Source organism: Ranitomeya imitator, chromosome 2, assembly GCF_032444005.1.
Source record: "Ranitomeya imitator isolate aRanImi1 chromosome 2, aRanImi1.pri, whole genome shotgun sequence".
Taxonomy (NCBI): Eukaryota; Metazoa; Chordata; class Amphibia; order Anura; family Dendrobatidae; genus Ranitomeya; species Ranitomeya imitator.
In genome coordinates this window covers 645,400,900-645,689,257 of record NC_091283.1, presented here as the reverse complement: position 1 = coordinate 645,689,257, position 288,358 = coordinate 645,400,900, and the positions used below count along the sequence as shown (strand labels likewise).

At 43.9% G+C, this 288,358-nt stretch overlaps 2 protein-coding genes across 4 annotated transcripts; both read right to left on the bottom strand.

Moving 5' to 3' along the window:
* Positions 1-4,332: 4,332 nt before the first annotated feature.
* LOC138665401 (gastrula zinc finger protein XlCGF57.1-like) lies at positions 4,333-18,524 on the bottom strand. 3 transcript variants are annotated; one of them, XM_069752846.1, is made up of 5 exons: positions 18,338-18,511; positions 15,175-15,286; positions 11,061-11,195; positions 7,425-7,548; positions 4,333-6,073 (listed from the first exon to the last, which is right to left on the bottom strand). In XM_069752846.1, the coding sequence occupies exons 2-5, from the start codon at positions 15,274-15,276 to the stop codon at positions 5,025-5,027; spliced, it is 1,410 nt and encodes a 469-aa protein (XP_069608947.1). In that variant the 5' UTR covers positions 15,277-15,286; positions 18,338-18,511; the 3' UTR covers positions 4,333-5,024. The 3 variants fall into 3 exon arrangements, with proteins under 3 accessions (XP_069608947.1, XP_069608948.1, XP_069608949.1); XM_069752847.1 differs by having other exon boundaries at positions 18,407-18,511; XM_069752848.1 differs by having other exon boundaries at positions 4,334-6,073; positions 11,061-11,126; positions 18,407-18,524.
* A 38,701-nt stretch (positions 18,525-57,225) lies between these two features.
* On the bottom strand, positions 57,226-258,310 carry LOC138665400 (pendrin-like). Its single transcript, XM_069752845.1, has 21 exons — positions 258,281-258,310; positions 256,162-256,318; positions 246,474-246,613; positions 187,259-187,369; positions 169,668-169,834; positions 151,913-152,077; positions 148,720-148,872; positions 142,118-142,200; positions 133,918-134,065; positions 114,909-115,022; positions 97,466-97,543; positions 82,248-82,343; positions 77,716-77,822; positions 77,323-77,392; positions 77,151-77,243; positions 64,405-64,500; positions 62,452-62,691; positions 62,315-62,369; positions 61,104-61,249; positions 60,845-60,928; positions 57,226-60,507 (listed from the first exon to the last, which is right to left on the bottom strand). Exons 2-21 carry the CDS (start codon positions 256,311-256,313, stop codon positions 60,484-60,486), a joined length of 2,322 nt encoding a protein of 773 aa, XP_069608946.1. The 5' UTR covers positions 256,314-256,318; positions 258,281-258,310; the 3' UTR covers positions 57,226-60,483.
* Between the last annotated feature and the right edge of the window lie 30,048 nt (positions 258,311-288,358).

Genomic DNA, 288,358 nt, shown 5'->3' with positions numbered 1-288,358 from the left:
GCCAAAGGTGTAGCATCAATTCCTCTCAACGGAATAGGACACCGCAAAGGCTCCAAGAAAAACCCACAACGTTTAACATAATCCAAATCCATCAGATTCAGGGCAGCGCCTGAATCCACAAACGCCATGACAGAATACGATGACAAAGAGCATATCAAGGTAATGGACAGAAGGAATTTGGATTGTACAGTACCAATGACGGCAGACCTATCGAACCGCTTAGTGCGCTTAGGACAATCAGAAATAGCATGAGTGGAATCACCACAGTAGAAACACAGACCATTCAGACGTCTGTGTTCTTGCCGTTCAACTCTGGTCATAGTCCTATCGCACTGCATAGGCTCAGGTTTAATCTTAGACAATACCGCCAAATGGTGCACAGATTTACGCTCGCGCAAGCGTCGACCGATCTGAATGGCCAAAGACATAGACTCATTCAAACCAGCAGGCATAGGAAAACCCACCATGACATCCTTAAGAGCCTCAGAGAGACCCTTTCTGAACAAAGCTGCCAGCGCAGATTCATTCCACAGAGTGAGTACTGACCACTTCCTAAATTTCTGACAATATACTTCTATATCATCCTGACCCTGGCACAAAGCCAGCAAATTTTTCTCAGCCTGATCCACTGAATTAGGCTCATCGTAAAGCAATCCGAGCGCCAGGAAAAACGCATTGACATTACTCAATGCAGGGTCTCCTGGCGCAAGAGAAAATGCCCAGTCCTGAGGGTCGCCGCGCAAAAAAGAAATAATAATCAAAACCTGTTGAATAGGATTACCAGAAGAATGAGGTTTCAAGGCCAGAAATAGCTTACAATTATTTTTGAAATTAAGAAACTTAGTTCTATCACCAAAAAAACAAATCAGGAATAGGAATTCTTGGTTCTAACATAGATTTCTGATCAATAGTATCTTGAATCCTTTGTACATTTGTAACGAGATTATCCATTGAAGAGCACAGACCCTGAATATCCATGTCCACACCTGTGTCCTGAAACACCCAAATGTCTAGGGGAAAAAAAAGACTGAACACAGAGCTGAGAAAAAAAAATGATGTCAGAACTTCTTTTTTCCCTCTATTGAGAATAATTAGGGGGTCTCCTTGTACTGTTTTGTAGGCAATCCAGTGACAGTGTGCCAGCAATCAGAGCACATACAGTGATCTGACAATAACCCAAAAACAATAGAACGAGGTCTGAGACGTGGAATCTCTGTAGACCGCAATACCTGAACCTATCCTAAACACAACTAAAGGCAGCTGTGGATTGCGCCTGTCACTACCTATGCAACTCGGCACAGCCTGAGGAGCTGACTAGCCTGAAGATAGAAAAACAAGCCTGACTTGCCTCAGAGAAATACCCCAAAGGAAAAGGCAGCCCCCCACATATAATGACTGTTAGCAAGATGAAAAGACAAACGTAGGGATGAAATAGATTCAGCAAAGTGAGGCCCGATATTCTAGATAGAGCGAGGATAGCAAGAGAACTTTGCAGTCTACAAAAAACCCTAAAGCAAAAAACCACGCAAAGGGGGCAAAAAGACCCACCGTGCCGAACTAACGGCACGGCGGTGCACCCTTTGCGTCTCAGAGCTTCCAGCAAAAACGAATAGACAAGCTGGACAGAAAAAGTAGCAACAAAAGCAAAGAAGCACTTATCTAAGCAGAGCAGCAGGCCACAGGAAAGATCCAGAAGCTCAGGTCCAACACTGGAACATTGACAAGGAGCAAGGAAGACAGAATCAGGTGGAGTTAAATAACAAAGCAGCCAACGAGCTCACCAGAACACCTGAGGGAGGAAGCTCAGAAGCTGCAGTACCACTTGTGACCACAGGAGTGAATTCAGCCACAGAATTCACAACAGAGTCCCCCACTACCAGCACCTGTCAGGCCTGCCGTGCTCTCCTATTTCTCTCCTTACTGTAGCAGTCACTCCTCCGGCTTTCAGAGGACATGCCTGGCTGCAGCAGTGCTACCCCTGTACTGGCACCCCCCTCATCTGCCAACTTAGCAAACTTATTGGGGTGTGCCAGATCAGGACTAGCCTCCCTGGCACTCTTCCCTCTACCCGGCCTTCTAACTGTCACCCAGCTTGCTACTTCACTGTCCTGCAGCTCCATCCTACCATCCCCCTCTCATCTATCCCATTGAGCGTCTGCTCAGTGAGCAGAAGACTCCTTTCCATATTGTCAATGGATCTCCGTGTTGCCAGCTGCACATTTAGATTCAAAATCTGGCAGGTTATATTATACTTACCCAGGGGCGGTCCCGCTGCGGTCAGGGTCCGATGGGCGTCGTGGTCCGATTCGGGGCCTCCCATCTTCTTACGATGATGTCCTCTTCTTGTCTTCACGCTGCGGCTCCGGCGTACTTTGTCTGCCCTGTTGAGTTCAGAGCATGGTACAGCAGTGCGCAGGCGCCGGGCCTCTCTGACCTTTCCCGGCGCCTGCGCACTGCAGTACTTTGCTCTGCCCTCAACAGGGCAAACAAAGTACACCTGTGCCGCAGCGTGACTACAAGAAGAGGACGTCATCGTAAGATGGGAGGCCCCGGACCGGACCGCAACACCCATCGGACCGGACGGCAGCAGGACTGCCCCTGGGTATAATCTAACCTCTTTTTCTCATTTTTTAGGATACATCAGGGGCTTATCTACAGCATTCCAGAATGCTGTAGATAAGCCCCTGATGCTGGTGGGCTTAGCTCACCTTCGATTTTGGGGGTGACAGGTTCACTTTAACTAAAACCACTATCAACTAGAATTGTTTTATTTTACAGACTCCAACTTAGAGATTGGAACCTACAAAGAGCAGATCGTAGGAAGAGCCTTAGGACCATATTCACACGTTGAATATTTGGTGAGTTTTTTACACCAGTATTTGTAATCCAAAACCAGGAGTGGGTGATAAATGGGTGACGTGTTTCTATTATACTTTTCCTCTGATTGTTCCTTTCCTAGTTTAAGCTTACAAATACTGATGTAAAATACTGATCAAAAACTGAACTTGTGAACGTGGCCTAATAACACTATCCTGGTATGAACAAATGTCTTAAGTGAGGTTGTCGTAAACATTGATTCCCCTTTTATCTATTCATCCACTCTATTTACCCCCTATCTTGTTCTTGTTAAGTTTACCCAAACATTAAAACAAAAATATAAGATATTATGCAATTTTCACACAGGCCAGAAAGCCTTTCACTAGACTTGCAATTCCTGCTCTGTATAGAAGAATTTTCAGCAGTCTCATTATAATCACAGAGAAGTGTCACCTTTCACTGCAATCCTATGCACTGAATATGACTAGATCCACCAATTACAATAGGTGATGTTACAGCTCGCCACCTACCCCTCCATTTATAATGCGCTGATGACGGTATGCTCATTTATTAGTTTCCTGCAATTCAGCAGGGTCTGAGATAGTCTATTGCTGCTAGAGATGGGAGAATCGATTCACAGGGCTCCCTGTCAATCAACCAGGTCAATAATCTGTGACCGCTGGACGGGAGCCCAGCAAATCTCTTTAATCTTCACATTCCCAGCACCTCTTTAGATTTGCTTGGCTGGTGAGACGTCATTATTGCGGCGTGACACACACACGATTTTGCACCAGCCCAGCTAACCAAACGAGGAGTGCCTAGACTCGGACTAGCTCACAGGAGAATCCCCCAGTGGGTCCCCATGCAGAAGTGGGCCACCACCCTCTTATATGAGCATTTCTTGGCACAATACACGTAATTTACTATATACAAAGGCAGCTTCTTATTAATTTAGCAATCTACCCAGTTTATTTCCATAGAAATTTGTAAATGAGGGTAAAGTCATATTTGTATGTAGCTGAAAAGTGGGGCGCTGGAGTTGTTTTTACCTTTGGCACCCCACTGCAAGTGTCCAATAAGAAGTAATAGTGTTATATTAGATCAGGTGATCAGTGAGAGAAGTGGAAGATTTTGTATTTTTTTTTAAATAGTGATTTGAAAAAAAACCATAAAAAATGTTTAAAAATACATTGAACATAAAAACCTGTTTTGAGCAATAGGTTGTTTCCCCTTCACTTTAAAGGAAAAAAAAACAAGTGTATGAGGTGGCACAGATAGATGGTACTTCCTAAGACAGTATATTTGAAAATTGTTCCAAATTGTTATAGTGGTGGACAGGTTTATGGTAGAAACGATTAGCCAGGCATTCACAAGACCTCCAAAAATAATTGACTATCAAACGTTGCGGAAGTGGGAAGCGGGAGGCACTGTGAAAGCCTACATTGTGCTGTTGCTGGTCCATATGTGATATGGAAGATGAGGCACGTCTGTACAGAAAACAAATGGTGGACTATCAAATATTAAGAGGGGCTTTACTGTGAACAACATTACAATAAACATGTTACATAAAAGCATTTTATTCATTTAGAAAAAAACAAATATTTAACATTTGTTCATATCACTCAAATCAAATTCCCCATTAGTTAACAATTCTGGATCAAGTTTTCTTAGAACTATGCAATGTTCTTCTGTTATTCTTCCAAAAAATGTATGAATTCCCATTCTTCTACACAGTCTGGCACTGTCAGCACTTACTGGAAGGTTTCGGGTTGCGTAGAGTAACACCCCCGAATGGTAAATATCAACTATGTATACATTTCCAAGAAGAATAACAGGAGCAGCACAATATAGAGTTGCAAGTAAAGATATTCCAGAATTATTCATGAAGAAGTATTTTCTAAAACAGACATGTCAGTAGTGCTGACTGATCTTCTTTCAAGTAAATAAGAATAAATTACCCCCGCATCCCCCAAAAAAGGACCTACTCGTCTGAGCACATTTTCGGCTGTGGTCGTCTCCTCATGGGCACATTTCATCAAATAGAAGAGATTCATTCTACAATCACTATCTACTTCAACACTGCCATCTAGGAACAAGAAAATATCAATTGAAGTACTGTTTTCTACAAAAAGTTTCATTTTATAAAAGAAAGTCTTGGATTTGACAGAAATCACCCTTTAGTGGATTGAAACCTTATAACCATTAACTCAGTGAGTTTTCCAATGCCTATTCAACTGACTCTTAAGTCCAAAGCATTTCCCACAATCAGGGCATGAAAATTTTTTCTCGCGCATGTGTGTCTTTTCATGGTTTACACAATGTGAACTGCGAGCAAAGCTTTTTCCACAGTGCTTGCAGGAATACGGTTTTTCACCAGTGTGGGAACGCTGGTGTTTGACTAGATGGGACCTTTCAATGAAGCGTCTATCACAGTAAGCACAAGAAAATGGCCTCTCCCCAGTATGTGTTCTCTGATGTACCATAAGGTGAGACTTAAATTTGAAGCTTTTGCCACATTCTCCACATGGAAAAGGTTTCTCTCCTGTGTGAAACCTCCTATGAGTTACCAAATTTTCCTTGTTGGTGAAGCACTTCCCACATTCAGTACAAAGAAAGGGTTTCTCCCCTGTGTGAATGCGCTTATGGCGGGACAGATGCGAGCTCTTAACAAAGGACTTTCCACATTCAGTACAAGTGAATGGTTTCTCCCCTGTGTGAATTCTATGGTGTTTGAGTAGGTTTGCCTCGCAGGAAAACATTTTCCCACATTCAGAACAAGAGAATGGCTTCTCACCACTGTGAATTCTCCGATGCGTTTCAAGATTAACGAGACGGGGAAAACGCTTTCCACAGTCGAGACAAGCGAATGGCTTTGATTCAGTGTGGGCCCTTTGGTGCTGAAGAAGAGGTAGCTTGTGAGAGAAAAAGCTACCACAGATGTTACAGCTGAACACCCGGGTGTGGGTCTTTTGGTGGGACAAGTGGGCGGCTTTGTTCTGGAACATTTTGCCACACTCTCTACATTTAACAGAAAAAAAAATGTCTTCATCTTCCTCACTATTTGTCATCATGTGATCATCGTTGACGTCAGATGTATAGTTTTCTGGAAGATGCCAATCTTCGTCTTGCCCATTTAACTTTCTACGGGAGGTAGTCTTCTTAACCTTTCTTCTCACATATTTCCGTTTCTTTCGTGGTGCTTTTACCTTTGGTGGTTGTGGTTTACTAGGGGTTGTATCCCTGAGAGCTGCTCGACCTGTAAGCAGAAAGATTGATTGCATTTCAGGATGACGGAATTAACATATGATGACCTTCACTTTTTTTAAAAAACAGAAAAACGTGTGCCCGGCAGCCAAGACAAGGCTATTCTTATTGCCGAGAACCTGCCTAATGTGAATCCTCTCTTAGGCTGAAGCCTACATATATATATGGGAATGTAGATGACAGTCAGACTTTTGATATTTGTATGCACTGGCTCTGACTGAGCACTCCTCCCTTCCACCTCAGGTGTTTTTAATTACAGCAGAATCCTACCTTACCATATAAATGCAGGCCTTAGCCCAGGGGTCTCAAACTGCATTCCTCGAGGGCTGCAAACCATACGTGTTTTCATGATATTCTTAGCATTGCACAAGGTGCTGTAATCATTATGTGTGTAGGTGATTAAATTATCACCTGTGCAGTACAAGGAAATCCTGAAAACATGACCTGTTTGCAGCCCTTGAGGAATGCAGTTTAAGACCTCTGCCTTAGCCTAAGGCTACGTTCACATTAGCGTTGCGCGCCGGTGTGTCGGCGACGCAACGCGCGACGCACCAAAAACGCGCGCAAAAACGCTGCGTTTTGCGAAGCGTGCGTCGTTTTTTGACGAAAATCGGACGCACGAAAAATGCAACTTGTTGCATTTTCGTGCGTCCGACGCTAGCGTCGAAAACGACGCACATGTCGAAAAACGCTAACAAAAAAACGCACGCGTCCCCTATGTTAAACATAGGGGCGCGTCGCCGCTGCGTCGCCGACGCAACAGCGACGCACATTAGCGTAACGCTAATGTGAACGTAGCCTAAGAGAGGATTTACATTAGGCAGGTTCCCAGCAAAGAGAATCGCCTTATCATGGCTGTAGGGTACACATGAATTAGCCAATTTACATGCTAAGTATTCTCAATTTTTCCAATTTTCTAGAGCAGTAATGAAATTCAAATATTTTAATGTTTGCATGCTATAGCGCTACAGAGTGCTACTTTATTTGTTAGTTATATATGGATGTGGCTACTCTTAGTAAGCACCTGTACACGCCTGTTTTCTGTTTAGGAAGTGATGGCCAGTCTTTTGATATTTGTATACATAGTCTCTCTGACAAAGAGGCCAAATGTTCAAAAGTTTCCAATTATGGCTGACTTTTAATCTAGGTTCAAAACATGTCAGCAAACAGTAAAGGAATTTATCATCATGACTCATGCCAAAAAAATTGTTCATGCCCATCAGGTGTTTGTACGAGTCAGGTGAACTATAGGATAACCTAACCTTCAAAACAAGGGTTTAGGTGCCCACATCATCCATCATTAGGGTGCATCTACAAGCAATGTAAATGAATGTTCTACTTACGCTGTAATCGGAGAGACCTTGGCGATGCCACAGCTGGGCTGTTAAATAAATCTTCATGCTCTTTATAATAATCCCACTCATCTGTAGTGAAGTACACAGCTATATCTCCACTTTTCAGAGGGACCTAAAACATAACATAACAAACCCAATCATCCTCTATTCCTCCTAAACATGACATATATCTATTAGTCTGCTGAATCTGCAATGTCACATGCAAGTCTCATTGATGCAGCACGCTCTACCAATATAATGCAGATTTCCAGCTCAGGGAAGTGTTTTAAAACCGAGCTATTTAAGATGCAGGAGGTGTACCACTTGAAGTGTCACGTCTTCATGTACAAGTGCTTCTCACTAAATTAGAATATCATCAAAAAGTACATTTATTTCAGTTCTTCAATACAAAAAGTGAAACTCATATTATATAGAGTCATTACAAACAGAGTGATGTATTTCAAGTTTTTATTTCTGTTAATGTTGATGATTATGGGTTACAGCCAATGAAAACCCAAAATCATTATTTCAGTAAATTAGAATCATTAACAAAATAAAGGCTTCCTAAGCGTTTAAAAAAGGTCACTTAGGCTACGTTCTCACTAGCGTTGTGCGCCGCTGCGTCGGCGACGCAACGCACAACGCACGCAAAAACGCGGCAAAACGCACGCAAAAACGCTGCGTTTTGCGACGCATGGGTCGTTTTTTGCCGAAAGTCGGACACAAGAAAAATGCAACTTGTTGCGTTTTTTTGGTCCGACGCTTGCAGCAAAAAAGACGCATGCGTCGCACAACGCAACAAACAAAAACGCATGCATCCCCCATGTTAAACATAGGGGCGCATGACGCGTGCGTCGCCGCTGCGTCGCCCGACGCTAACCCGACGCACACTAGCATAACGCTAGTGTGAACGTTACCTTAGTCTGCTTCAGTAGGCTCCTGTTGTGAATTCTGTTGTCGGGCTCCCTCCTGTGGTCATGAATGGTACTTCGGCTGGTTCTATCCATGGACTTCCTCTGGTGGCTGTGCGTGTTTCTGAGTTTCCTTCCACAGGTGACGAGGTTAATTCGTTAGCTGGCTGCTCTATTTAACTACACTTAGATCTTTGCTCCATGCCACCTGTCAATGTTCCAGTATTGGTCTTGTTCACTCCTGGATCGTTCTTGTGACCTGTCTTCCCAGCAGAAGCTAAGTTCCTGCTTGTATTTCTCTGGTTTGCTATTTTTCTGTCCATCTTGCTATTTTGTTTGTTGTCTTGCTTGCTGGAAGCTCTGGGACGCAGAGGGAGCGCCTCCGCACCGTGAGTCGGTGCGGAGGGTCTTTTTGTGCCCTCTGCGTGGTCTTTTTGTAGGTTTTTGTGCTGACCGCAAAGCTACCTTTCCTATCCTCAGTCTGTTCAGTAAGTCGGGCCTCACTTTGCTAAATCTATTTCATCTCTGTGTTTGTATTTTCATCTTTACTCACAGTCATTATATGTGGGGGGCTGCCTTTTCCTTTGGGGAATTTCTCTGAGGCAAGGTAGGCTTTATTTTTCTATCTTCAGGGCTAGCTAGTTCCTTAGGCTGTGCCGAGTTGCATAGGGAGCGTTAGGAGCAATCCACGGCTATTTCTAGTGTGCGTGATAGGATTAGGGATTGCGGTCAGCAGAGTTCCCACGTCCCAGAGCTCGTCCTATATTATCAGTAACTATCAGGTCATTCCGTGTGCTCTTAACCACCAGGTCCATTATTGTCCTGACCACCAGGTCATAACAGGCTCCACAATCATGGGAAGACTGCTGACTTGACAGATGTCCATAAGGCAGTCATTGACACATTCCACAAGGACAGTAAGCCATTAAAGGTCATTGCTAAAGAAGCTGGCTGTTCACAGAGTGCTGTATCCAAGCATTTTAATTGAAGGTTAAGCGGAAGGAAAAAGTGTGGTAGAAAAAGGTGCACAAGCAACAGGATAACCGTAGCCTTAAAAGGATTGTTAAGAAAAGGCCATTAAAAAATTTGGGGGAGATTCACAAGGAGTGGACTGGTGCTGGAGTCATTGCTTCAAGAGCCACCACACACAGATGTATCAGGACATGGGCTACAAGTTTCGCATTCCTTGTGTCAAGCCACTAATGACCAATAGACAACCCCAGAAGCATCTTACCTGGGCCAAGGAGAAAAAGAACTGGACTGTTGCTCAGTGGTCCAAGGTGTTGATTTAAGATGAAAGTAATTTTTGCATTTAATTTGGAAATCAAGGTCCCAGAGTCTGGAGGAAGAGTGGAGAGGCACATAATCCAAGCTGCTTGAGGTCTGGTGTGAAGTTTCCACAATCAGTGATGAAATTTAGGACCATGTCATCTGCTGGTGTAGGTCCACTGTGTTTTATCAAGACGAAAGTCAGCGCAGCCGTCTACCAGGAAATTTTAGAGCACTTCATGCTTCCCTCTGCCAACAAGCTTTTTGGAGATGGAAATTTCACTCTCCAGCAGGACTTGGTACTTTTGGCAGTGTGGACAGGTGCCAATACCGGTTTAAAAACAACAGTATCACTGTGCTTGATTGGCCAGCAAACTTGCCTGACCTTAACTCCATAGAGAATCTATGGGGTATTGTCAAGAGGAAGATGAGAGACACTAGACCCAACAATGTAGGTGAGCTGTAGGCTGATATCAAAGCAACCTGGGCTTCCATAACACCTCAGCAGTACCACAGGCTGATCGCCTCCATGCCACGCCGCCATTGATGCAGTAATTGATGCAAAAGTAGTCCCGACCAAGCATTGAGTGCATCTACTAAACATACATTTCAGTAGGCCAACATTTCGGATTTTAAAATCATTTTTCAAGCTGGTTTTATAAAGTATTCTAATTTACTGAGATAACTTTTGGATTTTCATTGTCTGTAAGCCATAATCATCAACATTAAGGCCGGTTTCACATTCGCGTTTTGCTGATCTGCGGACTTTCTCCGTGAAGCCCCGCCCTTGGCCGCACCTCCGCTGCTAGCTCCGCCTACTTCTGCATGCGGCATGCATGCGGGCTGTGTACCTATCTTTAACATTAGGTACGCAGGTCGTGCCGCTATATGCGGATGCTTCCACATGCGTCGTTTTGACGATGCGGCTACCAGCGTAGGACGCAGCTTGTAGCTATTTTTTTTTCTCCGCATCGTCAAAACGACGCATGCGGAAGCATCCGCATACAGCCGCACGACCTGCGTACCTAATGTTAAAGCTAGGTACACAGGCCGCATGCATGCCGCCTGCAGAAGTAGGCAGAGCTAGTGGCGGAGGTGCGGCCGAGGGCGGGGCTTCACGGAGGAAGTCCGCAGATAAGCAAAACGCTAGTGTGAAACTAGCCTAACAGAAATAAATACTTGAAATAGATCACTCTGTTTGTAATGACTATATGATATGAGTTTCAGTTTTTGTACTGAGGAACTGAAATAAATTAACTTTTTGATGGTATTTTAATTTAGTGAGAAGCACTTGTATGTATTTCACTTTTTCAAGGAGTTACATTTAATTTTAAGAACAAAATATTTTATAGCTCAGTGTCTCTTTCCAAAAATGTTTTGTCTTTTTCTGGATGATAAAGGTGACATGATAAAACTAAAAATATCAATGGATATTGATATACTGTGCCCATGTGAAGTTCCTCACCTCTCCAGTCAGCAGCTGCAGTATCTCGGTAGTGAGTTCTAGGATCTTCTTGTCATGGTCTCTTCTCTCATGTGAAGCAGATAAAGGGCTCACGTTATTCAAGATGTCACCAGATTTACTCACCACCGTATATTCCTACAAACATACACGTTTCAATGAGGATTAGAATACAGCAATGTGCATGCTAACGCATTTTTACACCATTAACTTGAATGATTGAAAACACTGCAAAAACGCTGAATTTACATACTGCAGATTAACCCCTTTACCCGCAAGGGTGGTTTGCACGTTAATGGCCAGGCCAATTTTTACAATTCTGACCACTGTACATTTATGAGGTTATAACTCTGGAACGCTTCAACGGATCCCGGTGATTCTGACATTGTTTTCTCGTGACATATTGTACTTCATGATAGTGGTAAAATTTCTTTGATATTACCTGCGTTTATTTGTGAAAAAAACGGAAATTTGGCGAAAATGTCGCAATTTTCCAACTTTGAATTTTTATGCAATTAAATCACAGATATATGTTACACAAAATACTTAATAAGTAACATTTCCAACATGTCTACTTTACATCAGCACAATTTTGGAACCAAAATTTTTTTTGTTAGGGAGTTAGAAGGGTTAAAAGTTGACCAGCAATTTCTCATTTTTACACCATTTTTTTTTTAGGGACATCTCATTTGAAGTCATTTTGAGGGATCTATATGATAGAAAATAACCAAGTGTGACACTATTTTAAAAACTGCACCCCTCAAGGTGCTCAAAACCATATTCAAGAAGTTTATTAACCCTTCAGGTGTTTCACAGGAATTTTTGGAATGTTTAAATAAAAATGAACATTTAACTTTTTTTCACAAAAAATGTACTTCAGCTCCAATTTGTTTTATTTTACCAAGGGTAACAGGAGAAAATAGACCCCAAAAGTTGTTGTACAATTTGTCCTGAGTACGCCGATACCCCATATGTGGGGTAAACCACTGTTTGGGCGCATGACAGAGCTTGGAAGGGAAGGAGCGCCGTTTGACTTTTCAATGTAAAATTGACAGGAATTGAGATGGGACATCATGTTGCGTTTGGAGAGCCACTGATGTGCCTAAACATTGAAACCCCCCACAAGTGACACCATTTTGGAAAGTAGACCCACTAAGGAACTTATCTAGATGTGTGGTGAGCACTTTGACCCATTAAGTGATTCACAGAAGTTTATAATGCAGAGCCGTAAAAATAAAAAATCATATTTTTTCACAAAAATGATCTTTTCGCCCCCTATTTTTTATTTTCCCAAGGGTAAGAGAAGAAATTGGACCCCAAAAGTTGTTGTACAATTTGTCCTGAGTACGCTGATACCCCATATGAGGGGGTAAACCACTGTTTGGGCGCATGGGAGAGCTCGGAAGGGAAGGAGCGTCATTTGGAATGCAGACTTAGATGGATTAGTCTGCAGGCATCACATTGCGTTTGCAGAGCCCCTAATGTACCTAACCAGTAGAAACCCCCCACAATTGACCCCATATTGGAAACTAGACGCCCCAAGGAACTTATCTAGATGTGTTGTGAGAACTTTGAACCCCCAAGTGTTTCACTACAGTTTATAACGCAGAGCCGTGAAAATAAAAAATCTTTTTTTCCCACAAAAATTATTTTTTAGCACTCGGTTTTGTATTTTCTCAAGGGTAACAGGAGAAATTGGACCCCAAAAGTTGTTGTCCAATGTGTCCTGAGTACGCTGATACCCCATATGTGGGGGGGGGACCACCGTTTGAGGACATGGCAGAGCTCGGAGGGGAAGGAGCACTGTTTTACTTTTTCACCGCAGAATTGGCTGGAATTGAGATCGGACGCCATGTCGCATTTGGAGAGCCCCTGATGTGCCTAAACAGTGGAAACCCCCCAATTATAACTGAAACCCTAATCCAAACACATCTCTAACCCTAATCCCAACGGTAACCCTAACCACACCTCTAACCTTGACACACCCCTAACCCTAATCCCAACCATAAATTTAATCTAAACCCTAACCCTAACTTTAGCCCCAACCCTAACCCTAACTTTAGCCCCAACCCTAACTGTAGCCCTAACCCTAATGGGAAAACGGAAATAAATACATTTTTCTAACTTTTTAATTTTTCCCTAACTAAGGGGGTGATGAAGGGGGGGTTGATTTACTTTTATAGCTGTTTTTTTAGCAGATTTTTATGATTGGCAGCCGTCACACACTGAAAGACGCTTTTTATTGCAAAAAATATTTTTGCGTTACCACATTTTGAGAGCCATAATTTTTCCATATTTTGGTCCACAGAGTCATGTGAGATCTTGTTTTTTGCGGGACGAGTTGACGTTTTTATTGGTAACATTTTCAGGCACATGACATTTTTTGATCGCTTATTATTCCGATTTTTGTGAGGCAGAATGACCAAAAACCAGCTATTCATGAATTTCTTTTGAGGGAGGCGTTTATACCGTTCCGCGTTTGGTAAAATTGATAAAGCAGTTTTATTCTTCGGGTCAGTACGATTACAGCGATACCTCATTTATATCATTTTTTTATGTTTTGGCGCTTTTATACGATAAAAACTATTTTATAGAAAAAATAATTATTTTTGCATCGCTTTATTCTGAGGACTATAACTTTTTTATTTTCTCGCTGATGATGCTGTATGGCGGCTCGTTTTTTGGGGGACAAGATGACGTTTTCAGCGGTACCATGGTTATTTATATCCATCTTTTTGATCACGTGTTATTCCACTTTTTGTTCGGCGGTATGATAATAAAGCGTTGTTTTTTGCCTTGTTTTTTTTTTATGGTGTTCACTGAAGGGGTTAACTAGTGGGATAGTTTTATAGGTCAGGTCGTTACGGACGCGGCGATACTAAATATGTGTACTTTTATTGTTTTTTTTTATTTAGATAAAGAAATGTATTTATAGGAACAATATATATCATGTTATAGTGTAAAATCGCTGATCTGACACTTTGCTGTGCACTGTGTCAGATCAGCGATCTGACGTTGCACTCCTGGGGGCTGCTCTGAGCAGGTGCTGTGAAGCCACCTCCCTGCAGGACCCGGATGCCGCGGCCATTTTGGTTCCGGGCCTGCTGCAGGGAGGAGGAGGTAAGAGACCCTCGCAGCAACGTGATCACATCGCGTTGCTCCGGGGGTCTCAGGGAAGCACGCAGGGAGCCCCCTCCTTGCGTGATGCTTTCCTATACCGCCGGAACACTGCGATCATGTTTGATCGCAGTGTGTCGGGGGTGGTCCGTGACCGCTCCTGGCACATAGTACTGGATGTCAGGTGCGATAGCTGACACCCGGCCGCGATCGGCCGCACTCTCCCCATGAGCGCGGCCGATGGCTATGAGGTACTATCCTGTCGAGGGTCAGATAGGCCCAGGTCACCTTGACAGGATAATACGTCTAAGGTCAGAGAGGGGTTAAGGCTATGTGCACACGTTCAGAATTTCTTGGAGAAAATTCCTGAGAAAAACCTTTAGAATTGAGAGTCCTTAGTGGTTGATACCTTTTAATGGCTAACTGAAAAGATGGTAACAAATTGCAAGCTTTCGAGACTACATACGTCTCGAAAGCTTGCAATTTGTTACCATCTTGTCAGTTAGCCATTAAAAGGTATCAGCCACTGAGGACTCTCAATTCTAAATATTTTTCTATCTACTGGCTAACACGGTACCAAGATATATTTCTTTCCTGTATGAGAAAAACCTGAAATTTTCTGCAAGAAATCTGCATTCGTTTTTTGCGCGTTTTGATGCGTTTTTTTCCGGACATTTCCCAATGCATTTTACAGTGGGAAATCTGCAAAAAAACCCGCAAAATTAATGAACATGGTGCGTTTTTTACCGCGATTCGTTTTTTCGCGAAAAAAACGCATCATGTGCATAAAACATGCGGAATTCATTCTAAATGATGGGATGCATATTGTATGCTGTTTTTTGCTGTTTTATAGCGTTTCTATCATGAAAAAAACTTGAAAAATCAGCAACGTGTGCACATAGCCTTAATGGGGAAATAGTCTCCGGTAGGAGATGATGTGAAGACAAGACACCTTCTACAGAATAGCACCAGGGACACTACAATAAGTGCTGTAACTCACCTTTCCAGTCAGAAGGCTGATAATCTCCATTGTAAGATTTAAGATCTTTCCAGAGATTTGGTCCAGACCCTTGACCTCCACCGAACAAGGTGGCTGCTCCATGCTGCAGTTCCTAAGTACCCAAAAAACACATCATGTGGAAATGATGCAGTGGAACATGGTGAGCAACTACAATGATTAAGTGGAGAAGTGACTGCATAGAAAATGTTACATTTGGCTTAGGAAGCCTCTATAATCACCCATCATTAATTTGCCCAAATCGTTTCAAACGCCAATGATGCATTCACACAACCATATAGCAGTCATCCCTTGTAGACTGTGAGCCCTCGCGGGCAGGGTCCTCTCTCCTCCTGTATCAGTCGTGACTTGTATTAAGATTATTGTACTTGTTTGTTATTATGTATACCCCTCATCACATGTAAAGCGCCATGGAATAAATGGCGCTATAATAATAAACAATATTTTACAGTCTGCATTACGTACACAATCCCTATCTCTGCAGTGGGTCTCCTGGCCTGAACGAACAGCCTCAGTCATATACAGTATGATTCCCACCGTTCAGGCCAGTAGAGCCAAGATCGGGTCAGGAATTTCAGCCATAAAGAGGACTGTAAAATCTGGCCGCTATATGGTCATGTAAATGTACCCTTTAGGGTTACGGCCGGACAGTGTAGTGGCGGCACAGCATCTGGCACTAGGTGAGAGAGGTCATTCCTGGGAGGTGAGGGATTAGAATCAGCTGTACCCAACACATTTGTTCCAGGTTTGATTTGATTCTAGATTTAGTTTTTGGCAGGTGTCCGATAATAAGAACACCATTTGCTCCCCATGCATCAATTTCTGTAAGCAGGAACCATATAGGCTGCTGTTCTCTACATTCCCGCCAAGCATTGTTCAAGAATTACGTACACCTGCATGTGAACATATATTTCATAGGGATCCAAAAGAGCTGGCTATTTATGAGCCTGCTTATGGAAAAGAGGCGGCGATCACTAGGTGTGAGGCCACTGTCATGTGACTATAGCACGGTAGGTAGAGACATGCGCATCTTTCCCCCGCCTAAAAGAGCTACCACAGAAATTGTCCTCAGCTTCATTTGGAGATCAGTCACTGGCAGTGACGAGCTGAATTATTAGGGGCGCGTTACACTGGTAGGATGATGAGGCTTTGTGGGCACAGTGATGGCTGCAGTGCCAGTGGGTCAGCCCTACACCGCCGGGGCCATGGCCTTTACACCACAATATCCCCCTATGGCAGGACGTCCCCATGTCTTAGAATAATAAGACGGTGGTCTCCGTCCCATGGATATTATCACCCCATATACACGAGGGGGGCGGCCAGCGGCACCGCACCATGGACATTATCACCCCACATACACGAGGGGGGCGGCCAGCGGCACCGCACCATGGACATTATCACCCCATATACACGAGGGGGGCGGCCAGCGGCACCGCACCATGGACATTATCACCCCACATATACGAGGGGGGCGGCCAGCGGCACCGCACCATGGACATTATCACCCCACATATACGAGGGGGGCGGCCAGCGGCACCGCACCATGGACATTATCACCCCACATATACGAGGGGGGCGGCCAGCGGCACCGCACCATGGACATTATCACCCCACATATACGAGGGGGGCGGCCAGCGGCACCGCACCATGGACATTATCACCCCACATACACGAGGGGGGCGGCCAGCGGCACCGCACCATGGACATTATCACCCCACATATACGAGGGGGGCGGCCAGCGGCACCGCACCATGGACATTATCACCCCACATATACGAGGGGGGCGGCCAGCGGCACCGCACCATGGACATTATCACCCCACATATACGAGGGGGGCGGCCAGCGGCACCGCACCATGGACATTATCACCCCACATATACGAGGGGGGCGGCCAGCGGCACCGCACCATGGACATTATCACCCCACATACACGAGGGGGGCGGCCAGCGGCACCGCACCATGGACATTATCACCCCACATACACGAGGGGGGCGGCCAGCGGCACCGCACCATGGACATTATCACCCCACATATACGAGGGGGGCGGCCAGCGGCACCGCACCATGGACATTATCACCCCACATATACGAGGGGGGCGGCCAGCGGCACCGCACCATGGACATTATCACCCCACATATACGAGGGGGGCGGCCAGCGGCACCGCACCATGGACATTATCACCCCACATACACGAGGGGGGCGGCCAGCGGCACCGCACCATGGACATTATCACCCCACATATACGAGGGGGGCGGCCAGCGGCACCGCACCATGGACATTATCACCCCATATACACGAGGGGGGCGGCCAGCGGCACCGCACCATGGACATTATCACCCCACATACACGAGGGGGGCGGCCAGCGGCACCGCACCATGGACATTATCACCCCACATACACGAGGGGGGCGGCCAGCGGCACCGCACCATGGACATTATCACCCCACATATACGAGGGGGGCGGCCAGCGGCACCGCACCATGGACATTATCACCCCACATATACGAGGGGGGCGGCCAGCGGCACCGCACCATGGACATTATCACCCCACATATACGAGGGGGGCGGCCAGCGGCACCGCACCATGGACATTATCACCCCACATACACGAGGGGGGCGGCCAGCGGCACCGCACCATGGACATTATCACCCCACATATACGAGGGGGGCGGCCAGCGGCACCGCACCATGGACATTATCACCCCACATATACGAGGGGGGCGGCCAGCGGCACCGCACCATGGACATTATCACCCCACATACACGAGGGGGGCGGCCAGCGGCACCGCACCATGGACATTATCACCCCACATATACGAGGGGGGCGGCCAGCGGCACCGCACCATGGACATTATCACCCCACATATACGAGGGGGGCGGCCAGCGGCACCGCACCATGGACATTATCACCCCATATACACGAGGGGGGCGGCCAGCGGCACCGCACCATGGACATTATCACCCCACATACACGAGGGGGGCGGCCAGCGGCACCGCACCATGGACATTATCACCCCACATACACGACCCTGCGGTGCACCGGGCAGCCTGCATGACATGTAGTGACATCCTCTGGTGCCTGTACCATGGGAGGAGGAGGAGGAATGACAGACCCTCCTCCTGTGAAGGAGGAATGGAGTGCTTACCTCTAAGCATGCACAATGACAATGACCGGCAGCCCGCACCTACTGAGAGGATGTTCAGCCATCACTGACCTGCACCTCACACTCGGAGCCTTTGTTTAGTAAATCTGGGCCAGGAGATCGGGGAAGGAGGGACCAGCTGCGTGCGCGGCGCCGACTCCAGCCTGGTGTCTCCCCCACCACGCACCGCAATGCGCATGCGCGGGAACCTGTGGTACCCGATGCTGAGGCGCAGAGTCTGGTCCTTGTGTCACTCGGAGGCGACAGCGGCGTGTGAGGGTGAGGGAGGCGGTCATCATTACCGGCACACACCGGCATGCATTGTGTATGGCGGATAATGGGCGGCAGGGAAAAGCCTGCAAACCAGATAGTGCCGTGTGTCCATGCACCTCTCCATCCACAGGTAGCACTGTAACACCTCTATCAGTGCCAGCCAGCACCCTCCTAGTGCCAACCCGCACTCTTAGTGCCAGTCAGCACCTCCTAAGGCCAACCAGCACCTCTTAGTGCCAACTAGCATCTCCTAGTGCCAACCAGCACCCTCCTAGTGCCAATCAGCACCCTCCTATTGCCAACCAGCACCCTCCTGTTGCCAACCAGCACTCTCCTAGTGCCAATCAGCACCCTCCTAGTGCCAACCAGCGCCCTCCTATTGCCGATCAGCACTCTCCTAGTGCCAATCAGCACCCTCCTAGTGCTAATCAGCACCCTCCTAGTGCCTGCTAGAACCCTCCTATTGCCAACCAGCACTCTCCTAGTGCCAATCAGCACCCTCCTAGTGCTAATCAGCACCCTCCTAGTGTCTGCCAGCACCTACCTGTATAATCCGTGCCATTCAACATCATCCTCTATACACTGTGCCAGCCAGCGTCTACCTGTGTATTCTGTGTCGGCCAGCGTCTGCCTGTACATACCGTATATATTGTGACTGTTTGTGTCTGTGTATATCGTGCCATTCAGTAATAGTCTCGATATTCTGTGCTGGACAGTGTCTACCTGTATGTAGGTCTTTTATTATATAAAAATACTTCACGTGACACTAACTATGATACATTACAAATAAAGCACAACAGAACAAAACCTAACAAAACTCCAATCAGATGACAACAAACGACAAAAATCACAAAGAAATAAACCAGAAATGGAACCAAAATGGAGAAAGTTCATGACCTACAAATCAGGGACAAGAAAGAAAAATTCCAAAAAATAAAGAAAACAAAATTAAAAGACAACAAACAAGATACCCATAACTTACATGAATACCCCTGTAAAATAATAAATAATAAATAGTATAAAGTCATGTAAGACCCCCGGCCCAGCTTCATTCATACTACTATATACAACCCCAACTACATTCACACCATCCTATATACAATATTATCTACAATATATACACTATAAACATATTACAGTAAACCAATTTAACACCGCAAACATAGCAAAACCCTACTGGTCCCACTACCTTACCTTACAGCCACCCCCTTACACCACCACATTCACCCTACAGCAAACCTAAATACAATACAGTATACAAAATTAACAATTTTCTTTTTTTTTTTCTTCTTCTTTTCGTCTACGTGTATGTAATGTGCCAGACAGCGTCTGCTTCTATATACTGTGCCGGACAGTATCTGACTGTATGTACTGTGCCATTCAGTGTCTACCTGTATATACCGTGCCTACCAGCACCTACCTGTATATACTGTGCCATTCAGCGACTACCTGTATATACTGTGAGGGGCAGCGTATGCCTGTATATATTATGACTGCCAGTGTCTACAGTACCTGTATATACCATGCCATTCAGCATCAGCCTCTATATACTGTGTTGGCCAGCTTCTAGCTTTATATATCAAGCCAGCGAGCGTCTACCTGTATATACTATGCTATTCAGCGTCTACCTGTATACATTGTACCGGCCAGTGTCTACCTGTATATATCGTGCCAGGCAGCGTCTGCCTGTATATATTGTACTGGCCATCGTCTACCTGTATATATCATTCCGGCCACCTTCTGCCTGTATATACCTTGCTATTCAGCACCTGCCTTGTATATACTGTGCCGTGCCAGTGTCTACCTGTATATATCGTGCCAGCCAGTGTCTGCCTGTATATATCGTGCCAGCCCTGTCTGCCTGTATATACCATGCCATTCAGCACCTGCCTTATATATACTGTGCCGTGCCAGTGTCTACCTGTATATACTGTGCCGGCCAGTGTCTATGGATCGCCCCCAGACGCAGGGCCGCGGGTTACTCGGTACCGGTCCTCTGCTGGCTCAGTTCTGGGGATGTCACGGTGGCTGGACCCGGTCCGTGACCCTGCTAAGGGGCGCCCAATAAAAGGTGATAGGAGTCTGTCGAGGTTTCGTGACGCTACCTGTGGTGTTCGGTCAGGGTGTCCGAAGCTGCTTGGGGTCCGCTGGGGTGATGTGATGGCAGCTAGATGGTGTGACTTCCCACAGGTGAAGTATGTCCCCAGGGCTTCCCAGTAAGGTGGATGGTGATGGTGTGAGGTGCAGGCAATAACGAGGACACAGGGTTGCAGTCTCTTTACCTCTTTACTGAAGACTTCAGGATCCTCAATCCAGAGCACGATTAACATGGCTGTCAGAGACCGGCCGGTCCGATGGCACATCCAGAGTTCCCCTTGCAGGTGGAAATCGTTGCCTACCAATAGCGCCTGTGTGTTGTAGTGCTACCCTGCTCAGCATTCGGTATAGTCCTCACAACTTCTGTTCTAGTTCGTTCGTTCGTTCTTTCTAGTTCTTTCTCTTTCTTTCTATTTCGTTCCAGATGTTACTAGTTTCTCGTCCCCCAGGTATGTTATGGCTAGGACGCACCCGTATGACGGGAAGGCTCGGAGCTCTTCCGTGACCCTAGAGACGCCCCTCTCCACACGTTGCCCCCTATGTCTTCGTAGGAAATTTAAGGTAGACAGCCAACCTATAATTAACTGTCCTGCGGAGTTTGAAGTAAGGCATAGAGTCCGTTACTTCCTCGGTGTTCCGGCCACCGACTACGCGCCTCAGGATGTTGCCGTTCTCGGGGCACGACTCCTACTGGATCTCCTTTGTGCTGATCTCGTTTCTCACTGTTCCACAATGTCCTTCGCTTCGTGTCTCTTTCTTAGGATACCGCCGCAAGGAAGTGCAGGCGCGGTTCCGTAACCTTCTGTTCTGTTCGCTAGGTACCTGCCAGGTTCCCACGCCTGACAGGGACCCCCCTGACTCTTCTCCCTGCAGCACCCCCTGCCACGGGATGCTGCCTGAATCCAACCCAGTCAGCTTCTGATCTAACTTCCTATCCAACCCCTAGTTTTACCAGTGTGAGGAGTGGCCCAATAAATAAAGCCTTTTTCTCCCCCTAGTGGCCGTAGTGTGAAGTGTAATGTGTGCTGGTGATACCTGGTCAGAGAACTCCTTTAGTGCCATCAGACGTACCATCACTCCCCTTAGTGGCAGAGCGACGTTACTGCAATGACCAGATCTCTGGGGCGCTGCATCTACCTGTATATATCGTGCCAGCCAGTGTCTGCCTGTATATACCGTGCCATTCATCGCCTGCCTGTATATATCGTGGAGGCCAGCGTCTACCTGTATACATTGTACCGGTCAGCGTCTGAGTCGCGCACCAGGGCAATGGGTATACTCGGTACTGGGTCCGGTCGCTCTTAAAGGGGATGTAACGTGGCTGCGACCCAGTCCGTGGCCCTGGGCACTCAATAAAAGGGGAAAGGTCTTTTAAGGGATTTTGGTATAAAGTCTATTCGTGACACCACCTGTGGTTCTCAGTCAGTGGGACCGACGCTGCTTAAAGGGGTCCTCTGGGGTGGTGTTGCAGCAATATGGTGACGCTTCCCACACGTGAAGCGGGGTCCCCAGGGCTTCCAAGGTGTATGGCAATGATGGTGTATGCCAGTAAATAAGTGGAGGACACAGAGTTTGTAAAGTCTTTACCTGGTTTACTGGCAGGAGCAGTCCACAGTCCAGTATACCAGGCACGGGTGATGATGTGGTCCGGCTGGCTGGGCGGCAAAGGTGATCCCTCTCCCAGGTGAGGTCCGTAAGCCTTCCTACACACGCTAATATGCAAGGTCCCTGTTGCCTGTAGCTTGCTGGCAAAGTCCTCTCCTTCTTGTCCTAGAACAGGTACCTGTATGATGGGCAGCTTGAGCCATTTTACAGCTACTCTATCACGACCCGGGCTCTTCAGGTGTTGCTTCACCTCCAGGTGTGGTGTGACCAAATCACATACAGTTCAAAGCCCTCCGGTTCTGCTAAGTGGCCTAGAGTCCCACTAAAGCCTTGGGCTCCCGGTGCCCAGTTTCTGTGCTTCGGCTCTGAGGGTGCCCGGTCACAGTTCCCCTCTGAGCGCTTTTCCACTCCTGTGCTTCTTCCCTCACTCGCTCCACTACATACAACAACCACTTGGGTTCTCGTCCTTCCCTGGAGCTGCAACTTAGTCCTGGCTGCACAGCTCCGTAGTCTGCACTCTGCTCCAGACTTCCTTTCTCCTCAGTGTCTCCAACTGCACTCCTTGGTCTCCCTGGACCAACTAACTAACTCCGCCTCCAGGCCAGAACACTTAAAGCTTAGGGAAGCTCCCCTGAATCCGGGTCCTGAGCTCCCCCTTATGGCCTGGATTCAGAATGTGTTGTGTGTAGGTTCTTACCTGGTAAAGGGAATCCTCCTTGCCTCCAAGCATGATATCGCCCTCCCCGAAAGAAAGGCAACATCACTGTAACAACCGGTTACCTGGGGTGTTACATCTACCTGTATATATTGTATCGGCCAGCGTCTACCTGTATATATCATGCCATTCAGTGTCTGCCTGTATATACTGTGCCGTGCCAGTGTCTACCTGTATATACTGTTCCGGCCAGTGTCTACCTGTATATATCGTGCCAGCCAGTGTCTGCCTGTATATATCGTGCCAGCCAGCGCCTGTCTATGTACCGTGCCATTTAGCGCCTGCCTGTGTATACTGTGTCGTGCCAGTGTCTACCTGTATACACTGGACCGTGCCAGTGTCTACCTGTATATATCGTGCCAGCCAGTGTCTGTAAACACTGGCCGGTACAATATATTGAGGTAGACGCTGACCGGTACAATGTATACAGGTAGCCTGCCTATATATGTTGTGCCGGCCAATGTCTACCTTTATATATCGTGCCGGCCAGCATCTACCTGTATATAGTGTACTGATCAGTTTCTACCTGTATATCATGCTAGCCAGCATCTGCCTGTATATATCGAGCAGCCAGCGTCTACCTGTATATATTGTGCTGGCCAGTTTTTACCATATATATTGTACCTGCCAGCGCCTACCTGCATATATCATGCAATTCATGCATGTATATATTGTACCGTCCATTGTCTTTCTGTATATATCCTGCCAACTAGCGTCTGCCTGTATATACTGTTCCAGCCAGCTTCTACATTTTATATATCATGACAGCCAGTGTCTGCCCATATACCGTATATCAAGCCAGCGTCTACTTGTACATAGTGTGCCAGTCAGCGTCTGCCTGTATATACTTTACCAGCCAGTGTTTGCCTGTATATACCGTGTCATTCAGTGTCTGCCTGCCCCCTGACGAAGGTGTTCCGAAACGCGCGTTGGGGCGGACACATCGACCCCCGATTTGCCTGTATTCGCTTTCCAGATGATGTATTCATCTTACATTTACTTAGGCACCTGGGGGTCTCTGTGTCCCATTTTTTACCTTTTGTGATGGTTGTTCACAGTTGTTATTGTCTTCTGCCTTACACAATAAAGCACTTTTATTTATTATAAGACCTCAGGTTCTTTTGTTGGATTCGCCCTTCCCCCCTTTCACTGTATATAATGTGTCAGCCAACGTCTGCCTATATATACCGTGCCATTCAACGTCTACCTGTTATATCGCGCCAATCAGCACCCTCCTAGTGCTAGCCAGTGTCTACCCGCATATACAGTGGGGAAAAAAGTATTTAGTCAGCCACCAATTGTGCAAGTTCTCCCACTTAAACAGGTGCCATTACTACAGGTAAAGAAGTTACGGGTCTGTGAGAGCAAGATTTCTGGCATGTTTTTAGGTGACCAAATACTTATTTTCCACCATAATTTGCAAAATAAATCTTGCCAAATCAGACAAGATGATTTTCTGGATTTGTTTTCTCATTTTGACTCTCATAGTTGTGGTCTACCTATGATGTCAATTACAAGCCTTTCTCATCGTTTTAAGTGGGAGAACTTGCACAATTGGTGGCTGACTAAATACTTTTTCCCCACTATATAGACAATGGGAAAAATAACACTGCCGATTTTGAAGATTTTCCCACCTACAAAGAATGGAGAGGTCTGTAATTTTTATCATAGGTACACTTGAACTGTGAGAGACAGAAGCTTAAAAACATCCAGAAAATCACATTGTATGATTTTTACATAATTTGCTTTTTATTGAGTGAAATAAGTGATACAGTAGAAAAACAACTTAATATTTGGCACAGAAACCTTTATTTGCAATTTCATAGGTCAGATGTTTCCTGAAGTTCTTGACCATATTTGCACACACTGCAGCATGGATTTTGGCTCACTCCTTCATACAGATCTTCTCCAGATCTTTCAGGTTTTGGAGCTGTCACTTTTTTCATCTCCCTCAAAAAAATTTCTATTGGGTTCAGGTCTGGAGACTGGCTAGCCCACTCCAGGACCTTGAAATGCTTCTTACGGAGCCAATCTTTAGTTGCCTAGGCTTTGTGTTTTGGGTCATTGTTGTTCTGGAAGACCAAGCCATGACACACATCTTCAATGCTCGGAGAGAAGGAAGTTGTTGACCAAAATCTCGCAATACATGACCCCATCTATCCTCCCTTCAATATGTTACAGTCGTCCTGTCCCCTTTGCAGAATAGCACCCCCAAAGAATGAAGTTTCCCCCACCATGCTTTATGGTTGGGATGGTATTCTTGGCATTGTTCTCATCTTTCTTCTTCCTCCAAACACAGCAAGTGTAGTTGATATTAAAAAAGTTCTGTTTTGGTCTCATCTGACCACATGACCTTCTCCCATGCCTCCTCTGGATCAACCAGATAGTCATTGGCGAACTTCAAACTGGCGTGAGTAGAAGGACCTTGTGTGCCCTGCGGGATTTTAATCCGTAATCATGCAGTATGTTACTAACGGTAATGTTTGTGTTTGTGCAATCATCTTGTCTTTCTTCCATTTTCTAATACAGTAATTTCACCAACAGTTGTTGCCTTCTCACCAAACTGCTTGCCTGCTGTCCTGAAGCCCATCCCAGCCTTGTGCATGTCTTCAATTTTGTCCCTGGTGCCCTTAGACAGCTCTGTGGTCTTGGCCATGGTGGAGAGGTTGGAGTGTGATTGAGTATGTGGACAGGTGTTTTTTTTATACAGGTAACACGTTCAAACTGGTGAAGTTGATACAGGTAATGAGTGCAGAGTAGGAGAAATTCTTAAAGAAAAACTAACAGGTCTGTGAGAGACAGAATTCTTGCTGTTTTGCAGGTGATCAAATACTTATTTCATGCAATAAAATGCAATTTAACCCAATTACGCCCCAAGGTGGTTTGCACATTAATGATGAGTCCAATTTTTACCATTCTGAGCAGTGTCAGTTTATGAGGTTATAACTCTGGAACGCTTCAACAGATCCCACTGATTCTGAGATTGCTTTTACGTGACATATTTTACTGCATGATAGTGGCAAAAGTTCTTTGATATAACTTGTGTTTATTTGTGAATAAAATGGAAAACACAATACAAAGTAGTTAGTAAATAACATTTCCCACATATCTATTTTACATCAGCACAATTTTTGAAACAATATTTTTTTTTGTTAGGATGTTATAACGGTTAAAAGTTGACAAGAGATTTATCCTTTTTCCAACAAAATTGACAAAACTATGTTTTCAGGGACTACCTCACTTTTGAAGTGACTTTGAGGGGTCTATATGATAGAAAATACCAAAAAGTGACACCATTCTAAAAACTGCACCGCTCAAAACCACATTCAAGAAGTTTATTAACCCTTCAGATGCTTCACAGGAATTTTTGGAATGTGGAAGCAAGAATGAACATTTAACTTTTTTTCACCAAAAATTACTTTAGCGCCCAATTTTTTTTATTTTTACAAGGATAACAGGAAAAAATGGACCACAAAATTTATTGTGCAATTTCACCTGAGCATGCCGATCCCCCATATGTGGAGGAAAACCGCTGGTTGGGCGCACGTCAGAGCTCGGAAGGGGAGGATGTAAAATGTAAAATTTCCTGTAATCATTAGCGGATGCCATGTTCTGTTTCGAGAGCCCAGATGTGCTTAAACAGTGGAAACCCCCCACATGTCACCCCATTTTGGAAAATAGACCTTTCAAGGAATGTATTTATATGTGTGGTGAGCACCTTGAACCCCCAGGTACTGTTATGGTTTGCGGGTGCCGTGACCCACTGGGAAAGCCCCTGAGTTGCCAGAAAAGCAGAACCTCCCATAAGTTACCCCATTTTACAAACTACACCTCTCAATGAATTCATCTAGGGGTGCAGTGATCATACTGATATCACTGGTGTGTCACATAATTTTATACCATTGGGCAGTGAAGAGAAAATAATTACATTATTACCACCAAAATTTAATTTTAGCCCCAGATTGTATATTTTGACACAAAAAGTGGGTAAATATGGCACCATCATTTGTCCCACAATTCCTGCTGAACGTGGCAATACCCCATATGTAGCTGTACAATACTGCTTAGCCATACGGAGAGACCCGGATGGGATGAAGCCCTATTTGCTCCTGGAGCGCAGATTTTCCTAGAATAGTTTGCAAACTCCATATACAGAGCCCCTAATTGCTAGTAGAGTAGAACCCCTCAAGTTACCCCATTTTGGAAATTATACCCCTTTGGGAATTTATCCACAGATTTAGTGACGATTTGGCCTCCATTGATATTTCCAGAAATAAGCAGCAATGAATGTTGCCGAGTGAAATTGCAAACCACCGCTGTAGTGACCAGTACATTGTAGTGACCAGTACATTACAGTCACCAGTATGTTATGCCCAGCTAATGCTTCTGGAGACATGCACCCGTAAGTTAGGCAGGCTCTCAACGCTTCAGAAATGCCAAACATGTGAATACTGCATGTGGTTTAGGTACACTCCCTGACAGAAGTTATGTCGCTTATCCATGTTATGTAAATGAAAGCTTATAACCTGACGTTAAATTCATCCATTGGTTGTATAAATTATTCTTTTGAAAGCTGAAACCCTCCAAAATGTGGTTTTGGTTAAGGAAATAAATTGGCGTCAATGCAGAAATATTGATCAGTTAATGGACACCGAATGGTCAGGTTTTGGCAAGACAAAAGTTTTGTCGCCCACAGACAGTAATGTGATATTCAAACAAATAATTAACTTAAAATACAAATATATGTTGCGTAACATTGGTGAATGAAGTTGTGGTGCTATTAGAGTCATATTTAATATTTTGTGTGACTTCCATGAGCTTGATGGACTGCATCCGTGTGGCTCAACAATGATTCATACAATTTATTAATGAAGTCATCAGAAATAGCAAAGAATGCAGTCTTACATGCCTCCCAGAGTTCATCTAGATTCTTTGGTTTTGTCTTCCAAGCTTCCTCTTTCATCCTACCCCAAACATGCTCAATGATGTTCATGTCTGGTGACTGGGCTGGCCAGTCCTTGAGCACCTTGATCTTTTTTGCCTGGAGGAACTTTGTTGTAGACATGGATGTATGAGATGGAGCACCATCCTGATGCAGAATTCGACCCTTTTTATGATTTGGAATATAAGAGGTAACTAATACTTCTAGATATTATAGGCTATTGACATTGCCTTCCACTTTGCAAATGTTTCGCACACCCCCATACTGAATGTAACCCCAGACCATGATCTTTCAACCACCAAATTTAACTGTTCTCTGGGTGTATTTTGGATCCATACAGGCTCCAGTAGGTCTCCTGCAGTATTTGCGGCAGCTGTGGTGTAATTCTACTGAAGATTCATCAGAGAAATCCACCTTCTGCCACTTTTCCAGCGTCCTGTATAGCAGGCTATGGGACTTTGCAAATGTCACACAGTTTTTTATTTGCCTTTTGTTTAGTGCTGGATCCTGGGCACTGATTCGACCATGGAGGCCATTTCGGGACAGAATCCTACAAACTGTTCTAGTTGACACAGGGACTTGAGGTGACCAGGCCTGTTGGAGCACTGCTGCAGTGGAAGAGGGGCTTGCTTTGGATTTTCTAACCAACAAACGTTCCTCCTGAGGGGTCTGCCAGACCTGGGCTTGCCAAATACATCTCCAGTCTCTTCAAATCTTTTTTTTAACTCTTTGTACTTGACGCTGAGACACATTAAAGGTGCCAGCCACCTCTGCAGTGGATCTGGTCTTCAGCCTCTTGATAATGCAGGCTTTGGTCACAGGGTGGATTTTTGGCATGTTGTCAGAGCTCAAGTTGCAGTTCAAGTGAAGGTCTGGGGTGCTGGGTTTCTTTTAATACACACACACACTAATTAACCGATCATTTTCTGAGCACAGGCGAGGATGTAAACTAGAATTGGGTGCATTATATGACCAGGCGACAAAACTTTTGTCTTGCCAAAATCTGACCATTCTGTGTCCATTAACTGATCAATATTTCTGCATTGATGCCAATTTATTTTCTTAACCTAAACCACATTTTGGAGGGTTTCAGCTTTCAAAAGAATAATTTACACAACCAATAGATGAATTTAACATCAGGTTATAAGCTTTTGTTTACATAACATGGATAAGCAACATAACTTCTGTCAGGGAGTGTACACTGTGGTGCTCAGAAGGGAGGTGGCTTTAGGATTTGGGAGCGCAGAAATTGGTGAATTTCTTTTGAGGGGCGATGAGCCATTTTGCTTTTCCAGAGTCTTTGTGCTACCAGTAATGTGGAAGCCCCCTATATTTCCGTTAACAGATGACAGAGCAGAGTGGGGGCTTGATTTTTCTGGATTTAGTTGACGCTTTTATTGGGAACATTTTACATAACGTTTGGGATCACATTTAGCCTGAGCTGTAAGCTGAGCACTCACTCAAGGGGTTTCCATCTGTCCAAATGATGAAACCCCCGAGGGATCCATTCACTATAATGAGCCAGAAATATGAAGAAAACAGCCGCACAACTCGAATCTTCTGTGAAATAAAAAACCTTTGTCCTTTATTTCATTTGCACAATGTCGACAAGGTTATAAGGGAGAGATGTCAGCAGAACATGCAGAAAAAACAAAAGAGGACTACGGCAGTTTCGCGTCTTGCACGCTTCAGCAGTACATTCACTATAATGAGGCAGCAGAGTCACTCTGGACTCTGTCTAGCCTCTATTCAGCAATGTATTTTCAGAAGTGCACAAAACTGGCCAACTGCAATTTTATGCAGTCATAAGAAGACAGACATCACAGATCACAGGTCCTATGGCGTTCACAGTGCCTCCATCTGCCTCATTATAGGGAATCTTCCTGTCACGGGGTTACCGCAACAGTGTGCAGCCAGGAGACCGCAGCGTCTGATTGCTCCTACTCCGGCGCTGAGAAGAAGCACTTCTCCTTCATCTACCATGTTAGAAATCCTTGTGTTCACAGCTGAGCTCAGTTAGCCACTCCTTTTCCCTTTTTAATCTGGGCTCTGTTACAAATCCTTGTCAGAGCAAGCATTTGCTGCATGGCTAACGGAGGGAGAGGAGTTCATATGAGGAGAGTTGGAGGAGTTATCTGTGACTGTTGTTTGGTTTGTATTTGTGGTAATTCCCTATCCTCTATTTTGGTTTATTCCCCTACCTTCATGCCGTGGTGCATTCCTCTGTCATATGTGAGTGAATATTTTCTATGCCTGGAGTTTTCTGTTAACCCTTCTTTGTGTTGCCTTGTTTGTCGGGATGGTGTACTACGATGCACAGTAGTGCCCCTCTTCCCTGGGAGGGGGAAGAGAACAGACAGAGGGCTAACTTAGGAGATAAGGCAAGGGTGGAGGCGCCGGCATCTTCACCTTCAGAATTATCCTGAGGAGTAGGGTGAGCTAGGGATCTCGCTAGTGTTAGGGACAAGGAAGGGTCATCTGACAGCCTGTGTCATGACACTTCCGCTGGGAGTTCCGTCTGAATAATGTATTTCAGATATTTATACAGAAACCCCGGTGTGAGCGCTTATTGCACAGCGCCGAGCCTTACTGCGAAATTTGGGAGGCAGAATGAATAAAACAGCAGGTGAAAAATTGGTTTTATTTATTTTTTACTGTGTTACTGTGTTACTTGTTATGTTAACCAATTCAGTATCACGATGGACATGGAGGTCAGAGCACATACAGTGATCTGACAATAACCCAAAAATAAAGAACGAGCTCCGAGACGTGGGAACTCTGCAGACCGCAATCCCTGATCCTATCAAACCACACTAAAGGTAGCCGTGGAGCGCTCCTGACCAGAACCTAGGCGCCTCGTCACAGCCTGAGAAACTAGCTATTCCTGAAGTTAGAAAAATAAGCCTACCTTGCCTCAGAGAAATTCCCCAAAGGAAAAGGCAGCCCCCCACATATAATGACTATGAGCAAGATGAAAACACAAACATAGAGATGAAACAGATTTAGCAAAGTGAGGCCCGACTAGCTGAATAGAACGAGGATAGAGAAGATAACTTTGCGGTCAGCACAAAAACCTATAAATAACCACGCAGAGGGGACAAAAAGACCCTCCGCACCGACTAACGGTACGGAGGTCGTCCCTCTGCGTCTCAGAGCTTCCAGCAGGCGAGAAAAACCAATAAAGCAAGCTGGACTGAAAAATAGCAACAAAATAACATAAGCAAAACTTAGCTTTGCAGAGCAGCAGGCCACAGGAATGATCCAGGGAAAAAACCAGTCCAACACTGAAACATTGACAGGAAGCATAGATCAAAGCATCAGGTGGAGTTAAGTAGAGAAGAAGCCAACGAGCTCACCAGATCACCTGAGGGAGGAAACTCAGAAGCTGCAGTACCACTTTCCTCCACAAACGGAAGATCCCAAAGAGAATCAGCCGAAGTACCACTTGTGACCACAGGAGTGAACTCTGCCACAGAATTCACAACAGTACCCCCCCCCTTGAGGAGGGGTCACCGAACCCTCACCAGAGCCCCCAGGCCGACCAGGATGAGCCACATGAAAGGTACGAACAAGATCGGGAGCATGGACATCAGAGGCAAAAACCCAGGAATTATCTTCCTGAGCATAACCCTTCCATTTAACCAGATACTGGAGTTTCCGTCTTGAAACACGAGAATCCAAAATCTTCTCCACAATATACTCCAATTCCCCCTCCACCAAAACCGGGGCAGGAGGCTCAACAGATGGAACCATAGGTGCCACGTATCTCCGCAACAATGACCTATGGAATACGTTATGTATGGAAAAAGAATCTGGAAGGGTCAGACGAAAAGACACAGGATTAAGAACCTCAGAAATCCTATACGGACCAATAAAACGAGGTTTAAACTTAGGAGAGGAAACCTTCATAGGAATATGACGAGAAGATAACCAAACCAGATCCCCAACACGAAGTCGGGGACCCACACGGCGTCTGCGATTAGCGAAAAGTTGAGCCTTCTCCTGGGACAAGGTCAAATTGTCCACTACCTGAGTCCAAATCTGCTACAACCTGTCCACCACAGTATCCACACCAGGACAGTCCGAAGACTCAACCTGTCCAGAAGAGAAACGAGGATGGAACCCAGAATTGCAGAAAAACGGTGAAACCAAGGTAGCCGAGCTGGCCCGATTATTAAGGGCGAACTCAGCCAAAGGCAAAAAGGACACCCAGTCATCCTGATCAGCAGAAACAAAGCACCTCAGATATGTTTCCAAGGTCTGATTGGTTCGCTCGGTCTGACCATTAGTCTGAGGATGGAAAGCCGAGGAAAAAGACAAGTCAATGCCCATCCTACCACAAAAGGCTCGCCAAAACCTCGAAACAAACTGGGAACCTCTGTCAGAAACAATATTCTCAGGAATGCCATGCAAACGAACCACATGCTGGAAGAACAAAGGCACCAAATCAGAGGAGGAAGGCAATTTAGACAAGGGTACCAGATGGACCATCTTAGAAAAGCGATCACAGACCACCCAAATGACTGACATCTTTTGAGAAACGGGAAGGTCAGAAATAAAATCCATAGAGATATGTGTCCAAGGCCTCTTCGGGACCGGCAAGGGCAAAAGCAACCCACTGGCACGAGAACAGCAGGGCTTAGCCCGAGCACAAATCCCACAGGACTGCACAAAAGTACGCACATCCCGCGACAGAGAGGGCCACCAAAAGGATCTAGCCACTAACTCTCTGGTACCATAGATTCCAGGATGACCAGCCAACACCGAACAATGAAGTTCAGAGATAACTCTATTCGTCCACCTATCAGGGACAAACAGTCTCTGCGCTGGGCAACGATCAGGTTTATTAGCCTGAAATTTTTGCAGCACCCGCCGCAAATCAGGGGAGATGGCAGACACAATTACTCCTTCCTTGAGGATACCCGCCGGCTCAGATAAACCCGGAGAGTCGGGTACAAAACTCCTAGACAGAGCATCCGCCTTCACATTTTTAGAGCCCGGAAGGTACGAAATCACAAAGTCAAAACGGGCAAAAAACAACGACCAACGAGCTTGTCTAGGATTCAAGCGCTTGGCAGACTCGAGATAAGTCAAGTTCTTATGATCACTCAATACCACCACGCGATGCTTAGCTCCTTCAAGCCAATGATGCCACTCCTCGAATGCCCACTTCATGGCCAGCAACTCAATTTCGCTCAGCAGGCGAAAACTTCCTGGAAAAGAAAGCGCATGGTTTCATCACTGAGCAACCAGAACCTCTCTGCGACAAAACAGCCCCCGCTCCAATCTCAGAAGCATCAACCTCGACCTGAAACGGAAGAGAAACATCTGGCTGACACAACACAGGGGCAGAAGAAAAACGACGCTTCAACTCTTGAAAAGCCTCCACAGCAGCAGAAGACCAATTGACCACATCAGCACCCTTCTTGGTCAAATCGGTCAATGGTTTAGCAATACTAGAAAAATTGCAGATGAAGCGACGATAAAAATTAGCAAAGCCCAGGAACTTTTGCAGACTTTTCAGAGATGTCGGCTGAGTCCAATCATGGATGGCTTGGACCTTAACAGGATCCATCTCGATAGTAGAAGGGGAAAAGATGAATCCCAAAAATGAAACCTTCTGCACACCAAAGAGACACTTTGATCCCTTCACAAACAAAGAATTAGCACGCAGGACCTGAAAAACCGTTCTGACCTGCTTCACATGAGACTTTCAATCATCCGAGAAGATCAAAATGTCATCCAAGTACACAATCAGGAATTTATCCAGGTACTCTCGGAAGATGTCATGCATAAAGGACTGAAACACTGATGGAGCATTGGCAAGTCCGAACGGCATCACAAGATACTCAAAATGACCCTCGGGCGTATTAAATGCAGTTTTCCATTCATCGCCCTGCTTAATTCGCACCAGATTATACGCACCACGAAGATCTATCTTTGTGAACCAACTAGCCCCCTTAATCCGAGCAAACAGATCAGATAACAATGGCAAGGGGTACTGAAATTTAACCGTGATCTTATTTAGAAGGCGGTAATCTATAGAAAGGGCTCAGCGAAACATCCTTCTTGGCTACAAAAAAGAACCCTGCTCCTAATGGCGACGATGACGGGTGAATATGCCCCTTCTCCAGGGATTCCTTCACATAACTGCGCATAGCGGTGTGCTCAGGCACGGACAAATTAAACAATCGGCCTTTTGGGAATTTACTACCAGGAATCAAATTGATAGCACAATCACAATCCCTATGCGGAGGTAGGGTATCGGACTTGGGCTCATCAAATACATCCCGGTAATCAGACAAGAACTCTGGGACCTCAGAAGGGGTGGATGACGAAATTGAGAAAAATGGAACATCACCATGTACCCCCTGACAACCCCAGCTGGAAACCGACATGGATTTCCAATCTAATACTGGATTATGGACTTGTAGCCATGGCAACCCCAAAACGACCACATCATGCAGATTATGCAACACCAGAAAGCGAATATCCTCCTGATGTGCAGGAGCCATGCACATGGTCAGCTGGGTCCAGTACTGAGGCTTATTCTTGGCCAAAGGTGTAGCATCAATTCCTCTCAATGGAATAGGACACTGCAAGGGCTCCAAGAAAAACCCACAACGCTTAGCATTCTCTAAGTCCATCAAATTCAGGGCAGCGCCTGAATCCACAAATGCCATGACAGAATACGATGACAAAGAGCAGATCAAGGTAACGGACAGAAGAAATTTTGACTGTACTGTACCAATGGTGGCAGACCTAGCGAACCGCTTAGAGCGCTTAGGACAATCAGTGATGGCATGAGTGGAATCACCACAGTAGAAACACAGACCATTCAGACGTCTGTGTTCATGCCGTTCAACTCTGGACAAAGTCCTATCGCACTGCATAGGCTCAGGTTTAAGCTCAGGTAATACCGCCAAATGGTGCACAGATTTACGGTCACGCAAGCGTCGACCGATCTGAATGGCCAAAGACATAGATTCATTCAGACCATCAGGCATAGGAAATCCCACCATGACATCTTTAAGGGCTTCAGAGAGACCCTTTCTGAAAATCGCTGCGAGCGCAGCTTCATTCCATTGAGTGAGTACAGACCACTTTCTAAATTTTTGACAGTATACCTCTATCTCATCCTGACCCTGACACAAAGCCAGCAAATTTTTCTCTGCCTGATCCACTGAATTAGGCTCATCGTACAGCAATCCGAGCGCCAGGAAAAACGCATTGATATTACTCAATGCAGGATCTTCTGGCGCAAGAGAAAATGCCCAGTCCTGAGGGTCGCCGCGCAAAAAAGAAATAATAATCAAAACCTGTTGAACTGGATCACCAGAGGAACGAGGTTTCAAGGCCAGAAATAACTTACAATTATTTTTGAAACTCAGAAACTTAGTTCTATCTCCAAAAAACAAATCAGGAATAGGAATTCTTGGTTCTAACATAGATTTCTGATCAATAGTGTCTTGAATCTTTTGTACTCTTGCCGAGAGCTGATCCACAAATGAAGACAGACTTCTAATGTCCATCGCTACACCTGTGTACTGAACCACCCAAATGTCTAGGGGAAAAAAAAGACAAAACACCAAGCCAAGAAAAAAAAATGGTCTCAGAACTTCTTTTTTCCCTCTATTGAGAATCATTAGTACTTTGGGCTTCCTGTACTGTTATGTTAACCAATTCAGTATCACAATGGACATGGAGGTCAGAGCACATACAGTGATCTGACAATAACCCAAAAATAAAGAACGAGCTCCGAGACGTGGGAACTCTGCAGACCGCAATCCCTGATCCTATCAAACCACACTAAAGGTAGCCGTGGAGCGCTCCTGACCAGAACCTAGGCGCCTCGTCACAGCCTGAGAAACTAGCTATTCCTGAAGTTAGAAAAATAAGCCTACCTTGCCTCAGAGAAATTCCCCAAAGGAAAAGGCAGCCCCCCACATATAATGACTGTGAGTAAGATGAAAACACAAACATAGAGATGAAACAGATTTAGCAAAGTGAGGCCCGACTAGCTGAATAGAACGAGGATAGAGAAGATAACTTTGCGGTCAGCACAAAAACCTATAAATAACCACGCAGAGGGGACAAAAAGACCCTCCGCACCGACTAACGGTACGGAGGTCGTCCCTCTGCGTCTCAGAGCTTCCAGCAGGCGAGAAAAACCAATAAAGCAAGCTGGACTGAAAAATAGCAACAAAATAACATAAGCAAAACTTAGCTTTGCAGAGCAGCAGGCCACAGGAATGATCCAGGGAAAAAACCAGTCCAACACTGAAACATTGACAGGAAGCATAGATCAAAGCATCAGGTGGAGTTAAGTAGAGAAGAAGCCAACGAGCTCACCAGATCACCTGAGGGAGGAAACTCAGAAGCTGCAGTACCACTTTCCTCCACAAACGGAAGATCCCAAAGAGAATCAGCCGAAGTACCACTTGTGACCACAGGAGTGAACTCTGCCACAGAATTCACAACAGTTACTAGTGTGGTATAAGTGTGGTATAAGTGATTAGACGACTTTATTCTTTGGGTCGGTGCGGTAACAATGATACCAGATTTGGACGCTTTTTATTGCAAAAACTAGTTTATTCATCACCATATTTTGAGAGCAATAATTTTTCCATATTTTGGCCCACAGAGTCATGTCAGGGCTTGCATTTTGCTGGACAAGTTGATATTTTTATTGGCACTATTTTCAGACACATGACATTTTTTGATCGCTTTCTATTCCGATTTTAGGGAGGTAGAATAAACAAAAGCCAGCAATTCAGGAATTGTTTGGGGGAGGGGTTTATGTCATTTCGCGTGTGGCATAATTCATAAGGCAGCTTTATTCTATGTTTCAGTACAATTACTAAAATACCTCATTCATAATGTGTTTTATGTTTTTGTGCTTTTATACAATAAAAAACTATTTTACAGAAGAAAATATGATTTTTGCATTGTTTTACTCTGAGAGCTATAACTTTTTTATTTTTCCGCAGGTGTATGATGGCTTGTTTTTTGCAGGACAAGATGGCATTTCAGCATTACCATGTTTATAGCTGTCTTTTTTTTTTTTGCGATATGTCAATCTTAGCGAAGACAATCTCACGCTACCGCCTAAAAGCGAAGACACAAAAGAGAATAGTAAAACCAAAAACACTCAGTTTGAAAAAATGTTGCAGTAATCCGCAAGTGCTAGTAAAAGATGTAAAAAACAGGGTATTTGGTTGATACGTTTTTTGCAAAAAATGTATACTAAGCTGCTCTACCAATCTTCACGGTATACCCTTATCAGAGCAGTCCTAACTAATGTATGCAATCCCTATCTGATGTATTTAAAAACCTGATCATCTGTATATAACCTGTGTGAACAGGGTTCAGAGAGGAAAAATCCATGTGTGCATACAGGGTAGAACAGCTTTTGTGCAGATAGCCCAAGAGGAGTGGTGGAACTCCCCAGTCTTGTAGACACAAGAGAACAATTATGGAAACAGGAACACATGGGCTACTTGCACAGTGAACAAGTCTGTATGATCATGTTCACACACCACCAAGAAACCTGAAGACACAAAAGAGAATAGTAAAACCAAAAACACTCAGTTTGAAAAAATGTTGCAGTAATCCGCAAGTGCTAGTAAAAGATGTAAAAAACAGGGTATTTGGTTGATACGTTTTTTGCAAAAAATGTATACTAAGCTGCTCTACCATGTTTATAGCTGTCTTTTTTTTTTTTGCGATATGTCAATCTCAGCGAAGACAATCTCACGCTACCGCCTAAAAGCGAAGTAGCACAGATCTTGGGCATGCCTAAAGAGCTGATACCACCGAAGGCTGTCCAGTTGACGGTGAAACAGGGAAACAATTGGACAATGGCTGTGAATGTGTCTTCTGAACCAGAACCCTAACACCTACAGGAAGGACACTTGTGGAAGAGTGGACAAGTGGAAGATCTGCTTGGCTGATTCCAAAACGTGTTTGCCCTTCATGATGAAGATTGTGAATACCACGGCAATCACCCATGAAATTCCGACTGGAAATGCTGCACCTATTCATGAACACTACCATCAGATCCCACCACAAGTGTATCAAGAAGTGAAGGGAATGTTAACATGAATGTAACAGAGTGGAGTACATAGAGAAAGTCAAAGTCCATGGACAGCTCCCATTGTACTTGTGTGAAAAAAAGACGGGACTCTGTGTTTCTGCATGGACTAACGTAATTTGAACGCCTGTACCGTCTGGGATTCGTATCCCCTACTCCAAATTGAGGAATCATTGTCCGCTCTGGGAAATGCAAAATATTTCACGTTGTTGGATTTGGCCAGCGGATATTTGCAAGTCCCCATGTCCAAGCAAGACCGAGCAAAGACAGCCTTCATATTGCCTTTGTGGTTGTTTGAATTTAACCAGATGCCGTTTGGCCTAGCCAATACCCCCGGGACCTTTCAATGATTGATTGAGAGATGTCTGGGAGACTTAAACTTCGAAGCCACCATCATCTATCTGGGCGACGTTATTGTTTACGCAGCCACTTTTAAGGAATATCTGCAGAGACTGGAGCAAGTATTGAGTCGTCTACAGAAACATGGCTTGAAGGTGAAGCCTCGCAAGTACCATAATTTTGGCACCCAAATTGAATACCTTGGACATGTGTCTGTGGAAGTGGTGAGACCATCATGGGAAAAAATCGCAGCAATACAGGATGGGCCCACCCCAAATACTGTAAAAGATGTTCAGGCTTTCCTGGGACTCACCGGATACTATCGGCGATTTGTGAAGAATTTCACCTGCATTGTCAACCCTTTACTGGAATTGATGAAAGGAGTACCATCGGGTTCAAAGAATGGCGCTTCGAGCTTTGAAGATGGCGTTAACCAAGGCACCTGTATTGGCATATGCAGACTTCTCCAAACCATTTATTCTCCACACCGATGGAAGTCTACATGGGCTAGGAGCTGTGCTGTCCCAAATGCAGGATGGAAGGGAGCAAATAATCACCTACGCAATTCGGTCTCTCCACGACTCTGAATGAAACCTGGACAGTTACAGTTCTTTTAAGTTGGAACTGCTGGCATTGGTATGGGCCATGACTGAGAAGCTTGCTGAATACCTGTGCGGGTCCGAAGTCCTGGTGGGCACCAACAGCAACCCTTTAGCTCATCTCGAGAATGCAAAACTGGGGGCCCTGGAGCAGCGGTGGGTGGACCGGATGGCTAAATACCGGTATAAGATCGCTTACCAGAAAGCAGCTGAGAACACCCACGCAGATGCTTTGTCCAGAGTGATACATGAGCGACATGGACCCAACCGGGATGAAGAACTGGAGGCTGAAGAAATTCCTGAGTTCCGACCTTCCACCAGGACGATGGCGGCTATGCAGGAATATATTCAGACTGCACTCAAAGAATGTACCCTGGGGCGACCCCATGACAAATGGGTACAACTTCAGTAGGAGGATGGAGAACTCTCTTAGATAAGGCAGTGGGTGGCCCTGAAACAGCTGCCCAATTGAGTAGAGAGAGAGAGATGCCCTGTCCACAGGAACTTTGCAGATCCTTCGCTAGTGGGAGAGACTTCAATTGCTGAATGGCTTACTGTATGAGAAGATCAAGCTAAACCGAGAACTGGGAATCACCTGGCCGGTTGTGGGAATCACCTGGTAGATAAGGCAGTGGGTGGCCCTGAAACAGCTGCCTAATCGAGGAGAGAGAGACGCCCTGTCCACAGGAACTTTGCAGATCCTTCACTAATGGGAGAGACTTCAATTGCTGAATGGCTTACTGTATGAGAAGATCAAGCTAAACCGAGAACTGGGAATCACCTGGCAGGTGGTGCTCCCCGAAACGCTGCTTCATAAAGTGGCCATAGAAACACACGAAAGAGGGGCCCACTTTGGTCAAGAAAAGACATTTCAGTGGTTACAAAGGACTGTTTATCATCCCCGACTGAAGACTGCTGTAGAGGAAGCCTGCTGGCAGTGTAGAAGCTGTGAGTTAACTAAACCTCCAAAACAGAGAGCTCCTACGCAGACCATCGTAACTTCCGCCCCCTTGGAAGTGTTGATGATAGATTATCTTACTATAAGCCAGGCTCATCTTGAATACGAACATTGTCTGGTGATGATGGACCACTTCACTAAGTTTGCTGTAGTGACTCCGACCCAGGATCAAACTGCTGAATCCACGGCACAGGCCATCTATAGGGACTTCATCCAGGTTTATGGCTGTCCAAAGAGAATTCGCTCCGATTAAGGTGCCTGTTTCCAGGGGCGAATGATGCAAGAACTGCATCGCATGTATCAGATCGAGAAATCTCAGACAACGCCTTACCACCCTCAGGGGAATGGGGCCTGTGAACGGTTCAATCGGACCTTCATCCACATGCAGAGAATGCTAGAGGAAGACAGGAAAGTGCACTGGCCTGAACTTGTGGCTGAGCTAGTTTGGGTGTACAATAACCGAGTACATCACAACATTGGATACACACCCAACACCTTGCTATTTGGCCAACTGAGACGAGAGATCACCGAGCTGGAGTTGGATCCAGAGGAGGACTATCCAGGGACGGGGGTGTCCACCTGAGTCCGAGAACATCGTCACCATTTGCAAACGCTCCATCGGCTTGTGCAGACCAAGTTTAGGGAACTCGGACGCCCATAGACAGCTCCTCTACGAGGGACAGCTCTCAAGGTTGGAGATCGTGTGCTAGTCCGAGACAAACATCCTCGAGGAAAATTGAAGTATCAGTGGGAAAAAACCCATACCGGGATCAGCTCCGAAGGACCCGTCTATGAAGTTCAACTTGAAGGTGTAGAAGACGCTCCCACTCGGGTAGTTCATCGAAATATGTTTTGTCCTTGCCTCTCAAAGGACCCTACTCAAACAGAAGAAACACAAAGTGCATCTGAAGTACTTCCTCCTGCAGTTGACTCCTGAATTCTTCGACTCACCCCATGCTAGGGACAAGTTCTTGAAGTTCCAGAGATGTCTGGGATCTGGACACGTCCCCGTCCTCACCCATTCAACCTGACTCTACTTCGGAATCTGACTTATGCCACATCAAACGAGCAACAGCTGGAAGACCCCCATCAGATACAATCAAGACCAATTTATTTGACAGAGAATCATCCAAGAAATAGAAGTATGTCAACGGTTGTTACAAGAACTCTCGCCGGTGGAATGGCGAGCAAAAGGAGAGGGGGAGTGTTAGGTGTCAAGTTCCCACCGCTGCACAGGGGGAATCTCGAACCATGTCCACTGCGGTCTCCCATTCACATCCAGCCACAGTGGAACCTGCTCAGCAGAGTCGTCGATCCCAGCGTCTGGCTCAAGCTGATACAGTTCGCTTGGGTACTGCTACCTTTCCAAGCTTTGCCTTTGTAGCCAGCACTGTTCAGCAGCGAGCAGGCATTTCAGGGACTAAGTCCTGCTTTTCCCACACTGAGCATGCCCACAGGATGACCTCCCATTGGAGGACGGGGGTCACATGCTCAGGTCCTGTTGCGGTTCCTATTGGACCATAAGGAAGGTCCCGGAGTGCTACTGCTATAAAAGGTTCGCATGGGCACTTGGCCATGCGCTAGTATAAACTTATTAACTTGTGTCTGTGAGGATAAATGCGTGTCGATGGATGAAAGCTCCGAATCATTCCCATCCCTAGTGGTGTTCCCTGCTCGCAAATGAAGAGCTACCTAGCGCCCGACAGTGCTATCCTGCACAATTGCACAAGTTGCTGGATTCAGTTAGCAGCGATCGCCAGAGCGGCGCCGGCGCTTTCCTGACCCAAGTTAGGGTGGCTAGTGGTGTCCGCCAGAGCGGCGCTGCACGCACTCCTGTGCGGTAAATATTTACTTTAGTTTCCCTGGCACCGCAGTAGCGGTGTCGAGTGTAAGAGATCTAGAGGGACTCTTACCCTGAGTCTTGGGGCAGATTTCTGTGTCGCCTTGCTTGCTCTCTGTGCGGTATCGCGGCCCTGTGACGCAACAGGGTTCGCTTCCTTCATACCGGGTTAAGCTAACCCGTGTGTGTACTTACATTATACCGCTATATTGTCCGTCTTTACTAAGCAGCAGGTGTCTTAGCTGCATGGTGGACCCCGGACTGCGAACGCACCTTATATCATCTCCAATTATTATTTGGTGCGTTCCGCCAGTCCTAACATTACACTAACACCAGGGTCTGGCTTGTAATGGCGGACGAACAGCGTCTACACCGGTACATCCAGCAGTTGGAGGGTAGGTTGGCGGCTCTTGAGCATACAATCTCAGCTGTGGATGATACCGCGGTCGCTGTTCAGGCTGCTAGCGTAGCTGCAGCCAGTTTGTCCACTGCCACCCCTGCTCCGACCTTATCCCGTCTCCTGCTTCCTGATAAGTTTACTGGTGACAGCTGTGTCGGGGATTCGTGAGTCAGTGTGCCATACACCTTAAGCTCCTGGCTGCACGTTTTGCCACGGAGCGGGCAAAGGTGGGATTTATTGTATCCCTGTTGTCGGGCAGGGCGTTGGAGTGGGCAACGCAGCTGTGGGAGCGTGAAGATCATGTGGTGCAGAGTGCTCCAAGGTTTCTGGACTTTCTGAGACAGGTCTTTTTAGGACCTCGTGTCACCCATGATTCGGTGCTCCAACTGCTGGCTTTGACACATGGTTCAGCCATGGTCAGTCATTTTTCCATTCACTTCCAGACTTTGGCATCTGAGCTGGAGTGGCCGGATAAAGTCCTTATCCCTGTGTTCTGGAGAGGACTGACTGACCATGTGAAGGGCGCCTTGGCCACTAGGGAGATTCCTGCCACACTGGAAGAGCTGATAGCCATATCCACTCGCATTGACCTCCGTTTTCATGAGCGGGGCTTGGAGCGAGCCTAGTGTAGGCAGAGGTTTCGGCTGGCACCTACCTTTGCCAAACCTCTGGAGTCCCCTGTTCAGGCGTCTGAGCCCTATGAGGCCATGGAGGTTTCTCGAGTGGGTCCTAAGTCTCGGGCAGCTCGAATACCCATGGTCTGTAATGTCTGCCGGCAGTTGGACATTATACCAAGAAATGTCCACAGCGGCAGGGAAAACGACCGTGTCTAGTAACTGTAGGAGGAAGTTCACTAGACACAGCGGCGTTTTCCTCCAAATTGTCCTTCAAGGGGACAATTACCTTTGGCCCTTCCACTTTTATGGTCAAGCTTTGTATGGATTCCCAGGTGGAGGGAAATTTAATGTCCTCAGCCTTCGCCCAATGGCACACAATACCCCTGGTTATGCTAGTCAAACCAGTGACCGTAAGAGTAGTGAATGGGTCGACACTGCCATCACAAATTACACACCAGACTATCCCGTTTACATTATCCATGTCTCCAACCCATCAGGAGATCATTTCCCTTCTTGTCATTCCTGAGGGAATAGACGAGATTTTGCTAGGGATACCTTGGTTGCGGTACCACTCTCCACATATAGAGTGGTCCTCTGGGAGAATTCTGGGATGGAGTAAATGTTGTGAGGGTAGATGTCTGAGGGAGTGCGTTCAGGTTGCCACAACAGAGGTACCCACAGATCTTACCTCTCTCCCCAAACACTATTGGTCTTATGCGGACGTATTCTCCAATAGAGCTGCAGAGACTCTTCCGCCTCACCGCCTCTATGACTGTCCTATTGATCTCTTGCCTGGGTCAGAGCCTCCCCGGGGATGAGTCTATCCCCTGTTTCTCCCGGAGACAGAGGCAATGTCACTATACATCCAGGAAAATCTGGCAAGAGGATTCATTAGGATGTCAGTTTCACCTGCGGGGGGCGGGGTTCTTCTTTGTGCAAAAGAAGAACGGAGAGTTGCGTCCATGTATTTACTACAGGGTCTTAACGCCATCACCGTTAAGAATAAGTACCCTCTGCCTTTGATATCTGAGCTCTTCGATAGACTACGAGAGGCGAGGGTATTTACTAAGTTAGATCTGTGGGGTGCTCACAACCTGATTCGCATCCGTGAGGGGGATGAATGGAAGACGGCTTCTAATACAAGGGATGGGCACTATGAGTATCTGGTGATGCTCTTTGGGCTCTGTAATGCCCCAGCTGTCTTCCAAGAGTTTGTGAATGACATCTTCCTGGATATGCTCTCCACCTCAGTGGTAGTCTATCTGGATGATATTCTCATCTACTCTCCAGATATAGATTCCCACCGGAGAGATGTTTGCAGAGTCTTCGACCTCCTACGGTCAAACTCCCTCTATGCCATGTTAGAGAAGTGTCTGTTTGAGCAGGAGTCCTTGCCTTTCCTGGGCTATATCATCTCAGCTCAGGGATTAGCTATGGATCCTGCCAAGCTACAAGCAGTGATGGACTGGCAGGAACCTCATTCTCTCAAAGCGGTGCAGCGCTTTATGGGGTTCATTAATTATTATCGCCAGTTCATTCCCCACTTCTCCACTTTGGTAGCTCCCTTGGTAGCCCTCACCAAGAAGGGTGCAAATCCCAAATTGTGGTCGGAAGAGGTCTCCAATGCCTTCTTATCTGTTAAGTACCATTTTGCTAGCGCTCCCATTCTGCATCGTCCCAATGTAGATAAGCCCTTCATTATTGAGGTGGATGCCTCATCCGTCGGTGCTGGAGCAGTCCTCTTCCAAAAGGATGCTCAAGGTCGAAAGCATCCATGATTCGTCTACTCCAAGACCTTCACTCCGGCGGAGAGGAATTATTCCATCGGGGACAGGGAGTTGCTAGCAATGAAGTTGACCTTTTCAGAGTGGAGACACCTCCTGTATGGAGCTCGCTTTCCCTTCCAAGTTTACACAGACCACCAGAATTTGGTGTATTTGCAAACAGCCCAGCGGCTAAATTCTTGCCAGTCTAGTTGGTCCCTGTTCTCCTGGTTCCACTTGACCCTTCACTTCCTATCCAGGGAGAAGAACATTCACGCCGACGCTCTCTCCCGCTCCGTAGTGTCATCAGAGGAGGGGGAGGAAGAGCCTCGACTAATTGTCCCCCTCTGAGAGTCTGAGAACTGTGGCTCCGGTGTCGCTAGAGTCTGTGCCCCCAGGCAAGACTTTCGTGCCATCTAATTTGCGTCCGGAGGTTCTCTCTTGGGCTCACTCGTCCAGGGTGAGTGGACATTTCGGGATCAAGAGGACATCAGAGCTTTTGGCGAGAACGTACTGGTGGCCGCATATAGCCCGTGACATCGAAGACTATATTCGGGCGTGCGTCTCCTGTGCCAAGAATAGGTCTTCTTGACAATGGCCTGCTGAGCTACCCCCTACCGGTGGCTGATAGGTCCTGGGAGATGGTCGGGATGGACTTTGTGGTTGGCTTACCCAAGTCCCGTAGCTGCACCGTTATTTGGGTAGTTACCGATCATTTCTCCAAAATGGTGCATTTGGTGCCTCTCCCATGGTTACCTTCTGCACGGGCCTTGGCGGCATTGTCTTCCACTTACACGGTATGCCTGATAAGATTGTCAGTGACTGGGGTCCCCAGTTTGCGTCTCGGTTTTGGAGAGAGCTTTGTCGCCTACTTAGTATTGAGCTGAATCTCTCTTCAGTGTACCATCACGAGACGAATAGGTTGGTAGAGAGGGACAACCAGCCCTTGGTCACATACCTACGACATTTTGTCTCGGCCAGGCAGGATGACTGGGCATCCTTGCTACCGTGGGCGGAGTTTGCCTTGAACAATGCCGTAGCCGACTCCACTGGGCAGACCCCATTCCTCCTTAATTACGGCCATCATCTGCGGGTTCCTGTGCCCATGCCCGTGTCCGCAGACTCTAGGGTGGCAGACTGGGCAGTGAAAGCACGGGACATCTGGGACCGCACACAGGATGCCATCCGGACCTCCAAGGAGAGAATGAGGGTCTCTGCCGATGCACATCGGTGCCCCGCTCCGACCTTTGCTCCTGGCAACTTAGTGTGGCTCTCCGCCCACAATATCAGGCTGCGAGTTGAGTCCACTAAGTTTGCGCCTCGCTACTTAGGTCCCTTCAAGGTTCTGGAACAGGTTAATCCTGTGGTCTACCATCTGGCTCTTCCTCCATGCCTGGGTATCACCGACACCTTTTATGTGTCCCTCTTAAAGCCCGTTTACATGTCCCGGTTTTCCGAGTCATCTGCCGGGACATCGGGTTCGTCCACAGACGAGTACGAGGTGAATTCTATCTTGGGGTGCAAGGTGGTACGTAGCAAAAAATACTATTTGGTGGACTGGAAGGGTCACGGCCCAAAGGACAGAACCTGGGAAGCACATTCAGGCTCCGCTGCTCATTACAGCTTTTGAACGTAGTGAGGCCCAAGAAGGGGGGCCCTAGGAGGGGAGTAATGTTAAGTGTCAAGTTCCCACCGCTGCACTGGGGGAATCTCGAACCATATTCACAGGAGTCTCTCATTCACCTCCAGCCACAGTGGAACCTGCTCAGCAGAGTCATCGATCCCAGCGTCTGGCTCAAGCTGATACAGTGCGCTTGGGTACTTCTACCTTTCCAGGCTCTGCCTTTGTAGCCAGCACTGTTTAGCAGCGAGCAGGCGTTTCAGGGACTAAGTCCTGCTTTTCCCACACTGAGCATGCCCATGGGACGACCTCCCATTGGAGGTCGGGGGTCACATGCCCAGGTCCTGTTGCAGTTCCTATTGGACCATCAGGAAGGTCCCGGAGTGCTACTGCTATAAAAGGTTTGCATGGCCGCTCGGCCATGCGCTAGTGTAAACTTGTTAACTTGTGTGTGTGTGTGTATGAATGCCTGTCGATGGATGAAAGCTCCAAATCATTCCCATCCCTAGTGTTGTTGCCTGCTCGCGAATGGTAGAGCTACCTAGCGCCCGACAGTGCTATCCTGCACAATTGCACAAGTTGCTGAATTCAGTTAGCAGCGATCGCCAGAGCGGCGCCGTGCGCAGATAGTGCGCTCTCCTGTACCAAGCTAGGGTGTTAGTGGTGTCCGCCAGAGCGGCGCTGCACGCACTCCTGTGCGGTAAATATTTACTTTAGTTTCCCTGGCACCACAGTAGCGGTGTCTAGCGCAAGAGATCTAGAGGGACTCTTACCCTGAGTCTTGGGGCCGAGTTCTGTGTCGACTTGCTTGCGCTCCCTGTGCAGTATCGTGGTGCTGTGACGCAACAGGGTTCACTTCCTTCATACCGGGTGAAGCTAACCCGTGTGTGTACTCAAATTATACCGCCATATTGTCCGTCATTACTAAGTAGCAGGTGTCTTAGCTGCACGGTGGACCCTGGACTGCGAACGCACCTTATATCATCTCCAATTATTTTTTGGTGTGTTTCACCAGTCCTAACAGGGAGTGTAAGCAGAAGGATCGGGCTGGGGGTACCTTTCTTGTGCCGGGTCGGGAACTGTCGTGGCTGTCTCCTCTGTTTTCTGGGGGAAAGCTTAAGCAACTGGACCGACCTTTGCACTCAGCAGCAGGGGGCGTAGTTAGCTCTGGAAGAGCGGAGCCTGCTCAAAAGCGAGTAGACTTGGCAGGAAGGGACAGCGTGCAGCAGACAGAGGTGAGCGCTCCTGCCCTCGAGTACCAGCACCACGCAGGCCCACGCCAGAGCTTCCCCGCTGCTGCCAGCAGAACTTGTGAGAAAAGACGTGTAGTGTGCCCGCTGATCGTGACTAAGCAAGAAGCTGAGCACTCCGGGCCCGTGAGTACAGCACGGGTGCCGCTTGAGAGAGACCGAGAGTGGAACTGCTGGCAGCGCTCTGCTTCCCCAGTATACTTTTCCTGGACCACATCGGGCTCAGACCGTGCGGTGGCTTCCATCCCTCCAGCTGCACTGATACATGGACTAGGGGCTCAGCGGAAGGTAACGGAGACCAACCGTTGCCGCCAGAAGATGGACCACCGTTATTTCCATTACCTCCATGGACAAGCGTCGCATCAGCCAATGTTGGCGCCATCACCGCTTCACAACACCCATGGCCTGAGAATCAGTGGATACTATAAGTTAACCCCATAAGAACTGTCCCTACTGTCTTCACTGTTCTTTAACCTTACCCACTATTTCACCATTGAACTGTTGTTTCCTTGTTTAATCCTTTGCCTCCCTGCGTGGAGTATCCCACTGTTGATTGAAACCCAGTTAACCCTTGCTGTTTCCTGCCTGTCACTGCATCCCGCAACCTGCTCACACCCTCACTCCCTATACTGATCCTATTGATTTCACCTATACTGTGCCCTCACTCTGGGGCTGGCACCATCACCCACAAGAGGTAATGTTTGTACTTTATTGATCATTTGTTGTTTTGATTTTTTGTACTTTAGGAATATAAAGACTACATGATGCCCCTTGCTTTGGATATATTACTTTGGAATGTTATCTATAAAATATGACTTATTGTGTACAGCTTCTATTTGCATAATTGTGGGTTTTGGTGCCATTTTGTGGTTTCCCACTTTATAAACCTTGTCCGTTATTTTTCTTTGTTCTTATATCAATAAAGTTTGTAATTTTTTATTAATTTTGGTTCATATGTACATTTTTCTATCGAATGTGCCCTCACTCTGTATACGGACCCCTATTTTGTGCCCTCACTCTCTATACTAACCCCCTATATTGTGCCATCACTCTCTATACTGTCTTCCTATACTGTGCCCTCACTTTCTATAATGTACTCCCATAGTGTACTCTCACTCTTCATAATGACCCTCTATACTGTGCCCACTTTTTATACTGACCACCCATACTGTGTCTTGTCCCTATAATGACACTCTATACCATGCCCACACACTCTGTTTTGTCCACCCATACTGCCATGCTGTGCTCTCACTCTGTAAACACACCCCTATTCTATGACCTCACTCGCTATACTGATTCCTATTCTGTACCCTCACTCTCTATACTGATCCTTTTTGCTGTGTGCTCATTATACACACCACTATGTGCCTGAATTGGTTTCCTAACCCCAGTGGCGTAGGAAGGAGGGTGCGGGGGGGCGGGCTGCCCCAGGCGGCACAATGCGGGGGGTGGGTCACCGGGCCGCGGCCGGCGCTGCAGCTGTTTAACGCTATTGACATGCGGGCCCGCGCCCGCACGTCAATAGTTAACAGCCGCCAGCCAATCTGAGGCTGGCAGCTGACGTCAGTCCCAGCGTGCATGTTGCCAGGGTCTGACGTCATTGTCAGTCGCCGGCGAGTGCACGCTTCAGCTGCGTGGATGCCGTGGAGAGAGCAGGAGCCAGGAGCGCGGTCAGGTAAGTTGGGCCCCCAACCCTCACCTCCACCAAGGGCTCATCATGTGACGTAGCCTGCTAAAGAACCGTCAGATCAGCGATCGCAGGTGTGCAGGGCGTCCGGGCAGCTTGTATACGGATGGAGTTAATACAAAAATGTGTCAAAAGTGAGGAAAGCGCTTCGGAAGCGTCCGCTGTGCTCCATCCATACGGCCTGGTGTGGCCACACAAGCAGAAAGTTGTGACATGACAGAAGTCTTGTTTGGTGGGTGGTCCCGGATGCCGAGACCCCACACAGGTCGCTAAAGACAGACGCTCGTAGGGTGTGTTCACACATAGCTTCTTAGATGCAGGTTTATTTGTTTGTTACTAAGCTATTTTTGTCTAAATGGGAAAAAAAACACTGAAAGAATAGAAAATAAAAAAAACCATCCTGTGAATGAGATTTTAGAAATCGCATGCATTTTGCTGTTACAGTAAAATGTTGCATTTCTTTTGCACAGAAACAAAAACAAAAAAAAACTACATGCAACCAAGCTGTAATCTGACTCAGATTACAGCTTGGTTGCATGTATTTTTTTTTTTTTTTGGGGGGGGGGCGCCAAACTAGGGAACAGCCTCGGGTGGCAAAAGCTCTAGCTACGCCTCTGCCTAGCCCCCTATTATTGTGCCCTCACTCTTTAAACTGACCCCCATATTGTGCACTCACACTCTATAATGACCTGCTATACTGTGCCCTAGTTCTTTATAATGATACCCATATTGTTTCTTTACTCTCTATACTGTACCTCTATACTGACCACCTATTTCTCCATACATGTGCCTTTACTCTCTAAACTCATCCCCTACACTTTACCCTCACTTTACTGACCACCCATACTCTGCCCTTCCTCTCTATACAGACTTAATACTGTTCCCTTACTATCTATACTGCTTCCCTACTGTGCCCTCACTTCTTTTTTTGACCTTCTGTACTGTGCCATCATTCTCTATACAGACCCCCTATGCTGTGCCCTCACTCTCCATAATGATCCACATACTGTGCTTTCACTTTCTATACTGACTCTACGTACTGTGCCATCACTCTCTATACTGACTCCCATACTGTGCTTTCATGCTCTATACTGACCCATATACTGTGCCCTCACTATATACTGCCCCTATACAGTACCCTCACTGTATACTGCTCTCCCATACTGTGCCCTCACTCTCTATACTGCCCTCCATACTGTGTACCCACTCTAAACTGCCCCTACACTGTGCCCTCACTCTATACTGCCCTCCCATACTGTGCCCTCCCTCTCTATACTGCCCTCCATTCTGTGCCCTCACTCTCTATACTCACTCCCCATACTGTGCCCTCACTATATTGAACCCTCATACTGTTCCATCACTCTCTATCTGGACTCTCTCATACTGTTCCCTAACTCTCTACACTGATGTCCATATTGTGCTGTCATTCTCAATACAGAGCCCTTCTCCTGTTCTATAATAAAAAGCACCTTCAATAGTCATCTCTTTAAGAGCTTGCATTCTACCGGCTCCGGTGTTTTCGTCTCTACTGCGGCACTGATTGGAGCTCCTCTGACCCAGCACGCTCAGAAGTTAATTTGCATTCATGTCTTAAAGACACAAATACAAATGAATACATTTTTTTTTTACCTCTGTCCTGGCGCCGTCCTACATACCGAATCTCTGGTGCCTAGTGGCATCTACAGATCTGGTTGTCATATCACTAGATATCTTTATAGTAGGATATCAGCCTGTGTCCTTTTCATGGTGGTCACAGCGACTTTAAAGTGTTTAATTAGAAAATAAGTATAGCTTGATTGCTTATTGCCAATGACTGCACTGTTTGTACAAAATTTCTAATTATCCTTTCAAAAAATGTGGCATCTTTCATGGAGCTGGATGAACAAGGCGACAAGAGACCCTATCCTTACACTTGGTAATGATCGGAACAATGGTTGTAATTAATGAATGTTCAGGTGATTAAGTCAAAAGAACGTAAAGGGATAAAGCTAACAGATCGCCTGTGGGATCCAAACCTATCTCCAGAGCTAGGCCACACTTTGTGCCGCTGGGAATGGAAAGGTAGTTCCACATGCACAGCTCTCTCTGCATTCACTTTACGGGAGTTCTTAAAATAGCCAAGTGCCTGGAATGGAGAGGTGACTGCCCAAAGAAGTAACTGGAAAGAGCTGTACATTCATTTAGAGCAGGGGTCCCCAACTCCAGTCCTCAAGGCCCACCAACATGTCATGTTTTCAGGATTTCCTTAGTCTTGCCCAGGTAATAATTGCATCACCTGTGCAATGCAAAGGAAATCCTGAAAACATGACCTGTTGGTGGGCCTTGAGGACTGGAGTTGGGGACCCCTGATTTAGAGAATGATTTTCTCTGATCTCAAGATTGGCTCAGATCCCAGAGACTGGATGTGCATTTATCAGACATGCATTTGATATCCTACGGATATAGAATACATTTCTAAGATGGCAATATCACACGAGGAACCAAAAGTGATTTCCTGTGATATGTTTTGGATTGCAGTGTATTGAATTTGTTTTGTATACTAAAGATGTACTGATAGTTTCTTAATGAAGTTATCCACTACTTGGACACCGTCTTCTCATACCCCTTTCTTGGCCCCCATAAAATAATATAGCTTATATTTACCTCTCGTGCTGGCGCCGTTCCAGTGGTATCGGCACTCAGTCTCCCAGGGCTCTCTTGCGGTTGTTGTAACACTGTCCCCGCCTCCTGTCGAATTGAGCAGGAAGAGGGAGTCTGAGAGTAGATGCAGCCCAGACTTCCTCTTCATGTTTGATTTGTCTGAAGGCTGGGACAGTGACATCAGCGCTGATTGGTGTCACGTGTCACAACAATCGCATGTGGGCCCGGGACTGCGACTGCCAACACCGCGGGAATGGCACCGGCATGGGAGGTGAGTATAAGCTTCATTATTTTGTCAGTGCCAAACATTTTTATCAAGAAGGAGATGTCCTAGTAGTGGACAACCCCTCTAACTTCCAGGATCAATCCTGTTTTCAATCACAATTGTAGTATAGACCCATTTTTTTACCTATTAGCTTAAGGCCCTGACCCCAGTACCATTTGTACTAACTGTATACCAGACACAAATAAAAGGGTAGAATTCCAAAAAGTAAATCAGTGGGAATCAAAAGAGAACGATCAAGCAAGAGTGTCTGGATATTCATAGCCACTAAAGAGTTAGTGTTCTTCTACATTATCCACCACTGTAAACAAGTAAACTGCAGGTTGTACATGGTCACCTTTATTATAGCTCACCTCTATGGCAGTAAATAATAATATTAATCTTTATGTATTTACAAATTGGTACATTGACAGAGAAATCAGACATTACAGAGTAATAAACGAATCAAACATTAGGAGTTAGGGTTCTGCTCACAAGAGCTTACAAGTAAATGGGGCAGAAAGAATCTCAGAGCAACAAGCATCAGGACTCTGGTCCTCTAGTCCATGTCTAGACATAAACGTTTGTTGGTTACATCTCATGATGTCAGATGGTTGAGCCTTTGATGACCCCTTTCATGACTTTTAGGCCACTGCCTGGCTTGAAGAACTTTGCAGCACCATTATAAAATATATTATCATCGTCAATCATTTATTTGTATAGATCAGTGATTCAGTATTATCTCTCATGGCTACTTTTGAATTAACAATTCTAATGTTAGTAATGTCCATGAAGCAGTTCTGTATGATATCATCAGTTGCTTGATTAGGCGGGACATGAATTTAAACCCTATACAAAGGTGATACTATCTGATTTATATTGTATCACATTGATCAGACACATTGATCAGCCATAACATTAAAACTACTAACGATAGGTGAAGTTGATCTGAGTCTGTCGCTATATACTATACACAGCCAAAGCACAACATACTGAGGAGAATACTGTGACAACATATACCTCAATTGCTGTTTCTAGGCTTCCCCTCCTGCTGCTTTACAATAAACAGGAATCCATCTTAGATTGCACCTTATATATCTTCATCCGGTATGAAATAAGATAACAGATCCCAGATCTCCCCTTCCCTTCCTCTCCCAATCTTATCCCAGAGCTCAGAAGCAGGGAGCCTACCTCAGTTGTCAAGCTAGTGAGATGACAGGGAGACCCAACCGGAGGCTCCTGTTTTTTTTTTTATAGGGTAAGAGCCATTATCATTAAATTAGATTTTTAAAATTGTTTTCCTAAATATATACATTTGAGAAAAATGACTGTATATATTTTTCCTCCATTTTCTTCCGTGGAGTTCTCCAGAAAGAAATAGGTCCTCTTTAAGGTGTCTATACATATTAAAGTAAGCTGTAATCAAAGATTTCAGTGGGACTGTTAGACCATCTTATGTGTATAGGATGCCTCATCTTTCCCTGGAGAGAAGATGTCTATCGTATGGCCTTCAGAGGTCTTATGGCTTCCAGGCTTCAAAGAGTCAGCTGTTTTGGTGGTATATAGTGGGCCTTCATGACATTAGCCAGCTTTTTTAATTTGCAATGCAATATATATAATGTAGTGATAAATACTTCTAGATGACTATTGTATTGTTTAGAGGCTATGGTTTCAGTATCTTAGCTCGACGTATATATTTTATTCTCCAACAGCACTATTCCCACCATGTATTATACTGTGATAAACTCAACAATTCTCTGGTTTGGACAATCCTGCATATAAGGCTATACCTGATAGCAGTATAAGTTAGGTTGCCTACCCCATTATTGTCACCTATGAGGTCTCTTGTTCATTTCCTTCTTTTTTTGTCACAATCCTAAAATATCTCCGCAATTTGTAATATCTGTACCAAATAAATGGCAGTTTTTTAAAGTGCACTTAATATTAGGACATGTGAATATGAATTAGGGGATATTTTATATATAAATAAATTGTGCTTGCGTGGCTGCCCAATCTGACGGGACCTCCAGTATATTGCAGCATAGTTAAACGCTTCACCATATCTCATCATGAGTAGCACATAAATTTGGCATGTTCCCACTTACTAGATTAATCTATTTTATCAACTCAAATGACAGCAAACATGCAGAGACTCACCAGAAGAACTGAATGACCAAACATAATGAGAGCTAAAAACTTTTTGCAGGCCTATAAGATAATCTAGTTCAGAGATACTTGTTTTAGAAGCAAACTCACATGTTATAGTGCCTTGAAAAAGTATTCATACCCTGTCAACTTTTCCACATTTTTTCACATTGCACCCACAAACTTAAATGTATTTTATTGTGATGTTATGTGATATACCAACACAAAGTAGCAAGTATTTGTGAAGGAAATGATACATGCTTTTATAACGATTTTAAAAATATAAATCTGAAAATTGTGACGTGCATTTGTATTCAGCACCTCTAAGTTAATACTTTATAAGGTCTCGTTTGTTACAATTACTGCTGCAAGTCTTTTAGGGTATGTCCCTACCAGCTTTACGCAGTTAGGGGGTGAAAATTTGGCTCTATTCTTCTTTGAAAACTAGCTCTCGCTCAGTGAGATTTGATGGAGACGTTTGTGAACAGAAATTGACATGTCTTGCCACAGAATCTCAATGGGATTTAGGTCTGGACTTTGAATGGGCCATTCACACACATGAATATGCTTTAATCTAAACCATTCTACAAATGGAACTACTTATGGCTTGCTTTCAAAAATGGTTTGCCATTCTTGCATATAGGCCAGATTCGTGGAGTATATGACTAATAGTTGTACTGTGAACAGATTCTCCCACCTGAGCTATGAATCTTTGCAGCTCCTCCAGAGTGACCATGGGCCTCTTGACTGTTGCACTGGTTAGTGCTCTCCATGCTTGGGATGTCAGTTTAGTGGACAGACATGTCTTGGAAAGTTTGCAGCTGTGCCATACTCCTTCCGTTTTTGGATGATCAATTGAACAGTGCTTCATAAAATGTTCAGAGCTAGGGCTATTATTTAAAAAACCTAGTTCTGGCTTACTCTTCTCCACAACTTTTTCCCTATCCTGTCTGGTGTGTTCTTTGGTTTTCATGATGCTGTTTGATTCCTAATGTTCTCAAACAAGCCTCTGAGACCTTCACACAACAGCTGTAAAGAAGTAAGGAGATTCCAGAGGCGCCTCCGTCTAGCAGTTGGGATCCCAATATTTCATATCATGTTCAAACCATACTTCCAGCTATTAGCTGGGATGGAAAAACCACATTCTGTGCACTGATTGAGACCACGGTGGATCAAAAAATATATAACTGTTTATTCCAAAGGGTTGCAGACACCGAGCATATAAAGAGCAGATTAGATGAATAAAATGCTATTATAAATATAAAAAACTAAATAAAACGTGTTTCTGCTCTAAGAGCCTTCATTAGGTGGAATGAGTTGTGTTTAGCGATTATGGTTTTATTAGAATTTTATTAATGCAATCTACTCTTTGGCATGCAGTATAGCACCTCCGGAATCTCCTTCCTTCTTTGCATCCATGTGGATTTGTGGTTGCGCCAGGACAAGTACTGTACATCTCTATGCGTCTCGGACGAGCGGAAAACTGCAGACAAGGATCCCATATATCTGCAAAGTTTTCTCTAGCGTTGTGCCTATTTTGTACATCCAGTCCAAGTGAGCGATTTCACTTGTATTATTAACCCCTCTATTATACTCACTGCACTCAAGTAAGACTCTACACTTGTTTTCTCTCTATATAGCCTCCTGCTCAAGACTCACGCATTACAGAACAGCTGTAATTTTACTGAGAAGAAATTACACACACGTATACTCAGTTTACTAATTATGAGTCTTCCAGTGAATTATGGAGGCAATTAGTCACTCAGGATTTTATTTAGGGGTATCATACTACAAGAACCTCAAAACAAATAAAAGTCACAATTTTGAGTTTTTGTGTTTTCGAAATAATTAGAAAACCAAGTATCATTTCATTTACACTTCACAAATACTTGCTATTTTGTATAGGTGTATCACATAAAATTCCAATAAAATTTGTGGGTGTAATGTGAAAAAATGTGAAATAGTTCACGGGTATGAATACTTTTTCAAGGCACTGTATGTTAACAAAACAGCATGACAAAAGTGACAATATGTAAAAATTGGAAAAAGACTTCCAAAATTTACCAAATACAAATAAATCTTTACTAAAAATTGCATGAAGCTGACAAATGCGAAAACATTGTCTTAAAACATGCCACAAGCCATTATCCAACAGGGTGGGGTGGCAACCTAACAAATGTTTTGTATCTTTATCCATAATCACTCAAAGTCAAGTATATCCCATATGCTATAATCAATATCAATATAGGCAAAATAAATACATAAATAACACTGGGCAACACAAAAAATCATCAGTAAAGGTAATATGTCTGTTTTATGGACTTTGATGCGCTGATTCCAAAAAATATGCTTAGTTTTGCTGTATCACATAAAGTTTCTGATATAGAAGTATTTTTGTTATTGCGTTATTTCTTCATTTTCAATGTATGTGTTTTTTTCCTATGTTATTTCCTTTTCTTTGCTTGTCTTACTTATTTGTGAATTTTCTTATAGGGACAACATCAGCAAAGGTTTTAGTGAGTTTTATGGGAAGGAGTATTGACAGTGCAGTAAACCAATGACTGCTTCTCGGAAAGTCACATGCTATGAGGTGGTAAGATTTGAGTCAGTCAGAAAAGGATGGTGATGGCAGGAAGGACTGGTATGTGAGACTCTGACAGGAGACAGGCCTCTACAGGGATCTGAGCCCTGCCACAGGGAGATAGAAGGGAAGGCAGCAGACAGCTGCCATTGTGAGAGGATTTTCACTGCATTTCTTGGAAGGCAAGTTGCCTCAGAGGGAAGAAAATAGCTCAGCCACTGAGGTGTAACTGAGTGAGGGTCTCCACAGAGAGAGAGAACCTGAAAGCAGCCAATATCACACTGAGAAACTGCCTGTATGCAAATGTTCATCTGTAAGGAATAGGCTGGCCCGTTTACCTCACAACTGTATATTGTTATCTACCAGAATACCTCTAGTAAAATCAGTTCTAAATACAAGATGCCTCTGTCATCTCTGGGAAAATATCTACATCTACGGTCTGCTCATCGCATTTTTTTTAGTTTGTCACCATCATTGAACTGAACTTACTCTACTGTTTGATCTGGATTAAAAGAGAAAAATGCCCCAACAGTGTATCAGTCATCCGTACAGATTCTGCTATGTGTGTGGTTCTTTTACACCAAAAGGCCAAGTACATTCAATCACTCATGATATTAAAAAGATGTACCAGATGTACTTTAAGTGTCCACTTGGTGATCAAGACAAAAGCTGGGCCCCTCATGTGATATGCTCAAGTTGTTCAAATGGTCTTCGTGACTGGTTGAGTATGAGGAAAGTGGCTATGCCATTTGCTGTTCCCATGATTTGGAGAGAACCCAAAAATCATAGTGATGACTGCTACTTTTGTTTTGTCAAATTGAAGGACTTTTCTACAAAGAACAAACATAAGATTAATTACCCTGAACTTGAATCTGCGATTAGGCCAGTTCCACATGATGGTACCTTGCCAGTTCCTGTACCACCGTTGTATGGATTGGATGAAAATGAAGTAGAATATGAAGACTATGGAGCTGAAGCTACTGGTGAAGACATGGAGACCTCAAGTCAAGATGTGTATGTACCTGATGAAGCAGCCGAGCAGCCAGAACGCTTTACTCAACATGAATTAAAAGATCTCATCAGAGACCTTTCATTGTCAAAAGATAAAGCTGAACTTCTTGCATCTAGGTTGAAATAGAATAATCTTCTTCATGATAATGTCAAAGTGTGTTATTACTGAAGCAGAAGTAACACTTTAACACAATTTTTCACAGTTGATGGACCAATGGTGCATTGTAACAATGAGAATGGCCTCTTTGAAGAACTGAATCGAGAGAATTTGTTGCAGATTGGTGATTGTTTATTGACTCATCCCAGAGAAGTTTGAAAGCAGTGTTGCTTCACAATGGAAATATGAAACCATCAATCTCTATTGCTCTCTCATGTCATCTAAAGGAAAGTTATGAAAATCTGCCAGTTGTTTTGGATGCTATACATTATAAGCATCATCAATGGAATATCTGTGGAGATTTGGTCTGCCAATGGGAATGCAAGGAGGTTTCGCATTCACAAATATTGTTGCTCTTTGTGTTTATGGGACAGTAGAAATACAGTAGAGCATTATGTTTGTTGTGATTGAGAACAGAGAAACATCTATGCTCGAGGTAGAGAATGTTCAGCATAATCCTTTAGTTGCTCCACTAAAAATCTTTCTTCCTCCACTACATATAAAGTTGGGATTAATTAAAAACTTTGTGAAAGCCATGGCAAAGACAAATTCACAAGGGTTCCAGAACATTTCACAGATATTCTCGAGCATTTCACCAGCAAAACTGAAGAAAGGGGTATTTGTTGGTCATCAAATCAAAAAGCTTATGAGAGATGATGTGTTTGAAGGAACTCTAAATGATAAGGAATTGAGATCTTGGAAAAGCTGCAAGTGGATCTGTGAAAACTTCATAGGAAAACAAAAATCTCCCGAATATGTTGAAGGTGTTGAGGAACTGCTAAATGCATATCAGTGTCTTGGATGTCGCATGTCTTTGAAAATGCACTTTTTGTATTCACATTTAGATTTCTTCCCTCAAAATCTTTTGGGTGTAAGCGATGGACAAGACGAGCGGTTTCACCACGACATTAAAGTAATGGAACACTGCTACCAGGGATTTTGGAATGACTCAATGATGGCAGATTACTGTTGGATGTTATATAGGGACAACCCTGAAAAATCATATCAACGACAGTCTAATACCAAGCACATTAGTTTCTGCTCATATTTTGGTTTCTATTTTACATGTGAAATTATTTTGGTTTGGTTTGGTTTGGAAGCATTTTTTTCAGATATGTAGATTACTGCTTTCTTAATATCGCCAGTATATTTCCTATACTTTATAATAATGATGCTGCTCCATGGAAACTATACGTGCTACAGAAAAACTTTATACATTTTTTAAATCAAGACTAAAAGATGATTCAGAAAAGTACAAAGTAACCTGCAATGATTACAAAAAATATTTTTTTGTAGACCTGTGTAATATATCGTCCAAAGTGGCATAGAACTTTCTAATGCTCAACAGAACAACTTAATAGTAGTAGTGATAATCATTCAGAATAACAAGTGTATACAGCGATAATCTGCAAAAAGTGCTAGAGAAACATACCAGCATATAGACATATGGTGGAAATTGTGGTTTCCTCAGTAGAAATTGTGTTGATACATGTTGGTTCTCTTTGCTGATTGTCCCCATCCTCATCCCTTTACTTCAACAATACACTTTTCTATAGGTTTTCTGCCCTTTATATGTATTCCTTTTGTATGGTTTACACTGTTATATATGTTTAACTAGCAGTTTTTTATTGTTGTATTCACTGGTTATTCTGTATGGTTTTTACCAATTCTACTATTGCCTTTTACTGTTGAACATAAGTTTATACTGCATAGCAATATTTATTTGATCAATCTCGATATTCTTTATAAGATATATGGGTTATAGCTGGGAAGTTGACTTTAAAGGAATTAATGCTAATGGTCCACCATCAGAATGACCCCTACTGTTTATTATCAGTAACTCATGGTAGGTTTGAATTGATTTTAGCCATTATCTGTTAGCTTTATGTAGTTTTCAATAAAGAATTATTAGTACAATATTTTGTTTATATCGTAAATCCTCACACACCACCTTTTTTTTTCTGCTGCTGTACATGTACAGTAGCTTTAGGTGTACAATCCAAAAGTGAAATATGTCAGCACTGCTCCTCTACCAGCTTAACCTTGCAACAAGATTATACTTCCAAGTGATAATTATCTATCAGTGATGTATAAAAATGATAGAAAAGTCTTAAATATATCTTATTAAAATTCAATTGTGGCACATGGACTATGGATGTTTCCATTTCTTTCATGATATGCATTCTCAGTCCCTGAGGAGGCATTATGGATGGTGTGAAGCTGCAGTTGACCATGGGCTATTTATTTGTATTCTCCGTCTTAGTTATGTGCTTCAAAAAAAAATTTATACATCTACAATTGGTGAGTACTGCAACTGAATTCCTTTCAAAAATTAGCTTTATGTGTATGGCAAATGAGGATATGTATTTGTTTGGATTCTGTGAGGTTCCCAAGTCACAATTGATAGGTCTGCCCAATTTTGTGGAGTGAGACTCTCAGGCCTTTCTGGCTTGGTGCGGCTTACTTTGATGGTCGTTTGATAAAATTTGAAAACATACTAATAACTGTAGAGTCCAGATAAAAGTTGTGATAATAGCAAAGATCTTCGTTTTCTTCAGAATGCCAGTGCTCTCATTGCCTGCCAAGTAAATATAATCCATCAATCCATATACACTACCAATAACATTGACTTCAGAGCTCATACAAATTCTGAACATATTAAAAGACACCAGAATTTAAAATCTGCTGTGCTGCATATTGGACCATTGTGAACAAGCCATTAAAGCATGATCTTCAGTTATCGGCAGTGCTTTGCTGAAGGTGTAGGTATTCCATTTAGGAAGGGATGAGGGAGGCATTACTTTTAATAACATAGATAATTAACATTCATAATTTGAATACATATCTATGATTATAACATATATGATTTTTAATTAAAAAAAAATCAAGTAAACATAACATAAGTATCTTCTCACCTCATCTGGTTCTTGTAGATCCCGGTATGCTGGATCGATAATTAGATCGTTGATGGGAGTTTTTGATTCCTTCATAAGTGAAATCTTTGAAAGAAAAAATACACATATTTAATTGTTAATTATGCCGAATATTGACAGGCAGTGGCTACATGGCAAGCTACATCAGGGTTGGACTTTTTTTTTTATATATAAGTTATGTTGAATATTCCCAACTTAATTTCAGCTCTTTAACAGGTTCTCCAGTCTTCGTTTTTCATACCTTCTCTAGTAGGGGGTCATGTCCATTTCTAAATTGTTGTGTACTTTCTATGTGCAAGACAGCATCATGAACCGTGAGGAAAAAGACATCAGGCTTGATGGTGTCATCAAAGAAATTGCAGATCTCCAGTTTCTTAAACATGTTATCTGAGTAAAAGAGAGATGTGATTATTTCCAAATGACTAGGATCCTCAGAGGACTGTGGAGCCATAATAGCATTTAATTTCTGGAGCTAAACCTTTATTAATGTATTACATACAAAACAGAGAATATTTCTATGTACTACTGCTGCCATATTGATACATTTTGCCTTCTCCAAGTGCTACCACCTTTAGATTTGTCACCATGATTGTTCATCATAGGTTTCTGACTTCTCATCGTTGGATAATTTAGCCATTTATTTATTATATGTAATATACTATTCTTTGTTAATGAACACTTTGAATTAGTTTGTTGTTCTGATAACATCCCTTGGGCAGAAATGACTAGATGAACCTCATCATGGCCTCTATGAAAATAATGTTGAGAGACCAGGAACACTAGGACATTATGTTTACCTTATAGATGATACATAAGGGTATCACTTTGGTCGCTACGACGGCACGATCCGTGACGTTCCAGCATCGCTCCATTATCGCTCCAGCGTCGTAGACTGCGGTCACACTTCGCAATGCACGGCGCTGGAGAGATAATTTCATGACGTATTTGCGATGTAAAATCAGCAGAGGAGGTGGAGAATATCGTGCACACCTTTGTTACACGATGCGATCATGCCGCCACAGCGGGACACTTGACGACGAAAGAAAGTTTCAAACGATCTGCTACGACGTACGATTCTCAGCGGGGTCCCTGATCGCAGGAGCGTGTCAGACACTGCGATATCGTAACTATATCGCTGGAACGTCACGGATCGTGCCGTCGTAGCGACCAAAGTGCCACTGTGAGACGGTACCCTAATACTTTTGATATATCTGGATTCCTCAGAAAAAAAACACTTTGACTCTTCAGAATACCAAGTCAATGTTAATGTTCACCTACATGATTCATTAGCTTGTTGTCCAGTATTGTGTAGATCAGAAGGCATTTTTTTTTAATTATTATGTGTGTGTAAAGAACTCAACGTACTCTGTAATACGTAAATGGGTTGTCCAATCCTGGTTTATTTAGAAAAAGAAACATTTGAGAAGAAGTAAAACTGCTGTTTCTACTTACCATCACACGCAGCAATGTAAGGATCTACATCAATTCTCTTAAATTCCTTAAATATCTGTGGTAGAAAATACATAGATTGAGGTGATCACTTAACATAAAGCAGTTTGCATGAACTGTCACAAAGAATGTGAAATTACCAGCTTTAGGACTTTCACAGCCACCACATCTAGAAAAGTTATCTGACTAAAATCTAAAATAATGCTGTGGATGGACACTTTTGGAACAGAGACTTTAACGGGCAGCTCCGAGTTCCAGTCTACTTGGATCTCAATTTCTTTTGTTTGAATGCCATCATTCTCAAGTCCTTGATGATCCTCAGGGTCATCTTCTGATTCGTATCCAATGTTGTCTATACCAACTGTACTGATTACACCATTCTGGAAAAAGACATAGAAATTGATCTATGTGACCGGTTGATTAAAATATGTACCATCCCATATTGAAAAAAATGCTTTTTCTTTACCATGTATTTTAAATCTAGTAGTCATCATTTGCTATTAATACAATAAAATAAAAAGCAGAAATCTTGCTTTGTAGTTTATAATACATTTGAGTAAAATCAGGCAATGTGATCAAATAAAAAATAGTCTATATTTACTCATTATATCCCCTGTCACTCAAGTCCAACTGATCTGGTTTGTGTTTTAATACTGGAGCTGCAACAGTGACGTGCCTCTCAATGCATCACAAAAGTAGCAGACAATGTTCAAAACGGGTGATATTCCAATCAAGACATCTACCGTATTCAGGTTCTTTGTATACGGCAGAATAAAAGATGACTTGATTGGAATATCACCTGTTTTGGACGCTGTCTGCTACTTTTGTGATCTATACCATTTCCAAGTTGGCTCCTTTGTTTTTTGGACTTTTTGACCTTCTGAAGGAGAATGCTGCCAGCCATATGTCTACTATGATGCCTGTCTATACATGTCTATACCCACTTCACCTTTAAAGGGAACCTGTCAAATTGTACATGCAGTCCGATCTGCGGACAGTATGGTGTAGAAAAGGAGAAGCTGAGCATAGTGATTATACATCTTTTGGAAAAGATTAAGTAGAACTTGTACTTTATTCATTGAAATCCCTGGTGTTATCATACATATGAGTCTAGTGGGCGTTCCTACTCAGTGATTGTGTAAACACCGTGTGCACAGCTGCAAAGAGGTGCTAACGACTAGGTTCCCAAACCTTCAAATCTATATAAAAAAATAAAGTCTAGCACTCAACTTAAGTATCCAATAGTGCATTTATTTGTAGCACTCGTAACGTTTCAGTCCTTGTGGACTTTCATCAGTCAAGAGAAAGCTTAAAAGAGGGGGAGCTGCCACACTGTACCGCAGTGTATGGGGATATCCGATATGGCTCATACGGTGGATACCGCGTCTGAAGGCAAGGTTCCTCACCCCACTCCCAGGCTTCTACAGCCTCTACATGCTGAAGGGTCTCCTATGGTCACCGCCCCGCACCCACAGCATTGGCATTAAGCCATATCGGATATCCCCATACACTGCGGTACAGTGTGGCGGCTCCCCCTCTTTTAAGCTTTCTCTTGACTGATGAAAGTCCACAAGGACTGAAACGTTTCGAGTGCTACAAATAAATGCACTATTGGATACTTAAGTTGAGTGCTAGACTTTATTTTTGATACCTACTCAGTGATTGACATCTAGCTCTGCATGCACAGTCATAAAGGGAAGGCTTCTAATCAATGAATGGGACCACCCTCTGGACTCATCTTATGCACACAAACGTTTCCCATAAAAATGTATATCAATCTGATCAGGCAGGAGGAGCTGAAGGTCAGGCACCATGTTCAACACGATAGGTTCCCTTTAATCGAATGACTGATCAGTCTACTTAGCATTAGCATTGGTCACGGTTGTATCTATGTTTTTGCTCCTAAAGGTTTAATATAGTGAATATACTGATAAACAAATATGGAAGTCATTTAACAGGAGCCTCACTACTAGTCAACTGAGCAGAAATAATTGCAGTTTCAAAAGGAGAGTACTTCCTCCTAGCTTTGGAGAAATGTGAGCTGTTATCTGACTGGTTACCATTGAGTATGAAAACTTGAACTGCAAACTCACCTTTGTAGTTGTCAGCTTTCCTTTCTTTATAAGTTTATGGATCTTTCCCAATGCTTTTGTCCTTTTTGTAAAAACTTTGACAGAATCAAATCCAACCTTTAAAGAGAGAAACATTTAGTAGGGAATTGAACATCTTTGACAGGGAAGGTCCACATGGGACAAATCTACACTGCATCCGCAATGGAAAAATCTTGTCCAAATGCTGCATATTCCGCTGTGGAATTGCTGCAGCATAAATTGAAATACTGACAATGTAAAATCTGCAGATGCAAGTTAAAACTCCATAATGCAAAGAATAAGCCATATATAACAATACAATCCTGAAATGCTGCAGTCTTCTCTGGGCCAAAGCTCATTTATCCCCTTCCCAAGGCGGCCAGTATCTGTTTATGAGTTTTCGTTTTCTCCTCCCCTTCTTCCCAGAACCATAACTCTTTTATTTTTCTGTCCACATAAACATAACAGAGCTTGTTTTTTATGAGATGAGTTGTACTCTTGTAGATTGTGAGCCTTCGCGGGCAGGGTCCTCACTCCTCCTGTACCAGTTATGACTTGTATTGTTTAAGATTATTGTACTTGTTTTTATTATGTATACCCCTCCTCACATGTAAAGAGCCATGGAATAAATGGCACTATAACAATAAATAATAATAATACTTTTGAATGACACCATACATTTTGCCACATAATGTACTGGAAAACGGGGGAAAAAATTCCAAGTGCAGCGGAATTGGGAAAAAAATGAAATTCTGACATTGTTTTTTGGAAATTGTTTTTACTCTGTACATTTTATGATAAAAATGACCTTGCAATATGATTATGCTCGTCAGTATAATTACGGCGATACCAAACGTCAATTTTTTTTAAATTATTTTAGTGGTGAAAAAAAAACAGAAGTTTGCAAAAAATAGATTTTTTACTTACAGTAAAATCTGTTTCTCACAGTCTTCATTGAGGGACACAGAACCATGGGATAGTCTGCTGCCACCAGGAGGCTGACACTATTATTGTAATTATTGCAATGCTGGAGCAGACTTCCTAAGTTCTGTGAGAAAGCAGGAGAAAAGAAAACAATTAAGGCAAGAAGAAACATAACTGTACACCAAGCAGGCAATCAAGGGAAGGAGCTATGTCCACCAAAGAATACTACGAGAGATAGATTTTACGATAAGTAAAAAATCTATTTTTCTTGTTCGTCTTATTGGGTGACACAGAACCATGGGATCTCCTAAAGCTGTCTCTAGGGTGGGATAGTATTGTACCGATACCACCTGGCCTTCCTCCATAACTTAAGTGGAAGTCAAGGCTATTGCCGCCTGCAGTACCTTCCTACCAAGGGTTGCATCTGCCGAGGCAAAAATGTGCACCCTGTAAAACTTAGAAAAAGATCACACCAATGCCCAAGTAGCTGCTTTACAGAGCTGCATAGCTGATGCATGTTGACGAATTGCCCAGGAAGCGCCCACTGCTTGCAAGAGTGAATGGAGCCACCCTGGCCTTAGCCTTATAAACCTGGACAATAGAAGAATTGATCCCACGGGCAATGGTGTCTTTACAAGCGGCTTGACACTTATGAGGGCCCTATGGTATAACAAGCAAAGAATCAGAATGCCTAAATGAGGCAGTAGCCGATAAATAATATATTACGGCTCTAACAGCTTCCATGCTATGGAGAGCCTTCTCCCTAGACTGAGATGGTGCCGGACAAAAGGAAGCTAAAACAATATCTTCATTAAAGTGAAAACGCAAAACCACTTTCGGAAGAAAAGACGGAACCGTCCTCAACACTACCTTATCCTGATAAAGAATAAGGTAAGGGGCACGACTAGACAGAGCTGCAAGCTCCAAGACCCTCTGTGGAGACATGAGGGTGAGTGAGTGCTCTCGTTCGCTGACTTGGCTGTTTTTAAGAAGACCACATGGACCAGAACTTATCCCTCTGAATTCCCATACTCCTTTCCCATGGGCAGAATACTACTCAGACAACACAGGGTGACACAGTGTGGCAATACTTTATTGAGCCACCAACAGACAACTTATAGTACAGTCCCAGCAAGTACATATGATGGTGCAAATTATAGAGTCTCACCTTTCCGCTGGTTCAGCGGGATTAAAGCAGCTGCGACTTCAGCACTTCCAGGCCGACTACTCCACCAGTGGCACGTCACGTTTGGTGGGCACTCACAGAGAGGAGGTAACGACAAGCTTAGGAAGCTGACAGTCCATTGAGATACATGGCCTGATTGTCCCAACCTGAGTGCTTCAAACATCTTCATAGGCTCAGTGACGAGCAGTGGATCAAATCTGTATTCCACCAGTTGGAGCCATGGTGCCTGGCTGCTATTCTGTAAAGTATCTCTGCAGAAGGATAGGGGTCACTTTTTATACCCACATCTGTCCTTCAGGCCATCATCTGCAGGTCAGCCAGATGGTAGAATAGGGTCAACTCTCAGTGAATATTCAATCAATCTGCATAGTTTGTCCTTCGATGTTTGCAGGTCAACAAGCTGCTTGGACTTATACAATGGGTAATCAACATATTAGCAAACATTGATTGTCCAATGACCCTGCATTCCTGTTCTCCAAGGATAGCAGTGCAACGAACTTTAGGAGCTGATATAATAGGTAAATGGCAGCCCTTCAACAATTCAACAAACATCAATTCAAAAGTCAATGTTCAGGCTCATATGAACAATGGCTTATGTATCCTGACCCACTGGAAAATATGTTTGGCATAACTAAGAATATATGCTGTATCGTCACACCCTCCTAATAGAAGTAATGACTATAAGGAAAGATACCTTATAAGAAACAAAAAGCGCAGAGCTCTTTCTGATTGGCTCAAAAGGCAGGGACTGAAGAGTCTCCAAAACAAGATTCAGCTCCAAAGGGGCTTGATAGGGTGGCTTAACATATGCCACCCCATGGAGAAAAGTTTTAACCTTTTAAAAATAAATTTGGAAGGAAGAATGATCCCAGGGATAGAAGGTCTGGATGGTCCAAAAGAGCCCTTGGGACATCTGACAAGAGATTGATCATATCTGAATACCAGGCCTTCGAGGCCAATGTGAGCAATGAGAATGACTGGAAAACCCTCTGCACTGATCTTTGGGTAAAAGCAGTGGAAAGAGGTAAAGCAAAGTGAACTGTGTCCAAGAAATTGCCAGGGCATTGACTGAAATTGCCTGGGGATCCCAGGACCCTGTCAAAAATTTCAGTACCTTGTGATTCAGACTGGATGCCAATAGATCTACATCCTGTGTACCCCATTGTTGACAGATCTGCCTGAACACTTCTAGGTGAAGAGCCCACTCCAGAATCCTTGTGACTTCTGCCATGGCTGATGGGCTTCACATGCCCCCTTGACGATTGATATAGGCTACAGTCTATCTGATTGAACTCTGATCAGCAAACCTTGAAATAGGTGTTGCCAATGTAAAAAATCCAGACTTAAAGCTCTGAGATCCAGTTCGTTGATTGGGAGCAGTTTCTCCTACCTTTTCCATACCATCATGTGATGGAAAATGGCTCACCAGCCAATTAGGTTGGCTTTTGTGGTAAGCACCTGCCACTGAATGTGACGAAAAGAGTGACCTTGAGTTAACAGTGGTGACATCAACCACTACCTGAGAGACTAGCAGCAGTGAAGAGGAAGATTAATAGGCCGATTCAGGGACTGTATTGATCTGTCCCAAGACACTTCGAGAAAGTTCTGCAGAGGCCTTGACCAAAATTGAGCAAACAGTAAAGCCTTGAACATCTCAAACATCTTTCCTAAGAACCTTATGCAAAAACAAAGGGTATGTCTGCCTGGTCGATTTAAAGTCCTGATGGAAGACTGAAGAGATAATTTCTTCTCCGGAGGAATGAATACCGATGACTCAACAATATCGAACACCATTCCCAGAAAAGGTAGCCGCTGTGTTGGATTAAAACAAACCTTGTCCTGTTGACAATCTGACAATCCAACCAAATCAATCCAGGGTCTGAAGAATGATATGTAGGCCATCTAGATTTTGAGCAAAAAAAGGCGCTTTGACAAGAATGTAGTCCAGATGGGGGAAAAAATTATTCCCTTAGACAGTAGAAATGGCAAAATCAGGGTAAGGATCTTTGTAAATACCCTGTGTGCTGTGGCTAGCCGGAATGGGAGAGTCCTGAACGGATTGTGATCCTGATTGACCCCCAAAGTGAAGAAATCGCTGATGGGCCGGAAAAATTGGCACATGCAAATTAGCATCTGAAATATTAACTAAAGAGAAAAACTCTCTGGTTTTCCAATCACCCATGCTTTAAGCAGGGAGGTTATCACTTGGTCAAAATGGCTCTTAGCTGGGAGATCTGAGAGGGCAAGAGCAAAAGAAACCATCATGAGGTACAGCAGTGAACTCAATTCTGTAAACCGAAGAGATGATCTCCCTGACCCAAAGATAGCTGAATTCCACATGTCATGCTTCCTGAAAAAGGAGGAGGTGGCCCCCAACCTGGGAAGAACCCCCGAGTGGGTGCTGCCTGTCAAGCATCGATTCTCCTACCACCTCTTGACCCAGGAGGCCTAACTCCTGACCCAGAGGGGCGTCCGGCAGGTGTTGCTCAAAATGTAGTTCTCATGGGAGACCTTTTCTTTTAACCTGCCCACCTGACTCATCTAGTGCAGGAAACTGGTGAAAATGACAGAACCTGCAAGGCCCCACACCTCTGAAAGGGAAGGCTGGTCCTGGACTGAGGAAGCAGGGTGCTTCTACTGCCTTTGTTCATCTGAAATGATCTTGTCTAACCTGATCCAAAATAAGCTAGACTCTTAGAAAGGTAGACGCAAAGATTTCTTTGAACCTTAGTCCAACCTCCAAACTTTGAGCCACAGCATGCTGAGAAATGCGACTCAGTTACTCGCCATGTGGGCAGAGCACTCCACCGTATCCAAGGGTGCTGAACAGAGATACTTCCCTGCTTGTGCAATTTGGTCATCGATCTCAGCTAATGCTAGATACTGGGAACCAGCCAAGAAACTGTTGCAAGTGCCTAAGCCGTGCCGTTTCTGCCTTTGGAAACCCAAGCAGCATAAAAAGCTGGGCAAAACCTGCTGTCTCAAAAGCGGACCTCGACACAGACTCAATACGCCTATCTGAGGGATCCTTAAGCGCTGCAATCTTGATAAGAGGCACACTGGTCACTTCAGATAAGTGAGATACCAGTGAGATACTACAATCTTGTAGATTGTGAGCCCTCGCGGGCAGGGTCCTCTCTCCTCCTGTACCAGTTGTGACTTGTATTGTTAAAGATTATTGTACTTGTTTTATTATGCATACCCCTCCTCACATGTAAAGCGCCATGGAATAAATGGCGCTATAATAATAAATAATAATAATAATAATACCATAGTATCTATCACCAGTGGGGTAAACCAAGCAGCCACCAGCTCTGGTGGGAAGGGTTATAATAACACCCTTCTGAAAGTGTCTGTCTGTATGTTCCCATGTTTTCTGCAACACCTATGTAAACTACTCATGTTTAGAAAAGGATCTAGCCAGGCACCCCTCCTAAAGAAAAATATTTCAGAAGCGATTGGTGGTGGCGAAGCTGTCATTCCCAGACAGGCGTCCACTGCTGACACCAAACTATCCACCATTTACCTTAGTTATCCCAACTAATATAGATCAAGAATGGATTCTGAACTGGAACTGGATTCTGAGTGCAAAGGGAAGCAAATCCCCTCAGAAGGGGAAAAGGAATCTTGACGCCTTTCCTGTGAAGGTGATCGGGACGAGGAAGAATCCTGCAGCCTACTGGATCGCTTTCGTGACTGGCTTTATTGGTACAGTGTACCTTGAGGATCCGACCCACTCACAGCGGCGAACGGAGCAGAAGGGGTACAGGTAGTACAATAGGCCACAGACTGACCACTGAAAAACTTACTATTTCAAGTCACACAAGCATAATAAGTGACAAGTGCAGACTGCTCTAATGGGTGTGCACTGTCCTCTCTAGACTCAGACATTATAAGTGATTAAGAAAATATGAAAAGAAAAAACAGAAGACTCCACTAAACAGTGACTCAAAAACTGTTAAGAGTGCCTAGAATCAGCCCCAGTAGCCAACTGCATACCACATCCGCGATGCATGAGTCTGTTTCCCCTGTGAGTTTGCTATCCCACAGGGAGGAAGATGATAAGGTGCTTTGGTGCCTGAAACCATTTCATAGTGCTGTGCCAAAGCCAGAAAGAGGAAGGAGCGGAGCCAGAGGGGCAGGACAGGTGCTGAGACACAACTGCTGATAGGCTGAAAGCCTGGCCACTCTGATAGACCGGGAGTGACACGGCCGCATATTGGCTGGAAACACCCAGCCCAGTGATAGGCCTAAACCTCCTGCCCTCAAAATGGCTTAACACTCCCACTGCCATGCCATACGCCAGGATGGCACTGCTGCTTTCTACAGCATTCCAGACACCACGACTGTGATGGCTCACTCCCAACCACCTCCAATTTAACTTTGAGGGACCATCAGGATGAATAGGACCCCCAGCAGCAGCAACTGTCCCCTGCACAGCTCCTGGTAACCACCACTCTAAGGACCATAGAGGAGGGAGGTGGCGAATGGGCTTACGACAGCAATATACTTACCAGTCCTAAAGCTCCTGATCCCCTTATCTTCTGCTTGTGGTGACTTTGTGACCTCTGCCTCAGTACCTGCACCGACTGTGTTAAGGCTACTTTCACATTTCCGTCTGTAGTCGGCCGTCACAAAGCGTCAGCGCGACGTACCGACGGACGTTTGTGAAATAGTGTATATCGTGAGCAGCGGACAGTTTTTCAACGGGTCCGCTGTCTAGTCTAAAGTCCCGGGGAGGAAAGGGAGAGAGAGCGAGATTTCCTGCCGGGCATGCACAGTCGGAAACACAGGATACAACGTACAGAAAAACCCTTGAATGTTTTTTGCAAAAGACGGGCCGTCACATTTTGCAGGATCCAGTGTATGACGGACAAAATGTGAGTCCATACGTCGCTAATACGAGTCTATGGGAAAATGCAGGATCCTACAAATTTTTTGGCAAAAATCGACGTATTGTGACGGTAGCAGAAAGACGGAAATGTGAAAGTAGCCTAAAGGCTTGTTGGTCTGGCCACACCGACGTGGGAGGCTATGGCCTGAACAATTACAGCCTGTACTGTATGTCACATTGTGGGTGAGACAGTACACTCTGCTACCCTGAGACATCCATATAAAAAGCAAAAAAACAAAGTGGTTAGCGCCTAACATAAGACAGTTCTGGGACGGACCTTGCCTCCACCTGACACTACACTAAAACTGAGGAAGCCTTCTCCAGTATGCAAGGTATAGTCGGCTGAGGAGGAATTTTATTTACCGTAATTGCAATAATAGTGTCAGCCTCAAGGTGGCAACAGATTATCCCATGGATCTGTGTCCTCCAATAAGATGAAACAGAAAAAAAAATTGCTTTGAGTTGTGTCGCCACTTTCCAAGACCCATAATGTTTTCATTTGTCTGCCAATAGAGATGTATGATGGCTTATTTTTGGCAGGGCGAGACAATGTTTTTATTTATATCATTTTGGGATGGATATGATATTTTGATCTTTTGTCATAGCATTTTTTGTGGTATTACAGCGACCCAAAAAAATATAATTGTGGCGTTCTTGAATTTTTTTTTATCAAATTTTTTCTAATTGTCATCATTTTTACAGTTTGATAGATCGGACTTTTCTGAACGTGGTGATATCACTTGTATTTTTTATCTTTTTAAATTATCTTTATTTTTAATCGGGGAAAAACTTGGTGATTTTAACTTTTCTGTTTTTTTTTTAAATATTTAATTCTTTTATTTTCTTTAACCTTTAACTATTCTCGTTAGTCCACCTAGGGGACTTTACCCTGCGATTGTGTGATCGCTTGTGCTATATACAGCAATACCACAGTATTGCTGCATTTAGTGAAAATCATGGTCTCCTATGAAGTGCAGCCACAGGCAGGGTTTCAAGTGAGTTCCGCAATGACAAGCATAGGGGTCTTCAACAGACTCTCTGCTGTCATACCAACCCATCAGCGACCTACAATCACGTCACGGGCACGCCGATGGTTGCATTGAATGATGCGCCCCCCTCCAGCTTGCTGTTAATGCCGCGGTCTGAGTTTGGCAGCAGCATGTAACAAGGTAAAAATCGTGAGTGTCACTTTGTGCCACCTGCTAGGTATGGGGCGAGCTCACCCTGTGAGGCTTTTCCATACACCCGCTACCGATTTGCACTGTACACGTACAGTGGATGCCGGTAAGGGTTAAAAAGGAGTTAAGCAAAATCGAAAACTGATCTGTGGTCAGATGAATCAAAATATGACATTCTTTACGGATACCACTGACGCCGTATCCTGTGGACTCAAGAGGGATTATCCAACTTATCATTAACACACAGCTCACACACATGCATCTTCAATGGTATGGGGTTGCGTAAGTGCGTATGGCAGGGGCAGCTTGACACGGAAAGGCGTATCAATGCTGAGCATAATATAGATGTTTAAGAACAAAATATGCTCCCCTCCTGACAACGTCTCTTCCAGGTAATGCCTTCATATTTTGACAAGACAATGCTAAACCACATACTGCATCCATCACAACAGTATAGCTACACAGAAGAAGATTCCCGGTGATGAACATACTGTGTACAGTCCAGACCTTTCACCAACAAAAAACATTTGGCGTATTATGGAATGAAAAATCTTGTAAATAACAGAAGATGTAATCTCAAGTTTAGAGGTGTTCCAGAAAATGTTTCAACTGCAGATCTTGCTCCATATATCCAAGATGTAAATCATAAGGCTCTACCAACTTCCTCTAAAATCGATCTGACCATAGATAGGGCTCACAGGTTGCAAAAACCTACTTTTCTCCCAAAAGAGGTCCCAAGGGAAGTAATTTCTAAACTTCATTTCTTTCAAACAAAAGACAGACTATTATATTATCTTAGGAAACACAAGAATTTGCCTCCTCCATATGAAAACATCAAAGTGTTTCTGGATTTTTCTAAAGAGACCTAAAACGCAAGACAATCATTTGCAGGTATTACCACCATCCTGAGAGCTAATAACATTCTCTATAAATGGGGTTTCCCCACTAACCTTATTGTATTTATCAATGGGGAATCTCATCCAATACTTGATCCTGATGATGGTTGGAATTTTTTAAAAACCTATAACATTCCCGGCTATGATCAAAATCCCCATCAGAAAAGGAACCCGGAACCCCTGAAGTGACATCTTGAGAAGGTGTTCTACAAAAGTCTTCTGATTTTTTCTTATTTGATATCTTAATTCTTTGTGTCCTAATTCCAGGACTCATGGGCAGAGTCTGCCAAACTTTCCTTTACCCCTCCAATATCTGGAAAAGGTACTTGAGAGCCCGAGTCATGTTGCTCTCGTCCTCTTCATCAGATTGTCTGAGGAAACCCAGTATTTTGGTTTTTCTTTTTGGAATTTCCATGTTTCTGAATTGTGGCGTTAACAATTCAAACAACTCAAAAATTCTTGTGTTAACTTTTTTTTCACAGGTTTTATTGCCTAAATATTAATAACAAATGTGCTTGTATATTTCTGGCTCACCAACAGTATTTAAAAATGTGTAATTATGGCGTTAAAAATTTTGACATTGACTGTGAAAGGATTTAATAGCCCTCTCAAGAGGTATTCCGCTTGGAAAGAAGCGAAAAGATCCAAGTCTCATATAACAGCATATCAGGAAACCAAATTTGCACAGAACAAGCCACCAGAATTCTCTCACAGGAATTTCCCTCATATATTCAAATCCTCGTCTGAGAAGAAAAAAAGCTGGTGTGCTCACCACAATTAAAAATTCTGTAAATTTTCAATTAATTGAAGAAATTGATGACAACGGAAGATACCATATTCCTATATGTAATATCGATAACAATAACCTACACATTAGTCAACATCTATGCGCCCAACAGACGTCAAATCTCATTTTAAAATAAATTTATGAAAGTAGTACGTGAACGCCGAAAAGGTCACTTACTTTCTTTTGGAGATTTTAATATAATACATGACCAGAGTATGGAAACTTCCGCTTCATCAAGGAACAAAATGTTTACATTAAAAAATGGTTGATAAAAGAGCAATTGTTTGATGCATTTAGGTGTCTCAATTCTTCTTCAAGGGGGTATACTTATTACTCAGATAAGCACAAAACTTTTTCTAGAATTGATATGATTTTGACAAATATTAACACCCTACAAAGATTCAAAGAAATAAAAATTGATAATATTACGTGGTCAGACCACGCCCCTGTGAGATTAGTTTTGCAGCCTACTTCTTCGAACAACTGTTCTAAATTATGGAGATGCAATTCCTTTTTGCTTTATTCTCAAAAATATAAAGCAAAGATTGAAAAAGCCGTTAAATTGTACTTCCTAGAAAATAATATACATAATATTTCCCAAATTACCATCTGGAACGCTCACAAGGCAGTTCTCAGAGGGATCCTAATACAGTTAAATTCTCAGTATAAGAGGAAAACTGCAGAAAAAATACAAGAAATTTCACAAAGGATTGCAGTAGAAGTAGAAAAACAGATACAAACCCCCACGGAGAAATCTTTCTATTATACTCCACCTTAGAGCAGAAATAAAATCCATTCTTTTGGATAACTATGATAAACTTATGAACTACATTAAGCTTAATTATTATTATAACAAAATGTCTAGACTTATGGCCAACAAGGTAAAAAAACAACGTAGGAAAACTAGAGTCTCTTCTATTAAGAATGATGGAGATAAACATACACATCCGCAAGAAATTGCTGAACAATTTGTTTAATAGAACAAGTTTTACATCACTGTTATGCTTTATTACTCACCTTATTGTCTATAACTAAAATCCCCTTCCCATAAATTGTTAAAAAATTCCCCCCAAATAAAAAGACTTCAAGCTGAAAAATCTGGTAAAGTCCCCTGGCTATTGAGTAGCTATAAACCTATACCAGACAAGAATGGTACTCCAGCAATTGGTCTCCTCACTTCCTAGACTTTTACAGACTGTTGTAGAAGAAGAGGGGATGCTATACAATGTAGACAGGGCCATGTAACAACTTTTTTGAGATGTGTGGCTGCCATAAATTTCTAATGAGTTAATGTTTTCAAATGAAATGGATCACCTCCTGATCTTTTCTATGTTCTCTGGTGAACAAAATCTGGCTATAAGACATTTCCAAATCTTTGCATATTTGATTTCTTTACATTTTACGCAGCGTCCCAACTTTTTTGAATTGAGGTTGTATAAGGTAATACTACTATGTACATGATCAGGGACTCATATGTGAAGAATTAAGATATTAAGTGCTGTCTATAGTGTTCCAGACACATCATTTTGGAATTAAGTGAATTTCTCCAGTTTTGGAGGACTCACCATGTGTAGTGCTTCATTTTATGTGTGGGGGAGCTGCAAGGAAATCTGCAAGGGTCAATGTAGATTACTCTGATAACTGCAAGTCCAAGCAGCAGGACATCATTTCTAACAAATGGAACTGTAGTGCCGCCTGAACCTTTCATGACTGTAAAGGTACTGTCACACTAGACGATATCGCTAGCGATCCGTGACGTTGCAGCGTCCTCGCTAGCGATATCGTCCAGTGTGACAGGCAGCAGCGATCAGGCCCCTGCTGTGCTGTCGCTGGTCGGGGAAGAAAGTCCAGAACTTTATTTCGTCGCTGGACTCCCCGTAGACATCGCTGAATCGGCGTGTGTGACACCGATTCAGCGATGTCTTTGCTGGTAACCAGGGTAAACATCGGGTAACTAAGCGCAGGGCCGCGCTTAGTAACCCGATGTTTACCCTGGTTACCATCCTAAAAGTAAAAAAACAAACACTACATACTTACCTACCGCTGTCTGTCCTCCAGCGCTGTGCTCTGCTCTCCTCCTGCTCTGGCTGTGAGCGTCGGTCAGCCGGAAAGCAGAGCGGTGATGTCACCGCTCTGCTTTCTTGGTATAATAGTAACATAGTTAGTAAGGCCGAAAAAAGACATTTGTCCATCCAGTTCAGCCTATATTCCATCATAATAAATCCCCAGATCTACGTCCTTCTACAGAACCTAATAATTGTATGATACAATATTGTTCTGCTCCAGGAAGACATCCAGGCCTCTCTTGAACCCCTCGACTGAGTTCGCCATCACCACCTCCTCAGGCAAGCAATTCCAGATTCTCACTGCCCTAACAGTAAAGAATCCTCTTCTATGTTGGTGGAAAAACCTTCTCTCCTCCAGACGCAAAGAATGCCCCCTTGTGCCCGTCACCTTCCTTGGTATAATAGTAACATAGTTAGTAAGGCGCTCACAGCCAGACCAGAGAAGCAGAGCGCCGAGGACAGACGGCTGTAGGTAAGTATGTAGCGTTTGTTTTTTTACTTTTTAGGATGGTAACCAGGGTAAACATCGGGTTACTAAGCGCGGCCCTGCGCTTAATTACCCGATCTTTACCCTGGTTACCGGGGACCTCGGGATCGTTGGTCGCTGGAGAGCTGTCTGTGTGACAGCTCTCCAGCGACCAAACAGCGACGCTGCAGCGATCCGGATCGTTGTCGGTATCGCTGCAGCGTCGCTATGTGTGACGGTACCTTAAGGAAAATAACTTATCTATCCATGAATGCATCAGAGCTGCCCAATTGTCATAACTCCCAAAGAAATAAGTTAGGGGCTCAGCTGTATCAGCCATCATTCTACTTACAATTCTTCTAATGCCGCTCTTCAGTCCTTCTATATTTCCATAGAAGATGCCACTCGAGAAGCGGACAATTTTCACTCCATCAGACTCCACAAGCTGTAAAGTACAATTTGTTAAAGATTTGTAAATTTAGAGCTGATTTCTATGTCATAAAGTTGTGATATAAAATGCCTACATTTTTGTAAACTTTCAAATCTTTGTAGAGCTCAGTGTTTGCAACATTCCCAAGAGCACAACAGGAAGGGCTGAAAAAGAAAATACATTGATTTTTTTTTTTACAATATTATTTTAACGAACTATCATTTTAAGTTGGTTGGCACATAAAGTGCAATTTTTCACATCAACATAAACTATTAATAACTGTACACCTTACAATTTTCAGCACATTTTGCATGATTTTGTTTAAGCATCTCTTCCCTGTGCACTACTATTTGTGCTTTTTAGTTGTTCCTTCAAGCTCTTCCCTGCACAAGCTGCAGTTACAAACAGTCTAAAGTTCATGAAAGTGGCCTAATATAATAATAGAAAATAAAATGCTTCAAAATACTGAATAAATTAATGTACTTACAACTGGACACGCAGAACGACAGTCAGTAATCCAAACACCAAACCGGCCAATAACCCCAAATCCAGGCCCAGGATAATTGCTGCGATACATGTAAATACCCAGATAAGCTGTAAAAAAAATATATTAATCCATTATATCAAGAAATTGTAGAAGAAAATGTCATATCTTCTGTGAGGAAACTGAAGCTTGGGCATCATGGGACCTTTCAACTGGACAATAATCCCAAACATACCTCCAGAGACCAGTAGAAGTCCTGAAAGATTCTGAATGGTCTTTCACATTCGTCTGCATTGAATCCCGTTGAAAATCTTTTTTGGGATTTGAAGAAGTTAGTTGAAGCACACAACCCCAAGGATATTAAACAACTTGAGACCATTGCCTATAAGGAATGTACTATAATTCCCCAGGAAAGAGGCCAGAAGCTGCTCTCTACTAAGTACTAAGGAGGTGGTTATCATTATTGCTTTGTGGTGCTGGGGCCCTGGGTTCAAATCCCATCTGCATGGAATTTGTATGTTTTCTTGTGTTGTGTGGGTTTTCTCAAGGTTTGCCTCCCCGCACTCCAAAGTTAGGGGACTGATGCTTATCATGAAGGAGCTGAATAATTATAGACTGCAGTAGATAGTAAGCGTGGCATTTTTTGCTGAAATTGCAGGAACCATTTGATATTTTAGAAGTGTTGAGCTTTTTAAATTGTTCTTGGTTGATTGGTTTATTGGAAACAGTTTGTACATTTTGCTTATAAACCTAATTAGTAAAGGGGTTCAATAATTTTCATTGCTACTGTGTATTTCCAGTAGTACAAAATCATGTCCTCACTCCCCAACATATTTGTAAAAATAAATGTAAAGGTGACAATCCCTTTCAGAGTCTTTTAAAGGGTCTCTGTCACCAGACCTTTGCTACCCCTTCTGGGAGCTGCATGATATAGAAGCAGAGACCGAGATTCTAGCAATGTGTCTTAATGCCTGGTGAAGTTTTGATAAAATCCCTCATTTCTGTGCTGCATATCTACCAATTCTCAAAATGCTGAGCTCTCTGTAACCCCGCCCACACCAATTATTGGCAGCTTTCTAAGTACACTGTGCATAAGCAGAAAGCTGAAAACAGTGGTGTGGGTGGGGGTACACTGACTTCATGAATTTGGAGGGCAACATGGCTGCAGGCTGCAATCCTTGACGATTGCTACTTCCAATAAGTGGCACTAGAGTTCTAGTCCTCTTCCTCTCTGAAAAGACAATTTGCATATTTCCCAGAGGAGCATTGCGGCTTTAAGTCCCCTCATCTCGACATGCTTAACATGTCACTCTCCGCAAGGAAAAACGATACTTCTTGGATCCTGGTCAGACGCCTCTCACTCAGCCAAACCAGATCTCCTCTTTGTACGGACGAGGGGCAGTACCCCGAAACACAGTGTCTGCAAATTGAGATTCTGGTTTGGCTTTTATCCTAAGTCATGTGACAAGGCTCATTAAAGGGTCGACATTGACTGTTAGGATTGCTACTTCCAATAGGTGGCACTAGAGTTTTAGTCCTCTTTCTCTCTGAAGAGACAATTTGCATATTTCCCAGAGAAGCATTGCGGCTTTAAGTCTCCTCACCTCGACAAGCTTAACATGCCACTCTCCGCAAGGAGAAACGATACTTCTTGGATTGTAATGTATAGTAATGCTTTATTGTTCTATGTTTTATATAAATCTGCATTTTTATCCTAAGGACTGGTTTGTGTCTCGGTTTCCCTGGAGGTTTTAACTCAAGGCTGTCCCCGATGTTTAGGGAGGGCTGTCCATAGGGAAACCAGTGGAAGGCAGAGGGATATAGTTGGCATCACTCATGGTAGGAGATAGTTAAAAAGCTTAGGAACAGCCCACATATGAGGATATGTTATATCAGATAAGAAGGGGAAGCACTTTCTAGTTCAAGAGAGAATAGAGGGAGTGACAGTAGAGGAAGTGACAGTGAGTGAGAGGTTCAGTGGATGCATAAGCGGCGAAGGGTCCAGTCATTTTCAAGTCTCCAAACAGCATGAGGACATATCCAAAGTTTCGGGCAGATCCTGGGACGGTTTTGGACCTAGGGCCTAGAAGAGGCATTGGATTCCATGTCTCTTTTTTCCCTGAGAGGAAGAGGCCAGTTGGGTCACAGTGGGAGGGAAAGATGGTGGGCCTCAGAGAAGCTGTAATGCCAAATAGAAAGTCCCAGGAGCTGTTGAGGTGGGGGCAGTTTGGACAGAATGGAAGCAAGAACTAATAGTGTACTGGGCAAAGGGAACACCAACCAGAGGGGACTCTGTCTCATTCTGTATGCTGCAACCGCCTGTATCCAAGTTGCACAGTAAAGCTGAACCTGTTGAACTGGACCTAAGGTCTCCTGTTATGTGTGCACCTGTATCCGGTCTCAAGGACTGGAAGATATAAGGACTCTTGAACGAGAAGAGAATACAGAACGAGCCCCACAGCACGATGCACATATGTCTGTTTTCCATTTAGCAGAGGGGTTTCAGGGTTAAGAAATGTCAGTTCCAGCTTTAAGCATCGGCCTTGTGGCCCCGTTCAGCTGCATCATGTATCCCAGTAAGTGACTCATCACTGGTATCAAGGTATCTGCCCCCACATTATGCTGCTACCTAGTGACAAATTCACGTTAAAAGGCTCTTCCTAACAATGGCATATCATGTGATTGCTGGTAGACAGACTACTAAGAGCACCACTGATTGTTCTGGCTGAGCAACAATGGTGCAAATTTGATTTCTCACCATTAATGAGGTTAAAGGAAATGTTATTTGAGCTTGATCTGTTTTCCCAATATCAATGAACTTCAGTTGAAATTAATCACAAACTCTCAAAAATGCATTAATTTATTGATATCTAGATCTTGCCCTATTTTGTAGGAAGAGTCCTTGCACAGACGGATATTGTCAGTGATTACTGGCCACTGAATGTGAGGAGGGACATGCCTCTTTGATGTGGAAATTGCCTCTTCAGAGAAGAAGGCTCAAGTGTCTTAGTGCCACCTTAAATGGGCCTTGCCACATGACTTAGGGTACCGTCACACTATACGATTTACGTACGATCACGACCAGCGATATGACCTGGCCGTGATCGTAGGTAAATCGTAGTGTGGTCGCTGGGGAGCTGTCACACAGACAGCTCTCCAGCGACCAACGATGCCGAGGTACCCGGGTAACCAGGGTAAACATCGGGTTACTAAGCGCAGGACCGCGCTTAGTAACCCGATGTTTACCCTGGTTACCAGCGTAAAAAAAAACAAACAGCACATACTTACATTCCGGTGTCCGTCAGGTCCCTTGCCGTCTGCTTCCCGCACTCACTGACTGCCGGCCGTAAAGTGAAAGTGAAAGCACGTCACCGCTGTGCTCTGCTTTCACTTTACGGCCGGCAGTCACAGTGCGGGAAGCAGACGGCAAGGGACCTGACGGACACCAGAATGTAAGTATGTGCTGTTTTTTTTTTTTTAGTTTTACGCTTGTAACCAGGGTAAACATCGGGTTACTAAGCGCGGTCCTGCGCTTAGTAACCCGATGTTTACCATGGTTACAAGCGAACGCATCGCTAGATCGCATCGCTAGATCGCTAGATCGGTGTCACACACACCGATCTAGCGATGCCAGCGGGAGATCCAGCGACAAAAGAAAGTTCTAAACGATCTGCTACGACGTACGATTCTCAGCAGGATCCCTGCTGCGTGTCAGACACAGCGATATCGTAACGATATCGCTGGAACGTCACGAATCGTACCGTCGTAGCGATCAAAATGGCAGTGTGTGACGGTACCCTTAGGAGGATAAGAAACAAAACTAGAAACTTTGTTTGCTGACATGTTTCAGAGTGTTTGCTCCTCAGCAGTGCAAATGAGGAATTACTTTAACTAATTTGGTTGAGTGAGAGGCTTTTGACAGGCAGTCTAAAGGGTTGCATAAGTAGGTAAATGTAGCCCTACCTCTTAGACACATCAGCATGGGGAATGGTAATCAGTTGTTAATTTTCCAAGAGTAATAACCCAAATAACAGAGAAATGTCACAACACAGAGTTCTAGGAAAAGATACTCAAGAATTAGTAAATTATGGGGAAATGAAATATTCTCTTAACCTGAGATACATAACTTCTTTAATATGCCTTGATTATCTGTAAGGCTAGGGTCACATTGCGTTAGGGCAGTCCGTTTAGTGCATAGCGCTATGGACTACGCTAACGCAATGTCCCAAAAGGGATCGCATTGGCCGATCCCGCTAGCGCAGATCCCTGATGTGCGCTAGCGAGGAACGGACCGCGAATGCTGCAAGCAGCGTTCGCGGTCTGTCACTCAAATGATGGCACATCGCTAGCGCACGCCCAATGTGGGCATGCGCTAGCGATGCGTTCGCCATTACAATCAATGGCAGCGTTAACGGACTACGTTACACCGCGTTATGCCGCGATGTAACATAGTCCGTTAAACGGGGTCACATAACGCAATGTGACCCTAGCCTTAGACTTTTTAACTTATCTAGTAATACTTAAATAAAACATACCGAATCCCATTTGTTCTCTCTCCAAAGTCTGGGCACATCACGAACCTGCCAGAACATGCCTTTCAGGTTGGCTATACAAATAGCTGCCAAAACAGACTTTCAAACAAAAAGGTAATGGTTAATCCTGTGTCCACATAATCTTTAAAAAAGAAATGTGATTAAACGAAGTGTCAAGTTTGAGCATAAGATGTTACACTAATTTATACTGTTACATGATTAGTCGGGTATCAGAACAACTCTTCTTTCTTTATTAAGTCGCAGTACCATGACTGACCACATGGTCACATTTCCAAACAAAACATGACATTAGCCATCTCGCAATGGTGGTGTTTTCAAAGAAGATGGTTATGGTGGAATAGTATGTATCAATTTATAAAGCTTTAAATTAGGTATTTATTTGCTTATGAACAAGAATTTGAAACATATTAATGGGGTTTGCCTTTTGTTGTTTTTTTTTAATCCTCAAGGTTTTCTCTACATCAGCATAACCCCATAATTGACTGCTGTGGCAACGTACTGTAGTTGTGACATTGACATTATGGCCATGTAAAAAAGATATCTAGGGTTATCATTATCTACATGTATGGTGTTAGGGTTAGTAAGATCTAATAGTAAGCTACTTATTCATGGTTTCTCTATCTGATCTATTTTTAAGTAGTTGAAAGTAGTGATTGAGTGATTAATATATACAGTGCATTGCATTTGCAAAGATGCTATATTTTATGTGTAGCAACTAAATGCCCACTGTTAGATAAAATAAAACATTACTTTAAAACAGAAATACTAATTCATCCCTCAATTTTGGTGTCACGGGGATAATGCAATAAAGAGGGGCCACATGATTGCAGCCTCTGGTTACTTGTACTCCTGCCCTGGTTTCACCATCATACTAAACAGTGCAGGTTTTCTTTGCTCTGGTATTGCTAGGGTTAATCAGTTCAGTTTATCTCCTGGAGCTTTCCATCATGGATTGCCTCAGCTTTTCTGAGATGGACACTAGGATGGACACTACCCTTGGGTAGATATATGCTTATCATTGGAATTTGAAAATTGCCAGTGATAGTTCATTCTGCCTAGTTTGGAGGTGGAGAAGTTCGATGTTTCTAGTTGGTGGTTGGAGAGTTCTTCTGGAGATTTCTGCTTGGAGTTTGTTTGCATGTTTATCCTTATCCTAACCTATTTGGTTTCATCTACCTAACCCTCCCCTGTGTTACACTTTGTTGTTTGGTGAGTGTTTTTTGCATGATTGCAGTATTCATTCATCCCTGTCTTCTCTTGTGTGTCTGGTTAGTGTAATCTTATACACTTCTTCCTCACATCTTCCTGGGTGAGGGAGGAACAGATAAGGGTAAGTCAGGAGCATAGCATGGCAAATGACGCCGGCATCTCCACCTTCAGGGACAGGGATGGACTGGATTTTATTTACCATGTTCACTATATGGCAAAACTGACATGCCAATATGATTTCTCAGGTTGGTACAAGTACGTAGATACCAAACATGTGTAACTTTTTTTTTTATTTAGGTGGTGTTAGGGCTGTTGGAACGCACCAAATAATATATTGGTAGTAATAAGGTGCGTTCGCAGCCCGGGGTCCTCCTTGCAGAGATGTTACCTGCTGCTCGGTAATGGCGGACACGATATGGCAGTATTATAGACAAACACATGCGGGTCAACGTCACCCGGTATGTATTGAGGTGAACTAAGTCACAGAGCCGCCATACTGCAGAATGTGCACTACTGTTTGGTTGCAGGACTCTGCCCCAAGTCCCTCTAGACCTGGCGGTGCCAGGACAAAACTAAATAATAATTTAGCGCACAGAGGGTGCGCAGTGTCACGCTGGAGAATGCCGCTAACCACCCTAACTATGGAGAGGAAAGCGCACCATTTGCGCACGGTGCCGCACTGGCGAGCGCTGCTATATTGACGCTGGTGAAACGTGCACAGTGCTGGATGGCACTAACTGGCGCTAGTCAGCTCCAGTCACCCACACTCAGACAACAATGCTAGGGAAGGGGATCAATTAGGAGCTTTCACCAGAACATACATGCATCCACACACACCACGATTTCATATTATACTAGCCGGCCATGTGAACCTTTTATAGTTGCAGCCTTCCAGGACCTTGCCAGTGGTCCAATCAGAGCCGCTTGAGGACCTGAGCATGTGACCTCCGACCTCCAATGAGAGGTCATCCCATGGGCATGCTCAGTAGGGAAAAAGCAGGACTTAGTCCCTGGAGCATTTGCTCGCCACTGATGAATGCTGGTTACAATAGCTGGACCTGGGACAGCAGCAGTATCCCGAAGCACAGCATCAGCTTGAGCAAGACACTGGGACTGATGTCTCTGCTGAGCAGGCTTCTCTGCGGCTGATGAAGAATGGGAGGCTGCAAAGGACCATGGTTCAAGATTCCCCCTGTTCAGCGGTGGGAATTTGATGCCTAACAGGTGGTGAAATAAAATTGGAAATTGGTGAAAAAAAAATTTTTGCTTTTGTCGCCATTTTCTGAGACCTTAACATTTTCATTGTTTGGGATCTGTGGCTGTATGAGGGATTGTTTTTAATGTACTGAGCAGATATTTGTATTGATATTGTTTTGACATAGATATAATATGTGTATTTTTTATTTTGTTTTAATTTTTTTTTAATGAGGCAAAAGAGGAGTCATTTGAACTTTTGTTTTTTATTTTTTTCAAAACTTTTTTCCCCACTTTTTACTATCTTCAATAGTTATCTGAAGCTGGCTAGATTGCTAATTGAAGTGTTAATTTTATTCTGTGGGTCAATAAAATAATGATGATACCAAATTTATGATTTGCTACGTTTGAAAAAAAAAAAAAAAGAATTTTTCTGATACCCATAACTTTTTCATTTTTCTGTAGACAGAGCTGAATCGGGGCTTATTGCTGGTGGGATGAGCTGAGTTTGTCAAGAGTGCCATCTTTAGGTACACCTTTTTTCTCACTTTTTATTCCTTTTTGGTGGGGGGATGAAAGAAGAGAGCCATTCTGGCATTGTTTTTCAAATTAGTTTTTTTTTTTTTTTTTACAGCATTCAGCATTGCGTTACAAATGTGGTGATGCCAAACTTGTGTTTTTCTCTGGGGATTTTTTTTGGAAGTTAAGCTATTTTATTGGGAAAAGTCTGTTCTTTTTTTTTGGGGGGGGGGGGTTACATTTTATTATATTTCTTTTTTTGTCAATATTTATTGCTCTTACAAAGGACTGGAACATGGGATCTTGGATGTCATAAATGGCACCCTGTACTACTTATACACTGACAGGCCACTTGTTAGACATTGCCACTGGCAGTATCTTCAGGATAAGGCCGGCGTCACACTAGCGAGTTTTACGTACGTATGAGAGGTGCAGAAAATATGGATTGCATACGGTACAATGATTCTCTATGGCCCAGCTCCTATCAGCCGTATGTTACTGATCCATATTATACGGTCTTCTACGGCCGTAGAAAATCGCAGCATGCTGCGTTTGTCAGCGAATTGCGCACAAAAATCACCAATGAAAGTCTATGGGGTCGAGAAAAATACGGATTACACACGGACCAACAGTGTGATTTGCGAGAAATACGCAGCTGTGTTCTAGAGAAAAGCGGCAATTCAGTGTGGTGTACAGTAAAATCACACTGACAGGTTAGACTAGAATAGCTAAAATAAATGTCTACACATAGTATAGGGGTATATATATATATATGTCGGGCAGCACGGTGGCGCAGTGGTTAGCACTTCAGCTTTGCAGCACTGGGGTCCTTGGTTCTAATCCCACCCAGGACAACATCTGCAAAGAGTTTTGTATGTTCTCTCTATGTTTGCGTGGGTTTCCTCCCACATTCCAAAGACATACTGATAGGGATTCTAGAGCCCCACTGAGGACAGTGATGATAATGTGTGCAAAAAACTGTAAAGCGCTGCGGAATATGTTAGCGCTATATAAAAAAATAAAATAAAAAAAGAGAAAGATTATTAAGTGAGACACATATATATATATACCGTATATATATTAATATTTCATACAGCGCTAGAAAGCATAAAAGCCGGTAATTCAATTGCTGGCTTTTGCTATCTCCTTCCAAAACCCGACATGATATGAGACATGGTTTACATACAGTAAACCATCTCATATCCCTTCTTTTATTACATATTCCTCTTTAGTAATGTAAGAAGTGTCTTGGGTTAAATTTTGGGGGCTCTAGCTATTAAATTAAAGGGTTAAATCGCTGAACAAAATTGGCGTGGGCTCCCGCGCAATTTTCTTCGCCAGAGTGGGAAAGCCAGTGACTGAGGGCAGCTATTAATAGCCTGGAGAGGGTCCATGGTTATTGACCCCCCCTCCTGGCTAAAAACATCTGCCCTCAGCCACCCCAGAAAAGGCACATCTGGAAGATGCGCCTATTCTGGCACTTGGCCACTCTCTTCCCATTCCCGTGTAGCGGTGGGATATGGGGTAATGAAGGGTTAATGCCACCTTACTATTGTAAGGTGACATTAAGCCAGATTAATAATGGAGAGGCGTCAATTATGATACCTATCCATTATTAATCCAATAGTATGAATTGGTTAATAAAACACACACACATTATTACAAAGTATTTTAATGAAATAAAGACACAGGTTGTTTTAATATTTTATTATACTCTTAATCCACCTGAAAACCCTTGTCACCTGAAACAAAGTTAAACAAAACAAACCACAATATTCCATACCTTCCGTCGTTCAGTCTTGTCCCACGCTGTAAATCCATCTGAAGGGGTTAACTAATTTTACAAGCAGAAGCCTGGGAGCGTGGGAAAATATTCAGAAAAGTTCCCAGGCTCGAGTTCATATGAGGACATCCAGCAGAGGGTGCATCACCGCGGCTCGAGGTAACTACAGGTCATTCCCCTGCATTCCATTCATTCCCCGGGTTTTTACAGGCAGGGGCGGCTGCATTAGCAGGCTTCTGCTTGTAAAATTAGTTAACAGTACAGACCAAAAGTTTGGCCACACCTTCTCATTTAAAGATTTTTCTGTATTTTTATGACTATGAAAATTTTACATTCACACTGAAGGCATCAAAACTATGAATTAACATGTGGAATTATATACTTAACAAAAAAGTGTGAAACAACTGAAAATATGTCTTATATTCTAGGTTCTTCAAAGTAGCCACCTTTTGCTTTGATGACTGCTTTGCACACTCATGGTAATGTATTTCGCAGCATAGGTGGGGAATCAGGGTACACTACATACACTATTGTAACGCACAGCGCAGGCCCTATTTAACAGTATTTTTATCTCAATCTGAAAAAACGGGGTGACAGGTTCCCTTTAAAGGTCAGTTTTGCTTGTATGAGTTCTAATGGAGTCTATGGCGCTGTTAACATGTCTGTGCATTTTTCTTGACCGACTATCTGCACAAAATTGTGGAGATATGTTCAATCTTGAACTAATTCTCAGATCAAAATCACTAATTCAAAGTCTATGGGTGCAATTCATGATTATTATTATTATTATTATTATTTATTTATATAGCACCATTAATTCCATGGATCTGTACATGAGAAGGGGTTACATCAAAATACAAATATCACTTACAGTAAACAAAGCTAACAATGACAGACTGATACAGAAGGAAGAGGACCCTGCTCTTGCTGGCTTACATTCTACAGGATTATGGAGAAGGAGACAGTAGGTCGAGGGTTGCAGTAGCTCTGATGGTGTTGAGGTGGCCGTGTGGTCATTACAGGCTGTAAGCTTCTTTGAAGAGGTGGGTTTTCAGGTTTCTTTTGAAGGATCCTAATGTGGTAGATAACCGGATGTGTTGGGGCACAGAATTCCAGAGGATGGGGGATATTCGGAAGAAGTCTTGGAGGCGATTGGGTGAGGAGCGAATAAGCGTGGAGGAGAGAAGGAGGTCTTGGGAGGACTGGAGATTACGTGAGGGAAGATATTGAGAGATTAGTTTGGAAATATATGGAGGAGAAAGGTTACAGACGGCTTTGTAGGTCAGTGTTAGTAGTTTAAATTGGATACGCTGGGAAATTGGGAGCCAATGAAGGGATTTGCAAAGAAGGGAAGCAGGAGTGTAGCGAGGAGAGAGATTAATTAGTCAGGCAGCAGAGTTAAGGACGGACTGGAGGAGTGCGAGAGTGTTAGAAGGTAGGATGTTGCAGTAGTCGAGGCGGGAGATGATTAGGGCATGCACAAGCATTTTGGCAGAATGAGGGTTGAGGAAAAGAACGGATTCGAGAGGAGAAGAAGGAGGATATGGCTGATAGACACTCTGGGATTCTGGAGAGCAGAGAGGTGACATCTGGGCCAGAGAGATAGATTTGAGTGTCATCAGCATATAGATGGTACTGGAAGCCATAGGACCTTATGAGTTGTACCAGGCCGAATGTATAGATTGAGAAGAGTAAGGGCCCAAGGACAGAGCCTTGAGGGACACCAACAGAGAGGAGGTGAGATGAAGAGGTAGTATGGGAGTAGGAAACGCTAAATGTGTGGTTGGTAAGGTATGAGGAGATCCAAGATAGGGCGAGGTCTTTAACCCCAAAGGAAGAGAGAATCTGTAGTAGGAGGCAGTGGTCAACTGTGTGGAAGGCAAAGGACAGGTCTAGAAGGAGGAGTATAGAGAATTGTCTGTTAACTTTGGCTGTTAGTCATTGGTAATTTTGGATAGGTGTTATGATCTGGTGATTAAGGAGCAACATGCGTCTAGCTCTAAGCAGATGGTAACTATACTGACCGCAGTCCCTAAGCTCAACACAACACTAGAAGTAGCCGTGGAATGCTCCTAACTCTGCCTAGGCATCTCGTCACAGCCTAAGAGCTAACTACCCCTAAAGATAGAAGCAGGAAACTATCTTGCCTCAGAGAAAATCCCCAAAGGATAGATTAGCCCCCCACAAATAATGACTGTGAGAGAAGAAGGAAATGACATACGTACTATGAAACAAGATTTAGCACAGGAGGCCACTTCTAGCTAGATAGAAATAGTACAGGACAGAACGCTGTGCGGTCAGTAATAAAAACTAGAAAAAGTCCACCGCAGAGAAATGCAAAAATCTCCACACCTGACTAAAGGTGTGGAGGGCAAACTCTGCTGCCCAGAGCTTCCAGCTTAGCTGAATAGATCCATACTGAAAAGCTGGACAAATGAACAAAAAACAAAGAAAGTGCTGAACAACAAAGTCCACAACAAGTGAACCGCAAAAGGACAAGCAAGGACTTAGCTTTGATGAACTGGTCAGAGTGTCAGGAAAGTCCTAAGAGCAATAACTCCAGGCAGGAACAATTGACAACTGGCATTGAATGAGGGATAAGGCCAGACTAATATAGCCGAGCCAGAAAGACGATCAGTGAAAACAGCTGCTGAAGCTAAATCCAAGAAGCAGCCATACCACTCAAAACCACAGGAGGGAGCCCAAGAGCAGAATTCACAACAGTACCCCCCCCATAAGGAGGGGTCACCGAACCCTCACCAGAGCCCCCAGGCCGATCAGGATGAGCCAAATGAAAAGCACGAACCAAATCGGCGGCATGAACATCGGAGGCAACAACCCAAGAATTATCCTCCTGGCCATAACCCTTCCACTTGACAAGATACTGAAGCTTCCGCCTCGAAAAACGAGAATCCAAAATTTTCTCAACCACATCTTCCAACTCCCCCTCAACCAACACCGGGGCAGGAGGATCAACAGATGGAACAACGGCACCACATATCTCCGCAACAAAGATCTATGGAAAACATTGTGGATGGCAAAAGAGGCTGGAAGGACCAATCGAAAAGACACAGGATTGATAATCTCAGAAATCTTATAAGGACCAATAAACCGAGCCTTGAACTTAGGGGAAGAAACCTTCATAGGAATATGACGAGAGGACAACCAAACCAAATCCCCCACACGAAGCCGAGGACCAACACACCGACGGCGGTTAGCAAAACGCTGAGCCTTTTCTTGGGACAACGTCAAATTGTCTACCACATGAGTCCAAATCTGCTGTAACCTGTCCATCACAGAATCTACACCAGGACTATCAGAAGGCTCAACCTGCCCTGAAGAAAAACGAGGATGGAAACCAAAATTACAAAAGAAAGGCGAAACCAAAGTAGCCGAACTGGCCCGATTATTAAGGGCAAACTCGGCCAACGGCAAGAAAGTCACCCAATCATCCTGATCAGCAGACACAAAGCATCTCAAATAGGTTTCCAAGGTCTGATTAGTTCGCTCAGTTTGGCCATTTGTCTGAGGATGGAACGCCGAAGAAAAAGACAAATCAATACCCATCCTAGCACAAAAGGCCCGCCAAAACCTGGAAACAAACTGGGAACCTCTGTCAGACACAATATTCTCCGGAATGCCATGCAAACGAACCACATGCTGAAAAAACAATGGAACCAAATCAGAGGAGGAAGGCAATTTAGGCAAAGGTACCAAATGGACCATTTTAGAGAACCGGTCACAAACCACCCAGATAACAGACATCCTCTGGGACACAGGAAGATCCGAAATAAAATCCATGGAAATATGCGTCCAAGGCCTCTCCGGGACGGGCAAAGGCAAAAGCAACCCATTAGCGCGGGAACAGCAAGGCTTAGCCCGGGCACAAGTCCCACAGGACTGCACAAAAGAACGCACATCCCGCGACAAGGAAGGCCACCAAAAGGACCTAGCAACCAAATCTCTGGTACCAAAAATCCCAGGATGACCAGCCAACACAGAACAATGGACCTCAGAAATTACCTTACTTGTCCATCTATCAGGAACAAACAGCTTCCCCACAGGACAGCGGTCAGGCTTATCAGCCTGAAATTCCTGAAGCGCCTGCCGCAAATCAGGGGAGATGGCAGACAGAATCACCCCTTCCCTAAGAATGCCAACCGGCTCAAGGACTCCAGGAGAATCCGGCAAAAAACTCCTAGAGAGGGCATCCGCCTTAACATTCTTAGATCCTGGAAGATATAAGACCACAAAATAAAAACGGGAGAAAAACAGGGACCACCGAGCCTGTCTAGGGTTCAGCTGCTTGGCCGACTCAAGGTAAATCAAATTCTTATGATCGGTCAAGACCACAATGCGGTGCTTGGCTCCCTCAAGCCAATGTCGCCACTCCTCAAATGCCCACTTCATAGCCAACAACTCCCGATTGCCGACATCATAATTGCGTTCCGCAGGCGAAAACTTTCGGGAAAAGAAGGCACATGGCTTCATCAAGGAACCATCAGAATTCCTCTGTGACAAAACGGCCCCCTGCCCCAATCTCAGAAGCGTCAACCTCAACCTGAAAAGGAAGAGAAACATCTGGTTGACGCAAGACAGGGGCAGAAGTAAATCGGCGTTTAAGCTCCTGAAAGGCCTCAACAGCCTCAGAGGACCAATTAGTCACATCAGCGCCTTTCTTCGTCAAATCGGTCAGGGGTTTAACCACACTAGAGAAGTTGGCAATGAAACGGCGATAAAAATTAGCAAAGCCCAAAAATTTCTGAAGGCTCTTCACAGATTTGGGCTGAATCCAGTCATGAATGGCTTGGACCTTAACAGGATCCATTTCTATAGACGAAGGAGAAAAAATAAACCCCAAAAAAGAGACCTTCTGAACTCCAAATAGGCACTTAGACCCCTTCACAAATAGAGCATTATCACGAAGGATCTGGAATACCATCCTGATCTGCTTCACAATCATCGGAAAAAATCAAAATATCATCCAAATACACAATCAAGAATTTGTCAAGATAATTGAGGAAAATATCATGAATAAAGGACTGAAATACAGAAGGAGCATTAGAAAGCCCGAAAGGCATCACCAGGTATTCAAAATGGCCTTCGGGTGTATTAAATGCAGTCTTCCATTCGTCACCCTGTTTAATACGAACAAGATTATATGCCCCTCGAAGGTCAATCTTGGTAAACCAACTAGCCCCCTTAATCCTAGCAAACAAATCAGAGAGCAAAGGTAAAGGATATTGGAATTTGACCGTGATCTTATTAAGAAGGCGATAATCAATACAGGGTCTTAAGGAGCCATCCTTCTTGGCAATAAAAAAGAATCCCGCTCCCAATGGTGACGAAGACGGCCGAATATGCCCCTTCTCTAAAGCCTCCTTAACATGGCAGCATGCTCTGGCACAGACAGGTTGAAAAGTCGGCCCTTAGGGAACTTACAGCCAGGAATCAAGTCAATAGCACAATCACAGTCCCTATGTGGAGGAAGGGAACTGAATTTGGGCCCATCGAATACATCCTGGAAATCTAACAAAAATTCAGGAACATCAGAAGAGGGGGAAGAGGAAATTGACATCAAAGGAACGTCACTATGTACCCCTTGACAACCCCAACTAGTCACAGACATTGATTTCCAATCCAGCACTGGATTGTGTACTTGTAACCATGGAAAACCCAGTACAACAACATCATGTAAATTATGCAACACCAGAAAACGGCAATCTTCCTGATGTGCAGGAGCCATGCACATAGTCAGCTGAGTCCAATACTGAGGTTTATTCTTGGCCAATGGTGTAGCATCAATACCCCTCAAGGGTATGGGACTCTGCAAAGGCTGCAAAGAAAAACCACAGAGCCTAGCGAATCCTAAGTCCATTAAGTTCAGAGCAGCGCCTGAATCCACAAATGCCATGACAGAAAAAGATGACAATGAGCAAATCAGGGTCACAGACAGGAGAAACTTAGGCTGCACAGTACTAATGGTAACAGATCTAGCGACCCTCTTAATACGCTTAGGGCAATCAGAAATAGCATGAGCAGAATCACCACAGTAAAAACACAGCCCATTCTGACGTCTGTATCCTCTCTGTTCCGCTCTAGTCAAAATCCTATCACATTGCATGGGCTCAGGACTTTGCTCAGAGGACACTGCCATATGGTGCACCACTTTGCGTTCGCGCAGGCGCCGATCAATCTGAATGGCCAGAGACATAGATTCGCTCAAACCAACAGGTGTGGGAAACCCCACCATAACATCTTTAAGGGCTTCAGAAAGACCCTTTCTGAAAATTGCTGCCAGAGCATCCTCATTCCATTTAGTGAGCCCAGACCATTTTCTAAATTTCTGGCAGTATAATTTTGCCGCTTCCTGACCCTGACACAGGGCCAACAGTGTTTTCTCAGCATGCTCTACAGAGTTAGGTTCGTCATACAATAATCCGAGCGATTGAAAAAATGCATCTACATTAAGCAATGCCGGATTCCCTGACTCAAGTGAGAATGCCCAGTCCTGAGGGTTGCCACACAGCAGAGAAATAACTATCTTTACTTGCTGAATGGGGTCACCAGAGGAACGGGGTTTCAGAGCAAAAAACAATTTGCAGTTAATTTTAAAGTTTAACCCCTTACCGGCATCGGACGTACTATACCGTCCGATGCCGGCTCCCCTGCTTTGATGCAGGGCTCCGCGGTGAGCCCGCACCAAAGCCGGGACATGTCAGCTGTTTTGAACAGCTGACATGTGCCCGTAATAGGCGCGGGCAGAATCGCGATCTGCCCGCACCTATTAACTAGTTAAATGCCGCTGTCAAACGCAGACAGCGGCATTTAACTACCGCTTCCGGCCGGGCGGCCGGAAATGACGTCATCGCCGACCCCCGTCACATGTCCGGGGGTCGGCGATGCGTCTCCATTGTAGCCATAGAGGTCCTAGAGACCTCTATGGTTACTGATTGCCCGTCGCTGTGAGCGCCACCCTGTGGTCGGCGCTCACAGCACACGTGCAATTCTGCTACATAGCAGCGATCAGCAGATCGCTGCTATGTAGCAGAGCCGATCGTGCTGTCCCTGCTTCTAGCCTCCCATGGAGGCTATTGAAGCATGGCAAAAGTTAAAAAAAAAAGTTTAAAAAAATGTGAAAAAAATAAAAAAAACATAAAAGTTTAAATCACCCCCCTTTCGCCCCAATCAAAATAAATCAATAAAAAAAATATCAAATCTACGCATATTTGGTATCGCCGCGCTCAGAATTGCCCGATCTATCAAATAAAAAAAAGTATTAACCTGATCGCTAAACAGCGTAGCGGGAAAAAAACTCGAAACGCCAGAATTATGTTTTTTTGGTCGCCGCGACATTGCATTAAAATGCAATAACGGGCGATCAAAAGAACGTATCTGCACCGAAATGCTATCATTAAAAACGTCATCTCGGCACGCAAAAAATAAGCCCTCAACCGACCCCAGATCACGAAAAATGGAGACGCTACGAGTATCGGAAAATGGCGCAATTTTTTTTTTTTTTTTTTTAGCAAAGTTTGGAATTTTTTTTCACCACTTAGATAAAAAATAACCTAGTCATGTTTGGTGTCTATGAACTCGTAATGACCTGGAGAATCATAATGGCAGGTCATTTTTAGCATTTAGTGAACCTAGCAAAAAAGCCAAACAAAAAACCAATGTGGGATTGCACTTTTTTTGCAATTTCACCGCACTTGGAATTTTTTTCCCGTTTTCTAGTACACGACATGCTAAAACCAATGATGTCGTTCAAAAGTGCAACTCGTCCCGCAAAAAATAAGCCCTCACATGGCCAAATTGACGGAAAAATAAAAAAGTTATGGCTCTGGGAAGGAGGGGAGCGAAAAACGAACACGGAAAAACGAAAAATCCCCTGGTCATGAAGGGGTTAAAAACTTAGATCTATCCCCGTAAAACAAATCCAGAGTAGGAATTCTAGGCTCTAAGGCCGGAGTCTGAACAACATAATCTTGAATACTCTGTACTCTTGCAGCAAGCTGATCCACACGAGAAAACAAACCCTGAACATCCATGCCTGCATCCAAATTCCGAATCACCCAGAGATCAAGAGGAAGGAAAAAGACAAAACAAACTAAAGAAAAAAAAATGGCTCAGAACTATTTTTCTCTTCCTTCTTTTGAGATGCATTCAGCTCATTTTTGGCCAGTTGTACTGTTATGATCTGGTGATTAAGGAGCGACATGCGTCTAGCTCTGAGCAGGTGGTAACTATACTGACCGCAGTCCCTAAGCTCAACACAACACTAGAAGTAGCCGTGGAATGCTCCTAACTCTGCCTAGGCATCTCGTCACAGCCTAAGAGCTACCTACCCCTAAAGATAGAAGCAGGAATCTATCTTGCCTCAGAGAAAATCCCCAAAGGATAGATTAGCCCCCCACAAATAATGACTGTGAGAGGAGAAGGAAATGACATACATAGTATGAAACAAGATTTAGCACAGGAGGCCACTTCTAGCTAGATAGAAATAGTACAGGACAGAACGCTGTGCGGTCAGTAATAAAAACTAGAAAAAGTCCACCGCAGAGAAATGCAAAAATCTCCACACCTGACTAAAGGTGTGGAGGGCAAACTCTGCTGCCCAGAGCTTCCAGCTTAGCTGAATAGATCCATACTGAAAAGCTGGACAAATGAACAAAAAACAAAGAAAGTGCTGAACAACAAAGTCCACAACAAGTGAACCGCAAAAGGACAAGCAAGGACTTAGCTTTGATGAACTGGTCAGAGTGTCAGGAAAGTCCTAAGAGCAATGACTCCAGGCAGGAACATTTGACAACTGGCATTGAATGAGGGATAAGGCCAGACTAATATAGCTGAGCCAGAAAGACGATCAGTGAAAACAGCTGCTGAAGCTAAATCCAAGAAGCAGCCATACCACTCAAAACCACAGGAGGGAGCCCAAGAGCAGAACTCACAAAAATGCTACTTATAACCACCGGAGGGAGCCCAAGAGCAGAATTTACAACAGTTAGGGCAGTCTGAGTGGAATGGTGGGGACGGAAGCCAGATTGTAGGTTGTCGAAGAGAGAGTTAGATGCGAAGTGATAGGAAAGTTCAGCGTGGACGTGCTGCTCAAGGAGTTTGGATGCAAATGGGAGCAAAGATATGGGGCGATAGCTGGACATAGCGCTTGGGTCAAGGGATGGCTTTTTGAGGATAGGTGTGATTGTGGCATGTTTGAAAGCAGTGGAGAAGGTACCAGAAATTAGTGATAGGTTGAAGAGATGGGTTAGGGATGGGATTAGTGTGGCGGTGAGGTTGGGGAGGAGGTGGGATGGGATGGGTTCAAGTGCACAAGTGGTGAGGTGTGATTTGGAGAGAAAATGAGCAAGCTCCCCTTCAGTGACTTTGGAGAGGGAAGTTATGGGGTTTGGGCATTGGTCTGATATACAAAGGGGTTGTGGTGGTTTCATCATTACATTTTCAAATTTTTGGGCTAATATCTCTCAATTAGTAATCTTGTGATTTGTGGCAATTTCATCAAATCATTAGCTCTTGTTTTCAAGTTGTCTTTTGTTGCTTTGTTGGTTTTATGATTTTTACGTCAATGTGGCATTTCCAGATGTTTTAAACTACTTTTATTCAGTGATTTTATATATATAATTTAAAAAAAATTTTTTTTTGCATTTTGCAAAATGTATGACTTTTTCCATTAAAAAGTAACAAAACAAGTTAAAGCCAAAAAATAAAGACATTTTTAGCTACTGTGCAAAACTCATGAATTACATGCTCCATTTTGATGAATGTGGTACAAAAATAGTGAAAAAAAGTGACTTAAAAACCTGAAAATGATTATTCAGGCCCTACGGTCAGTGAAGAAAATTGTGCCACCCATGTCTGCTTTTCATGAGCTATCTTAGGCCTGTTTCACACTTCCGTCGGTAGGGCTCCGTCGCTATGCGTCGGGCCGACGTACCGACGGACGTTGTGAAATTTGTGGACGACGTGGGCAGCGGATGCAGCTTTTCAACGCATCTGCTGCCCATTCTGAAGTCCGGGAAGGAGGGGGCAGAGTTTCAGCCGTGCACGCGCGGTCGAAAATGGCGGACGCGATGGTCAAAAAAAATTACATTGAACGCTATTTTGTCCGTCGCGTCCGCCAAAACACGACGGATCCGTCGCACGACGGACGCGACGTGTGGCCATCCGTCGCTAATACAAGTCTATGGGCAAAAAACGCATCCTGCAAGCACATTTGCAGGATTCGTTTTTTGCCCAAAAACGATGGATTGCGACGGATGGCAAAAGACGGAAGTGTGAAAGAGGCCTAATAGGAGGAGGTTGAGAAACCTGTATCACTTTTTTTTCAGCTGAGAAAAATTGATGAAACACGGACCAAACTCAGATGGTAAAAACTAACACTGACCAAACTCTGATAAAAATCTCATCTCAAAAACAGATGAAACTTATATAATAATTATATTATAATTCCACATTATTGTTCACATTATTGTTCTACCTTCTGCAGCGGTTCCAGGAGCCTTCCTAATGCCAGGATTGCAATCAGTACCACCGCAGCTGAAATTAGGCTGGCAATCTGGAAAGAAGACAAAATAAGGAACATTCTTAGTGACTAACGCACTGTGATATGTCACATTCAATGCAGTATTATAGCAGTTTTTGCACGTAGGAGGCGGCAATTTTAACACTTCTATTATTGTCTATACTAAGTACAATATTGCATGTTTTCTGGGATGGCCGAAAAATCAATACTGTTCTCAATGCAAATAGTAGTTCACACATACCATTGTGTAAAAAATGTCATATATGTCTTTAATTGTTTAAACATTTTGAAACAAAATATCGAGGAAATATGGATATGTTTGATACAAGAGAAAAAGTAAGAAAACTGGTACAAGAAGGGAATTGGATGAATCAGGTACTACCCCAGGCTACAGTTTGGATCCTGTATTTAAGAACTTAGATACACACAAGGGCTTAAACTATAATAATGTTCTTTTTTACATTTACGAAATAATAATTAGTACAGGGTGTCTGTACACATGAGTATGATAACAGTTTGCAAACATATATGGGATAATGCTTGATAGATTATTGTATTGTATATATTTTATCTCTATCTTTTCAATAGAGACGGAATGGTCTGATATGATTTTAAAATTGTATGAAGTTAGTTATTTTCTTGAATGTAGTAAGCAGTATTATTGTAGTTACACTTTTGCATATAGTAATATAATAAAGTTATAATATAGTTATATTATTGCCTGTAGTGTGCAGAACCTAGACGTATATACCTTTTTATTGGTGTCAGTTTAAAAGTAAAATGATTGTGTTTACAATACAGGAGTATAATAGTAGTTATATTCTTTTTCACGAGGCAGTAACATAGCAGTTATATTTTTGTACATAGGTGCCGGAATATAGAAGTTATATTCTTCTCCATAGCAGGCAATATTATAGTAATTATATTCTTGTACATAAGGGTATTATATTAGTTATACTCTTGTACATAGTGAGCAGTGTTATAGTATTTACGGTATATTCTTGTACGTAGGGGCAGTTTTATAGTAGTTATATTCTTCTACATAGGGGACAGTATTATAGTAGTTATATTCTTGTACAAGGGGACAGTATTATAGTAGTTATTTTTTGTACACAAAATCAGCATTATAGTAGTTATATGCTTGTACATGGGAGCAGTATTATAGTAGTTATAGCTCCGTTATAGCTCCGCCATCTGGGCATGCTTGTCCTCTCCGCTGGCAGGGTCACCCACTCACACACAACCATGACCCTCATCCCACACTTCCTCATTCTCTGGCTGCTGCCCAGAGTCTGCGCACTGCTCACAGATCCCCGGGCACTGTGCTTAGAGCGAGTGCGCTCTCTCCTCCCTACGTGTTCCTGTATTCCTGCCTACCTGTACATCAGCTGTACCTGTCTGCACCATTCTGCCTATTTATCAGCTGTGCCCGTCAGAACCTGACTGCCTGAATATCAGCCTTCCCTGTCTGCACCAGCCTCCCTGTATATTAACCATGCCTACCAGCACCAGCCTGTCTGTATATCAGCGGTGCCTGCCTGCACTAGTTTCCTGTACATCAGGCATGCCCACCAACAACTCCTGTACATCAGCTGTACCTGCCAACACCAGCCAGCCTGTATATCTGCTGTGTCTGCCTGCACCAGCCTCACTGTATATCAGCCGTAACTGCCTGCACCTACCGTCCCAGTCTGTATACCAGCCGTACCTATCTGCACCTGCGTTAACAGTCTGTATACCAGCCATACCTGCCTACACCTGCCATGTCTCCCAGTATTCCTGTCGTGCCAGCCTGTACTTATCAAGTCCATCTCGTCTTAGCTGTTTCATCTACCTTTGAGGATCAGCTGCTGAGCGCCCGAGCGTCCTACTGTCGTGGAGTAGCATCTGGCGTCCATCTGAAGCCAAGTCTAAACTCAACATCAGGGACTCTAGCGAAAAGTCAGATATTAGCCTAGTCATACCCCTCTAGGCACTCTTCAGATCATGGCACAGTGGTTCCACCACCCCCTTTAAAGTTTGCTCAGGCCAAGGAATCCACCGCTCCCAAGCTTACTCCATCTCAGAGCGGTACCAGGAAGTTTCCCGCCAGAAAGACCAGCAGGACAAAATCTTCTTCTACCTATGGACAGTGACCATATGCCTGGATATGTTGACATATCCAGTCGCAACCGCACCTCCAAAAGTTGTTCAACCTCAGACATGGCCCATCAGCCTGCCATCTGTGTTTTTGTTCTACAGCTCGTCTGTCAGCTCCTTCACATTATCGCGGTGATCCTGCCCGGGGGTTCATAAATCAATGCACGCTGCACTTTAAAGTCTAGGCCCATCAGTTTGCTTCAGATTGGGACAAAGTGGCTTTCATCATGTCCCATTTCACTGGCGAGGTTCTGGCTTAGCTCAATTCAATAGGGGAAGGGATTCTCTTGTCTCCAACTTTCAGACTTTCTTAGAAGCCTTCCGCAGGGTTTTTCATGAGCCTGGCTGTTTTCCCTTCTTAATTGTGTCAAGGTAACCTCACAATGGACCACTATACCATCCACTTCCGAACCCTGTCTGCTGAATTCGTCTGGAACAACAAGGCACTGGTGGCCTCCTTCTGGGAGTGTCTTTCTGGAAGAATTAAGGGTAAATTGGCTGGTCATGATATTCTCACCTCACTGGATGATCTGGTATACTTAGCTGCCCAAATCAACATCAGGATTCAGGAGAAGTCCAAGGAGGTGACCCGCGAGAGAAGAGCTTTGCGCTTGGCTCCTACCATTCAAAGGCCAATCAAGTCGAAGACCTCAACTTTTATAAATTCCTCTGAATCCATGCAGATTGACCATGTGAAGCTGGCCAATTACCGTCAGCTCGAAGGGAGGTGTTTCTATTGTGGCAGTCCTGAACATTTAATCCACTCCTGTCTTAAAAAAATGGGAGTATGTAAAGTAAGCTGCGGAGACACCATCATGTGTTTCTCAACGCAAGCAATGAATAGCCAGGCCTTTCCCCGGGAAGGAACAACCACGGGAAGGGCAGCATCCAATAAAGGAAAACATCCAATAAAGGCAAACCACCTATGCCAAGCATGGTATCCATCCACAGACAGCTGTTTCGGGGTTTACAAATGCATGTAAAGTAAGCTGCGGAGACACCATCATGTGTTTCTCAACGCAGCTTACTTTACATGCATTTGCATATTTCCCATAAGGGATGGGGGCAGTGTTCTGGATCACTGCGTTGAGAAACACGTGATGGTGTCTCCGTGGTGTTGGATGTTTTGGTCTCCCCAAGGTCATTCATCTGTACCTTCACAGCCTTTTACTAGGCACTGCTCCTAATAGCCAGTTTCCTACTCCACACTGATGAGGGGCAAAACCCCGAAACAGCTGTCTGTGGATGGATACCATGCTTGGCATAGGTGGTTTTCCTTTATTGGATGTTTTCCTTTACTGGATGCTGCCCTTCCCGTGGTTGTTCCTTCCCGGGGAAAGGCCTGGCTATTCATTGCTTGCGTTGAGAAACACATGATGGTGTCTCCGCAGCTTACTTTACATGCATTTGCATATTTCCCATAAAGGATGGGGGCAGTGTTCTGGATCACTGCGTTGAGAAACACGTGATGGTGTCTCCGTGGTGTTGGATGTTTTGGTCTCCCCGAGGTCATTCATCTGTGCCTTCACAGCCTTTTACTAGACACTGCTCCTAATAGCCAGTTTCCTACTCCACACTGATGAGGGGCAAAAACCCCAAAACAGCTGTCTGTGGATGGATACCATGCTTGGCATAGGTGGTTTTCCTTTATTGGATGTTTTCCTTTATTGGATGCTGCCCTTCCCGTGGTTGTTCCTTCCCGTGGAAAGGCCTGGCTATTCATTGCTTGCGTTGAGAAACACATGATGGTGTCTCCGCAGCTTACTTTACATGCATTTGCATATTTCCCATAAGGGATGGGGGCAGTGTTCTGGATCACTGCGTTGAGAAACACGTGATGGTGTCTCCGCGGTGTTGGATGTTTTGGTCTCCCCGAGGTCATTCATCTGTACCTTCACAGCCTTTTACTAGGCACTGCTCCTAATAGCCAGTTTCCTACTCCACACTGATGAGGGGCAAAAACCCCGAAACAGCTGTCTGTGGATGGATACCATGCTTGGCATAGGTGGTTTTCCTTTATTGGATGTTTTCCTTTATTGGATGCTGCCCTTCCCGTGGTTGTTCCTTCCCGGGGAAAGGCCTGGCTATTCATTGCTTGCGTTGAGAAACACATGATGGTGTCTCTGCAGCTTACTTTACATGCATTTGCATATTTCCCATAAGGGATGGGGGCAGTGTTCTGGATCACTGCGTTGAGAAACACGTGATGGTGTCTCCGTGGTGTTGGATGTTTTGGTCTCCACGAGGTCATTCATCTGTGCCTTCACAGTCTTTTACTAGGCACTGCTCCTAATAGCCAGTTTCCTACTCCACACTGATGAGGGGCAAAAACACCGAAACAGATGTCTGTGGATGGATACCATGCTTGGCATAGGTGGTTTTCCTTTATTGGATGTTTTCCTTTATTGGATGCTGCCCTTCCCGTGGTTGTTCCTTCCCGGGGAAAGGCCTGGCTATTCATTGCTTGCGTTGAGAAACACATGATGGTGTCTCCGCAGCTTACTTTACATGCATTTGCATATTTTCCATAAGGGATGGGGGCAGTGTTCTGGATAACTGCGTTGAGAAACACGTGATGGTGTCTCCGCGGTGTTGGATGTTTTGGTCTCCCCGAGGTCATTCATCTGTACCTTCACAGCCTTAAAAAAATGGGAAACTCCAAAGCCTAGGGTCCATTATGGAGGCTACCCTGAGAAAGGCCTCCACCTCTTCTACACTGATTCTCTCAGTATCTGTTTTCTGTGGAGCAGTATCAAATCCCCATTCAACATCTGCAGAATCCTTTGGTGGTATCATTTCCGAGACCGTCTTTTTTGTTTCCGAGCCTCTGGAATTTCCGGTAGGAATGCTACACTCGGAGAAAGTTCCTCATATGTGCTGTCAGGTTAGTCTCATCCTCTGCTTCTAGGTCTGCCTTGGCTGTGAAAACATAAGCCTATCTTGGACTGGAAATCAGGAGATGTACTCTGTTGGGGACAGGTGTGCCACAAGAGTTGTCTAGTCCTGCTTGGCCGCTGGCTACTCCATCAAATTTACCTGGCTTGCCTTATGCTTATTGGACTTACACTGATGTCTTCAACAAAAAAAGAGGCTGAGATGCTACCATCTCAAAGGCTTTACGACTGCCTTACCAACCTTTCTGTCTGGCTCTTCTCCTCACGAGGCCATATCTACCCCCTGTCTCAGGCTGAGACCCTAGCCATGTTCGAGTATATGAAAGAGAATCTTGCCAGAGTATTTATCCAGAAGTTACCCTCCCCGGCTGATGCAAGATTCTTTGTAAAGAAAATGGACAGCTCACTTTGACCCTGTAGCGATTACAGCAGACTGAACCAGATAACAGTCAAGAATAAATATTCTCTGCCCCTCATTTCAGAGTTGTTTGGTGGTTTCAAAAGTTACAGAGTCTTCACGAAACTCGACCTAAGGGGAGTGTATAAACCCATCTGAATACTCCAGGGGGACGAATGGAAAACAGCTTTAACACCCATGATAGCCATTATGAGGATAATGTAATGACGTTTGAGCTATGTAATGTCCCTGAAGTGTTCGAAGAACTGGTGAACGATATATTCTGGGACCTCCTCTACACATGTGTGGTATTTACCTGGATGAAAATTTAGTGTTCTCTCCTGGTCTGCCCACACACAGGAGGCATGTTCGCTAGGTTCTGCAGAGATTAAGGATAAACCATCTGTACGCCAAGTATGAGAAGTGCATCTTAGAGCAGAATTCTCTTCCATTTCTAGGGTATATCATCTCTGAGACCGGTCTGACAATGGATCCCAAGAAGGTGTCCACCGTCTTGAAGTGGTTCCGTCCTGACGCTCTGAAAGCTATCCAATGGTTTCTCAGATTTGCTAATTATTACTGCTGGTGCGTTCGGCATTTCTACTCTCAGACTGATCCTATTTCTGCTGTAAGAGTACCAACCCTTAGGTATGGACTCTGGAGGCAGAGAAAGTCTAGAAGTCTCCTTCCTGCCGTATGGTGACCTGCGGTTTCTTTTCCAAAATCTCAGCTCCAGAATGCAACTACTCTATAGGCAATCGAGAACTGTTGGTGATAAAACTGGCTCTAGAGAAGTGGCGATTTTTGCTTGAAGGGTCGATGCATCCGGTTGTTATTTACACTGACCACAAGAATCTAGCCTATCTGCAGTCCACACAGCGGCTAAATTGGTGTCAAGCCAGGTGGTCTCTGTTCTTTGCCTGTTTCAATTTTATTCTCTATTTCCGGCTGGTGGATAAGAACGTCAAGGCGGATGCACACTATAGGGCCTTTCTGTAATCCGACCAGGAGCAGAAGCCTCAACACATCATTGAGCCCTCCAAAATAGTTACAGTCCCTTGACTCTGTTTGTGTCGGGTCTCATCCAGAAAATCTTTCGTCACTGTATCAGACAGTAAGCGGGTTCATCAGTGGGGTCACTCATCTAAATTGACTGGTCATGCGAGACAGAAGAAAATGGCTCTTCTCATTTCCAGGAATTATTATTAGTGGCCGACCCTGCTCAAGAGTATTGTGGATTTCTTCTCGGCCTGCCTCTCCTGTGCCCAGAACAAGACTCCGAAACATCTTCCAACCATCCTTCTACTTCCTTTGCCCATACCATCTGCTCCCTGACAGCATATCGCGATTGGACTTTATTACTGATCTTATAATATCGGCCGAGTGTACCGCCATCTGAGAGGTTGTTTATTGCTTCAATAAGATGGCCCATTTCACTCCACTGTCCTGCCTCCTGGCTGTCCCTGTGTTTCCTTTTGCAGTTCAAGCAACATATTTTCCACCTTCATGGTTTACCTCTCCATATAGTCTCAGATAGAGGCATCCAATTTACATCTTTCTTCTGGAGGGCTTCCTGCAAACTGCTTAATGTCATTTTAAATTTCTCTTCAGCCTATCATCCACAATCCAATGGCTAGGCAGAGCGGGTCAACCAGATCCTGACCAACTTCCTGCAGCATCTCATCAATGCTCACTACAATGATTGAGCCAAACTCCTGCCTGCGGTAGAATTCTCATACAACAACCATGTGAGTGAATCCTCTACTGAATCTCAGTTGTTTGTGGCCTAGGGTCAACATCGCAATATTCAATTCCCTTTGTCAACTATCACAGACATTCCAGCCGCTGAATCCCTCATAAAAGGCTTTCTAAGATCTGGGAAGACACCAAGGCCTCTGATCGGATGAAGAGACGTGCAGATAAATGATGTCTGGAACTGCCTGTTTCATCCTGGTGACAATGTTTGGCTGTCTTCAAAGTATATCCATCTCAAGCTACACTTGTTTAAATTGTCTCCTCGCTCATTGACCCATTCAAGGTTCTCAAACAGATAAATCCTGCAGCGTGTCTCTCCTCAAGTCTCGGGTTTACAAGGTAGAGAATATTCTGCCCACAAAGAGGGTAAGAAGAAAAAACATTTTTAAGTGGATTGGTAGGGGTTCATGTTGTGAATTCTGTGGCTGAATTCACTCCTGTGGTCACAAGTGGTACTGCAGCTTCTGAGCTTCCTCCCTCAGGTGTTCTGGTGAGCTCGTTAACTGCTTCATTACTTAACTCCGCCTGATGCTGCTATCCTTGCTCCTTGTCAATGTTTCAGTGTTGGATCTGAGCTTCTCCTGATTGTTCCTGTGACCTGCTGCTCTGTATAGCTAAGTGCCTTTTGCTTTTTTGTTGCTTTTTTTCTGTCCAGCTTGTCTTTTGTTTTGCTGGAAGCTCTGAGACGCAAAGGGTGTACCGCCGTGCCGTTAGTTCGGCACGGTGGTTTTTTTTTGCCCTTTGCGTGGTTTTGCTTTAGGGTTTTTTGTAGACTGCAAAGTTCGCTTTACTGTCCTCGCTCTGTCCTAGAATATCGGGCCCCACTTTGCTGAATCTATTTCATCCCTACGTTTTGTCTTTTCATCTTACTCACAGTCATTATATGTGGGGGGCTGCCTTTTCCTTTGGGGAATTTCTCTGGGGCAAGTCAGGCCTATTTTTCTATCTTCAGGCTAGCTAGTTTCTTAGGCTGTGCCGAGTTGCCTAGGTAGTTGTTAGGCGCAATCCACAGCCGCTTTTAGTTGTGTTTAGGATAGGATCAGGTGTGCAGTCTACAGAGTTTCCACGTCTCAGAGCTCGTTCTTGTATTTTTGGGTATTTGTCAGATCACTGTGTGCGCTCTGATCGCTATGCACACTGTGTTTCTGGATTGCCTTCATAACACCTGTCATTAGCAAACATAACAGGTTCAGTCCTTAGGAGATTTTGTGGGAGCCCAGGGAGAACATCCGTGCCCTTCTGCTACTGGAACGATTTCTAGTGGGCTTGAAGAAGAGGGTGTGGAAAGGTGGGGGTACTGTAGCGCTGACATCCCTGCAAGCTTTTTCCCTCCCCGTGAGGGATGACGACTCACTCACGACCGCGGCCCTCATCCTGCACTTCTTCCTCTCCTGGTTGCTGCTTGGGGGCTGCGTCCTGCTCGCAAATCTTCATGCACTGTGTTTAGGGAGTGCGCTCCCTCCTTCTAAAAGGGACAGCATTTGCCATCCTAAAAATGTGTCCTCAGCCAGTGGCAGAGAGACACTTATTATTTAAGACACCTCCACCTGAATGGAGGTGCCTGAGCAACGTGTGAAGTCAGTTGTCTGTACTCTTGCTAGTATCATATCCCTAGTACTCACCAGTCAGTTTACCTGTCCTGTGCCTGTCTACCCGTAGTTGCCTTGTGTCCCTGTATTCCCTCGTACCCACACCACCTGCCTGCCTATGTATCAGCCATGCCTGACTGCACCAGCCTACCTGTATATCAGTTGTGCCTGCCAGCACCTGCCTGCCTATCATCCGTGCCCACCTGCATCAACTTGCCTGTATATCAGCCATGCCCACCTGCACCAGCCTGCCGGTATATCAGCTATGCCCGCCTGCACCAGTCTGCCTGTATATCAGCCGTACCCGCCAGCACCTGCCTGCCTGTATATCAGTCATGCCTGCCTGCACCAACCTGCCTGTATATCAGCCGTGGCCGCCTGCATCAGCCTGTCTGTATATCAGCCATGCCCTCCAGCACCTGCCTGCCTGTATATCAGCTGTAGAATCTGGTATATAAGGGGTTCTCACTGTTTTAATGCAAAATTGTGCTCTGAAGGAAAAGATCCAAATATACTTAAGCAAGAACCTTCGGCACTCAGTGAGAACAATTTATTGTTCAGTGTTCAAATGAAAAAAGGCAAAACATCCACAGCTGAAGCGTATCTGTGTATATCAACGTTATGTTTCTTCTTTTGTATTTGGTGGATGTTTTTCCTCTTTTTTTCATTTGAACACTGAACAATAAATTGTTCTCATTGAGTACCGACGGTTCTTGCTTAAGTGTATATCAGCTGTGCCAGCCTGCACCAGCCTGCCTGTATATCAGCCGTGCCCACCTGTACCAGCCTGCCTATATATCAGCCGTGCTCATCTGTACCAGCCTGCCTGTACATCAGCCGCTCCTGCCAGTATCTGCCTGCCTGTACATTAACTGTGCCCGCCACCACCTGCCTGTACACGACCCGTGCCTGCCTGCACCAACCTGCCTGTATATCAGCCATACCTGCCTGCACCTGCCATGCGAAGCTGTATACCAGCTGTACCTGTCTGCACCTGCCATGTCTCCCAGTATTCCTATTGTGCTAGCCAGTACTTATCAAGTAAATCTAGTCTTGGCCATTCCATAATAATAATAATAATAATAATAATCTTTATTTTTATATAGCGCTAACATATTCCGCAGCGCTTTACAGTTTTCACACATTAACATCACTGTCCCTGATGGGGCTCACAATCTAATTCCCTAACAGTATGTCTTTGGAATTTCCCTGCACCTCTGGGGGTCAGCTGCCGTGCGTCCAAAGTCTTTTCTGGAGTATCACCTGGTGCCCATCTGGAGCCAAGTCTAACCTCATCATCAGGGGCAGTATTATAGTAGTTATATTCTTGAATATAAACAGCAGTATTATAATTCATGAAAACATAGAGAGTTTTGTTATGTTCACGCATATAGGTGCATTATTATAGGACGTGCAGCATATTCTTGTGCATCAGTGGCAGTATTATAATAGTTATACTCTTGTACATGGGGTGGGGGGCAGTATTATAGTGGGTTTAAAAATATAAAAAATACCACAACACTCCAAAATAGAGTTAAAAGTAGGGCACAGGACTACTTCACCGCATCAATGGAAGAATGGATGGAGCCATGTACCGTAAAATTCTGAGTGACAACCTCCTTCCCTCCACCAGAACATTGAAAATGGTTCGTGGCTGGGTCTTCCAGCAAGACAAGGACCCAAAACATACAGGCAAGGCAACAAAGGAGTGGCTCAAAAACAAGCACATTCAGGTCATGGAGTGGCCTAGCCAATCTCCAGACCTTAATACCATAGAAAACTTATGGAAGGAGTTGAAGCTCCGAGTTGCCAAGCGACAGCCCCAAAATCTTAATGATTTAGAAATGATCTGCAAAGAGGAGTGGATCAATATTGCCAAGAAGAGTTTTGCTACCAAGTATTAAGTCTTGTTTGCAAGATGGATCAGATACTTATTTCTCACTGCAAAAGGCAATTAAATGTATACAATGTGATTTTCCGGATGGTATTTTTGATACCCCATCTCTCAAAGTTAAAATTAACCTACCCTTAAAACTTTAGACTGTTGTTGTCTTTGTCAGTGGGTAAACGTACAAAATCAGCAAAGGATCAAATAATTATTTCCTTCAATGCATATATACAGTGGGGCAAAAAAGTATTTAGTCAGTCAGCAATAGTGCAAGTTCCACCACTTAAAAAAGATGAGAGGCGTCTGTAATTTACATCATAGGTAGACCTCAACTAAGGGAGACAAACTGAGAAAAAAAAAATCCAGAAAATCACATTGTCTGTTTTTTTAACATTTTATTTGCATATTATGGTGGAAAATAAGTATTTGGTCAGAAACAAAATTTCATCTCAATACTTTGTAATATATCCTTTGTTGGCAATGACAGAGGTCAAACGTTTTCTGTAAGTCTTCACAAGGTTGCCACACACTGTTGTTGGTATGTTGGCCTATTCCTCCATGCAGATCTCCTCTAGAGCAGTGATGTTTTTGGCTTTTCGCTTGGCAACACGGACTTTCAACTCCCTCCAAAGGTTTTCTATAGGGTTGAGATCTGGAGACTGGCTAAGCCACTCCAGGATCTTGAAATGCTTCTTACGAAGCCACTCCTTCGTTGCCCTGGCGGTGTGCTTTGGATCATTGTCATGTTGAAAGACCCAGCCACGTTTCATCTTCAATGCCCTTGCTGATGGAAGGAGGTTTGCACTCAAAATCTCACGATACATGGCCCCATTCATTCTTTCATGTACCCGGATCAGTCGTCCTGGCCCCTTTGCAGAGAAACAGCCCCAAAGCATGATGTTTCCAGCACCATGCTTTACAGTAGGTATGGTGTTTGATGGATGCAACTCAGTATTTTTTTTCCTCCAAACACGACAAGTTGTGTTTCTACCAAACAGTTCCAGGTTGGTTTCATCAGACCATAGGACATTCTCCCCAAACTCCTCTGGATCATCCAAATGCTCTCTAGCAAACTTCAGATGGGCCCGAACATGTACTGGCTTATCAGTGGGACACGTCTGGCACTGCAGGATCTGAGTCCATGGTGGCGCAGTGTGTTACTTATGGTAGGCCTTGTTACATTGGTCCCAGCTCTCTGCAGTTCATTCACTAGGTCCCCTCGCGTGGTTCTGGGATTTTTGCTCACCGTTCTTGTGATCATTCTGACCCCACGGGGTGGGATTTTGCGTGGAGCCCCAGATCGAGGGAGATTATCAGTGGTCTTGTATGTCTTCCATTTTCTAATTATTGCTCCCACTGTTGATTTCTTCACTCCAAGCTGGTTGGCTATTGCAGATTCAGTCTTCCCAGCCTGGTGCAGGGCTACAATTTTGTTTCTGGTGTCCTTTGACAGCTCTTTGGTCTTCACCATAGTGGAGTTTGGAGTCAGACTGTTTGAGGGTGTGCACAGGTGTCTTTTTATACTGATAACAAGTTTAAACAGGTGTCATTACTACAGGTAATGAGTGGAGGAAAGAGGAGACTCTTAAAGAAGAAGTTACAGGTCTGTGAGAGCCAGAAATCTTGATTGTTTGTTTCTGACCAAATACTTATTTTCCACCATAATATGCAAAAAAAATGATAAAAAAACAGACAATGTGATTTTCTGGATTTTTTTTTCTCAGTTTGTCTCCCATAGTTGAGGTCTACCTATGATGTAAATTACAGACGCCTCTCATCTTTTTAAGTGGTTGAACTTGCACTATTGCTGACTGACTAAATACTTTTTTGTCCCACTGTATAGTGCCTTGCAAAAGTATTCGGCTTCCTGGAACTTTTCAACCTTTTCAGACATATCACACTTCAAACATAAAGATACCAAATGTAAATTTTTGGTGAATAATCAACATTTGTGAAGTTGAACAAAATTTATTGGTTATTTTAAATTTTTTTGGAAATTCAAAAACTGAAAAGTGGCAATATTATTTGGCCCCTTTACTTTCAGTGCAGCAAACTCACTCCAGAAGTTCATTGTGGATCTCTGAATGATCCAATGTTGTCCTAAATGCCTAATGATGATAAATATAATCCACCTGTGTGTAATCAAGTCTCCGTATAAATGCACCTGCTCTGTGATAGTCTCAGGGTTCTGATAGAAGCACAGAGAGCATCATGAAGACCAAGGAACACAACAGGCAGGTCTGTGATACTGTTGTGGAGACGTTTAAAGCTGGATTTGGATACAAAATGATTTCCAAAACTTTAAACATCCCAAGGAGCACTGCGCAAGCGATCATAATGAAATGGAAGGAGTATCATACCACTGCAAATCTACTAACAAGAACAAGATACACGGCACTCTATAGATTTGTGAGTAGAGGTGCTCAAGTAGAGTTTCCAGCCCCTTAAATCAACTGTATCAAAAAGCTTGGCACTCAATAATGCTTGTAGAAAATAAAGTCATTTATTTTGCATCAGGACAAACAGATCAGCTGTAGCTCGTATCTTGCTAAACGTTTTCGGTCCTTTGTGGACCTTCCTCAGAGCAAGTTTATCTAATGTAATACAGAGATTATACTGGAGCGTAGGATCTGGACATATAATCAGATGCATGAGTATGCTGACAATATATGTAGAGGCAAATTTCAGAGGCACTAATGGAGACCGTGACTGAGCAGAATAAGCTGCTTGGGCATACGATGTGTCCACACTGTGCACGTTCTGTTGCCTGGAGCGCTGGTGGCATGCTGAGACGCTGAGGGAGTCACGCAAATCTACTAACACCCGGCCATCCCTCTAAACTTTCATCTCAAACAATAAGAATACTGATCAGAGAGGCAGCCAAGAGGCCCATGATCACTCTGGATGAACTGCAGATATCTACAGCTGAGGCGGGACAGTCTGTCCATAGGACATCAATCAGTCGTACACTGCACAAATCTGGCCTTTATGGAAGAGTGGCAAGAAGAAAGCCATTTCTCAAAGATATAAAAGTATTGTTTAAAGTTTGCAACAAGCCACCTGGGAAACACACCAAACATGTGGAAGAAGGTACTCTGGTCAGATGAAACCAAAATCGAACTTTTTATCAACAATGCCAAAGGATATGTTTGGCATAAAGGTAACACAGCTCATCACTCTGAACACACCATCCCCATTGTCAAACATGGTGGTGGCAGCGTCATGGTTTGGGCCTGCTTTTCTTCAGCAGGGACAGGGAAGATGGTTAAAATTGATGGGAAGATGGATGGAGCAAAATACAAGACCATTCTTGAAGAAAACCTGTTGGAGTCTGCAAAAGACCTGAGCCTGGGACGGAGATTTGTCTTCCAACAAGACAATGATCCCAAACATACAGCAAAATCTACAATGAAATGGTTCACAAGTAAACGTATCTAGGTGTTAGAATGGCCAAGTCAAAGTCCAGACCTCAATCCAATTGAAAATCTGTGGAAAGAGCTGAAAACTGCTGTTCACAAACGATCTCCATCAAACCTCACTGAGCTCGAGCTGTTTGCCAAGGAAGAATGGACAATAATTTCAGTATCTCAATGTACATAACTGATAGAGACATACCCCAAGTGACTTGCAGCTGTAATCGCAGCAAAGGTGGCCAACAAAGTATTAAGTTAAAGATGCCGAACAATATTGCACGCCCCACTTTTCAGTTTTTGAATTTCCACAAAAATTTTAAATAACCAATAAATTTTGTTCAACTTCACAATTGTGTTCCACTTGTTGTTGATTCTTCACCAAAAATTTACATTTGGTATCTTAATGTTTGAAACATGATATGTGGGAAACGGTTGAAAAGTACCAGGGGGCCGAATACTTTTGCAAGGCACTGTGTGTGTATATATATATATATATATATATATAAATATATATATATATATATATATCCTGCTATGGTCACTGCCAATTCCACAATAACAAAGAGAACGACTAGCTGCCACCACCAATTGTTTAAACAGGCTAATTGGACACTCGTTACAGGTAGTGTATGAGTTCAGGGGTGCGGTTTACAGAGCAACAGGAATAAAGCTGTTAAATTTTATATATTTAACCTGTAAAGGTAGGCAGTGTTTATAAAAAATATACAAAGATGATACAAATTGGGAACAAAACAATATGATATATACAATTACATAAGTAAAAAAGGAAAAACAAAAGAGAAGTATTAAACCTGATGTTGCAGGAATGGCTCTTTACAGAGGGAAGCACTTTGATTAGGAAATTGTAAAAAAAAGTGCAATCCCACACTTGTTTTTTGATTGGCTTTTTTGCTAGCTTCACTAAATGCTAAAACTGACCTGCCATTATGATTCTCCAGGTCATTACGAGTTCATGGACACCTAACATGTCTAGGTTATTTTTTACCTAAGTGGTGAAAAGAAATTCAAAACTTTGCTAAAAAAAAAGCGCCATTTTCTGATACCCATAGCCATTCATGATCTGGGGTCGGTTGAGGGCTTATTTTTTGCGTGCCGAGCTGACGTTTTTAATGATACCACTTTTGTGCAGATACGTTCTTTTGATCACCCGTTATTGCATTTTAATACAATGTCACGGAGACCAAAAAAACGTAATTCTGGCGTTTCTAATTTTTTCTCTCGCTACACTGTTTAGCGATCAGGTTAATGCTTTTTTTATTGATAGATCGGGCGATTCTGAACGCGGCAATACCAAATATGTGTAGGTTTGATTTTTTTTTTTATTGTTTTATTTTGGATGGGGCGAAAAGGGGGTGATTTAAACTTTTACATATTTTTTTTTTTTCATATTTTTAGAAACATTTATTTTTTTACTTTTGCCATGCTTCAATAGCCTCCATGGGAGGCTAGAAGCTGGCACCACTCGATCTGCTCTGCTACATAGCAGCGATCATGAGATCGCTGCTATGCAGCAGAAATGCAGGCTTGCTATGAGCGCCGACCACAGGGTGGCGCTCACAGCAGGCCGACATCAGTAACCATAGAGGTCTCAAGGACCTCTACGGTTACCATCCTGATGCATCGCCGACCCCCGATCATGTGACGGGGTCAGCGATGCGCTCATATCCGGCCGTGCGGCTGGAAACGGCAGTTAAATGCCGCTGTCAGCGTTTGACAGCGGCATTTAACAGGTTAATAGCGGCGGGTGAATCGCGATTTCACCCGCCGCTATTGCGCGCACATGTCAGCTGTACAAAACAGCTGACATGTCATGACTTTGATGTGGGCTCACCGCCAGAGCCCACATCAAAGCAGGGGACCCGACATGCGCCGTACTAGTACTGCACATGTTGGGAAGGGGTTAATAGATCAAGGTTATGCCCACTTACCTTCCCTTCGTGAGCACATACGGGGGCTGTTTGTGGGATGTCCTAGGTCTTTTTGCAGATTATGAGATCCCCAAGAATATCTTCACCCCTGAAGGTCCCAGGCAGTAGATATTCTCGTACCTATCTGTGACATGTTTCCTATTGTTATTTTACCTTTCTATAGAGATGAAACATGGCATGGATAGCATCATCCATTGGACCAATATTAATTTGTATGAGTTAGAATGATCTTACATTGATGTGACTGAATGAGTTATGTTCATCCCTTCGCTACGAGGCCAAAAATATATCTCCCATAAATATCAGACCAATGCCATCCCCAATATTCATCACTGACCACTGGCTTCAAAAAGTCTGCAATCAGTGCTTTGATCAGAGAAAGCTTATGTCTTCTTCACCTCTGGTCATTTTAGGAGGTCCCTACTTCAATGGAAGTTGAAGTGTCAGCTCTTTCTCACTTCCCCAGTTATAATTAGTTTCTAACTTTCCCAGTTATAAATAATCCCATATGTACACTGTGAGGGTGATATGTCCCCTCTGCGGAGATGCCTTTATGGATTTTAATTTTTCCCTACAACCGTTATATTCTTGACTATAAAAGGCAGTAGTTACATTTTTGCCTAAAGAAGCAGTATTGTTGTAGTAATATGTTTGCAGACAAGCGGCAGTTATGTTATTCAAAGGGCTCAGTATAATAAATCTATGCCATTTTACAATTCACATGTGCCTTATATACTTTGTTACCTTACATAATAAGGTAACTTTATAAGTATATTGCATTAATTTAGACTGAACATGATTTACAGGTTGTAAATTATTTTTTAGTATTGTATTAGAAAACTTAGCTGGTGACTGTTTACAATAATAAAAATAATTTTGATTTTGCAAATTCTAAGGCCCAGTTCACACAGTGCGGATTTGTCATGGATTTGTGTTGTGTATCCCGCACTGCAAATCGTCAAAAGTTAACAGTACAAGTAAATGGGTTTTTCAAAATCCTATTAACACTATGCAGAAAAAATCCACACAAAAATGAAAGTACAGTGTGGACATCAAATTTGCTCATTCTTGAGTGGATTTCCATTGTAGATTGCACCCGATTCAATGCATCATAATGAAGAATGGTTTATTCGCATCAAAATCTGCAAGTATTATGTGTTGATTCTGTTTGTGAATTGGTTACGGAATTGTGTTGAATTTAAGACCAAATACCCCACAGGAATTTTCCGCAATGTGTGAACATGGCCTAAGACAGGCTCGGGATGAGCACAACACTGGTAACGCCATGAAGATAACCGGTAAAACGATTCTTAAAGGTCGACATTCTCCAACCACTTCATCACTGAAATAGGGTTAGGTCACTTAATAAAATACCTGGGTTTTTCCACCAGTGCCCTCCTGGATTGCAGTCCGTGAGAGAGCAGTACTGGCACAGAAGCAGGAGAAGATTCCACCAAACAAATTGCTGATTCCATTGGCAATAAATTCCTGTAAGAAGAGTTATGTATTTAATAGATCAATGTGCATTATGTCAATATGACAAGGGTTAAACCAGGATCAATCTATTCTTCCATCTACACATCATGCTGAAAAAGAAGAGGGCAGCACAACCTCCCCACACCCTTCAAAAGTCTTCCAGTCTTGGTGGACACTGCTCTGGAGTAAGAAGAGACAACTTAATTAGCACATGTCTCATTTGGCAGAACTTTAAGTTGCCGTGCACCACCACAAGAAATGTACTCCAGTCAGATAAATTTGCCATACCCCCTTCTGGCAAAACCCTGCTCACTTTTCCAAAAGCTGGCAGAATTATCCAGGACTGGTGTAAAAACAAGAAATATCTAAAAAAGTAATTGCCAATTTTTTTGTTACTCCAGAGTCATGCAAAAATGTATTCAGGTGAAAACTTGAAAATGACTTGATGCATCTGGGCCATAGTTGGCCATAGTTGGCCAGTTGGGCCTCAACAGGGGGCACATCTCATCTATCCATGTAAAAAAATAGTTTTTATAGATATATTTGGTTTGTGTAAAGGGGTTGTTTCCTATTGATAGACTTTTTGCAATGATGGGGTGGTGCTCTAGTATGCTAGATCATAGAATGTGGAAGTGTTGTCTTTATGAGACCGTCTTGAAGAGCAACATAAAATGACATGTTTGCTTGACTATGATATCAACCACATAATAAAGTATTGGTATTTGGTTAACAGCTGCTTGGAAAAAAATACAGTGCTTTCATAGTCCATTGTATTCATGAAGAGAGTGCTTCCCTGTCCTCTCTCTAACCCCTCCAGTACCCCCTAACAATTATTAACAGCAGCTGTGTATACAAGCAGGTACACAGGTTTCAAAAACCTGCCATATATTTACGACCGATGTTATATAGAGTGGGCCTCAGGTTGCAACTGTTTAACCTCTTAAATGCACCTATCAGTCAGGACACATGAGGTTAGGAATGGGGGTAGTGTGGGTATCATTCAGCCCTCTTGCCACGTGATCGTGGGGTACCAATTCTAGTTATGTCAGTCAAGGGCCCACCAATTACCCCTGTGTCTGCCATGTTACTACACCTGTGAGGCCTAGTCTGTGGGCACTCACAGGTTCAAGTGACCTAAGGAAATTATTTAAAAATGTAAAAAAGACATTAAAAATGTTTTTTTAAAAATCAACACTTGCCCAGAAAAAAATAAAAGGTTTAGTTTTACCCCATTTTCTCAAATGTAAATAGCAAAATCTAAAAAGTAAAAAAGTATTATAATATATGGTATCTCTGCACGTCTGAACAATGAACGCCAAAATGACAAAAAAATGCAAACAGAATTGCTGATTTTTGTTACTTTTCACGCCCAGTAAAAGGAAGTAAAAAGGAATCAGAAAGTCATATGAAATTGACCACAAAATTATACAATTAAAAACCACAGCTCTCCTCTCAAAAAATAAGTCCTCCTACAATTCTAACGACTGAAAAATATAAAAGTTATTGCTCTCTAAATAGAGAAACAGAAGCCAATTTATTTGCATATTTTATCTTTTTAGTAGAGAAACAAACAAAAATACCTATGTAAATTTGATATGCTTATAACTGTACTAACCCATGGAGCAAAAAATAATTGTCAATTTCAGTTATTCTTAAATTTCTCCCCACTATGGCCCCGATTCATCAAAGCAATCTTGCCAGAATTCTAGCAAAAATTGCTGTGAAACCTCAAAATTTTTGTGCAATTCTAAATTTTGTGACTACTAGTGTTTTCATGCCAGTTTCTCCTAGCTCCAACAAATAATGGGATAGATAAGGGTGGAGCTGAAAGGGGGTGTCACAAGGGCGTCATGTCCTCCTGGAAGACCTGGAGTTAGAAGTTCACTTTGGGTAATGATTAGCAGTCCTCTTTGGAGACAGTGGGATTCCTGTCCTATTTTAAATGGATTTCCTTTGCTTCAGCTCTAAAGGGGTTAAGGACTCTTTCCATGCTTGCTGGGAACATTCAGCTTTTGTGAACACAGTTGTTGCTGCTGCTAATCATCTCTACTCCATACATATCCCAGCTCTGGGCATCTCTTCTTTTGCAGGTGAAAGATTCTTCTTCCTGTGCTAAGCTGAGAAGTGGGAGTGGGAATAATCTGTAGATTGCTGAAATACGTGTTTATCTCCTGGTCCCTAGTTCTATTTAGTTCATTCCTCTCTGTCCCTATCCTCCTCCCTATTGTTGGTGAGTGCTTTTGTATGATAGAGGTTTTCTGTCATCCCTATTCTGTCTTTGTGTCTTGTTTACCTTACATTTCTGTTCCATGCCTCAAGGGGTGGGGGAGGGGACAGATTAGGGTTTACCAGGAGTAATGTCAGAGACCTAGGCCTCTCTACCTTCAAGAGCACCCCCGTGAAATGGATAGCTAGGGTTCCAGGGACAGTTTGACATTCCTCTCCCTTACTTAAGACTGTCACAGCATGACAGGGTGTAACTCCACAACTTATCTAATTCTTGATGAGCTGATGTTGATTTAGCCAGAAATCTGCTAGACTGGAGTAAAATTTCTGGAGGTGGCCAGTCTTGATGAATCAGGGCCTACGTGTCTTGAAAGGCAAGGAAGAAAACAGTGGTAAAAAATTAGTGCATCTCAAATGGTTAAGCTACAGTGCCTTGCAAAAGTATTCGGCCCCCTGGAACTTTTCAACTTTTTCCCACAGGTCATGCTTCAAACATAAAGATACCAAATGTAATTATTTGGTGAAGAATCAACAACAAGTGGAACACAATTGTGAAGTTGAACAAAATTTGTTGGTTATTTAAAATTTTTGTGGAAATTGAAAAACTGAAAAGTGGGGCTTGCAATATCATTCGGCTCCTTTAACTTAATACTTTGTTGCACCACCTTTTGCTGCGATTACAGCTGCAAGTCGCTTGGGCTATGTCTCTATCAGTTTTGTACATCGAGAGACTGAAATTATTGCCCATTCTTCCTTGGCAAACAGCTCGAGCTCAGTGAGGTTTGGTGGAGATCGTTTGTGAACAGCAGTTTTCAGCTCTTTCCATAGATTCTCGATTGGATTGAGGTCTGGACTTTGACTTGGCCATTCTAACACCTGGATACATTTATTTGTGAACCATTTCATTGTAGATTTTGCTTTATGTTTGGGATCATTGTCTTGTTGGAAGACAAATCTCCATCCCAGTCTCAGGTCTTTTGCAGACTCCAACAGGTTTTCTTCAAGAATGGTCTTGTATTTGGCTCCATCCATCTTCCCATCAATTTTAACCATCTTCCCTGTCACTGCTGAGGAAAAGCAGGCCCAAACCATGATGCTGCTACCACCATGTTTGACAGTGGGGGTGGTGTGTTCAGGGTGATGAGCTGTGTTGCCTTTACGCCAAACATATCGTTTGGTGTTGTTGCCAAAAAGTTTGATTTTGGTTTAATTTGACCAGAGCACCTTCTTCCACATGTTTCGTGTGTCTCCCAGGTGGCTTGTTGCAAACTTTAAACAGCACTTTTTATGGATATCTTTGAGAAATGGCTTTCTTCTTGCCACTCTTCCATAAAGGCCAGATTTGTGCATTGTACGACTGATTATTGTTCTATGGACAGATTGTCCCACCTCAGTTGTAGATCTCTGCAGTTCATCCAGAGTGATCATGGGCCTCTTGGCTGCATCTCTGATCAGTCTTCTCCTTGTTTGAGATGAAAGTTTAGAGGGACGGCCGGGTCTTGGTAGATTTGCAGTGGTATGATATTCCTTCCATTTCAATATGATCGCTTGCACAGTGCTCCTTGGGATGTTTAAAATTTTGGAAATCATTTTGTATCCAAATCCAGCTTTAAACTTGTCCACAACAGTATCACAGACCTGTCTGTTGTGTTCCTTGGTCTCCATGATGCTCTCTGTGCTTTAAACAGAACCCTGAGACTATCACAAAGCAGGTGCATTTATACGAAGACTTGATTACACACAGGTTGATTATATTTATCATCATTAGTCATTTAGGACAACATTGTATCATTCAGAGAAACACAATGAACTTCTGGAGTAAGTTTGCTGCACTGAAAGTAAAGGGACCGAATAATATTGCACGCCCCACTTTTCAGTTTTTGAATTTCCACAAAAATGTAAAATGACCAATAAATTTAATTCAACTTCACAATTGTGTTCCACTTGTTGTTGATTCTTCACCAAAAATTTACATTTGGTATCTTTATGTTTGAAGCATGATATGTGGGAAAAGGTTGAAAAGTACCAGGGGGCCGAATACTTTCGCAAGGCACTGTATGTGTTTCGATGCCTTCTTTAGCTTTAAAAATGAGAAAGTAATTTCTCTATTTCACAAGAAATATTCAAAATGGACAATGCATTTAATATCTAAGAAATAGAGATTCTCCATTCCTTAACGGATATCCATCACTCAACAACCCATTCTTAGCAACTACAATAAATTAAAAAATACATATACAAGTGATTCTTATAAAATTAGAATATCATCAAAAAGTTAATTTATTTGGTTTTCATTGGATGTAAGCCATAATCATCAACATTAACAGAAATAAACAATTGAAATAGATCACTCTATTTGTAATGACTATATGAGTTTCACTTTTTATATTGAAGAACTGAAATTAATTAACTTTTTGATGATATTCTAATTTTGTGAGAAGCGCCTGTATATTGTTGCCTCTCCTTTGATATTGGTGTTGTGCCTCCCAGCGGTCATGTAACATTGTTTGGTCATATGTCCATTGCAGCCAATCAGTGACAGCAGATCAGTTGCTGCTTTAAGTATTCCATCAGAGGGGATGTCCTCTCTTATGGGATAGCGAAAGGCTGCAGAGGTCGCGGGACATAACAATGTCATATTACCATCGGGAGCCCCAGCGCTGACCTCAGATGATCTACCTTTCAAAAGAAAATCTTCTCCTAATTTTACAATAGAGATCTGTCAAAAGATGACCTCATTGAGTTTGCAAGATTGTACTTTTACTGATTTCCGAAACCATTCATCAATGCATATCTGTGACAACCTTTTAACAAAACCAGTCCATTGCCTATCATGGTGTGTCAGAGATGTTAAGCAACTAAAATTTTTGATTGGTACCACTCAAATTTCAGGAAATATTGGTCTCCAGGTGCAGTTTGTTTTTTAAAAAGGAGCCCTATACCCTATACTCACCATCCCTAGGTCCAGTGTTGAGTCTCCACGGATGTTCTCGATGTCTGTTATTGGCTGCGACGTTAATGTCACATTGACAGAGTGATAGCCAATCAGTAAGACTTAGGTGGAGTGTTCCTTCTACACTTGCACAATCGCTGAGGTCACTGATTGGCTCCCATGCTGTTGACGTGACATCTGCACTACAGCCAATACCAGACACCAAGTGCAGTGGCAGAGACTCAGTGGGGATGGTGAGTATAGCATGGTTTGTTTATTTCATACGAAACTGTGCCCAGGAACCAGTATTTCATGAAAGGGGACAACCCCTATAAGCCCACCATACACTTTTAATAGCTGTAAGCCAAACAATGGTTTGGAAAATTGTTTGACCATCACCTATCTTGCCCGACTCTCCAATACACAGGAACATTCATTCGGCGAGCGCTCTTGCGTTTTCTATGAGAGAGCTGCTGCCAGACATATCTGGCAGCGGCCTATTTTACAAAGAATGAAAGGATTGTCAGTCCAAAATTGGATACTCTGAATCCTTTTCTCTAGGGTTGAGCGAAACGGGTCGAACATTTTCAAAAGTCGCCGACTTTTGGCTAAGTCGGGGTTTCATGAAACCCGATCCGACCCCTGTGCGGGGTCGGCCATGCGGTACGCGACTTTCGCGCCAAAGTCGCGTTTCAATGACGCGAAAAGCGCCATTTCTCAGCCAATGAAGGTAAACGCAGAGTGTGGGCAGCGTGATGACATAGGTCCTGGTCCCCACCATCTTAGAGAAGGGCATTGCAGTGATTGGCTTGCTGTCTGCGACGTCACAGGGGCTATAAAGAGGCGTTCCCGCCGACCGCCATCTTACTGCTGCTGATCTGAGCTTAGGGAGAGGTTGCTGCCGCTTTGTCAGAAGCAGGGATAGCGTTAGGCAGGGTCCATTAACCACAAAACCGCTTGTGCTGCAGCGATTTGCACTGTCCAACACCACCCTCGGTGTGCAGGGACAGTGGAAGTTTTTTTTTTTTTTTTTTCCCCTCAGCGCTGTAGCTCATTGGGCTGCCCTAGAAGGCTCCCTGATAGCTGCATTGCTGTGTGTACGCCGCTGTGCAAACCAACTGCTTTTTTCAAAGCACAAATCCTCTTGTTCCTTCCTTTCTGCACAGCTATCTTTTTTGTTTGTCCACACTTTTTATTTCATTTGTGCATCAGTCCACTCCTTATTGCTGCCTGCCATACCTGGCTGAGATTACTGCAGGCAGGGAGATAGTAGCTGCCTGCCATACCTGGCTGAGATTACTGCAGGCAGGGAGATAGTAATTGTAGGACATTCCCTGTGTTTTTTTTTTTTTTTTTTTTGGTGGGAGATTAAGATTGGCAATTTGGCATTTCTGCTAGAGTGCCATCCCTGTGTGTGCCATCTCTCTCACATAGTGGGCCATAGAAAGCCTTTTCATTTTTCTGTATTTTTTTTTGTGGGGTGTATAAATTCTCCCTGATAAAAATACAGTGGGAGATTAATATTGGCCTTTGGGCTTGTGTGCCAGTCCTGAGTGTGCCATCTCTCTCACAAATAGTGGGCCATAGAAAGCCTATTTTATTTTTTTTGGGGTTTTATAAATTCTCCCTGAAAAAAAGGGAGATTAATATTGGCCTCTGGGCTTGTGTGCCAGTCCTGAGCGTGCCATCTGTGCCAGCCCTGAGCGTGCCATCTCTCTCACAAATAGTGGGCCATAGAAAGCCTATTTAATTTTTTTTTTGGTTTTATAAATTCTCCCTGAAAAAAAGGGAGATTAATATTGGCCTCTGGGCTTGTGTGCCAGTTGTGAGCGTGCCATCTGTGCCAGTCCTGAGCGTGCCATCTCTCTCACAAATAGTGGGCCATAGAAAGCCTATTTAATTTTTTTTTTTTGTTTTATAAATTTTCCCTGAAAAAAGGGAGATTAATATTGGCCTCTGGGCTTGTGTGCCAGTTGTGAGCGTGCCATCTGTGCCAGTCCTGAGCGTGCCATCTCTCTCACAAATAGTGGGCCATAGAAAGCCTATTTAATTTTTTTTTTGGTTTTATAAATTTTCCCTGAAAAAAGGGAGATTAATATTGGCCTCTGGGCTTGTGTGCCAGTTGTGAGCGTGCCATCTGTGCCAGTCCTGAGCGTGCCATCTCTCTCACAAATAGTGGGCCATAGAAAGCCTATTTAAATATTTTTTTGGTTTTATAAATTCTCCCAGAAAAAAAGGGAGATTAATATTGGCCTCTGGGCTTCTGTGCCAGTCCTGAGCGTGCCATCTGTGCCAGTCCTGAGCGTCCCATCTCTCTCACAAATAGTGGGCCATAGAAAGCCTATTTTTTTTTTTGGGGGGGTTTTAGAAATTCTCCCTGGAAAAAAAAAGGGAGATTAATATTGCCCTTTGGGCTTGTGTGCCAGTACTAAGCGTTCCATCTCTCTCTCTCTCTCTTAGTCAGTGGGCCATAGAACGCCTATTTTTGGTTTTATTTGTTTTCTAAATTCTCCCTGAAAAAATCATTTTATTTTATTTGGTTTCTAAATTCTTCCTGACAAAATCATATTTTTTTTATTATTTTTTTTTCTAAAGTCTCCCTGAAAAAAAAAAAAAAAACAGTGGGAGATTAATATTGGCCTTTCTGCTTGTGTGCCAGTCTTGACTCCTGGGTGCGTCATCTCTCAGTCAGTGGGCCATAGAACGCCTATTTTTGGTTTTATTTGTTTTATAAATTCTCCCTGAAAAAATCATTTTATTTTATTTGGTTTCTAAATTCTTCCTGATAAAATCATATTTTTTTTATGATTTTTTTTTCTAAAGTCTCCCTGAAAAAAAAAAAAAAAAAACAACCAAAAAAAACAGTGGGAGATTAATATTGGCCTTTCTGCTTGTGTGCCAGTCTTGACTCCTGGGTGTGCCATCTCTCTCTCTCTCTCTCTCTCTCTCTCTCCAATTGTGGTCCATAGAAAGCCTATATTTTTTTTCCTTGATTTGGGTTCCAAAATCTACCAGAGAAAATAACTCCATCAATCATTGGTAGAAAAATATTGGCCTCTGGGCTTGTGTGCCACTCCTGATTCCTGTGTGCGTCATCTCTCAGTCAGTGGGCCATAGAACGCCTATTTTTGGTTTTATTTGTTTTATAAATTCTCCCTGAAAAAATCATTTTATTTTATTTGGTTTCTAAATTCTTCCTGATAAAATCATATTTTTTTTATTATTTTTTTTTCTAAAGTCTCCCTGAAAAAAAAAAAAAAAAATCAACCAAAAAAAACAGTGGGAGATTAATATTGGCCTTTCTGCTTGTGTGCCAGTCTTGACTCCTGGGTGTGCCATCTCTCTCTCTCTCTCTCTCTCTCTCTCTCTCTCTCTCTCTCTCCAATTGTGGTCCATAGAAAGCCTATATTTTTTTTCCTTGATTTGGGTTCCAAAATCTACCAGAGAAAATAACTCCATCAATCATTGGTAGAAAAATATTGGCCTCTGGGCTTGTGTGCCACTCCTGATTCCTGTGTGCGTCATCTCTCAGTCAGTGGGCCATAGAACGCCTATTTTTGGTTTTATTTGTTTTATAAATTCTCCCTGAAAAAATCATTTTATTTTATTTGGTTTCTAAATTCTTCCTGATAAAATCATATTTTTTTTATTATTTTTTTTTCTAAAGTCTCCCTGAAAAAAAAAAAAAAAAAAAAAAAAACAGTGGGAGATTAATATTGGCCTTTCTGCTTGTGTGCCAGTCTTGACTCCTGGGTGCGTCATCTCTCAGTCAGTGGGCCATAGAACGCCTATTTTTGGTTTTATTTGTTTTATAAATTCTTCCTGAAAAAATCATTTTATTTTATTTGGTTTCTAAATTCTTCCTGATAAAATCATATTTTTTTTATTATTTTTTTTTCTAAAGTCTCCCTGAAAAAAAAAAAAAAAAAACAGTGGGAGATTAATATTGGCCTTTCTGCTTGTGTGCCAGTCTTGACTCCTGGGTGTGCCATCTCTCTCTCTCTCTCTCTCTCCAATTGTGGTCCATAGAAAGCCTATATTTTTTTTCCTTGATTTGGGTTCCAAAATCTACCAGAGAAAATAACTCCATCAATCATTGGTAGAAAAATATTGGCCTCTGGGCTTGTGTGCCACTCCTGATTCCTGTGTGCGTCATCTCTCACTCAGTGGCCCATAGAAAGCATATAGTTTGTTACATTTGTTTTCTAAATTCTCCCTGCAAAAATCAATGTTTTTTTTTGGGGGGGGTTTCTAAAGTGTTCCTGAAAAAAATAAAAATAAAAAAAAAATAATAGTGTGACATTAATATTAACATTTGTGCTTCAGTGACAGTCCTGCGTGTGGGGCATCTCTCTAATTTGCAGCCACCAAAAAAAGAGTGTGTAACATTGGGCCTGATTTTCGCTGTGGTCTCACCAACCTGTAAAGGGGTAGCTAAATCATACTGAAGTTATAGCTCACCGTGTAAGTTGTGTGACTGCAACAAATAACGTTAGTTTGGTTACGTTTTTAAAACAATGAGGAAGTCTAGTGGAAGAGGTCGTGGCCGGGGGCGTTCATTGTCAGCTGGTAATGAGGGTAGTGGTAGTGGTGGAGCATCAGGTGGTCGTGGGGAAAAAAATATTGCACCTAAGTCTGGAGCTGTGGAGCCAGGTTCGTCGTCCGGCTACACAAGGCCTCGAACGCTCCCTTTTCTGGGATTAGGAAAACCGCTTTTAAAGCCGGAGCAGCAAGAGCAAGTTTTGGCTTATCTTGCTGACTCAGCCTCTAGCTCTTTTGCCTCCTCTCGTGAAACTGGTAAAAGTAAAAGCAGCGCGTCGTTAGTGGATGTTCACGGTCAGGGACAAGTCACTTCCTTGTCCTCTTCAGCAAAAACAACAACAGAGAAGAATGCAGCAGGCGACACAACGGGTTACTCCATGGAGCTCTTTACACATACCGTCCCTGGCTTAGAAAGTGAAGCAGTTAACAGTCCATGCCCATTACAAATTGAATCTGACATGGAGTGCACTGACGCACAGCCACAGCCAGACTACTATGCTGGTCCTTTGACTCAGACCACAACATTGCCCTCGCAGGGTGCTGATCAAGAATCAGACCCTGATGAGACTATGTTGCCCCATCACGAACGCTATACCACCGAACGACACGGTGACACAGACGAAGTTGCGCAGGAGGTACAAGAAGAGTTATTAGATGACCCAGTTCTTGACCCCGATTGGCAGCCATTGGGGGAACAGGGTGCAGGCGGCAGCAGTTCTGAAGCAGAGGAGGAGGAGGGGCCGCAGCAGGCATCAACATCGCCACAGGTTCCATCTGCCGGGCCCGTATCTTGCCCAAAACGCGTGGCAAAGCCAAAACCTGGTGGAGGACAGCGTGGCCATCCGGTTAAAGCTCAGTCTGCAATGCCTGAAAAGGTATCCAATGCTAGAAAGAGTGCAGTCTGGCATTTTTTTAAACAACATCCAATTGATCAGCGCAAAGTCATCTGTCAAAAATGTTCTACTTCCTTAAGCAGAGGTCAGAATCTGAAAAGTCTCAATACTAGTTGCATGCATAGACATTTAACCACCATGCATTTGAAAGCTTGGACTAACTACCAAACGTCCCTTAAGGTTGTTGCACCCTCGGCCAATGAAGCTAGTCATCAACGCAACATCCCTTCCGGCAGTGTAGGACCACCATTTAGCGCACCACCTGCTGTATCTGTGCAGGTATCTTTGCCAGGCCAAAGCAGTCAGGGTCAGGGAATCACCAGTTTCGTAGTAGGAAACACTGCATCTAGGGCACCGGCGGCAACAATACCATCTCCCACCGTCTCTCAGTCTGCCATGTCCACCGGCACCCCCGCTAGTTCCACGATCTCCATCTCTCCAGTCCAGCTCACCCTACATGAGACTATGGTTAGAAAAAGGAAGTACTTAGCCTCGCATCCGCGTACACAGGGTTTGAACGCCCACATAGCTAGACTAATCTCGTTAGAGATGATGCCCTACCGGTTAGTTGAAAGCGAAGCTTTCAAAGACCTGATGGACTACGCTGTACCACGCTACGAGCTACCCAGTCGACACTTTTTTTCCAGAAAAGCCATCCCAGCCCTCCACCAGCATGTTAAAGAGCGCATCGTCCATGCACTCAGGCAATCTGTGAGCACAAAGGTGCACCTGACAACAGATGCATGGACCAGTAGGCATGGCCAGGGACGTTACGTGTCCATCACGGCACACTGGGTAAATGTGGTGGATTCAGGGTCCACAGGGGACAGCAAGTTTGGGACAGTTCTGCCTAGCCCACGGTCTAGTAAACAGTTGTCTGTAGCCGTTCGCACCCCCTCCTCCTCCTCCTCCTCCTCGTCCTCCTGCAGAAGCAAGAGCTCGTCCACAGACCGCAGTCGCACAAACACTCCATCCGCACCTGCCACAGTTGCACACCAGGTCTCCCATTATGGGGCAGCTACTGGCATACGTCAGCAGGCTGTATTGGCTATGAAGTGTTTGGGCGACAATAGACACACCGCGGAAGTTCTGTCCGAGTTCTTGCAGCAAGAAACGCAGTCGTGGCTGGGCACTGTAGATCTTGAGGCAGGCAAGGTAGTGAGTGATAACGGAAGGAATTTCATGGCTGCCATCTCCCTTTCCCAACTGAAACACATTCCTTGCCTGGCTCACACCTTAAACCTGGTGGTGCAGTGCTTCCTGAAAAGTTATCCGGGGTTATCCGACCTGCTCCTCAAAGTGCGTGGACTTTGCGCACATATCCGCCGTTCGCCTGTACACTCCAGCCGTATGCAGACCTATCAGCGTTCTTTGAACCTTCCCCAGCATCGCCTAATCATAGACGTTGCAACAAGGTGGAACTCAACACTGCACATGCTTCAGAGACTGTGCGAACAGAGGCGGGCTGTTATGTTTTTGTGGGAGGATACACATACACGGGCAGGCAGTAGGATGGCAGACATGGAGTTGTCAGGTGTGCAGTGGTCGAAGATTCAAGACATGTGTCAAGTCCTTCAGTGTTTTGAGGAATGCACACGGCTGGTTAGTGCAGACAACGCCATAATAAGCATGAGCATCCCCCTAATGCGTCTGCTGATGCAAAGTTTGACGCACATAAAGGATCAGGCGTCTGCACCAGAGGAAGAGGAAAGCCTTGATGACAGTCAGCGATTGTCTGGTCAGGGCAGTGTACATGACGAGGTACCGGGCGAAGAGGAGGTGGAGGATGAGGAGGATGATGGGGATGAGTATATTTTTAATGAGGAAGCTTTCCCGGGGGCACGGGAAATTGGTGGCGTGGCAAGGCCGGGTTCTGGTTTTTTGAGGGACACAAGTGACGTAGATTTGCCTGCAACTGCCCCTCAACCAAGCACAACCGCAGATTTGACAACGGGAACTTTGGCCCACATGGCGGATTATGCCTTGCGTATCCTCAAAAGGGACACACGCATTACAAAAATGATGAACGATGACGATTACTGGTTGGCCTGCCTCCTTGATCCTCGCTATAAAGGCAAATTGCAAAATATTATGCCACATGAGAACTTGGAACTAATATTAGCAACAAAACAATCAACTCTTGTTGACCGTTTGCTTCTGGCATTCCCTGCACACAGCGCCCGTGATCGTTCTCACACGAGCTCCAGGGGCCAGCAGACCAGAGGTGTTAGAGGGGCAGAAATCAGAAGTGGCGTTGGCCAGAGGGGTTTTCTGACCAGGTTGTGGAGTGATTTTTCTATGACCGCAGACAGGACAGGTACTGCAGCATCAATTCAAAGTGACAGGAGACAACATTTGTCCAGTATGGTTACAAACTATTTTTCATCCCTTATCGACGTTCTCCCTCAACCGTCATTCCCATTTGATTACTGGGCATCCAAATTAGACACCTGGCCAGAATTGGCAGAATATGCATTGCAGGAGCTTGCTTGCCCGGCAGCTAGTGTCCTATCAGAAAGAGTATTCAGTGCTGCAGGTTCAATACTAACAGAAAAAAGGACTCGTCTGGCTACCCAAAATGTAGATGATCTAACCTTCATTAAAATGAACCACAACTGGATTTCAAAATCTTTTGCCCCACCCTGCCCGGCTGACACCTAGCTTTCCTATGAAAAGGTCTTGCCTGTGGACTATTCTGAATGACTTTTCCAATCTCGTAATTTTCTTCACCTGATTGTCCAGCATACGACATGTTTCCACCTCACGAAATGGCCAAACTCCCCACACGGGGCCGTGCTATCGCCACTTTGCGCTTGGACCCTTGAGAGTGCTGTTTGTCTGAAGAGGTGGGTGTGGCCGCTTTTGGTCGACGGCACTGCCACTGGGTCCCTCATAGTACAATAAAGTGTCTCTGGCGGTGGTGGTGCGCACCCAACGTCAGACACACCGTTGTAATATGAGGGGCCCTGTGCCTGTACCGCCGGCCACAAGCCAGTTCCCCCCCCAGCTCAAACAGTGCTCTACCACTAGCAAAATTATCTCTCACAGCTTCACCAATGTGTAGTCTAGGCGCTGACATCCTTCAATGCCTGGCACTGACAATACCATTGTTTTGACATTTTTGTTATGTTAGGCCTTCGAAGCCTGTCTGCGGTCCCTTCTTTCTACAACTACTACACTGACCAGGCCACTGCTGGCCGTGTTACCCTGGAACCAATTTAAAAGTGCCTATAGTCAGCCCAATTTTGTTATGTTAGGCCTTCGAAGACTGTCTGCCGTCACTCCTTCCACTAGACTTCCACTGACCATACACTGCTGCCCATGTACCCCTGGAACCAATTTAAAGTGCCTACAGCCAGCCCAATTTTGTTATGTTAGGCCTTGGAAGCCTGTCTGCGGTCACTCCTTCCACTAGACTTCCACTGACCAGACCACTGCTGCCCATGTACCCCTGGAACCAATTTAAAAGTGCCTACAGCCAGCCCAAGTTTGTTATGTTAGGCCTTCGAAGCCTGTCTGCGGTCACTCCTTCCACTAGACTTCCACTGACCAGACCACTGCTGCCCGTGTACCCCTGGAACCAATTTAAAAGTGCCTACAGCCAGCCCAAGTTTGTTATGTTAGGCCTTGGAAGCCTGTCTGCGGTCACTCCTTCCACTAGACTTCCACTGACCAGACCACTGCTGCCCATGTACCCCTGGAACCAATTTAAAAGTGCCTACAGCCAGCCCAAGTTTGTTATGTTAGGCCTTCGAAGCCTGTCTGCGGTCACTCCTTCCACTAGACTTCCACTGACCAGACCACTGCTGCCCGTGTACCCCTGGAACCAATTTAAAAGTGCCTACAGCCAGCCCAAGTTTGTTATGTTAGGCCTTGGAAGCCTGTCTGCGGTCACTCCTTCCACTAGACTTCCACTGACCAGACCACTGCTGCCCGTGTACCCCTGGAACCAATTTAAAAGTGCCTACAGCCAGCCCAAGTTTGTTATGTTAGGCCTTGGAAGCCTGTCTGCGGTCACTCCTTCCACTAGACTTCCACTGACCATACACTGCTGCCCATGTACCCCTGGAACCAATTTAAAAGTGCCTACAGCCAGCCCAAGTTTGTTATGTTAGGCCTTCGAAGCCTGTCTGCGGTCACTCCTTCCACTAGACTTCCACTGACCAGACCACTGCTGCCCGTGTACCCCTGGAACCAATTTAAAAGTGCCTACAGCCAGCCCAAGTTTGTTATGTTAGGCCTTGGAAGCCTGTCTGCGGTCACTCCTTCCACTAGACTTCCACTGACCAGACCACTGCTGCCCGTGTACCCCTGGAACCAATTTAAAAGTGCCTACAGCCAGCCCAAGTTTGTTATGTTAGGCCTTGGAAGCCTGTCTGCGGTCACTCCTTCCACTAGACTTCCACTGACCATACACTGCTGCCCATGTACCCCTGGAACCAATTTAAAAGTGCCTACAGCCAGCCCAAGTTTGTTATGTTAGGCCTTCGAAGCCTGTCTGCGGTCACTCCTTCCACTAGGCCTCCACTGACCACACCACTGCTGCCCGTGTAACCCTGGAACCAATTTAAAATTGCCTACAGCCATGTGTTATTATTTTAGGCCTTCGATGCCTGTCTGCGGTCACTCCTTCCACTAGGCCTCCACTGACCACACCACTGCTGCCCGTGTACCCCTGGAACCAATTTAAAATTGCCTACAGCCAGCCCAATTTTTTTATTTTAGGCCTTCGATGCCTGTCTGCGGTCCATTCTTTCAACTACTACTACACTGACCAGGGCACTGCTGCCCAAGTACCCCTGGAACCAATTTAAAATTGACTACAGCCATGTGTTAATATTTTAGGCCTTCGATGCCTGTCTGTGGTCACTCCTTCCACTAGGCCTCCACTGACCACACCACTGCTGCCCGTGTACCCCTGGAACCAATTTAAAATTGCCTACAGCCATGTGTGATTATTTTAGGCCTTCGATGCCTGTCTGCGGTCACTCCTTCCACTAGGCCTCCACTGACCACACCACTGCTGCCCGTGTAACCCTGGAACCAATTTAAAATTGCCTACAGCCATGTGTTATTATTTTAGGCCTTCGATGCCTGTCTGCGGTCACTCCTTCCACTAGGCCTCCACTGACCACACCACTGCTGCCCGTGTACCCCTGGAACCAATTTAAAATTGCCTACAGCCAGCCCAATTTTTTTATTTTAGGCCTTCGATGCCTGTCTGCGGTCCATTCTTTCAACTACTACTACACTGACCAGGGCACTGCTGCCCAAGTACCCCTGGAACCAATTTAAAATTGCCTACAGCCATGTGTGATTATTTTAGGCCTTCGATGCCTGTCTGCGGTCACTCCTTCCACTAGGCCTCCACTGACCACACCACTGCTGCCCGTGTAACCCTGGAACCAATTTAAAATTGCCTACAGCCATGTGTTATTATTTTAGGCCTTCGATGCCTGTCTGCGGTCACTCCTTCCACTAGGCCTCCACTGACCACACCACTGCTGCCCGTGTACCCCTGGAACCAATTTAAAATTGCCTACAGCCAGCCCAATTTTTTTATTTTAGGCCTTCGATGCCTGTCTGCGGTCCATTCTTTCAACTACTACTACACTGACCAGGGCACTGCTGCCCGTGTACCCCTGGAACCAATTTAAAATTGCCTACAGCCATGTGTTATTATTTTAGGCCTTCGATGCCTGTCTGTGGTCCCTCCTTCCACTAGGCCTCCACTGACCTGTCTACTGCGGCCCGTGTACCCCTTGAACCAACCTAATAAAATATTTAAAAAATTAATTTGATTATAAAAAATAAGATCGTGTTGAGATCTCAAATGCAGACATTTTAACAATCAAAACAAACACACAACAAATATCTGGAACTGTACTACAAAGGTCCAACAGCTACAATTTCTTTCTCCTGCAAGAAGTTAACTGAAAGTTTTTTGGAGTTGTTAACACAGATATGGCATCCACCGAGTGTTGTCCTGTCGCGTCTCCTTTAAATTATTTCCAATAAGATGTTAAACTATTAATTTAATAAAATCAATAATTAAAAAAATAATTGAGTAAGTCAAAAGCACATTGCAAATAAACATTAATTACAAATCAAGAAGCATGGCGCGTCCGAGGGTGAGTAGATACCGAATAAGAATATAATCACCCTCGGACGCGCAATGCTTATTTACAACAGCCTTCCTTCCTAAGAATCAGCCCTTCCGTGGTGTAGAGAGAGGTTGTGTTACACTCCAAGGTGTTCCCCAGGTTGCCTTTCCTGAGCTTCTATCTTCAGGCTCTCATTAAATTGTGGTTAAATGGAACAACTGCATTTGGCGTACTAGTTGGTTTGGGGCCTACTATCGGTGTCTGCCACTCCTTGCTGTTCTCCTGGTTTCCTGTCCTGAAATTCCATTTTCAGCCTCTCGTTAAGTAGTTGTTAATGTTAGACTGCATTTGGCCTACTAGTTGGGTTGGGGCCTACTATCGGTGTCTGCCACTCCTTGCTGTTCTCCTCCACTGAACAAAGCTGTGCCGCCTGTTTACTACGGTTGCCAATTTTGAACTGCATTTCGACTACTTACTGATTTGGCCCTACTCTCTGTGTCAGCCTCTCATTCCAGTTGTCCTCCACTGCAATGCCCCCTGGTTATTCCTGTGTTACCAATTTTGAACTGCATTTAGCCCACTTTCTTCTTTGGGCCTATATCTGTGTTTCCACTTCATCGTGCCCATTGCCCAGCCAGTGATAGATGAGTCTGCTGGTACATTGACCCATAACGCAACATTCCCCGTGCACGCTACACAACAACATTGTGACCCTGCTGAAAGTCAGGTTGCTCTTCCCGCATACCATACCACCTTACACGGGGACAAAGAGGAAGGTGCAGATGAAAGTGCAGGTTCCTTCATCAGGTGGGGGGAGGAATACTAGTTGGCGACGTCACTGGCACAGGGCCTCTCATAGTACGCAAAAGTGTTGCTGCCGGTGGGAGGCGCCCCCGCCGTGCAAACACACCGCTGTACTTTGAGGGGCCCTGTGCCAGTGCCAATGCCAACGAGTGGGCCCCCCCCTGCTTGCTCAGGATCACAGCACTTGCAAAGTTGAAATACTTACCTCTCCCTGCTCCACTGCCGTGACGTGGTCCAGATTTACTGGGCCCACTAATTACTTGAACCAGCCCTACCCCCCACAACTTTAGCCAAATGACCCCCAATTTCAAATGCCTTCCAATTATTTTAAGGTAAATTACGCTTGACAAGCTTCATTAAGAAGAATGGATGGTTTTGACATTAAAATGGGCACTCTAGGTGTTTTCCTGGCCCCCACTCACTGCCGACTATGCTGCCCCATTGACTTGCATTGGGTTTCGTGTTTCGGTCGATCCCGACTTTACGTCATAATCGGCCGATTTCACTCGACCCGACTTTGGACATAGTCGGGTTTCGCAAAACCCGGCTCGACTCTAAAAAGGTCAAGGTCGCTCAACTCTACTTTTCTCCCCTGACATCATCTGTGGGGCGGAGAGTCGGAAGCTGTCATACATATTAGGCTGTTGTCTGAACCTGTTGATATCTGCTGGTTAGGCCAAAATTAGTCTAATGTGTATAGGGGACTTTAAGCTTGAGGGCTCTAAAAAGCTTCACACTTCATTCATTCAATAATAATCAATGATGTCCAAAAATGAAAGAAGCTATGGCACTTCACATAATATACCAACAAATTTGGGCTTACATTAAATGGCCGAAAGAAGAGAACCATACATAAGTAAATAATCAAGCATAAATTTTTTATTGTAAAGCTAATTAAAATACATATAAGAGAAAAGCTCAAAGACGTAAACAAAAAAGTATCCAGTAGGGGGGAGGCTAAACCTGTCCAGCAATGTGCTAATCCATTGATATCAGCAGCATAAAGTATGGAGTGTCCACAGGGTTAATGAATCATATGTCCCGAGTGCTGCACATTATATCGCAGTAACAACCAGGGTGTCACGCAGATAAGCATAAAATTATGACTGTTATGTAGTTAATAAATTAGGTCCTGAGTTCCATATACCATATAATAAATTATCATACTATACCTAAACACAATGAACCACTGGAACAGCTGGCCTGGACTGGATAACCGTCCCCCCTCACCCCAACGCACGTTCACCGAAACGGCCTCGGAAGAAGCTACGGGCGAAACGTGTGTTGGTCTGAGCTCATGGACTACCTTGATGTTGTCTTCTGCCACAAAGACTATTAATACATTCCTCATTTCATATCCTTTACCACCCCAGGATGATATGTGTCAATCACATATAGAAAATTACCTGGTTCCCATCTACAGGATAGTTGTGTTTGGTTCCATAGACTTTTGCCACAGACACAGCTACTGCATATGCAACTATTCCGATGGAAAATGCAGAGCCAATCATTTCAGAAAACATGCTCACATTTGGAGCGACAGGGTTTATGAACCTAAAAGAGATTACATACAGCCATCATTTACCTGTCCAATTTTCTTATACAGAACCTTGTTTCAAGAAGTACATTTTGAGGGACTTTTATCCATGCTGCTGTCTTATAAGTGCTCTATTAGGCCTAGAATGTAACATATGCTCTATATGCCATTTTAGTGATCAGATAATTTATTAATTCTATCTTTCCGTTTACAGAATTAAAGGGAGCTACCACAAAGGCACACAAAACTAGAAAATATGTATTTGTCATTTAGCTAATTAGCCTAATTATTTGTATTTCAGAACATGAAGTTTCATATTAGCGTTTACTACATAAAATGTCATATGTCTTCCTTTCTATACTCTGTAAAAATTCAAAACGCTCCTTAGTACTCAAAAAGACATACTGTAATATTCAGATTTCAATGATTTATTATGTACTCAAAAAAAGAATACGGGAGTCATCAGTGTTTTGTATCTGAGATTTATCAGTCAGAGTCACTTTTTACCATTAGTTTGTCATCAGTGATTTTAATGTATGCAAAAATATATGTGTGCTATCTGTGATTTTCCTGTAACCGTAGACTAGCATTGCTACTTTTCATCCATGATGTCGGTAAAAACGGACATGCTCCATGATTTTTTCCACGTACAAACTCTGATATGTGAACATCCTCATGGAAAATAAGGGGCACATGTTCTATCAATGACAGTGAAAATCACAGATAGAACATAGTCGAATTGACATGCAGCCCTTAAATCACACTAATTTTGCACAGTTATAGAAAAAATGCATAACTGCAGAAACCAGCAGCAGGGAGGAATAGAAATGTTCAGGTGAACATATTTCTTCCTCTGTTAAATCAAAACACATTTTATATTGCCTTGGGCATTTACTGTTTCTAGTGTGATTGTAGATGAACATTATAAATATGTAGTCATGGCCGAAAGTGATGTCACCCTTGAAATTGTAAAAAAAAAAGAAGTGTTTCTTTGAGATAATTATTGCAATTACACATGTTTTGATATAGATATGTTTATTTCCTTTGTGTGTATTGTAACAACACAAAAAACTGAAAAAAAGGCAAACTAGACAATTTTACACAAAACCCCCAAAATGGGCTGGACAGAATTGTTGACACCTTTCCAAAATTGTGGATAAACTACTTTGTTTCAAGCATGTGATGCTCGTTCAAACTCACTTGTGGCAAGTAAGAGGTGAGGGCGATATGAAAATCACACCTGAAACCACATAAAAATGGAAGAAGTTGGCTCAGTCTTTGCATTATGTGCCTGTGTGTTCCACGCTAAGCATGGAGAACAGAAAAAAGAGATGAGAACTGTCTGAGGACCTTAGAACTAAAATTGTTGAAGTTTACAACCCATAATGGAGCGCCCCCCATGGGGCAGTGGGGTACTCGGTACCGGGTCCTGCGGTTCGCAGGGGGGATGTCACGGTAGCTGAACCGGTCCATGGCCCTGGGACATCCATGTAAAAGGGAAAGTTCTTTAAAGGGATAAAGTTTGTGTTCGAGACGCCACCTGTGGTATTCGGTCAGGGTGACCGACGCTGCTTTAAGGGGTCCACTGGGGTGATGTTATGGCAGCTAGATGGTATACCTTCCCACAGGTGAAGTATGTCCCCAGGGCTTCCTGGTGTGTAAATAGTGGCATGGTGAGAGGCGCAGAGAAGAACGAGGACACAAGGTTGCAGTCTCTTTACCTTTACTGAAGACTTCAGCATCCACAGTCCAGGGCACCAGATCACAGGGCGGGCAGAGTCCAGCCGGTTTGGAGGCAAATCCAGAGTCCCTTTATCCAGGTGGAAATCAGTAGCCTTCCCTTGCGCTGCAGTGTTGTAGTTCCTTACTGCCTAAGGCTTCACATAAGGTCCTCACAGATGTAATGTCTTTCTCTCTGTCCCCCATATAGGATATTACAAACTCGTATGACTGGTGCCTTGAGGCTGTTTATAGGTACTCTAGCACGCCCCGGTGTCACTGTGCCTCCTGGGTGTAGGTGCGGACAGGTAACCTGCAATTAACTGTCCTGCCGGTCTCTGAAGTAAAGCATAATGTACTCCTCCTTCTAGACCTATCCTCTGCTTTTGACACAGTTGACCACCGCCTCTTACTACAGATCCTCTCCTCCTTTGGTATCAAAGACCTCGCCATATCCTGGATCTCTTTGTTGGAGTCCCCCAAGGCTCTGTTCTAGGACCCCTACTCTTCTTAATCTATACACTTGGCTTGGGACAACTCATAAAGTCCCATGGATTCCAGTACCACCTCTATGCTGATGACATTCAGATCTACCTCTCTGGCCCAGACGTCACCGCTCTGCTGTCCAGAATCCCAGAGTGCCTATCAGCCATATCCTCCTTCTCCTCTCACTTCCTCAAACTCAATGTGGACAAATCTGAACTCATCATCTTTCCTCCATCCCATAGATCTTCCTTACCTGACCTATCAATCGCAATCAATGACATCATGCTTTCCCCCGTACCGGAAGTCCGCTGCCTTGGAGTAACCTTCGCTCTGCCCTGTCCTTCAAACCGCACATCCAAGCTCTTTCCACCTCCTGTCGCCTCCAGCTCAAAAATATCTCCAGAATCCGTCCTTTCCTCAACTGTCAATCTATTAAAATGCTTGTGCATGCCCCCATCATCTCCCGCCTTGACTACTGCAACATCCTTTTCTGTGACCTCCCTGCTAACTCCCTTGCACTTCTCCAGTCCATCCTTAACTCTGCTGCCCGACTAATTAATCTCTCTCCTCGCTACTCCTCCGCTTCCCCTCTCTGCAAATCTCTTCACTGGCTCCCATTCCCTCAGCGTATCCAGTTCAAATTACTAACACTGACCTACAAAGCCATCCACAACCTGTCTCCTCCATATATCTCTGAACTAATCTCCCGATATCTTCCCTCACGTGATCTCTGGTCCTCCCAAGACCTTCTTCTCTCCTCCACACTTATTCGCTCCTCATCCAACCGCCTCCAAGACTTCTCCTGAATATCCCCCATCCTCTGGAATTCTTTGCCCCAACACGTCCGACTATCAACCACATTCGGATCCTTCAGACGGAACCTGAAAACCCATCTCTTCAGGAAAGCCTACAGCCTGCACTGACCCCGCTGCCTCCTCATCACTACCGAAGCAACCGCCTCACCAACACCGGAGCTCCTGCAACCCTCAACCTACTGTCTCCTTCCCCATAATCCTGTAGAATGTAAGCCCGCAAGGGCAGGGTCCTCACCCCTCTGTATCAGTCTGTCATTGTTAGTTTGTTTACTGTAAGTGATATCTGTAACTTGTATGTAACCCCTTCTCATGTAAAGCACCATGGAATCAATGGTGCTATATAAATAAATAATAATAATAAAGGTTCTTACTCCCTCGGTGTGTCGGCTACCGGGATTCTGTGCCTCAGAAGGAGGCAGCCTGTGCAGGGTTGGTTCACTTCTGGTATCCGCTCTCTGCAATCTGTTCGGCTTTCTATCTGTCTGTTTCCTAGGAGCTGCAGCACTTTAGGCTACACGGCTCCTATGCTTCCTTTCCCTCTGTCTCCCTGACAGGAACTGAACCCTTTCCCTCCAGATTAGTATGTTCTTATAGGGGAGTTCACCTAAAACAGGCTTAGAGCTCCCCTTTCTGGTCTGGAGTGTGAACATGTTGCATGCATTGTATTACCTGGATGCTGTTATCCTTCATTGCCTCCAAACGTAGCATCACTCTCCCTGAGAGGAAAGCAAAACTACTGTGACGACCAGGACCCTGGGGCGCCGCAACGGCACTGTAGCTAATCTCCCTGGATGTGGATGGCAGAGAAAAATGTATAAAAAGTTGCAATGCAGGATAGTCTGACTGGTGGATAAGAAGCCCCAATCAAATTCAAAAGAAATCCGAGCTGTCTCCAGGTATTCATTGTCCCAGGTGATTCCCAGACTACTTAACTGGGCTCTTACTCCCAGACCTCTGCCACATGTACATTCATCAATTGTGTGGTGTGTCTCTCTGTGCCTTGCATTTGGTTTGTTGATCTTTCATTGCCTGACCTTGGACCTCGTTCTGAAATTTGTCTGCTTAACCCATTCTGCTCTGATCCATTTTTGACCTCAGACTCCTTGCCTATCCCATCTCATGGCTTGTCCGTGAGAAGCGGCTTAGCGTCACATTGTCTGGCCCTCAGAAACTGATTATATAGGTCGGGGATGAGTGGAAGTGGGTATGTATTTTTAACAGTGATTTTGCTTAGTTCTTGGAAATCGAGGTAAGAACACAGACCCCATCTTTCTCTTTTACAAAGAAAAATCCAGCAGCTACAGGGGAGGAAAGATGGATATGACTCTTCTGTAAACTTTCGTTAACATATTCTTTCATGGCGGTCTGTTGAGGCCCAGACAAATTGTAAAGTCGAGCTTTAGGCAATTTTGCGTTAGGAGTAAGATCAGTAGCACAATCATAATGATGATGGTGAGCTAGTATCTCTCCCGCTTTTTCTGCAAACAAGTCCTTTGGGTACCCCGGCAGACCCTTCAGACTAGTGGAGCACATTTGTACAGTTCTTAGACATTTCTTGCCATATTTTGGGCTCCATTTAACAATCTCCTTCTGTCACCAATCAATAACAGGGTAGTAAACCTGCAACCATGGAGACACCAGTATCAATCCAGCAGGTAAATTATCCAAAACAAAACAAGAGATGGATTCAGAGTGGAGTGCTCCTACTTGAAGCGTGAAATCTACCGTTACCCTGTTTATCAAATTCTGGGCTAACAGTGTCTTGTCAAATGTGAAGATTTTAATGTGTCTGTCTGAACTAACTGTCCCTATCCCTAACTTCAAAACCAGTCTCAAATCAATAAAGTTAGCAGTAGACCTACAGTTAATGAACACCAATCTTGATTACACCTGGTTTCCAAAGGATAACAAGTTAACAATATATTTATCAGATTTTTTTCTGCATCTTTTCTCCATAACACGAAGACTGGCAACTCTATCCTCCAATGGCTCCACCTCTAGTAAATGGACGTGCTCCGAGGAAGTATAATAGGTAGCCTGCTGTTTAACATGTCTCTCATGGATTCTGTGGTCCATTTGTATGGCTTGGGTCATGGCCTCCACCAAAGAACAAAGGGCCTCATGAAGGTCCAGACCATCCTTAAGCGTTTTGGAAAAACCTTTGTGGAACTCGCACATGAGAGCTGTATCATTCTACAGAACTCAGAACTTTAGGGGACCACTGCTAGAACTCAGTACAGTAGTCCTCAGCTGTGTGACCTAACTCCTTGCAAGATTTATGATCTTAGCCTCAGCTACTTGGATCCTGTTGGGTTTGTAATATATCAGACCTAAACTGTCAAAAGTGGTGTCAACAGGGGCTTGCGGCGACAAGGAAAATGCCCAGGTCTGAGGACCCCCTTGGAGTAGGGACATGATTATTCCCACCTGCTGAAACTCATCTCCTAATGACAGGGAGCGGTGCTCTCCCTGTTTACTCTAAACTGGTCTTTCTCTCTTTATCAGTGAGGGCCATTACAGCTTCTGGAGACATCAACTCTACATCAGAAGGTACTGATGTCACAGCCACTGCCGACAGTGAAGGGTTATATGAAATTGCTCATAAAATTAAATATCTGACCCTGCAACTGACGTTATGATGACTTCAGACTCTGGCATTACTGAGCCATCTGAGTCAAATTAGCCACCTGATCACAGAGAGTGTCAACAGGCTCCATACTGGCAATAAAGAAAAACGTATAGGCCAGACAAATTGTGATGCTTGATAAAGACTGGTATTGCACTGTATTTGACAGAATAAAAAGAAGATTTTTTTACTTCGTTCAAGTTTGGTTGCTGTCCTTCTATTCTAGTAATGTGATGCTTAGTCACTTCTCATAGACAAGCCGTGATATGCGATAGTCAATGAGTCAGAGATCAAAAGCCAGAAGGGTACGTAATAAACACAAGAAAGAGACAAAGACGTAGTTAGGTAATGGTCCAAGGTCAAGAGGATAGTGGATCATAGCAGAAGGGGTTAAACTAATGGATGATCAGATCGAGGTCCAAGGTCAGACAACGAAAGATCAACAAACACATCACAAGGTAGAGAGACAAACCACACTATAGCTGAGTGTACATCTGGCATGTCTGGCACTAACAGCCCAATTAAGTAGCCTGGCAATCACCTGGGACAATGAATACCTGGAGACAATCAGTGCCTCCCAGTCTCAGATTGGCTGACCAAAATGTCAACCAACACACTGACGGCTCCGCAGTCCCTGCACCAGATTAGATGACTGAGCTGTCAAAGCACTGACAGCTTCAACACGCCCCTGTACCACACTGTATGACTGAGCTGTCAAAGCATTGACAGTTTCAGTATGCCCCTGCACCAGATTGGATGGCTGAGCTGTCAGTAACTGCATCTCACACAATGAGGTGTGGAATTATGATAAGTACCTCCTCCAATTGCCGCTGCTCCATTGATTGTGGAACATTTTTTCTTTTTGTTCTCTGCCCCTATGTTCCAAAATTATGCCACCCTGGTAATAATGGTGCAAATTTTCCCTTCAGTCAACAGGAAGTATGCCACATAACTTCGCTATCAGCGTGACTATATTTTGATTGACCAACATAAGAGGATACAAAGCAAACAGAGATCAGAGACCTTTTGTGGTATATGACCACAGGCAATATTTGCACCATTATTGCCAGGGGCCATAACTTTAGAATAGAGAAGCCCAGTAGAAATAGGAAAATTGTTCCAGAATCAATGGAGCAAAGGAAATTGGAGGAGGCACTCAGTTTCAACTAAAAACAAAACATAAAACAAGAAAACACTTGGGCATTTTGTATCTTGCAGGCACTAATCAGCTTTCTCTAGACCAGTTGTGCATAACCTGTAGCTCAGGGTCCACATGCGTCCCAATATGGCATTCTATGTGGTCCCCAACCACCTCATCATAGCAAAATATTATCAATTTCACAGAGAGGAGGGAGTGGCACATGGCATTAGCATGGGTAGGTACTAATGATGCACAGTGTGGCAATCCCTAGAACCAACATATACTGGCAGATTCTGTGTCTCTGGACCCTTATATGGCACTCCAGAAAGAAGTAGAGTAGTTGGTTATTCATGAGTGTGTCTCTCTTGATTGTATTTTATGGGAGCAGTTAAACACTTGTGTGTTTCAATAGCTCACAAACTACAATGGAGAGAGCTACATACCTGGTCTCTTCCTTACTTGAGTGTGAACAGAGGAGATGAGGACCTCATTCTTGAAATAGATGAGAAACTTTTAAGTGGAACAGGAACTTTCTCAAACATTTATGGCACATACTTATTACGTATAAGCCACTTATGTCTCAGATGATAATACCCTTAAGTTTTATTGTGGTCTTTGATTTAACCTGACCTCCAATGAGAAATGGTTATGTACCTCTGGTCTAGAAGCTGAATGTCAGCCCATTGATTTGGAGCCCATGTTCCTACCAAGTGGAGTTGACCCATGATGAAGTAGCAAAAATGCTTCCCTAGTATCGCTGCTACTGATAAATGGTATGGATTGCAGTGGTCAGAATACATATATTTGCCCTGTCACATAGTATCACTTCATGTATCTGGTGGCCCAGGGGTATATTAGTATCAAGTCCCTTCCTCTCCATTATTATATATTCATGGCAGTCGAGTCTAATATCCAGCCTCAATTTATCTAGTGAAATACTGATTTCTAGCACCCATTTTTATAAAATTTTACTATTTGTTATTTAATGACCCAATCATGATGATTTCTTGTTGGAAATACAATTAAGTCAACAATAAGAGTAAGGCCGGGGTCACACTTGCGAGTGCAATGCGAGAAACTCACGCTAGTCTCTCGCCTCAATACCCAGCACTGCCGCCGACAATCGGGACCGGATTGTTCAACTGCATAGAATAGAAATACATGCAGCCGCTAACTCCGGTCCTGAGTGCCGGCGGCAGTGCTGGGTATTGAGGCGAGAGACTAGCGTGAGTTTCTCGCATTGCTCTTGCAAGTGTGACCCTGGCCTAATACAAAGACTCACCCACTAGGGATGCTCTTCACAATTGCAGCTCCAAACTTCTTTTCAAAATTTACTCCATAAGAAATCCCTGTAGCTACTATTGTCTGAAACGAAAGAAAATAATCAACATCTCATTCATAGTGATTTCTCTCTTCTGAAACAACAGAGACTGGAAGGAAAAAGATATTGCATATTTAGTAATATATACATGCAAGCACACCAATGCACTGCAGCCATGCTTTCCATTTTTACTTTAAGCTCTCTGTGCAATTAAATGGATTGTTCGGTTAAAACAAGTTATGAGCGAGTATACTCGTTGCTTGGGTTTTCCCGAGCATGCTCAGGTGACCTCCGAGTATTTGTTAGTGTTCGGAGATTCAGTTTTCATCGCTGCAGCTGAATGATTTACATCTACTAGACAGCTTGATTGCATGTGAGGATTCCTTAGCAACCAGGCAACCCCCACATGTACTCAGCACGGCTAATAGCTGTACATTATTCAGCTGAGGTGATGAAAACTAAATCTCCGAACACTAACAAATATTTGGAGACCACCCGAGCGTGCTCGGGAAAACCCGAGCAATGAGTATATTCGCTCATCACTAGCTATCACCTATCCACGAAATAGGTGCTATCTTGCTGATTGATGGATGTTCCGTCACAAGGATCAGCACCAATTGGTAGATCGAGAAGTTTTTAAACCCGATAGAGAACTTTTATTTCCATTACAAAATGGTGTGGCTGGTTGAACGTCCAGCCACCACTCCATTAATTCCCTAGGGTTCTAAAAAGGAGCCTCACAAGGAATGAATGGTGCTCAGTTCTCATATGTGCATTGCCGCTTCATCCTCAGGGCAGTCCCACACGTCCAGATAATTCCGGGTACCGGAAAAATCGGTACCGGAATTATCCGTGTCCGTGTGCCCCTGCGTTTCTGTGGCACACGCGCGACACACGTGTGCCGCCCGTGTGCTGACTGGGTACCACACGGAGCGTGCAGGAGACAGTGCTCAAGATAAGCGCTGTCCCCTGCATCTGGTGCTGAAGCTGCCATTCATATCTTCTCTCCAGCAGCGTTTGCTGTAGAGAAGATATGATTAATCCTTTTTTTTTTTGTTTCTCGTGTTTAAAATCAAGATCCCTGTCCCCAACCCCCTCCCACCCCCTGTGCACCTGCTCGCTGTTATTAAAATACTCACCCGGGTCCCTCGCAGTGTCCTGTCCTGGCCGCAGCTTCTCCTGTATGCGGTCACGTGGGGCCTCCCATTACAGTAATGAATATGCGGCTCCACCCCTATGGGGTACGTGAGGAAACTGTCACCTCACGTAACGGAGCCACTGACGTGTGAAACCGGCCTAACAGGAATAAAAGTTCCCAGTTCTGCTGATCGGTGCAGGTTCTAGTGGTTGGATCTCCACAGATTGGCAAGTATCACCTATATAGTGGATAGGTGATAACTTGTTTTAAGCGGACAACCCTTTAAAATGGATGTACGGGAATAGAAAAAAAAATAACTTCATGAAATGTCATGAAATATACTGTAAATTCCTAAATAATACTTCATGAAGAAAAAAATGCAGCACTCACCAGCTGAAGTGAAAAGTTACATGTCCTTTATTTCACAATCATGCCATGGAGAAAAGAAAAGATAAGCAGGACGTGAAAGGAATAAATACTAAATTGTAAAGACCAATATCTTTTATGTAAATTAATATTAATAGATCTACTACTGTTTAGTGTTTTGCACTCTGCATTAGTATAATTGTTTTGTTTAAATCTGTAGACGTCTGATTTTAACATATTGCATATGCTAATATGTAAGGTCATAGGTCCTATAAAGGAAATGACCTGTAGTTAATCACTTCACCTGGACCAGTTAGAAGCGAGTAATGGCGAGACGGCCTTCGTCCGCCTCTCACCTCCCCCAGAATTCCTTTCACGTCCTGCTTATCCTTTTTTTTGTCCAGGCACGATTGTGAAATAAAGGACATGTAACTTTTCACTTCAGCTGGTGAATGCTGCATTTTTTTCATCATGAAGTATTTGGACATTTCTTGTTTTTCATGCAAGCACCCGTATATTAGCTGAATACTTGTACCACAAAAAGTTCAGATAAATAGCTCTTTCTGCCTACAGTGGTGATTTGTGTTTCCTAGTTGCCGTTCATTTTCTCTTTTGTTGGAATTCCTAAATAAATTTAATTAGCAAATCACACTTGATTTGCTTAGAGAGGTAATCACTATAGAATTAAAATGGCCGCCATCTTGATAAACTGACATGAACTTGTCCTAGAATGTTAGTACAGGGACCTGTGAGCACGTGCAGGAGAAGCTCCTCCTTCCTTCATATGTAGAAGGCTATGTGCCCACGTTGCAGATTGGTGTGCAGATTTTTCCGCACTGTTTTTGCAAAATCTGCAGGTAAACCGCACTACGAATTTACGGCGTTTTTGTGAGGATTCTACCTGCGGTTTTACACCTGCGGATTCCTATTGCGGAATACGCACAAAGAATTGACATGCTGCGGAATAAACAACGCTGCGTTTCCACTCGTTTTTTTCCGCACCATGGGCACAGCGGATTTGGTTTTCTATAGATTTACATAGTATTGTAAACTCATGGAAAACTGCTGCGAATCCGCAGCAGCCAATCCGCTGCGTGTGCACATACCCTAAAGATTTACTGCTGAGGTAAGAAGAGGCCACTCAAATATCTCAGCATCCTGCCTTTATATGGTATAGCTTATCCCCAGGTAACAGCAGCAGACCTTCTCCAGCACATGCTCACAGGTCCCTGTACTAAGGGAAGGTTTGTTCCAGTGTAACAAGATGGTGGCTATTTTAATTCTATACTGATTATCTCTCTAGACTATACATGTCAAATTCTGGTGAGTATATCTGGCCCGCGATACTGGGCAGGGGCTGCCCGGTATAGCATTTTCAACTGTATCGGAATCCTATATGCCGATACAGTTGAAAGCAATGATGGAGGAGGGAGCGTCAGGAAATTCTCCCCCTGCCATCATTCTCACTCTGAGTCTGCTGAGGCGAGTATTTTTTATGTTATTTTTTATGTTTTTTATATTTTACTGTATGGAGCACTATGTAGGACCATCATGCTGTATGGAGCACTATGTAGGGCCATTATGCTGTATGGAGCATTATGTGGGGCCATTATACTGTATGGAGCACTATGTAGGACCATCATGCTGTATGGAGCACTATGTAGGGCCATTATGCTGTATGGAGCATTATGTGGGGCCATTATACTGTATGGAGCACTATGTGGGGCCATTATATTGTATGGAGTACTATGTGGGCTCATTATACTGTATGTAAGGCAATGCAAGGCCCATTATTCTGAATGTAGCACTATGTGGGGCCACTATACTGAATGAAAGGCAATACAGGGCCATAACACTGTATGGAGGACTATGTGGGGCCATTATACTGTATAGATGGCAATACAGGGCTCATTATACTGTATGAACACTATATAGGGTCATTACACTTTTAGACAGATCCACAGAACACAAAGGTACTATTTGTATATACACATGCCACCATAGGCAATAATCTATATAGAATACTCTATACAAGTAACCAATGGTCATTACACTGTATGGAAGGCAATGCAGGGTCCATTATACTTGTATGAAGGACTATGTGGGACCGGAGATTGACTATGTAAGAGACTGGAACAGCAGGGGGACGAAGAGAGGCGAGTATTTATTTATTTTTTATGTGAGTCCCTTTGTACTGGTTGAAGCACTATGTGGAGCCTTTATACTTTATGGAGCACTATGTGGGGTCATTATACCACATGGAAAACAATGCAGGGCCCATTATACTGTATGGAGCACTATGTGGGCCATTGTACTGTATGGAGCACTATGTGGGGCCACTATACTGTATGGAACACTATGTGGGCCCATTATACTGTATGGAAGGCAAGTCAGAGACCATTATACTGCATGGAGCACTATGTGGTGCCATTATACTATATGGAAGGCAATGCAGGGCCCTTCATATTGTATGTAGGACTATGTTGGGCCATTATACTGTAATACTGTATACTGTACCGGAAAGTAATGTAGAGACCATTATACTGTATGGAGCAACATGTGAGGCCATTATACTGTATAGAAGGCACTACAGGGCCCATTATACTGTATGGAGCACTGTATGCATGGTCCATTAAGTTTGGCTCTCTGTGTATTTGAGTTTGACATCCCTGCTCTAGACAAAAGAATTTAAATTTTCTTTATTTTTCCTATTCCTGGAGAATCCCTTTAACGAATAAACATACTATTAACTGTTCTTTTAAACCCTGCAATTTGCAGACACCCCACTACCTGGCATGATTCGACATGTGGGTTAAGGAAGTGAGGAGATTTTGGCACTCTGACATACCATTATGTCCTGTCAACACATTATAGCCTACAACATTTGCTCCATCATTAACATTCCCATATGGCTTCCTTCCTCCATTTGTTGCACTAGATTAGAACCCTTCATCAGTCTTATTTGTGACAATAACTAGAAAATATATTACAATCCCATAGTTGGCATCATGGAAATGTACGGCATTCAAGTGCGGGCCTATGGGGAGATGTGTGGGGTACCTCTGTCTCCCTCTTCCCATTCCCCTCCACCTTTTTTCTTTCTCTTCTTTTTTCCTACTTCACACTTTCCTTCTTCCTTCCTTTAGAATGTGTTTTTCTGGTAGTAATTGTTTGAATTATTCCTTGCTATTAACAAGTATTGCTTCATTGCCATAATTAATGTGTGATTCTTATATCACTTACAACATTTTAGGTGACTATATATTTGCTTTATACACTGTTCTCTTTGGCAATGGGACCAAATCAATGATCTGTATTGATTTGCCAATATGTGTGGGTAATATTCCACATTTATTACCATATTTATTTCCTTTTATTTGTTTACTAATGAAACTTGAGTCAACCATACACAATTATACACAACTAGATGGAGGCCCGATTCTAACGCATCGGGTATTCTAGAATATGTATGTAGTTTGTTTATGAAGTTTTCAGAATAATGCAATTTATACACAGGATTCGGCTGGCCGGGCGCGACCAATTAGCGAAGCGTGGTTCAAATTCCGCGCCAATTCACGGCCGAACTGCGCCTGTCGCTGATTGGTCATGCCCGGCTGCAAACAATCAGTGAAGCCAGGGCCTGCTCCAGGTTTTTGAGGGCCCCAGGCGAAAGAGTCTCAGTGGGCCCCCCTCTTTAACACATACAACGATTCATGATGCACAGATACAGCAGAGAAATATAGCACAGCCAAGTAGCATGTAACACAGCCCACGTAGTATATAACACAGCATACGTAGCATATATGCACAGCCCACGTAGTATATAACACAGCCCACGTAGTTATAGCACAGCCCACGTAGTTATAGCACAGCCCACATAGTATATAGCACAGCCCACGTAGTAAATTGCCCAGCCACGTAGTATATAGCACAGCCCCATAGTATATAGCACAGACACGTAGTCTATTGACCAAGCCACATAATATATTGCACAGCCACGTAGTATATAGCACAGAGACGAAGTATATAACACAGCCCATGCAGTATATAACACAGGCCACGTAGTGTAGAGCACAGCAATGTAGTATATTGCCCAGCCACATAATATATATTCCACAGTCACGTAGTATATAGCACAGAGACGTAGTTTGTAACACAGCCCATGCAGTATATAACACAGCCCATGCAGTATATAACACAGCCCACGTAGTATATTGCCCAGCCACGTAATATATTGCACAGCCATGTAATATATTGCACATCCATGTAGTATACAGTACAGAGACATAGTATATAACACAGCCCATGCAGTATATAACACAGGCCACGTAGTATAGAGCACAGCGATGTAGTATATTGCCCAGCCACGTAATATATATCACAGCCACGTAGTATATAGCACAGAGACGTAGTATATAACACAGCCCACACAGTATATAACACAGCCCACGTAGTATATATCACAGCCCATGTAGTATATAGCAATGTGGGCACCATAAAAAAAAGAATTAAAATAAAAAATAGTTAACCTGTATACTCACCTTCTGTCACCCAGGCATTTACCGATGCTCCTCACGACGCTCTGGTCCCAAGAATGCATTGCGGTCTCGTGAGATGATGACATAGCAGTCTCGCGAGACCGCTACGTCATCATCTCGCAAGACTGCAATGCATGGACCGGAGGGTCGCGAGGAGCAGCGGGAAAGGCTATGGAAGGTAAGAATATAATGATTTTTTATTTTGTTTATTATTTTTAACATTAGATCTTTTTACTATTGATGCTGCATAGGCAGCATCAATAGTAAAAAGTTGATCACACAGGGTTAATAGCAGTGCTAACGGACTGCCTTACATCGCGGCATAACCCCTGTGTGTGCTGACTGGAGGGGGCATTGACAGAGAGTAGGAAGGGGCGAATTTGCGGCCAGACTGTGCCCGTCGCTGATTCAGCAACGTGGGATTTCCGTGACAGACAAACAGACAGACGGAAGTGACCCTTAGACGATTATATAGTAGATTACTTGTCTGACAATTGCACCGAAAGTAACCACAAACTTACCACGATAATTTCTATAGGAATCGGCACCGGGAGCCTATGCTTGAATCTTTCATTGAATTCCTTTACCGCCACACATACTAGAAATGCCAGCAGCCCAGCAATAAAGTCACATATGTTGGTTTGAGCAATATTCTTGAAGATGTCAACAAGTGTCTAAACACACAAAAAAATTCATGATAAAGAAAATAAATAAAAATGTAAAATTTCAATGCAGCAATTTCCAATTTTCGTGATTCGCATAATGTCTAGTTCCAGTCTTGTACCATTGGCTCTATGCCCATGAACACGTGCCTGACATGTATGTTATATAGGTACCAGTATATTGATTTACTAAATGCCACTTGCATGTAAAATAAATTATTCCTTTATGGCTGGGAAGATTTTCAACCAGATTTTGGAACTTCACTTCTGAGATTTGCAACCATAGAGGTGGAAGAAGAGGATTTGGAATGCCTTATTACTCCCCTTTGATGATGCTGTAGGAATTGAATACTTGCTGACAAGTCCTAATGAGGACCTGACCAATGAGGGATACCCAGCAGAGGGATTCTTTGTAATCAGCTTTTTCAAGAGCTTGTGATTGCAGATGCAAGAAGTAACCAGGGCTAGAATGGGGTAGTTCTTCAATCATGATAAATCTAACGAGGCATCAAGGGATGGCTATTATTAGTTTGTCAGTGTAAGTAGGAGGACCGGGCCTCGGGCACCTGTTATGCGCCGGGTCTGGAACTGTCGAGACTGCATCCCAGATTGTCCGGGGGATAGAGTAGAAGACCGGACAGATGTTGTCACCCGGAAGCAGGGGGCGTGGCAAATGAGAAAGCGCGTGCAGCGACCAGCAGTTTTCCACTGGCGGTGACTAAGCAGGTGTGTTCCGCTGGGTGTGCAGCAGCCCCGCAACGTACCGCGGTCGGCTGTATACGAGCAAACTGCTGAACCCAGCAGCAGAAAAGCCGTGGGCCCCCTTAAGTTCAGTGCCGCCCGCGCTCGGGCATCGGAACGAGGGTCGTGTTCAGGACTGTTCTTTGTGGCCCTCTTTGCCGGACAGCACACCGCAGACTCCTCTTGTTAATAGACTGTACGCAATTTCCTTGACTTTGGCTGCAAAAGTTTATGGACTAATTGGCTCAACGGGTAAAAACTGGAGACTGCCCTTTGCCACCAGAAGATATACCGTGTGCTGTGGAATCTCCTCTGAGGACATTACACCGGTCGTTGCTGGGACTGCAACCTTCATCGGATCATCCATGGCCGAGGAAGCCACGAACACGATCAGTTGATTGTGTGGACAGTTATTACATTGTGTTTGCTATTTCCCTATCTTTTACCCCTTTAACTGTTCATCTCCCTGCGAGGAGTATCTTTACTGTTAAAATAAATTGTTAACCCTTGCTCTGCCTTTCTTGCGTCACTGCATCCCGCAACCTGCTTACACTTGGCATAGTCGGCAGGATGCAGTCCACAAGCACAGAAGTGGCAGACCAGGTGGTCATGGGTGCCCCAAGGACCAATTTAGCTCTGGAGGCCATGCTCAGCAATGTTCCAAACTTTACTGGGAGCTATTTGCTGCTATGGGACTGGATTGAGCAGGTCAAAGGAATGCTGAGGATGCACCCTATGACACCTGCTATGCAGGCAGAGATTGCTGTGATGGCCCTGGATAGGGAAGTCAGATGTTCTGTTATGTTTCGGCCCCCACATGAGCGGAACACTTTCACTAAGGTGTTACAAATTTTGGAGGAGATGCATGGGGACCCCACGGATGTCGGAGAATTGCGCATGCACTTGTTTAGCCGCATTCAAGGTGAGGGGGAGTCCGTGACCCAATATATGAACACCTTGCAGGAGATTCACAAGGCCGTAACCAAGTGGGATGATGTGGGCGTGTGGCACCCTGAAGTGATTCTGAGATACCAACTCGTAGCCAGTCTCCGAAGTCCGCTGCTTAAACAGGCTCTGTGGGAGTGCTAGCAAATTAATTTGCACACGTCTTTCTTAGAGATTGGGGCGGAAGCGCACGTGCGGGAGCAAGAGCAAGGGACGGCAGCCTCTGCGGGAAAGGTTCAGAGCGGGGAGGTGAGATAGTGGGTGGCCTTTAAACGATTCCCTAACTGAAGTGAAGGAGAAGCTCTGTCCCTGGGAACGCTGCAAATTCTCAGGCAGTGGGAGAGGCTTCATTTGGAAGATGGTTCTCTGTATCGGAAAGTGCAGCTGGTACAAGAGTTGGGGGTTACCTGGCAAGTGCTGTTCCTGGAGAAGTTGATCAGAATGGTAGCTACAGAGGCTCATGAGAGAGGGGCTCACTTTGGCCCGGAGAAGACATTTCAGTGGCTACAGAAGTTGGTCTACCATCCCCCAATTGAAGACTGCTGTAGAAGAAGCCTACAAGCAATGTCGAAGCTGCAAACTGATTAACCCTCAAGAACAGAGAGCCCCCACACAGACCATTGTGACATCCGCTCCATTAGAGTTACTGTTGATCGACTACTTAACCGTGGGCCCAGCTCATCTGGGATATGAACACTGCTTAGTGATGATCGACCACTTTACCAAATTTGCTGTGGTGACTCCCACTCGAGATCAGACTGCTGAGTCAGCTGCACAAGCGATTACAGAGTTAGAAATGGATCCAGCAGATGACTACCCATGGACGGGGATGTCTTTCTGGATCCGAGAACATCGACAGCGGTTGCAGACCCTTCCTCGACTGGTGCAAACCAGGCTTCGAGAGCTTGAGCATCATGAAACGGCGCCCCTTCAAGGGACAGCTCTAAAGGCCGGAGACCATGTGTTGGTCCGAGATAAGCGACCTCGAGGCAAGCTGGAACACCATTGGGAAAAGACTTCGTATCGGGTGAAACGCCGTGTTAGGTCCAGGGGTCCCGTCTATGAGGTTCAACCCAAAGGGAAAGAGAGGGCACTTACCCGAATAGTACACCGAAGTATGTTGCGTACTTGCCTGTCTCGAGACCCCGAAGCAGGGGAGAGAATCCCAATTGTCCCTTAGGATTAAAATATGAGTAAAGTCTATAACCACATCTACTGAACATTAGGACCACTATGATTCCTCTCAGATTATATTGCAGTAAATTGTATTTCACTTGTTTTACTGTAAGATGTGATTGTTTTCTTTAAATCGTTATTTGCACTTCAGAAATTTACAGAGCTGTGGGTTGCCTTTTCTGGTACTTACATATATTATTGACAATATTCCATTGTAGTTTTTTGTTGGGACACTAAGGAGTTGCTTTATTTGTGACACGAGAACCTGAAAAGCTGCAGCCGTCGTAAATCCTCCAACCAGTGGTTCTCCAAGATATCGGACAATAAAACCAATCTGAAGGACACCAAGAGCCAACTGCCAAAGGAAGGTAGATGTCATGTATTATCTCTTAGAAAGAAAGAATTATGAGATACTGTGAGAATTATCTATAATTGTCTTTAAAGGGGTGTTCACCTGTGAGACATTTTTGTCATTTTGACAGGATATGCAATCATTTTCTTAAAATACAGACCCCTCTAGAATCCACATTTATGAAAACAGGACACCAACATGCTAACTTTCAGGAACGGAAAAGTGCCACTCTCCATTGATTTGTATGGGAGATCTGAAAAATGTTGAGCGGTGAAACACACAAATCTAAGGCCTTTATGGCATCCTGCTGATAAGTCATGACTGTCCTACTTGGGTCCAACCCTTTAACTCAATTCATATTTTAGCACTTCCTTCAAACGGTAATCTATAAATATATAATCGTCACAGTTCTTTTTGGAATATCCCAAAAGCTTGATGTGTTGGGGGTGCATGAAGACTGATACATTGGCACCATACTATTCCGCTCTGCTGGTCTTTTTAACATATTCTATATTTAATATTTATGACAGCATTTACACTACATGCTGGAAAAACAGCGAAATTTGTAAAACCACCCCCTGGGATCTGTATATCTTCTTTATGAATTGTGCACGTAGTCTTTGACTGGTCATATTCTTCCCATATCATTTCTTAGTATTACGGATCAATATATTTTCTACTTTACATATTATCTTCTACATTACATTTTGCACCATATTTCATACTTTATATCACATTTTGACTAGTAATGGTAACACATTTCCATTTGTTTATTATCTCATTCTCTAGTATTGCTGGCTATCACCATATTATATACTAGTCAAATTCAATTTCTTTTTCTTTATCTCCGTTGGTTTACATGTTTCATTTGACGCTACTGTTACCCTTTATACAAGTATATTTTTACCTACAGTACTTGTCAGCATAATATCATTGTGCCCCTATGTTCCTCTCCCATTTTATATGACATTTTAACCTAGTATATTTGTGTCTCGTTGATTTTAACATTTTGGATGGTCAATTGCTCATTAATAAAGTTTATTTGCCCATTTGATTTTGGATAGAGCCATTTTTTCTTTAATTTAATAGTTTGTTATGGTTGTTTCTATTCTACACTTAATTGCATCTTTATATCATAGGAGCATCTTTCTAATATACAGTTTTGTGAAAAAGTGTTTGCTCTATTTCTGATTTCCTATTCTTTTGCATGTTTGTCACTCTTAAATGTTTCAGATCACCAAACAAATGTAAATATTAGACAAAGATAACACAAGTAAACACAAAATGAAGTTTTTAAATGAAGGTCTTCATTATTAAGGGAAAAATAAATCCAAACCTACAGGGCCCTGTGTGAAAAAGTGATTGCTACCTTAAAACATAAATTAACTGCAGCTTATCACATCTTTGGGAAGCGGAGTTCAAATTCCATAGTCACACCCAGGCCTAATTACTGCCACATCTGTTCTCAAAAAAGAAATCACTTAAATAGGACCTGCCTGACAAAATTAAGTAGATCAAAAGTTCCTCAAAAGCTAGACATCATGCCGCGATCCAAAGAAATTCTGGAACAAATGAGAAACATAGTAATTGAGCTCTATCAGTCTGGAAAAGTTTATAAAGCCATTTCTATATCTTTGGGACTCTAGCGAACCACAGTGAGAGCCACTCTCCACAAAAGGCGAAAACATTGGTGAACCTTCCCAGGAGTGGCCAGCTGACCAAAATTACCCCAAGAGGGCAGTGACGACTCATCCAAGAGGTCACGAATGACCCCACAATAGCATCCAAAGAATTGCAGGCCTCAAATGCCACAGTTAAGGTCAGTGTTCATGACTCCACCATAAGAAAGAGACTGGGCAAAAATGGTCTGCATGGAAGAGTTCCAAGACAAAAACCACTGTTGGGCAATAAGAACATAAAGGCTCGTCTCAGTTTTGCCAGAAAACATCTTAATGATCCCCAATACTTTTGAAAGAATACTCTGTGGACTGATGAGACAAAAGTTTAACTTTTTGGAAGGTGTATGTTTAATTACATATGGCATAGAAGTAACACAGCATTTCAGAAAAGGAACATCATACCAACAGTAAAATATGATGGTGGTATTGTGATGGTCTGGGGCTGTTTTGCTGCTTCAGGACCTGAAAGACTTACTGTGATAAATGGAACTATTAATTCTGCTATTTACCAAAAAATCCTGAAGGAAAATGTCTTGTCATCTGTTCGTGACCTCAAGCTGAAGCGCACTTGGGTTATGCAGCAGGACAATTATCTAAACCACACCAACAAGTCCACCTTTGAATGGCTTAGAAGAAAAACTTCTTTGGCGTGGCCCAGTCAAAGTCCTGGCCTTAATCCAATAGAGATGCCGTGACATGATCTAAAAAGGGTGGTTCATGCTCAGAAACCCTCCAATGTGGCTGAATTACAATTCTGCAAAGATGAGTGGGCCAAAATTCCTCCAGAGCGTTGTAAAAGACTCATTGCCAGTTATCGCAAATGTTTGATTGCAGTTGTTACTGCAAAGGGTGGCCCAAACAGTAACTGGGCGTAGAAGGCAAGAACTTTTTTTCACACAGGGCCCTGTAGGTTTGGATTTCTTTTTCCTTAATAACAAAACACCTTAATTTAAAAACTGCATTTTTTGTTTACTTGTGTTATCTTTGTATAATATTTGCATTTGTTGGGTGATCTGAAACATTTAAGTGTGCAAACATGCAAAAGAATGGGAAATCAGGAAGGTGGCAAACACTTTTTCACACAACTGTATAGGTGAAATGTTTAAATAGGCTACTAAATTATAGCCAATCGGATTCTATGTAGCTGATTGGTGGTCTGTTACGACTGCATTTTGGCCACTGTAAATGATCCCTGAGAATGAAGACAGTGTTAAATAATAAGTAATAGACAGCTTGACTAAGACTTGTATTTGGTCGAAACATTGCAACTTGTATGGCAGAATAAAAGAAGATTTATTTGCATCACCCAAGTTTGGACTCTGTCTATTATTTATTATTTTGCACCTTTTTCCAAGTGAGCTCCATGGAGTTTGTGACGATGCGTTTTCTTGTGGGTATAGATGCCCAGGTTGCTGTGTGTCCTCAATGAGTGCTGCTGAGGACAATTTTTCTATTATCTGAAGAAAGTGTTAAATTATCAATCTGTAATATTGCTGTCATAAGTCATGAGAAAAATACTCCCTTTAAGAAACAAAACCAGTAGATGTTTTCACACTCAAGTGTGTCTCACAATAGCATCACTTTATAGCAATGACCAAGCACTCGCTATAAATGAGGCCTAAAAGGGCACACCAGGGGAAACATGAGAACGGAAACATGAGAACACTCGCTGTCATGTTTGCAGACTCGGACTGGTCCACAGGGCAACAGATGAATCCCCTGGTAGGACCCTGTGCAGGAATGGACCCCTACTTCCCTATATGAATAGTAGTTGGCATAATATACTTGATTCACTACATGCAGACAAGGCAGTATCTCACAGCTCATTTAGCAAACTACATAGTTTATTATTATACAGAAGAAAGTTACATTTGTGATTAAATGCAATGATGTAATATTTGCATGTAGCTGAACAGTGAGCCTCCAAAGTCAATGCTAATGGGAGACCCTTATCAAAAGAGTCCAACAATGCATGTATGCTGCAGTAAATTCTGGCAAAAGATCATTTTTCAGTTTTTACTATGAGTTACCTGTAATGTAGACCGGAGGTCAACTTAAATCACTCTCAAAGCCAGCAATATACATAAAAAAGTATTACAGTTATGACATTATTTTTATACATACAATACAGTAAAGTATTCAGACGCTGTTAGGGGTCGAGTTCCCGCATCTGCACAGGGGGAATCTCGGGCCATCTCCGTTGCGGTCTCCCATTCTCCTCCTGCCGCAGTGGAGTCTGCTCAGCGGAGACGTCGGTCCCAGCGTCTCGCTCAGTCTGACTATGCAAAGAGTTACTGCTGCTTTTCCTGCTTCTGCCATTGAAGCCAGTGCTGGGCAGCGGTGAGCAGACGCTTTTTGGGACTAAGTTCTGCTTTTTCCCTTCTGAGCATGCCCAGGGTAAGATCTCTCATTTGGAGATCGAGGCTCACATGATTAGATACTGCAGCAAGACCCATTGGTTCTCCAGGAAGGTCCTGAAGTTCCTCAGGCTCTGTGGCAGCCTCTCATTGATCCTTCTTGGAAGGTCCTGTACTTGCTGCAGCTATAAAAGGTTTGCATGGCCGCACGGCCATGCGCTAGTATCAAATCTAAGTTATGTGCTTTGCGCCAGTGTGGTTACGTGTGTATGTGTTCAGGGACCGAGCTGAAATAAGCCCTTAGAATACCGGCACCTCCAGGTGAGGAGATTGCATGTATGGATTCAGGGCCCCGGCTGAAATAAGCCCCTAGAATACCGACTCCTCCGGTGAGGAGATTGTATGTTTGCGTAACCACCAACTGCTATCTGTACTCCTGTGAGGTTAACAGGACACAGTGCTTTCTTTAGGTGACTCTGTGAAGTAACAGAGTTCGCTTCTACCGCCATATAGGGCCGCCATTTGCCAGCAGCAGGTTTTCTCCTGCACGGTGGACCCCGGGCTGCGAACGCACCAAAATACATCTCTCTATTTACTCGGTGCTCTCCGCCAGCCCTAACAGACGCCTTTACATTTTTTACTCTTTGTTTCATTGCAGCAATTTGGGAAATTCAAAAAAGGTCATTTTCTCATTAATGTACACTCTGTGTTAGGGTTGGTGGAACCCTAACATATATTTATTAATGAGATAGGTGCGTTCGCAACTCGGGATCCACCGTGCAGGAAAGAACCTGCTGCTAAGTAAGGCGGTGAAGTAAATTAGAATAAACGAACTCTGTTACTTCACAGAGCCCGTAGTAAAGAGAACACTGTGCCCTGTTTAGCTCACAGGGAACACAGCTACTGAGTAGAGCCGACAGTGGTCATGCAGTCCCAACCAAACACGCTGCTCCTCTCCGGTGGAGCCGGAATTCTAATGGCTATTAGCCAGCCCTGAATTCACTCATGAGAAACTCCTCGCCGGAGGTACCAGCATTCTAGGGGCTTATTTCAGCCGGGTCCCTGACCACACACGACCACACTGGCGCTGAGCTCGTACATATTTGATACTAGCACATGGCCGTGCGGTCATGAGAACCTTTTATAGTTGTAGCACCTACAGGACCAATGGAAGTTGCTGCAGTACCTGAGCATGTGACCCTAGATCTCCACTGAGAGATCTTGCCCTGGGCACGCTCAGTGTGTGCAAAGCAGGACTTAGTCCTAGCACCAACAGGACTTTCCAAGAAGGACCAATGGAAGTTGCTGCAGTACCTGAGCATGTGACCCTAGATCTCCACTGAGAGATCTTGCCCTGGGCATGCTCAGTGTGTGCAAAGCAGGACTTAGTCCCAGAAAAGCCTGCTCGCCGCAGACCAGTGCAGGGTACAATAGTAAAGCCTGGAGAGGCAGCAGTAACCCTTTGCACAGTATCAGATTCAGTGAGACGCTGGGACCGACGTCTTTGCTGAGCAGGCTCCACTGCGGCTGATGCAGAATGGGAGACCGCAGCAGACATGGTTCGAGATTCCCCCTGTGCAGCAATGGGAACTCAACTCCTAACATTCTGCACCCCATCTTGACTGAAAAAAACAGAACTGTAGAAATTTTAGCAAATTTAATGAAAAAGAAAAGCTGAAATATCGCATGGTCATAAGTATTCAGACCCTTTGCTCAGTATTGAGTAGAAGCACCCTTTTGAGCCATGAGTCTTCTAGGGAATTATCCAACAAGTTTTTCACACCTGAATTTGGGGATCCTCTGCCATTCTTCCTCTCCAGTTCCATCAGATTGGATGGTGAACATTGGTGGACAGCCATTTTCAGATCTCTCTAGAGATGCTCAATTGGGTTTAGGTCAGGGCTCTGGCTGGGCCAGTCAAGAATGGTCACAGAGTTGTTCTGAAGCCACTCCTTTGTTATTTTAGCTGTGTGTTTAGGGTCATTGTCTTGTTGGAAGGTAAACCTTTGGCCAAGTCTGAGTTCCAGAGCACTCTGGAAGAGGTTTTCATACAGAATATCTTGGTACTTGGCAGCATTCATGTTTCCTTCAATGGCACCAGTCGTCCTGTCCCTGCAGATGAAATCACCCCCATAGCATGATGCTGCCACCACCATGTTTCACTGTTGGGATTGTATTGGGCAGGTGATGAGTATTGCCTGGTTTTCTCCACACATACCACTTAGAATTATCAACCAAAAGGTCTATCTTCGTCTCATTAGACCAGATAATCTTATTTCTCATAGTCTGGGAGTCCTTCATGTGTTTTTTAGCAAACTCTATGTTGGCTTTCATATGTCTTTCACTGAGGAGAGGATTCTGTCAGGCCACTCCTCCATAAAGGCCCAACTGGTGGAGAGTTGCAGTGATAGTTGACTTTGTGGAACTTTGTGGAATAGTTTTGTGTCATGAGCTTAAAGATAGTACTGAAAGCCAAATCTGCTGATGGTCTGTCCAATTGGGGCCATGTAGAGAGAGGAGAGGAGGAGGCCAAGGACTGAGCCCTGAGGTACCCCAACAGTGAGAGGAAGAGGGGTTGAAGTGGAGCCAGCGAACAAAACACTGAAGGAGCAGTCAGAAATATAGGAAGAGAACCAGGAGAGGGTAGTGTTCTTAATGCCTAGTGACTGGAGCATAGAGAGTAGAAGACGGTGGTCAACAGTGTCGAAAGCTGCAGAAAGGTCGAGAAGAATGAGTAGAGAGTGGTCAACATTACTTTTTGCTGTTAGAAGGTCACTGGTCACTTTGATGAGTGCAGTTTCTGTCGAATGTAGTGGCGGAAACTGGACTGTAAAGGGTCTAGGAGGGAATGAGTGGAGAGGTAATGGGTAAGGTGGGAGTAGACAAGGTGCTCCAAGAGTTTAGAGATGAAGGGGAGATTGGAGACAGGTCTGTAGTTGTTTTTGCAGGATGGGTCGAGGGCCGGTTTCTTTAATAATGGAGTAATGATATAGTGTTTGAAGGAGGATGGGAAAATGCCAGAAGAGAGGGAGAGATTAAAGATTGTAGTTAGGTGAGTAGTGACGATTGGAGAGACTGGAGGAGATGTGAGGGAATGGGGTCAGTAGTGCATGTAGTCAGACGAGAAGAAGAGAGGAGCATAGAGACTTCTGTGATGGAATCAAATGCGGAGAGTGAGCTAGGGGAAATGCAGGAAGGGATGGGAGTCACTGCACTTGGTGGCTGGGAACGGATTTCCTGATTGATATTATCTATTTTCTCTATAAATTGGGAGGCCAGGTCATCAGCACAAATGTCTGTAATAGGGGCTTGTACTATCGGCCTGAGGAGGGAGTGAAAGGTGTCAAAGTTTCTTGGGGTTGTTGGATAGTGAAGAGATCAGGGTGGAGTAGTAGGTCTGTTTGGCAAGATGAAGGGCAGCGTTATAGGTTCTTAACATAAATTTGAAGTGGATGAAGTCTTCTGGTGTGCGAGTTTTCCTCCATAAGCGTTCAGCACTCCTAGAGCATCGCTGGAGAAATCGAGTTTGCGATGTGAGCCAGGGCTGTTTTACTCTGTGCTTGGAGGTTCTGAGGGTGAGGGGTGCAACTTGGTCAAGGGTGCTTCTGAGAGTGTCATTGCATTGGTGTACCGCCAGATCTGGCCAGGATCTTTTTTGCAAACTCTATGCGGGCATGTTATATTTCAGCTTTTCTTTTTTAATAAATTTGGAAACATTTCTACATTTCTGTTTTTTTTTCCAGTCAAGAGGGGGTGCAGAGTGTACAATAATGAGAATTTTTTTTTAGTTTTCAGAATACTTTTTCTACCCACTGTATATATATATATATATATATATATATATATATAATGTCATACATGTCTGACAAGTGCAGGTTTTGGTTCCTGGTCTCCCTCTTATTGGGAGAATTAGGATCTTTTGCGAGTATCCACAAGCATGGTTAACACTTTTCTGTTGCACATAGTCCTTTCTGAAGTCCACGCTAGGTAAAGTGACCATGTTCTCCTGATATATGGCTCGCCTATGGCTACACAGTGCACTATTAGTGCATGCCCTTCCCTGTTCTTAATCTACTGTGGGGAAAAAGTATTTAGTCAGCCACCAATTGTGCAAGTTCTCCCACTTAAAAAGATGAGAGAGGCCTGTAACTGACATCATAGGTAGACCACAACTATGAAAGTCAAAATGAAGAAAACAAATCCAGAAAATCACCTTGTCTGATTTGGTAAGATTTATTTTTCAAATTATGGTGGAAAATAAGTATTTGGTCACCCAAAAACATGCAAGATTTCTGGCTCTCACAGACCTGTAACTTCTTCTTTAAGAGGCTCTTCTGTCCTCCACTCATTACCTGTAGCAATGGCACCTGTTTGAACTTGTTATCAGTATAAAAGACATCTGTCCACAACAGAGGTGTAGCTAGGGGTTCAGCTCAGGGGGGGCGAGACATCTGAGTGGGCCCCTAACCCCTGATTACAACAACGGTGTGGCACTGTAATTGTGTGCATAAGAACCTCAGCCAATGATCCTCCTGTAAAAAAAATCTCCACAAAGTCCAACACTGATATTACCGCCATATTTTGACCATACAGTGGTAGATACCAGTCCTACAGAACATAGATCACTGCACAGTTACAGATGGTGACTTACCACTGACGTTCTTTCTGATGGAATTGTCACTTTTCCCGTCTTTTCCATCTGGCCCTGACCGACATGACAACTTCTTCCAGCAACGACTCAGCTGCAGAGAATACAACAAAGACACATTTCACTTCTCATATTCCAGCCCCATCACCATCTACTTCCAACCTGCACAAACTCCTCATCCTGCTGATACCCCAATACTGAGCCTCTGCTGCCGTATGTGTCCCTATTACTGCACCTGATAACCCAATACTGAGCCGCTGCTGCCGTATGTGTCCCTATTAATGCCCGTGATACCCCAATACTGAGCCGCTGCTGCCGTATGTGTCCCTATTACTACACCTGATACCGCAATACTGAGCCACTGCTGCCGTATGTGTCCCTATTACTGCCCCTGATACCCCAATATTGAGCCACTGCTGCCATATGTGTTCTTATTACTGCACCTACTGTGTGGTACAAAAGCATTGTTCCTCATACTGCTTCACATAGTAATGCCACCATTGTGCCCTTACATAGTAAAATGTCTATGTGCCTTCACAGTAGCCCCAAACGCTTTACAGCCCCCACAGTGGTCCCAACACTGCATAATGACCCCCACAGTAGCTCCCACACTGTATATACGCCCCTACACTGTATGATGGCCCGACAGCAGCCTCCAAACTGTATAACGGCCCTTGCATTATCTCTCACTCTGTATAATGACCCCTGCAGTAGCTCCCATGCTGTATAATGGAACTTGCAATAGCTCCCACTCTTTAGAATCTGGTCACTGTCTGTCCCTGTCTGTGGGCTGCTACTTGTACAACCCTGATATACTAAAGAAAGAGCTAAATAGAAGAAAATAGAAACAGCCAGTGGGTGCGTATAGAGGCCAGTGTTTGGGTATAGCTCCCTGAATGTATCCAGGTAACCCTAAAAAAATATTCTTGTTTGGACAAGACCCCAAAGAGGGAAAAGGAAAGGAGGCAACCAGAAGAAAGAGGGGGAGGTAGAATATTACCAATCTAAAGAAGAAAGTACACCCCCTGGCTCGTCTGCTCCTCTCTTTTTCCCTTCTCCCTCTTTGGGGTCTTGTTGTCTAGACTGAGTATATGTTCAGGAGCCCGCACCCATATGTGATTTTCTATACACACTTGTGATGCTTTTTTCTTCTGTCTGGCTATTTATCATACTGCCAAAACCAAAAAAAATGCCTTCACAGAAAGACCAGATAATAAAAAGAGAGTATAATCCATATTAAACAACACATAAAAACATACAAATATTGGGACAGTAACCACTGATGCAGGAAAGAGACACAGTGGGACCCACATATAGACCAACCTCACAAAAGCAGTATAGCAGTGACTGCGGTAAACTTAATCATAAATAGTACATCCATATGCTTCAATAGTACACAGGTAAAAAATACTAACTCTATTACAAAGTATAAATGAACGTATATAGAGACATACAACTTGCAGAGTAACACTAACATATGAGACATAAATACAAGGCAGCCTAACAGTGCATATAAGCAATACTGCAGAAATAAAGGTATAATTACCAGGAGGAGGAACCGGGGGACCCACCACACCCGACGCGCGTTTCGCAATGAAATGCTTCGTCCAGGGGTGGTTTGGGTACTGGCCAGAATGGGGTTAAATAGTGGCCATGACCAATCGGATCGAGGGAATAAGAAACGCAAAATAATATCACCTGTGATGGAGTCCTAGGGAGGCCGGATATTGCTAGAAGCGGCGGTGCAAAAGTGAAAGTGAAACTGGCCGGAAATGACGTAACTTACGCGTGCGCACTACGGCTGAACGGCCGTTACCATGGCGACAGTGTCACAGATAAAGAAATAAAAATAACACAGACATAAAAAGATAATAGCGTGGTCACAAGGACAGTAAAGAATAAATGGACACCAGACGCCAGAGTGAAGCAAGTGATGGAAATCTGTAAAGAGCGGGTGCGTGCGCAACGGTACCATGGAAACCAACAACGCGATCCTACCCAATGGTACGAAAGAAGCGTAAGTGGCGCATGCGCATTGAAGTAAGTGAACCACTGCATAAGAAGTGCATTTATCCTTTACTGTCCTTGTGACCACGCTATTATCTTTTTATGTCTGTGTTATTTTTATTTCTTTATCTGTGACACTGTCGCCATGGTAACGGCCGTTCAGCCGTAGTGCGCACGCACAAGTTACGTCATTTCCGGCCAGTTTCACTTTCACTTTTGCACCGCCACTTCTAGCAATATCCGGCCTCCCTAGGACTCCATCACAGGTGATATTATTTTGCGTTTCTTATTCCCTCGATCCGATTGGTCATGGCCACTATTTAACCCCATTCTGGCCAGTACCCAAACCACCCCTGGACGAAGCATTTCATTGCGAAACGCGCGTCGGGTGTGGTGGGTCCCCCGGTTCCTCCTCCTGGTAATTATACCTTTATTTCTGCAGTATTGCTTATATGCACTGTTAGGCTGCCTTGTATTTATGTCTCATATGTTACAGTGTTACTCTGCAAGTTGTATGTCTCTATATACGTTCATTTATACTTTGAAATAGAGTTAGTACTTTGTACCTATGTACTATTGAAGCATATGGATGTACTATTTATGATTAAGTTTACCGCAGTCACTGCTATACTGCTTTTGTGAGGTTGGTCTATATGTGGGTCCCACTGTGTCTCTTTCCTGCATCAGTGGTTACTGTCCCAATATTTGTATGTTTTTATGTGTTGTTTAATAAAGATTATACTCTCTTTTTATTATCTGGTCTTTCTGTGAAGGCATTTTTTTTTGGTTTTGGCGATTTATTTTCCTTCATGACCCTTTTTTAGGGATATTATTTGGTGTTTCTTATTTACTGTATAAGCTCACCCATAACTTTTTAATAAAAAGTTTTATAATGGGGGTTTTGTGTTTACAGACACTGGACTGATAAATCCTGACCCTGGCTATAGGACTGCATTACGTTATATATATATATATATATATATATATATATATATATATATATATATATACAGTGGGGCAAAAAAGTATTTAGTCAGTCAGCTATAGTGCAAGTTCCACCACTTAAAAAGATGAGAGGCGTCTGTAATTTACATCATAGGTAGACCTCAACTATGGGAGACAAACTGAGAAAAAAAAAATCCAGAAAATCACATTGTCTGTTTTTTTAACATTTTTTTTGCATATTATGGTGGAAAATAAGTATTTGGTCAGAAACAAACAATCAAGAGTTCTGGCTCTCACAGACCTGTAACTTCTTCTTTAAGAGTCTCCTCTTTCCTCCACTCATTACCTGTAGTAATGGCACCTGTTTAAACTTGTTATCAGTATAAAAAGACACCTGTGCACACCCTCAAACAGTCTGACTCCAAACTCCACTATGGTGAAGACCAAAGAGCTGTCATAGGACACCAGAAACAAAATTGTAGCCCTGCACCAGGCTGGGAAGACTGAATCTGCAATAGCCAACCAGCTTGGAGTGAAGAAATCAACAGTGGGAGCAATAATTAGAAAATGGAAGACATACAAGACCACTGATAATCTCCCTCGATCTGGGGCTCCACGCAAAATCCCACCCCGTGGGGTCAGAATGATCACAAGAACGGTGAGCAAAAATCCCAGAACCACGCGGGGGGACCTAGTGAATGAACTGCAGAGAGCTGGGACCAATGTAACAAGGCCTACCATAAGTAACACACTATGCCACCATGGACTCAGATCCTGCAGTGCCAGACGTGTCCCATTGCTTAAGCCAGTACATATCCGGGCCCGTCTGAAGTTTGCTAGAGAGCATTTGGATGATCCAGAGGAGTTTTGGGAGAATGTCCTATGGTCTGATGAAACCAAACTGGAACTGTTTGGTAGAAACACAACTTGTCGTGTTTGGAGGAAAAAGAATACTGAGTTGCATCCATCAAACACCATACCTACTGTAAAGCATGGTGGTGGAAACATCATGCTTTGGGGCTGTTTCTCTGCAAAGGGGCCAGGACGACTGATCCGGGTACATGAAAGAATGAATGGGGCCATGTATTGTGAGATTTTGAGTGCAAACCTCCTTCCATCAGCAAGGGCATTGAAGATGAAACGTGGCTGGGTCTTTCAACATGACAATGATCCAAAGCACACCGCCAGGGCAACGAAGGAATGGCTTCGTAAGAAGCATTTCAAGGTCCTGGAGTGGCCTAGCCAGTCTCCAGATCTCAAACCTATAGAAAACCTTTGGAGGGAGTTGAAAGTCCGTGTTGCCAAGCGAAAATCCAAAAACATCACTGCTCTAGAGGAGATCTGCATGGAGGAATGGGCCAACATACCAACAACAGTGTGTGGCAACCTTGTGAAGACTTACAGAAAACGTTTGACCTCTGTCATTGCCAACAAAGGATATATTACAAAGTATTGAGATGAAATTTTGTTTCTGACCAAATACTTATTTTCCACCATAATATGCAAATAAAATGTTAAAAAAACAGACAATGTGATTTTCTGGATTTTTTTTTCTCAGTTTGTCTCCCATAGTTGAGGTCTACCTATGATGTAAATTACAGACGCCTCTCATCTTTTTAAGTGGTGGAGCTTGCACTATTGCTGACTGACTAAATACTTTTTTGCCCCACTGTATATATACAGTACATATATTTCCTATAGCAGGGGTCAGGATTTTACCAGTCCAATGTCTGTATGATCTCATATAAGTAAATCCAAGGTAAATATACTGACAAGACTGGTCAGTATTGCGCACTGATAGACGTGACCCCGGCTGCAGGACCCCACAGATGAGGATATATGTTTTTTTCCTACACAGTATATAAAAAGGAGACGTATATATAGGAAAGAGACCTATATCCTCATCTGTAGGGTCGTGCAGCCGGGGTCACATCTATCAGTGCACATAACTGACCTGTCTTGTCTATCTGAGGAACCATTAGATTTATATCAGCTGCTCTGAAGTTTTTTATAGATCGGGTGATGATTGGGCGATTTGCACTCAAAGTGACCCAATCTGAGTAAACGTTCAAGATGCCGCCATAAATCTACAGTGTCTCAGAGACTGCAGATACAGCATGTGGAAAGGTCTTATCTGGAGAGAAGCAGCGTCCTGTCACCTCCTCCCTGCACAGTGCAGAGTGCAGACACCTCCGGCTGTACAGGCAGAAGTGTGAGCAGCACTGAGTCCCCTGTCCTGCTCCTCTCTGGAGGGAAGACCCAGCGCCATGGTCCTGACTTCTCTGCCGCAGACACGTTCACTGATCATGCAATGTGGGCGTGTCTGCTGGAAACAGGTACAGTGTCAGCGCTGGGGGGAGGGGCATAGCTTCACTGCCTTTCTCCAGCCCCTGCTCCAGGTAGAGCAGGGAGATCTGCTCTACTGGAGCTAATTAAGTTTAGTGTAGCTCCGGGTGGGCCCCTGTGAGCTGTGGGCCCGGGGCGGCCACACCCTCTGCCCCCCCTGGTAGCTACACTACTGGTCCACAACCTCAAACAGTCACACTCCAAACTCCACTATGGTGAAGACCAAAGAGCTGTTGAAGAACACCAGAAACAAAATTGTAGCCCTGCACCAGGCTGGGAAGACTGAATCTGCAATAGGCAAGCAGCTGGGTGTGATGAAATCAACTGTGGGAGCAATAATAAGAAAATGAAAGACATGCAAGACCACTGATAATCTCACTGGATCTGGGGCTCAACGCAAGATCTCACCCCATGGGGTCAAAATGATCATAAGAAAAGTGAGCAAAAATGCCAGAACCACACGGGGGACTTGTGAATGACCTGCATAGAGGTGGGACCACCATAACAAAGGCTACCATCAGTAACACACTACACCGTCAGGGTCTCAGATCCTGCAGTGCCAGACGTGTTCCCTTGCTTAAGCCAGTACAAGTCCGGGTTCGTCTGAAGTTTGCTAGAGAGCATTTGGATTATCCAGAAGGGTATTGGGAGAATGTCATATGGTCTGATGAAACCAAAGTAGAACTGTTTGGTAGCAACCAAACTCTTGTTTGGAGGAGACAGAATGCTGAGTTGCATCCAAAGAAAATCATGCCTACTGTGAAGCATGGGGGTGGCAACATCATGCTTTGGGGCTGTTACTCTGCAAAGGGACTAGGACAACTGATCCATGTACATGAAAGAATGAATGGGGCCATGTATCGTGAGATTTTGAGTGCCACCCTCCTTCCATCAGCAAGGGCACTGAAGATGAAACATGGATGGGTCTTTCAGCATGATGATCCCAAGCACACCACCAGGGCAACGAAGGAGTGTCTTCGTAAGACGCATTTGAAGGTCCTGGAGTCGCCTAGCCAGTCTCCAGATCTCAACCCCATAGAAAACCTTTGGAGGGAGTTGAAAGTCCGTGTTACCCAGCAACAAGCCCAAAACATCACTGCTCTAGAGAAGATCTGCATGGAGGAATGGGCAAACATAACACCAACAGTATGTGCCAACCTTGTGAAGACTTACAGAAAAAATTGACATCTGTCACTGCCAACAAACGATATTTAACAAAATATTGAGATGAACCTTGTGAAGACTATACAGAAAACGTTTGATCTCTGTCATTGCCAACAAAGGACATATAACAAAATATTGAGATGAACTTTTGTTAATGACCAAATACTTATTTTACACCATAATTTGAAAAATAAATCTTGCTAAATCAGACAAGGTGATTTTCTGGATTTGTTTTCTCATTTTGACTCTCATAGTTGTGGTCTACCTATGATGTCAATTACAGGCTTCTCTCATCTTTTTAAGTGGGAGAACTTGCACAATTGGTCACTGACTAAATACTTTTTTCCCCACTGTATGTGCTGCTTCTCTTCTATGTGACATTCATGACATTTCTGTGTTCAGATGATTTGAGATCACACAAAATGGAATTGCAAGTAAGTAATTATTCATAAAACCCCTGAATTATTGGAAATGACTGGCACATAACCAAGTACCTCATCAGTGAGAGGCATAAACGTCTGGTTTGTCAGCTATGCACAATAAATAGCTGCATCTTTAGGGACAATGAGCTAACTCACAGCACTCCATTATTAAGTCAGGTTTGTGATAACATTGTGGCTTGTATGTATGGAATACATAGCTCTGGAAATTTTAATAACCTAATATGACCCATTAGACATCCTTCCATTTTATCTCGCTGACTTTATCTTGCTGACTTTTCATGGGCATTATATAATGCCCATGAAAAGTGTGCTGTACATCGAGTTCATGGATTTGTCTGGAGAGTCACACCTTTCCTTTAAGAAATGAAAGTGATTGGGGTTTATTTTAGCAATAGCAAACATTAGCCATTAAACGGAACTTGTCAGGTTGGATTACGCTATAAACTTGCAGATATGGGGCTAATCTGAAAGTTCATAATGTTATAAAACGTTCCAGGACACGGTACTTAAAGTACGGCACCTGGGAGAAAATTGACTTTATTCCTCCTGACTGATAGCTTTGCCTAAAGTCAGCTGTTAGTCCACCCTGGGTGAGAATAAAGCTGTAGTGACAGAGGCTTCAGATCTACAAATACAGTGCCTTGCGAAAGTATTCGGCCCTCTGGAACTTTTCAACCTTTTCCCATATATAATGCTTCAAACATAAAGATACCAAATGTAAATTTTTGGTGAAGAATCAACAAGTGGAACACAATTGTGAAGTTGAACGAAATTTATTGGTTATTTTAAATTTTTGTGGAAATTCAAAGCAGGCCCAAACAATGATGCTACCACAACCATGTTTGACAGTGGGGATGGTGTTTTCAGGGTGATGAGCTGTGTTGCCTTTACGCCAAACATATCGTTTGGCATTGCTGCCAAAAAGTTGGATTTTGGTTTCCTCTGACCAGAGCACCTTCTTCCACATGTTTGCTGTGTCTCCCAGGTGGCTAGTTGCAAACTTTAAACAGCACTTTTTATGGAAATCTTTGAGAAATGGCTTTATTCTTGCCACTCGTCCATAACGGCCAGATTTGTGTAGTCTACGACTGATTGTTGTCCTGTGAACAGACTGTCCCACCTCAGCTGTAGATCTCTGCAGTTCATCCAGAGTGATCATGGACCTCTTGGCGGCATCTCTGATCAGTCTTCTCCTTGTTTGAGATGAAAGTTTAGAGGGACAGCCGGGTCTTGGTAGATTTGCAGTGGTATGATACTCCTTCCTTTCCAATATGATCGCTTGCACAGTGCTCCTTGGGATGTTTAAAGTTTTGGAAATCATTTTGTATCCAAATCCAGCTTTAAACTTCTCCACAACAGTATCACAGACCTGCCTGTTGTGTTCCTTGGTCTTCATGATGCTCTCTGTGCTTCATACAGAACCCTGAGACTATCACAGAGCAGGTGCATTTATACGGAGACTTGATTACACACAGGTGGATTATATTTGTCATCATTAGGCATTTAGGACAACATTGGATCATTCAGAGATCCACAATGAACTTCTGGAGTGAGCTTGCTGCACTGAAAGTAAAGGGGCCAAATAATATTGCTCACCCCGCTTTTCAGTTTTTGAATTTCCACAAAAATTTAAAATAACTAATAAATTTTGTTCACCTTCACAATTGTGTTCCACTTGTTGATTCTTCACCAAAAATTTACATTTGGTATCTTTATGTTTGAAGCATGATATGTGGGGAAAGGTTGAAAAGTTCCAGGGGTCGAATACTTTCGCAAGGGACTGTAGCTCTTCGGCCTCATTTGCATATCAATTCAAATACTGATTTCTCAGTAATGGAGGAATGGACTGGCCATGTAATGTCCATGCTGCATTTGTCTTTGAAAGAACTATATGCACATATAAATAATTGGAAGGATGAAATCCTGCTGATAGATTCCCTTGAAGAAACTTAAATCTTTTTAAAGAAGCTTTACATCTTATGAGAATGACTAAACCAGTGTTACCTGTATAATTCCAATTAAGAAGCAGAGTGTTCCTGAAATTAAAACCCTTTTGGTTTCTAAGTCTGTCATGTTTGCATGTGTAGCGTTGCTTGTTCCTGTACCATCTTCATCTGGAGCCATTTGGAGAACAACTACACCCACCATCAAACTGACCACGGGGAAGGGTCCTGATAAAAAAGCAAAAATTTTGCTAAGACAATACTAAGCTTTATTCTACAGTCCATTAGACCATACATGACAGTTTGCCCCAATTTTTCCAAAAAAGGTGCACAGTTTGCCTTACATAGGAGTATATAGTCTATCATTTGCTACACTTGCTTGTTTTTGTCATTATTTCATCTGCCTGTATCCATCCACAATCATCTGTGGGCAGCGCTCGTATGTCACTGTCTGACCACATAAATGGTCATATATATTCTGAAGTGCTGCTACACACGTGGTCAAAATTGTTGGAACCCCTCGTTTAATGACAGAAAATCCCACAATGGTCACATAAATAACTTGAATCTGACAAAACTAATAATAAATAAAAAATCTATGAAAATGAACAAATGAAAGTCAGACATTGCTTTTCAACCATGCTTCCACAGAATAAAAAAAAAATAAAACTCATGAAATAGGCCTGGATAGAAATGGTGGTACCCTTAACTTAATATTTTGTTGCACAACCTTTTGAGGCAATCACTGCAATCAAACGATTCCTGTAACTGTCAATGAGACTCCTGCACCTCTCGACAAGTATTTTGGCCCACTCCTCAAGAGCAAACTGCTTCAGTTGTCTCGTGTTTGAAGGTTGCCTTTACCAGATGGCATGTTTCATCTCTTTCCAAAGATGCTCAATAGGATTTAGGTCAGGGCTCATAGAAGGCCACTTCAGAATAGTCCAATGTTTTCTTCTTAGCCATTCTTGTTTTTTTTAACTGTGTATTTTGGGTCATTATCCTGTTGCAAGACCTATGACCTGCGACTGAGACCAAGCTTTTTGACACTGGGCAGCACTTTTCTCTCTAGAATCCCTTGATAGTCTTGAGATTTCATTGTACCCTACACGAATAGACACCCTGTGCCAGATGCAGCAAATAAAAGATGCAGGGATAAAAGTGCACAGTAACCATGCAATTATGCTGCAGCCCGGATCTCCATTACCATCTGTTACCCATGTCCCGGACTGCACCTTCAACCATTGAGTAAAGGTAAAGAAAACTACAGCCCTTGTGTCCTACAGTCATTTCTCGCACTCTGTCCTGCACCCCAACATCCACGATCCCTTACAACAGTACCGGTAGGCCTGAGGCCCCGCTCCACCTGTGGAGAGCAGAACCATCCCAGCTGCGTCACCATCGGCCCCAGCAGTCCCGATAAGCAGCGTCGGCCATCCATTGCCAAACACCATAGGTGATGTCACAAACCAATCCCCTATGAACTTTTCCCCTTTTCATCATTTTTATTGCACGCCCAGGGCCACGGACCAGGTCACTGCAGCCGTGACTTCCCCAATGAACTGTCCGGCCTGGTTCCCCACGGCCCTAGTGGGCGTCACACTGAAACACTGACCAATCACCAATGACACACTGACCAAACACCCATGACACACTGACCAAACACCCATGACACACTGACGAAAAATCAATGACACACTGACCAAACAATGATGACACACTCACCAAACACTGATGACATGCTGACCAAACACTGATGATGCACTGAACAAACACTTATGACACACTGACCAAAACCCAAAATACACTGACCAAACACTGATGACACACTCCCCAAACACTGATGACATGCTGACCAAATCACTGCAGCCGTGACTTCCCCAATGAACTGTCCGGCCTGGTTCCCCACGGCCCTAGTGGGCGTCACACTGAAACACTGACCAATCACCAATGACACACTGACCAAACACCCATGACACACTGACCAAACACCCATGACACACTGACGAAAAATCAATGACACACTGACCAAACAATGATGACACACTCACCAAACACTGATGACATGCTGACCAAACACTGATGATGCACTGAACAAACACTTATGACACACTGACCAAAACCCAAAATACACTGACCAAACACTGATGACACACTCCCCAAACACTGATGACATGCTGACCAAACACTGATGACACACTGAGCAAACACTGATGACTGTTGTGAATTCCGCTCTTGGGCTCCCTCCGGTGGTAGTAAGTGGCACTTTTGTGAGTTCTGCTCTTGGGCTCCCTAGGGTGGTTTTAAGTGGAATGGCTGCTCCTTGGATTTAGCAGTCTGCAGCTGCTTCCACTGATTGTCTTTCTGCTCAGCTATTTATACCTGGCTCTTCCCTTCAGCCAGTGCCACTTGTCAATGGTTCCTGGTTGGATTCACATCTCTCTTGGATTTCCCTGATATCCTGACCAGTTCAGCAAAGATAAGTCCTTTCTTTGCTCTTTTCTGTCCACATGTTGTGGACTTATTCGTTCTGTGCATTCTATGTTTTGTCCAGCTTGGATTAATTCAGTTAAGCTGGAAGCTCTGGGAAGCAGATTTACCCTCCACACCTTTAGTCAGGTCTGGAAATTTTTGTAAACTCTGTGTGGATTTTTGTAGTTTTTTATACTGACCGCACAGTATTCCATCCTGTCCTATCTATCTAGCTAGACTGGCCTCCTGTGTAGGGTTGAGCGAAACGGGTCGAACATTTTCAAAAGTCGCCGACTTTTGGCTAAGTCGGGGTTTCATGAAACCCGATCCGACCCCTGTGCGGGGTCGGCCATGCGGTACGCGACTTTCGCGCCAAAGTCGCGTTTCAATGACGCGAAAAGCGCCATTTCTCAGCCAATGAAGGTAAACGCAGAGTGTGGGCAGCGTGATGACATAGGTCCTGGTCCCCACCATCTTAGAGAAGGGCATTGCAGTGATTGGCTTGCTGTCTGCAACGTCACAGGGGCTATAAAGAGGCGTTCCCGCCGACCGCCATCTTACTGCTGCTGATCTGAGCTTAGGGAGAGGTTGCTGCCGCTTTGTCAGAAGCAGGGATAGCGTTAGGCAGGGTCCATTAACCACAAAACCGCTTGTGCTGCAGCGATTTGCACTGTCCAACACCACCCTCGGTGTGCAGGGACAGTGGAAGTTTTTTTTTTTTTTTTTTCCCCTCAGCGCTGTAGCTCATTGGGCTGCCCTAGAAGGCTCCCTGATAGCTGCATTGCTGTGTGTACGCCGCTGTGCAAACCAACTGCTTTTTTCAAAGCACAAATCCTCTTGTTCCTTCCTTTCTGCACAGCTATCTTTTTTGTTTGTCCACACTTTTTATTTCATTTGTGCATCAGTCCACTCCTTATTGCTGCCTGCCATACCTGGCTGAGATTACTGCAGGCAGGGAGATAGTAGCTGCCTGCCATACCTGGCTGAGATTACTGCAGGCAGGGAGATAGTAATTGTAGGACATTCCCTGTTTTTTTTTTTTTTTTTTTTTTGGTGGGAGATTAAGATTGGCAATTTGGCATTTCTGCTAGAGTGCCATCCCTGTGTGTGCCATCTCTCTCACATAGTGGGCCATAGAAAGCCTTTTCATTTTTCTGTATTTTTTTTTGTGGGGTGTATAAATTCTCCCTGATAAAAATACAGTGGGAGATTAATATTGGCCTTTGGGCTTGTGTGCCAGTCCTGAGTGTGCCATCTCTCTCACAAATAGTGGGCCATAGAAAGCCTATTTTATTTTTTTTTGGGTTTTATAAATTCTCCCTGAAAAAAAGGGAGATTAATATTGGCCTCTGGGCTTCTGTGCCAGTCCTGAGCGTGCCATCTGTGCCAGTCCTGAGCGTCCCATCTCTCTCACAAATAGTGGGCCATAGAAAGCCTATTTAATTTTTTTTTTGGTTTTATAAATTTTCCCTGAAAAAAGGGAGATTAATATTGGCCTCTGGGCTTGTGTGCCAGTTGTGAGCGTGCCATCTGTGCCAGTCCTGAGCGTGCCATCTCTCTCACAAATAGTGGGCCATAGAAAGCCTATTTAATTTTTTTTTTGGTTTTATAAATTTTCCCTGAAAAAAGGGAGATTAATATTGGCCTCTGGGCTTGTGTGCCAGTTGTGAGCGTGCCATCTGTGCCAGTCCTGAGCGTGCCATCTCTCTCACAAATAGTGGGCCATAGAAAGCCTATTTAAATATTTTTTTGGTTTTATAAATTCTCCCAGAAAAAAAGGGAGATTAATATTGGCCTCTGGGCTTCTGTGCCAGTCCTGAGCGTGCCATCTGTGCCAGTCCTGAGCGTCCCATCTCTCTCACAAATAGTGGGCCATAGAAAGCCTATTTTTTTTTTGGGGGGGGTTTTAGAAATTCTCCCTGGAAAAAAAAAGGGAGATTAATATTGCCCTTTGGGCTTGTGTGCCAGTACTAAGCGTTCCATCTCTCTCTCTCTCTCTTAGTCAGTGGGCCATAGAACGCCTATTTTTGGTTTTATTTGTTTTCTAAATTCTCCCTGAAAAAATCATTTTATTTTATTTGGTTTCTAAATTCTTCCTGATAAAATCATATTTTTTTTATTATTTTTTTTTCTAAAGTCTCCCTGAAAAAAAAAAAAAAAAAAAAAAAACAGTGGGAGATTAATATTGGCCTTTCTGCTTGTGTGCCAGTCTTGACTCCTGGGTGTGCCATCTCTCTCTCTCTCTCTCTCTCTCTCTCTCTCTCTCCAATTGTGGTCCATAGAAAGCCTATATTTTTTTTCCTTGATTTGGGTTCCAAAATCTACCAGAGAAAATAACTCCATCAATCATTGGTAGAAAAATATTGGCCTCTGGGCTTGTGTGCCACTCCTGATTCCTGTGTGCGTCATCTCTCAGTCAGTGGGCCATAGAACGCCTATTTTTGGTTTTATTTGTTTTCTAAATTCTCCCTGAAAAAATCATTTTATTTTATTTGGTTTCTAAATTCTTCCTGATAAAATCATATTTTTTTTATTATTTTTTTTTCTAAAGTCTCCCTGAAAAAAAAAAAAAAAAAAAAAAAAACAGTGGGAGATTAATATTGGCCTTTCTGCTTGTGTGCCAGTCTTGACTCCTGGGTGTGCCATCTCTCTCTCTCTCTCTCTCTCTCTCTCTCTCCAATTGTGGTCCATAGAAAGCCTATATTTTTTTTCCTTGATTTGGGTTCCAAAATCTACCAGAGAAAATAACTCCATCAATCATTGGTAGAAAAATATTGGCCTCTGGGCTTGTGTGCCACTCCTGATTCCTGTGTGCGTCATCTCTCAGTCAGTGGGCCATAGAACGCCTATTTTTGGTTTTATTTGTTTTCTAAATTCTCCCTGAAAAAATCATTTTATTTTATTTGGTTTCTAAATTCTTCCTGATAAAATCATATTTTTTTTATTTTTTTTTTTTCTAAAGTCTCCCTGAAAAAAAAAAAAAAAAAACAAAACAGTGGGAGATTAATATTGGCCTTTCTGCTTGTGTGCCAGTCTTGACTCCTGGGTGTGCCATCTCTCTCTCTCTCTCTCTCTCTCTCTCTCTCTCTCTCCAATTGTGGTCCATAGAAAGCCTATATTTTTTTTCCTTGATTTGGGTTCCAAAATCTACCAGAGAAAATAACTCCATCAATCATTGGTAGAAAAATATTGGCCTCTGGGCTTGTGTGCCACTCCTGATTCCTGTGTGCGTCATCTCTCAGTCAGTGGGCCATAGAACGCCTATTTTTGGTTTTATTTGTTTTCTAAATTCTCCCTGAAAAAATCATTTTATTTTATTTGGTTTCTAAATTCTTCCTGATAAAATCATATTTTTTTTATTATTTTTTTTTCTAAAGTCTCCCTGAAAAAAAAAAAAAAAAAAAAAAAAACAGTGGGAGATTAATATTGGCCTTTCTGCTTGTGTGCCAGTCTTGACTCCTGGGTGTGCCATCTCTCTCTCTCTCTCTCTCTCTCTCCAATTGTGGTCCATAGAAAGCCTATATTTTTTTTCCTTGATTTGGGTTCCAAAATCTACCAGAGAAAATAACTCCATCAATCATTGGTAGAAAAATATTGGCCTCTGGGCTTGTGTGCCACTCCTGATTCCTGTGTGCGTCATCTCTCAGTCAGTGGGCCATAGAACGCCTATTTTTGGTTTTATTTGTTTTCTAAATTCTCCCTGAAAAAATCATTTTATTTTATTTGGTTTCTAAATTCTTCCTGATAAAATCATATTTTTTTTATTTTTTTTTTTTCTAAAGTCTCCCTGAAAAAAAAAAAAAAAAAAAAAAAACAGAGGGAGATTAATATTGGCCTTTCTGCTTGTGTGCCAGTCTTGACTCCTGGGTGTGCCATCTCTCTCTCTCTCTCTCTCTCTCTCTCTCCAATTGTGGTCCATAGAAAGCCTATATTTTTTTTCCTTGATTTGGGTTCCAAAATCTACCAGAGAAAATAACTCCATCAATCATTGGTAGAAAAATATTGGCCTCTGGGCTTGTGTGCCACTCCTGATTCCTGTGTGCGTCATCTCTCACTCAGTGGCCCATAGAAAGCATATAGTTTGTTACATTTGTTTTCTAAATTCTCCCTGCAAAAATCAATTTTTTTTTTTTGGGGGGGTTTCTAAAGTGTTCCTGAAAAAAATAAAAATAAAAAACAAATAATAGTGTGACATTAATATTAACATTTGTGCTTCAGTGACAGTCCTGCGTGTGGGGCATCTCTCTAATTTGCAGCCACCAAAAAAAGAGTGTGTAACATTGTGCCTGATTTTCGCGGTGGTCTCACCAACCTGTAAAGGGGTAGCTAAATCATACTGAAGTTATAGCTCACCGTGTAAGTTGTGTGACTGCAACAAATAACGTTAGTTTGGTTACGTTTTTAAAACAATGAGGAAGTCTAGTGGAAGAGGTCGTGGCCGGGGGCGTTCATTGTCAGCTGGTAATGAGGGTAGTGGTAGTGGTGGAGCATCAGGTGGTCGTGGGGAAAAAAATATTGCACCTAAGTCTGGAGCTGTGGAGCCAGGTTCGTCGTCCGGCTACACAAGGCCTCGAACGCTCCCTTTTCTGGGATTAGGAAAACCGCTTTTAAAGCCGGAGCAGCAAGAGCAAGTTTTGGCTTATCTTGCTGACTCAGCCTCTAGCTCTTTTGCCTCCTCTCGTGAAACTGGTAAAAGTAAAAGCAGCGCGTCGTTAGTGGATGTTCACGGTCAGGGACAAGTCACTTCCTTGTCCTCTTCAGCAAAAACAACAACAGAGAAGAATGCAGCAGGCGACACAACGGGTTACTCCATGGAGCTCTTTACACATACCGTCCCTGGCTTAGAAAGTGAAGCAGTTAACAGTCCATGCCCATTACAAATTGAATCTGACATGGAGTGCACTGACGCACAGCCACAGCCAGACTACTATGCTGGTCCTTTGACTCAGACCACAACATTGCCCTCGCAGGGTGCTGATCAAGAATCAGACCCTGATGAGACTATGTTGCCCCATCACGAACGCTATACCACCGAACGACACGGTGACACAGACGAAGTTGCGCAGGAGGTACAAGAAGAGTTATTAGATGACCCAGTTCTTGACCCCGATTGGCAGCCATTGGGGGAACAGGGTGCAGGCGGCAGCAGTTCTGAAGCAGAGGAGGAGGAGGGGCCGCAGCAGGCATCAACATCGCCACAGGTTCCATCTGCCGGGCCCGTATCTTGCCCAAAACGCGTGGCAAAGCCAAAACCTGGTGGAGGACAGCGTGGCCATCCGGTTAAAGCTCAGTCTGCAATGCCTGAAAAGGTATCCGATGCTAGAAAGAGTGCAGTCTGGCATTTTTTTAAACAACATCCAATTGATCAGCGCAAAGTCATCTGTCAAAAATGTTCTACTTCCTTAAGCAGAGGTCAGAATCTGAAAAGTCTCAATACTAGTTGCATGCATAGACATTTAACCACCATGCATTTGAAAGCTTGGACTAACTACCAAACGTCCCTTAAGGTTGTTGCACCCTCGGCCAATGAAGCTAGTCATCAACGCAACATCCCTTCCGGCAGTGTAGGACCACCATTTAGCGCACCACCTGCTGTATCTGTGCAGGTATCTTTGCCAGGCCAAAGCAGTCAGGGTCAGGGAATCACCAGTTTCGTAGTAGGAAACACTGCATCTAGGGCACCGGCGGCAACAATACCATCTCCCACCGTCTCTCAGTCTGCCATGTCCACCGGCACCCCCGCTAGTTCCACGATCTCCATCTCTCCAGTCCAGCTCACCCTACATGAGACTATGGTTAGAAAAAGGAAGTACTTAGCCTCGCATCCGCGTACACAGGGTTTGAACGCCCACATAGCTAGACTAATCTCGTTAGAGATGATGCCCTACCGGTTAGTTGAAAGCGAAGCTTTCAAAGACCTGATGGACTACGCTGTACCACGCTACGAGCTACCCAGTCGACACTTTTTTTCCAGAAAAGCCATCCCAGCCCTCCACCAGCATGTTAAAGAGCGCATCGTCCATGCACTCAGGCAATCTGTGAGCACAAAGGTGCACCTGACAACAGATGCATGGACCAGTAGGCATGGCCAGGGACGTTACGTGTCCATCACGGCACACTGGGTAAATGTGGTGGATTCAGGGTCCACAGGGGACAGCAAGTTTGGGACAGTTCTGCCTAGCCCACGGTCTAGTAAACAGTTGTCTGTAGCCGTTCGCACCCCCTCCTCCTCCTCCTCCTCCTCGTCCTCCTGCAGAAGCAAGAGCTCGTCCACAGACCGCAGTCGCACAAACACTCCATCCGCACCTGCCACTGTTGCACACCAGGTCTCCCATTATGGGGCAGCTACTGGCATACGTCAGCAGGCTGTATTGGCTATGAAGTGTTTGGGCGACAATAGACACACCGCGGAAGTTCTGTCCGAGTTCTTGCAGCAAGAAACGCAGTCGTGGCTGGGCACTGTAGATCTTGAGGCAGGCAAGGTAGTGAGTGATAACGGAAGGAATTTCATGGCTGCCATCTCCCTTTCCCAACTGAAACACATTCCTTGCCTGGCTCACACCTTAAACCTGGTGGTGCAGTGCTTCCTGAAAAGTTATCCGGGGTTATCCGACCTGCTCCTCAAAGTGCGTGGACTTTGCGCACATATCCGCCGTTCGCCTGTACACTCCAGCCGTATGCAGACCTATCAGCGTTCTTTGAACCTTCCCCAGCATCGCCTAATCATAGACGTTGCAACAAGGTGGAACTCAACACTGCACATGCTTCAGAGACTGTGCGAACAGAGGCGGGCTGTTATGTTTTTGTGGGAGGATACACATACACGGGCAGGCAGTAGGATGGCAGACATGGAGTTGTCAGGTGTGCAGTGGTCGAAGATTCAAGACATGTGTCAAGTCCTTCAGTGTTTTGAGGAATGCACACGGCTGGTTAGTGCAGACAACGCCATAATAAGCATGAGCATCCCCCTAATGCGTCTGCTGATGCAAAGTTTGACGCACATAAAGGATCAGGCATCTGCACCAGAGGAAGAGGAAAGCCTTGATGACAGTCAGCGATTGTCTGGTCAGGGCAGTGTACATGACGAGGTACCGGGCGAAGAGGAGGTGGAGGATGAGGAGGATGATGGGGATGAGTATATTTTTAATGAGGAAGCTTTCCCGGGGGCACGGGAAATTGGTGGCGTGGCAAGGCCGGGTTCTGGTTTTTTGAGGGACACAAGTGACGTAGATTTGCCTGCAACTGCCCCTCAACCAAGCACAACCGCAGATTTGACAATGGGAACTTTGGCCCACATGGCGGATTATGCCTTGCGTATCCTCAAAAGGGACACACGCATTACAAAAATGATGAACGATGACGATTACTGGTTGGCCTGCCTCCTTGATCCTCGCTATAAAGGCAAATTGCAAAATATTATGCCACATGAGAACTTGGAACTAATATTAGCAACAAAACAATCAACTCTTGTTGACCGTTTGCTTCTGGCATTCCCTGCACACAGCGCCCGTGATCGTTCTCACACGAGCTCCAGGGGCCAGCAGACCAGAGGTGTTAGAGGGGCAGAAATCAGAAGTGGCGTTGGCCAGAGGGGTTTTCTGACCAGGTTGTGGAGTGATTTTTCTATGACCGCAGACAGGACAGGTACTGCAGCATCAATTCAAAGTGACAGGAGACAACATTTGTCCAGTATGGTTACAAACTATTTTTCATCCCTTATCGACGTTCTCCCTCAACCGTCATTCCCATTTGATTACTGGGCATCCAAATTAGACACCTGGCCAGAATTGGCAGAATATGCATTGCAGGAGCTTGCTTGCCCGGCAGCTAGTGTCCTATCAGAAAGAGTATTCAGTGCTGCAGGTTCAATACTAACAGAAAAAAGGACTCGTCTGGCTACCCAAAATGTAGATGATCTAACCTTCATTAAAATGAACCACAACTGGATTTCAAAATCTTTTGCCCCACCCTGCCCGGCTGACACCTAGCTTTCCTATGAAAAGGTCTTGCCTGTGGACTATTCTGAATGACTTTTCCAATCTCGTAATTTTCTTCACCTGATTGTCCAGCATACGACATGTTTCCACCTCACGAAATGGCCAAACTCCCCACAAGGGGTCGTGCTATCGCCACTTTGCGCTTGGACCCTTGAGAGTGCTGTTTGTCTGAAGAGGTGGGTGTGGCCGCTTTTGGTCGACGGCACTGCCACTGGGTCCCTCATAGTACAATAAAGTGTCTCTGGCGGTGGTGGTGCGCACCCAACGTCAGACTCACCGTTGTAATATGAGGGGCCCTGTGCCTGTACCGCCGGCCACAAGCCAGTTCCCCCCCCCCCAGCTCAAACAGTGCTCTACCACTAGCAAAATTATCTCTCACAGCTTCACCAATGTGTAGTCTAGGCGCTGACATCCTTCAATGCCTGGCACTGACAATACCATTGTTTTGACATTTTTGTTATGTTAGGCCTTCGAAGCCTGTCTGCGGTCACTCCTTCCACTAGACTTCCACTGACCAGACCACTGCTGCCCGTGTACCCCTGGAACCAATTTAAAATTGCCTACAGCCATGTGTTAATATTTTAGGCCTTCGATGCCTGTCTGTGGTCACTCCTTCCACTAGGCCTCCACTGACCACACCACTGCTGCCCGTGTACCCCTGGAACCAATTTAAAATTGCCTACAGCCATGTGTGATTATTTTAGGCCTTCGATGCCTGTCTGCGGTCACTCCTTCCACTAGGCCTCCACTGACCACACCACTGCTGCCCGTGTAACCCTGGAACCAATTTAAAATTGCCTACAGCCATGTGTTATTATTTTAGGCCTTCGATGCCTGTCTGTGGTCACTCCTTCCACTAGGCCTCCACTGACCACACCACTGCTGCCCGTGTACCCCTGGAACCAATTTAAAATTGCCTACAGCCATGTGTGATTATTTTAGGCCTTCGATGCCTGTCTGCGGTCACTCCTTCCACTAGGCCTCCACTGACCACACCACTGCTGCCCGTGTAACCCTGGAACCAATTTAAAATTGCCTACAGCCATGTGTTATTATTTTAGGCCTTCGATGCCTGTCTGCGGTCACTCCTTCCACTAGGCCTCCACTGACCACACCACTGCTGCCCGTGTACCCCTGGAACCAATTTAAAATTGCCTACAGCCAGCCCAATTTTTTTATTTTAGGCCTTCGATGCCTGTCTGCGGTCCATTCTTTCAACTACTACTACACTGACCAGGGCACTGCTGCCCAAGTACCCCTGGAACCAATTTAAAATTGCCTACAGCCATGTGTTAATATTTTAGGCCTTCGATGCCTGTCTGTGGTCACTCCTTCCACTAGGCCTCCACTGACCACACCACTGCTGCCCGTGTACCCCTGGAACCAATTTAAAATTGCCTACAGCCATGTGTGATTATTTTAGGCCTTCGATGCCTGTCTGCGGTCACTCCTTCCACTAGGCCTCCACTGACCACACCACTGCTGCCCGTGTACCCCTGGAACCAATTTAAAATTGCCTACAGCCAGCCCAATTTTTTTATTTTAGGCCTTCGATGCCTGTCTGCGGTCCATTCTTTCAACTACTACTACACTGACCAGGGCACTGCTGCCCAAGTACCCCTGGAACCAATTTAAAATTGCCTACAGCCATGTGTTAATATTTTAGGCCTTCGATGCCTGTCTGTGGTCACTCCTTCCACTAGGCCTCCACTGACCACACCACTGCTGCCCGTGTACCCCTGGAACCAATTTAAAATTGCCTACAGCCATGTGTGATTATTTTAGGCCTTCGATGCCTGTCTGCGGTCACTCCTTCCACTAGGCCTCCACTGACCACACCACTGCTGCCCATGTAACCCTGGAACCAATTTAAAATTGCCTACAGCCATGTGTTATTATTTTAGGCCTTCGATGCCTGTCTGCGGTCACTCCTTCCACTAGGCCTCCACTGACCACACCACTGCTGCCCGTGTACCCCTGGAACCAATTTAAAATTGCCTACAGCCAGCCCAATTTTTTTATTTTAGGCCTTCGATGCCTGTCTGCGGTCCATTCTTTCAACTACTACTACACTGACCAGGGCACTGCTGCCCAAGTACCCCTGGAACCAATTTAAAATTGCCTACAGCCATGTGTTAATATTTTAGGCCTTCGATGCCTGTCTGTGGTCACTCCTTCCACTAGGCCTCCACTGACCACACCACTGCTGCCCGTGTACCCCTGGAACCAATTTAAAATTGCCTACAGCCATGTGTGATTATTTTAGGCCTTCGATGCCTGTCTGCGGTCACTCCTTCCACTAGGCCTCCACTGACCACACCACTGCTGCCCGTGTACCCCTGGAACCAATTTAAAATTGCCTACAGCCAGCCCAATTTTTTTATTTTAGGCCTTCGATGCCTGTCTGCGGTCCATTCTTTCAACTACTACTACACTGACCAGGGCACTGCTGCCCAAGTACCCCTGGAACCAATTTAAAATTGCCTACAGCCATGTGTTAATATTTTAGGCCTTCGATGCCTGTCTGTGGTCACTCCTTCCACTAGGCCTCCACTGACCACACCACTGCTGCCCGTGTACCCCTGGAACCAATTTAAAATTGCCTACAGCCATGTGTGATTATTTTAGGCCTTCGATGCCTGTCTGCGGTCACTCCTTCCACTAGGCCTCCACTGACCTGTCTACTGCGGCCCGTGTACCCCTTGAACCAACCTAATAAAATATTTAAAAAATTAATTTGATTATAAAAAATAAGATCGTGTTGAGATCTCAAATGCAGACATTTTAACAATCAAAACAAACACACAACAAATATCTGGAACTGTACTACAAAGGTCCAACAGCTACAATTTCTTTCTCCTGCAAGAAGTTAACTGAAAGTTTTTTGGAGTTGTTAACACAGATATGGCATCCACCGAGTGTTGTCCTGTCGCGTCTCCTTTAAATTATTTCCAATAAGATGTTAAACTATTAATTTAATAAAATCAATAATTAAAAAAATAATTGAGTAAGTCAAAAGCACATTGCAAATAAACATTAATTACAAATCAAGAAGCATGGCGCGTCCGAGGGTGAGTAGATACCGAATAAGAATATAATCACCCTCGGGCGCGCAATGCTTATTTACAACAGCCTTCCTTCCTAAGAATCAGCCCTTCCGTGGTGTAGAGAGAGGTTGTTGTTACACTCCAAGGTGTTCCCCAGGTTGCCTTTCCTGAGCTTCGATCTTCCGGCTCTCGTTTAGTAGCTGTTGGAAACTACGCTGCATTAGGCCTACTAATTGTGTATGGGTGAAACAGTGGCGCATCTGCGGTCCCTCCTTCCACTAGGCCTCCACTGACCTGTCTACTGCGGCCCGTGTACCCCTTGAACCAACCTAATAAAATATTTAAAAAATTAATTTGATTATAAAAAATAAGATCGTGTTGAGATCTCAAATGCAGACATTTTAACAATCAAAACAAACACACAACAAATATCTGGAACTGTACTACAAAGGTCCAACAGCTACAATTTCTTTCTCCTGCAAGAAGTTAACTGAAAGTTTTTTGGAGTTGTTAACACAGATATGGCATCCACCGAGTGTTGTCCTGTCGCGTCTCCTTTAAATTATTTCCAATAAGATGTTAAACTATTAATTTAATAAAATCAATAATTAAAAAAATAATTGAGTAAGTCAAAAGCACATTGCAAATAAACATTAATTACAAATCAAGAAGCATGGCGCGTCCGAGGGTGAGTAGATACCGAATAAGAATATAATCACCCTCGGGCGCGCAATGCTTATTTACAACAGCCTTCCTTCCTAAGAATCAGCCCTTCCGTGGTGTAGAGAGAGGTTGTTGTTACACTCCAAGGTGTTCCCCAGGTTGCCTTTCCTGAGCTTCGATCTTCATGCTCTCGTTTAGTAGGTGTCGGAAAGTAGGCTGCATTAGGCCTAAAAAATGGGGAATGGGGTGGAGAGAGATGGTGTGTTACACTCCAAGGTGTTCTCCAGGTTTCCTCGCCATTGCTTCGATCTTCCGACTCTCGTTTAGTAGTTGTAGAAAACTACACTGCATTAGGCCTACAAAATGGGTATCGGGTGGAGAGAGATGGTGTGTTACACTCCAAGGTGTTCCCCAGGTTTCCTTGCCATTGCTTCGGTCTTCCGACTCTCGTTTAGTAGTTGTAGAAAAGTACACAGCATTAGGCCTACAAAATGGGTATGGGGTGGAGAGAGATGGTGTGTTACACTCCAAGGTGTTCCCCAGGTTGCCTTTCCTGAGCTTCTATCTTCAGGCTCTCATTAAATTGTGGTTAAATGGAACAACTGCATTTGGCGTACTAGTTGGTTTGGGGCCTACTATCGGTGTCTGCCACTCCTTGCTGTTCTCCTGGTTTCCTGTCCTGAAATTCCATTTTCAGCCTCTCGTTAAGTAGTTGTTAATGTTAGACTGCATTTGGCCTACTAGTTGGGTTGGGGCCTACTATCGGTGTCTGCCACTCCTTGCTGTTCTCCTCCACTGAACAAAGCTGTGCCGCCTGTTTACTACGGTTGCCAATTTTGAACTGCATTTCGACTACTTACTGATTTGGCCCTACTCTCTGTGTCAGCCTCTCATTCCAGTTGTCCTCCACTGCAATGCCCCCTGGTTATTCCTGTGTTACCAATTTTGAACTGCATTTAGCCCACTTTATTCTTTGGGCCTATATCTGTGTTTCCACTTCATCGTGCCCATTGCCCAGCCAGTGATAGATGAGTCTGCTGGTACATTGACCCATAACGCAACATTCCCCGTGCACGCTACACAACAACATTGTGACCCTGCTGAAAGTCAGGTTGCTCTTCCCGCATACCATACCACCTTACACGGGGACAAAGAGGAAGGTGCAGATGAAAGTGCAGGTTCCTTCATCAGGTGGGGGGAGGAATACTAGTTGGCGACGTCACTGGCACAGGGCCTCTCATAGTACGCAAAAGTGTTGCTGCCGGTGGGAGGCGCCCCCGCCGTGCAAACACACCGCTGTACTTTGAGGGGCCCTGTGCCAGTGCCAATGCCAACGAGTGGGCCCCCCCTGCTTGCTCAGGATCACAGCACTTGCAAAGTTGAAATACTTACCTCTCCCTGCTCCACTGCCGTGACGTGGTCCAGATTTACTGGGCCCACTAATTACTTGAACCAGCCCTACCCCCCACAACTTTAGCCAAATGACCCCCAATTTCAAATGCCTTCCAATTATTTTAAGGTAAATTACGCTTGACAAGCTTCATTAAGAAGAATGGATGGTTTTGACATTAAAATGGGCACTCTAGGTGTTTTCCTGGCCCCCACTCACTGCCGACTATGCTGCCCCATTGACTTGCATTGGGTTTCGTGTTTCGGTCGATCCCGACTTTACGTCATAATCGGCCGATTTCACTCGACCCGACTTTGGACATAGTCGGGTTTCGCAAAACCCGGCTCGACTCTAAAAAGGTCAAGGTCGCTCAACTCTACTCCTGTGCTACATCCTGGTTTCATTCTACGTATGTCTTTTCCCTCTCCACTCACAGTCATTACTTGTGGGGGGCTATCTATCCTTTGGGGATTTTCTCTGAGGCAAGATAGTTTTCCTATTTCTATCTTTAGAGGTAGTTAATTCTTAGGCTGTGAAGAGGTGCCTAGGGAGTGACAGGAGCATCCCACGGCTACTTCTAGTGTTGTGTTGAGCTTAGGGACTGCGGTCAGTACAGGTACCACCTCCTTCAGAGCTCGTCCCATGTTGCTCCTAAACCACCAGTTCATAACAGATGACACACTGACCAAACACCAATGACACACTGAACAAAAACACTGATAGCATTTGTATCATTTTTTGCGTATGTGAAAAACATTGATGTCTGAATGAGACCTAATAAACAGCTGAATATATCTTAGATATAGTTTAAGGAGTCAGGCACAAGTGATAGCATTGTTTAGAGGCCATAGAGAAGAATGGCTCTGGTAGGTTTGCTGGAAGAAGAAGACTACAGGGTCAGTCAGTTTTGTCAGTTCTGCTTTCAACATGGTATAGCCCTCATAACTAGTCATTATTTTGTGAAGGTCACCAGAATTATGTAATTAGCCGCTGTTTTTTTTTATTGTCAGACATTAGAGTGATTGATTTCATCTCTGAGATGGCTGCATTCAGGAGTACAAGGTTGTAGTCTGATATATGCATTGTTCTCCATTAACATCGCAGATTGTGGAACATGTTATACGTTTTCAATTAAGCTGATTACAGTTTTCTCTTACATTGTAAATTTTGGCAATAAAGTTTTTTTCTATTCTGCTCTATTCTACTTTTTACTAACAAGTGGATTAGCTTGAATTCTGGAATGAGAGTAAAATATGATATTTTGCATTCATAATAATCTTAGATTCCGTCACTGCAGACATAGTCAATTGATGGTAGCAGATCAAGATCAAGGTGATTAGTTAAAGGGGTTGTCCACTACTTGGACAACTCCTTCTTGAAATGTTTTGCCCCCTTAAAATAATAAAGCCTATACTCACCTCAAGTGCCGGCGCCGTTCCCAAGATGTCGACACTTGCTCTCCCCAGGGCTCTCGTGTGGTGTTATGACGTGTGACCCCTGCGCCCAATCAGCTCTGGTGTCACTGGCCACGCCTTTGGACAAATCCATCATGAAGAGGAAGTCTGGGCTGCAGCTGATCCTGGACTTCCTCTTCATATTCGATTTGTCCGAAGGCGGAGATAGTGACGTCAGCACTGATTGAGCGCTGGCCGGTGTCACATGTCACAACACCGCACAAGATCCCGGGGAAGAGCGAGTGTCAACACCGAGGGAATGGCGCCGGCACATGAGGTGAATATAGGTTTTATTATTTTATTGGGGTCAAGCAAGGGGTATGACAAGAAGTTGCCCAAATACTGGACAACTTCTTTAAACAATATAACTATTCATATCAAGACTTGTATTGGTAAATTCAAGGGCTGTTTTTTAGGTTTCGAAAATGGGATGGAGGTAAATATTTTAAGCTTCCATATTTAACCCAATGCAAAGATAATAGTGCTAATATACAATATGCAATAATCCTTAGTTACTAGATGTGGTCCAATATGTCTGGCCAGTTGTTCAGCAAACGTAATAACTAAAATAGATTTAAGTAGGAAACGTTGCCTTTCACTTTTCTCCCTTTATGAAATTTTGCACTTACCAATTGAAAGATGCCTTGAGGTCCCAAAAAAAACATATGTCAAAACAGGAAAGAAGGAGGAATACAGGCCATAACCAACAGGGACTGCAGCAAGCAAGGCAAATGACAATCCTGTAATCACAAGAGACATCAAATAAAAGTATTGTTATTTCTGAGCTTACAGCTTCTATAATCTGTTCACATAGTGTGTTACAATGTACAGTATGTTAGAATTATTGTTGCTATTCTAATACATTACAAACATTCAAATTCAAGACATGCAAATCAATATAATAAACGTTTCAAACCCTCGGTGGTGATGACTAGCCATTTAGGGATTGTCATCATGGCGGCATTCTGTGATATTTAATATCAAAATTGCTATAGCATGTTAATTCAATCAGTGTAATATACAATAATCATATATATCATTGTGAAATTATAACTTTGTTTAAAAAGTTATATTGCACAATGTATGTGTAACACCCCAGGTAACTGGTTGTTACAGTGATGTTGCCTTCCTTTCCGGGAGGGTGATATCACACTTGGAGGCAAGGAGGATTCTCTTTACCAGGTAAGCATCTACATTCAACACATTCTGAATCCAGGCCAGAAAAGGGAGCTCTGAACTTGGATTCAGGGGAGCTCCCCTAACCTCTAGGCATACTGGTTTGGAGGAGGAGCTAGTCAGTCTGTTGGAGGGAGAGATAAGAGAAGGACGTCTGGAACAGACAGAGGGGGCCAAGAAGCCCCTGGAAAAGGAAGAGAGAATCTGAAGGGTTGTATTGTAGTGAGGCTAAAGAGGAAAGGAGCACAGTGGAAGAGAAAGGGGCTCAGAGGGGAACGGCGACCGGACACCCTCAGAGCCAGAGCGCAGAAACCGGGCACCATGAGCACGAGGTCGTGTTGTTCTCCAGGACACGCGACAGAAACGGAGGGCATAGGACTGTACGTTAATTGCCCACTGTACGTTAATTGCCCACACCAATTGAGTCAACTATCAATTCTAAATATTTTTCTATCCACTGGCTAACACGGTACCAAGATATATTTCTTTCCTGTTTCAAGAGGTAGTCACCGGAAATGGTTTTCACTTCACAGGTGTTCCCTCTCAGGTTTAATAAGTTGCATTTCTTTCCTTATAAATGGGGTTGGGATGATCAGTAGTGTTGTGCAGAAGTCTGGTGGATACACAACTGATAGTCCTACTGAATAAACTGTTTGAATTTGTATTATGGCAAGAAAAAAGCAGCTAAGTAAAGAAAAACGAGTGGCCATCATTACTTTAAGAAATGAAGGTCAGTCAGTCTGAAAAATTGGGAAAACTTTGAAAGTGTCCCCAAGTGCAGTGGCAAAAACCATCAAGTGCTACAAAGAAACTGGCTCACATGAGGACCGCCCCAGGAAAGGAAGACTAAGAATCACCTCTGCTTCTGAGGATAAGTTTATCCGAGTCACCAGCCTCAGATATTGCAGGTTAACAACAGCTCAGATTAGAGACCAGGTCAATGCCACACAGAGTTCTAGCAGCAGACACATCTCTGCAACAACTGTTAAGAGGAGACTTTGTGCAGCAGGCCTTCATGGTAAAATAGCTGCTAGGAAACCAATGCTAAGGACAGGCAACAAGCAGAAGAGAATTGTTTGGGCAGAAGAACACAAGGCATGGACATTAGAACAGTGGAAATCTGTGCTTTGGTCTGATGAGTCCAAATTTGAGATCTTTGGTTCCAACCACCGTGTCTTTGTGCGATGCCGAAAAGGTGAACGGATGGACTCAACATGCCTGGTTCCCACCATGAAGCACGGAGGAGGAGGTGTGATGGTGTGGGGGTGCTTTGCTGGTGACACTGTTGGGGATTTAATCAAAATTGAAGGCATACTGAACCAGCATGACTACTTCAGCATCTTGCAGTGGCATGCTACTCCATTTGGTTTGCGTTTAGTTGGACCATCATTTATTTTTCAACAGGACAATGACCCCAAACACACCTCCAGGCTGTGTAAGGGCTATTTGACCAAGAAGGAGAGTGATGGGGTGCTACGCCAGATGACCTGGCCTCCACAGTCACCAGACCTGAATCCAATCGAGAAGGTTTGGGGTGAGCTGGACCACAGAGTGAAGGCAAAAGGGCCAACAAGTGCTAAGCATCTCTGGGAACTCCTTCAAGATTATTGGAAGACTATTCCTGGTGACTACCTTTTGAAGCTCATCAAGAGAATGCAAAGAGTGTGCAAAGCAGTCATCAAAGCAAAAGGTGGCTACTTTGGAGAACCTAGAATATAAGACACATTTTCAGTTGTTTCACACTTTTTTGTTAAGTATATAATTCCACATGTGTTAATTCATAGTTTTGATGCCTTCAATGTGAATGTACAATTTTCATGGTCATGAAAATATAGAAAAATCTTTAAATGAGAAGGTGTGTCCAAACTTTTGGTCTGTACTGTGCATATATATATATATATATAGAGAGAGAGAGAGAGAAAGACTTTATATATGTTTTCACAAATATTTGAGCCCATGGATCCATTATATGTCCATTTTGCAAGCCGTATGACAGACGTCATACGAATGTCAAACGGATGCTTACATGCGAGAAAATCGTATCCTCGCACTGTACACAGATGACATACGGATCACTATTCAGGGAATATTTCTGCGATTCTCATCCATGTAAAACAGACCTTTTTTTTATACGTTTTGTGTGACTCCAGCCTCAGTCAGATGAAATGCACAGTTCTAATGAATTATAATGTGCGTGTATGTCATACACTTGTTCTGATTTGACAGAGAGCTTAACCAATAGATAAGCGGTTTGAGCGATGACGGTTATTGAATGATGAAAAGGGCGTTTGGCAGATTGGGTAAGCTAAGGATCGCTAAAATATAGGGCACCGTTAATATGAAACCACACTAATACAGGATCATATTTGTTGTGAATTCTGTGGCAGAGCTCCCTCCTGTGGTCACAAGTGGTACTTCGGCTGATTCTTTCTGGGAGCTTCCGTTTGTGGAGGAAAGTGGTACTGCGGCTTCTGAGTTTCCTCCCTCAGGTGATCTGGTGAGGTCGTTAGGTGCTACTTCTCTACTTAACTCCACCTAATGCTTTGATCCATGCTTCCTGTCAATGTTCCAGTGTTGGACTTGTTTTTCCCTGGATCATTCCTGTGGCCTGCTGCTCTGCATAGCTAAGTTCTTCTTTGCTATTTGTTTGCTATTTTTTCTGTCCAGCTTGTCTAATTGTTTTGCTGGAAGCTCTGGGACGCAAAGGGTGTACCTCCGTGCCGTTAGTTCAGTACGGAGGGTCTTTTTGCCCCCTTTGTGTGGTTTTCTTTAGGGTTTTGTGTAGACCGCAAAGTTATCTTTCCTATCCTTGCTCTGTTAAGAAATTCGGGCCTCACTTTGCTGAATCTATTTCATCCCTACGTTTGTCTTTTCATCTTAACTCACAGTCATTATATGTGGGGGGCTGCCTTTTCCTTTGGGGTATTTCTCTGAGGCAAGGTAGGCTTATTTTCTATCTTCAGGCTAGTTAGTTTCTCAGGCTGTGCCGAGTTGCATAGGCAGAGTTAGGCGCAATCCACGGCTGCCTCTAGTGTTGTTTTGGAGAGGATTAGGGATTGCGGTCTGCAGAGTTCCCACGTTTCAGAGCTCGTTCTATTATTTTGGGTTATTGTCAGATCACTGTATGTTCTCTGACCGCTATGTCCATTGTGATACTGAATTGCCTATCACAACAGTAATTTCTTAACAGAGCGAGGATAGGAAAGATAACTTTGCGGTCTACACAAAACCCTAAAGAAAACCACGCAAAGGGGGCAAAAAGACCCTCCGTACCGAACTAACGGCACGGAGGTACACCCTTTGCGTCTCAGAGCTTCCAGCAAAACAATTAGACAAGCTGGACAGAAAAAATAGCAAACAAATAGCAAAGAAGAACTTAGCTATGCAGAGCAGCAGGCCACAGGAATGATCCAGGGAAAAACAAGTCCAACACTGGAACATTGACAGGAAGCATGGATCAAAGCATTAGGTGGAGTTAAGTAGAGAAGCACCTAACGACCTCACCAGATCACCTGAGGGAGGAAACTCAGAAGCCGCAGTACCACTTTCCTCCACAAACGGAAGCTCCCAGAGAGAATCAGCCGAAGTACCACTTGTGACCACAGGAGGGAGCTCTGCCACAGAATTCACAACACATATTTGTGCTTTTATATAATTTACACTTAACTATAGGTGCTTCTCAAAAAATTAGAATATCATCAAAAAGTGAATTTATTTCTGTTTTTGAATGCAAAAAGTGAAACTCATATATTATATAGTCATTACAAATAGAGTGATCTATTTAAAGTGTTTATTTCTGTTAACATTGATGATTATGGCTTACAGCCAATGAAAATCCAAAAGTCATTATCTTAGTAAATTATAATAATTGACAAAAAACACCTGCAAAGGCTTTTGAAGTGTTTAAAAAGGTCCGTTAGTCTGTTTCAGTAGGCTCCACAATCATGGGGAAGACTGCTGACTTGGCAGATGTCCAGAAGGCAGTTATTGACACACTCCACAAGGAAGCTAAGCCACAAAAGGTCATTGCTAAAGAAGCTGGCTGTTTACAGAGTGCTGTATCCAAGTATATTAATGGAAAGTTGAGTGGAAAGAAAAAGTGTGGTAGAAAATGGTGCACAAGCAACTGGGATAACCGCAGCCTTGAAAGGATTGTTATGAAAAAGCCATTCAAAAATTTGGGGGAGATTTACAAGGAGTGGACTGCTGTTGGAGTCATTGCTTAAAGTGCCAACACACACAGACGTATCCAGGACATGGGCTACAAGTGTCATATTCCTTGAGTCAACCCACTTATGACCAATAGACAACGCCAGAAGCGTCTTATCTGGGCCAAGGAGAAAAAGAACTGGACTGTTGCTCAGTGGTCCAAAGTGTTGTTTTCAGATGAAAGTAAATGATACATTTAATTTGGAAATCAAGGTCCCAGAGTCTGGAGGAAGAGTGGAGAGGCCACAATCCAAGCTGCTTGATGTCTAGTGTGAAGTTTCCACAATCAGTAATGGTTTGGGGAGTCATGTCAACTGCTGGTGTAGGTCCACTGTGTTTTATCAAGACCAAAGTCAGTGCAGTCGTCTACCAGGAAATTTTAGAGCACTTCATGCTTCCCAATGCTGACAAGCTTTTTGGTGATGGAAATTTCATTCTCTAGCAGGACTTGGCTCCTGTCCACACTGGCAAAAGTACTAGTACCTGGTTTAAAAACAACAGTATCACTGTGCTTGATTGTCCAGCAAACTCGCCAGACCTTAACCCCATAGTGAATTTATGGGGTATTGTCAAGAGGAAGATGAGAGACACCAGACCCATCAATGCAGATGAGCTGAAGGCTGCTATCAAAGCAACCTGGGCTTCCATAACACCTCAGCAGTGCCACAGGCTGATCGCCTCCATGCCACGCCACATTTATGCAGTAATTGCTGCAAAAGGAGCCCCGACCAAGTATTGAGTGCATTTACTGAACATACATTTCAGTAGCCCAACATTTTGGATTTTAAAATAATATTTCAAGCTGGTGTTATTATTATTATTATTATTATTATTATTATTATTAATTTATAAAGCACCATTAATTCTATGGTGCTGTATATGAGAAAGGGGTTACATGCAGAGTTATAGATATCATTTACAGTAAACAAATTTGCATTGACAGAAAAGTACAGAGGGGAGAGGACCCTGTCCTTGCAGACTTGCATTCTATGGGATAAAGTGTTATAACGTATTCTAATTTACTAAGATAATGAGTTTGGTGTTTTCATTGGCTGTAAGCCATAATCATTAACAGAAATAAACACTTGAAATAGATCCTCTGTTTGTAATGACTCATAGTTTGTAAGCTTGCAAGCTGGACCCTCATTCCTCTTGGTATCTGTTCTGATCTGTGTTTATTGTTATGCTGTAATGTCTATTTTCTGTACAAATCCCCTCTATAATTGTAAAGCGCTGCGGAATATGTTGGCGCTATATAAATAAAATTATTATTATTATTATTATTATTATGTGAGATATGAGTTTCATTTTTTGTATTGAAGAACTGAAATAAACTAACTTTTTGATGATATTCTAATTTAAGGAGAAACACCTGTACAGTATATTAGTTAAATAAACAAAAGTCATTTTTTATCTACATTCCCTAACATAGGGTTTTGCTCGGTAATTTGTTAGAATATTTTTTTCACCAGTGAAATAATAAAAATGTTTGGTATTGCTACAATTGTATTGACCTGGAGAATCATGTTGGCAGGTCAATTCTTATCACACAATGAACACCGTAAAAAAAAAGCCCAGAAAACAATGGTGGAATTGCATTTTATGGGAAATTGAATGTTATGATTGAAAACTTCAACTTGTCATCCAAATAACAAGCCGTGATACAGCAATGTTGACAGAAAATATCACAAAGAGAGTGAAAAATTAAAGCTCAAAACCAAAAAAAATCTCAGTTTCTTAACGGATTAAACCATGTTTTCAATTCACAGGGAAAAAAATTATTACAGTAATTCATACTGTTTACAAGCCATTCCAATCCCTATAAACAAAACTCATAAATTGTTAACATGTTCTTCTTTTAGAACAATACTAGCTGGTCTCATGTGTAGACCGGAACAAACGACCTCAAACCACCCACTATGGTGTTGTCACGACACAGTTGTTGGGTGACCCCGGACCAGCGGCTCCTTCCCTGTGCCTGACACTAGGGGGGTGTCCTAGCTAGCCCTATTTCCTGGTATACTTCTGAAGGTGAAGATGCCAGAGCTGCCACCCTTGCCTTATCTCCTGAGTTAGCCCTTCATCTGTTCTCTTCCCCCACCCATGGAAGAGGGGCACTACAGTGCACCACAGTACAACAATCCAACAAACAAGGAAACACTCACGAGGGTTAACAGAAAACACCAGGCATACAAAATATTCACTCACATATAACAGAGGAATGCACCTGGGAGTAGAGGAAGGGGAATAAACCAAAGTAGGGGAGAGAAGGGAATTACCACACTTACAATCCACGCAACAGTCACAAATAACTCCTCCAGAACTCCTTCTCATATGAACTCCTTTCCTCCTAAGCCATGCAGCAAATGCTAGCTCTGACATGGATTTGATTCAGAGGCCAGAGTATAAAGGGAACAGGAATGGCTAACTGAGCTCAGCTGAGAGCTTAGGGATTTCCAACATAGCCATTTAACCCCTGTTCAGCCAAAAGGAATAAACAGTTAAACACCATTAAAATGAAAGAGAAGTGCTTCTTATCAGTGCAGGAGTAGGAGCAATCAGACGCTGTGGTTTTCTGGCTCCTCTCTGTTGCAGAAACCCCTTGACAGATGTTGTTTGATTACTTCAAGATATTGCTGCTAACAGTTGTTCTACAAGTTGTTAATTCATAAGGTGTTCTCTTTATTTTCACACACTATTTCTACATTTTGGCTTAGTTTTTCATAAATAATACCATGTTGTAATGTGTCATGTGTTTTTCATCTTTTCATCTGAAGTTCTACTGTATATGACTAATCTTAAGGCCTTCTAATGATCACTTTTTTTTATTATGACTTGACACGAAAAGCTATATAATAAAGTATTTGTCTACCATGCATAGAATCTGTTACACCTTTACACCCATTTTAAGGGTATATTCCGTTCATTTGCTTTCTCGTCAGAACTCTTGAAGAGTCCTTATAATATTCACTGATAATTATCTTGCTCAGATAACTCATCTATAAAAATATTTTTTCTACTCAAATAAAATATAAGTGATGATTGGGCTGTAGCTAGGTCAGCTGTGCTTTAAGAGGTTACATGGAATTTTACCAGGTGACTTTCCTTGAGGCCTTCTTAATTATTAGGTAAGCGAACCATCTACCCTATAAGTCATGGTTCATGTTATTTAAAGGGGTATTCTGAAGTTTGCAATCTATCCCCTGTCTATGGGCTAGGTGATATCTTTATTATCACTGGGGGTCTGACCCTTGGAATCTCCACTCATCCCGAGAACCAGAAGAGGGGTCGATCATGCGCACTACCACTCCATTCATTCTTAATGGGACCACCATTGATAGCCACACTAGGCTTGTCTTCGACACTCCAATAAGAATGATGAAGCATTTGTGAAACGCGCATCGGGTATTTGGTGGGTGAGTTATTTATTATTTTTTACTATTGCAGAAGGTCGGCTCACTTAGCTGCTCCTCGAGGTAGATAGGCACACGTGGGATTAAAGTCTCTAGGTGGTTTATTGCATCATAAACCAAAAACCCAAAATGGTAACAGAAAAACAGCCTTTCTGGCGCAAAAGAAAATAAACAGTTCATACACAGTCCTGTCCAGTACTTCTGGGACAACATATATGGCAGCTCTCAGAGGAGCATCAGTATGGAGACTTGCTTCCACACAACACAGGCTGAGGAAAAAAAAAAACTGACTGGACATTTATTTCCCCAGTCACACCCTTGAAGTGGAGATATGGTGAGAAGGTGTCCCACTCATCTCTTTACCTACTGTTAGGAGTCAAGTTTCCTCTGCTGCACAGGGGGAATCTCGATCCGTCTCCGCTGCGGTCTCCCATTCTCCTCCAGCCGCAGTGGAGTCTGCTCAGCAGGGACGTCGATCCCAGCGTCTCGCTCAGTCTGACTCTGTGCTAAGAGTTGCTGCTGCTTCTCCAGTCTCTGCCATTAAAGTCAGTGCTGGTCAGCAGCGAGCGGACTTCTCTGGGACTAAGTCCTTGTCTGCACGTACTGAGCATGCCCAGGGTAAGATCTCCCGTTGGAGATCGAGGGTCATGTGCTCAGGCTCTGCAGCACATTCCATTGGTCCTCTTGGCAGGTCTTGGAAGGGCAAAAGTGCTGTAGCCACTTCCTGTGCTGCAACTATATAAACTGCGCATGACCGCACGGCCATGCGCTAGTATTGTCTCATAATGTTATATGTGTGTGTGTAGATGAATGTATGTCGATGGATGAAAGCTCCTAAATATCCCTCCCTAGAGTTGTTGTCTGCTCGCGGATGTTGGTAGCTATCTAGCGCCCGACTAATCATCTGCACGATACACACATTACAGCGTCCTCTTGCTGTGTCCGCCTGTACGGCGCCGTGCGCTTGCCTTGCGCTTTCCATACCCATGCCAGTGTGGTTGGTGGCGTCCGTCAGTGCGGCATTGCTCGCACTCCTGTGCATCTATATATTTATACTTAGTTTCCTTACACACCCAGTTGTGGTGTAGTGCCAGCGAGGGTCTAATCGGACTTCAATCCCAGTTGGGGTTAAGTACGCTGACTACTCGCTCGCGCTTTAGGTGCGGTACCGCGATCCTGTGACGCAACAGGATTGCTCCCTTCATGCTGGGTGAGGTTGAACCCACGTGTATATACTTTAGTGTACCGCCATATAGTCTGTATTTACTAGCAGCAGGTTTTCACCTGCACGGTGGACCCCGGACTGCGAACGCATCTATATCACCTTTCTTGGTGCGTTCCGCCAGTCCTAACAGAATACTAGCGCCAGGGTCTGGCTAGTAAATGATGGACGATCAGCGTTCACAGCGGTACATCCAGCAGCTGGAGGGAAGGTTGGCGGCTCTTGAGCGTTCAACTTCAGCTGTGGATGTCACTGCTGTCGCTGTTCAGGCTGCTAGTGTAGCTGCAGCCACCTTGTCCACTGCCGCTCCTGTCCCGACTCTTACTCGCCTCCCGCTTCCAGAGAAATTCTCTGGTGACAGTAAGTCTTGTAGGGGTTTTGTGAGTCAGTGCTCTATCCATCTCGAGCTTCTGGCCTCTCGTTTCCCTACAGAGCGGGCTAAGGTGGGATTTATAGTGTCTCTTCTGTCGGACAGAGCGTTGCAGTGGGCTACGCCGCTATGGGAGCGTAGTGATCATGTGGTGCAGAGTGCTCCGTTGTTTCTGAGCACTCTGAAACAGGTCTTTTTAGGACCTCGTGTCACCCATGATACGGCGCTCCAATTGTTGGCATTGACTCAGGGCTCGTCCTTGGTCAGTCATTTTGCCGTCCACTTCCGCACCTTAGCATCTGAGCTGGAGTGGTCGGATAAAGCCCTCATTCCAATATTTTGGAGGGGGCTGGCTGACCACGTTAAGAACGCCCTGGCCACTAGGGACATTCCCGCCACACTGGAGGAATTAATTACTCTATCCACTCGTATTGATCTCCGTTTTCACGAGCGGAGGTTAGAGCGAGCCCAGTGTAGGCAGAGGTTTCGGCTGGCTCCCACCTTCGCCAAACCTTTGGAATCTCCAGACCAGGCTCCTGAGCCCCATGAGCCTGTGGTAAAGTCTCGAGCAGGATCTAAGTCCCGGACCGCTCGTGCACTCCAGATTTGTCATCTTTGCCAACAGTCTGGACATCTTGCCTCCAGATGTCTCCAGCGGTCGAGGAAACATCAGCGTCTAGTGGTAGTTGGTGGAGGTGCACTAGATACGGCGACGTTTGCCTCCAAATTGTCCTTTAAGGGGACAATAACATTGGGCTCATCCTCTCACTCGGTGGAACTCTGCGTGGATTCTGGGGCGGAGGGCAATTTTATGTCTTCAGCCTTCACCCAACGTCACACAATTCCTCTGGTCATGCTATCTCAACCAGTAACGGTACGAGTGGTGAATGGGTCGACACTGCCCACACAGATTACACATCAAACTATCCCTTTTACTCTATCCATGTCACCATCTCATCAGGAGATTATATCTCTACTCGTCATTCCTGAGGGAATTGATGAGGTTCTCTTGGGGATACCTTGGTGGTCCTCAGGCAGAATTCTGGGATGGGGTGAATCTTGTGGGAACAGGTGTCATCGAGAGTGCGTTCAGGTTACTACTACAGAGGTACCCGCAGATCTCTCCTCTCTCCCCAAGCAATATTGGTCTTATGCAGACGTATTCTCCAAAAAGGCAGCGGAGACTCTTCCGCCCCATCGCCCCTATGACTGTCCTATTGATCTCTTGCCTGGTGCTGAGCCTCCCCGGGGTCGAGTCTATCCATTATCTCTCCCGGAAACGGAGGCAATGTCTCAGTACATACAAGAGAATCTGGCAAGAGGGTTCATCAGGAAGTCAGTGTCACCTGCTGGGACAGGGTTCTTTTTCGTGCAGAAGAAGAATGGAGAACTACGTCCATGCATAGACTACAGGGGTCTTAATGCTATCACAGTTAAGAACAAGTACCCTTTGCCGTTGATATCTGAGCTTTTCGATAGGCTTCGGGGAGCTAGAGTGTTTACTAAACTAGATCTGCAGGGTGCTTATAACCTGATTCGCATCCGTGAGGGGGACGAGTGGAAAACGGCATTTAACACCAGAGATGGGCACTATGAGTATCTGGTGATGCCCTTTGGGCTCTGTAATGCACCTGCCGTTTTCCAAGACTTTGTCAATGACATCTTCCGGGATATGCTTTCCACCTCGCTTGTAGTCTATCTGGATGATATTCTCATCTTTTCTCAAGATATTGACTAACACTGGAGAGATGTTGGCAGAGTCTTCGACCTCCTACGGGCAAACTCTCTTTACGCAAAGTTGGAGAAGTGTGTGTTTGAGCAGGAGTCCTTACCTTTCCTGGGCTATATCATCTCCGCCCAGGGATTGGCTATGGATCCTGCCAAACTACAGGCTGTGATGGACTGGCAAGAGCCCCATTCTCTTAAAGTGGTGCAGCGCTTTATGGGGTTCATAAACTATTACCGCCAGTTCATTCCCCACTTCTCAACTCTGGTAGCTCCCTTGGTAGCCCTCACCAAGAAGGGAGCGAATCCCAAATTGTGGTCGGAAGAGGTCTCCAAGGCCTTCACTTCTATTAAGTCCCACTTTGCTAGCGCTCCCATCTTACATCGTCCCGATGTGGATAAGCCATTCCTACTGGAGGTGGATGCCTCGTCCGTTGGTGCTGGAGCAGTCCTCTACCAAAAGGATGCTCAAGGTCGGAAGCATCCATGCTTCTTCTTCTCCAAGACCTTCACGCCAGCGGAGAGGAACTACTCCATCGGGGACAGGGAGTTGCTAGCAATGAAGTTGGCCTTTTCGGAGTGGAGACACCTTCTGGAAGGTGCGCGGTTTCCCTTCCAAGTTTACACGGACCACAAAAATTTGGTCTATTTGCAGACAGCTCAGTGGCTAAATTCTCGCCAGGCCAGATGGTCCCTGTTCTTCTCCCGGTTCCACTTTTCCCTTCATTATCTCGCCGGGGAGAAGAATATCCGTGCTGACGCTCTCTCTCGCTCCCTTATGTCAACTGAGGAGGAGGAAGAGGAGCCTCGGCTTATTGTCCCTTCCGAGAGCCTGAGAACCGTGGCACCGGTTTCGCTAGAGTCTGTGCCTCCGGGCAAGACTTTTGTGCCCATTAATTTGCGACCGGAGGTTCTCTCTTGGGCTCATTCGTCCAGGGTGGGTGGACACTTTGGGACAAAGAGGACATCTGAGCTACTGGCGAGGACGTACTGGTGGCCGCATATGGTCCGGGATGTCAGGGATTATGTTCTGGCGTGTGTCTCCTGCGCCAAAAATAAATCTCCGCGTCAAAGGCCAGCTGGTTTGCTCTATCCCTTGCCGGTGGCAGATAGGCCCTGGGAGATGGTCGGGATGGACTTTGTTGTGGGTTTGCCCAAGTCTCGCGGCTGTACCATCATTTGGGTCATCACCGATCATTTCTCAAAAATGGTGCATTTGGTGCCGCTGCCGCGGTTACCTTCTGCACGGGCCTTGGCAGCGTTGTTCATTAGAAATATCTTCCGCCTGCATGGTATGCCAGACAAAATTGTCAGTGACCGGGGTCCCCAGTTTGCGTCTCGGTTCTGGAGAGAGCTCTGTCGTCTTCTCAGTATTGAGTTGAATCTCTCTTCCGCTTATCATCCCGAGACGAATGGGTTGGTAGAGAGAGCCAACCAGACCTTGGTCACATACCTGCGACATTTTGTTTCAGCCAGGCAGGATGACTGGGCATCCTTGCTATCATGGGCAGAGTTTGCACTGAACAACGCCGTAGCCGACTCCACTGTACAAACCCCATTCCTCCTCAACTATGGTCAGCATCCACGGGTACCTGTGCCTATGCCCGTGTCTTCCGCCGACTCCAGGGTGGCAGACTGGGCTGTGGAGGCACGAGATATTTGGGACCGCACTCAGGATGCCATTCAGGCCTCTAAGGAGAGAATGAGGTCCTCCGCTGATGCTCATCGGCGCCCCGCTCCGACCTTTGCTCCTGGCGACTTGGTGTGGCTCTCCGCCCGTAACATCAGGCTGCGAGTTGAGTCCACTAAATTTGCTCCTCGCTACTTGGGCCCATTCAAGGTCCTCGAGCAGGTTAATCCTGTGGTCTATCGTTTGGCCCTTCCGCCACGCCTGGGTATCACTGACACCTTTCATGTGTCCCTCTTGAAATCCGTGTCATCTGGTTTCCGAGTCATCTGCTGGGACATCGGGTTCGTCTACGGACGATTATGAGGTGAATGCTATTTTGGGGTGCAAGGTGGTGCGTGGTAAAAATTTTATTTGATAGACTGGAAGGGTTATGGCCCTGAGGACAGGTCCTGGGAGCCTGTTGAGCACATTCGGGCTCCGCAGCTCATTGCTGCCTTCAAACGTAGCGAGGCCCAAGGAGGGGGGGGCAATGTTAGGAGTCGAGTTTCCTCTGCTGCACAGGGGGAATCTCGATCCGTCTCCGCTGCGGTCTCCCATTCTCCTCCAGCCGCAGTGGAGTCTGCTCAGCAGGGACGTCGATCCCAGCGTCTCGCTCAGTCTGACTCTGTGCTAAGAGTTGCTGCTGCTTCTCCAGTCTCTGCCATTAAAGTCAGTGCTGGTCAGCAGCGAGCGGACTTCTCTGGGACTAAGTCCTTGTCTGCACGTACTGAGCATGCCCAGGGTAAGATCTCCCGTTGGAGATCGAGGGTCATGTGCTCAGGCTCTGCAGCACATTCCATTGGTCCTCTTGGCAGGTCTTGGAAGGGCAAAAGTGCTGTAGCCACTTCCTGTGCTGCAACTATATAAACTGCGCATGACCGCACGGCCATGCGCTAGTATTGTCTCATAATGTTATATGTGTGTGTGTAGATGAATGTATGTCGATGGATGAAAGCTCCTAAATATCCCTCCCTAGAGTTGTTGTCTGCTCGCGGATGTTGGTAGCTATCTAGCGCCCGACTAATCATCTGCACGATACACACATTACAGCGTCCTCTTGCTGTGTCCGCCTGTACGGCGCCGTGCGCTTGCCTTGCGCTTTCCATACCCATGCCAGTGTGGTTGGTGGTGTCCGTCAGTGCGGCATTGCTCACACTCCTGTGCATCTATATATTTATACTTAGTTTCCTTACACACCCAGTTGTGGTGTAGTGTCAGCGAGGGTCTAATCGGACTTCAATCCCAGTTGGGGTTAAGTACGCTGACTACTCGCTCGCGCTTTAGGTGCGGTACCGCGATCCTGTGACGCAACAGGATTGCTCCCTACACGCTGGGTGAGGTTGAACCCACGTGTATATACTTTAGTGTACCGCCATATAGTCTGTATTTACTAGCAGCAGGTTTTCACCTGCACGGTGGACCCCGGACTGCGAACGCATCTATATCACCTTTCTTGGTGCGTTCCGCCAGTCCTAACACCTACTCACCTAAAAACTCGCCCATAACATGGCCGCTTAATCATGACCTTGGGATTTTCCGTTTTTCCGGGTTCGTTTTTTGCTCCCCTTCTTCCCAGAGCCATAACTTTTTTAGTTATCCGTCAATATGGCCATGTGAGGGCTTAATTTTTGCAAAACAAGTTGTACATTTGAACGACATCATTGATTTTAGCATGTCATGTACTAGAAAACGGAAAAAAAAATCCAAGTGCGGCGAAGTTGCCAAAAAAGTGCAATCCCACACTTGTTTTTTGTTTCGCTTTTTTACTAGGTTCACTAAATGCTAAATCTGACCTGCCATTATGATTCTCCAGGTCATTATGAGTTCATAGACACCAAACATGTCTAGGTTCTTTGCTAAAAAAAAAAAAATTGTGCCATTTACCGATACCCGTAGCATCTCCATTTTTCATGATCTGGGTTCGGTTGAGGACTTATTTTTTGCATGCCGAGCTGGCATTTTTAATGATACCATTTTGGTGCAGATACATTCTTTTGATCGCCCGTTATTGCATTTTAATGCAATGTTGCGGCGACCAAAAAAACGTAATTCTGGCGTTTTGAATTTTTTTCTTGCTACGCTGTTTAGCGATCAGGTTAACACTTTTTTTTTATTGATAGATCGGGTGATTCTGAACGTGGCGATACCAAATATGTGTAGGTTTGTTTTTTTTATTGATTTATTTTGAAGGGGGCGAAAGGGGGGTGATTTAAACTTTTATTTATTTTTTATTTTTCACATTTTTTTAACTTTTTTTTTACTTTTACCATGCTTCAATAGCCTCCATGGGAGGTTAGAAGCTGGCATAGCCTGGTCGGCTCTGCTACATAGCAGTGATCACCTGAAAGATAATTGTGAATTAGCACTCTTAAAAACGCTGGTTTCATAATAATCGCCAATCACTCAATGAACAAGCAAAGCGGTCATTCATTGGATGAAATGATATTTTATGCAGCACAAAAGATCACCATTCTCTGTGTTGCATTTTCCAGTACTTGCACTGCCGAAAACCTTGGCCATCTATGTGCACTGAACGATCTATTACAGATCATCATTTACTTTGGTCTGGCTGTGCATCCCTGCATGCTCCCTATCCTCTCCTCCCTTGGTACCTGCCATTCCAGTCTGTAGACCAACCGTAGCTGCCGTGCCAGTCTGTATACCTGCAGTGCCAGTCTGTATATCAGCCTTACCTGCCTGGACCTGCTGTGCCAATCTGTGTACTAGCTGTAACTGCCAGTACCTGCCATGCCAGCCATACCTGTCTGCACCTGCTGTGCCAGTCTGTATACCAGCTGTGCCTGTGTACACCTGCTTTGTCTTTTTGTCTTTCAGTATTCCTGCCGTGCCTGCCTGTCCTAGTCAAGTCTACCCATTCCTGGCTGTTCCAACTACCTGCCCCTGTGGGGGTCAGCTACAGTGTGTCCGAGGTCTGTCCTGGAGTAGCACCTGGTATCCATTTGGAGCCAAGTATAACCCCACCATCAGGCGCTTTAGCGAAGAGTCAGATGCTTGCCTAGTCACGCTCTCCTTGGTCTTTGGCATAGTGGTTCCACCACTATTCCTGTTACAGTTTGTTCAGGCCATGGAATCTCCTGGCTCTCAATTTTCCTCTATTTACGATCTGTACCATAAGGTCTCCAGGTAGGACAAAATCTTCTCTTATCTGCGGACAGTGACCATTCCTTGGACATGTTGACATCTGCGGCCACATCCTTTCTTGTCCAAGCTGTGGCAACCTCAGCTGTGAATCACCAGCCTAGCAGCTATGTTTCTGGTTCCAGAACCTGTCTGTCAGCTCCACCACGTTATGACAGTGATATGACGGTGATCATACTCTATTCTGTGGATTCATTAATCAATGCACAATGCACTTTAAGATTTTGTTACATCAGATCACTTCAGATTGGGCCAAAGTGGTACTCATCATGTTCAATCTTTCTGGCGAAGCTCTGGTGTGGCTCAATCCCCTATGGGAGAGAGGGGATCCTCTAGTCTCCAATCTACAGATGTTTCTTCAGGCCTTCCACAAGGTATTTGATGAACCTGGCCACATTTCCTTGGCAGCATCCTCCCTCCTCAGATTGCTCCAGGAACACGTTACAGTGGTTCAGTATGTTGTCTTATTTCGTACCCTGTCTTCCGAACTTGCCTGGAACAACGAGATACTGCTGGCCTCCTTCTGGAAGGGCATTTCCAGGAAAATTAAAGACAAGCTGGTTGTGATATTCCCACCTCACTGGAAGACCTGGTGTCCCTGGCTACGCAAATTGACATCAGGTTTCAGGATCGCTCCAAGGAGGTGACACGCGAGAGACGATCTATACCCTTGGCTCCTACATTTCAAAGGCCGATCATGCTGCAGACCTCAGCTTCAACACCCTCCTCTGAATACATGCAAATCGACCTCTGTGAAGCTGGCCAAGCATCATCAGGAGGTCCGTTGTGCTGAGGGGATATGTTTCTATAGTGTCAGTCCCGAACATTTATTTTGCTCCTGTCCTGAAAAAACTGTAAATTCTAAGGCATAGGATCAGTAGGAAAGGTTACCTTGGACGAAGGCTACTCCTCTCCTCTTCTATGGCAACATCCATTTCTTTGAATCGGCCTATCTGGACTCCGCAGAAAATTTAATTCAACAGGAAGTTGTGATGCAGTATCAGATCCCCATCCAATGTGTCCAGAGTCCTTTGATGGTATTGTCCGTGGATGGGAAACCTCTATCTAAGGTCATTATTTTTGTGTCCAAGCCTGTAGAACTTTGAGAAGGAATGCTGCACTCTGAGAAGATGACTCTGTGCGTGCTATCACTTCTGTCCCACCCTCTACTTCAGGGCCTGCCATGGCTACGAAAACACAAGCATGTCTTTCATTGGAAATCCGGAGTACTTCACTTGGGTCAGGCATGTCACGAGAGATAACTTGTCCCCATTTATCCTGCTTAACCTCCGGCTACTTCATCAAATTCACCTGGCTTGCTTACCGCTTATTGGACTTATACCAATGTCTTCAATAAGAAAGAGGCAAAGATGGTACCATCACACAGGCCGTATGACTGCCCTATTTATCTTCTTCCTGGCTCTTCTCCTCCATGAGGCCGTCCCAGGCTGAGACCTGAGCCATGTTCGAACATATCAAAGAGAATCTAGCCAGGGGATTTATCCGGAAGTCATCCTCCTCGGCTGAAGCAGGACTCTTCTTTGTAAAAAAAGGACGGCTCTGAATTGACTATAGGCGTCTCAACTAGATAAATATCCTCTGCCCCTCATATCAGGGTTGTTTGATCATCTGAAATGTTCCAGACTCTTTACTAAACTTGACCTGTGGGGAGCATATAACCTGAGCCGAATACACCAGGGCGACAAGCGAAAGACTGCTTTTAACACCAAGATGGTTATCATGAGTATTGCATAATGCCATTTCAGTTCTGTAATGCCCTAGCAGTCTCCCAAGAACTGGTGAATGATATCTTCCAGGATCTTCTTAACTCGTGTATGTTGGTTTACCTGGATGACATATTAATGTTCTCTCCCGATCTGCCCACACACAGGAGGGCTGTTTAACAGGTTCTGTAGAGATTGAGGAAGAACTGTTTGTAAGCCAAGTTTGAGAAGTACATCTGCGATTAAACCTCTCTTCCTTTCCTACGGTACATCATCTCTGAAACCGGGCTGAGGATGGATCTCAAGAAGCGGTCTGCCGTCCTAATGTGGCCCCGTCCAGACTGCCTGAAAGCAAGCCAGCTGTGTTACAAATTGGCTAAGTACTACCGCCAGCTCATTCCACATTTCTTCTCTCAGACTGCCCCAATTTCTGCCTTGAACTACAAAGGAGCAAACCACAGGGTGTGGACTCCGGAGGCTGAAAACGCCATTGTCTCCTTCTCCTCCATTCCAGTCCTGCACTGACCTTACCATAATAAACCGTTCTATTTGGAGGTGGATACTTTTTCCATCTGGGCCAGAGCCGTCTCAACCAGAAGTCTCCCTCCGGCCATATGGTGACCTACTTTTTTTCCCCAAAGCATTCTCAGCTCCAGAATGCATCTAATTGATAGGCAACTGAGAACTGTTGCCAATTTAATTGGCTCAGGAGGAGTGGCACTTTTTGCTTGAAGGAGTGATGCATCTAGGAATTATTTACTCTGACCACAAGAACTTAGCCTATCTGCAGTTTGCATAACGACTAAATTTGCGGCAAGCCAGGTGGTCTCTGTTCTTTGCCTGCTTTGACTTTATTCTTGATTTCCAGTTGGCGAACAAGAATGTCAAGGCGGATGTGCTTTTTAGTTCTTTTCTTCATTACCAACCGGTTGTATTATCAGTCGGGTAGTTGTGGATCGCTTCCCTAAGATGGCCCATTTTACTCCATTGTCCGGCCTTCCATCTGCTCCAAAGCTTTCCGAGACGTTCATCCCACATAACTTCCACCTTCATGGATTACCTCTCTGTTGTGAGTTCTGTTTTTGGGCTCCCTCTGGTGGTTACTGATGGTACTGGGTGACTTGTCTTTCCTGGGTCTCTGGGTTCCACCTGTTCCATCAGGATATGGGAGTTTCCTATTTAACCTGGCTTTGCTGGCATTTCCTCGCCGGTTATCAATGTATCCAGTGTGTCTTGTTACCTCTGCTCCCTGCTCCTAGAACCTTCTGGTCAAGCTAAGTTTGGATTTTCCTGTTTTGGTGTTTTGCTTTATTTGGTTTTTAGTCCAGCCTGCAGATATGTGATTCTTGCTGCTGGTTGCTCTAGTGGGCTGAAATTGCTCCTCATGTACCATGAGTTGGCACATGAGTTCAAGTAATTTCAGGATGGTTTTTTGAAGGGTTTTTCGCTGACCGCGCAGTTCACTTTTGTATCCTCTGCTATCTAGCTTTAGCGGGCCTCATTTTGCTGAAACTGTTTTCATACTGCGTATGTGCTTTCCTCTCATTTCACCGTCATTATATGTGGGGGGCTGCTATTTCTGTGGGGGATTTCTCTGGAGGCAAGAGAGGTCTGTGTTTCTTCTAATAGGGGAAGTTAGATCTTCGGCTGGAGCGAGACGTCTAGGATCATCGTAGGCACGTTCCCCGGCTACTTTTATTTGTGTGTTAGGTTCAGGGTCGCGGTCAGCTCAGGTTCCATCGCCCTAGAGCTTGTTTGTATCTGTGCTTGTCCTTTAGTGATCCCCTGCCATTGGGATCATGACACCTCTCCATATAGTTTCTGATAGAGGCATCAGACTCAGTTCACATTTCGCTCCTGGAGGGCTACTCGCAAATTTCTAAATGTCACCCTGGACTTCTATTCAGTTTATCATCCACAATCCAATGGTCAGATAGTCTTTGACAGTGATCAGCACAGTGACTGGGCCGGTCTCTCGCTTAGGGCTCGAATGCTCCTTTAATATGCTCCTTTAATAACCATGTGAGTGAGTCCTTAGCTAAGTCTTTGTTTTTCATGGTCAACACCCGAATATTCCGTTTCCTGTGTATGCTACCTGCAACATTCCTGCGGCTGAAGCTCTCATCATGGGCTTCTCTAAAATCTGGGAGGACACCAAGATTGCCTTAATGAAATCTTCTGAACAGATGAAGAGATATGCAGAGACAAAACGTTTAGACCTGCTTGTTTTGTGCTGGGGATAAGGTTTGGCTTTCTTCGAAGTTTGTCCGTCTCAAGCTACCTTTTTATAAGTTGGGTCTCCGCTTCATGGTCTGTTCGAGATTCATGTTGTCAGTTACAGTTATTTTATTGGAGAAGCCACGTGATCAATCCAAAGCACTGCTGTTCACTTTTAGACTGAATTTTACTACGTATACTTTGTTATATTATTCCTTGTCTCTAAATTCCTGGAATTGTTTGATTTCTCTTTGACCTAAAATATGGACTTAAAAATGCTTTGATAGCTTTATCATACTCTTGAATTGTTAATAAGTACTTTTATATGGCCATATTTCATGCTGAAACCAGTTCTTTCCACATGAGTCATCACAGGTCTCCACCTGTATGACTTGTAACCTAGCAGATATCATAGTATAATTCCGTCGTATTCAGTAAGCAGCTTTGACATTTTGAGCCTGATACATTACTGCATTTACACCTTTTTTGTCTAGATTTGGTGCTTTCTGCCTATTTTGTTTGAACCAAATTCATCTTTCCATTTGCACTTTTGTTGAAGTCTATTTCTCTATTTAATAGGTGTTTGCCTGTTTGTTTATTTAATTCAATGCAGAGGGTTGGATTTAGGGTTGTCTAGATGATTGATTCACCATTTGCAACTTTTCAAAAAGTCGCATATTTTATAGCAAATGTTTACCAGTCCCCCTCTGGAGTGATTTTATGTACTCCAAAAATTTTTGCAACATGTTGTTGTAAAAAATTGTTAACTCCTTACCACAAATGGCATATAGTTACTAGTGATGAGCGAGTATACGCGTTGCTCGGGTTTTCTCGAGTACGCTCGAGTGATCTCCGAGTATTTGTGACTGCTCGGAGATTTAGTTTTTGTTGACACAGCTGCATGATTTACGGCTGCTAGCCAGCCTGAGTACATGTGGGGGTTGCCTGGTTGCTAGGGAATACCCACATGTAATCAAGCTGTCTAACAGTCACAAATCATGCAGCTGCGGCAAGGAAAACTAAGTCTCCGAGCAGTCACAAATACTCGGAGATGACCCGAGCGTGCTCGGGAAAACCCGAGCAACGAGTATACTCGCTCATCACTAATAGTTATATCAAATACAAGCTCCCTGACTTTAACCCCATCAACCTCAAGTCTGTTTTCATCTTTATGATAAGGCCAAATATTACAATTCTGACCAATGTCCTCTCCCAGTGATTCTGGGATTGTTTTCTCTTGACATATTTTACTTCGTGATAGTGGTAAAATTGTTTGCTATGACTTGCGTTTACTTGTGCAAACATGGTGAAAATTTAGAAAATTTCTCAATTTTCAAACTTTTAATTCTTATGCCCTGAAACCAGAGAAATATGTTGCAAAATAGTTAATAGATAACATTTGCCACATGTCTACTTTACATCTGCATAATTTTTTAACCTCTTTCCAACATCGGGTGTACATTTATGCAGATGTTGGACTCCCCCCCCTTTGATGTGGGCTTCGGCAGTGAGCCCACATCTTTCCCGGCACATGTTGAAGCACAGCTGTTTTGAACACCGTTTGACTTTTTGAAAGTAAAATTGTCTGGAATCATTAGTGGATGCCATGTCACGTTTGCAGAGCCCCTGATGTGCCTAAACAGTGGAAAACCCCAAAAGTGAGCCTATTTTGGAAACGAGACCCCTCTAGGAATTTATCTAGAGGTGTTATGAGCACTTTAAACTTCCATGTGCTTCACAGGAGTTTATAATGTAGAACCGTGAAAATAAAAAAAATATTTTTTTCCACAAAAATGTTGATTTTGTCCCAATTTTTTCATTTTCACAAGGGTAACAAGTGGAAAATGGACCATACAAATTGTGCAATTTCTCCTGAGTATGCTGATATCCTATATGTGGAAGAAAACTCCTTTTGAGGCACAGTGCAAAGCTCAGAAGGGAAGAAGTGTTATATTGGAGTTAGGATTTTGCTGGAATGTTTTGAGGGTGCCATGTCACATTGGCAGAGCCCAGGGGGGGATTATAATGAGGTCAATCTGGGCTGTAGCCCAGGGCCCAGTGGTGTGGGGGGGCCCTGGGCAACCGCTCAGATTAACCGCCGCCATCAGGGCATTACTGCCCTGACTGGCGTATGGGACTGGCAGGCAGAGGGGGCCCGCATCGGGCCCCGTTTCATCTGCTCACCGGGCCTATACCGGCGATGCGGCAGTTTAATGCTATTGACGTGCGGGTGCACGCCCGCACATCAATAGTTAACAGCCGCCAGCCAATTGGAGGCTGGCAGCTGAAGTCAGCCCCAGCGCGCACGTTGCCAGCATCTGATGTCATTGTCAGTCGCCAGCGAGTGCGCGCTGCTGGAGGGAGCATCGCCAAAGGAGCGTGGACAGGTGAGGAGAACTAGGTTTTTTTTATTGCGAACTATGTTGGACACACTGGGGGCAGAATGCTGGACACACTGGGGGCAATATGCTGGACACACTGGGGGCAATATGCTGGACACACTGGGGGCAATATGCTGGACACACTGGGGCAATATGCTGGACACACTGGGGGCAGGATGCTGGAGACACTGAGGGCTGAATGCTGGAGACACTGGGGGCTGAATGCTGGAGACACTGGGGGCAATATGCTGGACACACTAGGGGCAATATGCTGGACACACTGGGGGCAATATACTGGACACACTGGGGGCAATATACTGGATACACTGGGGGCAATATGCTGGACACACTGGGGCAATATGCCGGAGACACTGGGGGCAATATGCTGGACACACTGGGGACAGAGATGCTGGACACACTGGGGCAAGATGCTGGACACACTGGGGGCAGAATGCTGGACAAACTGGGATCAATATGCTGGACACACTGGGGGAATTATAAAAATAGTGTGACAGTTTTATAGGACGGTTCGCTCCCGAAGTCTACTTTTTTCCTTTTATTTTTACATAAAACCATTACAAAATATGTATATTTTTATCATTTTGCGATTTTTTTTTTTTCACTTTTTACTTAGTCCATCTTAGAACTTTCACTTTCAGCAGTCTGACAGCTGTTATAATGCATTGCAATGCACCAGGCTCGGGTCGCCATGGCAACAGTCGGGCCCTTGCGAAGACGTCACAGAGGCACCAATCGGAGGGGAGAGGGAGCTCCCTACCTCTCCCTGCCGGTTTAGAGGGTTAAACTGCCAGGAGTCGTGCAAGCATCACTCCTGGCAGTGAGAGCTGGATGATAGCTGTCATGTAAGCTCATGTGCGCGCAAAATCACCAGGATACATCCATACATCCAAAGTCAGGAAGTCCTTTCCAACCTGGACCTATGGCTACATCTAAGTGAAGGGTTTAAAGGGGTTGTCCAGTCTAAAATGAAACGTCTCCAGTCACTCTGTGAGACAGTAGAGTTGTGAACCCTCCCATTGTATGCACTGTGCTCTACAAGGATTTGCCATCGTTCGACCTTGGAACTACAGTCAAGTATGCAATATGCATACTTCTGGGCAGAACCTGACCTAATGGGCGCAGTCTCGCTCAATAGAAGTGTATTGAGTGAGACCTCTCCTTGTCTAGTAGGCGCAGTATCTGGTGGTTTCTGTCATCTTTTTAGGCATAGCCTCACTCAATGCAAGTGCACTGAGCAAGGCCACACCCACTAGTCAGGTTCTGCCCAGGAGTAGGCATATTGCGTACTTGACCATCGTGCCCGGGGCAGACAACAGTGAATCCTTGCAGCACACAGTGCATTTGAAATGGATGTGACTACAGAGTTTTCATTTTAGACCAGACAACCCTTTTATTTCAGGATAAGGAACTGAGCCCTCATCTTTCCCAGCAGATGGTGACTGGATATGAGTAATTTTGCTATCTTCAGCAGTACTTTAGTATTGCTGTATATAGTACAAGTGATCGGATGATGGCAGGTTCAAGTCTCCAGAGGGGACTAACAGATACAATGAAAAATAAAGAGAACATTTTGAAATAAATATAGAAAAAATGTACAAGTTCAAATTGCTCCTCTTTGGACAATGAATGGTCCACAAACTGTCATGTAAATAGTTGGCACCTCTTAAGGTGCATCCTATTGGTTCTACCCACATTTCCAGAGTGAGTAGGGCCTTGTTTGTTCCTCAGACCGAAGAAAAACTGTCCGGCATAGACGAAAACAAGGTCTGGATGTTACACCTTCTAGCCCGCCCAAGCCCTATGTTGGGGGTTTATGATGGGTCCCCCGCGTCGTTGCTGCTGTTGTAAAGTTGAATAACTTGAATATTGATGGCACCTTTAAATGAATGTTGAATTTATTACACTTTTTTAGTAGAGTGAATAGTGTTTTATATGCCAGATAGATGATGTGTGTATAAGAGATAGTGAGTACTGCAGAGAGAGTTTCATAGAGCTAATGTTTTTGCATACTATTAGAAGAAATGCTATCAAAAGATTACCCCTGTAAGGGGTAATCGTCGTTTCATATTTAGTATAAGAAATTCCTATTTTTGAAACTTATTTATACCCTGTATTAAATTTTGAAATGTTAAAAGAATGAATTACCTCCCATAAAGGGAAGCCTAAGTTTAACTTGTTTACATGCATTTTAAATTTTGAAAAAAAATTTTGTATGACTTTGTATAACCTGTTATTGTTGTTTTTCTTTTTCCAGTCCGGGAGTACTGGATTTAATGGGGGAGAGTGTGACACCCGAGGTCCCTGGCTGTCACAGTGGCATTGCTTTCCTCACGGGGAGAGTGATGTTATGCTTGGAAGCGAGAAATGATTCCTTTTATTAGGTATCACAAGCATGCAACATGTTCATACTCCAGGCCAGAAGGGAGAGCTCTGATCCAGTTTGTGGGTGGCTCCCCTATATATATATATGTGACGCTGTAAGAATCTGGCTGCACTCGGATGTCACCCGAGTGCAGTCCTATTAGAGCATGTAGATTCAAACAGTGAAAAACGGAGAGTGGACCCACTGGACCGTGATGACGAACCCCTCTCGGACGAGCTGACCAGGTGGACCGCCCCCTATACAGGGAGAGTTAGGGGCAGGCCCGTGAGGGACTATCGCCACGGAAGCTGGAGGGTCGACTGAGATCAGGTAGGTACACAGCAGGCACAAAGGGAAAGAGGGAACAGAAAGGAACTACTGAGACAAGGGAGAAGATGGGAACGCTACGGAGGCACGGAGGCTGGCAGGAATATATGGAGACACTGAGGCTGACGGGAGCAAGGAAAAGATATAGGAGCCGGGCAGGTATCGCAGAGGAAAAGGAACTGAAGGAACAAGGCAGGAACACAGGAAACAGGCAGGCACTGCAGAGGGCGGAGGAGACCCAAAGTCAGAGAGCTAGGAACGCTCAGAGACCACAGGTGACCAGAAGCACTTGTAAACACAAATGAACATCAGGCACAGAGAAGCAGCAGGAAGCAGTTTACATAGCAGCATGGGAGCTACTTCCGGGTTACAGTCCTCCAGGATGACGGAGAGGACAGGAAAGAGCGCCAACAGAGGAATCAGATGTGCGCACGCGCAGAGCTGAATGCGATGCGCGCGCGCACCCGGCGAGCTGCAGTGGGGAGAGGCGGCGGCAGCAACGGCATGACAGTACCCCCATCTTTACGCCCCTCCTTTTTAAGACTAGAAAGAAACCGGGACAAAATACGAGGAGCCCGAATGTTCTCTCGAGGCTCCCAGGACCTCTCCTCAGGACCAAAACCCTTCCAGTCAACCAATAACAAAGTTCTCCCTCTAAGTTTTTTCATGGCTAAAATGTCCCTAACTTCAAAGACATCATCCTCGGAAACAGGCGAAGGAGAACAAAGGTTAGAAGAATGAAACTGATTAAAAACTATAGGTTTAAGGAGAGACACATGAAAAGAATTAGAAATACGCAGAGAGGCAGGCAACTTAAGTTTGTAAGAAACGTCATTAATACGAGACAAAACTTCGAATGGACCGATATAGCGAGGACCCAGCTTATGTGAAGGGATTTTGAGATGGATAAATTTAGAAGAAACCCAAACCTTGTCCCCAGGATGGAAAATAGGAGAATCAAGACTTCTTTTGTCCGCATGTCTCTTCATCCTAACTTGAGCCAACTCAAGGGCGGACTTGGTCTCCTGCCAAACCCTGGAGAACTCTCTAGACAGAAGATCAGCCGCTGGTACAGTAGAGACAGGAGGAACCGGAAGAGGAAGACCAGGATGTTGACCGTAGATGATAAAAAATGGAGATTTGTTAGTGGCTTCGCTGGGATGGTTATTGTAAGAAAACTCAGCCCATGGCAGTAAGTCAGACCAATCATTCTGATGAGAATTGGAAAAATGACGGAGATAAGTTACCAAGGTCTGATTAGTACGTTCCACCTGGCCATTGGACTGTGGATGGTAGGCCGAAGAAAAATCAAGCGAAATGTTCATAGATTTGCAGAGGGATCTCCAGAAGCGGGCGGTGAATTGAACACCTCGGTCAGAAACAATATGTAAAGGAAGACCATGAAGACGAAAAATATGGTGAACAAAAATCTTTGCCAATTCGGGAGCAGAAGGTAAACCTGGGAGAGCGATGAAATGAGCCATCTTGGAGAAACGGTCCATGACCACGAAGATGACGGTGGAACCAGAAGAATGAGGCAGATCAGTGATGAAATCCATAGATAAATGTTGCCACGGAGTGGAAGGTACTGGCAAAGGATGTAAAAGCCCAGAAGGTAGTTGCCTGGGAATCCTATTCTTGGCACAGGAAGGACAAGAGGCGACAAAACTTTGGACATCCTTAGACAACGTTGGCCACCAGTAAAAACGAGAGATCAAACGAAAGGTTTTTTTGAAACCAACATGTCCAGCCAGTTTGGAGGCGTGACCCCAAAGTAAGACACGTCTCCTGTTCCCTTCAGCGACAAAGGTCTTACCCGGAGGCAACGAAGTGAGAGAGACTGGAGCAACTGTGATGACTCTGGCAGGATCAATGATGTGTGCAGGCTCGTCCTCCAAATCCACCACCTGGAATGACCTAGACAGAGCGTCGGCTTTGGAGTTTTTATTTCCTGGCAAGAAACAAAGTTCGAAGTCAAACCTGGCGAAAAACAAGGCCCACCTGGCCTGCCGAGGATTAAGTCTTTGCGCAGAACGAATATACGCCAGATTCTTGTGATCGCTGTAGATTATAAAACGATGTAAAGCTCCTTCTAAGAGGTACCGCCACTCCTCTAATGCCAACCTGATTGCCAAAAGTTCTTTATCACCGATGGAATAATTTTTTTCTGAGGAGGAGAAGATCTTTGAGAAAAAACCACAGGGCACAAGACGACCAGAAGAGGATTTCTGCGAGAGCACAGCTCCAGCTCCAATTGCAGAAGCATCTACTTCAAGGATGAAGGGTTTATTGGCCACTGGACGATGAAGAATAGGAGCTGAGGCAAAGGCTTGCTTGATGGACCGGAAAGCCTCTTCGGCCTCAGACGACCACAGATGAGGATTGGCACCCTTCCGAATCATGGAGGAGATTGGAGCTGAAAGAGAGGAAAAGTGAGGTATAAATTGCCGATAGTAGTTAGCAAATCCAAGAAATCGCTGAATTGCTTTCACTCCAAGAGGACGCGGCCAGTTGAGCACGGCAGAAACTTTTCCCGGATCCATACACAAACCAGCGTCGGAAATGATGAAACCCAAGAAGGGTAGAGATGACTGTTCGAAGACACATTTTTCCAGTTTTACATACAGCCGATTCTCTCTCAAACGCTGAAGTACTTGCCGTACATCTCTTCTGTGAGTAGACAGATCTGGAGAGAACACAAGGATATCGTCCAAGTACACTACAACACAGGTGTAAAGTAGACCCCGAAAAACATCATTTACGAACTCCTGGAAGACTGCGGGTGCATTGCATAAACCGAATGGCATAACCAAATATTCATAATGACCATCTCTGGTGTTAAACGCAGTCTTCCACTCGTCACCAGAACGGATACGGATCAAATTATAAGCTCCTCTGAGATCCAATTTGGTAAAGATTCGTGCTCCACGTAGATGATCAAAGAGTTCTGGTATGAGAGGAAGTGGGTACTTGTTTTTGATCGTGATGGTGTTGAGACCCCGGTAGTCTATACATGGGCGAAGAGAACCGTCCTTCTTTTTAACGAAGAAGAACCCAGCTCCTGCAGGTGAGGAAGACTTTCGAATGAAGCCTCTGGCCAGATTCTCTTGAATATATTCGGACATGGCTTGAGTCTCGGTAGGAGACAATGGGTAAATACGACCCCTAGGTGGAGTAGAACCAAGAACAAGGTCTATCGGGCAGTCATAGGAGCGGTGCGGCGGCAAAATCTCAGCTTCCTTCTTGTTAAAGACGTCCGAGAAAGCGCAATAGGCTGGAGGAATTCCCACGGATTCCGAAGCAGACCGAGAGGAGGACGCAGGCTTGACGGGAAGCAGACACCTGTTCAGACAAGACTGTCCCCACCGTAGAACATCTCCAGTACGCCAGTCCAGCGTGGGTTCGTGATCTCTCAACCAAGGAAGACCCAAAAGGAAAGAATGAGACAAAGAAGGTAAAACATAAAAGGCCAGTTTCTCACGATGAAGAGCTCCAATCTGAAGTTCGACTTCCTCCGTAACCAAGTTGACGGTCTCCCGCAAAGGCTGACCATCGACGGAAGCTATTTGTCTAGGAGTCTCCAAGGGTCTAACAGGTATCCCAAGCCTGTTAACAACCTCGAGCTGAACAAAGTTCCCAGCCGCTCCTGAATCAACATAAGCCTCCAGAGAAAAGTGACGGGAACCTAAATGTAGAATAACAGACAAAACCAGAGGCGGAGAGGAATCATAACCACCTAGGAAGGCCTCTCTTACCTGTCCTAGGCGGATGCGTTTCCCGGCTTCTGAGGACAAGCGCGTAAGAGATGAGAGGCACTGCCGCAGTAAAAACAAAGACCTTGTGCGAGTCTCTCCTTGCGGCTTTGCTCAGAAGACCTGCATGGGTTCAGGAGAAGATGAAGAAGCCATCGGGGCTGCTTGAGAAAAAGAAGTCCCTCGAGCAACAGTGGTCTGGCGAAGAGGTCTCCTCTCTCTGGCAAGCTCACGAGTGCGCTCCTGAAAGCGCAGATCAATGCGTATGGCCAAGGAGATAAGATCATCCAAAGAGGTGGGAGTGTCCTGTCCCGCCAACTCATCCTTAATCCGTGAAGACAAACCACGCCAAAACGCTCCAACCAAAGCCTCATTATTCCACCCAAAGTCTGAGGACAGAGTCCAGAAACGGATGGCGTACTGGGCTACTGAGAGAGTACCCTGGTAAAGGTTAAAGAGGGACTCAGTGGTAGAGACCAGACGACCAGGTTCATCAAAAACCTTACGGAAGGTATCCAGGAACGGATTGAGTTGGGAGACCAAAGGATCATCATGCTCCCAGAGGGGATTAACCCACGCCAAAGCCTCACCCTCCAAATGGGATACTATAAAAGCAACCTTAGCTCGGTCGGTAGGATAAAGTAGCGGAGACAATTCAAAATGCAACTGGCATTGATTAAGAAAGCCGCGGCACGCTTTAGGATCCCCACCATACCGAGGAGGTCTAGCAAGTCGGGGCGAGGGTTGTGGCGCAGAGACAGGAGTGGAAACAGAGGCCACATTCTGGAGGGAGAGAAGCCGATCATTAATGGAGGCCATAAAATTCAAAATATGGGACTGAGTGTCCCGTTGTTGACCTAGCTCCTGCTGAAGGGCAACCAACTGCGGAGCAATACCAGGATCAGAAGGCTGTAAAGCCGCTAGGCGAGACTCCATATTCTTTAAAAATGACATGATCCTAGTCTGGTTTTCACGCAAAAAGAGTAACTCCTTTTGAGTGGCGGAGACTCCAGCGGGGTCCATGGCCTGATGTTACTGTGACGCTGTAAGAATCTGGCTGCACTCGGATGTCACCCGAGTGCAGTCCTATTAGAGCATGTAGATTCAAACAGTGAAAAACGGAGAGTGGACCCACTGGACCGTGATGACGAACCCCTTTCGGACGAGCTGACCAGGTGGACCGCCCCCTATACAGGGAGAGTTAGGGGCAGGCCCGTGAGGGACTATCGCCACGGAAGCTGGAGGGTCGACTGAGATCAGGTAGGTACACAGCAGGCACAAAGGGAAAGAGGGAACAGAAAGGAACTACTGAGACAAGGGAGAAGATGGGAACGCTACGGAGGCACGGAGGCTGGCAGGAATATATGGAGACACTGAGGCTGACGGGAGCAAGGAAAAGATATAGGAGCCGGGCAGGTACCGCAGAGGAAAAGGAACTAAAGGAACAAGGCAGGAACACAGGAAACAGGCAGGCACTGCAGAGGGCGGAGGAGACCCAAAGTCAGAGAGCTAGGAACGCACAGAGACCACAGGTGACCAGAAGCACTTGTAAACACAAATGAACATCAGGCACAGAGAAGCAGCAGGAAGCAGTTTACATAGCAGCATGGGAGCTACTTCCGGGTTACAGTCCTCCAGGATGACGGAGAGGACAGGAAAGAGCGCCAACAGAGGAATCAGATGTGCGCACGCGCAGAGCTGAATGCGACGCGCGCGCACCCGGCGAGCTGCAGTGGGGAGAGGCGGCGGCAGCAACGGCATGACAATATATTCTGGTCTGGAGGGAAAGTAAGTCAGTGTCTGCCAGAGATAGGAACTGAAGACAGTCTGTCAGAGGGACAGAGGAGAGAGTCTGAGAGAGGGGCCGTGCAGCCACGAGGGTGCTGTGGCTCCTGAACGGAAAGAGATATAACAGAAAGCTGGACAAGCTGCAGAGAGCGTGGAGGGGAAGAGAAGCACAGGAGAGTGAAGAACTAGGGGGTTAGCTGCGACTGAGCTGCCGCCCTACTGAGCCCAGATACTGGTAGTCGGAAAATGGGGGTTGTGTCGTACTCCAAGTGGCACAGCAGAAACCAGCAGGACAGCTGGATTACACGTCACTTGTCCGCCACTGAAACCTTAGGACACAGTAGCACATAGAGCCATGTTCATGATCGAGATGATAGAGACCCTGTAAAAAAGCTCAAGCTACCTGTCGTACGGGTAGTGTCCTACCTGCAAGGAGGACAGAGAGAATCCGCGAGGACCTTGTGAGAAGCCTAAGCAGCAAGGGACTACACCACAGCGCTAGAAGGAAGGCTTCCAACCCCACCTGGTAAGGCGGACTCCCATCTCGCTTCCAAGCCGGCCGGACCACACCTGCATCCGTGATTTGGTACCCTGGACTGTGGCTGCCTGAATTCAGCACTAAACCAGGTAAAGAGTCTGCAAACCTGTGTCCTCCATTTCTTGCTACACCATCCACCATCCTTATATATACACCGGGAGTCCTGGGGTCCCAGCTTCACCTGTGGGAAGCTATACCACCCCTGCTGCCACAACATCATCCCAGAGGACCCCTTTGAGCGGCGTCGGTCATCGCTGACCGAATACCACAGGTAGCGTCACGAACACAAACTTTATTTCGCAAACCCCTTTAAATACTGACTCCTTTAACATTGGCACCCAGAGCAAGGGACTGGGTCACCACCGCCTTGACACATCCCTTTAAGTGCTGGACCCGGTACCGAGAACCCCACAGCCCTGGCGGGCATTCCACATGCATGGATTGCCTGTTTGTTAGGGAATCCCCACATGTATTCATGTAGACTAGCAGCCGTAAATCATGCAGCTGAGGTGACACAAACATAATATACGAGCACGCCCAAAATATTTGGAAACCACCCGAGCATGCTTGGAAATCTTGAGTAAGGCTGGAGTCACACTTACTGTATAAAAAATCGTTCTGATTTTGACGGCCGAGAATCGCACAAATGTTCCCTGAACAGTGATCCGTATGTAATGTGAGAATTTGCAATGCGAGAATGCGATTTCCTGACATCCGTATGGCATCCGTATGCAATGCAATTTTAACATGAGCTTTTACATACAGCAGTTATCTCTATGTAAAAGCTCATGTTAAAATCGCATTGTAAAACACAACTGTAAACATCGTTTTAATGCAAAATAATCTTCAAAACACACATATATATATATAGACAGATGGATAGAGAGATAGATAGATAGATAGATAGATAGATAGATAGATAGATAGATAGATAGATAGATAGATAGATAGATAGATTAAAAGCCGGCAAATGATCCGCCGCATACAATGTAAAATAGGATAGGTTAGAATAGAATAGATAGAATAGATATATGCACGTAGAATAGGTGTATATAGATATATGTCATGGACACATATATATGTATATATATATATATTTCATAGAGTGATAGAAAGCAGAATAGACGATACTTCATTTGTCAGCTTCTGTGAAATAATTGCAGAAGGCGACAGGATAGGAGACATGGTTTACATACTGTAGACCATTGCAGAACAGTTAGAATTATAGATGTCAGTGTCTAATACTGTTAGTACTATGTGTGTGTAAAATTTGGGATCTGAATGTATTCACAGAAAAAACTGGCATGGGCTCCTGTGCAATTTTCTGTGCCAGAGAGGGAAAGCCAGTGAATGAGGACTCATATTAATAGCCTAGAAAGGGACCATGGTTATTACCCCCCCGGCTAAAAACATCTGCACCCAGCCACCCCAGAAAAGGCGCATCTGTAAGATGCGCCAATTCTGGCACTTAACCTCTCTCTTCCCACTGCCCTGTAGCTGTGGCATATGAGGTAATAAGGGGTTAATGTCACCTTTGTATTGTAAGGTGACATTAAGCCCATTAGTAATGGAGAGGTGTCAATAAGATGATGCTCTTGATCTACTGTAATAAATAAAAAAATAACAAACCAACAATATACCCATACCTGTCTGGGGTACAGTCAGTCCCACGCCGTAATCCATATCTTGGGTATATACAGGTTACAACCGGTAGCGGTGCTAATGCTACCGGCCTGGCTGTAAACTACTGGGGAATGAATCAAACGCTGGGAGTGGAGCTTCAGTGACTAGCGGTGACATCACTGAAGCTGCACTCCCTCACACCATGAACTCAGATGAACTCTTCTTGTTTGAGATGAAAGTTTAGAGGGATGGTCGGGCCTTGGTAGATTTGCAGTGGTATGATACTCCTTCCATTTCAATATGATCGCTTGCAAAGTGCTCCTTGGGATGTTTAAAGTTTTGGAAATCATTTTGTATCTAAATCCAGCTTTAAACTTCTCCACAACAGTATCATGGACCTACCTGTTTTGTTCCTTGGTCTTCATGATGCTCTCTGTGCTTCAAACAGAACCCTGAGACTATCACAGAGCAGGTGCATTTATACGGAGACTTGATTACACACAGGTGGATTATATTTATCATTATTAGGCATTTAGGACAACATTGGATCATTCAGAGATCCACAATGAACTTCTGGAATGAGTTTGCTGCACTAAAAGTAAAGGGGCCAAATAATATTGCACGCCCCACTTTTCAGTTTTTGAATTTCCACAAAAATTTAAAATAACCAATAAATTTCGTTCAACTTCACAATTGTTTTCCACTTGTTGTTGATTCTTCACCAAAAATTTACATTTGGTATCTTTATGTTTGAAGCATGATATGTGGGAAAAGGTTGAAAAGTTCAAGGGAACCGTACAAGGCACTGTACATATATGTGTGTGTCAATGACATATATATATATATATATATATATATATATATACATATACACCTATACTAAGTGTATATTTCTATTCTATCTATTCTACACTGTGTGCAGAATTATTAGGCAAGTTGTATTTTAGAGGATTATTTTTTATTATTGATCAACAACTATGTTCTCAATCAACCCAAAAGACTCCTAAATATCAAAGCTTAATATTTTTGGAAGTTGGAGTGGTTTTTTTTTTAGATTTGACTTGGCTATCTTAGGAGGATATCTGATGGTTCAGCTAACTAATACTGTGCAGAATTATTAGGCAACTTAATAAAAACCAAATATATTCAAATCTCACTTGTTTATTTTCACCTGGTAAACCAATATAACTGCACAAAATTTAGAAATAAACATTTCTGACATGCAAAAACAGAACCCCAAAAAATTAGTGACCAATATAGCCACCTTTCTTTATGATGACACGCAGCAGCCTTCCATCCATAGATTCTGTCAGTTGCTTGATCTGTTTATGACCAACATTGCGTGCAGCAACCACCACAGCCTCCCAGACACTGTTCCGGGAGGTGGACTGTTTTCCCTCCCTGTAGATCTCACATTTTATGAGGGACCACAGGTTCTCTATGGGGTTCAGATCAGGCGAACAAGGGGGCCATGTCATTATTTTTTCTTCTTTGAGACCTTTACTGGCCAGCCACGCTGTGGAGTAGTTGGAGGCATGTGATGGAGCATTGTCATGCATGAAAATCATGTTTTCTTGAACGATACCGACTTCTTCCTGTATCACTGCTTGAAGAAGTTGTCTTCCAGAAACTGGCAGTAGGTCTGGGAGTAGAGCTTCACTCCATCCTCAATCCGAAAAGGTCCCACAAATTCATCTTTGATGGTACCAGCCCATACCAGTACCCCACCTCCACCTTGATGGCATCTGAGTCGGAGTGGAGCTCTCTGCCCTTTACTGATCCAGCCTCTGGCCCATCCATCTGGCCCATCAAGAGTCACTCTCTTTTCATCAGTCCATAAAACCTTTGAAAAGTCAGTCTTAAGATGTTTCTTGTTCAAAGGTGGTCATTTTTCAGCCTACCTTATCTTGGCCATGTCCCTGAGTATCACACACCTGGTGGCAAATGGCATCTTGGCAGCTTCACGCCTGATTTTCCTCAATTCATGGGCAGTTATTTTGCACCTTTTTTGCCCAACACACTTCTTGCGACCCTGTTGGCTTCTTGCCATGAAACGCTTGATTATTCGGTGATCATGCTTCAAAAGTTTGGCAATTTCAAGACTGCTGCATCCCTCTGCAAGACATCTCACAATTTTGGACTTTTCAGAGCCCGTCAAATCTCTCTTCTGACCCATTGTGCCAAAGGAAAGGAAGTTGCCTAATAATTACGCACACCTTATATAGGGCTTTGATGTCATTAGACAACACCCTTCCTCATTACAGAGATGCACATCACCAGATTTACTTAATTGGTAGTTGGCTATCAAGCCTGAACAACTTGGAGTAGGACAACATGTATAAAAAGTATCATGTGATCAAAATACAACTTGCCTAATAATTCTGCACATAGTGTATTGTAAGCTGTTAGTGTGATTTTACTGTACTCCGCACTGAATTGCCAGCTTTTCAAAGGACACCAGTGCATATTTCTCGCAAGTCACACTGATGGTCCATGTGGTGTGTGAGTTTTTCTAGCACCCATAGAATTGCATTGGCGAGTCTCGGCCGATATACGGTGCAAATCGCAGCATGCTGCGGTTTCACTCGCACGTATAATATGGGTGAGAAAGATGGTGATGTGAGCTGCCCCATAGATTAACATTGGGCCGAGTGCTATGTGATTTTTTTCTCGCATAGCACTCGTCCGTATTCCTCTCTAGTGTGACTCCAGCCTAACGAGCACACTTGCTCATCACTATTTGGAACAAGAAGAGTAAAAACAAAAAACGCCAAAACAGTAAATAGTCAAGTCAGAAAGGGGTTAAAGGCAGAAAACAAGACCATTTTTCATTTTGCACAAAATTCAAGAACCAAGTGCGCCATTATGATCAACACGGCGCAAAAAATATCAGCGATCACCACAAGAGAAAAAAAAGTGACTTAAATAAATTTAAATGATGAATTAGATTCTTTATCTAATAAGTCTTAGATCAACAAAACAAAAACCCAATATTAGAAGGTTAGCACACCAACAACTATTAAAGCAAGGTCTCAAATCGATCAATCAATAACACTTTGGGTTGCAAAAACTATACATTGATACTTGGAGGTCCTGGAAATTGACACAATGATCCTTTCGATTAGCAGTAGGCAGAATAGGAAATGAAAAGCAAAAACTGTGAATCAAGGCTTGATGATCATCATCCACCTTATTTTACCACCAGCAGATTTGTTAGTAATAGTAAACATGATCTGGCTGTTGAATTTTTCTTAAATTGTTAATGACTAGGGAATGCTATTAAATCAAAAAATAAAGCACATGCAAACCTCATCACTGTGACCAGTGGTTGGTGGTAGCAGCTGCGTGAAAGATGGACAGTACATCATTACTGCAGGAGATCCCTGTTGATGCCAAGTGTGTTGTAATAAAAATAGAATTTTATTTTTTTTCTCACCTGTACAATCACTTGATATTTATGAGATAGACAAAGCACCAACTTAAGTATCGATTATTTTACTTATTCTGTGTCAGTCATGAAATCACAGTCCCACTGCTGTTGATAACATCATGACTATACAGGTCCTTCTCAAAAAATTAGCATATAGTGTTAAATTTCATTATTTACCATAATGTAATGATTACAATTAAACTTTCATATATTATAGATTCATTATCCACCAACTGAAATTTGTCAGGTCTTTTATTGTTTTAATACTGATGATTTTGGCATACAACTCCTGATAACCCAAAAAACCTGTCTCAATAAATTAGCATATCAAGAAAAGGTTCTCTAAACGACCTATTACCCTAATCTTCTGAATCAACTAATTAACTCTAAACACATGCAAAAGATACCTGAGGCTTTTATAAACTCCCTGCCTGGTTCATTACTCAAAACCCCCATCATGGGTAAGACTAGCGACCTGACAGATGTCAAGAAGGCCATCATTGACACCCTCAAGCAAGAGGGTAAGACCCAGAAAGAAATTTCTCAACAAATAGGCTGTTCCCAGAGTGCTGTATCAAGGCACCTCAATGGTAAGTCTGTTGGAAGGAAACAATGTGGCAGAAAACGCTGTACAACGAGAAGAGGAGACCGGACCCTGAGGAAGATTGTGGAGAAGGACCGATTCCAGACCTTGGGGAACCTGAGGAAGCAGTGGACTGAGTCTGGTGTGGAAACATCCAGAGCCACCGTTCACAGGCGTGTGCAGGAAATGGGCTACAGGTGCCGCATTCCCCAGGTAAAGCCACTTTTGAGCTACAGAGAAGCAGCACTGGACTGTTGCTAAGTGGTCCCAAGTACTTTTTTCTGATGAAAGCAAATTTTGCATGTCATTCGGAAATCAAGGTGCCAGAGTCTGGAGGAAGACTGGGGAGAAGGAAATGCCAAAATGCCTGAAGTCCAGTGTCAAGTACCCACAGTCAGTGATGGTGTGGGGTGCCATGTCAGCTGCTGGTGTTGGTCCACTGTGTTTCATCAAGGGCAGGGTCAATGCAGCTAGCTATCAGGAGATTTTGGAGCACTTCATGCTTCCATCGGCTGAAATGCTTTATGGAGATGAAGATTTCATTTTTCAGCACGACCTGGCACCTGCTCACAGTGCCAAAACCACTGGTAAATGGTTTACTGACCATGGTATTACTGTGCTCAATTGGCCTGCCAACTCTCCTGACCTGAACCCCATAGAGAATCTGTGGGATATTGTGAAGAGAAAGTTGAGAGACGCAAGACCCAACACTCTGGATGAGCTTAAGGCCGCTATTGAAGCATCCTGGGCCTCCATAACATCTCAGCAGTGTCACAGGCTGATTGCCTCCATGCCACGCCGCATTGAAGCAGTCATTTCTGCCAAAGGATTCCCGACCAAGTATTGAGTGCATAACTGAACATTATTATTTGTTGGTTTTTTTGTTTGTTATTAAAAAACACTTTTATTTGATTGGATGGGTGAAATATGCTAATTTATTGAGACAGGTTTTTTGGGTTATCAGGAGTTGTATGCCAAAATCATCAGTATTAAAACAATAAAAGACCTGACAAATTTCAGTTGGTGGATAATGAATCTATAATATATGAAAGTTTAATTGTAATCATTACATTATGGTAAATAATGAAATTTAACACTATATGCTAATTTTTTGAGAAGGACCTGTAGATAGAAAAAAGGTTCTTCATTTTGGCACTGATCCTCTTTTTAGAGGGCTTACTTAGTTCAGGTGGACATCACTATTGCAGATATCATACTTGGTATACGTATACTGATGCCACAGGGAATGTGCTTTTTGATCCAGAAGCTTCTAACAATAACACCTGTGCTGTGCTGTTGGGTGGACTACAAGTTCCAGATAGTCTAAGCAAGGGCTGCAGAGCGGAAGAGGGCTGTCTTTAAGCTTAGGGCTGCAGATAAGTCCATAGTTAAACCCAGTATCACAGTTTAACACAAGAACAAAGTTTGGTGTTTTCCTTATTAGTTTTCCATTGTTTTTCTCTGCTTTTATCTGTACAATTATCCCCATTGAATATGTGCTCCATGGACAATGCCACCAGGTGTGCGTCTTGTGAGATGTATGCATGACTTGAACAGCTGTTTGAGGGTGAATATGTCTGAACTCGATGACAGCGAGTTACATGTTTGGAAGCCCAGGTAATGGATCTAAATATGCAGCTTGCAACACTCAGAGCATTGCAAACCTGGAGAGGAGTTTAGAGCTCACTGAGCTTGCGCCACCTGGGGCCAGTGATATGGAGGAGGGTGGAGGTAGGAAAGATCAGGACAGAGAAGTACACAGCTGGGTAAATATTACAAGAAGTGTTGTGAATCCTGTTGTCGGGCTCCCTCCTGTGGTCATGAATGGTACTTCGGCTGGTTCTGTCCATGGACTTCCTCTGGTGGGTGTTTCTGAGTTTCACAGGTGACTAGGTTAATTCGTTAGCTGCTGCTCTATTTAACTCCACTTAGATCTTTGCTCTATGCCACCTGTCAATGTTCCAGTATTGGTCTAGTTCACTCCTGGATCGTTCTTGTGACCTGTCTTCCCATCAGAAGCTAAGTTCCAGCTTGTATTTCTTTGGTTTTCTATTTTTCTGTCCAGCTTGCTATTTAATTTGTTGTCTTGCTTGCTGGAAGCTCTGGGACGCAGAGGGAGCTCCTCCGCACAGTGAGTCGATGCGGAGGGTCTTTTTGCGCCCTCTGTGTGGTCTTTTTGTAGGTTTTTGTGCTGACCGCAAAGTAACCTTTCCTATCCTCGGTCTGTTCAGTAAGTCGGGCCTCACTTTGCTAAATCTATTTAATCTCTGTGTTTGTATTTTCATCTTTACTCACAGTCATTATACAGTTAGGGCCAGAAATATTTGGACAGTGACACAAGTTTTGTTATTTTAGCTGTTTACCAAAACATGTTCAGAAATACAATTATATATATAATATGGGCTGAAAGTGCACACTCCCAGCTGCAATATGATAGTTTCCACATCCAAATCGGAGAAAGAGTTTAGGAATCATAGCTCTGTAATGCATAGCGTCCTCTTTTTCAAGGGACCAAAAGTAATTGGACAATGGACTCTAAGGGCTGCAATTAACTCTGAAGGCGTCTCCCTCATTAACCTGTAATCAATGAAGTAGTTAAAAGGTCAGGGGTGGATTCCAGGTGTGTGGTTTTGCATTTGGAAGCTGTTGCTGTGAGCAGACAACATGCGGTCAAAGGAACTCTCAATTGAGGTGAAGCAGAACATCCTGAGGCTGAAAAAAAAGAAAAAATCCATCAGAGAGATAGCAGACATGCTTGGAGTAGCAAAATCAACAGTTGGGTACATTCTGAGAAAAAAGGAATTGACTGGTGAGCTTGGGAACTAAAAAAGGCCTGGGCGTCCACGGATGACAACAGTGGTGGATGATCGCCGCATACTTAATTTGGTGAAGAAGAACCCGTTCACAACATCAACTGAAGTCCAGAACACTCTCAGTGAAGTAGGTGTATCTGTCTCTAAGTCAACAGTAAAGAGAAGACTCCATGACAGTAAATACAAAGGGTTCACATCTAGATGCAAACCATTCATCAATACCAAAAATAGACAGGCCAGAGTTAAATTTGCAGAAAAACACCTCAAGAAGCCAGCTCAGTTCTGGAAAAGTATTCTATGGACAGATGAGACAAAGATCAACCTGTACCAGAATGATGGGAAGAAAAAAGTTTGGAGAAGAAAGGGAACGGCACATGATCCAAGGCACACCACATCCTCTGTAAAACATGGTGGAGGCAACGTGATGGCATGGGCATGCATGGCTTTCAATGGCACTGGGTCACTTGTGTTTATTGATGACATAAGAGCAGACAAGAGTAGCCGGATGAATTCTGAAGTGTACCGGGATATACTTTCAGCCCAGATTCAGCCAAATGCTGCAAAGTTGATTGGACGGTGCTTCATAGTACAGATGGACAATGACCCCAAGCATACATCCAAAGCTACCCAGGAGTTCATGAGTGCCAAAAAGTGGAACATTCTGCAATGGCCAAGTCAATCTCCAGATCTAAACCCAATTGAGCATGCATTTCACTTGCTCAAATCCAGACTTAAGACGGAAAGACCCACAAACAAGCAAGACCTGAAGGCTGCGGCTGTAAAGGCCTGGCAAAGCATTAAGAAGGAGGAAACCCAGCGTTTGATGATGTCCATGGGTTCCAGACTTAAGGCAGTGATTGCCTCCAACGGATTTGCAACAAAATATTGAAAATAAAAATATTTTGTTTGGGTTATGTTTATTTGTCCAATTACTTTTGACCTCCTAAAATGTGGAGTGTTTGTAAAGAAATGTGTACAATTCCTACATTTTCTATCAGATGTTTTTGTTCAACCCTTCAAATTAAACGTTACAATCTGCACTTGAATTCTGTTGTAGAGGTTTCATTTCAAATCCAATGTGGTGGCATGCAGAGCCCAACTCGCGAAAATTGTGTCACTGTCCAAATATTTCTGGCCCTAACTGTATGTGGGGGGCTGCCTTTTCCTTTGGGGAATTTCTCTGAGGCAAGGTAGGCTTTATTTTTCTATCTTCAGGGCTAGCTAGTTTCTTAGGCTGTGCCGAGTTGCATAGGGAGCGTTAGGCGCAATCCACGGCTATTTCTAGTGTGTTTGATAGGTTTGGGGATTGCGGTCAGCAGAGTTCCCACGTCCCAGAGCTCGTCCTTATTATCAGTAACTATCAGGTCATTCCGTGTGCTCTTAACCACCAGGTCCATTATTGTCCTGACCACCAGGTCATAACAAAGAAGGGGTAAGGGGAAAAGTGCCAGGGAGCCCAGTTCTATCTGGCACAACCTAGTAAATATGCCTGTTTGGCTGAAATTTGGAATGCAGGCCCAAGACTGGGATCACTACAGCAGAACGTTGCTCCTAGCAACAAGGAAAACGACTGCTGTTGGAGGGAAATAGGAGTGCAGCAAAGGCCAGACAGATGTTGGTGGGGGACTCTATAATTAGGTGGATAGGCAGGGTCATCTGCTGCCGAGACCGTGAATGCCAAACAGTGTTGTCTGCCGGGTGCTCGGGTTCAACATATTGCGGATCGGATAGACAGATTGCTGGGTGGGGCTGGGGAAAACCCAGCGGTCATGGTACACATCGGTACCAATGACAAAGTTAGAGAGAGGGGGAAGGTTTATATATATAACTCTTCAAAAACCTGACCTGCACATCCAAACATAGACTGAGTGTGAACAGGTGCTGAACCCAGAGTCGCCAACTCGTATATAGTTAAATAAATAGGGCAGCACACTGCAGCGCCAAAACATGCAAACTTGAAAAAACGAAATTTGAACTGCATTACTGCACTAGAAATATGAAAAATGAGAGCTTTTAGCGCACAAAAATGGCCAATTTTATGTGTACCTCGTAGCCACGTTAAGGCATCTCTCTTATACGAGGTCCTACGTTTGACCTACCTCACTGAGAATAAACGTCTCCATCTGAATGGGTACATGTAAAAACCTCTTCTTGGACTCAAATTCTCTCTCTATGTGGAGGGGTATTGGACCTACTATAATTAAAACACCTGAAGCTAGGAGGCAGGGAGTGCACGATCAGAAGGCTAGAGAATACATTTCAAAAACCTGACCTGCACATCCAAACATAGACTGAGTGTGAACAGGTGCTGAACCCAGAGTCGCCAACTCGTATATAGTTAAATAAATAGGGCAGCACACTGCAGCGCCAAAACATGCAAACTTGAAAAAACGAAATTTGAACTGCATTACTGCACTAGAAATATGAAAAATGAGAGCTTTTAGCGCACAAAAATGGCCAATTTTATGTGTACCTCGTAGCCACGTTAAGGCATCTCTCTTATACGAGGTCCTACGTTTGACCTACCTCACTGAGAATAAACGTCTCCATCTGAATGGGTACATGTAAAAACCTCTTCTTGGACTCAAATTCTCTCTCTATGTGGAGGGGTATTGGACCTACTATAATTAAAACACCTGAAGCTAGGAGGCAGGGAGTGCACGATCAGAAGGCTAGAGAATACATTTCAAAAACCTGACCTGCACATCCAAACATAGACTGAGTGTGAACAGGTGCTGAACCCAGAGTCGCCAACTCGTATATAGTTAAATAAATAGGGCAGCACACTGCAGCGCCAAAACATGCAAACTTGAAAAAACGAAATTTGAACTGCATTACTGCACTAGAAATATGAAAAATGAGAGCTTTTAGCGCACAAAAATGGCCAATTTTATGTGTACCTCGTAGCCACGTTAAGGCATCTCTCTTATACGAGGTCCTACGTTTGACCTACCTCACTGAGAATAAACGTCTCCATCTGAATGGGTACATGTAAAAACCTCTTCTTGGACTCAAATTCTCTCTCTATGTGGAGGGGTATTGGACCTACTATAATTAAAACACCTGAAGCTAGGAGGCAGGGAGTGCACGATCAGAAGGCTAGAGAATACATTTCAAAAACCTGACCTGCACATCCAAACATAGACTGAGTGTGAACAGGTGCTGAACCCAGAGTCGCCAACTCGTATATAGTTAAATAAATAGGGCAGCACACTGCAGCGCCAAAACATGCAAACTTGAAAAAACGAAATTTGAACTGCATTACTGCACTAGAAATATGAAAAATGAGAGCTTTTAGCGCACAAAAATGGCCAATTTTATGTGTACCTCGTAGCCACGTTAAGGCATCTCTCTTATACGAGGTCCTACGTTTGACCTACCTCACTGAGAATAAACGTCTCCATCTGAATGGGTACATGTAAAAACCTCTTCTTGGACTCAAATTCTCTCTCTATGTGGAGGGGTATTGGACCTACTATAATTAAAACACCTGAAGCTAGGAGGCAGGGAGTGCACGATCAGAAGGCTAGAGAATACATTTCAAAAACCTGACCTGCACATCCAAACATAGACTGAGTGTGAACAGGTGCTGAACCCAGAGTCGCCAACTCGTATATAGTTAAATAAATAGGGCAGCACACTGCAGCGCCAAAACATGCAAACTTGAAAAAACGAAATTTGAACTGCATTACTGCACTAGAAATATGAAAAATGAGAGCTTTTAGCGCACAAAAATGGCCAATTTTATGTGTACCTCGTAGCCACGTTAAGGCATCTCTCTTATACGAGGTCCTACGTTTGACCTACCTCACTGAGAATAAACGTCTCCATCTGAATGGGTACATGTAAAAACCTCTTCTTGGACTCAAATTCTCTCTCTATGTGGAGGGGTATTGGACCTACTATAATTAAAACACCTGAAGCTAGGAGGCAGGGAGTGCACGATCAGAAGGCTAGAGAATACATTTCAAAAACCTGACCTGCACATCCAAACATAGACTGAGTGTGAACAGGTGCTGAACCCAGAGTCGCCAACTCGTATATAGTTAAATAAATAGGGCAGCACACTGCAGCGCCAAAACATGCAAACTTGAAAAAACGAAATTTGAACTGCATTACTGCACTAGAAATATGAAAAATGAGAGCTTTTAGCGCACAAAAATGGCCAATTTTATGTGTACCTCGTAGCCACGTTAAGGCATCTCTCTTATACGAGGTCCTACGTTTGACCTACCTCACTGAGAATAAACGTCTCCATCTGAATGGGTACATGTAAAAACCTCTTCTTGGACTCAAATTCTCTCTCTATGTGGAGGGGTATTGGACCTACTATAATTAAAACACCTGAAGCTAGGAGGCAGGGAGTGCACGATCAGAAGGCTAGAGAATACATTTCAAAAACCTGACCTGCACATCCAAACATAGACTGAGTGTGAACAGGTGCTGAACCCAGAGTCGCCAACTCGTATATAGTTAAATAAATAGGGCAGCACACTGCAGCGCCAAAACATGCAAACTTGAAAAAACGAAATTTGAACTGCATTACTGCACTAGAAATATGAAAAATGAGAGCTTTTAGCGCACAAAAATGGCCAATTTTATGTGTACCTCGTAGCCACGTTAAGGCATCTCTCTTATACGAGGTCCTACGTTTGACCTACCTCACTGAGAATAAACGTCTCCATCTGAATGGGTACATGTAAAAACCTCTTCTTGGACTCAAATTCTCTCTCTATGTGGAGGGGTATTGGACCTACTATAATTAAAACACCTGAAGCTAGGAGGCAGGGAGTGCACGATCAGAAGGCTAGAGAATACATTTCAAAAACCTGACCTGCACATCCAGACATAGACTGAGTGTGAACAGGTGCTGAACCCAGAGTCGCCAAATGAGAGCTTTTAGCGCACAAAAATGGCCAATTTTATGTGTAAAAACCTCTTCAGGTGTTTTAATTATAGTAGGTCCAATACCCCTCCACATAGAGAGAGAATTTGAGTCCAAGAAGAGGTTTTTACATGTACCCATTCAGATGGAGACGTTTATTCTCAGTGAGGTAGGTCAAACGTAGGACCTCGTATAAGAGAGATGCCTTAACGTGGCTACGAGGTACACATAAAATTGGCCATTTTTGTGCGCTAAAAGCTCTCATTTTTCATATTTCTAGTGCAGTAATGCAGTTCAAATTTCGTTTTTTCAAGTTTGCATGTTTTGGCGCTGCAGTGTGCTGCCCTATTTATTTAACTATATACGAGTTGGCGACTCTGGGTTCAGCACCTGTTCACACTCAGTCTATGTTTGGATGTGCAGGTCAGGTTTTTGAAATGTATTCTCTAGCCTTCTGATCGTGCACTCCCTGCCTCCTAGCTTCAGGTGTTTTAATTATAGTAGGTCCAATACCCCTCCACATAGAGAGAGAATTTGAGTCCAAGAAGAGGTTTTTACATGTACCCATTCAGATGGAGACGTTTATTCTCAGTGAGGTAGGTCAAACGTAGGACCTCGTATAAGAGAGATGCCTTAACGTGGCTACGAGGTACACATAAAATTGGCCATTTTTGTGCGCTAAAAGCTCTCATTTTTCATATTTCTAGTGCAGTAATGCAGTTCAAATTTCGTTTTTTCAAGTTTGCATGTTTTGGCGCTGCAGTGTGCTGCCCTATTTATTTAACTATATACGAGTTGGCGACTCTGGGTTCAGCACCTGTTCACACTCAGTCTATGTTTGGATGTGCAGGTCAGGTTTTTGAAATGTATTCTCTAGCCTTCTGATCGTGCACTCCCTGCCTCCTAGCTTCAGGTGTTTTAATTATAGTAGGTCCAATACCCCTCCACATAGAGAGAGAATTTGAGTCCAAGAAGAGGTTTTTACATGTACCCATTCAGATGGAGACGTTTATTCTCAGTGAGGTAGGTCAAACGTAGGACCTCGTATAAGAGAGATGCCTTAACGTGGCTACGAGGTACACATAAAATTGGCCATTTTTGTGCGCTAAAAGCTCTCATTTTTCATATTTCTAGTGCAGTAATGCAGTTCAAATTTCGTTTTTTCAAGTTTGCATGTTTTGGCGCTGCAGTGTGCTGCCCTATTTATTTAACTATATACGAGTTGGCGACTCTGGGTTCAGCACCTGTTCACACTCAGTCTATGTTTGGATGTGCAGGTCAGGTTTTTGAAATGTATTCTCTAGCCTTCTGATCGTGCACTCCCTGCCTCCTAGCTTCAGGTGTTTTAATTATAGTAGGTCCAATACCCCTCCACATAGAGAGAGAATTTGAGTCCAAGAAGAGGTTTTTACATGTACCCATTCAGATGGAGACGTTTATTCTCAGTGAGGTAGGTCAAACGTAGGACCTCGTATAAGAGAGATGCCTTAACGTGGCTACGAGGTACACATAAAATTGGCCATTTTTGTGCGCTAAAAGCTCTCATTTTTCATATTTCTAGTGCAGTAATGCAGTTCAAATTTCGTTTTTTCAAGTTTGCATGTTTTGGCGCTGCAGTGTGCTGCCCTATTTATTTAACTATATACGAGTTGGCGACTCTGGGTTCAGCACCTGTTCACACTCAGTCTATGTTTGGATGTGCAGGTCAGGTTTTTGAAATGTATTCTCTAGCCTTCTGATCGTGCACTCCCTGCCTCCTAGCTTCAGGTGTTTTAATTATAGTAGGTCCAATACCCCTCCACATAGAGAGAGAATTTGAGTCCAAGAAGAGGTTTTTACATGTACCCATTCAGATGGAGACGTTTATTCTCAGTGAGGTAGGTCAAACGTAGGACCTCGTATAAGAGAGATGCCTTAACGTGGCTACGAGGTACACATAAAATTGGCCATTTTTGTGCGCTAAAAGCTCTCATTTTTCATATTTCTAGTGCAGTAATGCAGTTCAAATTTCGTTTTTTCAAGTTTGCATGTTTTGGCGCTGCAGTGTGCTGCCCTATTTATTTAACTATATACGAGTTGGCGACTCTGGGTTCAGCACCTGTTCACACTCAGTCTATGTTTGGATGTGCAGGTCAGGTTTTTGAAATGTATTCTCTAGCCTTCTGATCGTGCACTCCCTGCCTCCTAGCTTCAGGTGTTTTAATTATAGTAGGTCCAATACCCCTCCACATAGAGAGAGAATTTGAGTCCAAGAAGAGGTTTTTACATGTACCCATTCAGATGGAGACGTTTATTCTCAGTGAGGTAGGTCAAACGTAGGACCTCGTATAAGAGAGATGCCTTAACGTGGCTACGAGGTACACATAAAATTGGCCATTTTTGTGCGCTAAAAGCTCTCATTTTTCATATTTCTAGTGCAGTAATGCAGTTCAAATTTCGTTTTTTCAAGTTTGCATGTTTTGGCGCTGCAGTGTGCTGCCCTATTTATTTAACTATATACGAGTTGGCGACTCTGGGTTCAGCACCTGTTCACACTCAGTCTATGTTTGGATGTGCAGGTCAGGTTTTTGAAATGTATTCTCTAGCCTTCTGATCGTGCACTCCCTGCCTCCTAGCTTCAGGTGTTTTAATTATAGTAGGTCCAATACCCCTCCACATAGAGAGAGAATTTGAGTCCAAGAAGAGGTTTTTACATGTACCCATTCAGATGGAGACGTTTATTCTCAGTGAGGTAGGTCAAACGTAGGACCTCGTATAAGAGAGATGCCTTAACGTGGCTACGAGGTACACATAAAATTGGCCATTTTTGTGCGCTAAAAGCTCTCATTTTTCATATTTCTAGTGCAGTAATGCAGTTCAAATTTCGTTTTTTCAAGTTTGCATGTTTTGGCGCTGCAGTGTGCTGCCCTATTTATTTAACTATATACGAGTTGGCGACTCTGGGTTCAGCACCTGTTCACACTCAGTCTATGTTTGGATGTGCAGGTCAGGTTTTTGAAATGTATTCTCTAGCCTTCTGATCGTGCACTCCCTGCCTCCTAGCTTCAGGTGTTTTAATTATAGTAGGTCCAATACCCCTCCACATAGAGAGAGAATTTGAGTCCAAGAAGAGGTTTTTACATGTACCCATTCAGATGGAGACGTTTATTCTCAGTGAGGTAGGTCAAACGTAGGACCTCGTATAAGAGAGATGCCTTAACGTGGCTACGAGGTACACATAAAATTGGCCATTTTTGTGCGCTAAAAGCTCTCATTTTTCATATTTCTAGTGCAGTAATGCAGTTCAAATTTCGTTTTTTCAAGTTTGCATGTTTTGGCGCTGCAGTGTGCTGCCCTATTTATTTAACTATATACGAGTTGGCGACTCTGGGTTCAGCACCTGTTCACACTCAGTCTATGTTTGGATGTGCAGGTCAGGTTTTTGAAATGTATTCTCTAGCCTTCTGATCGTGCACTCCCTGCCTCCTAGCTTCAGGTGTTTTAATTATAGTAGGTCCAATACCCCTCCACATAGAGAGAGAATTTGAGTCCAAGAAGAGGTTTTTACATGTACCCATTCAGATGGAGACGTTTATTCTCAGTGAGGTAGGTCAAACGTAGGACCTCGTATAAGAGAGATGCCTTAACGTGGCTACGAGGTACACATAAAATTGGCCATTTTTGTGCGCTAAAAGCTCTCATTTTTCATATTTCTAGTGCAGTAATGCAGTTCAAATTTCGTTTTTTCAAGTTTGCATGTTTTGGCGCTGCAGTGTGCTGCCCTATTTATTTAACTATATACGAGTTGGCGACTCTGGGTTCAGCACCTGTTCACACTCAGTCTATGTTTGGATGTGCAGGTCAGGTTTTTGAAATGTATTCTCTAGCCTTCTGATCGTGCACTCCCTGCCTCCTAGCTTCAGGTGTTTTAATTATAGTAGGTCCAATACCCCTCCACATAGAGAGAGAATTTGAGTCCAAGAAGAGGTTTTTACATGTACCCATTCAGATGGAGACGTTTATTCTCAGTGAGGTAGGTCAAACGTAGGACCTCGTATAAGAGAGATGCCTTAACGTGGCTACGAGGTACACATAAAATTGGCCATTTTTGTGCGCTAAAAGCTCTCATTTTTCATATTTCTAGTGCAGTAATGCAGTTCAAATTTCGTTTTTTCAAGTTTGCATGTTTTGGCGCTGCAGTGTGCTGCCCTATTTATTTAACTATATACGAGTTGGCGACTCTGGGTTCAGCACCTGTTCACACTCAGTCTATGTTTGGATGTGCAGGTCAGGTTTTTGAAATGTATTCTCTAGCCTTCTGATCGTGCACTCCCTGCCTCCTAGCTTCAGGTGTTTTAATTATAGTAGGTCCAATACCCCTCCACATAGAGAGAGAATTTGAGTCCAAGAAGAGGTTTTTACATGTACCCATTCAGATGGAGACGTTTATTCTCAGTGAGGTAGGTCAAACGTAGGACCTCGTATAAGAGAGATGCCTTAACGTGGCTACGAGGTACACATAAAATTGGCCATTTTTGTGCGCTAAAAGCTCTCATTTTTCATATTTATATATATAACTCTGGCAGATCAACCAGATTCTGGACTTCAAGTAATCAAAACTGATATTATTCAGCTCATTTACTGAAAACATTTAATCTGGAGAAGAGATTCTGAAAACCTGTGGAGAAAATCATGTTCCTACATTTTGAACAACAATTTTCACAATTTTGGACTGTCATGATAAACCAGCTTATCAACTGACTGCCACTCTGTTTTTTTTGTGCATTCTTGGTCCTTTCTGCTTGTCAACTGTGCTGCCTGTCCAATGCAAAAATCCATTAGCTGCTGCTCTTTTAGCTCATCATTTGATAACTCAGTTGGTCAATATCTCTATGTTAAATATTAATTATTAATTGAATTATTCTTATTCTCAATTCTGTACTGAGCACATTGCCTTTTGCTGACATTGCATTAGCTATTCCTGTATATTTAGCTCAGAGAAAAAGTTAACACCATATAGAGAGAACACGTGTTCTATGGGACATATATAATCCACAGCTCTTAGGAGGGCGGGCGATCACTTGGGGCATCCTCCTGCCTTCTACTTCACTCTCTATGGACTTCAGACTTCACACAGATGGAATGAACAGCTGGTATGTGAGTTAACAAGGATGACTAATACCATACTCCATGTCAGGGACAGATGCCATTTATCATTCAGAATTTCAGGAAAGATGGGGAACAAACGTTGATATGGACAAATGGGCAATCTCTTTGTAACTACTTCACTTATTTTATGTTTTGTTGCAATGTGTTTTTTTGTGGACAATCCAATAAACCACTCCATTTTTTCTTAAAATATCATGACATTTTTCTTTAAGAGTATTGCATCTGGAAAAGAGTCCTGATTAAATAAATGTGTGAAATAAGCATATTTAACACTCTAATTGACCAATCTTACACCAAATTGTGACAACTAGGCGACTGGTTCAAAGCATATCAAACCTTCAGATCCTGTGGGGAGTTTCTAGCATACGGTGGCTATTAAATACCAAAAGTGACTAAAGAAGGATGACTAGTATTCTGTAATGATACTGATTTCTTTAGTGATGTTTAGTGATGTTTATTTAGTGATATTTATATTAATTGTGTCGCTGTTTTGTTATTCTTTATGTATGGTCATATCTTTTTCCCTGAAGCTTCACAACAATCATTGCTCATAATATCCTCTTATACATTATTGTGTTATACTGTATTTAATGAAGTGCGAAGATGCCATTTTTCAATATTTTTTATAAAGTTTTTTTTAAGGGGCTTTTCAACTCTATTCTATTTTTATTAAGTCAGGCCCTCCAACCTATATTTTTTAGTCTTTTCTCTAGATACAACAGGATATCTTCAGAAGTCTTGTGCATTCCATATGTCAGATCTTTATTGGTGACAAGTTGGGGACCTACACAATAGCAGCCCTGAAGGTTTTATTGTTGTGGCTGATTGATGTATATTATTTATGTAATGTCCAACACATAAACTTATGATGAAGCATTAGGCAAAACAGCACTGTCGGGGTGGTAGCTGTTCCATTCAAAGATGTGCCACTGAACTTTCTGTGAGAATACTTTCTATACATTTTATGGAGACCATGTACTTAATCCTTGGTGTGCCTTTCTTTATACTATTGACATTTGATGTGTATTCTAATCAAAGAAATGGGGCTTTGTAAGATATAAATACAAATAGCAAATGCGCCTCATGTATTTACAGATCTACATATTTTCCTTTGAATGGCACTTTTTTTCCATTTTTTTCTTTACTGTTAGTTTAGGTTCTTTTGATTAGATCTATACTGTATGAACAACTGTATTTACAGCAATAGGACTGTATGATCAAACTAAAAAGCATTAACATTTTAGAAATTATTTTTGGATTCATCTACCTCTATCCTATATATTTTTTCTGTTAAAATATTTAACACTGGTTTGATCTGGCTGCTCTAACTTTACATAAATATACTGAGATTTTATTCCATTCTCTCTGTGGAGTCTATACAATTATGCCCAGATTCGGTCTATTGTAACTTGCTACAGAGTGGTATCCCTGCTTGATATTTACTTTTGATACAAACTTACTTTTAAATAGAAATTTTCCAATAATGTTTTTTTTTAAACTTTGCATATGGGCATTTTTTCCTCGAGACTGTGATAGTTACATAGTTACGTAGGTTGAAGGTTGAATAAAGACCTAGGTCCATCTTGTTCAACCTTTCTCCACCAATTGTACATTTTGTCACTAATCTAGCTATAACCCGCAATGTTATGTGTATCAAGGAAATCATCCAGCCCTTTTTTAAAGGCTGTTATAATGTCTGCCATTACTACCTCCTGGGGTAGGGCATTCCATAGTCTGACAGCTCTAACTGTAGGGAACCCTTTCCGGTTTAGCTGTCGGAATCACCTTTCTTCCACCCGTAATAAGTGCCCCTAGTCCTCAGCACGGTCCTTGGAAGGAACAAGTCATGTGCCTCGGTTTTTTACTGGCCACACATATATTTATACATGTAAATGAAATCCCCTCTGAGGCATCTTTTTTCGAAACTAAACAAGCCCAACTTTTCCAACCTCTCCTCATATGAGAGGCCTTCCATCCCTTGTAATAATCTAGTTGCCCATTATTGAACTGATTCTAACTTCTGAATATCCTTTATAAAATGTGGAGCCCAAAACAGGATCCCATATTCTAGATGTGGCCTCACCAGTGATTTATAGAGGGGTAATAGTACGTTGGGATCGCGGGATTTTATCTCTCTTTTTATACATCCTAAAATCTTGTTTGCTTTTGCAGCTGCTGCTTGACATTGAGTACTGCTGCTCATGCTCAACTTACTTGTAACGTGAATACCAAAGTCCTTCTGTTCTGTAGTCCCGAGTATCCTCCCATTTACTGTGTATGCAGCAATAGGATTACTCCGTCCTAGGTGCATTACTTTACATTTATCTATATTAAATCTCATTTGCCATGTGTTTGCCTATTCAGTCATGCTATTCAGATTGTTTTGCAATATTGTAATATCAAGGTCAGATTTTATTATCCTACATAGTTTCATGTCATCAGCAAAGACTGACACTTTACTCTAAATTCCATCCACAAGGTCATTGTCATGATTCCTCTGCTCAGAGTGTCTGGGACTCTGTGATGGACTGCTCTGTCATCCTATCCTGTGCTGGGGCTGTGCTGTACTCTCTGGTGTGTTCACCTGTACCCTGTTCTGTAAGTTCTGATCTTCTTCTGCTGCTGACCTTTGGACCGTGTACAGACTACCCGTTTGTTATTGCCCCTTTGCATCTGATATTCCACTGCTGACCTTTGGACTGTGTTCAGACAACCATTCTGTAATGCTGTAGAGAAGTCCCCAGTGTAACCTGAAAGATAAGAAAAACAAGTTAAATTATACGCACCCAGGGGCGGTCCCGGTTCAGGTCCGATGAGCGTCACGGTTCTGGTCCAGCGTCCTCTTCTTTGCTTGGCTCCTGCGCAGGCGTACTTTATCTGCCCTCTCTAAAAGTTCAGAGAGGTCCAACGCCTGCGCACTGCAGTACTTTGCTCTGCCCTCAACAGGGCAGATAAAGTACGCCTGCGCAGGAGCCACGGCAGGAAGCAAAGAAGAGGACATCATCATATGAAGATGTAAGGCGGTGGACCCGCACTGCAACACACATCAGACCCAAACCGAACCGGGACCGCCCCTGGGTGAGTATAATCTAACTCGTTTTTCTTATCTTTCAGGATACATCGGCGGCTTATCTACAGCATTACAGAATGATGGTGGTGGTGGCCTTAGCTTATAGACGGATTTTGGGGGTGACAGAGTCCCTTTAAGTATAAGTCTGTTATGTGGAACTGTATCAAATGCCTTTGCAAAGTCCAGATAAATCACATCAGCCGCATTTCCAACATCCAGATTTGCACTCACCTCCTCATAAAAACTCAACATATTTGTTAGATACAACTTATTCTTCATGAATCTATGCTGGTTGTCAGTTATTATATTATTCTCTGCAATATATTTCTGCAGGTCATCTCTTATAATTCCCTCAAAAATTTTGCACACTACTGACGTCAGGCTTACCGGACGGTAGTTGCCCGGATCCACCTGCTTACCTTTTTTAAATATTAGTACCAAATGAGCCAGCCTGCAATCCTGTGGCACCACCCTTCTACAAGAAAGTTTAGGAATATGAGATAAAGTTGTCTGTCAGTTAATGAGCTCAATTCCCTCGATATCCGTGGGTGAATGCCATCTGGGTCGGGAGATTTGTCCATGTTTAAATTGCTCTGATGTAAATGCACTTCTTTTTGTGTTAAACTAGTTATATCAGGTTGTGAATTTTCATTTTTGCCTTATTGAATGATCCCTGTAACAGTTCATTGGTGAACACAGATGAAAAGTGCCTGTTTAATATCTCTGCCTTTTCTTTGTTCTCTGTGATTATCTTGTTATTGTCATGTTTTAAGGGGCCGATACCATCTATTTTTTTTCTTTTTGGCATTGATGTATTTATAAAAAATCTTGTTATATTTAATATTCTGAAGGCTTTATGTTCCTACATTTTGGACAGATGAATATAAACTAACATGAAAGCAAGCTGTCCCTAAGAGTTTATCTACATTAGACCATTGCTTAGTGGGCAGACTCTTCTTGGTGAGATCTAAGAACTGTGCTGTGTGTTCTAAGCCAGTCAGGTTCTGTTGCTGACTCTCCTTCATGACCAAAATCTGAACATTTAATTCCTGCTGCAAGAAACACCATTGGATAGCTCTCCAAATGGTGGAAAACCCCCAAAATGCATTGCACACTTTCGTGTAGCAAGGGTTGGCGTAAATACCGCCCCTATTGTTGTCTGTTTGTGGGATTGTTGCAACAAAAGCAGAGCTGTTTGCAAGTATGTCCACAGGTACTATTTATTTATGCAGAATAAAAGGTATATTGGAGATATGCTTCAAAAGATAACTAGCTTTTTACTACATACTATATATACCGTGTATTCCTTACTTTATTGCTTGATGACCCAGTGAAGTATGGTTTGAAGCTTGTCTTTATGATGTGCACTTCTCTGTAACAAAGAGGTTCTACGCTAGGTCAGTTACTGTTTTTGCCATAAATGCTTAAGAATTATGCCCCGAAATATAACCATGTACCTTTTCTATGACCTTGCATGTTGTTTTGTATTCTTTTGCTTCACAACCTGTTCCCTGGTAGCAGCTAAGCCATCACCTGCTCCTAAGATTCCGCTGCTCCCATCTGACTACATTTCTCACTATCCCTTCTGCTGGGCTGCCACATCACAGCCAGTACACCCCCTCTAACTTCACCTAAACCCCTCCCACTGGACTCCCAGTGGCACAAAGCATATGCAGGATTTCCTGTACATGACACTGGTTCAAGGAATAGAAATAATGCAGAACGCACCAAAACAGAAACCGTGGTAATAACGATTATCCCTTCTCCCTCTCACTGACTAATGAATGGATTGGAGAGAGATAAAAGAGATATGACTGTATTCATATTATAGAGGGAATACATACATTGCACAGGGTATACGGCATTGTGGGCATATATATACACTTTACTGTATGAATTTAGATACAAGGGAGAGCTGCATCTTCAGGAAGCGTTGTGTCTGCAGCAGAATACACAGGAGCAGTGTGAGCTCTGGTGAATTAAAGGGCCACTGTCACCCCCCTGCAGCCGTTATAAACTAAAAGAGCCACCTTGTGCAGCAGTAATGCTGCATTCTAACAAGGTGGCTCTTTTAGTTTTGTGTTCAGGTATTATTAAAATAAAGCGTTTTGAAACTCTGCAGAAATACCTGTCTTTGTCCATGGAGGCGGGTCTGAAGCCTCCTCTGGGAAGTGCCCAACAGCCGTCACTCACATCTTCTGGGGCGATGGTCGCCGCCCTCTCCGCACTGTTTTCTTTTCAAATCCAATGCCGGCGCTGTGTAAATATTTGTGGGGCAGGCGCAGTAAGCTCTGGCTGTCTGACGTCACAGCCAGGCTTGCAGACTGCGCCTGTGCTGGCAGTGCGGCCACCCACCTCGGGAATCCCTGCCCCGCACTGTGTTATGCATTATGCACAGTGCGGGGCTAGGATTCCTGGGCATGCGCACTGCATGTCTCAGACTCTCACCCACGTCCCCCGCCCCCCGCCTTCCAGCCAGCTAGCAGGCAAGTTTCGTAGGTTGTTTCTTTCGATTGCTATGAGCAGAAGGAGGAGGTGGCAGGATGAGCTCAGCTGAATAGTCAGAGGCTGTAAGGCGGGGGGCGCAGTCTGCAAGCCTGGCTGTGACGTCAGACAGCCAGAGATTACTGCGCCTGCCCCACAAATATTTACACAGCGCCGAAGTTGGATTTGAAAAGAAAACAGCGCGGAGGGGGCGGCGACAATCGCCCCAGAAGATGTGAGTGACGGCTGTTGGGCACTTCACAGAGGAGGCTTCAGACCCGCCTCCGTGGACAAAGACAGGTATTTCTGCAGAGTTTCAAAACGCTTTATTTTAATAATACCTGAACACAAAACTAAAAGAGCCACCTTGTTAGAATGCAGCATTACTGCTGCACAAGGTGGCTCTTTTAGTTTATAACGGCTGCAGGGGGGTGACAGTGGCCCTTTAAGCTATGCCCACCTACACGGGCAGTATTATTTTAATATAAAGTGACATGTAAAAGTTTAGGCACCACTGGTCAAAATTACGAACTGTTACGAACTGTTATTGCGAACAGTTAAAGGAAACCTGTCAGGTCCCCCATAACCCCACAACCACCAGCAGTTGGTTCTGCATATATAAATGCCCTGCCTAACAGTCCCAGCATTACATTACACACATGAACAGATCTTTAGAAAAAGTATTTCTAAAGTCCGTTTATGATAATATGTAAATGAGGCCACCCTTAGCAGCAACAACTGCAGTCAAGCATTTGCGATACCAGGTGATGAGTCTTTTTCCAACGCTCTGGAGGAATTTTGGCCCACTCATCTTTACAGAATTGTTGTAATTCAGCTAGATTGAAGGGTTTCTGACCATGAACCACCTTTTTAAGGTCATGCCACAGCATCTCAAGTGAATTAAGGTCAGGACTTTTGACTTGGCCACTCCAAAGTCTTATTTTTCTTAAGCCATTCAGAGCTGGTGTGTTTTGGATCAATGTCTTGCTGCATAACCCAAGTGCGCTTCAGTTTGAGGTCACGAACAGATGGCACAGCATTCTCCTTCAGGATATTTTGGTAGACAGCGGAATTAATGGTTCTATTTACCATAGCAAGTCTTCGAGGTCCTGAATCAGCAAAACATTCCCATACCATCACTCAAACACCACCATATTTAACTGTTGGTATAATGTTTCTTTTCTGAAATGCTGTGTTACTTCTACGCTAGATCTAATGGGAAATACACCTTCCAATAAGTTCAACTTTTGTCTCATTCTTGGGGATCATCAAGATGTTTTCTGGCAAAACTGAGATGAGCCTTTACGTTTTTATTGCTCAGCAGTGGTTTTCTTCTTGGAACTCTGACATGCAGGCAATTTTTATTATGGTGGAGTCATGAACACTGGCGTTAACTGACGCAAATGAGGCCTGTAGTACATCATCATCACTGCACTCTTGGGATAACTTTGGTCGGCCGGTCACCCCTGGGAAGGTTCACCCCTGTTCCATGTTTTCGCCATTTGTGGATAATGGCTGTCATTGTGGTTCACTGGAGTCTCAAAGCTATAGAAATGGCTTTATAACCTTTTCAAGACTGATACATCTCAAATACTTTGTTTCTCATTTGTTCCAGACTTTCTTTGGATGATGTCTAGCTTTTGTGGATCCTTTTACCTACTTAACTTTGTCAGGCATGTTCTATTTAAGTGATTTTTCTATTGAGAACCGGTATGGCAGTAATCAGGTTTGGGTTTGGCTAGGGAATTGGGACTCAGCTTCCCAAAGATGTGATAAACCACAGTTACAAAGGGCGCAGTAGGCTCCTGAAACATGTCAGAGTGGATCCTGTACCACATCATCCTTGTATGGATTTTAAAGATAAGTATTTGGAAAAAAGCTGGAAGGTATTTTTAATTATTGGATGTGAATGTCCACCTCTTTATTACATTGGATATTTCTGGTCGGTAAATAGTAACACAGCTGTTTCCTAAAATGTGAGTATGGTGAAAATGTTCTCTTCCGTTTTTATGGACGAACCACAGTTAATTTATATTCTGGGGGGGGCAATCACTTTTTCACACAGGGCCCTGTAGGATTGGATTTCTTTTTCCCTTAATATTAAAGACCTTCAGGTAAAAACTGCATTTTGTGTTTAACTGTGTTATCTTTGTCTAATATTTAAATTTGTCTGGTGATCTGAAATATTCAAGTGTGACAAACATGCAAAAGAACAGGAAATCGGGAAGGGGAAAAAGCTTATTCATACAAGTTTATGTATATGTTTATGTATATACAGTGGGTACGGAAAGCATTCAGACTAGAGATGGGCGGACGCCTGGATGTTCGGGTCCGCCGGTTCGGCCGAACAATTACAAAAAGTTTGGGTTTGGGTACGACAACAGTACCCAGACCCAAACCTGAACCTGGACCCCATTCACTTGAATGGGGGGCCAGAAAATCCAGTGTTTGCTGCGCTGTAATGTGCAAGACAGCGTGGCAAACAACGCTTCTGATCGGCGGTGGAATCATCCCCGCCAGTCAGAGAGCCTTAGTTCCCACACTGTCAAAAGACAGCGTGAGCACTCAACTGTGATTGGAGGTATAAAGTTTACCTCTGGTCACTGGTGTCAGCAGATGGGACTACTGATCCCATCATCCGACATCTGCTGCCGCTAATAACTCTCATGCTGCTAGCGGTGATCTCACTGAGATCACCGCAGTTCAGCTAGCTGGGAACGGAGCTTCGGTGACCGGACGTAAACTCAATGACATCACCACATTGCACTCACAGCAATTCAGTCACCAGTGCTTCTCAGCCTGGACAGTCGCCTCTTGGCACCATCCAGGTTGAAAACTGTTTATCCCCCAGACATGGGTTACAGCGTGGGACAGAATGACAGACAGGCATGGTATATTGTTGTTTTTATACTTTATCTTTATTACAGGTGATCAAGGGCTTCGGTGGAATTAGGCGAGTTCATAAGTATGGTTTATTTAAGATTATTTAAGGGTATGTGTCCACGTGCAGTTAACGCTGCGTGTTTGACACTGCATAGGGACGCAGCGTCAAACACGCAGCATCCAGATGTTACAGCATAGTGGAGGGGATTTAATGAAATCCCGTCTCCACTATGCGTGGTAACACGCACGCGGCGGCCCTGCGACTCCGGACTTTTCAGATCGCAGCATGTCCGTATATCTTGCGGCGACGCTGCGGCGCCGCAAGGTATAACACAGGGCCCTATGGTGAGGAGCGATGATCCCGGATGTGTGCTATGAACACATCCGGCATCATCACGTCCCAGAAAGGGGGCGGGGCTTACCGCAGAGTGGGTTTGCCGCTCCAACGATAACGCCGGCCATCCTGATCGTGGACACGCAGCCTTAGGAGTCTGTGTCTTTCTTTCAATTACATGACTTTATTCTGGCTGTGTCTTTATTTACCATATAACTATAGGATTAGTAATGAATAAGTGTCTTATAGATGCCTCTCCATTACTAATCTGTGGGCTTCATGTCACCTGACAATACAAACTTGATATCTACCCTACAAATATTAACTCCACTTGCCACTGCTACAGGGCAAGTGGGAAGATTCGGGAAAAGGGCCAGAATTGGCAAATCTAATAGATGTGCCTTTTCTGGGCATCTGCAGGCTGCTATTTTTGGGCTGGGGGGCAATATCCATATGATAAAAAAGTTAAATGCTTTTCATTGTATGCAGCTGGTAGTAGCCATGGCGTTGTTCATAGTGGATAAATGCGTAAACTCACCTTGCAGAGTAGATACCAGTCCAGTACTGACTCCCGAAATGATGTCGCTGATTATCCACTCCTTCCATCTGTATTTAGGAAGCCAGTCCAGAATTGGCAAAACAGATTTAATTATCAAGAGTACTTTTCTACCTGAACAGCTATGAGAAGAAAATGTAAAATTACAACTCAGTAATTAGGCACGAGATAAACAAATTTAAGTCCTTTTACTATCATTATACTTATAGTTATGAAATATCATCATTTACATTTTTGCTTATTTTTGGCTAATATTTTTCTTTTACTTTGGTCCACTTTTAGTATTTCAGTCAGTGAACTGGGTCTCAGATTGCTAAAATGATCGCGGCCCATGAGTCACAATGTGTGGCCATGGTTTATCTTACATTTTATTAGCTCCAACAGGGCTGTATGTAGAGAAAATATGGCCCTATAGCACAAAATGATTCCCCTTCTGGTGCTTGTTCACACCATGACGTAACACCTTAGACAAGATGACTTGATGCTTTGTTGCCTTCTTGTTCTTTGAATAAACAGTGGTCTTATTCCTGACCCCAATGTTTGCTAACATTGTAGGACCTGCACAGACTATTATCCCCTATTTAATCCAGATCTGTCACCAGATGTCATAATACAGTCCTGCTCATTGTTATTGGCACCCCTTCATTTTTTTCATAGACTGTACAATATCTTCAGAAATAAATGTGAATGTACCAAAGTTATATCCTCAGGATTTTTTAATTACCGTATATACTCGAGTATAAGCCGACCCGAGTAAAACTGGGAAAACTTATTGACTCGAGTATAAACCTAGGGTGGAAATGCAGCATTTACCGGTGAATTTCAAAAATAAAAATAGATCATTATTTCCCCATAGCTGTGCCATATAGTGCTCTGCACTGTTCATTATTTCCCCATAGCTGTGCCATATAGTGCTCTGCACCGTTCATATTGCCCCATGTCTGTGCCCCATATAGTGCTCTGCACCGTTCATATTGCCCCATATCTGTGCCCTATATGCTCTGCACCGTTCATATTGCCCCATATCTGTGCCCCATATAGTGCTCTGCACCATTCATATTGCCCCATATCTGTGCCCTATATGCTCTGCACCGTTCATATTGCCCCATATCTGTGCCCTATATGCTCTGCACCGTTCATATTGCCCCATATCTGTGCCCTATATGCTCTGCACCGTTCATATTGCCCCATATCTGTGCCCTATATGCTCTGCACCGTTCATATTGCCCCATATCTGTGCCCTATATGCTCTGCACCGTTCATATTGCCCCATATCTGTGCCCCATATAGTGCTCTGCACCGTTCATATTGCCCCATATCTGTGCCCTATATGCTCTGCACCGTTCATATTGCCCCATATCTGTGCCCTATATGCTCTGCACCGTTCATATTGCCCCATATCTGTGCCCTATATGCTCTGCACCGTTCATATTGCCCCATATCTGTGCCCTATATGCTCTGCACCGTTCATATTGCCCCATATCTGTGCCCTATATGCTCTGCACCGTTCATATTGCCCCATATCTGTGCCCCATATATGCTCTGCACCGTTCATTTTTGTCCCATAGCTGTGCCCCATATAGTGCTCTGCACCGTTCATACTGCACCATATAGTGCTCTGCACCGTTCATACTGCCCCATATAGTGCTCTGCACCGTTCATACTGCCCCATTTAGTGCTCTGCACCGTTCATACTGCCCCATATAGTGCTCTGCACCGTTCATACTGCCCCATATAGTGCTCTGCACCGTTCATACTGCCCCATATAGTGCTCTGCACCGTTCATACTGCCCCATACAGTGCTCTGCACCGTTCATATTTCCCTATAGATGCTCCACATAAATCTGTGCCGCTGCTGCAATAAAAAAAAAAACTATACTCACCTCTCTTGATTGCAGCTCCCGGCGTCTCGTTCCGGCATCCGGTCCCGGCGTCTCTCTCCGCTCTGACTGATCAGGCAGGGGGCGCCGCGCACACTATATGCGTCATCGCGCCCTCTAACCTGCACAGTCAGAGCGGAGATAGACGCCGGGAAGATGGAGCGGCGCCCGGCGGCTGGAACGGGGACAGGTAAGTATGACATACTTACCTAGTCCCAGCGATCCTGGCGCTCCCCGCCTGTCCCACGGTCTTCTGTGCTGCAGCTCTTCCTGTCAGCGGTCACCGGCACCGCTGATTAGAGAAATGAATAGGCGGCTCCACCCCTATGAGAGGTGGAGCCGTCTATTCATTTCTCTAATGAGCGGTCCCACGTGACCGCTGAAGAGGGGAAGAAGCTGCAGCACAGAAGACCGTGGGACGGCAGGGGGAGCGTCAGGATCGCTGGGACTAGGTAAGTATACCTCAGCGCCCTCTCCCCCTCACCCGCCGACCCCACCGCTACCGTGACTCGAGTATAAGCCGAGAGGGGCACTTTCAGCCCAAAAAATTTTTTTATACTCGAGTATATACGGTAGTGGTACAAATTAATACAGCAATTAAACATTGTATTTCAACGAACATGTTGCAAATTCAAGGACGAAACAGAATAAACAGCATGTACAGCAATAACGCCCCCCCTGAGTAATACTTGGCTGCACATTGATGACAGCCGCCAAAGGTTTCTTGTAGCCATCTATAAGCTTCTTGCACTTCTCGTCTGGTATTTTCTCCCACTCTTCCTTTGCAGTGTGTTCAAGCTTTTGAATGTTTGCAGGGTTCTTTTTCCCAATGACAGATTTCAGCTCACCCCAAAGATTTTCAATGGGATCGAGGTCAGGAGGACTCATTGATGGCCATTTTAAAACAGTTCATTTTTTCTTTTTCAACCATTCCTGTGTAATTTTGGATATGTGCTTTGGATCATTGTCTTGCTGGAGGAACCATGATCTTCGAACTCAAACCAAGTTTTCTTACACTGGGTAGGACATTTCGCTCTAAAATCTCTTCAAAATTCTCTGATTTCATGATTTCTGTGATACAGTCAATGGCTCCAGTACCAGATGCAGCAAAGCAACTCCACAACATTATGGATCCTCCACCATGCCTAACTGTTGCTGGAGTGTTCTTTTCCTTATAAGCTTCATTGCATCGTCTGTAAACAAACTGTTGCTTTGCATTGCCAAAAAGCTCTATGTTTGTTTCATCTGTTCACAGAACATTTTCCAGAAGGATTATGGTTTATGAAGGTACTCTATGGCAAAGATCAGTTGCTTATTTTTATGTCTTTTCTTCAGCAATGTTTTCTTCCTTGGCTTTTGCCCATAAAGCTCTGCTTGATTTAGCATGCAGCTTATGATACTTGTTGAAACCATGACCTCAGACTGTCCCAGGTTGGCCTTCAGCTCTTTTTATGTTTGTGTTTTTTCCACCATTTGCACCAACTCTGGAAGACATCTCTTGTCAATTTTCCTCTTTCCCCCACATCCAGGGAGGATCTTAATGCTTCCATGTTTGGTAAATTTCTTAACCCCTCCATGACCCAGCCTATTTTGACCTTAAAGACCTTGCCGTTTTTTGCAATTCTGACCAGTGTCCCTTTATGAGGTAATAACTCAGGAACGCTTCAACGGATCCTAGCGGTTCTGAGATTGTTTTTTCGTGACATATTGGGCTTCATGTTAGTGGTAAATTTAGGTCAATAAATTGTGCGTTTATTTGTGATAAAAACGGAAATTTGGCGAAAATTTTGAAAATTTCGCAATTTTCACATTTTGAATTTTTATTCTGTTAAACCAGAGAGATATGTGACACAAAATAGTTAATAAATAACATTTCCCACATGTTTACTTTACATCAGCACAATTTTGGAAACAAAATTTTTTTTTGTTAGGAAGTTATAAGGGTTAAAATTTGACCAGCGATTTCTCATTTTTACAACGAAATTTACAAAACCATTTTTTTTAGGGACCACCTCACATTTGAAGTCAGTTTGAGGGGTCTATATGGCTGAAAATACCCAAAAATGACACCATTCTAAAAACTGCACCCCTCAAGGTACTCAAAACCACATTCAAGAAGTTTATTAACCCTTCAGGTGCTTCACAGCAGCAGAAGCAACATGGAAGGAAAAAATTGACATTTAACTTTTTAGTCACAAAAATTATCTTTTAGCAACAATTTTTTTATTTTCCCAATGGTAAAAGGAGATACTGAACCACGAAAGTTGTTGTCCAATTTGTCCTGAGTACGCTGATACCTCATATGTGGGGGTAAACCACTGTTTGGGCGCACGGCAGGGCTTGGAAGGGAAGGAGCGCCATTTGACTTTTTGAATCAAAAATTGGCTCCACTCTTTAGCGGACACCATGTCACGTTTGGAGAGCCCCCGTGTGCCTAAAAATTGGAGTTCCCCCACAAGTGACCCCATTTTGGAAACTAGATAACTAGATGCCCCAAGGAACTTATCTAGATGCATAGTGAGCACTTTGAACCCCCAGGTGCTTCACAAATTGATCCGTAAAAATGAAAAAGTACTTTTTTTCACAAAAAAATTATTTTAGCCTCAATTTTTTCATTTTCACATGGGCAACAGGATAAAATGGATCCTAAAATGTGTTGGGCAATTTCTCCTGAGTACACCAATACCTCACATGTGGGGGTAAACCACTGTTTGGGCACATGGTAAGGCTCGGAAGGGAAGGAGCGCCATTTGACTTTTTGAATGAAAAATTATTTCCATCGTTAGCGGACACCATGTCGCGTTTGGATAGCTCCTGTGTGCCTAAACATTGGCGCTCCCCAACAAGTGACCCCATTTTGGAAACTAGACCCCCCAAGGAACTTATTTAGATGCCTAGTGAGCACTTTAAACCCTCAGGTGCTTCACAAATTGATCTGTAAAAATGAAAAAGTACTTTTTTTTCACAAAAAAATTATTTTCGCCTCAATTTTTTCATTTTCACATGAGCAGTAGGATAAAATGGATCATAAAATTTGTTGGGCAATTTCTCCCGAGTACGCCGATACCTCATATGTGGGGGTAAACCACTGTTTGGGCACTCGGCAGGGCTCGGAAGGGAAGGCGCGCCATTTGACTTTTTGAATGGAAAATTAGCTCCAATTGTTAGCGGACACCATGTCGCGTTTGGAGAGCCCCTGTGTGCCTAAACATTGGAGCTCCCCCACAAGTGACCCCATTTTGGAAACTAGACCCCCCAAGGAACTTATCTAGATGTAAGGTGAGCACTTTGAACCCCCAAGTGCTTCACAGACGTTTACAACGCAGAGCCGTGAAAATAAAAAATCATTTTTCTTTCCTCAAAAATGATGTTTTAGCAAGCATTTTTTTAGATTCACAAGGGTAACAGGAGAAATTGGACCCCAGTAATTGTTGCGCAGTTTATCCTGAGTATGCTGGTACCCCATATGTGGGGGTAAACCACTGTTTGGGCACACGTCAGGGCTCGGAAGTGAGGGAGCACCATTTGACTTTTTGAATACGAGATTGGCTGGAATCAATGGTGGTGCCATGTTGCGTTTGGAGACCCCTGATGTGCCTAAACAGTGGTAACCCCTCAATTCTACCTCCAACACTAACCCCAACACACCCCTAACCCTAATCCCAACTGTAGCCATAACCCTAATCACAACCCTAACCACAACCCTAATTCCAACAGTAACCCTAAGGCTATGTGCCCACGTTGCGGATTCGTGTGAGATATTTCCGCACCATTTTTGAAAAATCCGCGGGTAAAAGACACTGCGTTTTACCTGCGGATTTACCGCGGATTTCCAGCATTTTTTGTGCGGATTTCACCTGCGGATTCCTATTGAGGAACAGGTGTAAAATGCTGCGGAATCCGCACAAAGAATTGACATGCTGCGGAAAATACAACGCAGCGTTTCCGCGCGGTATTTTCCGCACCATGGGCACATCGGATTTGGTTTTTCATATGTTTACATGGTACTGTAAACCTGATGGAACACTGCTGCGAATCCGCAGCGGCCAATCCGCAGCCAAATCCGCATCGTGTGCACTTAGCCTAATTCTAAAGGTATGTGCACACTGCGGAAAACGCTGCAGATCCGCAGCAGTTTCCCATGAGTTTACAGTTCAATGTAAACCTACGGGAAACAAAAATCGCTGTACACATGCTGCGGAAAAACTGCACGGAAACGCAGCGGTTTACATTCCGCAGCATGTCACTTCTTTGTGCGGATTCCGCAGCGGTTTTACAACTGCTCCAATAGAAAATCGCAATTGTAAAACCGCAGTGAAATGCGCAGAAAAAAAACGCTGTAAATCTGCCATAAATCCGCAGCGGTTTAGCACTGCGGATTTATCAAATCCGCAGCGGAAAAATCCGCAGAGGACCAGAATACGTGTGCACATACCGAAACCCTAACCCTAGCCCTAACCCTAACCCTACCCCTAACCCTAACCCTAGCCCTAACCCTAGCCCTAACCCTACCCCTAACCCTAGCCCTACCCCTAACCCTACCCCTAGCCCTAACCCTACCCCTAACCCTACCCCTAACCCTAACCCTATTCTAACATTAGTGGGAAAAAAAATTTTCTTTATTTTTTTATTGTCCCTACCTATGGGGGTGACAAAGGGGGGGGGGGTCATTTATTATTTTTTTTATTTTGATCACTGAGATATAATCTATCTCAGTGATCAAAATGCACTTTGGAACGAATCTGCCGGCCGGCAGATTCGGCGGGCGCACTGCACATGCGCCCGCCATTTTGGAAGATGGCGGCGCCCAGGGAGAAGAAGGACGGGACCCCAGCAGGATCGGTAAGTATGATGGGGTGGGGGGGAACCACGGGGGGGATCGGAACACGGGGGGGGGAATCGGAGCGCGGCAGGCGTGGAACGGAGCACGGGGGGCGTGGAACGGAGCACAGGGGGGGCTTGAACGGAACACGGGGGCTGGAACGGAGCACGGGGGGGCTGGAACGGAGCACGGGGGGGTGGATCGGAGTGCAGGGGGGGTGATTGGAGCACGGGGGGGTGATTGGAGCCACGGGGGGGTGGATCGGAGTGCAGGGGGGGTGATTGGAGCACGGGGGGGTGATTGGAGCACGGGGGGAGCGGACAAGAGCACGGGGGGGAGCGGAGCACTGGACGGAGGGGAGCCGGAGCAGTGTACCGGCCAGATCGGGGGGCTGGGGGGGCGATCGGAGGGGTGGGGTGGGGGCACATTAGTATGTCCAGCCATGGCCGATGATATTGCAGCATCGGCCATGGCTGGATTGTAATATTTCACCAGTTATAATAGGTGAAATATTACAAATCGCTCTGATTGGCAGTTTCACTTTCAACAGCCAATCAGAGCGATCGTAGCCACGAGGGGGTGAAGCCACCCCCCCTGGGCTAAACTCCCACTCCCCCTGTCCCTGCAGATCGGGTGAAATGGGAGTTAACCCTTTCACCGGATCTGCAGGGACGCGATCTTTCCATGACGCCACATAGGCGTCATGGGTCGGATTGGCACCGACTTTCATGACGCCTACGTGGCGTCATGGGTCGGGAAGGGGTTAATAACATTGCGCACTGTTGAAACTGGGATGCCAATGTCTTTGGAAATTGCCTTATAACCTTTGGAAGTCTTATGTTTGCTGTAGCATTTCTGATGTCCTCAGACAGCTCCTTTGTCTTGACCATTGTGGCAAAGTAACAAGGCCTACCATGTGGCTTTTTAAAACACTGAAGTCATCATTCATTGGCTAATTCATGTCACATGGGCACCGACAATTAATCACAGGGGATTCTCATTTGTGATTTACCACAGGCGAGTCAAAATGTGTTTCCATACTAATTTAATGTAAAGGGTGCCAATACCAGTGTCACAGCAGCTTTACGTTTTTCTATTTTTCCCTCCAATTTTTTTTTTGTCTTAAATTGTTTATCATTTGCTCTTTTGTATTTAGCACGAGTAGTGATGAGCGAGTACACTCATTGCTTGGGTTTTCCCGAGCACGCGCGGGTGGTCTCCGAGTATTTGTTAGTGCTTGGAGATTTAGTTTTCCTTGCCGCAGCTGCATGATTTACGGCTGATAGACAGCTTGATTACATGTGGGGGTTCCCTAGCAACCAGGCAACCCTCACATGTACTCAGGCTGGCTAGCAGCCTTAAATCATGCAGCTGAGGCCAACAAAAACTAAATCTTCGAGCAGTCACAAATACTCGGAGACCACCCGAGCATGCTCAGGAACACCCGAGCAATGAGTGTACTCGCTCATTACTAAACACGAGTGCTCTATACAAAAAATCTGTTTCACTTGATTCATTTTTTTCAGGAGATTTTCCAACTTTATGTACTTACACTTCATGGGTGCCAATAACGATGAGCAGGACTGTACATATATTTTTCCACAGATCTGTTGGACTGGACAAAGCTGATGTACTTACTTTGAAATACCATCACAGACTGACTGTTTAATCCTGATATTAAGTTGAGTGTTTATGAGTCCAGTTGGGACTGGCAAAAAACTTTCAAAAATAAATAGCATTTGCGACATTGATTTTCAAAGTTAGTACATCAGCCTCTTCAGGTTTAAGAAATCGATTTGTTAATGTGTGCATATTGTGAAATGTGAAATAAGAAATGTCTAGCAGTCTTAGACCTAACTTTTTACAAAGTCCCATAGCAATTATATTATCTACCATTTTGAGTTCATGTACTCAGTAGTTGACATTTCCACCTTGGTGGAAAGTTGTGCTGGCCTGGCTGTTATGCACAAGGTAACATTTTCTGGAGTTTGTTACTGTTTGATGACTATATAACACCAATGAAATAGCTTTATAGTCACTTCAATGTTATCGATTAACTCAATGAAAATATGTTATATTCCCTCTTTAGATTCTTATCTTACATGCCTACTTTCTTTTGTGTCATATTCTACAGCATCAAAGAATCCAGAAACGGATAAAATGTGAAAAAATGACAATTATTTTTTTCCCAGAATTATGGCATTAATTAACCTGAAATTCGTACAGGGAATCTATCACCAGATTTTTGCTATGCAAATGAGAGCAGCATGATATAGGGGAAGAGAGGTTAATTCCAGGGATGTCTGACTTACTGGGCTGCTTGTTGTGGTTTTGATACAAACCCTGTTAATTCTGCTGTAGATGTAGCAGTGCTATGAATATAGAGCTCTGTATAACCCCGCCCACACCCTGATGGGCAGCTTTTGTGTACACTGATAACAGGCTGCCAATCAGTGGTGGGGCGGGGTTACACAGATTAGCTGGACTGGCCTGCACATGACACCTAGTCCTCTATTGATCATCTACTGCTGTTAAAAAAACTGATTGTATTGAAACTACAGCACACAGCCTAGTAAGTGTCACATTAGGTTCTCTGCCCCTACAATATGTTGCTCTCAGATTAAATAACCACAAGCTGCTGACAGATATAATTTAAGAAATATTTATTTTGTGCCAAACTGAACAGATGTTGGCGTCATGTTAGAAAGTGACTGTCAGTAACACATTATTATTGTCTGTAGTGACATCTTATTCCTATATTCTAGAGGATATCTTCACATTTACACCACGAGATATTGCCTTTGCACATTTGGCATATTTTAATTTTATATAACAAAGCCTATGTCTTCGGTTATTCTAATTTTTTAGTTCTTTTTAGAATTTATTGGTTACACAGTAAAAGCTTCTCTTTTTTTTATTAAAGAAATTCCCGAATTCTCCGGTAAATTATAAGGCCTACATAGTGTACCTGCAACTCTTTTTCAGTCGTTCACGGTATGTTTTCGGCACAATCTCTTTTTTTTCATTATCATCTTGAAAAGATGGCTCAGCATAAATCGTCCTCCGCACCAAATACTGGGTATTCCCACCTTTGGGTAAGTCCATATTTGGCAACACCATTGTAACTGTTAAGATTAGGTAAAATAAAGGTTTCTTTATCCAAGATCAATTGTCGGTTATTCAAGAGCATAAAAATGTATAATATTAAAGGCTTCAATGAGACAAGTTCCTCCAATGTGGTAAACTAGGTTCTCGCCGGGTAACTTCGTTATATGACAAATAATGCTTGGTGAAACTTAAATCTCTACCAGATAGGTGGAAAAATATTTAGAATTGAGAGTCCTCAGTGGTTGATACCTTTTGATGGCTAACTGAAAAGATGGTAACAAATTGCAAGCTTTCGAGACTACACAGGTCTCTTCATCAGGCGAAGGGACCTGAGTAGTCTCGAAAGCTTGCAATTTGTTACCATCTTTTCAGTTAGCCATTAAAAGGTATCAACCACTGAGGACTCTCAATTCTAAATATTTTTCTATCTACTGGCTAACACGGTACCAAGATATATATCTTTCCTGTACCGGATAGGTGATAACTTATTGATCGGTATGAGTCTGAATGTTGGAACCTGCACCAATTGTTAGAATGTAGTAACAGTGCGCATGTTCGAACAGCGATCAATTCATTCATATAGGGCGGCTGAATACTGCGCTTTGCTTTTTCTGGTAGCCCCATAGAGAATGAATAGAAATGAGCAACCAACATGCCCCCTCATTATGTAATGAGGATAAAAGTTCCCTGTTGGACATAAATGTTCCCAATTCGGCCTATTGGTGCAGGTACCGGAGGTTGGACCCTCATCGATCAGTGAGTTCTCAACTATCCTGTGGATGTTTAAAATGTTTAGACAGTGGGATATAGAGTAAACCTTAAAATGGACCTTTGACTAGAATTCTGGAGAAGATTGTAAGACATGTACTGTGAATGCTCCTTACAGAGGATCTGTTACTTGCCATCAATATGTAATTTTCTTCCTTGTGTAAATGTGAAAGTTCTTTTAAATCTGAAATTCTTTTTCTTGTGTCCCTGTTCCTCTTTGTTCCTGAAATTTGGCCCTTTTTCCGTCTTTTTAGTCAACTGGACATGGCCCTCACACATACTTCTGTAGAGAAGATTAGAGAACCGCCCCCACTTGGCTAAAAAGCCTATTTATTTACAGGATAGAGTTGGTTATATCATAGGTATGTGAAGGTGCTGGAACAAAAAAAAATGAAACCATAATCAGGAGAACAGCAACATTTACATCAAGTAGAAATAATCATTGACATATTTCTGGCAAGTAAGAGCTCCTCTTTAAGAAGCAATGAGATCTTGATAATAAATGGGTGGTTTTAGAATAAAGAAAACCTTGTTTCCCAAGCATTAGAAATAAAATTAGGAGTGACTGGATATAACTAAGCAGACCTTAAGATTTGATCCAACTTGTGGAAGAATATTTGCTCATTTAAGTCTTAGGTGTGGTGCTAGGTTAATGTGGGCTAAAAAGGTCACAATAGAGCTTCGATAACGGTGGCCAACAAGTATGAGTATGTACATCAACGTAGGTAAAAGCTTCCCAAAATTAGAGGTAATGACATTGGAGCAGCCCTTTTTAGTAGACATTTCTAGAATTTTGCTTAGTACTAAGATCTTAGTGACTTTCTCTTTTCTCTCCTGTATTTCGATAATAAAAAAATATATACAAAATGCCATATTTGCAAACAATGTCAGCACGTTGAGGCACAAATTCTCTACAATTTCCCACATGAATCAGAATTGAATCCCACATAAAAAGCCAGAAAGAGTCTTTATTAAAAAAGGTCTTTTAAACCATCTTCTCTAAAAGATGGTTCTGAATTCAAGAGGTTTTGCTTTAGTACAGATTTCTAATTGTTAATAAATTCCTAAAATATCTTCAAAATCGAAACCACTCAAATTGAGATACCTCATTTTTGGTTGTTTTTGGTTTTCCATACATAATTTAGAGGAAAATATTGTTAATAATACTTAAGATAGTTATAAAGGGGTCGTCATACAAGCCTTTTGCCTACCTGTGTTGTTCCAGCCAAAGCAACCTTGGAAGATTCTTCTATGTTTACCCTTACTCAATATATAGTGCCACTAAGTCAGGGGAAGATCGCTTTATGAGTCCCTCATCTACATTTTTAACAAGAAAAATGTGACATGGCCTTACACATAAATACGTAGTGTGTTTGGAAGTTCACATTAGTTCTTGCCTGTGATAATTAACCCTTCAATCATACGCCCTTTATGCTGTATTTAGATGTGCAAACATGACAGGACATTTGAGAGAAAGGTAATGATCGACTTGTGCAACAGATTTTAGAAATGAAAGACAGCAATCAAAAACTTGGCATTCAAAGTTGGGTTATAGACCTATCTAGTTAATTACTAACTTAATTTAAGAAGTTCATTGTCTTCTTATGGAATCACTCAGCAATGAGGAATTATTTATTTATCATAAATAGTGGTCCCAATCAACCCTAATTTACGGTAACTTATATGGACAGTGTCTACAAGAAGATCTCTACTGGCCATCATTAACCTTGTGTTTTCTTGCCCTATATTCTCTCGCAATCTCTCTTTTGTTTCCCTCTGTAGAACCTTCTTTTCCCTGAAACTTAATCCACAGCATCAGCTTTTCCTGTGATTTCTTCTATAGTTTGATATTTTGTTGATCCGAGGACTTTAGTGCTTATTAGTGTCCAATAGTTCATTAAACCAAGAAGTATACAAAGTGAAGTGGTAATAATGAAGAAGCACAAGTTAACGAAAGTAATTTCCTAGACACATGGTGAGAGTATTTTCACATTGATGGTTACTTTAATGTTTGCATATAGTTTGAGTTGTGCCAAAATGGTTGCAAATGAACCTCAACATTGCTACATAGGCAAACACAGTAACTTTGCCATAATTCTATCCTGTAATAAAGCGATCACATATTAAATCCTCAATCACGCATACATGCTCAGTCATCACTTTAATCAAATTCCTTTTATTCTCATTAGGCAGTATAGGGAAATAGCATAGTTTGGATCCCCCTTTTAGTTATCGGAGGGGGGTCCTCGTGGATAAGTAGTGGTAAGCCCTGGATTTTGAAAACAATTTATTATTTATTCACTTTTTTGTCAACATTTTGTAGTTTAAAAGGTAATGTTTAATTCATGCTATGTTATATAATGCAAGATATTCTCTCCCCATCCTTTTATTAATACCAATCATTGCCAGCTTAGCTCAATTAATGAACTGTATTATATAGGTTTTATGTTTATAGGGGAATTAGATATTTAATCCTCAGAGATGTGTATTTTGTAATGTTTTTTGAAGAAGGTTTAACCTCTTTTTTGTGCATTTGTTTTTCCTTCCCTTTTTGCAAGAGTCATACCTTTTTTTTATTTTTGTGAGCTCAGTTGTAATTTTGAATGATACCATTCATTTTACTATATAATGTATTGCAAGATAGGAAATTATTTCAGCTGGGGTGAAGTGATGAAAAAATAGGCAATTTTGCATTTATTTTTCTTTTCTTTTTAAGACATCAGATGTGCAGTAAATGACTTGGCAATTGCTTGTTCTATATGCTGCAATTCTAAAAAACTTCAGTATATAGTGAAAATGGTGGTGAATGTGCCTCTGAGCTGTGAGACAAGGGAGTCAAGGAGTTTGAGGTCAAATAACAGGAAAGCACGTCAAAGTCAAAAGGCTAAGGCAAAAGAATGGTCAGAAGGTAAAGTGCGAGTTCAGGCAGCAAAGGTCAAAGTACATCAAAAGCAAACAAGCAATACAAAATATTGGTCAAAAGGCAAATTCCAAGGCAACAAAGATCAGAATTGTAAAATTCTAAGCAAAAGGCACACACATCACTGAGCAAAGCTACGGCTGGCAATGGTCTGATCATTGTCAGACAGCTAAATAGCCAGGTAATCGCCCTAAATGGATGAAACCTGGAGCAAACCCAGCTGGCCCAGCCAAATTGGGAGGCTGGGCTGTCACTCATAATACTGTCAGACCAACATGCCCCTGATTCTATGGAGTGGCTGAGTTGTCACTCACTGAGTCCCTAGGACACCATGAGTGGTGGAACTGTGACAATGACCCATTTTCTATGGAGGACACCAGACCCCCAGGTTTCCCAGGAAATCTAGAATGGAAGGCCCTCACCAAACACATTGAGTCGGGACTCTGGAACTCTCCTCGGGTCTGTATCCCTTCCAATAGATAAGATATTGGAGGGAATTTCAAACCCTCTGAGAATCCACGATCTTGTATACCTCACAATCCAGATCTACATCAACAGAAATTGGAGGAGGCAGGGATGAGGGAAACAAAAATTGAAGGAATTAACTCCTCTAATAGGGATCTATGGAAGACATTAGGAATATCAAGGGATTGAATTAATTTAGGATCCAATTTCATCAGCGGTACCTAATATTTTTGGATGACAACCAAACCTTATTGTGAAGAATAATGGGGATACAATTTCATGCCAATTGACTGTATCATATCCGGTTCAAGATTATAAACCTCCTTCAAAATGTGAAGCTGAGACAGGACACCTGGCTCAGCAGGTATTCCAGCTTCAGAAGCTCCAAGTGGAAAAACTCAAACCCTTAGCAGCCAATCTGGGACCAACCCCTGCTGGGATCCCAAGCTACTTAATTGCTACAAAGAAACCACCCAGATGGATGGGAGCCAAAATTTCATAAGGATTTATGGAGTTATCATACATCCTAGGCATATACCGGTTACATATCGGAGAACAGGACAAACGCTCGCCTGGGTGTCAAGCCATTCTTGCACACCAGGGTGGAGAGGTATGTAGAATGGCTAATTGAAGCAGGTAGCGAAGCCGGATTTGATCTCCAAGCATAATGGGGGCCCAGCTGGTTCCGAAGGTGACAATCCGCCTTAATATAACCTTTGAGAAGTTATGATCCATCATAGGTTTTGGAGTTTCAGGTACCATACCCAAGGGGAGGAAAACTAATTGCTTGTGTGAGGCTATGACCCATCGTTCTCTTCTATGTAAGGTCATTCCATCGTATCGTGCTGGAAAAAACCGGAAACCACTAGCACCCCACACCTCCCATCTGGTTGCGCAGCACCAAGACCTAACATCCAACTGGTAATTAACATTTTTATCATCTGCTAATGCTTATTGTACTACCACTTGTATTTACATACAGTGGGGAAAAAAAGTATTTAGTCAGTCAGCAATAGTGCAAGTTCCACCACTTAAAAAGATGAGAGGCGTCTGTAATTTACATCATAGGTAGACCTCAACTATGGGAGACAAACTGAGAAAAAAAAATCCAGAAAATCACATTGTCTGTTTTTTTTAACATTTTATTTGCATATTATGGTGGAAAATAAGTATTTGGTCAGAAACAAACAATCAAGATTTCTGGCTCTCACAGACATGTAACGTCTTCTTTAAGAGTCTCCTCTTTCCTCCACTCATTACCTGTAGTAATGGCACCTGTTTAAACTTGTTATCAGTATAAAAAGACACCTGTGCACACCCTCAAACAGTCTGACTCCAAACTCCACTATGCTGAAGACCAAAGAGCTGTCAAAGGACACCAGAAACAAAATTGTAGCCCTGCACCAGGCTGGGAAGACTGAATCTGCAATAGCCAACCAGCTTGGAGTGAAGAAATCAACGGTGGGAGCAATAATTAGAAAATGGAAGACATACAAGACCACTGATAATCTCCCTCGATCTGGGGCTCCACGCAAAATCCCACCCCGTGGGGTCAGAATGATCACAAGAACGGTGAGCAAAAATCCCAGAACCACGCGGGGGGACCTAGTGAATGAACTGCAGAGAGCTGGGACCAATGTAACAAGGCCTACCATAAGTAACACACTACGCCACCATGGACTCAGATCCTGCAGTGCCAGACGTGTCCCACTGCTTAAGCCAGTACATGTCCGAGCCCGTCTGAAGTTTGCTAGAGAGCATTTGGATGATCCAGAGGAGTTTTGGGAGAATGTCCTATGGTCTGATGAAACCAAACTGGAACTGTTTAGTAGAAACACAACTTGTCGTGTTTGGAGGAAAAAGAATACTGAGTTGCATCCATCAAACACCATACCTACTGTAAAGCATGGTGGTGGAAACATCATGCTTTGGGGCTGTTTCTCTGCAAAGGGGCCAGGACGACTGATCCGGGTACATGAAAGAATGAATGGGGCATTGTATCGAGAGATTTTGAGTGCAAACCTCCTTCCATCAGCAAGGGCATTGAAGATGAAACGTGGCTGGGTCTTTCAACATGACAATGATCCAAAGCACACCGCCAGGGCAACGAAGGAGTGGCTTAGTAAGAAGCATTTCAAGGTCCTGGAGTGGCCTAGCCAGTCTCCAGATCTCAACCCTATAGAAAACCTTTGGAGGGAGTTGAAAGTCCGTGTTGCCAAGCGAAAAGCCAAAAACATCACTGCTCTAGAGGAGATCTGCATGTAGGAATGGGCCAACATACCAACAACAGTGTGTGGCAACCTTGTGAAGACTTACAGAAAACGTTTGACCTCTGTCATTGCCAACAAAGGATATATTACAAAGTATTGAGATGAAATTTTGTTTCTGACCAAATGCTTATTTTCCACCATAATATGCAAATAAATTGTTATAAAAACAGACAATGTGATTTTCTGGATTTTTTTTCTCAGTTTGTCTCCCATAGTTGAGGTCTACCTATGATGTAAATTACAGACGCCTCTCATCTTTTTAAGTGGTGGAACTTGCACTATTGCTGACTGACTAAATACTTTTTTGCCCCACTGTACCTGGCCATCGTATACGTACGCTACCATTCAGAAGTTTAGGGTCACCCAGACAATTTTGTGTTTTCCATGAAAACTCATACTTTTATTAATCAAATGAGTTGCCAAATGAATTGAAAATCTAGTCCAGACATTGACAAGGTTTGAAAAAAAGATTTTTATTGGAAATAATAATTTTCTCCTTCAAACTTTGCTTTTGTCAAAGAATGCTCCCTTTTCAGCAATTACAGCATTGCAGACCTTTGGCATTCTAACAGTTAATTTGCTGAAGTAATCTGGAGAAATTTCACCCCATGCTTCCAGAAGCCTCTCCCACAAGTTGGTTTGGCTTGATGGGCACTTTTTGCGTAGCATACGGTCAAGCTGCTCCCACAACAGCTCAGTGGGGTTGAGATTTGGTGACTGCACTGGCCACTCCATTACAGATAGAACTCCAGCTGGCTGCTTTTTCTTTTGCCACTCTGCCCTGAAGGCCAGCATCCCAGAGTCGCCTCTTCACTGTAGACGTTGACACTGGCGTTGTGTACTATTTAATGAAGTTGCCAGTTGAGGACCTGTGAGGAGTCGATTTCTCAAACTACAGACTCTAATGTACTTGTCTTGTTGCTCAGTTGTGCAGTGGGGCCTCCCACTTCTCTTTCCACTTAGGTTAGAGTCTGTTTGTGCTTTCCTCTGAAAGGAGTAGTACACACCGTTGCAGGAAATCTTCAGTTTCTTGGCAATTTCTTGCAAGGAATAGCCTTCATTTCTAAGAACGAGAATAGACTGTTGAGTTTCACATAAAAGATCTTTTTTTGGCCATTTTGAGAGTTTAATGGAACCAACAAATGTAATGCTCCAGATTTCTGAGCTAGCTCAAAGGAAGGTCAGGTTTATAGGTTCTCTAATCAGCCAAACTGTTTTCAGCTGTGCTAACATACTTGCACAAGGGTTTTCAATGGTATTCTAACCATCCATTAGCCTTCTTACACAGTTAGCAAACACAAAGTACCATAAGAAAACTGAAGTGATGGTTGTTGGAAATGGACCTCTAAATACCTATGAAGATATTGCATTACAAACCAGACGTTTGCAGCTAGAATAGTCATTTACCACATTAACAATGTATAGAGTGTATTTCTGAATCATTTAATGTTAGCTTCTTTGGAAAAAACTGTGCTTTTCTTTCAAAAATAAAGAAATTTCTAAGTGACCCTAAATTTTTGAACTGTAGTGTATATTCATTGTGTATTCAGTGTTTTGTCTTGTGTGTGCCCTTAAGGTGATTAAATATCATATTTAACCTTAGGCTGATCTGTTATCTCAATCCACGAATCCACACATTCATGTTCTCAGTTTAACATCACATACTACCCCTACCGGGGCTGGTTTCAGGCCCAATATAATCTGTTAACGGACTGGGCTTATATTTAACGAGGAACTGGTGGCAGTCTTACTGGGCTGCCAAGGCTCTGTTTCACTAGTGTTAGTGAAAGGGGTCTCTCATCCTGTCAGGGTTGTGAGTGAGTGTTGTGCAACGCCAGTGGTCAAGTGGTCCTCCCTCTCTCACTCCCCACACCTCCCTGTATTGTCTGGCATCAGGCATCGTGTGACATCAGGTGGGGTTGCGAGGTGCGATTCATACTTATCACCTACTTTAAGGACAGGACCCACTGAATGTCTTTTTTCGGCCTTCCATTTTTAGCGTGTCTAAGCTGCCCCAATATTCTTTTGAACCTCCCTTTAGACATCACAGAGTTTCTGTATGGCGACCTCCAGAGTGAAGTGCTCTCACTTGAAGAGTGAACTCCACCATTACCCTCTTGACAAAATTCTAAAGTATTGTCAATAGAAAAAATTTGAATAGGTTTTTCAAACTAACTGTTCATAATCCTGAATTCAAAACCTTTCCCTAATCAATAAATTTAGCTGCAGACCCACAGTCAATGAAAACTAATGCTGGTAACACTTGGATCTTTAGGGACAAAACTGTATTAAGCAGTACTGTATCTGAGGAGGAGAAAAAAGGTACCTGGAAGTCTGGGTGATCCCCCCCCCCAACAATCATACAGATTTAGGCTATACTCGGTTTGCTTGTTTGAGGGTCAGTTGGGCAGTTCTTTAAAAAGTATCCAGTGAGACCACAGTAGAGACTGAGTTTGAGATTGTGTTTTTGTTTTCCTTCCACAGCACGAGATCTGACAACTCCAACCTCCATCGACTACACCTCAGGTAAACAGAAATGCTCCTGGGGAGTATAAACAGTTTTCTACTGCTCACCACCTCTTTCACGAATTCTGCAGTCTATCTGAATGGCCTGAGTCTTGGCCTCCACCGAAGAACAAGGGGGAGCATGAAGAGCCAGGGCGTCCTTAAGAGTTTGGACAGACCTCTATGGAATTAGCAAATTAGGGCCACATTGCTCCACTGAACTTCGGTGGACCATTACCAGAATTCAGTACTATAATTCTCACTGGTGCCTCTCCCCTGTGTTAGGTTCATGATATTAGCCTCAGCGAACTGGATTCTGTCAGGTTCAACATAAATTATCCCTATGGCATCAAATAAGATATTCTGGGTACAGTGAAAACGCCCAGGGGGCATAATTATTCTGACCCCAACAAGTTCCTTTCTACCATATGTATGTTTTATGACTAAAGAAACCATACATTAGTCCTTTTATATAACTCTCAAAGATAAAGAGCCACATTTTCATCTTTTAAACAGCACTAGAAGCATTAAATGTATTCATTTCAGTTAGCAAAAGGGACAGTAATACAGTTTTAATGCAAGAAATTCTATGTATACTTTATTGTGTAATGTATACTGTACAGTATATTAGATTGTCAAGTATTATTTACTAATAACACTATGTAACACAGTTTTTGTCTCCACCTTTTAATTGCTATATTCCAGTTACTCATGTCTAAATAGTCAAGAAAAACTATTTAATTAATTATAGACTTTGCTTTTTTGACCAGGACAATCAAATATTCAGTTTTATGTATTTGCATAGGGAAATTGAAAATGTTCATAATTTATTTTTGTTGATACAGTTACAAAATCATTGTATATGTGTTTAATATTGGCCAACAAGAGCAAGAGTGATTTAGAAGTGAGTAGCTTTTGTCGATTTACGATTATACTGCAAATCATTTTCACAAATCAACCCCCAAATATAGTCTCCCATCATGTTCTTGTTATACTGTCCTTGGTAGCGTCGTTCAAAGTCCTTTATATCCTGATGAAAGCGCTCGCCTTGCTCTTCTGAGTAAGCCCCCATGTTTTCCTTGAATTTGTCAAGGGCAGCACGGTGGCGCAGTGGATAGCACAGCAACCTTGCAGTGCTGGAGTCCTGGGTTCAAGCCCCACTAAGGACAACATCTGCAAAGAGTTTGTATGTTCTCTCCGTGTTTGCGTGTAGGGAATTTAGATTATCAGCAATGATAATGTGTGCAACCTGTAAAGCGCTGCGGAATATGCTATATATAAAAATAAAGATTATTAATTTGTCAAGATCAGCATTCAAGAAATGTACTTTGAGAGACATCCTACCAGAGGTGTATCTAGGGTTTCTGGCACCCGGGGCAAGAATTCATTTTGGTGACCCCCCCCCCCCCCCCCAGGACAAACTCATCTCCCTAATGCTCTCAATGTTCAGTGAAAAACTGAGTGAAGCGGGAAGAGAAACTCGTTGTCACAGGACCATAAGTATGCAAGTCGCATATTAGTGAAGTGTCCATGTGATGACCACTGGAATCTGCAGAGCTGAATCCTGACATCGCAGGGTTCTGAAATCTCACAACGAATGCACTGCACACTTTTAGGATTCTCCCTTGCCGGTGGACAGTCATGTCAGCACAAGCATGCGATTTGTATACCTCTGACCACATTCCGACGAGATGTGCTAGGCCTCGCTTTGTTCATTTTCATTGAGTGAGGCCACACATGTCTAGTCAGCACGTGACCGCGTGTACAGTATGTAAATCGCTAGCACGAGAGAATCCTGACAGCGTGCAGTGCGCACTGTGAGAATTCAGAATTCTGCAGTCACAAAGAATGACTGCAGCCTTATCAGAAGCCTGGACATTCCCTTTAATGCTCCTAACATATATAAAAACATGAGAATTAGTTAGAATCACAAATAACATTTACATCCAGGTAGCTTATAGATGACGTCATCTCTGGAGCCATTCTCCTTCTTTTCTTGTCCTGACCCCATGAGTTTTCTCACCCACAGCTCGTCTCTGCAGACTTCCATCTTCTCCGCTCTTTTGCAGAAAATTTCCACAAGATGCTCTTAAAGATAGAAGTGTCATTAAAATGCTCCTGATAAAAAAAAATTGCCCCTCACTATATTGTCTGCACAAAATATGACCCCCACACTGTCCTCTTATGGTACATGCTCTCCACACTGACCTCTCCTTTCCATACCGGCCCCCTCTTCACACTGTCCTCTCATACTTTGTCCCCCTATAGGGCCCAGTATTTATACTGTACTGTCTCATCACACTCCCTCTCCTTGGTATACTGTGCCCTCCTGGCTGTGCCTTTACACTGTCCCTCCATGCTACGCCCCCACTACTCAGTTTCTATTCTGTGCCCACTCACTTTCCACCCCATACTGTCTCCTCACACTATTCCCCTCCCTCCTCATACTGTCTCCTCTCACATCCCCCCTGTTCACCATACTGTCTCCTCATATATTTACCCCCTCACTTTCTATACTGCCTGCTCACCTGACTCCCCATACTGTGTCTGCACACATCCCATCACTCTCACTCCCCGTACTCTGTCCACATACATTTACACGTACTGTGTCCGCAGACAATCTCCCGTTCGCTCCCCATACTGTCTGCAAAATATAGCACTGACGTCCCAGCCATAATCCTCGTAGTTCAAGACACATAACAGCAGCTTGATACTGGTGTAGTCCTCTTTGAGATGAACCGAGTGCACCACAGGCAGAGACGGTGCTTATTCCCATTATGCAGCAGCAAGGCTTTGAGGCTCCTGGATGAACTTTCTATGAATAGGTGCCACTCTCTCGAGTTGCACGTGATTCCTATAGCTTCGAATAGACCCGCCACATTGTTGCCGAAGCATAGCCCATCTTGCTGACTGAAGAAGCTGGCAAAAGTTTGATGACGCTTTCTCTGATCAGCTACTTTGACACTTTCGTCTAACAAGTTCCACTGTTTGAGCCTGGACGTGAGAAGCTCAGTGTTTGACTTGGTGAGTCTGTGGTCTCTGATGAGATCAAGAAAAAACCCAAAAAGAAACCTTGTACCCTAACAAGTAATAGATAAAACTACATATTTATTGTTCACTTTAAAACATTGAACACACAATCACCATACAGACAACTGTGCTAGACTAAAACTATCCCTCACGCTATTGATTCTCTAGAATTTCCCTGACTATGCAGCGGAGGTTGTCACCCTACAATTAATACGAGATAGGCGTCCCCGCTCAACGGCGGCTGTCCCTGTCTGTCAGCTATAGATAGTGTGATACAATTACACCACCAATCTAGCATGACAGGAAAAAATGAAACGGACACTGATTGCCTTGCAAATTAGTCATATATGGCAATCATTAGACAGTGTGAAGCAGAGTGAGTAACAAGATAACATAAAGTGCAAAAAAGTGAATAATAGACACAGAATACCTTGCTATAACTGTTCCCTGCTATTTATGACAGCCTACCTGACCCTGCTATTTATAACACCCTACTGTTCAGCGGATATGGCGCCCCCACTCCTCGGTGGCTCACCCTAACGGTAACCCTATAAATAAACTATTGACTCTCAGATATATAGCCTAATGGGCCCAAACAACCTGCAATCACAACCTTTGGTCTCAAATAGGCTGAATTCACTTAACAATACATGGGCACAGTGTTGATATAAAACTGCGTATCCATGCTGTGATGTAAAAAAAATAACAGTTATAGCAATGGGGTACTCATCATTTCCGATGTTTTGAGGACAAACACCTCACTCCTCAACGCGTTTCACCGATCTGGATCATCAGGAGGCTTGGATAGACAGCATTCTGGATCTGCAATGTCTTCCTCACTCTCAGAGTGCCTACATTCTCCTGAAGATGGCTGAACTCCTTCTAGAGGAATGGGTACGGCAGCTCGGGGCAGTGTGAAATGTCTGGATAGGTGATAGGACGCGCACGCTTGCCAGTTCGACGTTTGGATGGGTCCACCATACAGAAGTAACAGTTGTTGACGTGGTCAGTAGGCACTAGCCAAATTCGTGAGATAAACTTAATTGCCTTTTTGTCTCCTCTGTACCAGCCTGTAAGGTATTAAACATGAGAATAAAATATATGTGTATTGAACTGTATGATATACAATTATACATGTTCTTCTATGGCAGCAAAAAAAATTGCACTTATTTTAACAGTTCTTTTAAGCTGTAATGCGGAATTTAAAAAATTAAAATATTGATATCTTAGCTATCAACAATTGTTCACCTTCCCCTCAAGAGTTCTCTTGCAGTATTCACATGTGAAATGAGGCACCGATGGTTTGTCTTGATGCCCTACAGGCATGCCGAAGTAGGCTCTGCAGGCCTCCCACATATTAGAAGATTCCGTCACGCTGTATCTTTTAGCTCGTGTTTTTATAAATTCGCCACAAATGTAGCAAAATGCATCCGCCGGATACTTACAACCTCTTGATGCCATCTAAATTAAATGCAGGTATGTATCAACTGTAACACAAGCAGAAATGGATAATTAATGATCCTGTATTTATACTACTTTATCGACAGTTCTCGCAATTCCGGAAGCTTCTCGAGGTCTACACAATGTAGCATGTTTTGCTAATGTTCGAAAAAACAGATTTAAATGATCAATGTCCTGACCACAAAAGCAAACTTTCTTCGGAATTTTTGCCATTTTCTTTTCACTTTAGACATAAGTGATTGGGAAAACACCATTGGTACCCAAGGACAAACAAAAAATAAAAATTTGTTACATAGTGTAATGTGTACCATATAATAAAGATAACATGAGGCTTTGCTGTGAACTATATGCATGTTACTTGGCACATCTTTTATGGTGTTTATGATTGTGCAAGGATCCAGTAAAAACAATGTTTTCAGTGGCAGGCAATGGAAATATGTGACAGTATTTATAAAGTGGCTCTGTCCGTGGTCGCCTGACAGCTTTAAATAGGGCTTCCATGGACAATATTTGTGCCAGCTACTCTGACTATCTGGTTCTAGTAGAGCACTGGCCTTTACCCTTAAACACTTGTATAGAGATGTGGACTTTCACAGAGACCCAAGGTTAAATTCTCAGATTACCACTGGTTGGTGAAGGAGGCTGACAGGAATGGTCAGGTCACTGGGTTGGAGATAGAAGGCCTGACAAGTGATAAACCGTTAGTCCGAAAATTGTCAGGAGCTCAGTAACAGGAATTAACCAAAGGTAACTGGGGCACGGAGGTGGAGGGGGGGCTCTGCAGGGCGGATAAAAATGAGGGCAATCTGGCCTGTTTCTCCAGCCCTGAGGCTCTGGGAGGCCCATGGCCAGATTGCGCTCATTTGCAGCAAGCAGGGGGCGATCCCTGCAAGTCCACTGTCTACATCAGAAAATGGCAATGGAGCAGATCTTCAGGTATCTGTCCTGTGCTTTCTGCCCAGCGCTTCCTGTCTGACTGTGTCAGAGAGAAAGCTACCAGGAATGATGATGCTGCAACTGCAAGCGAATGTACAGAGAGGTGAGTGGTGTTTTTTTTTCCAACAATATATTGGAGGGAGGTGGGGAGAACAATGATTGGGGTGATGGAGAGGGCAATGATAGGGGTGGTGGAGAGGGCAATGATTGGGCATGGTGGAGAGGGCAATGATGGGGGTGGTGGAAAGGGCAATTATGGGGGGGGTGGAGAGGGCAATGATGGAGGTGGGGGAGAAGGCAATGGTGGAGGTGTAGAAGAAGGCAATGATGGGAGTGGTGGAGAGGATGATTATGGAGGTAGGGTAGAACAATGATTGGGGTGATGGAGAGGGCAATGATTGCAGTGGGGGAGAACAAATGATGGAGGTGGGCAGAAGGCAATGATGGAGGTGGTGGAGAGGGCAATGATGGAGGTGTGGGAGAAGGAAATGATGAAGGTGGGAGAGAAGGCAATGATGGAGATGGGGAGAAGGCAATGGTGGAGAAGAAGGCAATGATGGAGGGGGAGAAGGCAATGATGAAGGTGGAGGAGAAGGCAATGATGGAGGTGGTGGAGAGGGCGACGATAGAGGTGGTGGAGAGAGCAATGATGAGGGTGGTGGAGACGGCAATGATGGTGGTGGAGAGGGCATTGAAGGAGGTGGTGGAGTGGGGAATGATGGGGGTGGCGGGGAGGACAAATATGGAGTATGAGGAGGAGGACAATGAGGGATGTGGGGGATTGAGATGGGAGGAAGAGGAACTTATAATGGACTTTTGAACAGGGGGAGATGAGGAAGACATTAGATATGGATGCAAAATGAATTGTGTGGTGGATGAGGGTGCTAAGTCCCTGATAGCATCCTTTCCATCTCACAATTCATTTTGATGCTCTTGGTGACTTCAAATTTATTGGGGTGTGGGAGAGGAGGCGGTAAGGTGTATAGGACCCTTTATGATGAATTGAAAGGTGGGAGAAGATGCTCTCAGGGACTTTTAAAGGGAATCTGTCACCTCATTTTGCCCCTATAAGCTGCCATCAGGGGCTTATCTACAGCATTCTGTCCCTATTTCTGCACCCGATACCCCAATACTGAGCCACTGCTGCCATATGTGTCCCTATTACTGCACCTGATACCCCATACTGAGCCGCTGCTGCCGTATGTGTCCCTATTACTGCACCTGATACCCCAATACTGAGCCGCTGCTGCCGCATGTGTCCTTATTACTGCACCTGCTGTGTGGTTCTCTGTACCCTCTAAAGTAATGCTGGGTGCAAGTGCCCTAGAAAACAATGCCCACATTTTACCCCTTAGAAATTAATATTAGTGTGTGCCCCATTTGATAGTCACAGTAACCTGAGTTCCCCTATAACGATAAGTGCCCACTTTACATTTAATAATGTCCTGAGTGTCCCCCCTGTACAGCTCCCCTATACAGTTTAATGCCCCTTCACTGTATAGTACCATCCACACAGTATACTGACCCCTTATTAGCCTCCAAACTGTTTGATGGCTCCAACATTGTATGATGGCCCCTTCACTGTAATCCCCACATTGTATGATGCCCCTTCACTGTAATCCCCACACTGTATGATGGCCCCATAGATAACCTCCATATAGTATAATGTGCCAGATAGTCCTCAATATAGTACAAGCACCCCCATAGGCAGACCCTGTAGTATAAGACAGTACCCCTATAGGCAGACCCTGTAGTATAAGGCAACACCCCCATTGGCAGACCCTGTAGTATAAGGCAGCACCCCCATAGGCAGATCCTGTAGCATAACACAGCACTCCCCATAGGCAGATCCTGTATATAAGGCAGCATCCCCAAAGGCAGATCCTGTATATAAGGCAGCACCCCCCAATAGGCAAATCCTGTATATAAGGAAGCACCCCCCAATAGGCAGATCCTATATATAAGACAGCACCACTCCAAAGGCAGATCCTGTATATAAGGCAGCATCCCCCATAGCCAGATCCTGTATATAAGGCAGCACCCCTCCAAAGGCAGATCCTGCATATAAGGCAGCACCCCCCATAGCCAGATCCTGTATATAAGGCAGCACCCCCCAATAGGCAGATCCTGTATATAAGGCAGCACCCCCACCCCCAAAGGCAGATCCTGCATATAAGGCAGCACCCCCCCATAGCCAGATCCTGTATATAAGGCAGCACCCCCCAATAGGCAGATCCTGTATATAAGGCAGCATCCCCACCCCCAAAGGCAGATCCTGTATATAAGGCAGCACCCCCCCATAGCCAGATCCTGTATATAAGGCAGCACCCCCCATAGGCAGATCCTGTATATAAGGCAGCAGACCCACCCTCAAAGGCAGATCCGGTATATAAGGCAGCACCCCCCCCAAATGCAGATCCTGTATATAAGGCAGCACCCCCCATAGCCAGATCCTGTATATAAGGCAGCACCCCCTATAGGCAGATCCTGTATATAAGGCAGCACCCCCACTCCCAAAGGCAGATCCTGTATATAAGGCAGCACCCCCCAAAGGCAGATCCTGTATTTAAGGCAGCACCCCCCCAATAGGCAGATCCTGTATATAAGGCAGCACCCCCCCAATAAGCAGATCCTGTATATAAGGCAGCACCCCCCAATAGGCACATCCTGTATATAAGGCAGCACCCCCCTCCCATAGGCAGATTCTATAAATAAACAATAAATAATCACATCATTGCCTCCTTGTTCCAGCGTCACTCCCTGCTCCCGCTCATCTACTGACAGCGGGTGCTGGGCGGTGACGTCATCGAACCCGCTGTCAGTGTGGGGGATTGATGAGAGAAGGAGAGCAGCGCTCCTTCCCTCATCAATGTGGTGAGCTGTATTGGCTAATTGCCGATACAGTTCACCTTGCGATAATGGGCGGGGGCCCACTGCAGGCACCAGGCCCCCCGCCTGCTCAGGGGCCCCATAGCGGCGGCAGGTCATGGCGGGCGCACTGCGCATGCGCCTGCCATTTTCTTACCGGAGGAAAAAGCCGGCGGCCAGGAGGACCCAGGGACAAGGTAAGTATAACAAGGTCCACAATCCCCCTATTTCTCTATCCAGGGGACAGAGAATGACACATCGCTTTTTTTTTTGCGGCCGCCGGTAAACAGCTAATTACCGGCGATCGCAAAACAGGGGTCGGTAGAAACCCCGGCAGCCAAAACCCCAAAGATCTTCCGGGTGCCGGCTGGTGGGCGCACTGCGCATGCACCTGCCATTTTTCCCAGAACAACATGGTGGCACCCATTGGGAGCCACGAGGAGCACTGGGGGAGACGGGTGAGTATTGGGGGGCGATCGGGGACCCCATTTCTCTGTCCTCTGATGTGCGATCACATCGGAGGACAGAGAAATTAAATGGGAAATCGCATTTTTAATTTTTTTTTGCAACCGCCGGTAAACAGTTCATTACCGGCGATCGCAACCCGGGGGTCGGTAAAACCCCCCGAATCATGTTTTCTGGGGGCTTGGCTACGCTCGGCAACCGAGACCCCAGAGAAAATACAACTCTGGCAGGTTCTATTCACTTTTTTCACAGCGCTGTGGCTAAGTACCCTTAACTACCGCCGTGAAAAGGCGTATCGGCAGTCGTTAAGGGCTTAAACACTTTACATATTCTGCACATAACAAAAACTTAATTAGAAAAGTACAGTAAGATTGTGTTTATTAAAGAGGTTAGATTTTCGGAAATATTGGAAAAATCAAGTTGTTACGTACCTTTATTGATCAAACTGCGTGAACATTTACAGTACTACTGGACATATCCTAAGCCAATAAGTCTTCCAGACTGTTGGATTCCAGATCAATTCTGGTAGAAATGTCATTAATATTCAATAAAAGTTGATATACATTTCTGTTTATAAATCTTAGTAAAATACAAACCACAATTCACTGCCTTAATATTATATGATGTTTGTTGATTCACATCTCTATTTTCTCATATAAGACTTAAACTTTTGGTAGTCTGTAGACATATTGTAGCCCCTTAAAAACCCTTCAGATTGGTGGGCATCCACATTCTGAAAACCCAACAGATCGCTCAAACCACTTATGTGTAAGCAAATGCAGTGCAGTGAACAAACCTCTAAACTTGAAATAAGCTTTTACACTGCTGTGCATGAGGGTCTAAAGATCTGGATCAAAAGATTATTAAATCTTTTGCTATACTTTAAGAATAATAAATTAAAGGATTTGTTTTAAAAATAATGTATCAAATTGTGATAACATAGTGTGACGATTTATCTACAATATACAGTAAAAATTTTCTTGAAATCCTAAAAATATGATACTCCTCTTAAAGATTTGACTATTACACTCGTGCCCAGACTGTGTGGTGCAAGCATGGATTGTGGCCCCACTGTGCCATGGAGCAGACTTTCTCCAGAAGGGCGTGACTAAGCAGCTACCTTGGTGTTCGCTGGACCTTCCAATGGTGAGGTCGGGCTTGTGCGGTGGGTAGCTGCCAGGTTCCACTCTAGGGTGGCATCTGGCAGTAGCAGCTGACCCCCAAGGGGACTAGACACAGTAACGAAATGTGAAAGCAGTTACTGTAGGTATACTGTCTGGCTCAGCTGGTATGTAAGCAGGTGCTGGCAGATATGGGTGAAGTACAGGCAGGCACGGCTGATATATTGGCAGGCAGGTACGACTGATACACTGGCAGAGGTAGGCGCCAGTTCAGACTGAAAGAAGGGGAACAGTTTCAGGAAGGACTGGGTCACTGGCAGGTATGACTGGAATACAGGAACAGGTAAGACTCAGTTCAGACTGAACAGAAAAGGAGCTGCATATGCAGACAAGCAGGAAATCGCAGACGTGATCAAGCAGAAAACCACAGGCACGATCAAGCAGGAAACTGTGGATGCGGGCAAGCAGGAAACCGCAGACATGGTCAAGCAGGAAACTGCAGACACGGTCAAGCAGGAAACTGCAGACATGGTCAAGCAGGGAACCCACAGAGGCGGTCAGGCATGGACACATTAGGACCGCACGCACTGTCTCTTTAAGAATCACGAAGTTCCCGAGCATACGCCGTAAGTATCCAACAAGGAAACATGCAGAGGACACAGAGCTTACCGCATACAGCAAGCAGAGGACAAAGCCTGGGGTCGTGAGTGAATGGTGGGGTATGGGAAGTCATGCAAAGACGCAGGCGATGGTGTTACATTGACCGATGTATGATAAATGGGAACTGTCACTGAAAGTAATAAAGGTGTAGTCTTGTCATAGAGGTTTCTCTAACGTTGGTTAGCAATCTTTTGCTTTTTAAGGTTTCAGGAAGACATAATACATGCATGACGGAAGCCAATCATGAAGTCCATGATATGCTTCTCCATGAACCATTTTGTAGAATTTCAGATCACATTGGAAATAAAATTACTCATAAATAAGCATACACATACTGTAATTCCGCAGTCAGGGGCAGGTACCGTATTTTTCTGACTATAAGACACACTTTTTTCCCAAAAATTTTTGGAGGAAAATGGGGTTGCATCTTATAGTCCGGATGTACTTACCAGGAGTCTCATCCCATAGGGGTGGAGCCACATATTCATCACTGTAATAAGCGGCACCACGTGACCGCTCATACAGGAAGAGCTGCGACGCTGAGAGGAAGCATTGAGGGAGCTGGGTAAGTATTTTAATGCCAGCGGGCAGGCGCACAGGGGGAGGGAGGGTGGAGATTACCGGGAACTTTATTTTAACGAAAAAAAATGATTTTTTATTCCTTCGCTCCAGCGAACGCTGCTGGAGAGAAGAAATGAATGGGGCTTCAGCACCACAAGCTGGGGGGACAGCGCTTACTGTAGCATTGTTTCCTGCACGGCACACGGACTGCATCCGTGTGCGGTACGTGTTTTACACGGACCCATTGACTTTAATGGGTCCATGTGATCCGTGCGTTCCCACAAACACTGACATGTCTCCGTGTCTTTCAAACGGACACACGGTCCGTGAAAACACGCTGACATGTGCAGAGACACATTGATTTTAATGTGTCTACGTGAGTCAGTGTCTCCGGTACGTGAGGAAACTGTCACCTCACGTACTGGAGCCACTGCCGTGTGAAACCAGCCTAACATAAAGAAAATAAACAGTTGAGATGGGAAAATTTACGTTTTTCACTTAGTTGCCCAAATTTTCGGCACACATACTGTAGCTATTCTTCTAGGAAAGACAAAACCTCAGTTTTACTTTCATAAATAATCAGGTTTATCAACCTTTTGGTTTGACAAACAGTGGTGTAACTGATCAATAATAGAATTCATCATTAAGGCTAGTTTCACACTAGCATTTGGCAGGACTGTGGAGGGCTGCGGACTTCCTCTGTGAAGCCCCACCCACTGCTGCACCTCTTCAATCAGCTCCGCCTACAGCTGCATGCGTCCTGCGTAACCTATCTTTAACATTGGCTACGCGGGCCATGTGGATGTATGCGGTTGCCTCCGCATGTGTCGTTTTGAAGCTGCGCCGACCGCAACAAAATCCTAACATGCTGCGTTTGATGCAGGTCAGCGCAGCGTCAAGACGCATGGCCTGCGTACCCAATGTTAAAGATAGGGTACGTAGGATGTATGCAGCCATACGCGGAGCTGAATGAAAAGGCACGGCAGTTGGCTGGGCTTCACGGAGGAAGTCCGCAGCCCTCCGCAGCCCTGCCGAACGCTAGCGTGAAACTAGCCTAACAATGGGTCTTCATGTGGTGCTCTGATTAGCTATTCATCGGTATGGCTTCTGACAGGTCACTGATCCCTCACTTCTCATTTTAAAAATTTCGTGTTTTCAAGTTTGCATGTTTGGCGCTGCAGTGTGCTGCCCTATTTATTTGATTATATACGAGTTGGCGACTCTGGGTTCAGCACCTGTTCACACTGTGTCTATGTTTGGATGTGCAGATCAGGTTTTTTGAAATGTATTCTCTAGCCTTCTGATCGTGCACTCCCTGCCTCCTAGCTTCAGGTGTTTTAATTATAGTAGGTCCAATACCCCTCCACAGTGAGAGAGAATTTGAGTCCAAGGAGAGGTTTCACATGTACCCATTCAGATGGAGACGTTTATTCTCAGAGAGGTAGGTTTAGAGTAGGACCTCGTATAAGAGAGATGCCGTAACGTGGCTACGAGGTACACATAAAATTGGCCATTTTTATGCGCTAAAAGCTCTCATTTTTCATATTTCTAGTGCAGTAATGCAGTTTAAAAATTTCGTGTTTTCAAGTTTGCATGTTTGGCGCTGCAGTATGCTGCCCTATTTATTTGATTATATACGAGTTGGCGACTCTGGGTTCAGCACCTGTTCACACTGCGTCTATGTTTGGATGTGCAGATCAGGTTTTTTGAAATGTATTCTCTAGCCTTCTGATCGTGCACTCCCTGCCTCCTAGCTTCAGGTGTTTTAATTATAGTAGGTCCAATACCCCTCCACAGTGAGAGAGAATTTGAGTCCAAGGAGAGGTTTCACATGTACCCATTCAGATGGAGACGTTTATTCTCAGAGAGGTAGGTTTAGAGTAGGACCTCGTATAAGAGAGATGCCGTAACGTGGCTACGAGGTACACATAAAATTGGCCATTTTTATGCGCTAAAAGCTCTCATTTTTCATATTTCTAGTGCAGTAATGCAGTTTAAAAATTTCGTGTTTTCAAGTTTGCATGTTTGGCGCTGCAGTGTGCTGCCCTATTTATTTGATTATATACGAGTTGGCGACTCTGGGTTCAGCACCTGTTCACACTGTGTCTATGTTTGGATGTGCAGATCAGGTTTTTTGAAATGTATTCTCTAGCCTTCTGATCGTGCACTCCCTGCCTCCTAGCTTCAGGTGTTTTAATTATAGTAGGTCCAATACCCCTCCACAGTGAGAGAGAATTTGAGTCCAAGGAGAGGTTTCACATGTACCCATTCAGATGGAGACGTTTATTCTCAGAGAGGTAGGTTTAGAGTAGGACCTCGTATAAGAGAGATGCCGTAACGTGGCTACGAGGTACACATAAAATTGGCCATTTTTATGCGCTAAAAGCTCTCATTTTTCATATTTCTAGTGCAGTAATGCAGTTTAAAAATTTCGTGTTTTCAAGTTTGCATGTTTGGCGCTGCAGTGTGCTGCCCTATTTATTTGATTATATACGAGTTGGCGACTCTGGGTTCAGCACCTGTTCACACTGTGTCTATGTTTGGATGTGCAGATCAGGTTTTTTGAAATGTATTCTCTAGCCTTCTGATCGTGCACTCCCTGCCTCCTAGCTTCAGGTGTTTTAATTATAGTAGGTCCAATACCCCTCCACAGTGAGAGAGAATTTGAGTCCAAGGAGAGGTTTCACATGTACCCATTCAGATGGAGACGTTTATTCTCAGAGAGGTAGGTTTAGAGTAGGACCTCGTATAAGAGAGATGCCGTAACGTGGCTACGAGGTACACATAAAATTGGCCATTTTTATGCGCTAAAAGCTCTCATTTTTCATATTTCTAGTGCAGTAATGCAGTTTAAAAATTTCGTGTTTTCAAGTTTGCATGTTTGGCGCTGCAGTGTGCTGCCCTATTTATTTGATTATATACGAGTTGGCGACTCTGGGTTCAGCACCTGTTCACACTGTGTCTATGTTTGGATGTGCAGATCAGGTTTTTTGAAATGTATTCTCTAGCCTTCTGATCGTGCACTCCCTGCCTCCTAGCTTCAGGTGTTTTAATTATAGTAGGTCCAATACCCCTCCACAGTGAGAGAGAATTTGAGTCCAAGGAGAGGTTTCACATGTACCCATTCAGATGGAGACGTTTATTCTCAGAGAGGTAGGTTTAGAGTAGGACCTCGTATAAGAGAGATGCCGTAACGTGGCTACGAGGTACACATAAAATTGGCCATTTTTATGCGCTAAAAGCTCTCATTTTTCATATTTCTAGTGCAGTAATGCAGTTTAAAAATTTCGTGTTTTCAAGTTTGCATGTTTGGCGCTGCAGTGTGCTGCCCTATTTATTTGATTATATACGAGTTGGCGACTCTGGGTTCAGCACCTGTTCACACTGTGTCTATGTTTGGATGTGCAGATCAGGTTTTTTGAAATGTATTCTCTAGCCTTCTGATCGTGCACTCCCTGCCTCCTAGCTTCAGGTGTTTTAATTATAGTAGGTCCAATACCCCTCCACAGTGAGAGAGAATTTGAGTCCAAGGAGAGGTTTCACATGTACCCATTCAGATGGAGACGTTTATTCTCAGAGAGGTAGGTTTAGAGTAGGACCTCGTATAAGAGAGATGCCGTAACGTGGCTACGAGGTACACATAAAATTGGCCATTTTTATGCGCTAAAAGCTCTCATTTTTCATATTTCTAGTGCAGTAATGCAGTTTAAAAATTTCGTGTTTTCAAGTTTGCATGTTTGGCGCTGCAGTGTGCTGCCCTATTTATTTGATTATATACGAGTTGGCGACTCTGGGTTCAGCACCTGTTCACACTGTGTCTATGTTTGGATGTGCAGATCAGGTTTTTTGAAATGTATTCTCTAGCCTTCTGATCGTGCACTCCCTGTCTCCTAGCTTCAGGTGTTTTAATTATAGTAGGTCCAATACCCCTCCACAGTGAGAGAGAATTTGAGTCCAAGGAGAGGTTTCACATGTACCCATTCAGATGGAGACGTTTATTCTCAGAGAGGTAGGTTTAGAGTAGGACCTCGTATAAGAGAGATGCCGTAACGTGGCTACGAGGTACACATAAAATTGGCCATTTTTATGCGCTAAAAGCTCTCATTTTTCATATTTCTAGTGCAGTAATGCAGTTTAAAAATTTCGTGTTTTCAAGTTTGCATGTTTGGCGCTGCAGTGTGCTGCCCTATTTATTTGATTATATACGAGTTGGCGACTCTGGGTTCAGCACCTGTTCACACTGTGTCTATGTTTGGATGTGCAGATCAGGTTTTTTGAAATGTATTCTCTAGCCTTCTGATCGTGCACTCCCTGCCTCCTAGCTTCAGGTGTTTTAATTATAGTAGGTCCAATACCCCTCCACAGTGAGAGAGAATTTGAGTCCAAGGAGAGGTTTCACATGTACCCATTCAGATGGAGACGTTTATTCTCAGAGAGGTAGGTTTAGAGTAGGACCTCGTATAAGAGAGATGCCGTAACGTGGCTACGAGGTACACATAAAATTGGCCATTTTTATGCGCTAAAAGCTCTCATTTTTCATATTTCTAGTGCAGTAATGCAGTTTAAAAATTTCGTGTTTTCAAGTTTGCATGTTTGGCGCTGCAGTGTGCTGCCCTATTTATTTGATTATATACGAGTTGGCGACTCTGGGTTCAGCACCTGTTCACACTGTGTCTATGTTTGGATGTGCAGATCAGGTTTTTTGAAATGTATTCTCTAGCCTTCTGATCGTGCACTCCCTGCCTCCTAGCTTCAGGTGTTTTAATTATAGTAGGTCCAATACCCCTCCACAGTGAGAGAGAATTTGAGTCCAAGGAGAGGTTTCACATGTACCCATTCAGATGGAGACGTTTATTCTCAGAGAGGTAGGTTTAGAGTAGGACCTCGTATAAGAGAGATGCCGTAACGTGGCTACGAGGTACACATAAAATTGGCCATTTTTATGCGCTAAAAGCTCTCATTTTTCATATTTCTAGTGCAGTAATGCAGTTTAAAAATTTCGTGTTTTCAAGTTTGCATGTTTGGCGCTGCAGTGTGCTGCCCTATTTATTTGATTATATACGAGTTGGCGACTCTGGGTTCAGCACCTGTTCACACTGTGTCTATGTTTGGATGTGCAGATCAGGTTTTTTGAAATGTATTCTCTAGCCTTCTGATCGTGCACTCCCTGCCTCCTAGCTTCAGGTGTTTTAATTATAGTAGGTCCAATACCCCTCCACAGTGAGAGAGAATTTGAGTCCAAGGAGAGGTTTCACATGTACCCATTCAGATGGAGACGTTTATTCTCAGAGAGGTAGGTTTAGAGTAGGACCTCGTATAAGAGAGATGCCGTAACGTGGCTACGAGGTACACATAAAATTGGCCATTTTTATGCGCTAAAAGCTCTCATTTTTCATATTTCTAGTGCAGTAATGCAGTTTAAAAATTTCGTGTTTTCAAGTTTGCATGTTTGGCGCTGCAGTGTGCTGCCCTATTTATTTGATTATATACGAGTTGGCGACTCTGGGTTCAGCACCTGTTCACACTGTGTCTATGTTTGGATGTGCAGATCAGGTTTTTTGAAATGTATTCTCTAGCCTTCTGATCGTGCACTCCCTGCCTCCTAGCTTCAGGTGTTTTAATTATAGTAGGTCCAATACCCCTCCACAGTGAGAGAGAATTTGAGTCCAAGGAGAGGTTTCACATGTACCCATTCAGATGGAGACGTTTATTCTCAGAGAGGTAGGTTTAGAGTAGGACCTCGTATAAGAGAGATGCCGTAACGTGGCTACGAGGTACACATAAAATTGGCCATTTTTATGCGCTAAAAGCTCTCATTTTTCATATTTCTAGTGCAGTAATGCAGTTTAAAAATTTCGTGTTTTCAAGTTTGCATGTTTGGCGCTGCAGTGTGCTGCCCTATTTATTTGATTATATACGAGTTGGCGACTCTGGGTTCAGCACCTGTTCACACTGTGTCTATGTTTGGATGTGCAGATCAGGTTTTTTGAAATGTATTCTCTAGCCTTCTGATCGTGCACTCCCTGCCTCCTAGCTTCAGGTGTTTTAATTATAGTAGGTCCAATACCCCTCCACAGTGAGAGAGAATTTGAGTCCAAGGAGAGGTTTCACATGTACCCATTCAGATGGAGACGTTTATTCTCAGAGAGGTAGGTTTAGAGTAGGACCTCGTATAAGAGAGATGCCGTAACGTGGCTACGAGGTACACATAAAATTGGCCATTTTTATGCGCTAAAAGCTCTCATTTTTCATATTTCTAGTGCAGTAATGCAGTTTAAAAATTTCGTGTTTTCAAGTTTGCATGTTTGGCGCTGCAGTGTGCTGCCCTATTTATTTGATTATATACGAGTTGGCGACTCTGGGTTCAGCACCTGTTCACACTGTGTCTATGTTTGGATGTGCAGATCAGGTTTTTTGAAATGTATTCTCTAGCCTTCTGATCGTGCACTCCCTGCCTCCTAGCTTCAGGTGTTTTAATTATAGTAGGTCCAATACCCCTCCACAGTGAGAGAGAATTTGAGTCCAAGGAGAGGTTTCACATGTACCCATTCAGATGGAGACGTTTATTCTCAGAGAGGTAGGTTTAGAGTAGGACCTCGTATAAGAGAGATGCCGTAACGTGGCTACGAGGTACACATAAAATTGGCCATTTTTATGCGCTAAAAGCTCTCATTTTTCATATTTCTAGTGCAGTAATGCAGTTTAAAAATTTCGTGTTTTCAAGTTTGCATGTTTGGCGCTGCAGTGTGCTGCCCTATTTATTTGATTATATACGAGTTGGCGACTCTGGGTTCAGCACCTGTTCACACTGTGTCTATGTTTGGATGTGCAGATCAGGTTTTTTGAAATGTATTCTCTAGCCTTCTGATCGTGCACTCCCTGCCTCCTAGCTTCAGGTGTTTTAATTATAGTAGGTCCAATACCCCTCCACAGTGAGAGAGAATTTGAGTCCAAGGAGAGGTTTCACATGTACCCATTCAGATGGAGACGTTTATTCTCAGAGAGGTAGGTTTAGAGTAGGACCTCGTATAAGAGAGATGCCGTAACGTGGCTACGAGGTACACATAAAATTGGCCATTTTTATGCGCTAAAAGCTCTCATTTTTCATATTTCTAGTGCAGTAATGCAGTTTAAAAATTTCGTGTTTTCAAGTTTGCATGTTTGGCGCTGCAGTGTGCTGCCCTATTTATTTGATTATATACGAGTTGGCGACTCTGGGTTCAGCACCTGTTCACACTGTGTCTATGTTTGGATGTGCAGATCAGGTTTTTTGAAATGTATTCTCTAGCCTTCTGATCGTGCACTCCCTGTCTCCTAGCTTCAGGTGTTTTAATTATAGTAGGTCCAATACCCCTCCACAGTGAGAGAGAATTTGAGTCCAAGGAGAGGTTTCACATGTACCCATTCAGATGGAGACGTTTATTCTCAGAGAGGTAGGTTTAGAGTAGGACCTCGTATAAGAGAGATGCCGTAACGTGGCTACGAGGTACACATAAAATTGGCCATTTTTATGCGCTAAAAGCTCTCATTTTTCATATTTCTAGTGCAGTAATGCAGTTTAAAAATTTCGTGTTTTCAAGTTTGCATGTTTGGCGCTGCAGTGTGCTGCCCTATTTATTTGATTATATACGAGTTGGCGACTCTGGGTTCAGCACCTGTTCACACTGTGTCTATGTTTGGATGTGCAGATCAGGTTTTTTGAAATGTATTCTCTAGCCTTCTGATCGTGCACTCCCTGCCTCCTAGCTTCAGGTGTTTTAATTATAGTAGGTCCAATACCCCTCCACAGTGAGAGAGAATTTGAGTCCAAGGAGAGGTTTCACATGTACCCATTCAGATGGAGACGTTTATTCTCAGAGAGGTAGGTTTAGAGTAGGACCTCGTATAAGAGAGATGCCGTAACGTGGCTACGAGGTACACATAAAATTGGCCATTTTTATGCGCTAAAAGCTCTCATTTTTCATATTTCTAGTGCAGTAATGCAGTTTAAAAATTTCGTGTTTTCAAGTTTGCATGTTTGGCGCTGCAGTGTGCTGCCCTATTTATTTGATTATATACGAGTTGGCGACTCTGGGTTCAGCACCTGTTCACACTGTGTCTATGTTTGGATGTGCAGATCAGGTTTTTTGAAATGTATTCTCTAGCCTTCTGATCGTGCACTCCCTGCCTCCTAGCTTCAGGTGTTTTAATTATAGTAGGTCCAATACCCCTCCACAGTGAGAGAGAATTTGAGTCCAAGGAGAGGTTTCACATGTACCCATTCAGATGGAGACGTTTATTCTCAGAGAGGTAGGTTTAGAGTAGGACCTCGTATAAGAGAGATGCCGTAACGTGGCTACGAGGTACACATAAAATTGGCCATTTTTATGCGCTAAAAGCTCTCATTTTTCATATTTCTAGTGCAGTAATGCAGTTTAAAAATTTCGTGTTTTCAAGTTTGCATGTTTGGCGCTGCAGTGTGCTGCCCTATTTATTTGATTATATACGAGTTGGCGACTCTGGGTTCAGCACCTGTTCACACTGTGTCTATGTTTGGATGTGCAGATCAGGTTTTTTGAAATGTATTCTCTAGCCTTCTGATCGTGCACTCCCTGCCTCCTAGCTTCAGGTGTTTTAATTATAGTAGGTCCAATACCCCTCCACAGTGAGAGAGAATTTGAGTCCAAGGAGAGGTTTCACATGTACCCATTCAGATGGAGACGTTTATTCTCAGAGAGGTAGGTTTAGAGTAGGACCTCGTATAAGAGAGATGCCGTAACGTGGCTACGAGGTACACATAAAATTGGCCATTTTTATGCGCTAAAAGCTCTCATTTTTCATATTTCTAGTGCAGTAATGCAGTTTAAAAATTTCGTGTTTTCAAGTTTGCATGTTTGGCGCTGCAGTGTGCTGCCCTATTTATTTGATTATATACGAGTTGGCGACTCTGGGTTCAGCACCTGTTCACACTGTGTCTATGTTTGGATGTGCAGATCAGGTTTTTTGAAATGTATTCTCTAGCCTTCTGATCGTGCACTCCCTGCCTCCTAGCTTCAGGTGTTTTAATTATAGTAGGTCCAATACCCCTCCACAGTGAGAGAGAATTTGAGTCCAAGGAGAGGTTTCACATGTACCCATTCAGATGGAGACGTTTATTCTCAGAGAGGTAGGTTTAGAGTAGGACCTCGTATAAGAGAGATGCCGTAACGTGGCTACGAGGTACACATAAAATTGGCCATTTTTATGCGCTAAAAGCTCTCATTTTTCATATTTCTAGTGCAGTAATGCAGTTTAAAAATTTCGTGTTTTCAAGTTTGCATGTTTGGCGCTGCAGTGTGCTGCCCTATTTATTTGATTATATACGAGTTGGCGACTCTGGGTTCAGCACCTGTTCACACTGTGTCTATGTTTGGATGTGCAGATCAGGTTTTTTGAAATGTATTCTCTAGCCTTCTGATCGTGCACTCCCTGCCTCCTAGCTTCAGGTGTTTTAATTATAGTAGGTCCAATACCCCTCCACAGTGAGAGAGAATTTGAGTCCAAGGAGAGGTTTCACATGTACCCATTCAGATGGAGACGTTTATTCTCAGAGAGGTAGGTTTAGAGTAGGACCTCGTATAAGAGAGATGCCGTAACGTGGCTACGAGGTACACATAAAATTGGCCATTTTTATGCGCTAAAAGCTCTCATTTTTCATATTTCTAGTGCAGTAATGCAGTTTAAAAATTTCGTGTTTTCAAGTTTGCATGTTTGGCGCTGCAGTGTGCTGCCCTATTTATTTGATTATATACGAGTTGGCGACTCTGGGTTCAGCACCTGTTCACACTGTGTCTATGTTTGGATGTGCAGATCAGGTTTTTTGAAATGTATTCTCTAGCCTTCTGATCGTGCACTCCCTGCCTCCTAGCTTCAGGTGTTTTAATTATAGTAGGTCCAATACCCCTCCACAGTGAGAGAGAATTTGAGTCCAAGGAGAGGTTTCACATGTACCCATTCAGATGGAGACGTTTATTCTCAGAGAGGTAGGTTTAGAGTAGGACCTCGTATAAGAGAGATGCCGTAACGTGGCTACGAGGTACACATAAAATTGGCCATTTTTATGCGCTAAAAGCTCTCATTTTTCATATTTCTAGTGCAGTAATGCAGTTTAAAAATTTCGTGTTTTCAAGTTTGCATGTTTGGCGCTGCAGTGTGCTGCCCTATTTATTTGATTATATACGAGTTGGCGACTCTGGGTTCAGCACCTGTTCACACTGTGTCTATGTTTGGATGTGCAGATCAGGTTTTTTGAAATGTATTCTCTAGCCTTCTGATCGTGCACTCCCTGTCTCCTAGCTTCAGGTGTTTTAATTATAGTAGGTCCAATACCCCTCCACAGTGAGAGAGAATTTGAGTCCAAGGAGAGGTTTCACATGTACCCATTCAGATGGAGACGTTTATTCTCAGAGAGGTAGGTTTAGAGTAGGACCTCGTATAAGAGAGATGCCGTAACGTGGCTACGAGGTACACATAAAATTGGCCATTTTTATGCGCTAAAAGCTCTCATTTTTCATATTTCTAGTGCAGTAATGCAGTTTAAAAATTTCGTGTTTTCAAGTTTGCATGTTTGGCGCTGCAGTGTGCTGCCCTATTTATTTGATTATATACGAGTTGGCGACTCTGGGTTCAGCACCTGTTCACACTGTGTCTATGTTTGGATGTGCAGATCAGGTTTTTTGAAATGTATTCTCTAGCCTTCTGATCGTGCACTCCCTGCCTCCTAGCTTCAGGTGTTTTAATTATAGTAGGTCCAATACCCCTCCACAGTGAGAGAGAATTTGAGTCCAAGGAGAGGTTTCACATGTACCCATTCAGATGGAGACGTTTATTCTCAGAGAGGTAGGTTTAGAGTAGGACCTCGTATAAGAGAGATGCCGTAACGTGGCTACGAGGTACACATAAAATTGGCCATTTTTATGCGCTAAAAGCTCTCATTTTTCATATTTCTAGTGCAGTAATGCAGTTTAAAAATTTCGTGTTTTCAAGTTTGCATGTTTGGCGCTGCAGTGTGCTGCCCTATTTATTTGATTATATACGAGTTGGCGACTCTGGGTTCAGCACCTGTTCACACTGTGTCTATGTTTGGATGTGCAGATCAGGTTTTTTGAAATGTATTCTCTAGCCTTCTGATCGTGCACTCCCTGCCTCCTAGCTTCAGGTGTTTTAATTATAGTAGGTCCAATACCCCTCCACAGTGAGAGAGAATTTGAGTCCAAGGAGAGGTTTCACATGTACCCATTCAGATGGAGACGTTTATTCTCAGAGAGGTAGGTTTAGAGTAGGACCTCGTATAAGAGAGATGCCGTAACGTGGCTACGAGGTACACATAAAATTGGCCATTTTTATGCGCTAAAAGCTCTCATTTTTCATATTTCTAGTGCAGTAATGCAGTTTAAAAATTTCGTGTTTTCAAGTTTGCATGTTTGGCGCTGCAGTGTGCTGCCCTATTTATTTGATTATATACGAGTTGGCGACTCTGGGTTCAGCACCTGTTCACACTGTGTCTATGTTTGGATGTGCAGATCAGGTTTTTTGAAATGTATTCTCTAGCCTTCTGATCGTGCACTCCCTGCCTCCTAGCTTCAGGTGTTTTAATTATAGTAGGTCCAATACCCCTCCACAGTGAGAGAGAATTTGAGTCCAAGGAGAGGTTTCACATGTACCCATTCAGATGGAGACGTTTATTCTCAGAGAGGTAGGTTTAGAGTAGGACCTCGTATAAGAGAGATGCCGTAACGTGGCTACGAGGTACACATAAAATTGGCCATTTTTATGCGCTAAAAGCTCTCATTTTTCATATTTCTAGTGCAGTAATGCAGTTTAAAAATTTCGTGTTTTCAAGTTTGCATGTTTGGCGCTGCAGTGTGCTGCCCTATTTATTTGATTATATACGAGTTGGCGACTCTGGGTTCAGCACCTGTTCACACTGTGTCTATGTTTGGATGTGCAGATCAGGTTTTTTGAAATGTATTCTCTAGCCTTCTGATCGTGCACTCCCTGCCTCCTAGC

Bases quoted from the DNA above. Each gene is read 5' to 3' on its own strand.
- LOC138665401 (XM_069752846.1), bottom strand. From the start codon at position 15,276: ATGGAGCAGCCACCTTGTTCGGTGGAGGTCAAGGGTCTGGACCAAATC. The intron at 7,549-11,060 runs GTGAGGAACTTC...GTTATGTTTTAG, and splicing joins TGCAGCTGCTGACTGGAGAG to GTCCCTCTGAAAAGTGGAGA. The intron at 6,074-7,424 runs GTAAGTAGAACA...TTCTGCTTACAG, and splicing joins AAGGTCTCTCCGATTACAGC to GTCGAGCAGCTCTCAGGGAT.
- LOC138665400 (XM_069752845.1), bottom strand. From the start codon at position 256,313: ATGGTGTTGCCAAATATGGACTTACCCAAAGGTGGGAATACCCAGTAT. The intron at 148,873-151,912 runs GTAAGTACCAGA...TTGTGTGTTTAG, and splicing joins GAATATTGTCAATAATATAT to ACACTTGTTGACATCTTCAA. The intron at 77,393-77,715 runs GTAAGTACATTA...TTTCTTTTTCAG, and splicing joins GTCGTTCTGCGTGTCCAGTT to CCCTTCCTGTTGTGCTCTTG.